The sequence below is a fragment of the Canis lupus genome, chromosome 10 (assembly GCF_003254725.2).
Source record: "Canis lupus dingo isolate Sandy chromosome 10, ASM325472v2, whole genome shotgun sequence".
NCBI classification, from domain to species: Eukaryota; Metazoa; Chordata; class Mammalia; order Carnivora; family Canidae; genus Canis; species Canis lupus.
Genome location: NC_064252.1, coordinates 26,384,108 through 26,635,129, shown reverse-complemented (window position 1 = coordinate 26,635,129; position 251,022 = coordinate 26,384,108). Strand labels below are relative to the sequence as shown.

Here is a 251,022-nt window from a genome sequence, read left to right as displayed (position 1 = left end):
CGATCCCAGGACCCTGGGATCACACCCTGAGCTGAAGGCAGATGCTCAACCACTGAGCCACTGAGGTGCCCCTCCAAAATCCCTTTTATTTTTTATTTATTTTTTAAACAGTGGGTTTATTTATTTATTTAATTTTTATTTATTTATGATAGTCACACACAGAGAGAGAGAGGCAGAGACATAGGCAGAGGGAGAAGCAGGCTCCATGCACCGGGAGCCCGATGTGGGACTCAATCCTGGGTCTCCAGGATCACGCCTTGGGCCAAAGGCAGGCGCCAAACCGCTGCGCCACCCAGGGATCCCCCAAAATCCCTTTTAAATAAGATAATAAATGTCTGCATTATTCACATCGCAGTTAGGTATTTTGTTATTTATAACTAAATGTGCCCTAACTAATGTAATTTCAAATCCAAATCTAGAGAATACAGCAAAACCTATAGTCAGAGGGGCACCTAGCTGGCTCAGTCAATATGTAAAGCATGAAGTCTTAATCATGGGGTTATGAGTTCAAGTCCATGTCAAGGGTAGAGTTTACTTAAATGGACTTAAGGGCTGTTTACAAAAAGTGGCTTTGGGGCACCGGGGCTCTGTGCTCAGCAGGGAGTTTGCTTGAAGATTCTCCCTCTGCCCCTCCCCTGCTGCTTTTTTTTTTTTTAAGATTTTATTTATTTATTCATGAGACACACACACACACACACACATACACACATACACACAAAGAGGCAGAGACACAGGCAGAGGGAGAAGCAGGCTCCATGCAGGGAGCCGGACGTGGGACTCAATCTCGGGTCTCCAGGATCAGGCCCTGGGCTGAAGGCAGCACTAAACCGCTGAGCCACCCGGGCTGCCCTCCCCTGCTGCTTTAAAATATATAAACATATCTTAAGAAAAATTTTAAAGTGGGTTAAAAAAAAAGCTATAGTCAGAAAAAAATGAATAGACTACATTTCTTCATTACCAAAAAAAGATAAATATAGCAATTTACTACCCATTCTAAGAAATTTAAAAAAGCAATGAAAGAAATCAGAGATAAGAAATTAATAAAGCTCAAAACTGAAGTTAAATAGAAAATTTTAAATGGTAAGAAGGACAAATAAATCCAAAAATCTGTTCCTTAAAAAGATCAATGAAGTAAATTAATCCAGAAAGAATCTAATAAAAGAAAAAAGACAGCAAAAATATACAAGATAAAGTATTAGAAAAAATATAACTCTGATATAGAAAAGACTGGGAAAAACTGTAAGAGGATATTTCATTTGAATTTATAGAAACAAATTGGACCCAAAAAGTAAAAAACTGGGATAGACTTATTCTCATGGAGGAAATGGGAAAGATAAAGACCTACCACTAAAAAAAAAAAAAGGCAAAACAAAAACAAAAACACCAGGACCAATTGTATTCACAAATCTTTTTATCATACCTCTAAAGAATATATAATTTTAGTGTTAATAAGAGATTACAAGTTATAGGAAAATATGGAAAATTTCTCCCAACTCATTCATGTTGTAAAGAAACAGCCTTGGAACACCTGGGTGGCTCATCGGTTGAGCATCTGCCTTCGGCTCAAGGTGTGATCCTGGAATGCCTGGATTGAGTCCCACATCGGGCTCTCTGCATTGGAGCCTACTTCTCCCACTGCCTGTGTCTCTGCCTCTCTCTCTCTCTCTGTATCTCATGAATAAATAAATAAAATCTTAAAAAAAAAAAAAAAACAGCCTTACTACAAAAAACTGATAAATACCAAAAATAAAGAACATTAGATTCCCTAAGTTGATATCACTTATGAATATCGATGCAAAAATTATAAATAAAATATTTATAAATAGGGGCACCCGATTGGCTCAGTCGGTGGAGCATGCAACTCTTGACCTCAGGGTTGTGAGTTCAAGCCCCCACTGGTGGAGAGATTACTTAAAAAGTAAAATATTTTTTAAAAAAGATTTTATTTGGGCAGCCCTGGTGGCTCAGTGGTTTAGCGCCGTCTTCAGCCCAGGGCATGATCCTAGAGACCCGGGATTGAGTCCCACGTCAGGCTCCCTGCATGGAGCCTGCTTCCCTTTGCCTTTGTCTCTGCCTCTCTCTCTCTGTGTGTCTCTCATGAATAAATAAATAAAATCCTTTAAAAAAAAGATTTTATTTATCTATTTGAGAGAGAGAAAGAGCACGAGCAGGGGAGGGGCAGAGAGAGAGGGAGAAGCAGACTTCCTGTTGAGCAGGGAGCCTGATATAGGATTCAATCCCAGGACCCCAGGATCATGACCTGAGCTGAAGGAGACACTTTACCAACTGAGCCACCCAGGCGCCCCAAAAATAAAATATATTTTTTAAAACTACAAATAGAATTAATAACATATTAAGAGAATAATAATATATTATGACCAAATAAGGTGACTCTAAAAATGCAAGTATAGTTATATCAGGAAATAGATCAACATGATCCATTACATGACCAATTAAAGAAGAAAAACTATGTGATGTCATTTCAATAAATGCTGAACAGAAGTTCATAAGATTCGGCCATCATTAAAGTATTAAGCAAAAATAAAAATAATACTTACTCAAGTGTAGGAAAAGATTTTTATCAAAAGACAGCAATAAATATTATCATAAATGGTAAAACATTCAAACCATTTCAATGAAATTGGGACATGACAGGGAGGGCACCTAGACCATTTATTCCAAATTGTCTTGGAGTTCTAATGAATATAATTAGAGGAAGAAATTCCATAATTAGTGTGAACATTGGAAAAAAGATAAGCTGTCTTCAGTTGTGGATGTTTTGGCACCCTCCAAACTGAAGAGACTCTGGTTTGTAGGGGGAAAAAAAGAGAGTAAATAAGAAGGCTAAATACACCATAAATATATAAAACCCTTTTCTCTAAAATAAAAACAATCATCAAAAAAATGGAAAAGAGGAAAATATTACACTTAAAACAGCAATAAAAAGTATTAAATCTGAAAGAAACTAAAGACACAAATGCCTGGAAATATGTCTTATGTTCATAGCTTGGAAAACAATATTTTTTATGTTTATTTTTGCTTACTATCATTTTTTGCAGAGACAGGAAAAACCATCCTAAAATTCCTATGAAATCTTCAGAGACCCCGAATTGCCACGCAAACTTAGAAAATAGAAAAGTTTGGAGAAAGATGCAAAGTTTCAAAAATTAAAATCTGTATGACTAAGGGAAAATTAAAAGTCCCGAGGCCACAAATAAAGTTTATGAATAAAGAAAAAAAGAGGCCAAGCCCAATGATGGAAGATTTCAGTATAAATCTCCTCCGTGTGTGCATCTCAGTAAAGGAAATCCGTCTAGATGACTCGGATCCTGCAATCTCAATGGGCCTTCTATAAGTGTTTGGCCTGTTATTTAAGATGTCTGGAGGGTTCAAAAGAATCAATCATGTTAGATTTGTAATTGCCATTTAAGTTTTAAGGAACTAAAATTAATCACATTAATAATAATGTTTTAAATGTTCAAAGAAATTGATTTCCAGAGTTCTATTACTTTCATAAATTGTTCAACACATTAAGTGCCAATACAATTGAGCACTCCCCTCCAGACGCAAAAACCTCCTGGATTTTAAAGAATTATCAAAAATGTTAGACTGAGACTGCCTGAAAGTAACTAAAAGCCCCCAAACCAGGAGCTGAAACTAGCCGGGAGCAGGGGTCTCTGAGGATGGTCTGTTTGCCTCAAAGCCCCTAGGTCTCCTTTTGTGTTCTCTGACGTGTGAAGGTGTCCCCTGGGTTTGTACAGTTAGTGGCCCTGGATGGATACTTATCTTAAACAGAAAAGTCCAGATATAAGCTGCAGACAACCCGCTGCTTCCAGGTTTCTACTAGCGTTCTCAGGACGTGTGGGGTCTTTGTCCTCGTGGCCCCCAAATGTAGCCCAGTTGTAGCATCTATGTTCTGTCAGGTAGGTTGGGGAAGCAGGGAAGAACAGGGCCATGGACCAAGGTAGATGTCTCCCAGGAAGAGTTCCAGAAGCTTCCATTTGGCCTTTATTGTCACATCTCATTGACCAAGGTTAGTCAGTCATTTGGCCACATCTAGCAGCAAAGGAGTCTGGGAAATGTAGCCTTTATTTGGGATGGCCATATAACCTGGGAAAAGTCAGGGGTTATACACTGATAAAAAAAGATGACAAATAAAGTGGGACAATTAGTCTCTGCCACATAGGGGAGAAAGTACCTAATAACAAATGTGAAATGTGTATGTGCTGAATGGGGTAGCATCCCCTCCAAAACGCGTGTCCTTTCCAGAACCTCAGAATGTGACCTTATCTGGAAATAGGGTCGTGGCAGATGTAATTATCTGAGATGCGATCAGGCTCAAGTAGGGTGGCCCTTTAAAATCGAATAAGAAGAGGGGAGACCCAGGCCCAGACTTGCAGGAAGAAGCGCCTGTGAAGACCAAAGGAGAGGTTGGATCTACAAGCCAAGGAACGCCAAGGATTGCCAGCAACACCAGAAGGGGAAAGGCGCCAGAAAGATCCTCCCCTAGAGCCTTCAGGGAAAGCACAACCTGCGGGCATCTTGATGTCAGACGTCAGGCCTCCAGAACTACAAGAGAATAAATTTTTGCTGCTGAAAGCCGCCCAGCTTGTGGTACTTTGTCATGGCGCCCTGGAAACCAAATAGCAGTCCTGGGGCAGCCCCAGTGGCCCAGCGGTTTAGTGCTGCCTTCAGCCCAGGGTGTGATCCTGGAGGTCCGGGATCGAGTCCCTACCCTGCATGGAGCCTGCTTCTCCCTCTGCCTGTGTCTCTGTCTCTGTCTCTGTCTCTGTCTCTCTCTCTCTCTCTCTGTATGTCTCTCATGAATAAATAAATGAAATCTTCAAAAAAAAAAAAAAAAAGCCCTGAGAAGAAAGATGTATACTTTATGAATGTAATTTAAAATTTGGAATAAAGGACATAAAAATAGAAGCTATATGAAGTGAGGAAAAATGTGATACTCTTGTAGAGAATATTTTACTTTTTCCTTTTCCTTCTATAAACTCAAAGCAATCTTAACCAAAATTTCCTTTGGATTTTTTCCCATAATCTGGCATATCAATTTTAATTTCAATATGAAAAGAGAAAATCTGCAAGAATAGCCAAGCGAATTCTGAAAAAGAGTAACAATGTTGGGAGAGAAGAGGGATCGCCCTGCGAAGTATTTCAAAACTTTAAGAATATTGAATATTGGATATTAAATGTACCCTAAAGCTAGAGTAGCTAAACTGGCTTACAAAGGCTTCATACCAGCCAAATCTGAGAAATTTTGAGCATTCAAGTAAATAATGATGTGATGAATTATATAGCCCATTGAATGAAATAGGAGATCATGAATCTGTACTAAGATAAACACATAACTACAATGAAAATGTGATGAAGCATGGGATAGGTATATAATTTCAAATGACCTCCTCCAGAAAATAGTTATTCGTTTCAACAGGAAAAGGAGTAACTAGTAGATACCACCTTAATCAAATGGTCCAAGTGGACGTGGTGAGCAAGGGGAGACAGATGGACATCGTGTGCTATGTCCTGGGGTCCCGTGAGAACACAACATCACCTTGGTGATGTCCCTGCTAAGATGCGTGACCTGAATCTAATCATAAGGAAGCATTGGGTGAGCCTCAATTCAGGGGCAGACAGCAAATTGTTCCCTTGCCTATCACTGATCATATAGCACCCCTAGCGGTGGGGAGCGGCGGGGGTGAAGGGGGAGAGGCTGGGAGAATGAGCATTTCATTGGGCTAGTTGTTGCTTTCTCTCTTCCCAAGTGAATGAAGTTTCTGTTAGCAGGGAGATGAGTTGGGTTGGTGGGCAAGTGTTACAGGCTGAACTGTGTCCCCTGCAAGATTCTTTTGGGGTGTGTGTGTGTGTGTGTTTTAAGTAGGTTTCACACCCAATGTGGGGCTTGAACTCACAACTCTGAGATCAAGTTCAAGAGTCGCAGGCTCTACTCACTAAGTCAGGCAGGCACACCTCCCCACACCCCCCCCCGCCCCCACCCCCCGCGCCTTGCAAAATTCCTGTGCTGAAGTCCCAATTGCCAGGACCTCAGAATGTGACTGCATTAGGAGACAGAGCCTTTAAAGAGGGGATGAAGTTAAATGATGTCATAGGGGTGAACCCCAGTCCAGTAGTATTAGTGTCCTTATAAGAAGAGGAGAGTCCCGGGGCGCCTGGGTAACTCAGTCGGTTAAGTGTCTGCCTTAGGCTCAGTTCATGATCCCAGGATCCTGGGATGAAGCCTCAGGTCGGGCTCCCTGCTCAGTGGGGAGTCTGGTTCTCCCTGTGATCCTCCCTTCTGCTCGGTGTTAGCTTGCTCTCTCAAATAAATAAATAAAATCTTAAAAAAAAAAGAAGAAGAAGAAGAGATTAGGACACAGACACACACAGAAGGAAGGCCGTGTGAGGACACAAGCTGAAGGTAGCCATCAGCAAGCCAAGGAGTGAGACCTCAGAAGAAACAACCCCACCGACACCCTGGTCTCAGACTTCCAGCCTCCAGGACCGCTGGAGAATTTGTTGTTGAAGCACATCAATCAGTTCTGGTGGCGTTTGCACGCTGCTAGAGTAAGTACCAGTGTCAGTCGTGGGGAGGTGCTGGCTAGGGGAAGGCAGGACTCGGGAGAGTCCACCCACCCAGGCCTTTCTTCGAAAGAAATAGATACAGAGCAGAGGTTGGAGTGGAGGGGGGTTTCACAGCTATTGGAACCGCTGTCTTCCCTCCTCCCTGCCGTGTTCCCTGACCCTGACGTCCCCATCAGAAGCACGCTTGGGATACGCCCCACCGTAGGAGCCCACCTGGCCAGCTGTTTCTGGGGAGCTGCTGGCTCAGCTGACTACTCCATTCACACGTCATAAGGCCCTAGAACAGGTCACAACATCCAGAACCGGGGGTGTTCTCAAGATCTGTTGGAGAAACGGGACTCTGTCGCTGGGAGGCTAGCCACCTCTCCTTCACCTGTCCTTCTGGATGGATGTGCTCTTTACCTTCTACCTGTTTGTTCTCATGTGGCCTCTGCAACTCTGCGCTCGGCCACCTTTATACCTTCTGGAAATGCCTCGACCTTTGTCGTGTGTTGAATGGCACCCCCCTTCCCAGATTTCCAGTCCTGCTAATCCACACATCTCTTGTGTTAGTTTTCATTTTGTTGGTTGGTTGCTTGGTTGTCATTTTACTGGGATTTTAGGAGGAAGGAGAGGTAAAGGCTCAGCTCAGCTTTGCCATCTTCTTTTTTATTAAGATTTTATTTATTTATTCATGAGAGACACAGAGAGAGAAAGAGAGAGAGAGAGAGAGGCAGAGACACAGGCAGAGGGAGAAGCAGGCTCCATGCAGGGAGCCCAATGTGGGGCTCGATCCCAGGATCACGATCTGAGCCGAAGGCAGACGCTCAACCACTAACCCAGGTGCCCCAGCTTTGCCATCCTGAACCAGAAGTACAGGCAGCTTTGGCTGGATGGTTGGATAGATGGAAGGATAAGGGGGAAAGTGGATGAATAACTGAACAGACGAGGAACGTTCACTCTTCCTCATGGGCAAAGCACAGTGCACTCCAGTGATTGAGGGCTGGCGGGTGGATGGCTCCAGGGTCGGCCTGACCACCGGGCTTGCACTGCCCAGAGACCCCCTGGGCCACACGGCTTCCTTCCAGTCTGGGGTGGGCTGGGCATCCTACCCACACCCTCCCAAGGTCTGAACATACCCAGTGGGGAGAAAGGCTGACGAAATCCCTGGAAGCCCCTGGCTGAGGGTGGGAGAGAACAGACTTCCAGGCAAGAGCACCAGAGTGCTCTGTTAGGATCACATCAGGCTCAGGCACCATCTGATTCCATCTAAGAAGGAGGTCGGGGGTCCAGGAGCAAACCGAAGGCCCTGTTGTGCAGTGTAGGGCGGTGTGGGGCCTGCAGCCCCCAGTCCTGGGGGCCAGCTACTTCTTCCCCTTTCCCCTCAGATTTGCAAGGACAGTTGGGAGACTTTGGAAAGACAGGATGTCTCCCTGGGGCAGAGTGGAGCAAGGGCAGCCTCCTCTCTTCTCCCCAATGTCCACTGAGGTGCTCCTCCTCTCCCTTCCCCACCTGAGCGGGTTATCCATGCAGCCTCTCCCACGCTGGACCCTCCTCCCCTCCCAACCAGGGTCCAGCATCTGCCCTCTCCGACTCCCCAGCTCCACCTCTGGAAAGGGCTTTCCTCCCACGGGCCTTAAACCCTCCTCCTAGCCTTCCTCTCCTGCCTCTTTCTCCCTCCCTCCCTCCAAACCTCTTCCCTCCACCTTGCTTGCTTTCTAGTTCTGCAGCTTTCCCTTCCAGGAGGCTGCCCAAGTGAAGGCAGGGAGCACTGACAGCTGGAAGCCACTTGCAAGGAGCTCTCGAAAGGCCCGGAGCAGGAGAAGCCAGCAAGGGCCCCACAGCAGACCCAGATCCCCGCCAGCCAGCCAGCCAGTCTACTCTCAAAGGGAAAAGGGAGGCTCTCAAGGCTGGTCTGAGACCCCCAGGTGAGGGGTGGGGGACCCTCTCAGGGGTCTTTGAGGTCCAAAGGTTTTCATCACAATGCTTAGGATCAAGTCTGGGTGAGGGGTGCATGGGGGTTCTTTACACCGTGGCTTCTACTTTGGGATAGGTTTGAACCTTTTCATCATAAAAAGTGTAAAAACAGGACACCTGGGTGGCTCGGTGTTTGAGCATCTGCCTTTGGCTCAGGTTGTGAGATCTGAGATCAAGTCCTGGGATCTCAGTCCTGCATCAGGCTCCCCGCAGGGAGCCTGCTTCTCCCTCTGCTTATGTCTCTGCCTCTCTCTGTCTCTATGTCTCTCATGAATAAATAAATAAGATCTTTAAAAAAAAAAAAAAAAGGCTTAAAAACTAAGAGCATCAAACGTGTTTTTCTCTCCAAGCTCCAGAGCAGAACATGGACCACGGTGGGACCTCTCTATCTGAATCCCACAGACACCCTTCAACTCAACAAAAAACTGGCCTTGTGGTCTTCCTTCCTTTACTGCACACCTTTCTCTGCTCAATATGGTCCTCTCGCCCTCACATCAGCCCTGGCTGGGGTGGACAGCCTCACCTCACCCCTGCCTGGGGTAGGGAGGTGCTCCTCTGGCCCCGGGTGGGAGCTTCCTTGCCCTCGGCAGAGACACAGCTCCTAAGTACAAGAGAGTCGAGACCAGACATCCTTGGCACAGGGATTGGAGCCTGTGGGTAAGCAGGCCGGTCTTGGTCCATCTCAGGGAAGCTTTTTTTTTTCTTTTTTAATTTAAATTCAATTAGGCAACATATAGTACATCATCAGCTTCAGATGCTGTTCTCAATAATTCACCCGCGATGTATAACACACCGTGCTTATCAGATGGAGGAAGTTTGTGAATGCTTCTCAGAAAGTCCATGTGGAATGAAGCCCCTGTTGCCCACAGCATCAACCCCAACAGCCCCCAGTCCTGACTCTTGCTTCCTAGGACCAGCTCCCACATAACAGGCCTGTGGACCCCAGCAAGCCTAGTCCCAGACTCCACTCTCTAGGACAAGTAGTGGTTCACTGGGGCCGCCGTAACAAAGAGGGACCAGGAGGCTAAAAAAAAGAAATATATTTGCTCATGGTTCCAGAGGCTGAAGTCCGAGGTCAAAGTGTTGGCACGGTTGGTTCCTTGAGGCTGTGAGGGAAGGATCTGTTCCAGGCAGGCCTCTCCCATCGGCTTGGAGACAGCCGTCCCCTCCCCGTGTCCTTCACATTGTCTTCCCTCTATGTCTGCCTCTGGACCCCCGATTTCCCCTTTTATAAAGACATCAGTCACATTGGATCAGGGCCTGTGCTCTGACCTTATTCTCACTTTATTCCTCTGTAAAAAGCCTGTGTCCAAATAAAGTTGCATTCTGAAGGACTGGAGGTTAGGGTTCCAGCATATGAATTTAAGGAGGCAGGGGGAGGTGGGGCCACAACCAGACCCATAACACATGGAGCATTAGGATGGTGACAGCTCTAGCCCTAAGCCCTAGCCCTTGCAGGTGGCGTGGGCTCGGTGGGAAAGCCCGGAGAAACAAAATGGCAGTCAGCCCAGCCAATGTCAACTCGGGCAAGGCTGTGGATGCCAGAAAGCCTAAGTTTTTGTTTGGGAGAATATCGTTATTTTTCATATATATATATATATATATATATATATATAATTTTATATATCATATATTTTTATATTTTTTTCACATTTTACATATGACAAAGTTTCAAGAGCCCCTGACCTCCTACAGCCATGGGGCACAACTTGTGGACCATTGGGCCCAATATTTAGCCATGAGAGGTGCAGAGGAGGCTACACGCTGCCTCGGGAGACCTCTTAGGCCAACTTGGGGAACCTGACCAGGAAGGAACAGAACCCTAAGGCCTGGGATGAGAACATTTGGAGTAAAAGAGTCTGAGTACTGACCACCAGAGTCTTCTGACCCCTGAGGCTGGCATGGGAAGCCCATCACTCTGACTAGGTAAGAGGAGACGTCTCCCGCGGTGACCATGTGACGGCGTCACCTGAGGCAGATACCCCTCCAGATTACACTTTTCCTTCTCAAGATTCACCTTCGCCTCTTCTTATCCCAGCATGGACCAAGTAGGGAAGCACACTCCCTCCCCAGGAGGACATCATTAACTCACCCCAAGAATTGAGAGAGCCGCTGACACACCCGAGCAGGAATGAGGGGTGCACGGGTGCTGGGCTGGAGGCTTGCAGACTGATAGGGGAAGGGGGGCAATAAACAGCATGGGGGGCGGTGTCGATGTGAGAGCACTCGCCATGACACAGCGGTTACCCAACTGATGAGGACACCTGCCGCCAGCCCTGGTGCACTGGCAAGGGGGCTCCTTGAGGCTGGGCCTGACCACAGCCCCCAATGGGATAGAGATGCTGTGACAAGGGGTCTGAAGCTCCCCACCCCCCTTTTTAAAAGATCTTATTTATTTATTTATTTATTTGAGCAAGAGAGAGAGAGAGAGCACAAACGGGGGGAAGGGCAGAGGGAGAGGGAGAAGCAGGCTCCCAGCTGACCAGGAGCCTAAGGCAGGGCTCCATCCCAGGACCCTGAGATTATGACCTGAGCCCAAGGCGGACTCTTAACCCAATGAGCCACCCAGGTGCCCCTTGAACCCTCTTTTTGATGTTTAACTGACAGCTTTTCAGCCTCACTCCCCCCTTCTCCCTTTGCACCCCACATCTGGGCAAACTGATAAAAAAGCCTGATGTGCCTTCTTTTGGTATCAGCAGAAGACTCAAACTGCATCAGTGGAGGGTTGCTTGGCCCAGCCTGCCCTCTAACAGCAAGAAAACCCAGCCCAGCCTCCCCTCCTGGTTCTCTCGGGCCATTCTGGACCCGCTTGAGAGCCCGCTTACTCTCCCCATTCTCCTTAATTATGCGTGTAATCCATATTTTCACACCTTCTGATGTGTGTACTGCACACGTCTCTACATCTGAGACAAATTTTGGGGGTCCAGAGGGCTCATCTGCCTCTGCAGGTGACCACAACAGATGCTGAAACAGTCTCAGCATAGTTCTGAGGAAAGGGCCAGAAGGCTCAGGTTGATGGAAATGTAGGGATGGATTTATTTACCTCTGACCATGCTCTCCTGAAGGGGGCAAACTGTATCTCAGATTCACAACCTTTGGGGAGCACTCACCATGGAGATCTCATATCTGGCAGTGCCAGCTGTCGTCCTTGTCACCGGGTGCCTGCACAATGAAACCACCAGTGGAATAACCACAGTGGATGACATGGAGGTTTCTCGTGGCCTAACAGTATGAGCTTCCTTTCACAAAGTGGGTCCCAAGGCTCGGTCCCATAGCTGAGGAATGGCCAATGTGTCAGAGCCAGGGGCTGAGGTTCGCCCTCCATACAGCATCAGCCCCAGGGAGATCAACTGGACCCTTCATGGCAAGTTGATTGCACCAGATTCTTCTGCTGGAGAAGCCGGCAGTTCACACCAGATTGGACACCAACTTGCGATCAGGTTTGCCTTCTCTGCCCATATCACCTGTCCCATCACTGCCATCGTCACCCCCATGGAGTCAGGCCATTGTCCTCCAGAATCTCATGGAGGTGCTGCTTCCAGGAAGAGGCTGCCCTGGCCCTCCTCAGCCCTGCAATTTAGACCCTGGCCAATCAGAGGTCCTAGTTTCCAGCAGAGGGAACGCTTCCACCAGGGGACAGTGCCACAGCTGCCACCGGTCACTTTGGCAGAAACAGTGGTCACTTAATTGATGGGGTTAAATGGCTTGAGGACCCGAGATGCCAGGGTTGCTGCTTACTGCAGGCAGAGGTGTCACCGAGGTCCCTCTAGGTGCCCAGTGGCAATTTATGAACAGGCATTTGCAGCAGACTCAACTGATCTGACAAAGATGAGTTGACAAGGGCTCAGACTCTTCATGGGTGAGAGGCTGGGTCACCCCACCAGGCACACAGCCTGGACCAGAGGGCACTCGGGCTGAGTGAGGGGCAGAGGAGGGAGGTGAGGAACGTCAGTAACAGGCTTGGGGCTGGCTGCAGCACTGAGGACTCTCACCATCAAGTCTTTATTTAGAGGTTGTAACCGGCCATCTCTTTGGAGACTCTGAAAGAGTGAGTCTATACAGAGAAGACAGCTTCAGTGGCCCCCTGGACACTCAGGTCTTGGCCTCAGCTGTTTGGGCTGTACATGGGGTGCACAGTTGCATGTCTCCACCTCCTGCTCCAGGCTCTTCCAGTACAACAGACAGGGGTAAAGGACAGTGGAAGCTGGCACATGCAAAGCTTGGAAGTTGAGGGCTAGGGTTGGTGCACCCCAGGGCAACCCTCGACCAGCGGTGGATGGCACTTGGTGAATAATGCTCCCATTCCTCATCCTTTGGGAATGGACAACTCTGGGAGACATGTGAGTACTTCCTGGGTCATTTCAGGTGGAATGACACACAGTTGCCATAATGGTGACCTCAGCAACACAGCTTCTTGTGGCCTTTCTTCCTTCCCTGACTCGTTCTACCCCTCCACTCCTACTCCACGGATACTTCCCAAATAATAATCCCTGCCTTAGGCTCTGCCTCTAGGGGTGACTGAGGTCCCTCCAAACCTGCTTCTCCTCCTTCAGTCTCCATCCAGGTGAAGAACCACTATCTACCCAGTTGTCCAAAGTAGAAATCCAGGCACAATTGTGACACCTCCCTGACCCTTACATCAAAATCATTTCCCAGGTCTTGACAACTCTACCACCTAAGTCAACCTCCAGATTATCCATCCTCCCTCTTTCACAGACATGTGCATGGCCACCACCACTCCCCACCTACATGGCCGTTGGGAGGGTTGGGACGTGAGTTGATTCTTACCTGTTCTCTGTCATCAATCCTGTATGTTCCTGTCCAGCCTCTATCCTGAGCCCAGGGTGAACCTAAATGCAGAGAAGCTTAGAGGACTCTCTCAGCTGTCACTCATTTCTGCCCTGACTGCCACTCTCTGGGCTCAGACAGGAGTGCCGAGCTTGGTTGAACAGCAGATGAGCATTAGCTCGAGACAGTCCCAGGTTCCAGAACCTGCAATTCCAGAGACCTGGGACACTGACCATCCCGGGGTTCTAGAAGAGAACACACTTGGCAGGAAGGAGAGAAAAGATGAAGATGAGATGTACCACTCCACCTCTGATGACACCCTGCAAGGACCCCAACGGTGGGCACTCACCCATCTACATTCCAGCTTCCAGTTCCCGAGCACTTTTTCACCCCTTACCATCCCACCACATGTCCGGAGGCCTCAGAAAACAGGTTGACCTGTCTAAGATCATGGTCGGTAACTGGCAGGCCTGGGGCTCCCAGGGGCTGGAGCTCCTTCCTCATCACTGCTGTGATGCCACCAAAGTGAAGGCTCGAGTGCAAGAGATTTTTTTCAAAATCATCTTTAATGTATTTTTAATAATTTTTTGCCTCATTTACCAGATAAATCATCTAAATAAATAGATGCTATACAGTCTCTTACCAACATCAGTACAAAAATAAACCGCGCTCTGCATCCACTCTAGCCCTCCCAGCACACACTCACTCAGAAAAGGCATGTGCTTGGAATCAACCCGCACTCCCATCCCTCCCAAATACATTCACGTTGTCTGAACAAAGCTCGACGCTCATTCCGTGCAAAGGCAGCGTTCTTGTGCTGAGACGTGGAGGCCAGGCTGGCCACTTACAAAGCAAAGCTAAGCCACCTTACACGGGCATAGCGCCTCCCCCCGCAGGAGGGGAGTCAGCAATGGGATCGTCACCCTGAAGGGATGACAGGGCTCGGCTGGGCATTACAAGTGGCCGTGCCAGGGGTGGGGGAATCCTGTCCTCGCCCCATCCCACAGCAAGAGGAAAGTACCGACCGGGCTCTCTACATTCAAAATGAGAGGGGGCCGGGGAAGGAAAGACAGACGGTCCGACTCTTTCTAAGCCCCCACCACCCCTGTGAGTACTGGCCTTCTGGGGTGGGGTGGGGTGGGGCGGGGTAGGGGGGAGCTCAGTGTCCCAGGCCCCCCCAGGATGCTCAGGGCTGGGAAAAGGCCTGCGAGGCCACATCCAGCCCCTCATAGAGGTCTCCGACCCTGGGGAGCCGTGGGGAGCCCCAGCTCACAGGCTTCTGCCCTGAGACACAGGGTGCCCTGCTTGCCCAAAGGGCCGAAGAGGCAAGAAGCATCCTGCCATGCAGACAGAACATGAGCCGTCTCACTCCACAAACAGCCCCCAACCCCCCTCCCAGCCTGCAAATTGCACAAACAGCTCTTTGAAAGTGCCCATGAGGCAGGAAGAGGTCCCATGTCCCCTGGGGGATGGGGTGTATGCCTTCTACTGCAAGCTGCCAGCCCGGTCCCAAAGCCAAGGCCAACAGCATTCGATTAGAGGCCCCCCTGGCCACCCCCGCTCCACCCCCACCAACTCCAAGCTGCCCTTCCCAGACCCAGGGTCTCACAGCAGGGTGGGGCAGGTGGGGGGCTCTGCTGCCCCTCCTATCCCCACGAGCTCCTCTAGAGTCAACTTCCCAAGCTGGGAGGAACCACCAGAGCAGACCACCCCCCCGCCACATTGGAAGCACTGAATTGACCCTGGACAACAAAGGATTAAGGAGGAAGGAAAGAGACTCAGGGATTTAGGAATCTTGCCAGCAGGGCACCCCAAACAAAAATGGGGTCCAGGCTGTCTTTGGTTCGGGAACTCGGGAAGAAGGGGTCTGGGGGAAGAATCGCCCTATCCTTGCCTCAGCAGGATTCTGCTGACTTCTTCAGGACAAAGCAGAGTGGAGAGAGAGCCCTGGGAGATGGTGGGCAGGGCCTCCCCCTACAGGACCCCAATGCTGATGATGGGGGAAGGTGGAGGGAGCCGGCCTCTTACCTTTGCTCCCCTGGCTCCTCTTATCCACCCCCACCTGGCTTTTTCTCCCTTCCAGGGCTGGAGCAGAAAAGAAGCCCCTCCTCACACTTGGGAAGCTACTTGGCCACAGGACACATTTGTGCAAAGTAGGAGATGAGCGTCCCTCCTCCCAGCATCCCTTCTCCCAGCATCCCTCCTCCCAGCAGCAAAAGCCTTCTGCCCAGCGGGCCCAGCGGCTCCGGTGCTTAAGCACAGCCCGACCCACCAGCCGCTGCAGCCCCACTGTAGGAGGACGCGCAGAGCCCCCCCAACACACACACAGGAAAACCGGGGCACTCCCAGCTGTGGCATCTGGGATGGATGGGCAGGGGAAGCAGGATGGAAGGAGGAAGGGTTTCAGGAGTTGAAGGCTGCCCTGAGAAGGTGGTGGGACGCTCCCTCCCTCTCTGGGAGGGCAGAAAAAGAGAGGAGGGGGTAGGGTTGAAAAGTCACCTGAGTCAGAGAAAACAAGAGCCCCTCAGGGGAGGAAGGACAGGATCAAGTGCCTCAGAGCCTGTGCTGACCCTGGCATGCCTGCGGGCCCACCACGTAAGCCAGAGAACCATACTGTGTGCCGGGAGCCTTGAGGCCGTCCGGCCCTCACTGACAGCTGTGAGCGGACCAAGTCGGGATAGATCCTGTCACGTGCTGTGCCGTGCAAGGGTGGGAAGTGTGGGGTGCCCGTGACAAGTTCTCAGGTGCTGTGAACCACCCCACAATTTGCCAGGTCAGGGTTTCGAAACAGGTTTGCAAGACCCGCTGTGTGCATCTGCAGACACACACCTGCAGTCACGAGGTCACAGGGCAGTGTGTGTGCACCCGTGTGGCTGCGTGTGCATGTGAGTGTCTCTCACAGGCCAGGTGATGGGGGGCAGGGGCTCCCAATGGGAGGGGCTCAGCTGGCAGCCACCCCAAGGAAGGGTATGGAACGTACCCCAACAACCTCAAAGCCTTCCTCTTGCGCCCTCATTTTGACCCAGTCATTTTTGGTCAAAGCCAAACTCCATATCCCACCGCAAAGCTGGAGTGGAAAGTTAAAAAGAAAGAACCCCACCCCCCACCCCAAAAAGGAAAAGGGAAACCAGCCAGAAAGGTGGGAGTGGGTGGCTCAAAGGAGAGGGTCTGGGCCCTCCCATCCTCCTTTGGTTCCTGGCACCAGCTGCTGCATCTCTAGAGCCGTACAGTGATGGAGATGGATGGAGATGCAGGCGGCCAGGGGCGGGTGGCCCTCCTGGCCTGGAGGCGGCCCCCTGACTGGCAGGGCAATGCCAGGCCGCTCCAGCCCCAGCCCCCTACACAGACCACCAAGCCTTTCTGTAAACATCACGCGCAGAGAAAGGGGCGAGGTGGCGGGAGAGTGTCAGGATCTTTCCCCTGCTCCTGTTCCATATGTTTTTTAAATAAAATAATTACCCCGCCCCCAACCCCTCCCCATCTCTGGAAGTCCCCACCCCAAGCCCAAAAGCAAACAGTTTACGAAGAGTAAAAATGGTGACTCAGAACTTCCCGCCGCGGTCCCGGAAGAAACCTTCAGCCGCCTGGGCCTCCCGGAAGGTGACTGTGACGGAGTTGGCGGTGATATCGGTCACTGTCACTTCACTTGCGGGGAGCACGGGTGTCCAAGGAGGTGGCCCCTCGGCCAGGTCTGCATCTGCGACAGACACAGGAGATGGACTGAGCTAAGGACAGCACTGGCGACACTGCTGCCTTTGGATCCCTGCCCACCCAGCACCAGGTCCCCCCTCTGGGGCTGCAGCCAGCTCTGGGTCTAGCTCAAGGCCGGACGCCCGGGAGGAGGTCACTACCTTCGTCTTCCCAGCCTGGATAGGTTGACCCCCAGTGGGACCCCAGGAAGAGCTCGGGGCTGTGCCAGGGCCCCTGCAGGCTGTGCAGCCTCGGAAGCACCTCGGTCCCCCTCTGGGCATTGCAGCACTTGGACCCGATGGCTCGAGGGAACCCCCCCCCCAGCACTCTGGGGCTTGGGCATGGGATGCCTTACCCTCCTCCTCGGGGGGCTGCTCAGCAGGCTCCCACTCGCTGGCCGCCTGCAGGACGTCCGGGGCCGCTGGCTCCTGCAGGAAGAGCTCCCGTGGATGGCTGTGACTCTCCAGGTCGGGCCCGCGGGGCGGGAACTTCTTGCGTGAGAGCCGCAGGTACTTGTGGGCCTTCCGCGGCTTGCGGAGCGGGAAGGGCAGGGCGGGCACCATGGGGCCCTTGTCCACCATGGGTGCCCCTGCCTTGACCACCCCCTCAGGGCTCCCGCTGCCGAGTGGGCGCGTCAGAGAGAAGCACAGCTTCTCCTTGCCCTTGGCCTTGTGCGAGCTCCGCAGGTCCATGCTGTACAGCCGCTGCGGGGGCAAGCCAGGGCACGGCGGGTCAGCCCTGCCCTCCCAGCCGCTGCCGCGCCTTTGCTCATGCTGTTCCTCCCACCTGGAGTGCCCTTCCCTGTGTTTCACGGCCTGGAGCCAGCCATTCCTCCAACCCCCAGCCCAGCCCAGAAAGCCACCCTCTGAGCAGCCGCAGCCTGTATCACCCACACCCCACTGCCCCAGCCTGGCCTGGTGCAGCTGCTCATCTTGGCCCCACAGGGTAGCCACCTCTCCCCAGGGGGGTTGTGTACAGCTCAGGGCCGGGCCAGTGCAGCAGAGGAGCCCACAGGAGCACAGACTGAAAACTGACCAAGAAAAAGCAAATCTGGATTTCTTCTGGTCCCAACTAAGGAGTTCTTCACCACGGGGAAGGAATCTTTGCCTCCTAAAGGACCCCCAAGGCTGAAACAGCCAGCTGGCCAAGGAGACGGTGTGAGGTGGATGCCCTCGGGTTCTGGGAACAAGTACCCAAGGGGTGCACATGGCACTGGGTGCCCCAGGTCACACAGCCACTGGGATGGTGTTCTGCTCGCAGCCCACAGGGTGCTCCTCTGCTCTGCAGGCCCTTCCCCGTGCAGGTGCCACATCGCACTCTAGGGATTTGTCTTATTGACTTCGGCTGAAATGGATACAAATCCAAGAAAGATGCTTGGTGCTAAGTGTTGGGAGGGCCTGGATAGGTCCAGGATAGTACCTTCTGCTGCCACCTATCACCAGAGGCCAGGGAAGACAGTGAGGCTTCAGATGGGATGGTGGCTCAAACCTCCCCCAGCTGGGAGCAGAGATCACAGGCATAAGCTCCATTCTCCCACCCTGCCCACTAACTCCCAACACTCAGCACAGGGTACAGGTTGTTCTGGGACAGGAGGAAGGCCAGCCAGGGAGAGGTAGGGACAAGACTGTAATGCCAGCAGCGCTTATCCTACTGCAGCTTCATCAAAATCCACTCCTTCATCCTGGCTCGGTGGCCATCACAAGCCTAGTAAACTCCTCTAACGCTGCAAGGCAATCCGTCTTTGCCCTTCTCCACCTCACCAAGAGAGAACCGCAGCTACTAATAGGCATCCAGGAGCCCCCGGACTCAGACCTGGGTTTGAATCCAGCTGTGTTACCCTGGGTAAACTCCTGGCCTCCCTGAGCCTCAGTTTCTCTGTCAGTGAGACGATGAAGAAGCCAGCCTCCAAGACTGCCGCCCCCAATTCCTGCCTCAAGGAATTCACATCCATGTGTAGTCCCCTCAACCCCTACCTACTATAGGACTTCTTCCAAGGCTAGCTCATTAAAGACACTGTGCCCCCGGCTTGCTCTCTTGGATCCTCTGCTCTGGGGGAAGACAGGGGCCACACTGTGAAACCACCTGGGAGCCCTCAGAGAGGCCCACATGCAAAGTTCCAGGCCTCCTGTCAACAACCAATGCTGACCTGCCGCCACACGAAGAGCTACCTTGGAAGCAGGTCACCCAGCCCCAGTCCAACCTCCAGATGAGTGCACACTGGTTGACATTTACAACTGTAACCTAAACTAGAGTCGCTAAAGAACCAGCTATGGGACTCCTGCATTCCTGACCCACCGAGACTGTGTGATATGCTAAGTGTTCATTGCTCTAAGTTGCTAAGTTTGGGACTAGCTTGTCACATGGCGGTCGATACCAAGCACAGCCTCCTGGAGGCTTTGTGGGCGGGTGACGCACATTCACTTGTGAGCAGCACTGAGCACAGAGCTTAGCATGGAGAAGACGTCTGACAAACAGATGCCACCCTCCTTCTTGGGACCCAATTCACACCAGACCCCGTGGAAAATGCCCACTGCGTGAAGGGAAACCCATCCTTTCCGGCAAAAGCCTCAGATGATCTATAATCAAGAGTGGGCAGGAGACAGGACATGGCTCACACTCTGTGTAGACCAAGAAGCCATGTTGTTTGGCTTCAAATACCTAGGTGAACGTTAGTCGATTAAGGAGAGCAGATATGCTTTTCATCCCAATTTTATAGATCAGAAAATTCAAGCTCAGAGAGGCAGAGACATGCCTCAAATCACATCACTTCAAACTCGACCCACTTTCCAAGCACAACAGTGAAGTCAGCAAAGTGGTCCCAAGACCTGGGCAATGTGAGGCGTCCCGGAGTTTAGAAGCCTGTGTGTGGCAGAGGATTGGAACAGGAGGCCCCGCAGGCTCCTTCTCACTCAAAAATGCCCCATTTCTAGGGCATCCCAAGACAACAGTTCCAGAATTCTGAGTGTCCTTTTATTGGATTCTAAAATTCCAGGTGCCCATGTTGCCTCAATTCTAAAGCTTATGTTTCCTGAAGTCCTCAAATATTATAATTTTGTATTTGGGGACTTTGAGCATCATAAAGGCTCACTTACAAGATCCTAGGCTTTCAAAATTCTAGGCTCCCTTCAGCCATATACCCACCTTGCCCCGAGCCCCACAGCACCTCCCACCCAGGCTGTCTTCCTTCCCCACCCCCCCAATGGAGACCCCCTGAGTGCACCACCCCCCAGGGCCCTGGGCAGAGCAAGGAGGGTAAGTGGTTCAGCTCAACTAGCTGGTGCAAATGCATGGGCTGGGGCAGACTGATGGGAGGGGCAGGGGGACCTCAGGGTGGGCACCAGGGCTGGCGGGGTTACCTGCAGCAGAAGCCGCTTGGGTTTCGGACCTCTCTTCCTATACCCCGACGCTCGGTCTCTCTCCTCCCTGGGGTGCAAAGCAGATGGCAGAAGAAAAGCAAACACTGGTGACATTTAAGGGAAAGTAAAGCATCCGCTCCACCTCATACTCTCCTGTGTATGGGGAAAGGGGCACCCGCCATAGGCCACCCCCAATCCTCAGGTAGGGACTCCTCTCCATTGCTTTCTCTACACCCTAACAGTGGGGCCCCATGTTCATATCCCAGGGCCTCGGTCTTCCCGTCTGGCAAAAGGGGTGCAGGGGCACAGCCACTGGTCCTAACCACTGAGGTGGGACTTGCGTGACATCTCCCAAAGTATGTGGGTCTCTACTGGGCTCCAGGGTCAGGTCAGAGCTCTGCTCTCCATGCCACTGGGTACACCCTCCAAAACAATGCAGTTCTTCCAGTTTCCACTCTCAGAAGAGTTGTACAGAAACCTGTCAATCAAATTTGCCTCGAATGTCCCAGGGGAGCTGATGAGAATGTATATGGTCCTCTCGTGAGATGCCAGAGTGCCTCAGCGGTTGAACTCAGGGCGTGATCCAGGGATCCAGGATCGAGTCCTGCATCGGGCTCCCTGTGGGGAGCCTGCTTCTCCCTCTGCTTGTGTCTCTGTTTCTCGTGAATAAATAAAATCTTTAAAAATTTTTTTAAAAATTAATAAAAATTTAAAAAAAGGAAATGGTCCTCTCATGAGTAAAGCTCTACCTAGATTCTTCCCCTTTTGGGATCTGGATGACCTTGGTGGAGAGGACAGGCTCTTGCTTCTATCATCTGGTTCAGAAAAGGGAGAACAACTTGCCTATATCGAGTCTCCAGTAGATGCCAGACTCTCTGCTGGGTGCCCTCCCCACACCACAAACACACAGGCACGACCCGAGGATGCATACAAAGCCACACAAGACACACACAAGACAACACAACAGAGACTCCAACAACAGTGCCGGTGGAGAACTTCAAAGCCATTTGTATTCTATTTCCTTTCATTCCTGCTTTCTGTGGCCCCAGCTACAGAGGCCATGTGGGCAGCAGAGAGACTGTGGAGGCTGGGAGTGTGCGCCCTTCCCCCTACTGACTGTGTGACCCCAGAGAGTCTCTCTATCTGAGCTCAGGGCTGCCCATCCCAGGTGGCTGTTTCCACCACTAGCCCTCCTCCCTCCTCAGGGCAGTACTGCCCACGGGCTCCAGGGACACTGGGGGAGATGCATCTGCGTAGGGCCCTTCCTCCCTCCCTCCCTGTGGGGTTGGCTGCAGCAGGTCTGCCCTGAGGCCCTGGAGCCAGCATTTGACCACACCGTGATACTAGCCACTTGGCTTGCCAGGACAGACCTGCCGGCCTTTGAGGGTGAGTCTTCTCTCAGAAGCCAGTGCTGGGCACCAAGACACCCTGTTCCAGGCCCAGCTCTACCCTGACTCAAGGGAGACCTTGACTGATCACTTCCCCTCTGGACCTCACAGTCCTCGTCTGGAGCAAGACAGTCCCTCCTCAGCTGGCCATCAGGGCGTTTGGGAGGAGCAAGAGAAGTCCCTGGGATTTATCAAAATGGAGGGTAGAAAAGCTAAAATAATAAAGTGAGGTAGGGGTGAGAGGAAAGAGAAAGAAGAGAGGAAGAGGACGAGGAAGTAGAGGGAGAAGGAAGGGTTGTGGGAGAAAAGAACAATGATGATAGTGTGTTTATGGCATTTACATGTGAGGGAGCCACTATTACTATCCTTGCGTTATAGTCATGGAAACTGAGGCACAGAGAGCTTAAGTCACTTGCCGAGTGCCAAAATTCTGACAGCTTCTGCCACTAAGAGCTGAGCTCCAGGCCTAGCGAGGGTCCAGGGTCCAGTCAGGGCCAGCAGGGCAGGACTGCCAGGCCACACGATCCTGGTTTCCAATCCAATGCAGTGTGTGCGTGTGTGTGCACGCATAAAGGGGGAGGGGTGCATTCTATCCAGTCCTTATCACCTAGGGCCTGGTTTCTGTCAGCCTTGGATCCTGACATCAATGTCCAGGGCCCTAGGGTGGTGGCACCCTAGGAGTTGCACCCTCTCCGCCTCTCCCTGTTGGCGGGACTCCACAGAAGAGCCCCTTTGCCAGACTCTGAGTCTCTTTAAAACCCTGCAAGGCTAGTGTTAAATGGGCATCATCCCTCTTTTACTCCCTCTTCACCAAGACTGAGAGAAGAAGGCGAAAAGTCACACAGTAGGTCTGTCTGTAAAGGTCTCCAAGCTCTTCATTTGTTCCTTAACTATTTTCTGACTCATTCAAAATAACATCCAAATCCTCCACTGGGACTTAGTGGCACTCCCTGAGCTGTGCACCCCCTTCCTTCAACTGCCCCACTCCTGCCTCATCTCCCACACATCACCCAGCTCACACCACTCCAGCCAGCCGCACTCAGAGCCACACTTGCCTCCATACTGTTCCTTAAACATTGGCTCTCACCCCAGGGCCTTTGCATTGACTGTTCTCTTTACTTGGGATGTCCTTCCCTAAAATACTTGCTAGACTCATTCTCTCAAGTAATCCAGGTCTCTGGTCAAACACTCTTACCTAACTGACCCTTGAACCCCTACCCATCCCCTCCCCCTGCCCCAACCCTGTCCTTGCAGTAGTTATGACCATCTGATAGCATATACATTTCTTGGTGTTGTTTTATTATCTGTCTCTGCACTGGAATTCGAGCCCCATAAGAACAGGGATTTGGTTTTGTTCCTTGCTGCGTCCCTAGCACCTAGAACAGTGTCTGGCACATGGCACAACCTCAAGCCATGAACAAGCAAACAAATGACCCTTCATTACCATCACGGAGATCATTCACACACGTGTGCCCACACTTACTGGTTTACAAAGTGCTTTCATACACCTTGCTCCCCGTGAGAGCCCTGTAAGGTCAACAGCACTATTGCCACTTTGCAGATGGGGAGCATGAGGCCCCGAGGGGGAGGAGGCCTTGCCCACCACCACACAGCTGGTGAGCATCAGAACCAGGATTCTAATTCGGGACTTGGACACCTGCCTGATGCTCTCCTCACTGCTGTCTAGGACATTCCACAGAATTCTCCCCAGCACCACAATCCAAGGCTCCACCAAGCACAAGGAGCCAGAAAAACCATGTGGGATAGGGACTCCCTGATTTTTAAAGGAGAACAGGGGAGAGTTTTCCTCAGAATGGGCAGGACGCTTCCTGGGGAGAAGCAATGGAAGAGGGCAAGGAAGGGCAGGGGAAGGGCATCTAACTGGGAGTCAGGAGGCCTGGATTAAGCCCTGGTTGGGTGGCTTCCCAGCGGTAATGTCCCCTGAAAAGCTCTTTAGCTCCTCAGAGCTTCAGCTTCCCCATCCATCAGAGGAGATTCTCATCCCTATCTCAGGAGATCACCATAAAGGGCCAAATGGAAATGATTTTGTGCAAAGATCCCACTCTGTACAGGTGGGCAAGGTGAGAGGATACAGAAGGATTTGGGCTGCCTGCTGGTGGGGAGATCGGTGAAGCAGCAGATTCAAAAAGCTCCTATATCAGCAGAAACGACATTTTGTCAAAGGCTCCCCACTGAGATGCAACCTCACTGCCCATCAGCGGAGCTACCAATCACTAACATTCAGAATCAGAGCAGAGTACTGGCAGATAAGGGAGATGGGGGCGGGGGGGGGCCTTTGCCCATGGCCACTGAGCAGGGAGGTGGCCAGTGGGATGGACCAGAACTCAGACATCCTTGCTCTGAAGCCACAATCCATCCCCTGGCCTTTCTCAAGCTTCACTGGATTCTCCTTTTCTTGGTGAGACAGTCTCTAGGGAGAATCTCTCTCTGATCTGTTATCAAGGCCACCACTGTCCATTATTGACATTGCTGGCCCTACACAGGGCATCTCCGTAAAGCATTCTTATACTTTTCACAGCAGTTAGAAGCCCTACCTTTGGGAAAATCAGGACCAGTGTTATTAGGGGATGGCCCATTTTACAGCAGAGAGACCGAGGCCTGGAAAGGTTAGAGAAGTAGCCGATATCACTCAGCAACAGGAAAGGGCCCTTGGCTGCACTGGTATCTGATGCCCACCCCCTTCTTTCAGCTGCATATGAAATCGGGCTGTCCCTGCCTAACCCCCTCCCCATCATGCCCATGCCCCATGTTCGGAGCCAAGCCAGCAGCAGGCTTCTTATGAAACCTCAAAGCCTGCCTTATGCCCAGGCCCAGTCAGGCTGAGGCCCCCTTACTTCTCCTCATAGGCCATGACCAGGCGGGGGTCCAGGATGTGCTCTTCCGGCTCCCATGTGCTGTACCTGGGGAGAGAAACCGCAGGTCAGAAGCTGCCCTGCCCCCCACTGGCATTCACCAAGGGTATAGCTGTTCCACCAGGGCCTGCCATCTGCAGACTTTTGCTCCCTTTCTGGCCCAACATAACTGTCACCTACTCCTCACAGCTATCCCTGGTTGCCCAGGCTAGGTCAGGGGGCTCCTGAACTCCAGACACCAGAACTCCCCTCATTCTGAGCACTGATCACACCACCCTATAAATAACTGCATCCAACTCCCAGTTAGGCCTCATGCTCACCCCAGAAGCACAGGGTACCCTGCCCAGGATTCCCTTCCTGTGGGAGGCATGAGCCTGTGGTCAAGAGCTCAAGTCTGGCTCTGGAGCCAGACTACCTGGGTTCAAATCCCAGCTCAGCCCTTGCTAGCTGTCCAACCTTGAAGGATTTACTCAACATCCCTGTGCCTCCATCTCCCCATCTGTAAAGAACTCTTGCGCTGCTTAATACGTTCATCTAAGTACCTAGTACAGTGCTTACTGTTGCTGTCCCTGCCCACAATCTGCAAGCCCTGGCCCCAACATCTCCTCTGCCCAGGCGGAGCCACTCCCTCCCTCCTCGGCACACATCTGTACCTTCACTGCCAGGTGTGAAGTTCCCCCGCCGCCCTGGCATGCAGCAGGAATCTGGTAGATGGTTCAGCGATCCTAGGATCCCATGGCAGGTCGCCTTGGTATTTCGGGTGGGGACCTTCCACCACCCCCAGACTGGGGAGCATCCCCTGGTGGGACAGCCTGGGGAGCAACAGCTTAGCAGCTCCACAGCTGAAGCCATCCTTGTGCTACCTGCACTGCTATTTACTTAACACTTGCCTTTAAAGCAGCTCACTTTTTTCATTTAATAATTTTAAAAACAAATGTTAGGAGCACCCAGGTGGCTCAGTGGTTGGCATCTGCCTTTGGCTCAAGGTGTGATCCCAGGGTCCTGGAATCGAGCCCCACATTGGAATCCTCGCACCAGGGCTTCACAACTGGTGGTGAAGGTAAAGATCTCTGCCCTCATGAATAAATAAATAAAACCTTTAAAAAAAATCTCAAAATAAACAAAAACAAAATTTTAGGGGGCGCCTGGCTGGTACGGTCGGAGGAGTATGTGACTCTTAGTCTCAGGGTCCTGAGTTTAAGTCCACATTAGGTATAGAGATTACTAAAAACATAAATAAATAAACTTAAAAAAAAAACTTATGACTTCCATAAATAGAAAAACTAGTATCACTCACCATAAACAGATGCTAATGCATAAAGAAACTAATCTTTAAAACACATACCTGAATGTGTATATATACACAATATTCAAATACGCAATATATACACAAGCATATAAACACACACATAAGTTCACACGTATACACGTATATGTAAAAACAACAGCAAAGCAATGCACCATGATTCTGGCCCAGGCTGTATGCCCAGCTCTGCTGGACAGGAAGGGAGGCGAGCAGGTATTAGGCAGGCGTTAGGAGGCAGCAAGAGGCTGGCTGGTGGAAGCCCTGTTCCTACTCCTCCTAACCAGCTGAGCTGAAACTTTCATCTTAAACCATCCTGGGACTGATACCTACAAGAAGTCGAATCTAGATTCGAACAAGCTACCTAAGGACAGAATCCTTTCCTCCTTCCTGCCACTGACACTTCTGCACACCTAGTTTATGTTGGGCCCTGTGCCAGGTTCTGTGGACTCAGCAACAAAGGTCCGAGCCCTGAAGGCCTTACAGTCCCTACCCAAGTGCTGCGTGCCCAGCCCGATCAGGTGCCTTCACAGCCCCCCTCATACGTGCTATGCTCTCCGCCTGAGGGACAGTCCCTCCATGACCTCATCCTTTCAGAGCCAGCCCTTGTAGCTTCCCCTGACATCCTTTTCCTCAAACTGTCCCACTCCCAGCAGAACGAACCCTCCCCTCTGCTGCTCTCCACAGCCTGGCGCACTTGGCATCTGCCAAAATTATTGATGAATCCAGTGGCACCCTGGCTGGTAGACTATAAGCCCTCCCTAGGGTGCCCAGCCCAGCCTCCGACCCTAGGTGCTCTGGGAATGGCTATGGAAGCCACTGCAGAGTTCTGCTCACCCTGAAGAAATGCTAACAGTGAAACTGGGGTTTTTTAATAGTTTGCATAGAGCCCAAAGTATAAGCAACCAGAGACTGGCAGAGATCCAAAACTTCCTCTTCCAGAACAAAGGTTAAATTTCTTCAACTGTAACTAGTTACAAGAAACAAGGAATTTTGTGGTCCTCTGTGTCCTCCACCTTCACCCTCTCCCCTTCTCTAGCTGTTAAGATGATTCTACAGTGTTCTGGTCCTCTCTGTCTCTCTCACTTGCCCACTGCCCTGCCCATTTTTTGGTTGTTGATGTAGGTGCTATGTGGTTCCTGGCAAGTCCCTAACCTTCTCTGGACCTCAATTTCCTCATCTTAAGACTCACCACCACCACCACCATCACGGTAACAGCACCGCTCACTGCCAGGGGCTCATCTATTCCTCATAAAACCCCCATGAGGTAGGTTACCCTATTTAAAGATGAAGAAACAGGCACAGAGAGTAAGCATCTTGCCAAGATCACGAAGACAGTAAGTGGCCAGTCTGTGGTTGGAACTGTTGAATCGTGGCCACCCTCTACCTTTGGGTCTCTCACCCGGCACTGCGCCTGGCTCCCCACTGGGCTGTGATGTCCCTGGGTGAAAGGCAGTACTGACTGACCTGTATCTGACTGAGGCTTTGCACACAGTGGGTGCACAGAAAGGCTCAGCGGATTCAGGCCGGGCCTTTACTTGGCTGGGGTGGCAGCACGTGAAACAATGGGACAGGGTCAGACTCTGCAAGCAGCAGGAGGCCTGCCTGGTCCTGCTCCAGGCTGCGGCAGAGGAAGGGCAGGGGGACGCAGCGCCTCACTCTCTCGGGCCCCCCCGCCCCCTAAAGTGGAGGCCAGCGGCCGCTCCACAACGTGGGGAGCCAGAGGCCGCGGTGAGACGCGCGGGGCGCACTGCCCAGGCGCCGCGGACCTGGGTCTGCCGGAGGGCGGGGCGGGGCGAGCGGAGGGGCCGACGCGGGCAGGGCGGGAACACCGCGCTCCGTGGGGGGCGGAGAGCCCCGCTCGGCCCGCCCCGCCCCGCCCCGCCCCGCCCCGCCCCTGCAGCGGGGCCGCCGTGCGCGCGCACGCACGGAGGGGGCGCGCCCGGATTACCAGCCCAGCCAATGGGGGGCGGGGGCGGGGGCGGCGCGCGGCGGCCGCGAGGTAAACACGGCCACGTGACCGGCGCCCCGCCCCCCGAGCCCGGGTAAACAGGCTCGCGGCCTCCCCGCCTGAGCCGCGCTGCGCAGGCTCCCGCCGTGCCGGGGGCGGGGCCCCCCGGGGCCAGGCCCGCCCTAGTTCCCCCCAACAGCTCAATTTAAAGCCCTCCAAAGTGAGCCGCCGGTCGGGGCCCTCAGGTCTAAGACAGACGGGTGCGGCGGTGCGCAAGTCAGGCCGCCACTGGGGCCTCGTTTACTCATCCGTGAGGTGGGGATGCCAAAGGTCCCAGTACTGGGGGCTTAATGTGATGATTAGATGTGCTAAGCCACGTGAAGCACTTACATCCGTGTGATACGTAATAAAAGCAAAGACGCGTTAATTAAATAAATCAAAATACAGGGCGAAAACCTGCCAGGCCGGAATGCTGGCCTCTGCTGTTGCCGCCCAAACCCAGCGTTGGAGGAGGAAGATGCACGGCCACCTCCTCTGTCCCTGGCACTGTGTTATCAACTTGTGTTATCAACCCTTCAACAGAGTCCTGTGAGGCTAGGGCCTCATTTTACATGTGGAGAGATGAGAGGTGCAGAGATTGAGGGCTTTGCCATGGGTCACACAGCTTGTAAATCTACAAAACTAGGCTCCAAAGACAGCCTGGTCTGGCCCCAAAGCCCAAGCCCTTGCTCCTGAATAGCCAAGTCACCTTTGGCAGAGCTGATTGTGTATCACAGGTGCTAGGCCCCTACGCCCCGGGATCAGGGAAACCACAGTTCAGATTATCCCAGCTATATTTGACCCTGGGGCACAGACTCCTCTGCTATGGATATCTGTGTCCCCATCTGTAAAATGGGTTGCAAAGAGGCAGTTAAAAATGGGCCAAGGCGGGATTCCCAGGTGGCTCAGCGGTTTAGCACCTGCCTTTGGCCCAGGGCGTGATCCTGGAGACCAGGGATCCAGTCCCACGTCGGGCTCCCTGCATGGAGCCTGCTTCTCCCTCTGCCTGTGTCTCTGCCTCTCTCTGTGTGTGTGTCTCATGAATAAATAAATAAAATCTTTTTTTAAAAAAATGGGCCAATGCCTGACTCATGCAAGGTGCTTACTGATTAGCTGCCTGGTTATTGCTTTGGCCACTGACAATATCATTACCAAAGCTCCCCTGAGGTAGTCCTCCCTAAAAGATGGAGTAGTGTTCACAAGTGGGAAAAGAAGAAAGGAATGCATTCCCAAAGGGGGTAACAGCAGTCCTGGGCAGGCTGAAATCAGTGGAGTATCTGAGGGTCTGTGTGGGACACAGAGACGGAACTGATGATTTAATAATATCTTCTGCCCTGTGCCCCCAGACCCTCCCTATGCAATTTTCTGTACCTTCCAGAACAAGATAGCTCCTCTGCCCCATCTGCTGGGGATGAAGGGCAGTCATTTGTCTGCTGTTGGGGAGAAAACGGACAAAGCATGTAATGGCCTATCAGAGGCCTGGCACGGAGTGTGTGTCTAAATCATGGTTTCTGTTATTAATATAAGCCTCCTTGACAGGGTGAGGAAGGTGCTGCCGAAGGTGCTGACTCTCCTCCCCACCAACGAACGCTGGCACTACCCTCACCAAGTCTCCCAGGCCTGTAGGCAACAGCCTAACCAGCTACCCACTCCCCACCCTCTTTCTCAGTCTCTTCTCCAAGCAAGGAACCCCAAGGAGGGGAGACTAAAGCCCACATGGATTACAAAGGACCCCAGGTCCTCCTGCCTCACCCCCTGCCAACCTGTTTTCCTCCAAGTGAAGTGGGGTGATGCAGTAGGTGGCATGAAGTAGGTGCCACATGGCAAGGGAGCTGTAAGTTATATTCTTGTCATGATCTCCCTTCTTTGGGCCTCAGTTTCCCCATCTGAGGACTGATCTAAACCATTTCTAAGACTACTTTGAGCCCCTTTGAGGAATGGAATCTCCTAGATTCCTTTCCTGTCTGTGGGGAGACCTAGAAGTTGAGCTAACTTTGTGTTAAGAACCAACATTTCGTAAGTACCTGGTCATCTGAGACTTCCATCCCCTCACAACAACGTTATTCCAATTGGAAGATGAAAAAGCAGAGGCTCCACCACACTGGGGACCTAGATAGCTGTGAGCCAGGCCAGGAACCCAGGACCAAAGTGCAGGGGAGCCAGGGGTGCCCCGGGTCATCTTGTCAAACAAGGCTCCCAGAGCCCCTTTGAGGAGTCACAAAAGGTAGTCATTCGGGCCCACCTGGTGGTCTCAGCATGTTAAGAAACAAGTGGCAGGGGGCTCAGGCCAGCAGGAACATGAGAAGCTGCTCTTGGAGTGCTAGGCCCTTCTCTCCTGGCTGAAGCTCTGATAAGCAGACATATCCATTTGGGATTAAAAAAGTGGAAGAAGGAATTTTTCATTGATAAGTACCTCTGTTTCAAGAAGGAAATCTTTCAAAAGATGGAGTCTAGCGAAGAGGAAAAATAGCCAACGGTGCCTTGAAGGCCAACCAGCTGACTACACTCCCATGCAGCTCCTTCTGGTGCTGAAGCTAAGGGGGCACATGTACCGGGGAGTCAGTGCCCTGCTGCCCACCCCAGGCCTTCTCCTTTTCTAGCTCCCCCTCAACTCTTACTGTCCCTTCACACAGGCTGGAAGGCCACCTCTCATCTGCGGGGAGGAGGAGGGGATCCTCCCCCAGGTCCAGGGTATTGGGCAATGGGCGGTGGGTGGCGGGAGCAGCAGCAGTGGACCAGGGCAGGACTTGGTTGGCCAGTCCCCAACCCCAACCTCAGGATGCCTGCAGGTCGTCCTGAACACTTGCAACCAGGCCTTGCACCGGCAAGGTGAAGGAACATGAAAGAGGAGGGCAGGGCGTGCGCTATACAGCCTCTTTTTGCAGAGCGGGAAACTGAGGCAACACAGGCTGTATTTCCCTCTGCTGTGTCTCCCCACCAGGCCCTCATGACGCTCCCAGAATCCAATACCAGGTCAGAAACAGAAACATAGCAGAAAGCCCCTGGCATAAGCAACAGCAGCTCTGGGCAAAGGGGGTTTCCAGGAGTCACTCCCAAGGAGGCAGGGCCCCCACAGACCAATGAAGAGGCCCCACGAATTGTTCATTCCCTCCCACTCCCACCCCCCTGTTGGCAGGTGATTGGTTAGTAGGAAGGTTCTTGATTGGACCTTAGCAGGAGAGGTGGAGCCACGGGAAGGGGACCTACAGCCAGCAACCTGTACTGCAACTCTGAGATAGAGGCCCAGAGGCGATATGTGAAAGTGGGGAAGCCCAGTTCAAGTCCCACCTCTGCCTCCACTTGCTGTGTGACCTAAGGCAAGATGCTTAGCTTCTCTGAGCATGTATTCTCATCTTTAGAGATCACCACCATCCCTGCTTCACAAGGCTATCTGGAAACCTGCTTGGTAGACTGGAGAATGCTATCCAAAGGCAAAGTGAGCTCAGGCTCTGTCCCTAGCTCTATGGCACTGAGGACTCCTGCCCCACTGGCTAGACTTGTCTTATCCAGCCCCACAAACCCCCCTACTCAGCACTACCCTACTATTTGCTCTATCTCCACCTGGCCAGCAGCCATCTCTGAAGCCAAGATGCTGGGCCTTCACCTCTCAGATGCCAGGAAAAGCCAGAAATGGGGCTTTTCCAACCAAAAGATGGAGCTCAACCCAGAGCAGAGCAGGAGAGAAGAGAAGCCGGGGCCCACCTTGACCCTCACGTCCTTCCAGCCCCTCAGCCAGCAGAGGGGAAACCGAGGCTTAATCAAGGTTCAACTGCCAATTACTAAAGCAGCTGGAGCTAAAAGCTAGTCAGGAGAGAGGCAAAAGGCAGATGGAAGGATGAACAGGTAGGCAGACACATACACACAAAGGAGCCTTACTTTGGAGGCCATCCTTTCCATTTCACCAGATATTCGACTTTACCCTGGAAAGAAAGAGAAGCAGACAAAGTGAGATACACAGCTGCCCCGACAACCATCATGGGACAATAAGGTCCAATAATTTCTGCAGACTGATGTCCCCATAACACATACACAGTCCAGGGACACTCCCCCCCCCCACACACACACACACCCCAGAGCTCCACCAACCCAAAGACACCCAAACTTTGGCTGCTGGGTGACTACCCCACCTAGACTGTCCTTCCTGTAAAAGCACAGGAGTGCATCTGGCCCCAAACGTTTCTGGGGCTCCTACAGCAGAAGCTCAGAGCCCATGTCACACACGGGGAAATGACCACATGGGGCATGGATCGCCAAAGATCCGGTGCCCAGAGTCCCAGTATTATGACCATAGCTTTTTAACTTTTAACAAACAGAAGACTCTCCAAATTCTAGAAAATTCCTCACTGTGGCAGGTTTCCCATGGCTCTAGCCCCACCAGTCCCCTTCCCTAGGAGAGGCTACCTCTGGCCTGGGGGGTGCCAGGCCAGTGACTTTAGGACTCTTAACTCAAAAGACCCTGGCAGGACTCCAGAAAATGCTGACAAAGGCTCCACCTTCAGAAGTGGTGGTCACCACCCCTCCAGTAGTTAGGAAATAGAGCCTGACCCCTTCCTTCCTCACTGATGGGGGCCTGGCTTCCCAGCCCTACCCGATCCACCAGAACTTTAGGACCAAGATAAGTCATCCCCTCAAAGAGGCCTGCCCTGACCACCCTTTCTAATGCCATCCCTCCCACGTTCCAGTTCTCTTTCTGCATCACACACAGCCCCACTGGAAGGCATCTGTATTTATTTTCCTGTTCGTTGCGTGTCTCCCCTGCCGGACTGCCAGCTCCATGAGGGAAGGGATGTATGCTTCCCTGGGGCTTAGACGGGTGCCTGGTACATAACAGACTCTCTATAAATACATTTTGAATGAATGGCTGAAGGAATGCTGTCCCTCACTCTCTGGCACTACCGTGTAGGACGGTAACCACTGGATCTGCTTAGGCTACTGTGCGTGGAAAGCACTGGGCTTTGTAAAATAAATGAAAATTGAGGAAACCCTGGAGGGAGGAGGAAGGGCGGCCCCAAGAGTTCAACTCCATCAGTGCTGGGGGAAGAAAAGCCCATGGCCCTCCTCCACCTTCACCCTTGGCCCAAGACCCCAGCACTGAGTTTTCTCTCTCCAAAGACCACGAGCTAGCAATTAACCAACTTAAGCTCCTGCTCTATCTCCATCTCTACCTCGGGGTGTGACCTTCACCAGGTCACTTCCTCTGCGGGGGGTCTCAGTCTCTGCCCAAGTCAACTGGGGGGGGGGAGGTGACCTCTAAGACCCCTCCCAGCCCTGCCCCTGGAGCCTCCCAAGGGGCTGCAGAGAGGAGATAAGGGGCAAGGATGGTGGAGAGTGCCAGAAGAACTTTCCCCGAGGGCTTCCATCCCCCACCTCCAGTGTGAGGTGACCACTCTGCAAACAGGTGCACTGGAAATGTGGTCCGCCAGAGTCCGGCCCCGAGGCGCGGGTGCCCGAACCCAGCGAAACTGGTGCCTCCTTAAATTGCAGGGTGAATGCTTTGGAGGCGAAGGGAAGAGGGAGGAGCTTAGAGGATGCCCCAGCGCTGTAGGCGGCCTCGCGGAGCGCGGCCGGGCGGGGCCGGGAGTTGGGGTGGGGAAGAGGGAGAGGTGTGCGCTGGAAGACGGGGAGAAAGCCGGAGGTGGGGGTAGAGGGCTCCGAAAAGGTCGAAGTCCAGAGTGAGACCTCAGAAGCAGGAGGCTCAACCTCCGCCTCCAACTTCCAAGGTCTCGGTACCGAGTCCGGGGTCCTGAGTTCGGGACCCAGCTCCGACGCTAACACGCCAGGCAAGCCTTCTCCTCAGCTCGGGCCTCCATCTCCCCTTATTTAGAATGAGGGAAGGCTGAGGGAGGATGGCATTCGGGATCCCCACAGTCTGATCCTAATCTCCAGCTCTGGCGGGCTCAGCTGCCCCCAGGATGCCGGGCCGACAACTTTTTTATTCTACTCATCCTACGAGGCGGCAGGGGAAACTGAGGCACGGGCTGGGGAGACGAGCCCAGCAGCACGGAGCTGCCCGGGCCCCCCCCTCCGCCCCACTCTCCGCCTCGCCGCCAGCGTGGAGGGGACGGTGCTGGGGCCAACAGGGGACCCCACAGGGGTCCTGGGAGCCGCCCCCAGGCAGCCTCACCTTCCGCACGCGCTTCTTCCGGATGCTCTCCACCGCGAACACCTGCTCGCCGATGGCTGACAGCTCCATGCGGGGCGGCGGGCGAGCGGGCCCGGGGCCGGGCCGAGCCGGGCCGGGGGCGGAGCTGCGGGGCCGCGGCTGAGGCGCGCGATGCTCGGGCCGGCGGGGACCCCGTCACCCTCGCCCGGGCGCGCACGCGCACGCGCACGCGCACGCGCACGCGCGCACACCCCCTCGCGCTCCCTCACGCCGCCGACGTTCCATTTTTGAACCTGCGCAACGTTTTCCTCTGCGCGAGCGGGCGGGCGGGCGGGCGCGCGGGGAGGGGGCGGGGCGGGGGCTCGGCTCGCGCCCGGCAGGTCACGCCCCCCTCCCCCTGCCCGCCGGCCCGCCCCGCCCCGCCCCTCCCCGCCGGAGCCCCGCCCCCGCCCCCGCCCCCGCCCCCGCCGCCGAGCGAGCGCCGCCGGCCCGCGGGACTTATTTGGCGCGGGCGTCGCTCGCCACCGGGGCGGGGCGGCATCGTGGCCCCGAGACGCGTTTCTGAGGACGCCCCCGGTGACTGCGGGAGGCCGGAAACAACACGCCGCCGTGGGGCCGACCAGAAGCGGGCAGGGCGCGGAGGCCACGTGTCCCACCTCCCACCGAGGGGCGGGCGGGGCCGGGGCGCGGACCCCCGTGCGGGCCGAGATTTGCATCTCCGGACCGAGGCGCCTAGATCCCGGGTCTGCAGCGGGCGCCTGCTGGGCGGTCCGTCCCGCGGTCCGTCCGGCGGCGGCTGCGCGGAGCGCCGGGGCTGGGCAATAATTGGCGGCAGGTGTGGCCGGGGCGCGCGGCCCCTAGTCGTTCTAGCTTGTGACATGAATGGACCCCGAGACCGCCCAGCCCGCTCCTGTTTTCGCTGCGGCGCCCGCACTCCTTCCCGCCGCCCCCGCCGCCCCCGCCGCCTACCTGCAAGCATCCCGAGTCCTGCCTCCCTGACCCGCTCCTCCTCCCGCCTGCCTGCAGCTACCACCTCCGCGCGAGCTGCCGCCCCCCGCCGCCCCCCCCCCCAGCCGGGGCCACACTGTGCCCGAGAGCGCTTTCTCCAATGCAGATCTGGCTGGGTCACCCCAGTGCTTAAAATCCTCCCATGGCTCCTTATTCCCCCTCAGCAGAAGGTCCAAACGCCTCTGTCTGGAGCGGAGAGAAAGGAAATAGATTTACCCTTGACTTTTGATCAGCAGCAACGGAAGCCATCCAGAAGGCGCTGGAATGATTAATGTCCAGGAAGAAAATAACCATCATCTTAGAATTAAGTACCCAGTGCAAATTTCTTTCAAAAATTATGTGCCCGGTGAAAATACCTTTCCGGGAGGGGGAGAAAATAATAACATTTGCAAATACCAAGACTAAACCTTTGCCACTAGCAGACCCTCCCTCAAGGAAATTCCAGAGGAAGAACTTCAGACGGGAGGATGATGACCACAGACAGGTCTGATGCAACGGGGAATAAAGAACAATGAACATTGACAATATAAAACAATAACAATGTCTTCTGGATAAAAATAGAATTAAAATGCACAAGAACAATAGCATGTAAATCGAATGAGTGGAGTAAAAGGGTTCTAAGATCCTTATATTCTAAAGGAGGCAAATGGAGATACCAAATACACTCAGAGGGACGGCTGGGTAGCTCAGCGTCTTCCTTCAGCTCAGAGTGTGATTCTGTGATTCAGAATCCAGTCCCCGCATGGGGGTCCCTGCAGGGAGTCTGCTTCGCCCTCTGACTACTTCTCTGCCTCTCTCTCTCTCTCTGTGTAGCTCATGAATAAATAAATAAATCTTAAAAAAAAAAAAAAACCACCAAACAAATGCACTTAGACTTGGGCGAGTTAAGAATGTAAGTTGTCATTACCAGGGTAAACTAAAAGAATGGAAGTGCAGCGCATAATACTTATCCGAAATATTAGAGGAGGAAGATAGAAGGAGAAAAATCAACCCAATTAATCCTAAACCAAGCAAGAACAGAGAGAAAAATAAATACAAGAACGATGGGACAAAGATATGACAGATCTAGATGAAAATGTGCTACAATTCAATAAATGCAAGTGGACTTGCATCAAACTGGATAAAAATCCAACTACATGAAATTTAGAAAGCACATCCACAAGAGACACTCCCAAAACGTAAGGCTACTGAAAGGATGAAAGTGAATGCACAGGGAACTGCATCATGCCAAGGCTAACAAGAAAAAGGCTCATCTAGTTCTTTTAATACTAGGGAGAAAAAAAAAACCAAAAACACTCCCTGGAGACAAAGAAAGTCACTTCATAATGAAAATGATCCAATTCACCAGAAAGATAGAACAATTTCAAATTTGTGTGCAAATTCTATAATCTTAAAATAGAAGAAACATGAAGAGAACTATACAGAAAAATAGACATCCAAAATTATGGTGAGAGACCTAAAAACACAATCTTCTGTAATTAGTAGAACAAATATATTCAATAAGGGACATCCAAAATTATGGTGAGAGACCTAAAAACACAATCTTCTGTAATTAGTAGAACAAATATATTCAATAAGGGTCTAAGAAATTTGACTACTGGACTTTCACAGAACATTGTGGCAACAACTGCAGAATTATATATGGAATATTTACAAAACAGTAAATCTCAAGGAATTTCTGAAGTTTGAAATCATAAAGAGTAGATCCTCTGACTATAACACAAATAAGCCAGAAATTGACAACAAAAAGATAACTTCAAAAGCCCCATGTGTTTGGAAATTAAGAAGTATATTTCTAAATAACTGATGAATCACAGAAGAAATCATAATGGAAATTATGCATATTAAATGAGAGAGGAAATATTGCATATTAAAAATGAAGAGGCGCCTGGCCGACTGGGTCAGAAGAGTGTGCAACTCTTGATCGCCAAGTTTGAGCTCACACTAGGTATAGAGATTACTTAAAAATGAAATCCTAAAAAAAAAAAAATTGAAAAAAAAAAAAAAAGAAAAAAAAATTGTGAGATACAGCTAAAGCATGACTCAAAGGGAAGTCATGACTTTTAATGCTTCTATTAGAAAAGCGAAAAGGTGGAAAGTAGCAAGTGCCCATCTCAAGAAGCTGGAAAAAGAACAGTAAAGTAGAATAAAACAGAAGGAAGGAGAGAGTGCAGTAAGAGCAGAAGGTAATGAAAGAGATCAGCAAAAACAAAAACAAAAATTGCTTCTATGAAAATACTAATTATACTGACAAACTCTGGTGAAATTGATCAAGAGAAAAGAGAGAAGGCACAATTAACCAATATCGCAAATGAAAAGTCAGTGAGTCTGCCGATATTGAGAAAAAGAGATAAAAGATAATTATGAATAACTTCATGGCGATAGCTTAATCTTTTTTGGGGGGATCCCTGGGTGGCTCAGCGGTTTGGTGCCTGCCTTCAGCTCAGGGCATGATCCTGGAGTCCCAGGATCGAGTCCCACATCAGGCTCCCTGCATGGAGCCTGCTTCTCCCTCTGCCTGTGTCTCTGCCTCTCTGTGTTTCTCATGAATATATAATAATAATGATAAATATATAAAGGCACCCCAGGCGTCCCAGTAGCTTAAAAATCTTAATGAACTTGGAAAATTCCTAGAAAAAGCATAACTTAGCAAAACTGACTTGAGAAAACCTGAATGAGCATCCCTGGTCATATTACCAAAGTATCTAACAATGGGACACTGGGCATTCATAACAGGTGCCAGCCTTAGCATTGAGCAGAGTCCAAGAGACCTCTGGCTCCCCCCCCACATTAACTCTTTGATCTATATGTCATCAAAATATCTGGGGAGGGGCAGCCCCGGTGGCACAGCGGTTTAGCGCCGCCTGCAGCCCAGGGTGTGATCCTGGATCCTCGGGATCATCGAGTCCCGCATTGGGCTCTCTGCATGGAGCCTGCTTCTCTCTCTGACTATCTCTCTCTCTCTCTGAATGAATGAATAAATAAATAAATCTTTAAAAAAAGAAAAAAGAATATCTGGGGAATCTGGGGCAGCCATGGAGTGGTTGTGGCACTTGGGGTTGAGAGTGGTGGCTCTGTACCAACTGGTATGAAGCATAACCGTTAAAAGAATTGAATCAATCATCACAATTGAATCAATCATCACTAGCGTTCCCACAAAGAAAATTCAGGTCCAGAGAGCTTCACTTATGAGTTATTTAAAGAAGAAGTAATTCCAGCCTTACCCCTACTTTTCCACATACCAGAAAAAGAGGGACTACTTCCCAATTCTTTTTATGACAAGTACAGTGCAAAAAAAAAAATTATAGACCAATGTCTCTCATGAATATACATACAAAAATCTTAAACAAAACATTAACAAACCAAATCTGGCAGTATGGCAAAATGATACTACTTCATGACAAAATTGGGTCTCATCCAGAAATGCAAGGTTGGCTTAACATTTGAAAATCAGTTGATGTAATTCACCACATTAAAAGTTAAAAGAGAAAGACATATGGGCATCTCCATAGATGCAGGAAAAGTTCAACATCTGTTTGTTTTAAAATGTGTAGCAAACTAGGAATTCAAGGGAATGTCTTTATCTTGGTAAAGGTATCTACAAAAAAACTATGGCAGATATTCTAATTAATGGGGAAATATTGAAAGCATTACCCTTGAGATTGGTAACAAAGCAAGGATGGTCACAATCCTCATTTCCATTAAACACTGGATATCCTAAACCTGTGTTTCCCAACATGGTAGCCACTAGCCATCTGCGACTAATGAGAACTAGTCCCAACTGACATGTAAGAGTAAAATGCAATACATATCGGATTTAAAGACTTAGTGTAAAAACAAAAACAAGCAAATCTCCACACTGCAAAATGTTTCATTAATAGTTGTGTACTGATTATATATTGAAACAATATTTTTATACATTGGGTTGTATGAAATTTATTATAAAAATTAAGTTTACCTACTTTTGATATTTTTTAATGTGGCTACTAGAAGATTTCACATTTTATGCATGTGGCCTGTATATATGAATCACATTAGCTTTCTTTCTTTCTTTTTTTTTTTTCACATTAGGTTTCTCTTGGACAGAGCTATCCTAGACAGCAAGACAACAAAATGAAAACAAAAATAACAAGACTACAGATAAATAAAACTGTCATTATTTTCGGGTTCTATGTAGAAAATCCAAAAAATTAAAAATCTTCAGATTATTTTTCAAATTAATAAAAGAATTTAGTAAAACTGTTGGATTGAAAAAAAAAAACAAAACCAGCATACAGAGGCGCCTGGGTGGCTCAGTTGTTCAAGCGTCCAACTCAATGTCAGCTCAGGTCTTGATCCCAGGGTTGTGAGTTTGAGCCCCCAACTGGGCTCCATATTCGGCATGGAACCTACTTAAAAAAAAAAACAAAAAAACCCAACATACAAAAATTTGTTGTTTTGTGCTTCTCTATGCTAGTAATAAATGATTAGAAGATGAAGTACAGGAAGGTATCATTTATAGCATAATAAAAATATGTAGGAGCACCTGGGTAACTTAGTTAAATGTCTGACTCTTGATTTCGGCTCAGGTCATGATCTCAGGGTTGTGAGATCGAGCCCTATGTCTGGCTCCACGCTCAGAGTGGAGTCTGCTTGACATTCTCTTTCCCTCTCCTTCTATTCTTCTTCCTACCCACTTTTTTCCTCTCTCTCTCTCTCATAAATAAATAAATAAATAAATAAATAAAATCTTTAAAAATTTATGTAAATCAAAGGAATAAATCAAATGAAAATACACAAAGTCCTATGGAATACAATTTTATACAGAGATATATTAAAGACTGGATAAAGGGGTGCTTGGGTGGGTCAACAATTGAGCCTCTGCTTTCAGCTCAGGTCGTGATCCCGGGGTCCTGGGATCAAGTCCTGCATCAGGCTCCCTGCATGGAACCTGCTTCTCCCTCTGTCTATGTCTCTGCCTCTCTCTGTATCTCTCATGAATAAATAAATAAAATCTTTAAAAAAATTAATAAAGACTAGATAAAAATGGAAAGTTAACATAGAAAACAATCAAGTAGAAGTGCCTGGCTGGCTTAGTTGGTGGAGCACACAACTCTTGATCTCAGGGTTGTGAGTTTGAGCTCCATGTTGGGTGCAGAAATTACTTAAAACTAAAATCTTTAATAAACAAGCAAACAGGTGGTTATCAGAGTGGAGGTGGGTGGGTGAGGGGAGGATGGGGAAATAAGTGAAGGGGATGAAGAGTACACTTATCAAGATGAGCACTGAGAAATGTATAGAGTTGTTGAATCATTCTTGTACACCCAAAACTAATCTAACACTGTATGTTCACTACACTGGAATTAAGACTTTTTTAAAAAATGGAGAATATGCCATGTTCATAGACTGAAAAACTCAGTACTGGAGCTGTGTCAAGACTCTCCAAATTGACCTATAGAGTCAAGGCAATCCTAACCAAAATCATCCAATTTTTTGAACTGCATAGGGGGTAAGTAACATTTTTATGGAAGTGCAGAGGACTGACTAGTGAGGGCACTCTTTAGGAGGAAGAAAAAGAATGAGAAGAAATTGCCCCTAGCAGATAGCAAAACTTTACAAAAACACCCTACATACATATATATGGAGGGAGGGAGGGCGGGAGAGATACTGAGACCACGCTGGTCAATGGGTATGAACTTTTCAGTAAATGGTGCTGCGATTATTAGTTATTCATATGGGAAAAACTGCAATCAGCTCTCCTACATCACAAAAACTTATTCCATAGGACACTCAAGCTCACTGTGAAAAGCAAAACCCTGAAACTTTTAGAAGATGATATTTTGCAATATCTTTCTTCACGTGAGGTAGAGAATAATTCTTAAACGAGAAACAAAGAACATAATCCCATGGGAAGCAATGGATAACTCTGAGTATATTAACATTATAAACTCTACCAAAGACTACCTAAATAGTTAAAAGAGGAAGAAAGTATTTTAAATACTCATTAATTGACAAAGGAAAGTATGTGAGGAATTCCAATGAATTGATTAGGAGGAGAGACAAGCAATTGGAACAAGAATACAGGAGTGGAGAAGGATGGCAAAAGACTCGGAACTCTAACTTCATGAAGAGGAACCACTTAGAGTGCTTGGGTGGCTCGGTTGGTTAAGCGTCTGCCTTTGGCTCAGATCATGATCCTGAGGTCCTGAGATGCAACCCCGTTTGTGGGTCTCTGCTCAGCGGGGAGTCTGCTTCTCCCTCTGCCCTGCTCATGCTCTCTCTCTCAAAGAAATAAATAAAATCTTAAAAAAAAAAAAAAAAAAAAAAGGGCAGCCCTGGTGGCTCAGCAGTTTAGCGCCACCTTTGGTCCAGGGCATGATGCTGGAAACCCGGGATCGAGTCCCAAGTCGGGCTCCCCGCAGAGACTACTTCTCCCTCTGCCTGTGTCTCTGCCTCTGCCTCTCTCTCTCTCTGTCTCTCGTGAATAAATAAATAAAATCTTAAAAAAAAAAAAAAAGAAAAGGAACCACAAAATGACCAACATAATGAGAAGTTGCTCGTGAGGTTGTGCAAACACAACCCCCCCTCATGAGATCTACAATTTCACCCCCACTTGATAAGCAAAAATTTAAGTCTGACCGTGGCAAGTCCTGACAGGAGTATGGAACAATGTGGATTCTTACACATCGTGGGTGAGAATGACAGTGGATTCACCCATTTTGGAAAGTCAGTTTGGCACTACAGCGTAGCTTTAAACCTGCACAGAATCTGTGAGCCAGCAGTCCGTCTCCTAGGGACACACCTCAGAGCACTGCTTGTACGGGTACACCCAAAAATCTGTTTTTAAATGTTCATAGCAACAGTGTTTGTGGAAACCTGAAACTGGAACCAGCCTCCAAATCCAGTAGCCTGAGCAAGTAAAGCCTGAAATATTCACACATGAGGTTATTATTCAGCATTGAGATAGAAGGAACTGCAGCCGTACACAGCAACTTGGATGGATCTCTCAAAATAAGGCTTAGCAAAAAGAATTAAGAATACAAACCATATGGTACCACTTATATATGGTTTAAAAGCAGGCAAAGCTAACACTATTTTGGGTAAGGATGTATGCACTGATTGTAAAACCAAATGAAAAACAAGGAAATTATTATTATGGGATCAAAGTAACGATTCCCCCTTGGGGAGCGAGGTGAGTGTGAATGCAGAGGAACACATAATCCTGGGGATGTGCCTTTTAATTTGGAAGTTGTTTATGTGAGTGTCTGCTTTATTATTATTCTTTGAATGTCCGTATGTTTTCTGCGCTCTTACATATATTATGTGTCACAATCTAAAAATTAAATTAAATTTAAAGATTTAATTAATTTAAAATTAAATTAAAAGAAATATTTCTGAAATTGTAGTTGGAGGTCCACACTATTTAGGGCATTTTAGGCTATGTTAAGGATTTTTTACTTTATCCTAAAAGTACCCGATAGTTCAGGGGGAAATTACAGTTGAAAGAGAAATACTAAAAGTAAAAACTCACTCTAAAGAAAATAAGGATAACTCAGGATATTCAGGGTGAGAGCTCCTCAGAGATATTTTAGGAGATACCCCATGAGCAAAACAAGAACAGGAGGGAAAGGAGCAATCGGAATGTAAGAATGAATTATTGAACGTTAAAAACATTGCTGTAATTTTCAAAATTAACAAAGAGTTAGTGGATCCTAGAACATAGCACAGAGATGTAAAATATGAAAGAAAAATCCAAGAAGTATAAAGGATCTATTCAGGTCTAACATCTACCATCAAGAGTTTCTTTTTCTTTTTTTTTTTTTTTAAGATTTTACTTATTTATTCATGAGAGACACACAGAGACACAGGCAGAGGCAGAAGCAGGCTCCATGCAGGGAGCCCAATGTGGGACTCGATCCTGAAGCTCTAAGATCATGTCCTGGGCGGAAGGCGGGCGCCAAACTGCTGAGCCACCCAAGCGTCCCTATCAAGAGTTTCAGAAAGAGAAAGTAGGAGGCTAAGAGGAGGGAAATGGCCAAATAGAAAATAATTTTCCAGCACCAAGCAGAGATAGCATCACAAAATTGAAAATCTTGTCAGCTGATGAGCAGGATGGATGTTTGTTTTGTCTTGTTTTTAAGTAAATTCCATCCCCAGCCTGGAGCCCAAAGTGGGACTTGAACTTACCACCCTGAGGTCAAGACTTGAGCAAAATCAAGAGTCAGACGCTTAACTAAGCCACCCAGGTGGCCCATAATTTTTAAAAGGCTAACACCTAAACAAGCTAAGAAATATCTCAACATCAAGGATTTAAAATATTTAAAACTATCTGTTTGAAACAAAATCACAGGGGCGCCTGGGTGGCTCAGTTGGTTGAGCATCCAACTCTTGATTTCAGCTCAGGTCATGAACTCAAAGTTGTGAGATCAAACCCCATGTCGGGCTCCGTGCTGGGTATGGAGCCTGCTTGGGATTCTCTCCCTCTCCCTTTGTTCCTCCTCCCCCCACCACTCTGCTTGCTCTCTCTCTTATTTTTTTTTTTAATTTTTATTTATTTATTTGAAAGAGAGAACGGGCACTCATGAGCAGGGAGAGAGGCAGAGGAGAAGCAGACTCCCAGGAGCCTGAGCCACCCAGGTGCCCTGCTCTCTCTCTAAAAAAAAAAAAAAAAAAAAAGTAAAATTTTAAAAATAAAACAAAATCACAAAGAAAGGAATATGAATCAGTCTGACATCATCAATAACAGGCCAGAAGACAACAGAGAAACTAATTCAAATACTAAGGGAAAATTACTTTGGACCAAAAATCAATTATGTACCTTCTGGGCCAGTTAAGAAAATCTGTGTAACAGAAAATGTGATTGACAGCACCCCCAAAAGAATAGAAGGTCACTTTTCTTTATTTTTTCAAATTTAAATTCAATTAATTAGCCTATGATGTGTTACTAGTTTCAGAAGTAGAGGTCAGTGATTCATTAGTCTTGTTTTGTTTCTTAAATTCCACATATGAGTGAGATCATATAATTGTCTTTCTCTGATTAACTTATTTTGCTTAGCATAATACTCTCCATCCACATCATTGCAAAGGGCAAGATTTATTTTTTTATTTTTTTATTTTGATGATGATGACTGAGTAGTATTCCATTGTATATATATATCCCACATCTTTTTTTTTAAAAAAGATTTTATTTATTTATTTATGAGAGACACACAGAGAGAGAGAGAGAGGCAGAGACACAGGCAGAGGGAGAAGTAGGCTCCTCGCAGGGAGCCCGATGTGGGACTTGATCCCGGGTCTTGAGGATCACACCCTGGGCCAAAGGCAGGTGCTAAACCACTGGGCCACCGAGGGATCCCCCCCACATCTTCTTTATCCACTCATCTATGGATGGACATCCGTGCTCTTTCCATAGTTTGGCTATTGTGGACACTGCTGCTATAAACATTGGGGTACAGGTGCCCCCTTTGGATCACTATATTTGTATCTTTGAGGTAAATGCCTAAGAGTGCAATTGCTGGGTTGTGGAGTAGCTCTATTTTCAATTTTTTGAGGAACCTCCATACTGTTTTCCAGAGTGACTGTACCAGCTTGCATTCCCACCAACAGTGTGAGAGGGTTCCCCTTTTCTCCACATCCTCACCAATATCTGTCATTTCCTGGCTTGTTAATTTTAGCCATTCTGACCAGTGTGAGGTGGTATCTCATTGCGGTTTTGATTTGCATTTCCCTGATGCTGAGTGACGTTGAGCACATTTTCATGTCTGTTAGGCGGCCACTTTTCTCATCTAACAAGACATATGTGGGAAGTATTGCTTGCCTGTCCCATAGATCAGAGACATTAGGGCAAGCATCTCTACCTTGTATTTATTGCCACATGGTCACAAGATATCTGCTACAGCTCCAGACATCACACTCATGTTTCTTTCAAGGAGGAGAAAAGTTGGTGCCACATGCTTATGTTCCTTCTACCTTGATTTTATCAGGAAAACAAAGCTTGCCCAAGAAACCTAAGGAAACTTCTGCTTATGGTTCGGTTGCCAGAAATGTGTTTCATAAAGCTCCTCCTGGCTGCCAAAGAGCCTGAGACAGCAAGCAGTTAGCCAGATTATATTGCTGCCTTATAATTGGAAAAGGGATTCAGTGAGCAAGAAATAAGTCGGGGAATGGATATCAGGCTGGCAACTAGCAGATTAGCCTCATTAGCCAAATTCAACTATGAAGGCTAAATAAAGACATTTTTCAGACATGCAAGAGCTCTGAAAACTTACCTCCTGAACATCCTTCATTAAGAAGTTATTTCAGAATCGACTTCAGCAAGAATGTATTAGAGTAAATAATGCTAGCTTGCAGACCAAATACACACACACACACACACACACACACACACACGAGTCTCAGCAGTTAAATGCATGAAGAGTTCATTTTTTAAAAGATTTTTTTTATTTATTTGAGAGAGAGTGAGCACGAGAGAGAGAATGAGCAAGAGGAGAGGGAGAAGCAGACCTCCCACCGAGCAGGGAGCCTGATGCGGGGCTCGATCCCAGGACCCAGGGACCAAGACCTGAGCTGAAGGCAACCACCTAACCAACTGAGCCACCCAGGTGCCCCAAGAGTTCATTTCTTGACCACCTTAGAATCCAGTGTGGGCTAGTGGGGACTAGGGTGGGGGAGGGGAGTCTGCTCCATATAATTATTCAGGACTCTGACTTCTTCTGTCTACTTGTTCCACTATCTCCTGGAGCCTCAGAGTCCTCCATAGGACCATCCAGCTGGTGAACAAGGGGGGAGAGAAAGCAAAGAAGGCATGTCACTTCCACGGAAATACCACACCTTTTAGTCACTGGCAAGAACTAGTCATGGTGCCAAGAATAGATGCAAGGGGTTGAGTCATCTGCCATGACATCCAGGGACCAGAGGAGCTCATGGACTTTGGTGAACACCTCTAAGTCCAAGAGGTAGAAATCCACTAAGAAAAAGGAGTAGGAAAGAAGAAACAAAGGGATTTATCCAGGATTCTGGTGGAAATGTACCTGTGACAGCATGCCTAGGAAACAATTTTCATGTCTCCTAGATAGCATCCCAGGAGCAGAATGACTGGGTCATAGATGGCAACGTTCAGAGAAACTGTCAAACTATTTTCTACATGGGCTGGACTATTTTACATTTCATTGACACTGTTCAACAGTTCACGTTGCTTCACAGCCTTGCCAACACTTGATATTGTATTCCCATTTTAACTATTTATTATATGTGTACTGATAGATGTAGAGAACTTGCATTTCTTTTTTTTTTTTAAGATATTATTTATTTATTCCTGAGAGTCACAGACAGAGAGAAGCAGAGACATAGGCAGAGGGAGAAGCAGGCTCCCTGCAGGGAGCTGGATGTGGGACCCAATCCTGGATCCTGGGATCATGACCTGAGCCGAAGGCAGACGCTCAACTGATGAGCCACCCAGGCATCCCTGAGAACTTGCATTTCTTTAAGGACTAATGATATTGAGCATCTTTTCATTTGCTTATTTGCCATTCTAAATCTTCTTTGGTAAAGTGTGTTTTCAAATCTTTTGCCCATTGGAAAAATCAGGTTGTTTGTCTAATTTCTGAGTTATAAGAATTTATACATTAGAGGCGCCTGGGTGGCTGAGTCGGTTAAGCATTTGCTTGCAGCTCAGGTCATGGTTCCAGGGTCCTGGGATCAAGGTCTGCATCAGGCTCCCTGCTCAGCAAGGAGACTGCTTCTCCCTCTGCCCCTGCTCATGTTCTCTTGCTCGGTCACTCAACTAAATAAGAATTTATACATTTGTTTATACATTTCAAGTTCTTTATCAGATAAATGTTTTACAAATATTTTCTCCCAGATGGTGGCTTGCCTTTTAATTTTCTTAATGGTGTCTTTCAAAGAATGAAAGCTCTTACATTTAGGTATATAATCCATTATGAGTTAATTTTTGTATATGAAGTGAGGTGAGGATGAACGTTTTTTTCTTTTTTTCATATGGTTACCATCTTGTCGATTTCTAACCCCCCCAAAAAAAGACTGATCGAATATTTATTGAGATTATGTTGAATCTGTAGCTCAACTTTGACATGACACCTTAACAATATTGAATTTTCCAATCCTTGAAAGTATTATAACTCTCCATTTAACAACAGTTAATATTTAGTTCTTATTTAATTTCTTTCGACAATGTTGAAACTTTCAGCAATGTTCTGTAGTTTTAGGGGTATTGTTGCTACATGTTTTTGTTAGAGTTATCCCTAAGTGTTTCATTGCTATGTTAAGTGGCATTTTTAAATGTCAATTTCTAATTGTTCATGACTAGTATACAGAATTAAATTTGATTTTTTATATTGGCCTTGTATCCTACAACATTTCCGTATTCACTTATTAGTTCTATTAGCTTTTTTTGTAAATTTCACTCAGTTTTCTAAATAGATGATCATGTCTGATATTAAAGGCAGTTTTTCTTCATTTCCAGTCTGTATGCCATTGTTTTTCTTGCCTTATTGCACTGGTTAAGACCTCAAGTATGATGTTGACTGGAAGTATTAAGAGTGAATGTCTTTGCCTTTTTCCTGATCTTAGGAAGCAAGACTCAGAGTTTTACCAGTATAGATGATATCAGCTACGGGTTTTTTTTTTCCATAGGCACCCTTTATTAGATTGAGAGAGTTTCCTTCTATTCCTAGTTTGGTGAGAATTTTCATTATAACACTATTAAATTTTATCAGATTTTTTTTCTGCATCTATTTAGATTAGATGACTATGGTTTTTCTTATCTAAGGTAACTAATATGGTGAATTAACATTTGATTTTTTAAAAAGATTTTATTTATTCACGAGAGAGAGAGAGAGAGAGAGAGAGGCAGAGGGAGAAGCAGGCTCCATGCAGGGACCCCGATGTAGGACTTGATCCCAGATCTCCAGGATCACACCCTGGGCTGAAGGCAACGCTAAACCATTGGACCACCCGGGCTGCCCTAACATTTGATATTTAAAATCAATAATAAAGTTAAATATATGGTCTACAGTTTGCATTTTAAATATAAAAATGGAGATTTTCAGGTCCTGAAGGGTGTCCCAGACCCTCCATCTGGCTCACCTCCCACTCACCTCTCAATTCCATCTTCTTCCAACCACTAAGGTCACTACCATGTCACCACCTTCCCTCCCAGATGAAGCCACCAGCACCCCTCACCTTGGTCCCTGCCACCTCTTCCATCTAGCACTTGCAGCCAGAATGACTACATCATTTCTTACTAACCACTTATGATATTCTGATTCCAATAAGAAATATGTATTTGGTCGTCTTCTCATCTCATTTCTAGCACAGCACTTCTAAGACACTTGGAATTCCCTAAATGATAAGAGTGATAAAGACGTCTTGATATTTATAACAAGCCCCTTTCAACTACATCTGAGTTTACGTTAATGAAATGACTTTTTTTTCAGATTTTATTTATTTTTATTTATTTATTTTTTATTAATTTATGATAGTCACAGAGAGAGAGAGAGAGAGAGAGAGAGAGGCAGAGACACAGGCCAGAGGGAGAAGCAGGCTCCGTGCAGGGAGCCTGATGTAGGACTCGATCTGGGGACCCCAGGATCACACACCTAGCCGAAGGCAGATGCCCAACCGCTGAGCCACCCAAACATCCCAATGAAGTGACTTTTGGAAAGCAACTAAGGATGGATGCTGGTTGCCAGGGGAACTAACCAGGTGATTACAGGGTTCTGACTTTCAGCCCCACCCTCATGACTTCCAGGGAGAGGAGCAGGGCTGCAGGTTGAATCGGTAGCCAAGGGCCAATGATTTAATCAATTGTACCTATGTAATAAAGCCTCCATAAAAATCCCAAAAAGATGGGGTTCAGAGAGCTTCCAGATATGTCTGGAGGTCTCAAGAGAGTAGTGTGTTTGGAGAGCATGAAAGCTCCACACCTCTTTTCCCAAACCTTGCTCTGTGCACCTCTTCCATTTGGCTGTTGCTCAGGTATATCCTTTTATAATAAATCAGTAAACTAGTAAATAAACTGTTTTCTTTAGTTCCGAGAGCTGCTCTAGCAAATTAACTGAACCCAAGGAAGATGTCATGTGACCATCTGAAGTGGGGTATAGTGGAGGGGAGACTTGTGAGACTAAGGAGCCCTTAACCTGCAGCATCCAACACTATCTCCAGATCAATAGGATCAGAATTGAGTTGCTTGATAGTGTAGGAAAAAACACACTGGACCACCCTTCAGTGGCTCTCAGCTCAGGACCTCCATACTTTGCCTATGCAGTTCCCTTCATTGGCATTCCTGCCACCCGTCCTGTGATTACTAAGGACCTCTACCAGTCGCAGTTGTATCCATCTTTCAAAATAAAGTTCAACCATCTCCCCATGAAGCATCCCAGCTACCCTTCTCCCTAACCTCCAGCAGGATCTCCCCCAGTCACACCCCTGATCCTGCCGTCTATGCATGTCTCCCCATCGGCCTGGGAGCTGCTCCAGGACAGGTAACACATTTGATTCATCTTGCCACCCCGTGCTCTGCCTGGAGCAGGGCGTACAATAGGGGTTTAGTGTTTGTTGAGTGAATAAATAAATACATGCTCAGTGAAAAACTAGCCTTCCGCAATGCATGGGGAAGAGGGCAGAAGTTGGCCGGGGTGGTGGTGGGGGGAGGAGGGGGCTACACAAGAGAGGGCCTGCTCCAGTGGAAAAACTGATTGCAGAGAGATGGCTACAGGAAAGGGAGTTCCATGACCACCAGGTGGCGCCAGGCTCCCAGGCGTCTGTCGCCCAACTCTTGATCTCCAAATTCCCTTAAGGGATGAAGCAGGATCGACAGCAGCAGCAGTGAAAGAGAGTCCCCCTAGGCAGGTCCTTGGTATCACTTCAGATCCTCCGGTGGGTCTTACCCCGTTTGCTTTTCTGCACCTGAAAGTCCACCCCCCGGGGTTGAGAGGCCTGCTCTTTGCTGCACAGCCCCTCAGGGAGGATGGGGTGATGGCTGTGCCACAAGGGGAATGAAAGAGAGCAGGACTTGGATCCAGGAGACCTGAGCTCCTGTCCCCACTCTGAAACTTGCTGGCTGTGTGACTTGGGTACTCCGAGGCTCCGTCTTACTATGTGCGGGAACTTTCTGAGTGCTTTATGCTTATTACTCAGTTAATCCCTCCATCTCCCTAGGATGTAGAAACCACTGAGTCCCATTTGACAGGTGAGGAAACTGAGGCACAGAGAAAGTAAGTAGCTGACAACTAAAGGTTACACAGCTAGGCGGTGGGCCCACTTAGCCCCTGCTGGGAAGGGGTTAGATGGGGATGGCTGGGCTGGGAGGAGAGAAGAAGGTGAGGCTGAGGCCCCAGGAAGGCCCCAGAGGGTCCAGGCTGGCAGGGGAAGCCAAGAAGACTGAGGAGGAGCCAGTATAGATGGGCTCTTGGAGCCAAGCTGGAGGGAGACACAGAAGGCACTGAGGGCCCAGGAGAGATGTGGTCATTTCCGGAGCGCTGGCCAGAGCATGGGGCAGGCAGTATGACAAGAGGGAAGGGGGAGAAGGATGGGGGAGCTGGGTCAAGGGCCTCGTGGGTTTGTTTTAGGGCAGACACTGAGGCTGGACTGCTGAGGGAGAACCAATAGAGAGGCAGAGGCTGGCGGAAGGGTGGCTGATGATTCTGGAAGGAGAAGGCAGGAGAGAGGGACCCCAGGAGCCTCCACGGCCGGCCGTGATGTCCTCAGGTCCTCAGGCTTCAGCTCTCATCATACAGAGACGCATCCGGAAGCCTGGAGAGGTTAGGGACTCGCTCTCTCCCCTGGGGCCCAGGGCTTCCCTGGGAGCTCCTGCTGTGTGCCGAGCCCCGCCCCGTCCAGGGAGGGAGACAGCAAAGCCAGACCCAGTGGCTGAGCCCCAGGACCAAGATCACTGCCAGGAGACACGGGCCAAGGGAGGCGGTCCCAGCCTCTGGGGCTGTGAGTTCCCTACTTTCTCTCCCTCCTCCTCCGCCCCTTCCCACCTCTGTCCTGAGGGCAAGGGTGTTACCCAGGGGCCAGAAGGGGAGCTGTCCCGGAATCCCCAGTTAGAAGGCACCTCAGGATGGCTCTCTGGCCACTTACAACCTTGCCTGGCACTATCCTGCCCTTATGGGTGTATGAACTCCCTGGGTTCCCTGGCACCCCAGAAGGTGGGTGCTCTTACAATCTTCTTACAGGTGCGGAGACGGAGCAGCTTGCCCCAGTTACACAGCTAGCGACTGTGGTGGCCAGACCGTTTCCACACCGCAGAGCATAGCATGTCCGATGTCGTGAACACACCTCACCATCGGGCTGTCTGAAGTGCTGCAGAGCCAGGCCTGAGCCCTGACGGTCCAGACTTTGAAGCACGAGGCCAGCCTGCGGCTCCTTCTGATAGAGCCCTTCATTCCACGGGTGAGGACCCTGGGTCTCAGAGGGCAGATAACTCAGCAGAGCCCCCACCCCTGGTACGGAGCAGAACCAAAACAGGACTCTGACTTGGTGGCTCCAAGGCCACTGTCCCTTCCTCAGCCACTTGTGATGCCCCTTTGTCCCTTCCTGTCCTAGAAGGCCAGCCCGGTTCCCACGTGGCCTCCTGGGGACCCTCCCTGTGCGGCCCAGCTCCGGCGCCCTTACCTGCTGCAGACACACACCGCCCACGGGGCTCTGTCCCTTTCCTGCATCCCATTTCGACAGCCCCCACGAGGCTTTCCACCAGCAATGGGAAGAGATCTTTGCCCTGCCCAACCCCGTGGCAGGTGGGCGAGGGGCACCGGATGAGGAGGCAGGAGGACGGGTGTGGGCAGGCATGTCCTTTCCCGGGTAATACCTGGGCCCCTCAGGTGAAGCCAGAACCCCAGCCCCAGGGCAGGGAACCTGGCTTCCAGCTGAGAAGGTCCGAGACCCAAGCAAGGCCAGGACCTGGGGCCCATATGCACATCCTCCTGGCCTCTGAGCACACCGGCTCCTGTCCTCGAGGAGCTCAGGTCTCCGCTCCTTTTCCCGAGGGACAGCCGATGGTTATCTGATCTCTTCTCAGCTTTCCTTGCCTTTCCTTGCCTCCTCCGCCTCAGCCTTCCACACCCCCAGCTGGCCCCGGACAACCTCTCTGCTCTCCAAGGCTTCCTCACTGAGGCTGGCCATGCAGGAGCTCGGGGGGACCTCGGGCCTCCACCACCCTTCCATCTATGACTGGGAAGAGCGAGGCCACTCACCCACAGGTTCCTCAGAGGCCCAGCTGGGGCCTGACCATCTGTGTGTCCCCAGGGCCTGGCATGGAGCCAGCACAGGATAAATACTGCGGTGTGACATGCTTGATGTGGCAGGTGGGATCAGCTGAGCTGGAGTCCAGCTCCACCACTGCATGCTATGCAGCCTAGGGCAAGTCCCTCAACCTCTCTGAGCCTCTGTGTTTTGTTTGTAAAAACTGGACAAGGGATGCTGGGGTGGCTCAGTGGTTAAGCATCTGCCTTCAGCTCAGGGCATGATCCTGGGGTCCTGGGATCGAGTCCTGCATCAGGGTCTCCACAGGGAGCCAGCATCTCCCTCTGCCTGTGTCTCTATCTCTCTCTGTGTGTCTCTCATGAATAAATAAATAAAATCTTAAAAAAAAAAAAACTGGGACGAATGAGGCCTACTCCATAGGTTGTAGTAAGACCATGTGTGCAAACTAAATCTCGCAGTTTAAGGTGGTTATCACTCATTTATTCAGTAAGTACTGATGGAACACCTATTCTGTGTCACTGATTCTGAGTTCAAAAGGAAAGAAGCCAAGTCAGCAGACCCCAGATTCCCCGATCTCCCATTCTCTGCTCTTTCCTCGTGCGTCCCCAACCCGCATTCCTCCTCTGTCCAGATTCCCTAAATCATCCAGTTGCACATTTCACAGCCCTGCTCAGAGGAACCAGTGGGCCCCGGTGCCTGGAGTATCAGGCACCGGCTCCTGGATGTGGCACTCAAGACCCTCTGTGATCTGGCTCCAGCGTCTCTTTCCCATCAGGTCTCCCCTCATTTTGTGACACCAAATTCCACTGCAGTCACATGGGCCCCGTTCCGTGCCCAGAACACGTTGGGCTTTCTCAGCAGCATACCTTTGTGCGAGCTGTGACCTGAGTAGAACAGCTGCCCACTTCTTCACTGCCTGACAAACTCCTACCAGCTTTCCCCTCTCCTCCGCATGGCCTCCCTGGTGGCCGGGGCCAGCCCTGAGCCTTCATCGGTCCCCGCCAAGCGTCCTGCCTCACGCCCCAGCTCAGACCCTGCACTGCCTCTTCTATCACTGACTGGGCAGGAACTGTGGAGCCAGCACTGCATGGCCATGCTCTGCGTCTGCCCTGCCCGTGTCATTCACAGTCCAACGTGTTCCTAAGGACTTGAATGGTAGTCTCTGCTGCTCCGGAGCCTGTCTAGCTTTGTCTGAGGTCCTGGTCCCTGATTAGATGGAATGATCCAGATAGAATTCCTGGGCCAGGCCCTCAGCCTGTAGGAGGGAAATCTGAGGCTCGACTGCTGTCCCCACCCCCGCCCAGGGCGGGGGGGCCCCTCTACAAGGTCCCAAGTCTTCCCAGCCTGTCTTTGCCCACCTCTACTGACAGGGAGCTCTGTCCCTTAGGGAGCATCTTGTCCATCTCTGATTGTTCATACTGAGCTGAAAACGGCCTCCGTGGAACTTCCACCTGGTTCACTCGTCCTTGCACTTGTTCATTCAAAGTGCATGGAGCACCTACTGTGTGTGAGCCAATACACCAAGTCACTTAAGCTTCACAACACCTCGGTGAAGCGGCCAGGATGATGCTGTCGGTGATGCTGGTCAAGTGCAAGAGAGATCTCTCTGCACAGAATCCCACAGCTGAGCTGCGGGGGATGAGTTTCCTTCTGAGGGTTGGAGGGCCTGTGCTCTGTCTTCCACTGAACTGGATACCTCTCCTTGCAGGGCCTGGGGAGACATGGGGATGACACCAGCCCATCTGGTGCCCCAAAGCCTTCAGTAGAAGTTACAGAGCTGGGCCTTGGTCAAGTCTAGAGAGGGGACCCAGGGGAGCCAGGCCTACCTTGGAGAGGAGGGGCCTCAGAAGTTGGGGGACTCAGCAGAGGAGCCATTGGGAAGGACCCCTCTTCTTCCCCAGGAGCCTTCTGAGAAGGAAGTATTATTTAACTGACATTGTGTTGGGAGGGGAAACACGGGGTCCTTGGAGCTCAGCCAGCCTCCTGCCTTCGGGCTGTTTGGCTTTGTTTGTTTTTTTGGTCTTTTTTTTTTTTTCCTTTTTCTTCAGGCTAATTGTTCTCATTAAATCTTTTTGTCCTGTTTTGTTTTTTACGAGGCTGACAATGCTGCGCAGTGCTCAGCGCTGCTTCCTGTGTTTCTGCCCCAGCACAGGCCTCCATGGGGCCTTGCTTCCTGTTGTGAGCTGTCGCCATGACGACTTAAGGCCCGGTGGGCTCCATGGGGTGGTGGTGGGGGGAGTAGGGGGGCTAACATGGTTGACATCACCGGGTGAGGAGGCAAGGGTCCCGTCCGGAGGGGGTTGAATGGGGGCCGGGCAGGCAGTGTCGGGAGCCTGGTGCATTGCTGAGGGGTGAGTCACAGCCTGGGAAGGGGAAGAATGCCCTCACATTCTTTTGGGAGGTAAACAAGGTCAGGGAGTGCGGCTGGGATCCTGTTTACCTGACCCTGGCCCCCCGGGGGACCAGGAACCAGTGCAGGACAACACACTGGAACAGAACCAGCCAGACCTCAGGGGCTAAGGGACCAGGAGGGAAGGCCAGGAGAAGGTGAGGGGCCGGTGGCTGGAACCCAGACACCCTTCGAGAGGGCTGGTGGGTACAAGACTGGGATTCAAGTTACAACTCTGCTACATGACAGTTCTGTGACTCTGAGCGGGTCACCTGGCCCCCTGGGCCTCAGTCTCCCCTATTTCTAATGGGCTAACCCCCCTGCGTAGATGGCTCTATTCCCCAGCCACGTGGGGGGTGGTTTGGGAGTGGGCCTGGGGCTGAGTACAGCCCAATGCCCTGCAGACCTCTTTATGCCCCACCTGCCAACAGAGAGCTCAGTCCAGGGCTAGGCACTCCAGACTCTTGGGCCAGGGCAGGATGGCTGCACCTGACCTTCTGGGTCGTGCCCCAGAGGAACAGCCCAGCCGAAGGGCCAAGGATGAGCTCCGAAGGAGGAGGTGGGTACACAGCTGCCTAAGGAGACACCTGTAGAATCACAGGGCTGGAGGCCGTGCAGCTCATGCTCTGCTTCTGACCATCTTCAGCCTTCCCAGAGCCCCGTGTCCTATCCATCCTATCCGTGAACCCCCCGCCTCCCTCCACTGAAGGACAGCCTCCCTGCCCATCACAACAACAGGTCCAGAGGAGCCCCTCTGAGCCAATGACCATCACAATGGTCAAGCTCTGGGATTCACTGGTGCTGGGATCCTGCAAGAACAGCCAGAGAGAGGCCTAGAGCTGACCTTCCAGCCCCTGTATCTCAGAGACAGACCTTTGCCAACTGCAAAACGAACAGCTGCCAACAGGAAGGGGCTGCCTTTATGCAGCACGCCCCCAACCTCTGCAGGTGCCAGGGCGGGTGGGCACCAGGAGACGGCCCCCAGCAGCCCCAGTGGCATTGAGGCCACCTGGTCTCCTGGCTGAGAGCAAGGACGTCAGTGTCAGACTGGCCTGGATCAAGTCTGGCTTTGCCACTTGCCAGCTGGTGCACTCGGGCAAGTTCCTTAGCCCCTCTGAGCCTCAGCTTCTTGATCTGGAAAACAGACTCTCCCAGGGTTGCTGTGAGACGAAGGGAGTTAATACACACGAAACGCTTAGTACATAGTAGGTCCTCAGCACATGCTGAACCCACGCAGACCCACCGTGTCCTCCCCTGCATGCCAGGTCCCTAGGATCCCCCGGACCTGATGCCTATCCCAGGGCAGGACCTGGTGCCCATTCCAGGGCAGGAGCACTGCCCACCACATGCCCTGAGGTTTTCCCATAAGGGGGCTGGGCTTGGGCTTCCCTGGACAGGGAATATCCTGTTCTAGGAGTGGGGGGAGGAAGAGGAGCGGGAAGGACACAGCCGCTCCACATTCCTGGCATTCTTGGCGGCGGCTGTGTCCAGCTGCCTTGAGCTGCCACTGCTGGGGCATTGGCCTAGTTCCAGGCTGTCTCGTCCTGGCAGGACAGCATCCCACTTGGGGTGTCCCTTGGACTTGAGGTGCTGGGGGAACCCCTCTGGTCCTAGTCCCACCCACAGAAACAAACAAACCCCTAACCTGAAAGGAAAGGTTTGGGAGGTCTGGGGAGAGTCAACAGGGAAGGGGTTTGGGCTTTGGGTTTTATCTTTTGGGGTTCCCCAGCCTGCTCCCCTACCGCCAGGGAAGCCCTTGAGAGTGGCCAGAGGGCAGAGGTGGATGGGTGGAGAGAGGAGAGGCAGAGGGCTCCTGGGTTCTAGCCTCTAGTGGCTGGCACAGTTGTTTTCATTCTCTGAGACTCAGTTTCTCCATCTACAAAAGGAGAGGGCTGCCTCCCTCCTTTAGCAAGCTCAGCCTTGCTACACTGTGGTGCTGTGACCTAGTCGTCCCTTCTTCACAGAGCCTCTTCCCCCGACCAAGCAGGGAACCTTGGCCTGGCCCTTCACTGAGCCTGGTCCTAGTGCAAGTTAAGCTGTTCTCACAGTTTCCCCGGGACCACCTCCACCTCCACCCAGCAATGGCCTGCAGGCTTCTGAGACTCTGAAAACTGGTAACAACACAGTCCCAGGCTGCTCTCGCTCTGGAGCCTCCTCCCTGGGTGTTTCTCGGGGGTCCTGGGAGGGAAATGACTTGTCCAAGATCCCACAGTTAGCTGGGTCGAGCTGACTCTGGACCTCAAGCATTGGAGGCTCCTCCCTAAAGCCACCCAGAGCTGAGTTCATTCTTTTCCATGTTTCCCTGCAAACAGCCTCTGGTTTCAGACCGTGAGAGCCAGAGCAGTCTGGGAAGGAGCCCAACGGGGCAACTCCCCAGGGGTCCACATCAGAAGCCTCCTCTCCTCGGGAGACCAAGCCTGTGAGCAGGTGACCCCAGACACAGGCACCTCCTCCTGTCCCTGCCCTGCCTTCTGCAGTTGGGGAGCGTGGAGGAGTCAAACAGGGCCCAGCAGGGAAGGCACAGAGGCTGCCCCGGGGGTTGGGCACATCTGAGCTCAAGCCTGGGTGCCAGTCTCCCTCCCTCTGTTCCCTCCTGCGGCTCTAGGACCACTGCAAGCCCCTCTGCCCCGTCCTAGAGACCCTCCACGACGCTCAGGGCCCATTGCAGAGTTCAAGAGTTCACTCTGGCTCTGGGGACAGAGACCAGGGGACCTGGCCCAGACCACATGGGGAGGCAGAAAGAGCTCTTTGCCCGAGTCAGGAGTCCCAAGAGGTCCCTTCACTTGGACCTGAGCACCTGCATTGACCGTTGGAGAGGTGGACAACGTGGTCCCTCTGGGCCAGTCCCTCGCCGACCCTCTGTGGTCCCAGGATTCTGAGGTTTGGGTTTTTGGTTCTGTGAACACCCACCGCCCTCTGCATTCCCTTGACAGCATTAAGCAGAGGAAGCCCTGTTCTGTCACCTGCCTTTGTCTGGGACTTGCCTCTCTGAGGGCAGCCAAGGTCCTGCTCCCGACAACCTCACCTTCCCCATCGCCCGATCCCCCTGAAAGCCCAGACACCCCCGAAAGCCATTGCCTCCACATTGCCTGGCCCCGGTCTGCTTCCTGCCTGCTTATCCTGTGTGTGTCTGTCCTGACATCTGTCTGTCTGAGGGACCACAGAAGGAAAAGGCTGGAACACACCCTGCTGGGTCCACGTGACCAGTGCCCTCTTAACCCTCCGCTGGGAAATCACCTCGATTGTGGAGATTGCCACGGGAGTGTGCGCCAGCGTGTCTGTGGGCCTGGAGCGTGTGTGTGCGTGCGTGTGTGTGTGTATGCATGTCACACGGGGCGCGTGTCAGGATTTTCTGTGTGTTGAATACTTGGTGAAATGGATTATGAGAAAATGAATGGAATGGGTGGAATATTATGCAACCATTAAATATAATATCTTTGAAGAACTGTGATGACATAAAAACCAGTACAATAGAAAATTTAGTAAAAAAAGAAAAAAAGTGCACCCAAAAGAAAAAGTTGAAGCGAATACCCCAAATGCTAATAATCGTTATTTCTGGACTGCTAAATTGTGAATAATCCTGCCTTTCCTGTATGCTCTTGGATGTTTACAACATTTTCTGCAATGTGACTTGTTTTAGAATCAGAAAAGGGAAAGAGAAGTAATAAAAAACAAACTAAAGATGAAGCCGAAAACAAACGTGATTTAAGATCAAAGAAACAAAGGCCTAATGAAAAATATTAAGGATAAAACTAAGCCAAATGTTCAGCTCAAGGTAGCAAACACTGAGTGAGCACCTACTGTGTACTAAGGCTCTGCTGAGTGTGGGGTTACGGAAATGCTCAAGATGTAGTCCTCCCTGGCGAGTGCACTGTCCATCAGGAGGGTGGGACAGTCACCCATCACAGGTAACACAGACACAGATGTACTGTGGGTTCCCCTCCACTGCCCACCGAGAGGGCACCAGAGAAAGTGATGAGTGAATCAGGAGGGCTTCAGGGAGGAGGTGACTCCTCATATGAGGTGTTGGTTTTTTTCTTTTTTTAAGATTTATTAATTTCAGCGAGGAGAAGCAAAGGGAGAGAGAGAGAGAGAGAATCCTCAAGCAGACTCCTCTCTGAGCATGGAGCCAGACACAGGACTTGATCCCAGGACCCTGAGATCACGAGCCGAGCAGAAATCAAGAGTCGGTTCGAGCCCCCCAGGCGCTCCACAGGAGGACTTCACGGAGGGCATGCAGTAATGGAGAGAAGCGTGGTAGGTGGCTAGGGGACCACCCTTTGTCTGGAACAGGAGTGACACACAGGCTGCAGCTCATCGGAAGTCTGTGGTGCTGATATTCTGAGAGATATTCTGGAGCTAAGCCAGCACTCACGGGGAAAGAATGCAAGGATTGATTAGCAATTCATTCATTCATTCAAGAAATATTTCGTGAGGACCTACTATGTGCCATGCACTGTCTGGGGATCCTGCAGTGCAGCTTCCATCTCAATGGAGGGAAATGGGCGATTGAACAATTAGAGTTAAATATACGGTATGGCACATGGTAAGAAGCGCTGTGAGGAAAGACGAGGCTGTGGCAGGTGGGGGTTCAGTGTATGCAAGGCAGTCTGGGAAGGCTCCCCCACTGTGGCATTTTTTTTTTTTAATTTTTTTTTTTATTTTTTTATTTATGATAGTCACAGAGAGAGAGAGAGGCAGAGACACAGGCAGAGGGAGAAGCAGGCTCCATGCACCGGGAGCCCGACGTGGGAATCGATCCCAGGTCTCCAGGATCGCGCCCTGGGCCAAAGGCAGGCGCCAAACCGCTGCGCCACCCAGGGATCCCCACTGTGGCATTTTTTAAAAAGATTTTATTTATTTATTTATTTATTTATTTATTTATTTATTTATTTATTTATTCATGAGAGACAAACACAGAGAGAGAGGCAGAGACACAGGCAGAGGGAAAAGCAGTCTCCCCATGGGGAACCCAATGCAGGACTCAATCCTGGGACCCCGGGATCATGACCTGAGCCGAAGGCAAACGCTCAACCACTGAGCCACCAAGGGGTCCCCCCAGTGTGGCATTTGATCAGAGACAAAAGGAAGTGAAGTGTGGAGTCCAGAGGCGGAGGGCTTCAGGTGTGTGTGTGGGGAGCACCTGCAGTGCCCCAGGGTAACATAGGCAACATGAGGTCAGCATGGGGCCTGTAGGCCCTTGTGGGGCTGCAATGAGGACCTGGGCTTTTACTCTGAGCAACAGCAGGGGCTGTGGAGAGGTGTGAACAAAGAAGTGCACCACCTGACTTGGGCTGTATAGTAAGCCTGCCCTGTGGCAGCCTGGGGTGGGGGTGGGGTGCAGAGAGGGGCAGAGGGAGGTGGGGCACGAGGCTGGGCTGCCAGTGTAGGGGTGTCGAGAAGGAGTGGGAATCTCAGCATATTCTGAAGCGGAGGGGACGGTGCTCACAGATTCCAAGACGTGGGCCCCAGGGCTCCGGAGGACAAAGGATGACTCTGAGACATCCACAGGGCACAATGGGGCAGGCAGCCAGACCCGGGAGTCTGAAGTCCAGGTCCCAGCTGGGGACACACATTTGGCTGTCATTGGCTTGTGGACCCATGAGCTACGATGAGATCACTCTGGGAAAGAGTGTCGACAAACAGTAAGTCCAAGGATTGAGCCCTGGGCTCCCCCAACAATTTATTGTTTGGGGAGATGAAAGGGGACCAGCAGCGTGGGGGAGGGGGAGCTCAAGAGAGCAGTGGAACAAATAGAATTCCTGCAGAGAGGTGGGTGCAAGCCTGGTGGGAGAGGCTTAGGCTAGCAACAGGGGAGAGAAACTCAAAAGGGGAGGGCAAGACGCTTCCCAGGAGCTTGGCTGTACACGGGAGCTGCAGTGGTGTCCTGAGACCCAAGTAAGAGGCTCACAGGGCCCAAGTCATCCTGCTCTCCCCGCTGGTGGCCCAGGAGGAGCTGTTTACCCCTGGAGGTGGTGGGGACAGTGGACAGAGCTCGGTCTAGACTGGGTGTCCACACACAGGTGCTCAGGGCCCCTCAAAGTGTGGGTGGAGCCAAGGGTGAGAAAAGAAGGGGACGGTCCCGAGACCAGGGCCAGGGCCACATGCCAGGGCCACGGCCAAGGCTGGCTCCCGCAGGCCGCGGTGTTCCAGGAGTCAGAGAATTCCGAATCCCAACTCTTCATTAAGAAGATCGACTTCTAAAAAAAAAGAAGAAGAAGAAGATCGACTTCTCTGTCTCTGTCTTCTCTGCACTGGGAGCAGCTCTCGTGCCACAGCCCCTCATCCACTGAAGTGGACGCCTGTGCAAAGCGTGTCTCCACCCCCTTCTTGGGCAGGAGTGCCTCTCAGCTGTCCATCACTGTCTGCAGCAGAGCTAAAACCACCAGAGTCACTGACAGATGAGAGCCTAGCTGCTTGGCAGCCCCACGTCCCCTGACCTCACTTATTCCCAGCGCAGCTTCCCACCCAGAGCTATTTCAAGGGACACGGACACAGCAGCCAAGTTCACTGGGGCTGGGGCTGGGGCTGCCGCAGGAGGGGCGGCTGGTTCTGGGGCTGCATCGCGACTGGGTTTGGGGGCCTCATCACTGGTGATGCCAGGAGCCCCTCTCTGAAGCCACAGCTCTCCTCCTACCCCTGGGCTTTGCCCTCTCGGAGGCCATGGGGCTCTTGTGCCTGATGCTGGCTGTTCCCCTCCTTGTTGCCGTGGGAAGGAGCCGTGTCCACTTCCCACAGGTCTCGACTGCCCTGTATGTTCTTTCTCCTACACCTCTCCGGGCAGCCTGGGGAAAGTGGTTGGCTCAAGGTTTGGCAGAGGGAAGACAAATAAATACTGGATTGAAAAGGAAAAGACAAAAGATCTACTTCTCAAGTAGAAAGAGCTTGTATTTGATTTCACACATATTTAACGTGGTTATGCCCCTAGTGTACGCAGACTTCCATCTGGACCCTTGCCCCAAGCCCTGCCAATGCAAGGGCTGACCTGGGAGCAGACACCATGAGTGACGGGGTGAAGATAGGGTTGTTTTTTTTGGTTTGATGCAGGTTCTTTTGGCTTTTAAGATGGGAGAACTAGCATTCTCTCCCAAAGAGTGAAGCCAGAGAGGGGAAACTGGCGTGGCGGTACAGATTGAGCGAGGACTGCAGGAGGGATGGGGCCCAGCGCACGCGTGAAGGGCCGTCCCTCGGGAGACTCACAGGTACTCCACCCACGAAACCCACAGGGAAGGCAGCCCGAGCAGGTGCAGGGCCCAGCAGGAGGGTGGGTGGAGCACATGGATGTTCTCCCATGATTCCTTCTCTTATTTCGCTGCAAAAGGAGCGCCACCACGGGCTACAAATAAAGGCCCCGGGGGTTTGAGGTGGGAGGAGAAGGTATAAAAGAATCCTCTTATATGGAAGGGAAGCAAGGGGACCAGAGCAATGTAGCAGCGCTGCCCAACAACACGCTGGCAGATGCACTTTCCCAAGACAGCCACCACAACACCTCCCATCCCACAGGCACTTCTAGAACCTTCCACCCTCTCACTAAGGAGTGGAGGCTAAAAAAAAAAAAAAAGGAGTGGAGTCTAATTCCCCTCCCCTTGAACCTGGGCAGGTTGGTGACTCACTCCTCAGCAACAGATTGTAGTGGAAGCGACACTGCGACACTCCAGAAGTAACATGGGAAATGCTCCCATCTTGTAGGAGACTCCCACTAGAGCCCTGAGCCGCCATGCTGCGAGGAAGCCCAAAGGAGCCCACGCAGAGAGACCCTGTGGAACAGCTCTGAGGTCATGGAGAGGGAGAGTCCTGCCAGTGCCCAGATGCTTCAGCTCCAGCCGCCATGTGACTGCAACTCTCTGAAACTCTGAACAACCCAGCTGAGCCCCTCCCAATCCATGAGAGATGATAAAATTATAGTTGTCTTAAGCCTTTACTTTATGACCCAGAAATAGCTCATTGGAACAAACACCAAGGGCCAACTTGAGACTTACAGTCGTGAAATTAAGGTGGCACCCCCTTGGCCGGGTGACACCCATTTCTTCAGGGACAGAAGGCTGCACAGTCACCACAAGCTTCTCTTCCTGTATCGAGGGAGGAGTAGAGGATGAGGAGGAAATGTTGAGAGTACTGGGTCCTGGGTCCCAATGAGAGCTATTTCTCTTCCACGCACATGCCAAGTCCTCTCTGATTTTAGCAATACGGAACTCAGCCGCCATCCTCAGATGAACTAGGGTCGGGGGAGACAGGAGCCTTCCCAGAGAGAGGCCTGGGGACTCGGCAGGCTGGGTGCTCAACCCTTCCCACTTGCCTGAGGCCTTCGGCACCCAGCCAGTGGAGTGGGGAAAGGCTGGAGAATTGGTGAGCCTCGGTGCTCCCATCTGAAAAACCCACTTAAGACCTCTCAGTGTCTTCTGCTTCTGAGACTAAGGCTGCCACAGGGACATGTTTCCACACAAGCCCTGCCTGCACTGCCCGGGGCTCCATTCTGTAAGCCTGAGATGCAGGAGGACAGGAGGCCTGGCCCTCTTTCTGCTATAAGCCTTGTTCAGGATTTTTAGGTTCCAAGTAACAAGAGACCCAACTCAAGGTGACTTTAAAAACTAAAATCTGTGGGCTGTGTACTAAGTGAAAAAAGCACATGGGTATTTGAGGTTTCAAGCAAATTTGGATCTGGACTGGTCCTATAAATAAGCGGTCAGGACCTGGTTTCTCTGCCTCCATCTCTTGGCTCCAGGTTCTGGCATTTGCTCCGGTCTCAGGATGGCCTCCACTCGGCTCTGGGTCTACCTTCTTCTCTTCACCTTCTTCTCTTCGCATGCAGTGGAGAGAAAGTCTACCTGCTGGAGAGCTTAAGCAGAGGTCTTTGCTCTGGTTGGACAACCTGAGTCACATGTCCACCCCTGAACCAATCACAGTAGCCATGCGATGAGCTATAGTAATTGCTTTGAACACATCAGGGCCCACCACAGCTGGGAACCTCAGGGTCTGGTCAGGGCGGAGGGAAGGGAATGGATGCCAAGGAGGGAACCATAGGGTGTCTGCCACTGTAGCACACACCCAAGAACAGCAGACAAGGACCTGAGGCATGTCCCTTAGTCTGCCCTGCAGAACCTCCTGGAGACTTCGTGCTCTGTCAGAGAGGAAGTGGTTGAGCCTTGGAAGGGGGGAATCTCCCATCAGGGCTATTTCTAGTACCATCTGCCCATCTGGCCAGCCCGGAGCCCTGGGATGGGGGCAGCCACCATTGGCCAGAACCCAGGGCGTGCCTGGGACACTTGGGCAGCTGGGGACTGAGTAAGCTGGAGAGGGCTAGGGCAGGGGAGCCATCTGACTCTTCTCTAACATCAAAAAAGGGAACAGGAAAGGTCAGCTTAGGCTCCAGGAAGGATCCAAACAAGGAGCGTGACAAAAGCAGATAGCCCGGTCCATCTGGGCTTCACTCAGCTGGATCCTTCCATACCTTGCTCACCCAAGAAGCCAGGGAGCAAGGCTTGGTGGGGTTTACCCCATTGCTCAGATGGGGAGGCCGAGGCCCCGAGACATGTAACTGACTCAAGGTCACCCAGAGGGGTGGGGACAAAGCCAGAATATGAACCTGACTCTCTCGGGCCAGCCCTCCCCTTCCAGGAGCACAGCTCAGAGGCAGGCCCATCCCACACACAGAGTAATGTGAGAGTGAGGTCACTGGTTGGGGGGACATCCCATCCCCCCATGCTCCCTACTGTCCTGCAGGCTGGGAAGGAGAGAAAGGAGGGCTGCCCAAGGATCCAACTGGCCCAAGTTCAAATCCTGCCTCTGCCACGCTGCCTGTGTGAACGTGGGCAAGTCCGTACCCTCATTTAGGAAATGAAGAAATGAACACTTCCCTTAGAGGTCATGGGGAGGATGATTGACATCACTTATGTAAAGCAGCCAGCACAGTGCAGCCCACGGCGCGTGCTATATTCCTCCCGTCACGGAAGGAGTTTGTAGGGTTTAATTACAGTATCATAGCAGAAATGCTGTGATCTGCCGAGCCCAATGCTGCAAGATGGAGCCCAGGGAAGTCTTCCAAGTAACACTGAGAAACAGAATGGGGGTGGGACTCTGGTGAGGAATTAACCTGCGGTACAGACGCGGGGGACCTCGCTTTCGGGGAGGGAGTCAGGCCCGTTTCCAGCATTGTCCTCGCTGCTCAGCCATAAGTCCAGACACCGCAGAATCGGCTTGCACCCTTTCCCTGGGGGCGAGGACCAGAGGCTCATCCCCCGAGCCTGGACTCACAGGGGCAAGGAGGCTGCAGACAGGGGGCCATTGTCCACCCTGGCTGGGCCCGGTCCCCCCGCTGCCAGCCCGTCTGGGGCTCAGGGTCTTCGCGGCTCGGCCCGGCCATGTGTGTGTATTGGCAGCGGGGTGTTTGTCCCTCGGTCGCCACTGGAGACCCAGATTCTACCACTGGGCACTCTGTCCAGTGTCCCGACGGTGACCCTGGAGCATCTCCGACCGGCAGGCCTGGGTGGGGCCTGGGAGGACAAAGCCGCCTTTCGCTGCTGGCAGCTGGGTGGGCAGAGTGCGTCAGCTCGTCGGCCAGCCAGCGGGACTGGAAGTCAGCCTTGTGGCCGCACCCCGCCCCCAACGCTCCATCACCACGCACATCTTGTCTTTGTCGTGACGCGGCGTGACAGATGTCGCTTGTCCATTGTGCTGCTGAAGCATCCCTAGACCCCGACCCCTGCCATCCAGCCGCACAGCCGCTGCCCTGGTCAGCTCCTCCCCGGCACCCCTGCCTCCTGGGCTCACAGTCTGTCCTGCCCATGCAGCCAGAGGTGGTCGTGGGGGGCGGGGGGAGCTTTTACAAATGCGGTTCAACCCCATCAGTCCCTGGTGTCAAATCCGGTGACTATTTGCAAAACGTACACCTGACAAAGAATTCATTTCCCAAGTATATAAAGAACTCCTACAGATCAAGAAGGAAAAAGAGAGGCAACAAGTGAGAAAGGAGGAAGAGACTCTCAGCAGGCCTTACACCAAAGAGCTTCAGCATGTGGCCTATAAATCCACGGAAACATCATTAGTCATCAGGGGAATGCAAACTAAAACCACAATGAGGTATCACCACACACCCACCAAAGTTGCTAAAATGAAAATTATAGGAAATAGCAAGTGTGGGTAAGGACATGGAACTGGGACTCCGAGGACACGGGGGCTGTAGGGAGCGTATCTGGTACAACCACTTGGGAAGACACTTTGGCATCGTCTGCCCTCTCTCCAGCACCCCCACCCCTGGGTTTATGTCCAAGACAACAGCATGCATATGCCCACCGACCGAAAGACATAGACAAGATCCTTTGTTGCAGCTTAACTCACAGTGGCCAAAGCCCAGCAATAACCCGAATATCCATCAACAGTACAATGGAGTAAGAATAGTGCTTGAGGTACAAGCACCGCAGCCACGTGGATGCATCTCACACAGTGTTGAGGGGCAGAAGCGGGACACAAAGGTGTAGCTGCTGCGTGATTCCATTTATGTGAACTTCAGAAACAGAACTGCAAAAAAAAAAAAGAAAGAAAGAAAAAGAAAAAAGAAAAGAAAGAAACAGAACAGCACAAATCAGAACGGGGACTATCTTTGTGGGGAAAGGAGGCACAGTGCCTGTAGGGGGCGCCACAGGGGGCTTTCTTGGCTGCTGATAATGTCCTGTGTCTTGACCTAGGTACTGGTTACACTGGTGTGTTTCCCTTGTGAAAATCCATCCAGCTGGACATTTAAGGATACAGGTGTTTTTCTTTACATATTTTGTTCTTCAATAAAAAGATCAAAAAGAAAAAGAAAGAATCCTTTGCCTACATTGCCCCAAATCCTCCTGGTGGTTCCCAGCAGTTTATTGCCCAACGTCTGGACATGCCATGTAGTTCTCTCTGCCTGGAACTCCATTATCCAGTTGGCAAACACTCTGCTCTGGGGTCGCCACCTCCACCAGGAAGCCCTCCCTCCTGGCCCCAGACAGAGGTGGTTTCTCTGTCCTCAAGGAGCCACAGGCACCTTCATTTCAGCCCTTAGTCTTCTGACAGTCACGCCACAGCATTTACTGAACACTTGTTATGTGCCAGGCACATACACTTGTGGATAAACATCATAAATAATAGGTTACAGTTAAAAAAATTAAATAATTGTAGAAATAGATGCTGACAAATTGCAGTGAATGCCCTGAAGGGAAGTCCAGGAAGTCAGTGGAGAATAGTGCCGAGGAAGGGGGGCTGGTTTACGAGGCGCTGAGCGCAGAGACCCAGAGAACACATGGGAGCCGGGCCAGGAGAGACTGCAGGGGGAATCTCCAGGCTGAGGGCACCCTGCTGACTGTGGCTGAGGGTGGGGGTCAGCATGCCTCTTCCACCCTGATTTCTCAATCCCGGGAGTATAGCACAAGGCAGGACCCCTTGAGGTGTCTAGGGGGATTTTAGGGATGAATGAGTGACTGAATGAATGTTGAGAGTCTGGAGGAGACAGACCCAGGAGATCACAGGCAGGGTGTGGGGGCCTTGAGGACACTGGTTGCCCCTTCACAAATGCCCACCTCCAGCTGGCAGAGCCAATGCAAGAAATAAAGTTTGGGGTTCCCGGAAACACAGACCCCACCAGCAGCAGCAGCGAGTGAGCAGAGGCACAGGCCAACGATTCCTTCCTTTGTTCGTTCTCACACTTGGTAAACATTAATTGAGTATGAGCCGTGTGCCAGGCTCTATAGTAGGGGCTGTTCCCTTTGCCTCTCATTCATTTAACTCCCAGCAGCTATTTCAACTTCTGGGATCTCTGGGGCTTTAAGGTCTCCCTACTTCTGGATGTTTGCTCATCCTAGACCTAGTCCTCAGTCCACCGGACCAGGCAGGACTCTCCCGTGATCACCAGGGAAAATCCCAGGGAACCTTGGGTTATACTGCCTGGTTGTTGACAAGCCTAAACATGATTTAGAAGGTGGTTGTTCACCTTGCCAAAATAATATCTGCTTTACCAGAGAATTCCCAGTGCTGTTTTAGTCTTCTCAATAGGATTTCCCAGACACTGCTATTGGGGGCATGAGCAGGTACTGTCCTTCCAGAACCAATAAGCCAGGCCTGGAGCAATTATGACAGTGTATGCCCCAGACCCAGCCACCCCACACCTCAGTGGTAACCCCGGAGCACATTACACCCATCACCACGAAGCATGCTCAAGATATTCCTGGCGGCACTGCTTGCAGCTGCTGTGAAGTACAGGCAACCAGGTGTCCCTCACTAGGGAAATTGTTAAGGAATGAGGTGGATGCACATGGAAAGTAGAGAAGTAGCCCATCTGTAAAACAACATGGGTCAAACCAAAAGACCTGGTTTTGAGTAAAAAAGGAGATTAAATAAAATGGGACATCAGACATGATGTCATTTGTGTAAACTTAAAATGGATACACATACTCCTAAAAAGCTACATGCTTGTAGACAGTTTACATTTATTTTTTTAAATCTTTTTAAAGATTTTATTTATTTATTTATTTATTTATTTATTTATTTATTTATTTATTTATTTATGAGAGACACAGAAAGAGAGACAGAGACATAGGCAGAGGGAGAAGCAGGCTCCATGCAGGGAGCCTGATGTGGGCCTGGATCCTGCGACTCCAGGATCACGCCCTGGGTTGAAGGCAGGCACTCAACCACTGAGCCACCCAGGTGTCCCTATACATTTATTTAAGGGCATATCCTGAGTATGTTAGAAGAGGAGTCTTTGGATGGAGAGGAATAGGGGCTGGGTCAGGGATGAGGGGAGATACACACACACACACACACACACACACACACTTTATATAAAATAAGAGAGGGCCTTGCATGGAGAGTGAAAGTATATGAAGAACAAAAGTGTTTTTTTTTTTTAAGAACAAAAGATTTTAATTAACTGAACAACCTCCACTTGAAATAAAAAGTAGAATTTAAATTTAAATCGTACTGCTTCTGAGAAGTAATAGATGTACTTTTTCTTATTCCTCCCACTAAGCACAACTAAAACCCTGATCATAATATATAAAATAAGCCCAAGGAGGCTCTGAAAGAAGGGGAGAAGAAGGCAGATTAGCTAGAGATCACAGGACTCAAAGAACAACAACCGGATGAGTTTCTTGGCGGTCAGTTTTTTTTTTTTTTTTTGCCTCATATCTCAGACTTGAAGCTAAAGAAGCCAGCAATCTGGAAATGCCATGGGGTTTGGATATCAGCCCCGCCCCTCCAAAACAACAAAAGCCTACTCTATCTAGCCAAGGAGCCAGAAAAGAGGCAGCCAACAAGACAGAAACATTTTAGACAATAATTATGGTACTCCAGCCAAACCCTTCAGAAAAATCTGTGGCCCCCACCATGTCAGCAAGACCACATGGGAAACCTAAACTGCCCCCTTCAGCAGTATATAAGGTACTCCAATCTCTCTGCCAGAATGCTTTCAGGGAAAGCCAAGGAGGGGGCTGGGACTTGCAACAATAGAGAGCCACACTAACTGTTGCATCAACAGAGGTCAAGTGGGGAATTTGGACTTCTAACCCTATTTGGCAGCAATGAGGCACTTCCCCAAGTCCCCACTTAAGCAGCATCCCAGGAAACTAACTAAAGCAGAAGGCTAAGTAAGATACAGAGCCTCATTGCATAATGCCCAAAATATCTAGGTCTCACTGGAAAAATCACTCTGCCAAAAGCCAGGAAGATCTCAAGCAGAATGAGCAAAGATGCCCACACCAAGATAAGAGAAGTGTTACAAAACACATCTGAAATAAATGAAAACAATTAAAAGTCTCAGCCAAGAAACAAAAGATATAAACATTTAAAATATCACTTACAATTGCTTGAAAATAAAATAAAATGCTTCGGTGTAAATCTAGCAAAACATGTGCACAGGACTTGAGGGCTGAAAACTCACAGACAGCTGATGAAAAAAATAAAAAAAAGACAAAGAAATGGAAAGATATACTATGTTCATGAAGACAATTCAACATAGTGAAGATGTCAATTTTCCTCAAATTGGCATAAGAACTCAATGCAGTTCTTATAAAAACTCCAGCAAAATGTTTTGTTGATATAGAAAACATTATTCTAAAACTGATATGGAGGGAAAGTATTTTCCATTTCAGTGGAGGTTGGGGAGAGGAGAGAGGGGGAAGGGTGAAAGGGGTGGGGGCTGGCTGGAGGCTTTGTCCAGAGGAAGTGAGATTGCACTCTATCAGACAGCCAGAGGGACAGGACAGGACTGTCCACTTGGCCGCAGGTGCCCCCGGATGAGGCTGAGCCCCAACAAATCTTATAATCAATGGATAAAGTGGGGAAGATGTGGAATCGCTTCCAATACAGTGTCAGGATCTCTTCGGTCACAAGGGAGGGAGCTGTAGTGAAAATGTGGACATGTACTCCAACAGGTGTTTGTGAAAGAAAGATAAGTACAGGAGACTCTGCTCCTCAGCAACAGAGCCGTCCCTTAAGAGAAAATGTGGCCTTGCAACTGGGATGAGACCCTTCTAAGAATTCTTCAAGGAGAAACCAAAACTGTGCCACTGAAATTCCTCAGATTGTTGAAATAAGCATTGAAAAGGATCAGGAGCCATGTGTCACCCTGGGAGTAAGACTCACAAGAAGAGATCCCTCGGCAGCCTCCATGAGGTGGAGAGAAAAAACGTTCCTGTTCTACAAAGATACAGAGTTCATTGGAAACTGATAAAAAGTTTGGTGGAACTGGAAGCAGACTCTCAAAAGAGAGCTCAAGTGCAAGCTCCATGTGTGATACGACAGCGTGTCGGCAGAAATGTAGGAAGGTGCTCTTGGAGACAGAGGTTGCAGGATACTGTGGGCTTGTGTTTTCCCCCTGAGAACTTACAACAAGCAATCAAAACCCCTTTTTTTTCTAATAAAAGAAAAATATACATTTCAGAATTAACGCTTGACAAATGCCCATTTCCTGCTGGCTCAAATTTAGCCCTCAAATTTTGGCATTTGATTAAACAGCAGACAGCCCCCGTGAACCCACACTCAACAGTCTTTGATACATGTGATCCATCCTCTGTGTCTAGAGATGAAAAAGATAAACTTCAAAAGAGAGAGAGAAGGCGGCTTGGTATTGAAGAAGGGATTGAGGGATCCCTGGGTGGCGCAGCGGTTTGGCGCCTGCCTTTGGCCCAGGGCGCGATCCTGGAGACCCGGGATCGAATCCCACGTCGGGCTCCCGGTGCATGGAGCCTGCTTCTCCCTCTGCCTGTGTCTCTGCCTCTCTCTCTCTCTCTCTCTCTCTATGTGACTATCATAAATAAATAAAAAAAATTAAAAAAAAAAAAAAAAAAGAAGAAGGGATTGAGTCTCCTCCCAATGCACAAATCCATATATTTGAAGCCACTGCACAGGTTAATCCGTTATATAAACCGGGACCAAAGTTAGCTCCTGAATGAATGAAGTGAAGTGCGGACAATACGGCAATTCTGCAAACTAACTATGACTCAGAAGAGGACGCTAACACCCTGTGTCTGCAGTCACGTAGGCAGAGGAAGGTCAGGTGTCTGGAGACAGCCGTGCCCACGTTAGCAGACAGGGAGCTGGGAAAGTCCATTTGCAGATGGATTGTGTACACCACCTTGTGCTGGACTTGCTTCAGATGACGGGGAAATCCCTGTTACTGGGGATCGATGGACCTTTCTGAACAGAAGCCTCCCTTGAAGGGAAACCTGAAGGCACATTCTTGCTCGGGGACTCTGCCCAAGAGGACTGCCTCTTCTGTGAATAATTGACCATGACCCATGACCCATGTGTACTTGGCTCCTCCACTCTAACCGGACTTCGGGAACATTAGAAAGATCCCAGTTTTTTGAACGATCACTTACTTTATTATTAAAAAGACTTTTTCTGTTAGCCTGCACTATATCTGCCATGCAGTAATCTGTAGATGCCCCACACATGATGAAATTGTTGGACTCCCTTTGCCAACAATGTTACAGAAGTTTTTGAAAGAGTGTCTATCCTGTACCATCAATGTTACAGGATTTTGAAAGAGTTCCCTGGTTAGAATGAGAACCAGTCAAGGCCAAGTCAACTCTCTTGCCCCCCCAAGGGCATTAACTAGATCTGCTTTTATGTGCCTCAGACAGTACATCTGTAGAGCAAGCACATGTATCAGTGTTGGGTGGTTTTTTTTTTTTTTTTTCCAGTATAATAGGTAGGCTTAGTGTTATTATCTGTCAGATGTGATCTGCTGTTACTTACTCAGATAAATGCGGTGCCTATTGAGACAGAAGACAGGGCTACAGGTGTTCAGTAAGGCTACAAAAACAGTTTGTCGATTGAGCAGTTTGGTTTTTAATGACTGTTGTAATTGAGTGAAGCAACTCTGGGCCATTTGCTATAAAGAATTCTATTTCTTTTTTTTTTTTTTAAGAATTCTATTTTTTTAAAAGATTGTATTTATTTATTCATGAGAGACACACACAGAGAGAGAGGGAGAGATGTAGCCAGCGGGCAAAGCAGGCTCCCTATGGGGAGCCCCATGTGGGACTCGATCCCGGGACTCCGGGATCACGACCTGAGCTGAAGGCAGACGCTCAACCACTGAGCCACCCAGATGCCCCAAAAGAATTCTATTTCTTACTGAAGAACAAATTATTAATATGAGTCTTTCAATAGTATGACTAATATTTGAAATTATTATTTTTTTCTAAGAATTTTTCTTTTTTTCTAAGAATTTTTCTATAACTTTCCAAAAGTAGCAGTTTGTAGTTACTATAAATCAAGCATGGGAAGTCTAAAAGAGAAAGAGAAAAAAGACAACTACAATTTTCTGGCCACAAGTTCACTGGCATGTGGGTATAAGTTATAGTCGGTCTCCTGTCTCTCCTGTAAAAGGTGCCGTTAGGTAAACCAGGTTTTCTAAATAGTTGCTCTTAAAAAGTCAGGCTTATAAAGTTGATAGTAGAATTGTATTTCAAGGCCTTAGGTATCGATTTTTTTGTATGAGTGCATTAACTTAAAACACATTGGAAAGGAATGCCTGGGTGGCTCAGTGGCTGAGCATCTGCCTTTGGCTCAGGGCATGATCCTGGGGTCTTGGGATCAAGTTCCACATTGGGCTCCCCACAGGCAGCCTGCTTCTCCCTCTGCCTGTGTCTCTGCCACTCTCTGTGTCTCTCATGAATAAATAAATAAAATCTTAAAAAAACACACACACACACATTAGGAAGAGCTGCCATGTAGTCCCACAGTCCCACATGTGATTTTTTTTTTTTTTTAAAGTTAGTAAAGGCAGTCTACTCAATTAGTTGAAGCTGATTAGTTGAAGTTGATTAGTTGAAGTTGGGTCTTTCCCTATGCCGGTGATGCATTTGTGAGCCATGAAGAAAGGGAGGCTAGAAGCAAGTCAGCTGATAACAGTAGTGGTTGCTGATGTTTGAGATTATTACTAAACTGCGATGAGCAATTTGGATGGCAACACCTCGCTCCTTGTTGGAAACTCTCACAGCTGAATTGCTTAAGTGCAATTTATAGAATTTCAGGGCAGTTAATTTCTAATGGCAACTCTGAAACCCTAATTGCAGATTTAAGAGGTACTATACAACCACTGTATCTGTAAATAACTTCACTTAGCACCTCTTTGTCACTTAGAATAGTATGCGCTACTATTGGAGTGAGCTGTTTGGGAAGTAATACCAAGTTCTAGCATTTGCTTTTTTACAGCTCTGTCCTGGATATTTTGCACTAGTCAACTCCATTCTTTTTTTTTTTTTTATTATTTATTCATGAGAGACACAGAGACATAGGCAGAGGAAGAAGCAGGTCCCTGTGGGGAGCCCAGTGGAGGACTTGGTCTGGGATCCCAGATCCCAGGTTCATGCCCTGACCCTAAGGCAGACACCCAACCGTTGAGCCACTCAGGCATCCCAGTTGAATCCATTACTGTGTCTTATTGTTACTGTGCTCTGTACCACTGGTGAACGGTCCTTGGTTTCCCTACCGGCTCCTACAGAAAGTTCTTGCACATCCCAATGGCTATTGCCAAGACTATAAAAAAGAAAAGTTGTATTTGTGTGCAACACCAACCCTTTGACTGCTAATGTATGTTTCTGCTTGCTGTGCCTTATTACAGCTGCTTTTTTGTGCTAACAAAGTATGTTTGGTGTAAAAAATGAATAAATAAATAAATTGAATTAAATTAAACTGATACCTGGAAAAGCAAAGGAACCAGAATCATTGAAACAGTTTTGAAAACGAGCAAGAGGAGGGGAACCAGTCCACATGATTTATCAAAAACCTGATATATAAAGCGTGTAAGACTTCTTACATTCCTACAGTAAGCAAGGCTGTGTAATATTGGCAGAGCAAGTGACACACAGATCAATGGAAGGAGTTAGAGCACCCAGAGACAGACCACACAAATATTTGCGTTACAATAATGCAAACACAGTTAAATGAAGGAAAGACAGACTTTTAAGCAAATAGTGTTGGAGCAATTAAACATCTATAGGTGGGCAGGCCGGGTGGCTCAGCAGTTTAGCGCTGCTTTCAGCCCAGGGTGTGATCCTGGAGCCCCAGGATCGAGTCCCACATCGAGCTTCCTGCATAGAGCCTGCTTCTCCCTCTGTCTGTGTTTATGCCTCTCTCTCTCTCTCTCTGTGTCTCTCATGAATAAATAAATAAAATCTAAAAAAAAAATAAACATCTATAGGTAAGAAAAAGAAAAACCCATAGAAATAAAGACATCTCAATCTAAGTCTCACACCTTAATTAATTCAAAATGGATCATAAAGTTAAGTGTAAAACTAGAAAACTTTTAGAAAAAAACACAGGAGAAAAAGTTGGGGATCGAGGGCTAAGCAACCAGTGCTCATACCGAGCACCAAAAGCATGAGCTGTAAAAGACTGATAAATTGGACTTACATCAAAATTCAAAATTTTCCCTTGGTGGAAGAGTCTCTTTAAAAAAAAAAATTATTTATTTAGGGGGAGGGTGCAGAGGGGGAGAAGGAGAAAGAGAGAGAATCTCAAGCAGATTCCTCCCTGAGGGCAGAGCCCACCCCGGGGCTTGATCTCATGACCTTGAGATCATAAACTGAGTTGAAATCAAGAGTCAGATACTTAACTGACTGAAGCACCCAGGCACCCCCATGGAAGAGTCTCTGAAAAAGCTGAAGAGCCAAAAGCTCTTGATTTCAGTTTGGGTCTAGATCTCAGGGTCGTGGGATTGAGCACTGTGATGGTTCGGCACTCTGTGGGCAGTCTGCTTGGGATTCGCTTCCTCTGCCCTTTCCCCTGCACTCTTTCCCTCTCCCTCTCTCTCTCTCTCTCTCTCAAATAAGTAAATAAATCTCTTTTAAAAAATGGCTGAAGAGAAATTACAGACTGGGAGGAAATATTTGCAAACCACCTCTCAGACCAAGGACCAGTGTCTAGAACCTACAAAGAACCTTCAAAATTCGACATCAAAAAGAAAAAAAAAAAAAAGAAAAAATCCAGTTAGAAAATGAGCAAAACACAAGAAGAGACATTTCACCAAAGAGGGTATGCAGATGGCAGATAAGCACATGCAAATATGTTCAACATCATTAACCAGGAGTGAAATGCAAATTAAACCCCAATGAGCTATCATTGTACACCGATCAGAATGGCTAAAATTAAAAAATGGTGACAAGACCAAATGTTGGAGAGGGTGCAGAGAAACCGAATCACTCACACACTGCTGGTGGGAACATGAAAAGGTACAGCCACTCTGGAAAATGGTTTGGCAGTTTCTTTAAAAATTAAACATGCAAGTGTCATTCAACCCAGCAATTGCACTCCTGGGCATTTGTCCCAGAGAAATGAAGACTTATGTTCACACCAAAACCTGTACGGGGATGCTTATAGCAACTTTATTCATCATAGCCCAAATCTGGAAACAACCCAGATGTCCTTCGACAAATGAATGGCTAAGCAAACTTCGTGTATCTATATCATGGGAAACGACTCAGTAACCGAAAGGAATGAACCGGTGACCCACACAGCAACCTGGCTGGCTGACTCCCCAGGAGTTATGCTGAGTCAGAAAAGCCAATCCCAAAAGGTTACATACAGTATGACTCCATTTATTTTTTATTATTTTTTTTAAAGATTTATTTATTTATGATAGAGAGAGAGAGAGGCAGAGACACAGGAGGGGGGAGAAGCAGGCTTCATGCTGGGAGCCTGACATGGGACTTGATCCTGGGACTCCAGGATCACACCCTGGGCCAAAGGCAGGCGCTAAACCGCTGAGCCACCCAGGGATCCCCCGTATGACTCCATTTATATAATATTCTTGAAACGACAAAAATTACAAAAATGGAAAACAGCGGGGATCCCTGTGTGGCTCAGAGGTTTAGCACCTGCCTTTGGCCCAGGGCATGATCCTGGGGTTCCGGGATCGAGTCCCGTATCAGGCTCCCTGCATGGAGCCTGCTTCTCCCTCTGCCTGTGTCTCTGCCTCTCTGTGTCTCTCATGAATAAATAAAATCTTTAATTAAAAAATATGGAAAACAGCTTAGTGCTTGCTGGGAGTTCAGGTGGGGGCGAGGATTGAGGGGAGTGGGCGTGGCCATAAAGGGGCAACAGGAGGATCCCTGTGGCCTTGGAAACCTGTGGTACCTTGACTGCATCCTGGTTGTGACATTGTCCTACGATATAGTTTTTGTAGGATGCTGTCATCGGGGGAAACCAGGGAAAGGCTGCAGGGGGACTCTCTGCATTATTTCTTTAAACTGCATGTGAATCTACAGTTATCTCAAAATTAAAAAGTTAAATTTGCCAAAGATGTTAGCCAGGATCACCTCCCTGCTCGTCTCCCCAAGCGCCCACTGCATGAGAGGTGGTGGCTGGTGCTCGGTTTCCGGGGACCAAGCTGCCATCAAGAGTTCAGCTGCGGCTGGGGAGCTGGCACCACAGCCACTGCCACCCAGGGAACTCAGAGAGCAGAGCTGGAGCCAGATGCAGGCAAATGTTGTTTCACACGTTGACACGAAGGGAAGTGTGGCTGCCATAATCCCTGGCAGCCCTCCAGGGTGGCCAAGGACAGAGATGGTGTGCAAGGCCTAAAGAGGAACTGCGAGCTCACAGGAGCCAATGCGGGTGCCCCGAGGAATAGTCGTGTTGGCTGGCCAAGTGTTTGGGTTTGTCCAGACCCCAGCTGGCTCGGGGGGACTCCTGGGGAAAGCCAGGGACCCAACATGTGGAGATGGCACGCAGTGAACGTCCCGCCGAGACATCCTTGTGCTCAGTGGGGCTGGGCTGGGCCGGGCCTCACTGCTGGGGTGGGGGAGTCGGTTCCTAGGTGGTAGGTAGCAGTGCACAGGTGCGGTGGTCTGCGCGGACCGCACACCTGCTTCGGCCGTGGATCGTCACTATGCTTCGTTTGGTCATGTTTTCTTTTTATTTTTCATGAAGATTTTTAAGGATTTATTTATTCATGACAGACACAGAAAGAGAGGCAGAGATATAGGCAAAGAGGGATGATGTGGGACTTGATCCTAGGACCCTGGGATCACACCCTGAGCTGAAGACAGACGCTTAACCACTGAGCCACCCAGGTGCCTGGGATGCTTTGTATTTTTGTATCTCTCTACCCCTTCGGAATCTGTGCCTCCGCATCCCCCTCTCCAACTATTTCCAGAATTCTCCTTTCCCAAACTTTTCCAAAGGAAGAAGGGACATCAAAGTTGTCTGATGCTGCCTTGAGACCTGCAGGTGTCACATGGTGAACCCCTATTCTACAGTCCCAGGTGCTGTCGCTTCGAGATGGGAGCTGCTTGTCCTACCACAGAGGAGGCCGGGATCAGACCTCAGGCATCCGGCTCTCTGCCCAGCTTCACTTGGTCAGGGCTGGGGAAGAAGAAAGCCCCCCCCCCCCGTGCACCTGCAGAAATGATGCCTCAGCGCCTCTCTCCACTCCCACGGCCACGCCACGGCTCCGTCGCAGTCATGCAGCAGTGCACGGTGACAGTCTGCTGTATGTCAGGCACTCCTACAGACTCCGAGAGTGCCGGTGAACAAAACAGACACAGATATCCTTGCCCCCTGAGCTCACATTCACACCTCCACTTCTAGTCCCTCCATCCATCCTCCATCCTTCATCCACAGCCACCTGGAGGCACTCAGGGGACATTGTCACCGGTGGGAGCCTGGAGGCTTTTGAGCTTTGGCTCCATATGCAGGTAAGACCTATATTGACTTTTGAGGTTATTTCCAAATAGATCAGCATACAGTCATTGAATGGTATGTTGTTATGTTAATTTGATCAATGTAAGATATCTAAAATAGCACAAATTTAACTAACCCTATTTAGATCTTTCTTCCTGCTTTCAAGATAACCAAAAACCTCAACAAAATGGTAGTTTCTGGGCCTTTCTGGGCATGCATGAGGTTCAGGGACACCAGCCCCCTCCCGATCGGTCCCACAACCTCCCCTGACATAGGCCCCTTTTCCTTCCGTATGGTCCTTTCTGGAATAGGGAGCATAAGAATCTTGCTCCAAAAGTAAGATGGTAAGGGTTCGAGTCCTGATCCCACCAGTTACTCATAAGACTTTGAGTCAGTTCCCTCTCCCTTTGTGGCTTCAGTTTCCCCATCTGTGAAATGGGAGCAGGGGGATGACCTTCAGGGTCCCTTTCAGCACCAATGGCACGATCTCTCCTACTCGACTTCTGCTCCCCAACATCTGTGTCTCTCCCCAACTCACGTTCCTGGTGTGCACATGGTAAATCTTCAGATACAGGACACAGTTTCCAGGTCACCCACGCTGTGGCCATCAGGACCTGGCCATAGAACAAGCTGATTGTCTCCAGGAAGTCTGGCCACCTTCACGGCTGCTGGGCCAGGACCCCTGAACTACAGGCATGGGCTGAGTGACCCCATCACACAGGTCTGGTCCAGGGCCTGCCCAGAAGTTTCACAACTGGCTCAGGACGAGGACCTTTCCTGAGCCGACCCCGAGCTTTTCCTTCCAAACACTCTTCTGTTAGCCTAGAGCTTGTTAAAACACAGAGAACCCGCATTGGCTTTGACAATTTAAGTATTCCTCCTTTAGTCCTCACTGAAGGACACTGTCTGTGTCCTTGTCCACCCTGGAGCTCTGCCAGGGTTTATGTCCAGCTGTCCAGTTTATATTTTCTGGTAGCCACTTTTCCCTTCTTACTAATACACGAAACATTTGCCTGCCATTCGCATCTGGCTCCAATTCCCTAGGAGGTGAGGTCTGTGGTTCTGATGCCCTGGCTGAGCCAGAATAAGTTTTTTTGTTTTTTTTTTTTTTAAGACCTCATTTATTTATTCACAAGAAACCCAGAGAGAGTGGCAGAGATACAGGAAGAGGGAAAAGCAGGCTCCACGTGGGAAGCCTGATGTGAGACTCGATCCCAGGACCACAAGATCATGACCTGAGTCAAAGGCAGATACTCAACCACTGAGCCACCCAGGCAGCCCCAGAATCGGCATTCTCACAAGATCCCTAGGGTATTTTGCACATTAAGGTTCAAGAAGTTCTCGTAGCCAAGAATCCCAAATTCCCCTACCCAGCCAGATATGCTTCTTCAGTCACTTAATTCATCCATCAGTGATATGTTTGCTAACTGAATTCCAGTACCTTTCACTGCAGGGGTGTCCTACTAGGGAGGAATTTCCTATTCCCAGGTAAGCATCCAAGTAGCCACTGAGCTCCCATGTTCGCAGGGTCAGCCCTCACATGGTCAGCACCTAGAACCCAGGCCCTACCCATCTGTTCCAGGTGACTGTCCCAACCTGGCTGCGACCAAGGGGTCCCATCAGTTGGGGTCTGGCTGCAATGAGCTCAAATTATTATTTTATATTTTTAAATTAAATTTTATTATTATTATTTAAAGATTTTATTTATCCACAAGAAATACACAGAGAGGGGGAGAGAGAGAGAGAGAGAGAGGCAGAGACACGGGCAGAGGGAGAAGCAGGCTCCATGCAGGGAGCCCAACGTGGGACTCGATCCCAGGTCTCCAGGATCACACCCTGGGCTGAAGGCAGCGCTAAACTGCTGAGCCACCCGGGCTGCCCTATTTTATTATTATTATTTTTAAAGATTTTATTTATTTACTCATGAGAGACAGAGAGAGAGGCAGAGACGGGGCAGAGGGAGAAGCAGGTTCCATGCAGGGAGCCCGATGTGGGACTGAATCCAGGGTCCCCGGGATCAAACCCCGGGCTGCAGGCGGCGCTAAACCGCTGCGCCACGGGGGCTGCCCGATTTTATACTTTTTAAAGATTGTATGTATTTATTTGAGAGAGAAGAAGGGAGAGAGAGAGCAGGAGCAGGAGCAGAGGGAGAAGTAGGCTCCCCACTGAGCAGGGAGCCCAAGGCAGGGCCCGATCCCAGGACCCTGGGATCATGACCTGAGCTGAAGGCAGATGCTTAATGGATTGAGCCACCCAGGCACCCTGAGCTCAAACTTTTAAAGGCCAGAAAGCCAAGGCCCACCTCCCCATCTCAGCTCAGGCTCCTCTCCCTAACATAGGAACACACACGTGCACACATTCACACACCAGGCCCTGGCTCTGTCTCCTGTGAGTCATGGGGTGACTCACAGGCATGTCCCTCCTCCCCTGATCGTCAAGGAGGAGATGGGGAAAGTGGGAGGGGGAAAGAGATGTGTCAGAGCCAAACCTGAGAAAAGTGGCTTCAGACCCATCTTGGCTGAGGAACTGCCAGGGCCAGGGTTGGGGGCCTGGGCGCCCTGCCTGTGCGGGTTTGGGAAACAAGGCAAGTCATGGAGTCAGCACATCCTTCCTGGCCCACAAGCCCCACAGGATTGTGTTGGGGAAGTCACTGCAGTGCAGGGCTGGGGTGGGGAGATGGGGGATGACATCGCCCCAGCTTCACAGGGAATTCTTGGAGTGGGAGCCATTCTGACCAGCAGCCAACCCCCTCCAATAAACCCCTGGGCACCCCCCAACCCTGACCTCAGTTACAGAGTCCTCACATAAGGGCCCATATCCACGCAGGCGGATGTTTGCAGACAGGGCAGGGAGTCTCTGGATCTCATGAGATGAGTGGATGAAGCTTAGACCAGGCCAAGTCCAGACCACACTGGCTGGTTTGGGTGTCATGCTATCTGCCACTTGTCCCTGCCCTACCTCTCCCAGGACGTGGGCTTCCTATGGGACTAGAGCAGGTGAGCAATGCGCTGGGGGAATGTGGGGCCGGGGGATGGGACAGCCAAGCCACCCACACCCTTGAGACCTGGGGCCCACCTCGGTTTTCCAATTTGGGTTATTTCCTGCCATCACTGGTGCTTCTGGGGGTATTAAACTGTGACTCAGAAAAGAAAAGTGGGGGGAGTTACCCTGAGACGGCCCCTGGCAGGGCTAGCTGGAGACAGGGGTCAGGAGGAGGAACCTTGGAGAAATGGACCCTTCCTCTTCCTGCCCACCCCCCAATCTGCTGGGACAGATGCCCAAAGTCCCACTCCTCCACTCCAAATCCCCTCTGGGTTGAACCCTGGACCCCATTCTCACACCTCCCTGGGTGTATTTGGGGAGCAGGTGAGCCGTGCCTGACCAAAGACTCCCGGAGAGGCAGAGGTGGACAGTGGGGTCACCTGGGTGTGGGAGCTTCTCCCTAGCATTGCCCAACTGTTTCCCAGGCCCCCGACAGGTGGCCACGGCGCAGGGCTGGGGGAGGCCTCAGGCGGCCCCCACGCCCCTGCTTTCCGCTTTGATTAGCAGAAACATTCCTACATCTGTCTCGGGAAGACAGCCTGCTCCCATCGTCAATCACCCAGGAAACGCAAACACATTCCGGCTGCGCCCTGACCTTCTTCCCACAAAGTCATGGGCACCCTCAGGGCTCCCCACCCCCAGCCTGGAGCCAAGGGGACAGGTGTGAGGGAGAAGCCCCCCCAGCTCCCGCCCCACCAGACCTCAGCTTCTGCTACTGCAGAGGAAGGTCTGGATCACAGCCCTCACCACCTCGCCTCCCTCCTTATACACACACACACACACACACACACACACACTCAGGAAAACACAGAGCTGCCAGTAAAACACGGATACACTCATAACCACACCCACAGACAGCTGTGCACACATGCACACAGACACAGGCCACTGGCCACGAACCAGAGAGCAGGGGACAAATGCACACACACGGTTTGGCCCCTACGAGGCTGAGCGACTAGAGGGCAGAGATCCCAGCTCTCAGCTCACAGTAGGTCTGCAGCACACGGCACTGGTCACCTTGGACCTCCCCTGCGTCACACCTATTTCTTCCATTGTCCTCTCTCCCTACTCGGATATGAGCTCTGCAAGGACAGGATCTTTCTCCCGTTCACAGCTGCACCCCAGCACCCAGCACGGGGCTTGGCACACAGTAGGTGCTCGGTGAACGTTTGTGAATGCCTGGGCAGCCTCCCACCCTGACCCTGTCCTGCAGTCACCACGCTCATCCCCACAGCCAGGCTCCCAGATAGTTGCCCGCTTCCCATGACCTTACCATGTTCCCGGGACCCAGGGGACCCCAGGTCCTTCTCCATCGCCTGACTCAGAAGTGCCATCATCTGACCGTATCTCCCCTGCCAGCTCCTGACCCCTGTCCTAGGACGTGATCCTGTCCACCCCACCCCCCGCGCCTGGCCTTACTCACTTCCCTGATCCACCTGCCACAGGCTAGCCTCCCTCAAGTTCAGGTTCAGTCCTCCCTCCCTTTAAGGCATCCTCCAGAATCATCCGGGGCCATGCCAGTCTCTCCTGACCTGTGCGAGGAACAGGATGCCCTCAGTCCCTGTCTTGGGGGCCTAGGGTAAATGTGCAATGAAACACAGGGGACAGATTAGTACTGTGATGGGGGGGCGTGCAGGCGGCTGCGGTGGGGGGACCCAAGGAGGTGACGGCCAGCAGAGCCAGCTCCCTGCAGTTACCTTTGGCTCTTCCGGTGGACTGAGGCCCTGGCATGCCCGGCAGCGTCGCCGCGCCTCCCACCTCTTCGCCAGCCATGCGGAACTCTGTGTTCCCACGTTCAGGCCCGTGAGGGAGAAATCCGTGCTTGTTGTTCTATGCCGCTGAGTTTGGAGTTTGCACCATAGGGTGAGGGGGGCCGTCGCTGACTGAACATCCCTACCGTGTGCTAAGCTCCTCCATGCACTTTTTATATTTGATGCCCTATGATCATTGCCCCCTTTTTTCAAGTGAGGAAACTGAGGCACAGAGAGCCTACCACGTGTCTGAGGGAGAGACAGAGGCATCTGGGCTCCAGGGCTCAAGAGCTTAAGCACCCAGTCACGCTGCTCCTCGGTAATCACACTTCCTTCCCCAGAAATGGGGGCGAGGCCCATCCACCTGCTGGGGCTGGGGCTGGGGCTCTGCTTGCAGGCATGTCCTCTTGCTTTCTTCTCTCTGGCTGCAGTTAACTTGTTCCTCACCTGGGGAGCCCTGGTCTCCAGGAGAGAGGCTCACAACAGCCCCCCCCTTCCCAGCCGAAGCTCTCACGGTCCACAGAGCAATTGCACAGGCTGTCTTTCATTTAATCCTCCCAAGAGCCTGGGGAGACAGTTGTCTCTCCCTCCATCTTATCCATCATGGGACATTCAGAGAGTCGCACATCTTGCCCCCGGGTGGAAAAGCATATGAGGTCAGATAAAAGTTAATATTTATTGGGCTACGTGACATTGTATTCTATAGGAATGCATTCAGTTGCAAGGACAAGAAACAAAAATCTGACTGATATTGGCTGAGGGAAGAAAGATAGAGGTTTAATTTTCTTCCACCCCAAGATTTTAGGAACTATCCTAATTAGGAACAACCCTGGTGCTGTCAGGTGGCTTGACAACGTCAGGGCTGGGGGTTTCTTTAGCATCCTTATCACCTCATGACTTCAAAGTGGCAGCTGATCCTCCAAGCATCATGTCTGCATCCAAAGCAGGAAGAAGGGACAAAAGGGAAGGGCTATGTTCCTGTAAGTATCTGTCTTTTTATTGAGGAGGGGTCTTCACTGTGACCGTCCTTCCATATGCGACAGACCTACATCCCATTAGTCAGAATTAGTCAGAATAGGGTCACATGGCCCTACTTAGACCAACCACAGGTCCAAGGCAATCAGGTCCACGAATGGGTTAGGCCAACCACAGCCCATCCTCTGATGCTAAGATCACAGCATTTCTGCTGGCCCCATGAGCAGAGGGGGGTTCTGTTCATCAGGAAAACAGAGGACAGCCACCGGCCAGGTGAGGCAACGGGCAAGGTGTGCTTCCCCAGATACCATGCCAAGTAGTTTAATACATCATCTTGCTTGGGCCTCACACAACCTTATAAAGTCAGGACTGGGGCAGCCCTGGTGGTGCAGCAGTTTGGTGCTGCCTGCAGCCTGGGGTATGATCCTGGAGACCCGGGACCGAGTCCCACGTCAGGCTCCCTGCGTGGAGCCTGCTTCTCCCTCTGCCTGTGTCTCTGCCTCTCTCTGTATGTTTATGAATAAATAAATAAAATTTAAAAAAATAAAGTCAGGACTATTTTATGCCAACTTTGCGAATGAGGAGACAAAGCTAGTGAGCACGGAGCTGTTTTGCGTTCTTAACCATTATACCAGGGTGCTGGGTCATGAAGGACTCAGATACCCCAAAGCAGGAAACAGTCCAAAGGGACCACTGGCCAGGCCCCGCTCACCATCAACCTCGCCACGCACCTGCCGGCCATGGGCTATGAGGGTGCAGGGCCAGGCTACCTGATGGCGCCACTGTCTGGGGAGGGCAGGCGTGCATTCCCACGGTGCTCACTATGGCTGTTGTGCTCTCAGGGGGCTTTGGCCAGAGGCGAGGGCTGTGCCCCTACTTCTTTTTCCTTCATCCATCCAATGTCTGCCGATGCCAGGCACCCAGTCACGCCTGGGAGGGAGAGGGTGGGTACAGATGGGTGGCTCAGGCACAGATCCTGCCCTCGAAGACAGATCTTGCCACCCAGCGTCTCCTAATTCAGGGAAATCTAGGGTGGGATGTTTGAAGGGGTTCGGAGGACAGAAAGCTCATTTCTGGCCAGGGGAGCTCCAAGGGCAGTCGTTTTTGGCTCCCCCTCTTTCATCGTGGTAAAAAACACATAACATAAAATTTACCATCTTAACCATTTTCAAGTGTACGGTTCAGTAGTCTTAAGTACGTTGATATCTTTGTGCAACCATCACCGCCATCCATTCCAGAACTGTTCATCTTGAGAAACTGAAACTACGCCCATTAAACATGAACTCCCCATTTTTCCCTCCTCCCCCAGCCTCCCGGTGGCCATTCCACTTCCTGTCTCTATGAACAGGACTATTCCAGGGACCTCAGATAAATGACATCGGACAATACATGTCTTTTTGTGTCTGGCTTATTTCACTGAGCACAATGTTTCCAAGGTTTACCCATGTTGTAACAGGTGTCAGATTTTCCTTCCCTTTTAAGGCTGAATAATATTCCATTATAAGAAAATGCTACATTTTGCTCATTCACTCATCTCTCAGTGCATACTTGGGGTGCTTCCGCTTTTGGCTACTGCAAATAATGCTGCTATGAACGTGGGTGTACAAATAAATCTCTGAGACGTTGATTTCAATTATTTTGTGGATATACCCAGAAGTGGAAGGGCTGGGTCATATGGTAATTCTGTTTAACTTTTTGAGGAACTGCTGAATTGTTGTTCATAGCAGCCACACCATTTTACATTCCTGCTAGGGTGGCTGTAAAGCGAATATGAGTTTGACTTTGAAGAGGGACAGAGACCTGGGAGGTCAACACACTCTGTGTTAGCCTAGAAGAGACGAAAGAAGCATGCTACAGGGGTGCCTGGGTGGTTCTCTTGGTTAAGTGTCTGCCTTTGGCTCAGGTCATGATCTTAGGGTCCTGGGATAGAGCCCTGCATCAGGCTCCTGCTCAGCAAGGAGCCTGCTTCTCCCTCTCCCTCTGCCCTCTGCCCCTGCCCTTGCTTGTGCTTTCTCTCAAATGAATAAATAAAATCTAAAAAAGGTTAAAAATAAAAAAAATTAAAAATAATACAATCTTTTTTTAAAGCATGCTACAGAATGAGACAGGCATTTGGCTTTTGTTTGGGGTCATTATTTTGCCCACCCACTCTCTAAACCCACTTCATGGGTCTCAGACTCATGGATCACCCTCCTGTACAGCAACTAGAAGTGTCAGCCACCCATGTTCTCAGACTTCTTTGCAGATGGGGCCTTCGAAACTCACCAACCCAAGAATTGAAAACAAAACTCAAGCTGGAAGGAAGCAGAGTACTTCCCCGCTGAGCTGCTAGGACGGTGGTGCCCAGGGCTGGGTGTCGGGTGTGGGGCATGCTGGCTGCAGGGTGGCAAGCGTCAGAGTGTTAACCTCACGGGGTGTCTGAGAGTATTGGTTCTGTTTGCAGACCACAAGCCCGGGTCTTCAGCTCTTAGGATTTATGAGTCACCCAACATCCTTTGAATATCTATTCTTTGAACATCCTTTCCTGCCTAAGTTAACCAGAGTTGGTTTCTTTTGCCCACAACGAAAAACAGTGCCTTATATAGAAACTGGTGCCCAGGGTGGTTGTAGGCAACAGATGTTGAAGAAATTCAGAGAAGCTGGGATTGGTTATCTGGACTGCTTGGGACCAAAGACAGTAAAAATTCGCACATCAGAAGTGATCAGCCCTAGAATCCTGCGGCATGTCAAGGGAAATAGGAATTCAGAGTCACCACTAAGAATCACCTGGAATGAAGAGCCTGTCGAAAGCAAGGCTCAGACTGAGGCTCTGTTGCCTTAGAAGAGTGAGGATGAGACTGTGGGTGGAGGCTGCTGCTTCTCACAGGGCTGGACTGCTGAAGAACCAGAAGATAATCTCCTAAATCCTAGATTCATGGCTCAAGATCCAGATAAAAAACTGAGGACTTCTGTCCTAAAAGGAGCACTGGCTTCTTGCAGCCACCAGGCTGAGATAGCAAAAACCAAAACCTAAGGTCTTGAGCCTGCAGAAGGGTGAGCTACCTCAGTGGCTGCTGCCGCGGCCTCACCAGCTGTGCTCTGTGGAGGTCAGACCCTTGCCTGGGAAAGAGTGAACTTGACGTTTGCATGGAGCCACGTGGGAGTGTTTGGGGTGATGCTGAACCCCTGGAGCCCCCGATCCCCACCGAGCCCCCTTGCAGGCTGAAGGAATCTGTCCTCACTGTCTGATAACACTGATCCTGCCTTCACGGGGTCCCTTCAATGACCCTCCCCCCAAGGCCCCCGTGCCCTCATGTTTTCAGACCACAGTCGGGTCCCCAGACTAGGGCAGGACTGAATATCGTCTCCAAATCAAAATCTGAGCAAAACTTTGCTGTTTCATATGATCAAAAATCTGGAGACAATGTGTGAATGGGTCAGTTGAGCTGAGCTTATTAATCTGGCCTTATCGACCAGCAATTCTGGATTCAGGGTGTGGGTCTCAGCTGGAGGTGGTTCTAATTGTTTCCAGGGCTGGTTTGGGGGTTGGCAAGTATGATGCTGAAGGCTGACTCAGGGGTGGCCCATGGTCACTGAGATGGAGGTGACAAACAGCCAGGTATAATAGACAGAGTTGTGAATCAACCATGGATGACCCACCACACCTAACACCTTCACCAAGACAGCACGAACCACCTTGTTGATACAGCCCAACAGCTTTCAGAAGGCCTCAGTGTCCCGGTGGGGATCCTGCCAGTGGCCTGACTCCCGATTTCTGGGGTAGAAACCAAGACCCTGTGGTCTGACCTTTGGGGGACTCATGGGACAAATGGATCACAAGGTCCCTAGAGCAAGAATGGATCAGTGACCCACAAGGACACGTGGCTTTTATAACCAGAGAGACCTGGATCTGGCAAACAGAAGCCCGACCTGAGCCCCTCCTCCCAGCACCCCTCCCACTGCAGACATCCCTTCTCCAGCCTCAGACTGAGTCTGTCCACTGAGATCTCCTTACACTGTCCCAAGGGGACTATAGCCATTTATAGGAGAACCAGGCTCTGGGGAGCAGGGGGAGGGAGTTGGAGCCTGAGTCCTTGTTTCCTCATCTGTGACATGAGGACAATAATATCTGCCTGAAAGGATTGTCGGGTTAATTGAGCAGAATAACGGGACAGTGGCAGGAATATAAACTCGCATTGCCTGCAGCTAAATTTTAATCCCTCTGTGATTTGTGTTCATTCTTTCATTGGTTTCCATCTTCACTCCACTGCACTATCATCAGTCTTGTGCTGCGCACTGAGGGCTCAAAACTAACAGCCTCTACTATTGACTCCAGGTTAAGTATGTGTCAGGGGCAGTGTGCAGCCTCTGTGTCTCTAACCTGGGAAAAAACTCTGCAAGGTCATGCAGCAGGAGGTATCAATGCTGGGCTGGGGACCTAGTTGTGTTGTGTTCTCTCCACTGTGGCACCAGCCTCCTCAGAAGTTAATTAAATGAGGCAGCAAATACAGAACTTGGGACATGGTGAGGGTGATAAATAGAGAAAGAGGGATATGGCTCAATGAGTGGGTGGATGGACAGATGGATAGATGGATGAATGGATGGATGCACAGGTGAGTGCATGGATGGATGGGTAGGGGAGGGATGGATGAGTGGATAGACAAATGGATGGATGAGTGAGTGAGTGGATGGGCGGGGAACGGATGGGTGGCGGTAGGTTGATGGATGGCTGGGTGGTTAAGTGGATGGATGGATGGATGGATGGATGGATGGATAAACATAGACACACAGAGAGATAATGACTAAATAGACTTAGAAGATGGGTTTGACATGACCTTTAACCCTCCAGGATCTTCCAATCAAGGAAGATGCAATGCTAAGCATGGACCTAGCTGAGAAATAGAAAAATCTTATCTGCAGTTAGTGACACTGCCAAAGTCTGCAATTTTCTAGCCCAACATAGTGTGTGATAAAGATCAGCCAGGCAAGCTGTGACTTGAGACAGACACACTTGGCCACCCCAATAACACACTTTTTTGTTCATTTGTTCAACAGGCATTGATTGAGCACCTAGTGCCAGGCAGTATCCTAGGCTCTGGGTATAGCGTCATGCACAAAATACCTCCATGTGACGGTTCCAATATGTGGTGGGAAGGGGGACAAGGATGATGTACGTGTAGAGTGAGCCAGATGAGGATAAGCATCATGAAGATGAACAAAGCAAGCAAGAAAGGGGGGCTCTGGAGGCTGGGGGCAATTCCGTCAGAAAGGTTGATACCTACAGGGAGGCCCAAAGGGAGGGAAGCACACAGGGTTGAGGCCCAGATCTGGAGGGAGCAGGGCTTTCCCAGGATCACGCAGCTGAATGAGACTATAACCCAGGCGATGCACGGGTGTTGGGGTTCCTCTGAATGGTGGAGACACACCAGATATGATGTCAGCAGAGGAAAGTGTTGTTGGGATCCAGCCAGTGAGGAGCTACGTGATCTCAATGCCCTAAGCCCCTTCACCATAATGTCCCTGTTCGTTTTCCCCTCTGCTCGTTAAAACAACCCTGTATTTTCACAGATATTTTACTTTATACGCTGTCAGTGTTCACTATTTTGTTATTTTCTGGAGGCAGTAAACGCTAACCCTTTAAAGAGGGCTCCAGTTTGGCTCTGGCTGAGGGAGGACAGCTGCCGGCTGGGGCAGGGAAGGCTCCTCAGGGGGAAATGAGATCTGAGCAGGCCTCAAATGGAGAAGAGTTCATAAGGTGATGCCAAATGCCCAGACCAGCCTGGTGGCCACATCTTCTCTTTCTCAGAAAGAAGGAGGCTATTATCAGGATTTGATCCTTTTACAGAGGGCAGAAAACTCAAGATAAAAGTAGCTCAAACAGAAAGAAATTTCTTCCTTTTTTTTTTTTTTAATTTCTTCCTTTCTTATGTAAAAACTCCTGGGGTGCCTGGCTGGCCCAGTTAGTATAGCATGTGACTCTTGATCTCAAGGTCATGGGTTCAAGGCCCAAGTTGGGTATAGAGCCTACTTGGAAAAAAAAAAAAAGGAATAAAAACTCCTAATCTAGGTAGTGAGGTGTGTCAGGGACCCAGTCCCTTCCATCTTGCTCCACCAATCTCAGTATTTGGCTTTCACCTCCTGGCTCAACATGGCTGCTGAGTACCAGACGTCATGTCTATATCACAGTCAAGGACAGAGAAAGGGATGAAGAAGGGAATGCCTTCTCACGAGCAGCGGGGTATCTAGAAGAATGCCATTTTAGGTTGGCAGTTCTAAGACCCAGAGAGAGCCCCCCAGGTCCCCGAAAAGCACACAGGGTTGGCACTGTTGCTACTGGAGATGGCATCGGGGAGCGGGGTGGTGCAGGGAAGTTCCGTTCCACATTCCCCGGAGAAGTTCCTGCAGCTGTACGTGGAACAGCATAGCAGTTGGCCGCTTTCAAGATGCCAGCCCTCCAGCGGCCCCCTAACTTCCACCTCCTACTGGATTTATTCCCCTGTCCTTCCAGCCAGAGATTTCTCTGGTGCCCTGGGAACACAGGACATTGGGGGTTTGGGGGAGAGGGAGGGTCCTACAGAGCTGTGCAGGCAGGCTCAGTCTCCAGCTAAACCCCTCTGACCTGTGCCTCCCACCACCACAGATGGAGTCCAATTTCCCAAGTGTAGGACCAGGAGATTGCTAGAAAAGCCCTTGCTAGAGAAAGACACAAGGCAGGGGCTCAAGAAGGTGAGTGAATGAATGAATGAGTCACTCAGTTAACCAATCACTCAATCAGGTGTCATTCAGTCTAAGCTCAGCCAAGTCGTCACCCAGCTTCCATTTACATACTTCCAGTGACAGGGAGATCACTACTTATGGGGGCAAAATGGTTTCAGTTTTAGATTGTGCTTAGGATGAGTCAGACCCCCCACCTCCTGGGGCTCCCCATCAGCCCCAGTCTGCCCACAAGCGGGACCCAGAATACATTTAGATTCCTTTTCATGGGCTGGTGCCCAAGTCTCTGCAGGCAAGGGAAAGCACAGAATCTGGTCATCTTCTTGTGTTTCAGAGGAAGCTCTGACCAGAGAGGGGCTATGACTCACCCAAGGCCACACAGCTGGGTAAGAGCTGAGCTCAGATCCACCTTTCAGCTATGCTTCCTCTGAAATCCACAGCTCCTCCAGCCTTTCCCACATTGGGGACCCCCTCACCACAGCCGGCCCCACTACCTGCCGAAGATCTGCTGCCCTTATGGGGATCCTCACGCTGGAGAAAACCCATCTTTTGTCACTGCCAGCGACAGGCACAGGGCTGAGACCTGTGGTCTGGTGTGAGGAGCTGCTGCAGGACCAAGATTTATAGGACAGGCTGTATGGCTCTTACCCACCCCCCGACAGGGGCCCACATGTGTATGCACACACGTGTGAGCATGTACATGAGCATGTGCCTGAACTTCCCAGAGCCAGGGGAACACATAATAGGCTGTGGGTAAATCCTGCCAATAAGGGAAGTGTAACTGTCACGCACGAGGCCAACAGACAGAACTCCGGTGGATTCACTTGGTTTTGTTTTGTGGTTATCTTTTTTTTTTTACAACTTTAAATACGGAATATAAATAAATTTACATTTAAAAAATAAAAGGAAAGCCCCCAAAAATATAATCACCGACTTTACAAACTGAAGGAAGCAGATTTTGGACGTGGGGTAGGGAGGAAAGTGCAGTAGAAGGTGGGGGGGAAGGTGGGAGCTCAGACCCCACCCCAGGGAGACCTGGGGATCATTTCTCTTTTCTCCCCCACTCCCAGACCATGAGCTGGTTTCCTGGAAGAAGCCACCAGAAGTGGAAATCAAAAGAATCTAATATGGGGGGGGGGGAGTGTGTAGGGGAAAGCAGGAGCTACCCCCTCCCTTGGAGACTTTCTCCTGGGTTTTTCACACCTGCCTGGAAGGGGAACCGCTTGAGCTGGGGACCCAGGAACACGGAGGCCAGCTGGACAATAGTGTTGCCTCCCCACCCAACATGGGCTCGCTCCCATCCGACCACTCCAAGCCACTGGTTAAGTCAGGGCGCAGCTGGTCCACACAGAGCCTTGCTGTCAGTTAGGAAAAGGATCCCTTTCTCCAGACAGGTTTTCTCCATCTGCCAGAAAACTGTCCTAATAAATACACAAATTGGCCACGTTCTATGGTATGAACAATGATCCCTGTAGGCAGGGCCCTTGTGCAGTGTGCAGCCTGCACAAACCTACATGGCAGTCTTGGCTGGGTTGGGATAGGATGGGCAGCCCCCGTGCTGCCCTGACCCCGGGTCTTCTGCCTAACGGAGCATGAGTGGGGTTATTCATGGCCTCAGAATGGAGTCCAAGAGTCCCTCGGTGGAGCAGACTGAGGGCCAGGACAAGAGGAAGATACAGGGTGGAGGTAGAGAGAAAAAAACAGAGGAAGTGAAGGTCGGGGGTGGGGGGAGTGAAAGGAGGCAGTGAATGCCCAGGTCACCATCCACGGCGGCTCCAGAGCAAACTTCATCTCTAACCCACCTGCGGGGGCACCTGGCTGCCTGGTGCTGGGGCCACGCCCACCCAGAGGAGTCCACGTCTTCAGAGATTTCATAAATGAAAGGAAGCCACTGTGAGTGGACGGGACCGGGGAGAAGTTTCTGGGCCTGGGCGCTGTGGGAGGGCTTCTCTCCAGTCTGCACTCCCCTCCCCGTGGTCTCAGCCACCTGGCCCATCTGCAGGTGTCCCTTCGGAGCTGGCCTGGGGTCCCGGGTCCAGGCAGGCCCTCCATGCCTCGAGGGCCTCGTGGCCACCTGCAAGGCTTTGGGCCAGCCCACGGTACTCAGGTGGGACCCGAGCCGGGAGCTGGGGAGCAGCGAGCCTGTGGGTCTCTCTTGAGCATCTATCCCAGATCCTTGGGGTCAGCGGAGGAAGCCAGCAGTGGAGTTCGGGTCCTCCGTTTCCTTCTCGAGCTTCTGGGCAAGGTGCTGGCGGCCAGTGAGGGGACCCGCTGGTGGGCGGATGGACGCGCGGAAGAGGGGAAGCACCATTGGCCGTCCGAATCAGGCATCGAGACAGACGGACGAGGGGAACAATATTATCACTCCAAGGACCCCATGGGGGCGATACAGCAAATACCATATTAAATAACCCTGTTGGGCAAGCAGAGGGGACACAGGGGGTCAGACACAGCCCAGGGGCTCCATCCCATGCTCACACACCTCCCTTGCCAGGGTCGGGGAGCCGATTTCCATCATCGCTCAGGGCTGGGGAAGTTGAGGGTTTGATTTCCCATTCTCTTAGGGCATGCTGTGACACAGCTGGACTGGGGTCCCCAAAGCCCCTCACACCTGCCCACTCCGTGGGAAAATTCAGTTGAAACTGGGTGGGAGGGGATCCAGGCTTAGAGCCCGGATTCTGTGTTTGTGGGATCACCTGTCCCCAGCCCCTTCATGGCCCAGGCCACAAGCCAGGGAGAAGAAACACCAGGGGCCTGGGCCTCAGGGTCCCCCTCAGGCCTCACCTGCCCTCAATCTCCTCCAGATGCCCCTAGGCTCCGAGGGTCTCCTTCAGTGCCTTCTTGTCATGTGTGTGCTTGAACTTCCGGTGCTTCCCCTTGGGGGGCCGGCGGACTCGCACTGTCCGAATGGTCACCCGAGTTTGGGGTGTCTTGGCTGCTTGAGAGAAAGAAAGGTCTTGTCAGCAGGTGGGCAGCCTCCAGAAAGGGTGTATCGCTCTCCACCAACACCTGCCGGAGACCTCTCCAGACCTCCTGGGCTGAAAGAAGGGGTGGGAGTCTGAGCCAGCCCTCCTGGGGTGCAAATCCCAACTCCACTGCTTACCAGCTGCACGTGCCTTAGGGACCATTATTGAACCACTCTGTGCCTCAGTTTCCCCATTTGTGAAATGCGGGGGATAAGACTGCCTACCCTGTAGGACTGGTAAGATGAACAAATGGCAGTCTACCAGCGTACACACAGGGGAGTAGATTCACTCTGGCTCTAAGTTCCTTGGCCTTACCCCAACGACCTTCCTGATTTCCATTCCCCTTGAGCCTGGCGTGGACTCGGATCTGTTAACCAATAAAATGAGGCAGAGTGGTGCTGTGCCAGTTCCAGGCAAAACCCTTAAGAAGGGTTGGCAGCTCTTAGAGCGCCTGGGTGGCTCATTCAGTTGAGCGGCCGACTCTTGATTTCAGCTTAGGTCATGATCTTGGGGTCCTGGGATCGAGCCCTGCATCAGGCTCTGCATTCAGCAGGGAGTCTGCTTGAGATTCTCTCTCCCTCTCCCTCTGCCCCTCCCCTTGCTGATGTTCTCTCTCTCTCTCTCTCTCTCTCTCTCAAGTAAAACTTCAAAGGGCACTTGGATGGCTCAGTGGTTGAGCATCGGCCTTTGGCTCAGGGCATGATCCCGGGGTCCACATCGGGCTCCCCACAGGGAGCCTGCTTCTCCCTCTGCCTGTGTCTCTGCCTCTCTCTGTGTCTCTCATGAATAAATAAAATCTTCTTAAAAATCAATCAATCAATCTTTAAAAAAGAAGGCAGCGGCTTGGCAGCTCCTCCCACTTTGCTTTGGGGAGCCCCGTGCAGGAGAAGTCTAGCTACTCCTCCAGGGAAGCCACGTGGGGAGGAGACGACGTGGATGGCAGGAGAGGGACCAGGGCCCAGCAGCCCCCGCAGCCCATGGACGGTGACCCCAGGAGACACGGGCAGAACCGCCAGGCGGAGCCCAGTCCCCCCATGAATCAAGGAAGAGGATAAAATCGTGTTGTCTTACGCCAAAGATCAGACTAAGAAGTGATCAGCAGACGGGAGCTCCTCTTACTCACTTTCGTATTTCCTCCCTGGCCCTCCTGTCGAGGTTTCCTCCTGCCAGCCTCTCAGCCCCCTGCCATCCTGCGATGGGGGAGCACTGGGCAGGGGCTGGACCCACGGAACCACACACTTTCACCGTGGGGCGAGGCCCCCCGTCCCCGTGCCTGTCATCGCCCGACCCTCGCCACTCCAAGGAGCAGTTCAGTGGACGGGCCAGAGCTCAAACTGTGGGCCAGACCCCCCGGGGTTCAAAGTTGGGCTCTCCCAGGTGTTAGTGGGGTGCTTTGGGGCAAGTCATATAAACTCTCTGTGCCTCCATTTCTGTATCGTTAAAACTGAGCCAGCAACAGCCCTGGACCTCGGGTTAGATGATAACACATGGAAACAGCCAGAAACCCTTGGCTAGCGCTTCCGTTACACCTGGAATCGTTCTAAGCTCCTTTATTCTCATAGCAGGTACAAGTATCTACATTTAACAGATAAGGAAACTGAGGCAGAGAGACTGGACCTTGAACCTAGGAGTCGGCCTCTGGAGTCCATACTTCCAACCACTGGCCTGTACATCACAGTGCTCGTGAGCCTCAGTCAAGGTTACCACTTAGGTCTCTTCCTCCTGAGCTCCCAGGTGGATATCCTGGCCATGAAAGCTCTCTCTGCCAAGCTCAAGGCCCAGCTCGCCCTGGGAGCCTGCCCTGGCCCCCTCAGCTCTTTGGGGCCAATGCTGACTTCCCACCTTACAGACATAAGCTCCCATGGGGCAGTTAGCTCATCTCTGCAAACGGGCAGTGTAAGGACGCAGGCAGGTCTCAGATCTCCCTCAAGGGAGGACACCTAGAAGGGCCACTAAAGGGCCCGCAGTTTGGGCTCCAGAGAAGGGGTCATCAGCAGGACCCCAGGCTGCACAAAGCCTGGGAAAGCTCAAGGTCCTCATGCAGCTCATGAGTGACAGAGCAGAGTCTCGAGCCCAGGAGGTCTGACACTGGCATCACAGAGGCCACAGGAGCAAGCCTTATTAGCCGGGCTGTGGATAGCTGCCCGCGGGACTGTCATGCAGGGCCAAATGGCTGAGCTGACGTGGCAAGCCTTTATGTAATCTACATATTAATCAGTTGACCATGCCTTCCAAAATCTGCTTGGAAAATCACATGAAGCAAAAGCACATAAAAGAACCCTGTCTTAAACATAAAGAAGAATATCTGTCCTGACTAGAAATCTGTGTTAATTATTATTACTATTCCATGCTATTCGATTATTCCACGTTGTCTCATGTTAACTTTTTTTATACAATTTTTTAAAGATTTTATTTTATTTATTCATGAGAGACATACAGAGAGAGGCAGAGACACAGGCAGAGGGAGAAACAGGCTCCCTGTGGGGAGCCTGATGTGGGACTCGATCCCGGGACCCGGGGATCCTGACCCGAGTCAAAGGCAGACGCTCAACCACTGAGCCTCCCAGGCACCCATCATGTCAATTACAACAGGTCAGTTTGGAGCTGTCGAATTGTCGACCTTCCCAGGGCATCCATGCTTCAGCTCTGCTCTCAGAACAGGATGAAGAGGCTGAGACAAGCCTGCTTCTAGGATGTTCTGTTCTCTACCACCAGAAAGTTATTGAAAATCAATACATGATTTTTTTTTTCTTTTTCATGATTTTTTTTTAATGCTCCTCTAATCATACTAACTTAATAAGTGTTGATCCTTGGGGCACCTGGCTGGCTCAGTTGGCAGAACATGAGACTCTCGATCTCAGGGTTGTGAGTTCGAGCCCCATGTTGGGTGTAGAGATCACTTAAAAATAAAATCTTTAAAAAAAATTTTTTTTAAATTCTTGATCCTTACTATAAACATTCGAGGGAGAAAAGGCAGCAGGACGGCCTAAAGAACACAGAACTAGACAGTACAAGACCTGGCTTCTGGGCTAGACTTTGCCACTGTGCCACCTTCATTAAGTCCATTAAGCTCTCTCTGCTCTAGCAGCTCTTCAATGACACTGAACCACTGACTTGTGAGGTCATCTCTCTGGATCATTCTAGCTCTAACAATGTAAAATTCTTTAAAAAAAAAAAAAGAAAGAAAGAAAAGAAAAAAGAAAAGAAAAGAAAAGAAAGAAAAGAAAAGCTAGCTCTAACAAAGTAAAATTCTTAAAAAAAAAAGAAAGAAAGAAAAGAAAAAAGAAAAGAAAAGAAAAGAAAAAGAAAAAGAAAAAGAAAAAGAAAAAGAAAAAGAAAAAGAAAAAGAAAAAGAAAAAGAAAAAGAAAAAGAAAAAGAAAAAGAAAAGAAAAGGCAGCCCGGGTGGCTCAGTGGATCCTGGAGGCCCGGGATCGAGTCCCACATCGGGTTCCCTGCATGGAGCCTGCTTCTCCTTTTACCTGTGTCTCTGCCTCTCTCTCTGTGTGTGTCTCTCATGAATAGATAAATAAAATCTTTTAAAAAAAAAGAAAAGAAAATGACAAGGCAGGTAAGAGCCAGCGACTGCCGTCTGGGTGAGGGAAGGGCCAGGAGCAGGACTTCAGGATACCGAGACTCTATCTGTACCCCTGCCTGGGACTGGCTGTGTGACCTTGGGCAAGACCTCAGCCTCTCTGAGCCTCATGCACCTCCTCTGTAAAAAGTGGACCCGGCAATTGCATCAGATCATTTTTGGGGTCCCTTTTGACTCAGGTCAAACCACGCCCCAGAAATTGTGACTTTGTGAACTCTAAAAGAGAAAAATGGAACTCTGGTTCCAATCAGCCAACCGATGCTTGAACTCTGTCTGTCCATCACTGCTGCAGGGTTGCCCAGGCTCTACCTACACATCTTCAAGGACAGGAAGCTCACTACCACACAAGGCATATAATTCCCTCTTGGCCCCCTGGCTGATGAACAGCTTTTGGTATATGGAGTTAAAATCTCCCTCCAGTGGCTTTTCCCCCCTGGTCCTAACCCCCCTGAAGACCACAGGGAATTAGTTTGATTTCTCATTCCCAGGACGAGTTGTCAAATATCTGAAGATAATATCCATGGAGTGTCCTCTTGTCTCACCATTTCATGTACTTGTTCGACAAAGTAGGGGGCTTTGGTAGCAAGATGGGGATGGGAGTTGCACTGGACAAGGTAGTCAGGGCAGACCTCTAGGAGGAGGTGACTTCTGAGCTGAGACCCAAATGAAGACAAGTAGCTTTCTGAAGAGTTGAGAGAAGTGAATTTCAGATAGAAAGCAGCTTATGCAAAGGCCCTGAGGCAGACACATATTTGGACACTTGAGGAGGTCGGGCTGGTTGGGGTGGCATAAATGAGGGGGAATGGCTGGCAGCAAGGCTGGAAGACCAATCAGGGGCTAAAGCCTTTATGTAAAGCCTCGCAGGCAGGGGAGGAATCTGGATTATTCTCAGTGAGACAGAAAGCTTCAGATGAACTTAACCAAGGGCAAGCCTGATCCAATTTCCCCCACAGCTGCCACAAGGGAAGGGAGCTGCCCAGCTAAGCAATTCAGAGACAGACCCTGGACCAGCGGTTACCTCGCAGGTCTTGGGAACTCCCCGGGGTTCGGGTCACGGGTCGAGCAGCCACCACTGTCTCACACTTGCACGCCAGGTGGTCCTCCAGGGTCACCGTGGCCTTCTTAAAGGTTGGCTTCTTCCGTACAATCTCGATTTTTCTCACCTGGAGGACAGAACCATCCAAGTGCCTCTGTAAGACCACACAAGCAGGGGCTGAGGGAGCCCGCCCGCCTGCTCTTCCCACCCCAGTGTCCCCTGCAGGGCTCTTTCCTCGAAAGCCGGGAGTGGACAGCGACATTGGCCTAAACAATGGCAGGACCTTGCCCTCTGCCCTTCTCGTAGCTTTTCCATCAAAACAAGCCCTCCCGACCTGGCCTCCAGCTTGGCCGCAGCCCCCTCGGAGCTCCCAGAGAGGGAGAAAGGCATTTCCGGGTTGTGCGTAGGGCCTGTGGTGTCCTCATTCCCGGAGCGCCAGCCAAGGTCAGGGACTATGGCAGAGGCGGGAGATGGTTGTCTAGAAGGAAGTGGGGGGAGGCTTTATCCAGGAGGGAGGCGGGAAGGGGGAGGTCAGCTGTCAGGTGTCCATCCACAGAGCTGGAAGCGCAGGGGACAGGAGATACCATGACAGTGGGTGGTGCAGGAGAGAGTGACACTTGTGATCTTGGGCACCGGGCCCAGGCCTGGGATGGAGGTGGTGGGCACGGGGCAAAGCCACAGCTGACCTCAGGGAGGGGAGTGTGGCAAAACAGGTGGAGCTGTTGGCAAGAGTGGGGCTCACCAGCCAGGGCTGAGCCCTAGGTGAGCTCGCTGCCCAGCAGCTCTGCCCCGCCTGAGTCAGTGTGGAGGCGAGGCTGACCCAAGGGGCTTTTCCACATGAATCAGAAGGCAGCTGAGGCTTCTCTGGCCCGGCCTGGCCCAGCATGAGACCCAGAGCTCCCCAGGGCCGCCTCTATTCTAGAATGTGCCTTGAGTCAGAGTGCATACCCGATGCTTCCAGAAAGCAGGCAGGATTCAGCTTTCTGACCCTCGCTGGGGGCTTCCCCAGCATTTGCTGTGCCTGTTGCCTGGAGGGTCTCTGCACCCTCCTCGTTAAGGACACAGCAAGGCTTCTGAACAGGTTTGGAGGAAAACCAAGCAGCCCAGAACATTCTGAGTGTCTGATAAATGCTTGCAGACAGCTCTCTTCAAGGAATATTTGGGGATTTTATCCCTGAGAAAGGAGACAGCACCCTTCACATAATGTCCTACACCCCACCCTGCCAGGCGTTGGGGGAGGGGGGTTGCCTGCGGCTTCTGGGTACAGCAGCCTGGGTGGCCTGGAGGGCTCACAGGTGGCCTCGGCACACCTGTCCCAAGAGCCGCCTGCCGCGGCCCTACCTGGACAGAGCCCCCCGCCCCAAGGCATGCCTCTCCGCCCCTATGGAGGCTGGAGCCCCCCACCCCCAGACCCCCTCACCGCAGCCCCCAGCCAGGGCCAGCGGGCCGGCGGCGCCCTGCGCACCTGAACGGGCCGCAGCTGCACCTGCGTGGGCCGGCACTGCACGTTGCGGTTGTTGCAGCAGCCGGAGCAGCGCTGCACCTCCACGCACGGCGGCCACACCAGGAAGTTGGCGTTGGTGCGGTCTATGAGGCGCCGTGAGATCTCGAACACCTCGGTGCGGGTCTTGCACTCAGCGATCATGGCCGGCTCGGCGACCGTCGGGGACCCTGAAGGAAGAGGGGGACCATGGTCGGGAGGGTCCGCCCAGCGGGACACCTCGGGGACTGCTCTCCCCCAGAAATGCCCAGCGGGGTCCCACTTCCTTCAACCCCCACCACTCCCCCCACCCCGGGTGGGGGGCGATGGCGCACCCTGGCTGTTATCAGCTGTGGGATTGGGATGGCTTGCTGAGGTGTCCTCAGCCTCAGTTTCCCCATGAGATCTACACCCCAGAACTGCTGCAAGGATAGAGTGAGGTCATTCAGGGAGTGCTGGCCTGGCACGAATGTCCGTGTTCTTCGGCCAGCCCTCAAGTTCATTCTGTGATCTCACACATCTGTGCCCTTGCCTGGCTCCTGGCTCCCGCTCGCTTATTATTTTGTAACCACTCTCATGTTGCCCTTTTACACTGTAATCTATTCTTACATCCTTGCTTCTTTCAAAGTCTGTCTCCCCATCTGTGGCACGGGGATGACAGCGCCCATACTGCACTTGAAGGTGGAAGGAGTGATGTGAGCAGCAGACAGCAAGTGTCCGGTCCAGGCTGGGGCTCTGCAGTCATTCCCATACAGAAACACTGAGGCTTGACTCGCTGCCCAAATTTGGAGTGAGGACCTGAACTCAGACCACCAACTCCTATCTGAATGTTCCCCTAGCCACTGTCGACAGTGTTTGGGGACTACAGCTGGGCAGAGAGGAGGAGGAGGGGCTTAGGGCAGTCACTGGCCTCCCCTGGGAGGGCTTCTATGGGACCTAGGCAGGTGCCAAGCTTTGCCTGCTGTCCCAGGCTGCAGCCCTAAGCCATAGAAGAGACACACAGCCCATGAGGATGGCACTGGGTTCAAGTGAGAAGAGCTGCCGGGATCCCAGCCCTATCCCTTGCTCGCTGTGTGACTCTGGCCATGGCTTTACCCTCTCTGGGCCCCAGTTTCCAACTCTATAAAATGGGGTCAGTAATATTTATCTCTAGGGTTGAAGGAATGAACAAATGAGTTTAAAAACGCTGTATTTAGGAAACTGTTGGGTGATGGGGCATGATGACTCAACTCCTCCAGTTCTGCTGTTCTACATGGTTCAACTCAGTCCTCGGGGTGTGATGAATGGGGCAGCCCAGAGCCTTGGGCTGGCTGCACACCCCAGTTCTTCTTGTCCGGCTCCCACTGTGGAGGGGTCAACCATTCTCATCTGCAGCCTCACCTAGGCTCCTTCTCCCTCGGGATAAACTCTCCAGCTCGTCTCCAGAATGGGATCGGGTCAAATTCAGGTCCAACTCGGCCCCGTCTTCGTCTGCAGGAGAAGGCACAGTCAGATGCATTCTGATAACCACTGGCTGATCTGACTGTGGAGTGGGGGCTCCAAGGGGGATATGGGGCAGGCAGGAAGGTGGCCTCTCACCCCTCACTGGTACTCTACTCCAAAGAACAGCTCCCAGTAAACCTGAGGGTCCTAGCTCCAACCCCAGAGTGGCCATGGGGCTCAGGGGGTGGTGGGGCACTGACTGCATCCCTGGCGAGGGGGCCTTCAGCCCCACTCGGGGCTCTTCAGCCACATTTTTGGACAGAACCCATGTCAAAGGAGTTAAAAATAACCCTTCCCTTTTGCTACTGTAAGCGAACCTCCTCAGCCTCCAGGGCAGGGCAAGGACCCAGAGCTCGGAAGGCCAGTTTCCAGTGCCCCTCCGCCCAGCGTTCCCATAGGAAGTGCTGAATGGAGAAATTCCCAGAATCCCCGGGGGGACCAGCATGCCCTGGACACAGCCCTTCTGGAGCCCCGGACAATGGCCCAGCTGAGGCAGAGGGAGGAGGGAAGGAGAGCAGTGGGGGTGGGGAGCCAGTCTGCTGGGATGGGGGTGCCAGTACCTCAAGGCCTTGCAGGCCCAGGTCTTGCTCTAGCTCCCAGTGTCTCATTGGGTTTGCCTCTCCCCTCTAACCTCTGACCTGGTGTCTGCCCTAAACTGTCCGTTTCTCCCTCAGGTCATAGACTATAGCTCCTTTCCACAGCCTGGGAGGTCCTCATCTTGGTGGCATCGGTGCCCCTTGGAGCCATCCATCCCTCTCTGGTGGTGGCCACCACTGCCATGGGAGGTGTCTCCCCTTCCCCCTGGCCCTGCCAACCACAAAGCTCCCCCTCCTCTGTGTGGGCTCCCAGGGGTCCTATTTGGAGGAGCCGGTCCTACAACTGGTGCATTTCCATCCAGCCTACTGCTCCTGCGTCAGCCTGTCTGTCTGTCCCTCTCGCTCCCTTCCTTTCTCCCTGCCATCTCTGGAATGTCCCTGGTGGAGAGGAGATGGGGGAAAAGATGTGCTTTGTGGAAAGGTTAAGTTGATTAGGAAAAAATAGCCACATGGTTGCCTCGAAACAGGCCCGCTATTGAGAACCTCTGTCCCCAATCCCGACCCCCAGCCGGGGTGTGTAGGGGCTGTCCGAGGGTGGGGGCCTAGGGCCTTGGAAAGAAACTGCAGAAAGGCTAAATTTGGAAGTTGCCCCATTGTGTTGGCCAGGGCTGGCCAGTCGGGCATGGGGTGGGGGGTGTGGGAGACGTCGGGTGGGGGGCCCAGCGAACAATAGGTGGGCCCAGCTGGGGCCCCCTCCTGCCTGCCTCGCCAGCCCCCGGCACAGGCGGGTTTGAAAGGGCCCGGGAATGCTTTTGAGAGGGAGCCAGGGGCCCAACGGGGAGAGGAAACAAAGACAGGAAACACTGTCCCCCGTAGATAGGAGTCTGGGCAAGGATTACAAAGTGACAAAGAGACAAAACCCTAGAGGGAAGGGGAGCTGGGGGTGCAGGGGGGGTGCTGACCAGGGCTCTAGGGAACAGGCCAGAGGTTAGAATAGAATGGAATTTGCTCTGAAGACAGCGTTTATAAATACATTCCCGACCCAGCCCGCCAGCCCTGCCACGTGTGTGCCACCAAGCACGTGCCCATTCGCTGAGTGCACTCTTGGGCTAGGGCAGGGCTGCCCGCTGGTCTGGGCCAGGTGTCCCCAGGAGACCTTACAGACTGGGCCCTCGGCCAGAGAGGCAGGGAGATGGCTCCTTCGGCACCACCCCCCTGGCTGAGTCCACACCTGGATCCACATGTGGCATATGCCCTGGGCACCTTTTCCCTGCCCTCCTTCTCCTGGCACCCCACCCCGTGCACCAAGCCAGAGCCACATGTGGGTGCTTCTCCTGCCACACCCCACATCCCAGGTACCAACCCGTCCACCTTCTCGGCCCTGCCCCGCATAGGTGTGGCCGAGCCCTCCCAGGACAGTCACAGGCCTCTAGTTTTCTGAAAGTCGAGGAAGGGAGGATGCCCCTCGCCCTGCCCCTCCCAGTTCCCCAGGACTCAGTGGAGGCCTAGAGCAATGATCAAGGGTTCCATTTACCTACGGAGGCTCCGTGCAGCAGGCGCTGGAGGTCATCAAAGGAGCGGATCGAGTGGTCGCTCAGCATCTCGTAGAGCTCCTCGGGAATGGGGTCCCCCTGCCAGGCAGACACCGTGGGGCCAGGTGAGCTGGGGTTGAGGGTTTTCCAGCCATGGCCCTCTTCATCGCCACACACATACCCTCCCATGGAAAACCCCCCACAGGGGGGGGCCTCTCGGCTGTGGGCAAATGCACAGTCATGCTGGGGGCACAGGCAGGGACCAGATTCCAGGCCAGATGACCAAAAGCACAAAGTTCTGGGAGCCAGAACCTGCTGGAGCCTCTAAGACCCAGCTCAGATGCCCAACCCCACCCCCAATCAAGAGCCCTGCTCTGAGAAGGATTGGGTTATATACCTCTGTCTCCTACATCACACCACAGGTTCCAGAAGACTCCAACCACCTTTCTGCTTTTCCTCCCCACCCGACAGCCAATGATAGCCAGCATTTGTCACTGGAGACTTATTGTTCCCATTTTACAGATTAGAAAACAGAGTCCTCCAGCCAATGATCAGCAGAACCTACATTCAAAGCCAAGGCTTTCTGATGTTAGAGCCTGTGCTCCCAGCTCCCTGGATACATGAGGTGTTTCCTAAATGCTGGAGGTGCTGCCCAGTCTCAGGGGCTCCAGGTACTAATGAATCTATTTAGTCTCTTGCTCAAAAGAGAAGGGAATCCTCAGATACAGACATGAAACCTGAAAGCTTACCCATGCCCCATGCCCAACCAAACCCTATTTTTAGAGCCCCTCTGGCCTGTTACCAAAAACACTTGAAACTTAATAAGTGCTTTAACAGGCCCCACTCGGAGCCCAGCTTCCTCCAGGGAAACCACAGGCCTCACAATGACATGAGAGCAGCCCAATAGGAAGGTCACGGCCATGTCCCTCATGGTCCAAGGAGACCTGAGGGGCTGATGCCAGAAGTCTTGAGAAGGAGCGCCCAATCTGGACACCCAGTGCCTCAGGACAAAGGAAATGCATGGGACGCTGCTTCATGTCCAAACTCACACCCATGCACACACACACATGTGCACATACAGACACAGGATGGCACGGTCCTGTGGAAGGAGCCCTGGGTGGGGAGTCCTGGCAGACTTGACTTATTTAACTCTGTGCCTCAGTTTCTCCATATTTGGGAGCAGGAGCTCCTGCTCTAGTCAGTTCACAGAACACTCCAAGGACTGGAGTTCTGATTGGCTTTGCATAGGCTGAGGTCCTGGCCTGACTAGGGGTGGGAGTGGGGGATGGGGTGGGGTCATCTGCCCTGTGGCCAGCCCCGGGGGACTCACTCCAAAAGCTCTGTTAGGAGCTTGGTGATGGACCAGTTTCTCACTCCCCAAACAGTTATCAGGGTGTCTAGGAACACCTCCTCCAGGGGTTTCACCATCTCCATCCGGCTCCGGCCACCCAGGCCGGCTTTGAAGCCAGGGTAGAGTGTGGGTAAGATCACTTTTAAAACCCATTCCTGGGGATCCCTGGGTGGCTCAGTGGTTTAGTGCCTGCCTTCGGCCCAGGGCGCGATCCTGGAGTCCCACATCGGGCTCCCGGTATGGAGCCTGCTTCTCCCTCTGCCTGTGTCTCTGCCTCTCTCTCTCTCTCTCTCTCTCTCTCTCTCTCTATGTCTATCATGAATAAATAAATAAAATCTTAAAAAAAAAAAAAGATAAAACCAATTCCTTGGGACGCCTGGGTGGCTCAGCGGTTGAGCGCCTGCCTTCAGCTCAGGGCATGATCCTGGAGTCCCAGGATCGAGTCCCACACGGGGCTCCCTGCATGGAGCCTGCTTCTCCCTCCCCTGTGTCTGCCTCTCTCTCTCTGTATCTCTAATGAATAGATAAGATAATATAAAATAATAAATATAATATAATATAATATAATATAATATAATATATAATATAAATAAAACGAATTCCTTGAAACCCCTGAGCTGAGTTCTTTCATTTGAATGTGGAGCTTATAATCCTGCGTGGTGTCTAGGGCTGCCGGGAGGCTCCAGGCGGGGAAGGCTGGGGCCCTAGCAGTAAGCCTGGCTGGCAACCGGGGGCTTTCCTTCAGGGTCCATGGCTACAAAGCTGGGGAGCCAGGGCTACATGAGAAGGCCATCAGCTCAGCTACCTCTCACTCCCCTACCTCTACCGCGCTCCGCCTCCTCCTACTCTAAGAGAGAGACCTGCCTTTGGTATCTCCAAATGTGGACACAGGGCTCTACCCACAGACCGGAAGGCAGGCGGCTGGTCCCCAGTTAAGACCAAGGCAGGCTACTTCCTCTGAGGGTTTTGCCAAGCCCAGAACTGGCAGTCCAGGGAACTAAATTCTACCCTTGTACTGCTACTAACCACCCCGTGACCCCAGGCTGGTCACTGCCCCTCTCTGGTCCTGGCTCTCATCTGTGAATCAAGGGGTCAAAGACATTTGATTCAATTCTAATTCTGCCTGTGGTGGTAGGAGAAGCAGTAGAGGAAAGCCAAGGGTGAGGGCTCCCAGGCTGTCTGTATAGTAATGATTCAATTAACCCCCTACAAAAAAAATAATAAAATTTAACCCCCCAGGAGAGGGTCCAAAGGCCCAGTACCAAATGGCATATAGCGCTCATGCCAAGACCTCTTTGCCCATTGGAGAGGTGGCTGCAGCTGCCAGCCGGGGCAGAGTGGACAGACCCCAAGTAGGGCTAGTGGATGCCCCAGACCCAGCCTACCACCCAAGAGAGGCGATTTTTATGGAAACAGATCCAGACCCTCCCAGGCTGAATGCTGAAGAGCCCAGGACAGACTGGGGAGGTGGGAAAGAGCCCAAGTACACAGTAGGTGCTCAAGAAGCACTCATAAAATGCATGAAGGACTATCCCCCTTCTCACTGAGGTTCTCTCCTGTATGATTCTACCTCCTCCACCAGGAAGACCACTTGGGTTACCCCACCACCACCACCACCACCTATGCAAATTGCCTCCTAAAGAGTCCACTTCATTCCAAGCAGAGAGGCCATCCCTGCCCATGTTTCTAGTAACTTGGCCACTGGATGTCCAGAACTAAGAGCCCCCTGGATTTGATAATAATACCACAGCTAACTTTTAGTAAGTGCTGACTATGAGCCATGCACTGAGCTCAATGCTGTACTAACTACCAATCCTAAGCAGCTGGCTCTATTTACCTATATCTTCCAGATGAGGAAGCTAAAGGCTTAGAGAAGTAAGTAACGGGCTACAGGTCTCCTCAACAATAGCAGAGCCACACCCCACCCCCTTCCAGCCCACTGTGGAGCTTTCTGGAAACAGATGTCTCAGAGCATTGGTTCTCAACCAGGGGCTGGGGAGGTCCTCAGGGGACACTGGCCATGGCTGAGGCGGTCACAACTAGAGAGCGCTACTGGCATCTAGTAGGCTGTGGCCAGTGATCCTGCTAAACATCGTACCATGCACAGGACAACCCTCCACACTAAAGAATCATCTGGCCCAAGATGTCAACGGTGCAGAGGCTGAGAAGCTCGAACACAGAAAAGCAGGGAGGGGCTTCAGCTGCCAAGGAAACCTGGCCTCTCGGATTAAGGCTGTAACAACCTTAGCTTCTTTATCTTTTCAATGAGGCTGGGAACACCTGACTGGTGTTACTGGGAGGCATAATTGCACCTCGCAGAGCAGCCAGCAAATAACGGGTACTTAATGAGCTGTCACTGTGGCCAATTCAGTCCTTCGGGTGGCTCCTTTGAGGGCAGCAGCGAGCAGCACACATGCCCACGGCCAGCAGTGCAGGGCAGTTTTGAGGAAGACAATTGGTGGGCGGAGAGCTGCCTGCCCTGGGAGAGTATGCGGCTTTGCATTATCCCCTGTGCTGGGCCCCAGGAAATGGCACCCTAGCCCCCACTGGCACTGCCCGGGGCCGTGTGGGCTGGCGGGTCCCTTCCGGGGCTGGGGGTGGGTGAGGGATAGGGAGATTCAGCCTGCGGTCAGCTCCAGGATGCAGTGCCCTAGGGGAGACTCACATGGGCACCTGCTCCTCGGGGTCAGAGGCCCCTCCTGGTGTGGGAGGGTGAGCAGCCCGGAGCCCGGGTTTCGTGGGCACAGGTTCTAGAACCCTCCTTAGGTGCACAGGGAAAAAGCCACGGCATCCTCATGCAGCTGCCCCAGATCTCAGGCCTGGGGTTCCTGACAGGGCAAGGGCGTGGTGAGAAGGCAGCTGGGGCACAGCCAGCCATGGGAGCCAAGGCAAACAGCCGCCTCCCCACCCCGCCCCACCCCCAGCGCCAGCTGCAGAAGGTAGGAAGGGCACGAGCTAGCGTGAGGCCAGGTGAATTACCTGCTCCCAGCCAGGCTGGCAGATCAAAGGGGCTTGGACCCCACCCTCCCCCAGGGCCCCAGCTGCACACACAGATATGCTCCCCAGCCGGCCTGCCGTTCCGCTGAGGGAGATGACACAGGCTCAGCCCAAGCAACCAGGGGCGTTGTCTGTGGCTGGCGGAGGGAGAAGCCGACAAGGCCTTGGAGCGCCTGCCTGCCTGACAGTCTCAGGCCTGATTTAGATTCGATGCCAAAGCCAAGCCCTTTGAAGAAACCTTCTCTGGGCAGACCACAGAAGCCATTTAGAACCAGACTTTCCCACCTAGCATTTCCCTTCCCAATTGCTCCTGGGCCCTCCCGCCCCGCCTGAATGTTAGCCCAGCCCCACACTGGGTTGGCCACCTCTCTCTGGAGCAGAAAAACTGTTAAGGCTGGAAGAGGGGCCAGGGCAGCCCATCACAGTCACTGTCCCCCACTACCACCACCCCGATCCTACCCCCCACATCCCCGGCCGGCCCAACTCCCAGCACTGTGGTGGGGTGCAGCGGGAATCTGCATTTTCCAGAGAGGCTGGGGAATTCTGCTGTTAGAGAACTCTGAGCTAATCCGATCGTCACATGGGGGGGGGCGGGGGGGGGGCAGAAACAGAGGCCCAGCTCAATATACACAGAATCTTTGCAGTCTGATTTTCCTTCTGTTTCTTCCTCTGTCCTGTCCAATCTTGGCAGCCCAAGTCCCAAGATGTGGGAAAGAAAGACAGACTTGTCTCTCAAGATGGGGGGGAAGGGCTCAAATGAGAATGCCTGCCTGACGGCAGAGGAGCCTGGCTGCATTGCCCTGAGGGTGAGGACTACTCGAGGACACGTTTATAAAGCACTTAGCAAGCGCTAGACGGATGTCTGGTCCTTCTTTGCCACCACCCACACCACCCAACCCCCATATCCACTGTCCTTTCCCAAATATTTATAGATTATCCACCTTGGACCAGACAATGCTCTAAGAGGGAGACAGTGATGACCAAGACAAACTCTCTAGTGGAGTTTAGACTAGTGAGGGAAACCGGACAATAAATAAACCAGAAAATGGAAGAGCTGTCCTAGAGGAGACATGGGGGCAGGGGGAGGTGGGAGGAGAGACTGAGAGGGACCCAGGAAGCCCAGGGCAAACACCTCTCTACCACTCTTGCTGAATCAATCTCCCCCCAACTCTTCTAGGTTTTGTACCAGAGCCTGTAAATTCTGTTGGGTCCTAAACTTGCAGACGCTTCTAGGGCTGGGGGAACCCAGCAAGTCGGCCCCCCACCACCTAAGGCCATTAACAAACCAGAAAGAAGCTGGATGGTAAAGGGCTGCCAGGCCCCCTTCACTCCTTCCCGGCAGAAGGGTGCTGAGGCGGGAGGCATCACATGACAGTGGGAGTTACCCTCCCCGGAAGCCAGCTCAGCTGATGGAGATGGGACCTCCTAGGCCTGGCGGACCCACTGCTGGGCTCCCCATCAGAGCTCCCACCCCTCCCTCCCAGCTGCTAAGGCCTCTACCTGAGGCTGATGCCAGAGACAAGGCCAGCTCCAAGGCCATGACCAGCAGCAAGCTCTCCTGGAGTCTTCCTTCCTCGACTGACCCCCATGTGGATGGGTTTCCCCTTTATGTCTCCTCCCCCACCCTCCCCAGAGCCTCATGAGAGCATGAGACAGACATAGGCTTAGCATGAAAAGTGCTTCTTTCAGAAAGTGCAAAGCACCACACAATTGTGGGTTCCCGAGGGCCTTGTGTTCCAGGACCCTGTGATTACAGTAAGGAGAGAGGCACCGGCTTCTGTGCCATAGCGTGCCCCCAAACACACATACCCATGGAGTTGTGGGGAAGGAGGAGGAGGTGCTGGAGGAAGGCGGAAATGGGGAGGACAAGCCCCGGAGAGCCTCACCCAGCTGTCACCCAGCCTCTCCAGAACATGCTGGTAGCAGCAAGGAGGAGGCTGAACAGCCAGGTGGGAGCCCCCTCAGCGGCGTGGGTCCTCCAGTCTTGGAGGCTCAAAGAAGGGCCGATTGGAGGGAGAAATGCTCTGGACCGCAGCGCCCCCCAGGCGCATCAACACTATTTTCCGCCTCCTGGGGGTGGTCGGCAAAAAAGCAATTTCAGAGGGTTGTTTACTGTTTGAGGGGAGGCAAGCTGACCCGAGCAAGCAAAAAACAGTGGGTGCTGCGACGCGGGGATCTGATGGGAGGGTCCCTGTTTGCCCTCCCTCCTAGGGCCCAGCAAGGAACCGCGGCCACTACGCGGGTGACGGTGACGAGGCTCCAGGACCCACGGTGCGCCCACCTGTTGCGCGGGGGTGGGCCCCCGGGGCTGGGTGTAGAGGAGCCGTGCGTGCCTGTGTGCGTGCGTGGGTGTGCGCGCACGTGTGTTCAGGCCGCGTGTTCGGGGACCAGGCGTACGTGTGTGTGCGGTGCGCGCGCGTGTGCCCCGCGTGTGCACGGGCGTGGCGGCGGCGGGCGCGCGACCCGGCCGCGGTAGTGCGTGCCCGTCGCTCTGCGCGCCCGCCCGCCGGAGCGCAGCATCGCCTCCGGCCAAGAGTGTGCATGCGTGGGGTGAGTGAGCGAGTCCGGGGGCCGGGCGGGGTGGGCTGCGGAGAGCAGCGGCGGGGGCGCCGCCGTTCCCAGGACGCCCTGGCACCGGGCCCGGCCCCCAGGCCCCGCGGCGAGGCGAGGCGAGGCGCGGCGCGACGAGGCGGCAGCTGGGGCCGGCCGGCGCCCCCCTCCCCAACAGCTGGCCGCGGCCGGGGGCTGCAGACCGGAGAGGAGGGGGCGTCGGGAGGGGCCTGCAGGCTGCCGGGCCGAGCCCTGCGGCCTCCCTCCCGGGTGCGGACCGCGGGGGGTTGGCCGCGGAAGGGCGGGGCCCCAGGGCGGGCGGCCGGCGGCCCTCGAGGAGCCCCGAGAACAAAAGGAGACGGCGACGGCTCCTCTGTGGTCAAAACAACCTGCGCTGGCGGCGGCCCAAGGTCTGGCCGCGGCCGCGGAGCCCTTCACCTTAACCCCTTCGCCGCCGCCGCCGCCGCCGCCTTCCTGCGCCTCGTTAGACGCCAGGAGGGGCCGGCCCTCCTCGGGCGCCGGCGAGGTGCGGGCTCCGGCCGCGGCCGAGCGGAGGCGGGACGGGACCCAGGCTCGCCGCGCTCCCCGCCGCCCTCCCTCCCCTCCACCTCGCGCTTCCTCCCTGCCCCGCCCCCTTTCCCACCTGGATTCCGGGTGGACTTGCCAACTCACTGCTACGTGTGGCTGGGAGGGGTAGGGGCACCGATCCGACCTGATAGCTCCCGCAGACGTTTCTACACCCCACCTGCCTTGCAGCTACGCTTTTACAGGCGCGCTCCGCACCCTGCAAGCGGGGGAGAGGCGCTCCCTCTCGCAGGGCGCGGGCGCAGGTTTGGCGGGGCCTGGGGCACACACCGCCCCGAGGGCTGGATTCCTTAAAAGCCGCACTCCTCCCCAATTCCCGAGTGCCCCAAACCTCTCCCCACCTCGATCGCTCGCCCGCCCGCGCTCTCGGCACCCACCGCCCCCAAGACGCAAGCTGCTGCCGGACTGCGCTCTAGGGCCGGGCATGCCCTGCGCTGGCCCGAGGGCGCCCGTCCCGACCCGGAGCCCCAGCCGGGGTGGGGAGGCAACCCCCCGCGGAAGGGTGGCGTGGCTGCCACCGGTGCGCGAGCGCGCACCTCCCGCGCAAGCCGGGTCCTGGACAGAACCTAAGCTGGAACCAAAGTGGGCTCGGAGAACGCGCAGCCTTTTGCGCCCTCGGCACCACCCCCACCCTCTCTCCCTCGGGGCTCCTGAGGGGTGGGGGACGGGGCCACACACACCCTCCCCCGACGCCGAAAGGGCCAGAGATCCAGGATCGGCCCTGGGAAAGAAAGCTACCCCCGCCCCCTCCCCGCACAGCCCGGCACCTCCCGGACCTCGCGTCCCAGCCCTCGGAGGTCACCTAGCGCCCGGCGCTAGGCCCGTGGGCTGCAAGGGTCCAAAGTTCACTGCAGGGAGGGGAGGGGGTGGCGGGGGGGGGAGGGGGAGGTAATGAATGAAGCCGACCAGCCCCGGCCGCCGTCGCAACTCACCTCGGCGCTGACCAGACGCAGGTAGCAGCAGAGAGACAGGAAGAGCGCCCAGCAGCGATTCATGCCGACTCCGGGCCCGGCCCCGCGGGGCCCCGGACGCGTGGACCGAGCGCGCCGCCCCCGCGGCCAGGGTGGGGGGCGGGGGCTGGGGAGGGAGGTGGGCTCGGCTCGGGTCTGCGGCGCTCAGGCGCTCAGGCCGCTGCAGCCGCCGCCGCGGCTCACCCGCATGGCCCCCGGGCGCCGCCGCCCCCCGCCCCGGCTCCGTCGTTGAGGGGCTGGGGAGGGCCTGAGCGCGGGACCAGGGTCCGAGGCCGCTACCTGGGCGGATCCCGAGCCCGAGCGAGCATCCACGGCCAGGGGTCTGCGTCGCGAACCAGCCGAGGCGTCTAGCCGTGTGGGGGCGCCCAGGGGACTCCAACCTCCAAGAGGAAAAAGAACACGGCAGTCGATGGTTCGTCTTCACTCGCCGACTAGAGGCGTTTTCCTCTGCCCGCCGGCTTAGCTTTTTTGCAACATTTTCTGGAAAGGCCCCCGAAGTCGGAAAGTGCAGAGCTGGGCACCTCAAGGCCAAAGTCTCCCCAAAAAAACTTTTTCCAAAGTTGGCTTTGCAGCGGCGGCCCGAGTCCCCGGGCGGGGAGAGGTGCAAACTCCCGCCCGGGCCGGGTGGGGGGGCCGGAGCGTGTGCGCCTTGGCGCGGGGCCCGGGCGGCGGGCACGGCTGCTCCGCGCTCGCGGCGTGCCCGCTGCGCGCAGTGCCGGGCGCGGCAGACAGGTGGACGCGGCGCGAGTCCGTCGGTCCGTCAGTCCGCGCGCTCAGCGCTCCGGGCGTCCTCTGCGGGCTGTGAGCTGCGGCTGCTCCGGCTTCTCTTTGCAACGAGGCTGGAGGGTGGGCCTTTTTTTTTTCCTTTCCCTTTTTTGCGCGTGTGTGTCTGTGTGTGTGCGCAAAATATCTCTATCTCGGGAATGAAAGATGGGCGCTGGCGGCCGGAGGGGAGCCCTCAGGGAGGCAGCGGGGGAGGCTGCGGGTGCGCGGGGAGACAGGCGGGCTGCTCCCGGCGGCAGGAGGAGAAGTTGCCACCCTTTCAGCTGTTCCGGCCTTTATAAAGGAGAAGGGAGAGCGCTAGAGGTGGGTGGAGACTGCCTTTCCTCTTCTGGCCGGGAGTCAGCACCGGGAAGGGGGGGGGGAGCTCCGGGAGGGCCTGAGGCGGGGGCGGGGCGCGCAGGGGTCTCTAAGAGCCCGGCAGCACCCCCAGTCCAGGATCTGGCCCTGGGGAGGGGAGAACTAGGGGCGACCTAGCGCCCCGCCCCTTAGCACAGTGACCGTGGCCTGATTTCTAGCCCACGTGGTTGGGGAGTTGTCTCCAGGGCCACCGCCAGGAGTCCAAGCCTGCAGCCCCAGGACAGCGCTTGCACCCCGACAGGGGCATGGTCTAGCTGTGAAGGACTCAGGCTGGGCAGCTTGGATCCCATCCTGCCCTGGTGCTGAGGAGCTGGGTCACCTTGGCCAAGTCACTTCCTTTCTGTGCTCTTCCATCCAGCCTCAAAGCAGGATAGGGTTCTTGGGAGGACCTAAAAGGGCGGGAAAGGGCAGACAGCACCCAGCCACAAGGTGACCACACAGACCCCTGCTGCCAGTACCATTCAGCAGAAAAGCGGGGTTTATGTCTCCGCCTCCTAGCTGGTTGCCTGGCACACAACAGGCACTGCCAGCATTGGCTGAATTTGAATTTGTTGAACTGCAAAGTCACACAAACCCCCTCAACCCTGCAGCATCCTTGCAGGGCCGCCATCACAATCCTACAGTCATCCTGATGTTTACTACCTACCTCAGCCCCCGGGTTTGAGGCCCGGCCCCCCACACACACACCCACGCCAGCATTCACACAGTTAACGCCTTCCACCCCCAGCTCCGACAGCGGCTGCGGCCCCTGCCTTCCGCAGCCAGTCACACGGTCACAGTCACAGAGTCACACGCATGCCCGCCCAGCCCAGCACCCACCACGGGACCCGCAGGCTCACTGCATCGCCTGGCTTCTGGCTGTAGGACACCTTTATCTGGTCCCCTTGTACTGTCTGTGTCTTCTGCCCTTGGTACCCAGACATAACCTCTGGGGTGCCAGCTTGCTCCTCATGCCTCAGTCACTGAGACAGGGACAGCGGCTGTCTCTTCATAAGCCATCTTCTTGGACCTGAGCAAAGGTGGCGCAGAGGAGGGGGGACTTCCCAGTTGGGCCTCTTTACAAGCAGCCTCGAGTACCCACCTGTACCCATTACTGCCCAGGCAGCATGGCACAGTGGCCACAAGGCAGGCTGCAGGCAGGTCACCTTGGTTCAGATCCTGGTGTGGCCACTTGCTGGTCAGGTGTCTCTGGGAAGCCTAACCTCTCCAGACCTTGGTTTCCTCCCCTATAAACTAGAAATAAGTCTATAACTGGAGGGAGGGAAGGATTTCAAAGAGGCCTGGGAATGTCTTAATGGTGATGGGAATGTTGGTCAGTGTGGCTGGTGATGATGAGTTCCCTGGGTATGTACATATATCAAAACTGACCCATGTATTTTATTGTACCTCATTACGGTTGTAGAATTGGTAACTACCTCAGAGAGTGGTCTAGAGGCTCAGATGAGATAATCCATCTGGAAGGACTGCACAGGATGCCTGGCACATGGAGCGCGTCATCCCTTCAACACAGGGTTTGAGTGTTCCCCAGCAGCTACGTGCTATTCCGGGCCCAAGTGGACAGCACAAGGCTAATACAGGCTCCTGCCCTGGAGGAGCCCCGATCCAGAAGGACAGATGCGTAAACAGATAAATTAGGAGACAGGGTGACAAGGGAGATTGGGGGTGGGAGGGTGGGAAGGTAATCCCAAAACACAAGATTTGAAGTCTAAAGACTTAGAGATAAAAACCACAGGACACCAGGTGATGTTGACCTTGACCTTCTGTGTCCTTATCTATAAAAGAGATGAGATGACGGCTATTGAGGCAACCCTGTGTGTGTAATCAGCAGTGTTCTTCTTACTCCGCAGGTAGCCTCTCGGTGCTCCTGTGAAGTATGTTACTGCTATCTTACAAATGGGGACATTGAAGCACAGAGAGGTTAAGCAACTTGTTCAAGGTCACACAGCCGGTAAGTGGTAGAGACTGGACTGGAACCCAAGCCTTCCAGCTGTGGAGCCCGCACGCTTAAATTAACACCATGCTATGCTGCCTCTTGGCAGGTGCTGACTGATTGACGATGATAATTATGACACATTTTACACTTGTGAGCATCAAACACAACATATGTAAAAGTGCTTTGCCAACTGAAAGTGCTGTACGGACATGAGTTCTGACTTACGCACAAAGTGTTGTGGGAGCACAAAGGAGGGAACACACAGCTCAGCCTCCGGGGAGGGAGGCAAAGGGGAGGGAGGCTACTAGGAGCAGCATCATTGAGCACCCACCCATCCTTACTGCAGGCCCGAGGTGGAAATGTAATATAGGAGACCCAGAGCTGGGGTTCTGGGACCTACCAGGCTGCTAAGTGGGATAGACACAAATCATTACAGTCCAGAGGTCTTTGTGCACTGCTTGGAAATGGCAAGACGGGGACAGAAGAGACAGATGGAACCACAGGGCTCCCAGCCTGAATGCCATGCTAAAGAGACACCGCCCCCCGTACCCTCTCCTTGTAGACACCATGCCAATGTGGGGGGGTCTTTCTATACGAGCAGTTCTCTAAAGAACACCTCCTTCTTTTCTTCCTAAGACTTAGCACCTCCTCCAGGAAGCCCCCTGGGCTTGGTACTTGCTCTGGGTTTCCACAGCAAGTGGAAACTTGTGTTTCCCTCGTGTTGTCATTGCCCGTTTATCAGTCTAGCACTAGACTGAGATCCAGGTGAACAAGGGCCTGATTCTAGCTCCCAGCAGTTGCTCAATAAATGTCTGCTAGAGGAATGAATAAATGAGTACATATCTTGCCTATTTCTTCCTCTGAGTCCCGGCCTTTTGCCTTTCGGTGCAAAGATGCCAGGCTCTGCCTCAGGGGTGAAAGGGGTTGGGGAGGGGCTTGTAACAGGAGCCTCTGAACCCAGATGCACAGAGGCACCTCACAGACTTGGAAAGACCCCGGCCCATCTTTGACCCTGGGACCCTTAGGAACCAGGCTTTCCAGTAGGTCTGGGAGCTGGTCCTGTGGGCTGGGGGCCACACCCTATGACTCTCACTCCCCACCCCCTTGATAAAGTCTGAACGCAGCAGAAAGCCAAGTGGCCACAGCCCTCAGCTAATTGCTGAGGGGCCTGCCCAAGGCCAGGGCTTTTTGGACTGTGTGTCTAGAGCAGTCTAAGCTGTCCTCCATCAAAAAGATCTCATACCCTGGGAGTGGGGGCTCAGGGCCAAGGAAGGAGTTGGCTTCCATCCCGGGGACAGACTTGGGCCCTCCAGTGCAGAGTGGGTATCCCTGCTCTCCTAAGAGAGCCCTAGCAGCACCCGTGCCAGGCAAGCCTGCTTTCCCCAGCTTGATGGCCAGAGGAAGTCAGGCTCCAAATTGGGGACAGTCCAAGGCCAAGCGACAAATGGCCTGGGGCCCCAGCCCCAGGCTGTAGGATGGCAAAGTACATATCTGCCCCCACACGGGTAGCTTAGGTCAGCTGGCCCAGGGCCCCTCACTGCCCTGCCCCCGCTGCCCCGGCCTCGAGGCCTGGGCCTGTGTCACCCTCACCCAGGGAGGGAGGTATTGTAACGTTGGTGCTCCTTTGGTGGTTGAGGAACTGGAGGTTTGCGGGGTGAGGGGGTGGGGTGGGGGTGGGTCAGGGGACGAGGCTTCCCAGCAAAGACTGCCTGGGGTTCAAGGCCTGCTCTACCATTTACTAGCTCGTGACCTTGAGCGTCACCTTTCTGAGCCTCGGTTTTCTCATCTATAAAATGTGGATAACAAGAGTGATCACCCCAGGGAGTTAACACATCCTCAGCGTCGAAAGCTTGGCTTGGTTGCGGGGCTGAGCGATATAATCGCTCCAGCTGCAGGCGTTTGCGCACACGCACACACCCACCTGTGCGCTCAGGAGACAGGCCTGGGGGAGGAGCATCCCCAGGCTGCGAAGGCTACAGGCACATCACCTGGAAGGGAGCGGTGGTCGCCACACAGAGCCCCCACCGCTCCTGTTGGAGACGCCCACACACTGGTGAGGCTGTGCCGCTGTGGCTGTGAGTACCGGGAAGGCAGGAGAGACCCCAGGAAGGCAGACAGACAGACAGACAGACAGACACCCAGGCCTGGGGCAGGCTGGGGGAGCCTACTGCGCGGCCTCTGCAGCCTTGGGCCTCGTGTCCTGCGTACAAAGGCAAGGGAAGCTCAGTGTTTGTTTTCCTGGGGCTGAGCAATGCATTTTTAGCTTTTCTAGTCTCCAGACAAGGAAGAGGATGTTTGGACGGGACAGCTCAGATCTACCTGTCCTGGAAGCTGGCTGGAAATGGAGCAGAGCCCCCGCCCCCACCCCCAAACGGGCTGGGAGGTGACCCGTCCCCAGAGCTGGTGCTGGTCGGCTTTCCCTAGAAAGATGCAGTTTCATCCTTACTGCACCCTTGGCTGCTCCCAGGCTGGGCCCCTGGTAACCGGGACACCTCCCCTACAGAGCCTTCGTGGGGGGCCAAGCACTCTGCCTGAGGAAAGGGTAGCAATCTCACCACTCCACCACCAAAGGAGCAAGGCCACCTCCTGCGGGGCTGGGGTTCTTCCCTTGTTCATACCTGGGGGCGGGGCATTGAGACTCCGAGAAGGATACTTGCTTGCCCAGCATCACCCAGCGAGGAAGCGGGTGTGTCAAGATTTGAATCCAGAGCCTTGATGCCAAAGCCCCCACTTTTGCCATCTCCCCATTACATGATGACTCCCTGTGTGGCCTGGATCGGAGTTGCCCAGTGTTTCATGTCACTTTCCATGCAGAAAATTAAAGTGGGCTGCATGGAGGAGGCTGGGCAGGGCTGGAGGCGGTGGGCCCCCAAGACCTGTCCACCTCCTCAGGGCGGTAGGGGGGCGGGTCATCTGCAGCCCTGTAGGTGGGAGCTTGTGTACTAGATCTGGGTTAGCGGGCCCTTTCCAAATCAGGGAGTCCTTGCCGCTGTGCTCTGAAGATTCACCTGGGATAGGGCAGGAGGGAGAAAGGGGTGGGCAGGCGGCAGGCAGCCCCTCCTGGTGGGGGTACAGCAGCACCAGGCCCTCACCAGCTCTCCGGAGGAGGATATTCGTGACTGCAGGAAACATGATTTGTCCGTCAGAAGGGTGGGAAGCTAACCACAGTGATAAAGCCACAGATTTGTCCTCAATGTTCCTGAGAGACATGAGCCCAGGCCTTCAGGTATATTCACCCAGTTAGGCCTCACAACCAGCCTATGAGAGAGGAGCTATGTCAACCCCATTTTACAGATGGGAAAACCGAGGCCTGGAGCGGCTTTGGCACTGTCAAGGATGAGTGAGGGCAGAGCTGGAGTTTGAAACTGGGCAGCCTGGTGCCGGCATCACTCTCTGGATGAAACATAGCTGCCCAGTCCTCCTGGGCCCCGCCCTCCCTCAGCCACTGGTTTTGGCCTCACTAGACCTCTGCCTGGTGAGGGCCCTCTGGTGAGCACTGGGCTGGACCCCTGGCTGAAGGAGGCTCCTCCTCTGCCATGAGTGGCACCCCACCCTGGCCGGCTGACCCTGGACAGGGGAGACTGCTAGAAAGGAGACACAGATGGCAGGTTATGGATGGTCATTACCCCTCCCTTTGCTCAGCTTGCCACCAGGGTCCCCATCTCCTCCCCCAGCCGTTAGGAAGCCCTCCTTTGGGAGAAAGCCTGACACAGCATCGGTGTTCAAGACCCTGACCCTGCAATACAAGCCAATTGGGTTCGGGGGGGACCTCTGAGCCCAAGATCACACAGTGAGTCAGGGACAGAAATGAGCGACAGCTTTGCCAACTGCAGGGACCCCCAGCCCTCTCCTGCTGGGGAGCGGGGACTCTGGGAGTGTGGGGGCGGGGGCGAGGGAGGCAGGTGGGTATGAGGAAAGGTTCTGGGCGAGGCTGTGGATTCACAAGGAGTAGTGGATGACTGATTTCTACCCCAGACCACTTCTACTTGTGGTGATCCCCCTCCCACTGTGCCTTTCACTCTCCTCTCCAACCACATCTCTCCCACTTCCTCACCCTTCCCGACTGCGCTCTGGGGAGCTTTCCCTGGAGTGAGTTCCCAGAAGTAGCAAGTTGTCCCTTCTCAGGCTGCCTAGAGGCCACTTGAGGATGCTTCCATGTCCTGGATGTATCCTAGGTCCCGCTGCCGCTGCTCCACCCCCCCCACCCCCGCCCCAGGCCCATGAGCTTCTCGAGGGCAGGGACTGTAAGCCTGTGCAGGTTTGGGTCCCCGGACAAGAACCCTGGTGGGTAAGCCCCGCGGGCTTGGCTTTGAGACCCTGCTGTGCCGGTTACTGGCTGTGTGTCCTTGGGCAGGACATTGACCTCTCTGAGCCGCCTGTTTCTTCAGCTGTGAACCGGGATCAGTACATTTGCCTCATGTGGCTACTGTGAGGACCAGATGTGAGAAGGGGTGCTGGGGCGCCCGCCCGGGGCCCGGCACAGCGCAGATGCTCAGCACAGGGCACAGCCACTACCTTTTCATCGTCGTCTGATGCACACCATGGCTCCTCGGAGCGTGGTCCACCGATTGGCCTCTGCCGCACCTGGGGGCCTGGAGGAAGCACGCAGGGCCAGACCCACCCCGGACCTGCCAGGTCAGACTCGGCATTTTAAGAAGACTCCCAGTGACTCACTTGCACAGCAGTTTGAGAAGCACCGGTCGAAAATCGTCGAGCAACGCGATTGCCCATGGATGGAACATTTACACCAAGTCCCTTGAGCCACCCAGCAGGCAGGGAGAGCAAAGTATATTATCCCCATTTTACAGACGAGAAAACTGAGGCCTGGGGAGGTGCCGTGACTTCCCTGATTCACACAATCAGGGGGTTGCCAAGCCAGATTGAACCAGTGCCCTGGGCTGCAGAGCTACAGCTCCTGGAGGGGACGTCCCAGGCCTGTCCAATGTTGAGCCTGGAGGAGGAGAGTCCAGGACCCCAGTTCCTCGTCTGTAGGATGGGGTCCCGACACAATCTGATCGTGGGGAGGATGTGCAGACATGCCCTGCCCGGTACCCCAGACTTGCCCTCACAAAGAAGTGCGTGTTGCATTGCCAGCTCACCTCTCTGGAGCCCCCTACCCTTGAGGGGCATGCAGGCTGAGGCAGGCAGGTGGAAGACAGAAAGACCGAGAACGGTACAAACACCTTCGGGCGGTGCTTACATAAGTCAATAAGCAAACAGGGCAGCCCAGTGGGAGTGACTAATCGTCTGAATGGTAACAGCCACCACAGTGGGCATAATGCTCCTTGGGCACAGGTGCGCCCCCTGGCCACCAGGGCACGACGTCCCTGCTGATGGCACAGCGTTGTCAGTGGTCCCAGATGGGAACATGGAGCCAGAGAAGCTAGATCCTCCTCCTCCTCCTCTTCCTCCTCCTCCTCCTCCTCCTCCTCCTCCTCCTCCTCCTCCTCGGGGCTCTGACGGCACCTCCTCCATTCCTCCTTGGATGCCAACAGTACAGAAGAGCCCAGAGTTCAAAACCAACCTCCACCACACCCCAGCCCTGTAAGCCTGGGGGCGTCCCCGCCCTCTGGGCCGCAGATGAGGATAATTCTAGAATGAGCACATTTGGTGATGGGGTTAATCTAGCAACTGATTGTATATGCTTAGCACATAGAAAGCTCTCAGGAAACGGGAGCCCTGGTTCCGATGCCACTCGCTTGGAACGGGGCTGTTCCCTCCATTTGCCCCCCAGGGAAGCAGCGTGGGAATGAGGGAATGACCGTAGCTTTATCACAGACGAGAAACGGAGGCCCCAGAGAAGAAGTGACTTGCCTAAGGTCATCCTGCTGGTCATTGTTGGAGCAGAGTCAGAGGTGAACTTGAGTTTAGGACTCCCAGGACAGTGCTCAAGGGGAGGGAAAAACAAATAAGTCAGGAAGGCAGACCTCCCAAGTCCCGCCCACCCAGGGTGAGATCTTTTCTCATGTGGGATCTGGTGGGGCATGTGGGGGTGAGCGAGTGTGTCTGTATGATGTGTGATGTGTGTATGAGAGGGATGGGGTAGGGAGGAGGAGGGACACAGGTCTGTGTGCACGTGGACATCTGTGTGTGTCCTACACACAGGCCTGGGAGGGAGGGGATAAAAGTGTCCCTGGGCAGCCAGGAATGGCCACACTGGGGACACCCAGGGCCGGCCGCAGAGCAGTGGGCCCCGTGTGCCGGCGCCCCGGGGTTCCCCTCCCTGAAGACCACCGCAGGGTAGAGGATGCATCTCAGCCTCCACCCGTCATCTCCCCATCCACCCCCCACCTCCCCCAGCTCCTTCCTGTTTTGATGGAAGGAAAAAATTTCAGCTTTTTCCTTCTTTATTTTTCCAGACGGGTGACTCGCTCGGGAAAGGAATTCCCCCCTCCCCAAACCATCATAATACCTATATATCGATGCCATAGATCCAGGCCCATCCTGTTGTGCTGGGATAGTCACGGTTATTTTTGGGTGCTTTACGGGGGTGGTACCCCAGGGGAGGTGATGTGGGGGGGTGCTCAGCTGCCTTCTCCCAGTCCACATCCCCCCTCTCCCGGATTCCTCCCCACCCCCTCCCAGTCTTCCCTGCCTGAGTTCTGGGAGGAGGGAAGGAAGCCTGCTAGGCCAGGGTATAAATAACTCAGGTGGTTACTCAGCTCCTGAGAACATGATAACATGAGTCATGATGTGAAATCAAGAGGAGCAGAGAACAGCCTTGGGCCACCGCCCGGGGCAGGGCAGTGGGCCTCAAGGGAGAGGGGGTCTGGAACCCCGGGCGCTGGCAGTGGGCAGGGCCCAGAAGGACAGGGGAAGCCGCTGCCCCATGTGAGGCATCAGACACACCCCACCCTGGCTCAGATGCCAGGTTCTTACCTGGAGCTGTGGGCCAGGGGAGGGGGCCTGGGCTTCCTTGCCAAGGCCCTCCCTGAGCTGGGAAGAGGAAAGAGGGCAGGACCCCGAGTGAACATCATTGGTCCTCTCCCTGTGCCTGTCACAGGTCAGCGGGAAGATCAGGTCCATTGGAACCTGTCCCCTCCCCCATCTCCAAGGCAGATAGCCCAAGGAGTTCCCAGAGCCTCAGCACAACTTGCAGGAAGGACTTGCAGCACTCAAGGTGGGGGGAAAGCTTCCTTCTCCCTCCCGGGGTGGCTTGGAATCCAGGACAGTCCCCACCCCCTTTTGGCTGCCTGGCCACAGCGTGGGCATGAGGTGTGGGTGCAGAAACAGGACACCACCAGGGAGCCCTGGCCTAGCCCGAGTGAGGAGCCCAGGCTGCAAGGCGGGGCTGCTGGCCCCATCCTGGGCTCTGGCACTTGGGGTCAGAAGCCAGCCCCAGCCCCTGCCCACTCACCCGGGGAAGTCCTCCGCTTCAGGCTCGCCTCCAGAGCGGGCAGGCTCGGACCCTGGGTTGCCATGGCAACGGGTTCTGGAGCCTGCGCGAGCAGAGCCACCTTCTTCTCTGTCCCCCCTGCAGCCGCCTGGCCTCGCTGGGAGAGGGCCTTTGCCAGGGTGAGGGCCCACGGCACCTGTCCCGGTGAGAGGGCCATGGGCTCGGGCCCAGCTAAGGGCTGCCCACCCAGGCCGGGAATCGGGACATACACAGGGCATCTGGGTGGCCTTGGGCAGCTCGTTGCCTGGGTCTGAGCCTCAGGCCCCTGGCCTGGAAAATGGTAGACTAGGGAGGGGGGCTAATGGCTTCTCTTGGCTGTCCTGAGACAGTCACCCAGCTGAGCAGTTGCCACCCAAGAGCCCCCTTCCTCATCTACGAGGCATCTCTTTCCCATCTTGGGTCTTACTGCCCAGGGCAGCATCCCCAGAGTCTGCACCCACCCCACCTGACTCTGTCCCTAGGACCCTGGGCCTGGCTCACCCCACCCGCCCCCCACCCGCCACCTCTGCTTGCCCAGACAGCTTGGCATGGCTCAGACCCAGCCATTCAATGGACAGCCTGCCCTCTGGCCCCTCACAAACAATGGGGACTCCAGGAATATTGTCCCGCCTGAGCTGAATCAAACGCTCTAAATTTAGCCCATCTGATGCGTCCTCTGCTTCCTGCCCCTGCTGCCCTGCTTTCAAGGCGATGAGGTCACCCCGGAACTGCCTGCCCCAGCAGCCAGACCCAGGGGGTTTCCAGGTCCAAGGCTGCTCCCCTGCCCTTGGGGAACGGGGTGCCAGGGGACCAGGGGCCACGGGTCTTCCCTCCCTGCCTGCCCTGCCTCTCGGGCCTCTGGGCCCAGGGAAGAGTCCCTGTGAATTTTAGCCCCAATCTGGATGGGGACAAGCCAGGGAGGCAGGGGCAGGTGAGCTTCCGGGGGAGAAGCACATGTTGAAGATCCAAGGGCCTGGGGCACGAGGAAGACCCACGAGGGCTCTAGTGGTTCGCTGAGTGCTGGCTGCATGCCGGGCCCAGCGCCGGGTGAAGAGTGGACCTGCCCTCCCGGAGTGGACAGTACAGAGGAGGAAGGACAATCAGCAAGTGAGCAGTAAATGGCCAGGATCGTTTTCGAAGATTCGAACATGACATGTGTTATAAGGGAAATAAATCAGAGAGATACGATCACAAAACTGGGGTGGGGTGGATGGCCCTGATTCAGAGGAAGGGTCAGGGGAGGCCTCTCGGAGAGGTGACATTTGAGCTGGGCCTTGGATGACCAGAAAGAACTATTCGAAGAAGAGCTGGGTGGGGCTGAGGCCTCCAGGCCAGAGGAGGGGCAAGGGCGGACTCCTAGGAGAGAAGAGACTTGCTGAGTTTGGGGACGGAGTTTGGGGCCCGTCTGGAGGCCAGGATCCCCCCCCACCCCAGGAGGGAGAGGGGAGGGCAGGGGTCAGGAGGCAGAAGAAGCCAGGTAGCATTCCCCGAGCCGGAGATGCCCTCTCCGGGGTGACGAGCAGGGGAGCCGCTGCCTCACTCAGGTGGAACGGGGTCTGTGGGCTGCCGCGTGGAGAGGGATCAGGGAGCCCGGGGAGGGGACTGAAGCCACAGCACCTTGGGATAATAAACACTGTTTGCTGGAGGGCGCGTCAAGATCCTCCTGATTCGGCCCTCTCCTGAGCTTGGAGGCCCAGAGAGAGCGTGCTGTCTGCCCAAGGTCACACAGCAAGCGAATAATCTTTTATAGGAGGTAGGAAGGGGAGCTTGGCCAGCTGAGGAGGAAGTGTCTTTTCAAGAACCCGGTGTCTGAGCCCCTGCCCTCGGCCCAGGCTCCTGCTGGGGTGTGGGTGAGCAGGCCAGAGGGGCGGGCGGGGGGCTCTGTCTCTGGCCTGCTTCCTTTCACATCCTGTGGACAGGTGTTCCGACTCTGGCCCCTCCCACCCACAATCCTCCCCAACCGCAGCCCTCCCCCTGCGCTGCCAAGAATCCGAGGTTGGCAGGGAGTCGCGGGGGGCCTCTGGAATGTCGCTTTCCAGTGCCAGCACCGGTGTGCCAGCCTCGACAGAGGCCTGGGGGGCGGACAGGGATCACCGGATCTTGTCTGGAATGGGGAGGCTGGCAGTCCTGAGCCACTGGGAAAGGGCAGGGCCCTGCAGGTCGCATCCCAGGCGGTGGGGTGGCGGTGGGGCTGGGGGGGGGGGGCATCCTGCAGTGGAACCCACTCGGGCTGCTCCAGCGACTTACCGACTTGACTTACTGTCTCTTCGGGAGTGGGGGAGTGGGGGAGCTGGTTCCCTAGCAACCGTGCCCCCCTCCATCACACTCTTCCCTCCAGCTACCCACACCCTCAGCGCCTCTGGGTTTATACTTGAACCCTGTTGGGGTGGGGGGAGGTGGTGCTCTATGTTGGAGATTCCAATTAACCCTTCAGACACTGAGTGCAAGGAAAACGCTTTGGGCTGAGGCTGCTCTCGGTTCAAATCCCACGTCGACAGTGACTGTCTTTCTGGGCCTCAGTTTCCTAACCGACAAAATGGAGATGATCCCCCTGTGCAAGGGCTTGGTGTAAGAATTTCTTTTTTTTTTTTTTTCTAAGATTTTATTTATTCATGAGGGACACAGAGAGAGAGTCTGAGGGAGAAGCAGGTTCCCTGCGGGGAGCCCAATATGGGACTCGATCCCAGGACCCTAGGATCATGCCCTGAGCCAAGGGCAGATGCTCAACCTCTGGGCCACTCAGGCTCCCCTGGTGTAAGAATTAAAGAGAGTGACACCAAATCAGGCCCCACCCCGGGCCCCTGGCACACTCCAGTGCTCCTCATCTGTTCATTGCCTCCCTCCTGAACCCCCTGGGAGAAATAGACTGCTTCTTGCCTCTGCTGGCCAGAAGGAGAGCCTGGAAATGGAGCCTGGGAGGAGGTGAAGCACTGGAGTGGCAAGGGACAGTGGGGCACCTGGTTGGGATCCTGACTCGGGAGTCACACAGACCTGGGTTTGAGCCCTAGCTCCTCCACTGGCCAGCTATGTGGCCTTGGACAAGTTTTAACCCTCTCTGAGCCTCGATTTTCTCATTTGCTTAATGGTAACAATAGCATCTTCTCCACCGGGGCTGTTGGGACACAGGTATTACTGTGTGTATTATCAGCCGGTGGGGGAAAGAGGGTGCTGTGGGGAGACTTATGTCTCCCCAGTGGTCCCAGGTTGTTGGAAGCTTCTGGCGAGGGCGATGGGCAGCCTTGAGTGGCTGGAGTGAGGGCAGGGCAGCCAGTACCCAGGTACCATCTGCCCACATCTCATTGCAGGAGCTGAGGTGTTGGTGATTCTCTGGGGACCCCCCACACTCCCAACTATGCTGGTGGTGGAGCTGGGCGAGGCCTCCTTTTCCAGCCAGATGCCCTTGAGGCCTGGGGCAGGGCCACCCCCTCCTCCCCTCTGCCAGCAGGCCCAGGCCAAGATGCCTTTATTTTTAAACCTGCGAACAATGCCTGGCCGGGCACAGCCTCCTACAGAGGACGGAGAGAGGGAGGATGGGCTGGGAGCTGTGCTTCCTGGGCCGACACTCCTCATCCCCAGACAGGTACCCTGCTTAGATTTCCCTCAACCCTGGCCTTGACCCTGCTCTCCCTGGAGTCGTGGAGGGAGCACCCAGATTCTAGGGTCCCGTCCTCTGGTTGGGACAAACCAGCCCCATCAAACAGGATTGGATGCGGCACATCTGCAGGGCCCGGTGTCAAGAGTGGCTTCAGAAGCCAGGACCTTCTGGTCCCTCGGGCTCCCCCTCTGCCTCCATAACTCCCCCAAACCCAGGCTGGATCTTCTGTCTCCTTTGGAAGGTTCCTCGTCCTTCCCAGTGATGCACTCCTGCCTTCTCACGACTCCTCTTGCTTGCTCACGGCTCTCCAGCAAATTCCTGAGTCTGTGTGGCAAGAGGGTGGTGCCCCTGGCAGTCCTGGAGGGCAGGGCGAGATCGAGAGCCCAGGAGGCAGGGACATGGGGTCTGGTCCTGCTTCTGCCATCAACCCCTGTGTGACCTTGAGTAAGACCCAACACTGTCCCGTCTCAGGATGGGAGAGGGCTTGGTAGACTCTCAGGTGCTATGCACACATGGGGCACAGGGTCTCCCGATGAGCAGGACACACTGAGAACGGGTGTCCCTGACATATGGGGGGTCTCTCTGGAGAGCCGCAAACACCAGACCCCAGAGCCAGATGGCCTGGCTTCAGATCTGGCTCTCCACTGTCAGGTGCAGATTTGAGGCAAGATAACTACCCTTCCCCCCAGGACCTCTGTTTCCCCATCGGTAAATTCCGGTCATGAGCCACGCCTGGGTGGCTTAGTGGTTGAGCATCTGCAATGGGCTCTGGGCGTGATCCTGGGGTCCTGGGATTGAGTCCCAAACCGGGCTCCCCACAGGGAGTCTGCTTCTCTCTCTGCCTGTGTCTCTGCCTCTCTCATGAATAATTAATTAAAATAAGTGCGGTCATGATCGTACCTGCCTCTTAGGGCTGTCTGGTAGAGACAGGATACATACATGAAGAGTGAGCACTGAGCACCAACCCCTACCACAAGTGCGGCAGAGCCAAGGTGTAACACGTGGGTGTGTGCACCAACGCGTGTGTGCCCCGCGAGCGTGCTCCCAAAGAATGTGGAAGCCACAGAATGTGATTGAAAGAGAACAGGCAGCAAAGTCGGGCTGTGGGCTCCCACCCGCAGGCGAGCCCAGTGTTTGCGTGTGCTCACCGATGTCCGAGGGGAATGTGTGTGCCCAAGCCTGTGTGTGCCGAGGATGTGCTCATGAGGACCTGAAAGAGCTTATGTCCCCTTGTCTGGCCGTTGAGGTGGCAGCACAGGGGCACATGTCTCGTCCCGCTGTCCTCCCCTGGTGAGACAGGAAGCACAGCCCATCAGGTTACCCCCTTCTCCCAGAGACCGGCCCCCACCAGGGCTGCTGGAGACCAGACTCCAAGGGAGACCTCTGGGAGGTGTTGGTGGAGAGGGGACAGGTGGCTGATGGCCTGCAAATGAGCTCAGGCCCTCCTGGCTCCCAGGCTGTTCTGATTCTCCCCTGGCATCACTGCTGGCAACATATCCCATAGTTATGACCCATGTGCCCCCCCCCCCCCCGTGAAGACAGGGATTTTGTCTGCTTTGCCCACAGCTTTGTGGCCCAGTGCCTAAAACAGTGCCAGGCACACAGCAGGGGCTCGACAAGCACTTGAATAGATGAGGAACCGGGAAAGGTTTTGTTGTTGTTGTTGTTGTCATTGTCAACTTAGCAAGGTATAAAAGTCAGCGGGAGACAGACCTCAAACATACAGCCATGTAACCACCCCCTCAAGCAGGACAAAGGACATGTTCTTTGCCCTAAAAGTTCCTTGGTGCCCCTTGCGCTTGCCTTGGTGATCACCGACCCAACTTCTGGTTCTAGAACGCTGCCCTTCCTAGAATTCCACACCTGCATCTGGAATGACTCTGCTGCCCCGTGGACCCTGGAGAAGGAGGCCCGAGGAGGATCAGGGGACCCAGCAGGGTGGAGGTGACCATGACAGGCCTGGCCTGAGAGAGGTCAAGGGGGGCCATCCTGATCCCTGGCTTTGAGAAGAATTCTTAGCCCCAAGGAGCGTCTGGCTGTGGCAGACAAGGTGAGGTGTCCTGTGGGAGCTGCTGGGCCAGAGGCCGAGATGCCCCTCACAGCCTGGTTGGGAGAAGGATGCGCTCACAGGCACCAAGCACATGGGTGCGCACACACGAGCAAACCTGTACAGACACACACACGAGGAGGGCAGCCCGGGCCCAGGCAGGTGGCAGGTGGTTGACAGACCGCCACCTTCTCTGTGGAAGAGAACCCCCGGGGCTGCAGAGAGCGTAGCAAATGTGGGCAGGGGCAGCTCAGTTCCCCTGGCCCGTCCCTGGGAGATGCGTGGCTCGTGTGGAATCCCAACCTTGTGATGTAGCCGGTATCTGCTCCCCCTTATGGATGAGGAAACGGAGGCGTGAAGGGGCTGAGCCATTTGTTCTCGTCACCCAGTGACAGCACTCAGATTCTGCTTTTTCAGTCTGTGACAGGTTGCGTTTTCCAGAGAGAACCACAGCGTCTCCCATCCCACACACTCTTACGGCGGCGCAACACCGATGCTCCTCTTCTTTTGGATCTGGATAGACTTGCATTTGCAGAAGCGATGCTCTGTGGCTTCCAAGCTAGGTCAGAAAATGCAACGTAGCTTCTGCTTGGTTCTCTTGGGACCCTCATCATGGGAGCTCTGGGCCGCCATGCTCTGGGGAAGCCCAATAAGCCCACAGCCCAAATGGAGAGGCTGTACTGAAGGAGGGGAAAGACACCCAGCCAGCACACACCGCCCCCGCCTTGCCCTTCCGGCTCTCACCACTGGCTACAAACGCACGTGAGACCCCAAGCCAGACCGTGAGCCCAGCCCAAATTCCTGAGCTGCAGAAACCACGAGAAATAATGAAATGATTTGGATTGTTTTAAGGTGCTATGTTTGGGGTTTGTTTGTTACGCAGCAGCAGTAGCTCATTGGAACACAACCCATGGAGAATCCTGTTGGGTGGAGGTTCAAAATAATCCAGGTCCAACGGCTTCTCACACCTCCACAAACCACCCTAATCCGGGCTGCTGTGATCTCTTGCCTGGATGCCTGCAGTGCCTTTGGCTCAGGACGTGATCCCGGGGTCCTGGGATGGAGTCCCGCATCGGGCTCCCCTCAGGGAGCCTGCTTCTCCCTCTACCTGTGTCTCTGCCTCTCTCTGTGTCTCTCATGGATAAATAAATAAAATCTTAAAAAAAAGGGGGAGGGGGCTGCCCTCCCGCCCATTCAGGGTACCTCCCTATGCTCTAAACAGGGGAAACTGAGGCCCAGAGAAGGTAAAGCATTTGTTGGAAGCTAACCAGTCATTCACATATTCAACAGATGTAAAAGCTTTATAGCATCCAAGCTTTGCAGAGTCTTTGAACTTGAAGGCCCAGCACCCCTCACGTGCATAGCCATTCCCAGGCACATGTAAGGTCCATATTTTATTTTCCTAATCATGTATGTTTTCCTTAAAGGTCCCAAGATGAATTCAGCTTCAGGCCTCACCAACCCAGGAATGGCCCCTGCCCACAGGATTTTCAGAATTAAATAAACTACTGCCACAGAGTGGTGCCTAGTACCTAGTGAGTGCTCAGTGCCATGTTGTTGAGGCCCCATTGTGCCCCGGGCGCTGTCCCCAGGAGCTGGGGATTCAGTGATGAGCCAGATCAACCAAGCCCCTGTCCTCTTCAGCTTATGTCCTGAGATGGGGAATAGATGGTGAATAGGTAAACAAGCGGGCATGAAATGGCACATAGGGATAAGGGCAATAATGAACGAGTGGTGTTGGGGGAGGGAAGATGGATGGGGAGGGGGCAATGTAGTTTAGAAGTGTCAGGAGACTTCTCTGAGGAGGTACCATTTGAAGAGGCAAATGATTAAAAGAAGAGAGTCATATCAGACAGAGGGAATAGCAGGTACAAAGGGCCTGTGGCAGGAAGGAGCTGGATACATTCGAGAAACAAAGCCAGTGAGGAAGTGAGTGAGGAAGAGAACAGGGAGATGAGGTCAGAGAACCCCAGAGGTGAGGTCTGCTTCCCTCTCCCCCTTCCTGCCTCTGAGTAAGGAGCACTTGCAGAGCTGCCCCCCAGGCCACCACAGGGGTGCTGCTCTGCCATTGTTACTCCTGCCTTGTGACCTCAGCCCCACCCAGCCCGGCCCCAACCCCCACTTCCCCTTCCAGTTGTGACCCAAGAAGTCAGGAACCACATCCTTTCCTAAACTGGGTCCCCCCTCCCTGCACCCCTTCTAGGGGGTGGGGCTCAGACTCCCAGCGTTGGACTCTCAGTCTCTGGCTGACTCCTTTGGGCTCCCCATTTGCCTTCCCCCTCCACCACCCACCACTAGCCCCAGTAGTGTCAGACCCTAGCAGCCTCCTCTCCTTCCCCTTCACCAACCTCCCAGAAGCCATGGGGTTTCCTCCCCTGCGAATGCATCAGCCGTTCCCTAAACTCAGAACACCCTTTCTTCCCTCCTCCCTCTGACCAAATCTCAGCTGTTCCCTCCTCCTGGAAGTCCCTGCGTTATGAGCAGCAGATGGGTCTTGCTCATCTCTATCCCCCAGGGCCAGGCAGAGGCCTTTGCACCCAGAAGGATCTCAGTGGATGGGCGAATGAATGAAGAATTAGTTGGATCCAATCAGCCCATTGTCCACCGGCCTGTGTGGCAAACACCCTGCTGGGCCCAGAAGCTGGGGATGACACAGCCACTCGCATCCCTGTGCAAAGAGCTCTTTCCCCAAGTCCAGGAGTCTGAAGCAGGTCTGGGCTCTGCACTAATTTGCTGTGTGACCTTGGGAAGCCACTGACCTGTGCTGAGCTTCTCATTTGGCAAAACAGCATCTGGAAGAGGCTAAATGATCTCAGAGCATCATGGTCACAAGTGTGGACTCGGGCCAGATGGCCTGGGCTCAAATCCTGGTCCTGCCACCTTGCCAACTGTGTGACCTTGGGTGAGATTTTTAACCTCTCTGAGCCTCCGATCCCCCATCTGTAAGTGCTGCAGAGCATTAGGGCCCATCTCACAAAACAGTTGTGAAGATTCATGTTTGCAATGACTCCGTGGAAAGCCCAGCCTGGGGGACGTAACCGTATGGCTAATTAGATCATAATTAGGTCTGAGGTCTGCGATGTGCATCTTATGGGGACATGACCGGTTCATGTGAACACATCTACTATGCATCAGAGCAGAAGGCCGGGAATGTCCAGGTCTGAGGTTTGGAGGGTCCTTGAGGCACCAGCACAGGGCAGCTGTCACCCCCAGGCTGGGAGAGTGGTGTGCACTCCTCCAGGCTGCGTGCACACGGGGGCTCTTTCCGGTGTACACACTACCTGCCCTGAAGCAGCTCACCCTTCCCCCAATGCCAGACCCTCTCAGGAGTCAAATGCAACAGAGGAGGCCGAGGGAAACTGAGGACAATCCCATCACGGCCGACTGAGCTTCCGGAGACCAGCCAGTGAATGTCCTTCCACCCCCCACTCTCCTGGGAAATGATGACAAGGAATGAGGTCAGAGGTCACCCATGGGACATTCTGGGGACCCCAGGCTATCAGGAGCTGCCTCTCAGACTACAGGGTCCCTGCTTCTAAGGCCTGGGTTCAAGAGAGAGTTCAAGGAATTTTAGCGCTGAGTCCAGAGCCCATGACAGAGGAAGCTGAGGCCAGGAGTGCTGAGTGACTCGCCCAAGGTCACACAGCTGTGGGGGGAAGGGCTGGGACCAGATCTCAGGCCTCTAACCACCTGCCCCCCAAACCTCCGCAGTGCTTCTCCCCCGCTTGGTGATACATTTCTGGAAATCACCCCAGTTCTACTTTCCAAAATGAGTCAGGAACATCTGTACCTCTGGGGGCTGCAAAGACTCCCTGGGGCTCCCTGGCAAGAATGCTGACAACTTTCTGAGGGGTCTGAAAGCAGAACTGGCCTTCCCAGGAATTGAGAAGAAAGGTATCATTTCTGTTCATTTGGTGAGAATTCCAGAAAGCCTTACAGGGCCCTGATGTCCTGTTCTTGCCCCACTCATGTGATATAGGGGACCAGGCCCTATTTGACAGGGGATGCCATTGAGGTGCCAAAGGGTGGAGAGATTTGCCCAGGGTCACACAGGCGGCCCTGGTTCTGACACTCAGGCTGCTAACTCCAAGCCCAGAAGCTTCCCTGACACCCAGGAGGCGAGTCTGACCTTCCTTGTCAGAGGCCTGGGCGGATCTTAGACAGCATCGACTCCCACCCCTGAGCTCTGAATTCTTTCTCATTTTTAATGCCCTTACTATAAAAGCAACAATACATGTTCACTTGCGAAAATCTGAAAAATGCAGAAAAGTCAAAATAAGGAAGAAAAATCACCACCCACAGCCCCGCCACCCAGAGACAATCATTGTTAAGGTTTGATGTATTTCCTTCTATAGTTTTTTGTTTGGGGACTTTTTTTAAACATGGCTGAGATCATACAGTATATTAAAAGAAGAAAAAAAACAAAACGGTAGTATCCTGCCCTTTTGACTTGCCATTATAGCGTGGGCACTCCTCTGGCTAGTTGGCCCTCTCTCTCTCACCTCGTTTCTGTTTCCTCTTGTGTGAACTTCATTTTTATTGGCCGCCTAATATTTTGTCCAGTGGAAGTTCCATAGTTTATTTAGCCATTCCCTTATTGTTGGACATCTCTGTGATTTCCAGTTTTTCAACATTATCAATCATGTATTTTGGGAGATCTTTGCACAGGAAGTTTTTCTTTTTCCATATTTAGGGATCTCTCCTTGGCTGGAATGGAATTACTGGGTCAGTGAGTCACACACGTTTCTGGCACACTTGGTCAAAGTGCTTGCCAAAGGACCCGAGCTGTGCCCCCTCTCCAGGTGAGCAAAGAGAGGCCCCAAGAGCTGGGCCCAGTCACTGAGCCCCCCAGTGAGATCCACCATCCTTCCTCTCTATATCATCTACCCCTCTAATCATGCCCTTGTTCATTCCACAGATAATGGGCACCCACTGTGTGCCAGGGGGCAGGCGAAGTTACTGGAGATGGATCCCTCAATGAACAAAACAGACAAAACCCCCTCCCCTCAAGACCACTCCTCCCAAAGAGGGAGAGAAGGAGCAAGCTGGAGGACACTGTGTTCTCCTTTGCCTCTGCCCTGGGCTGTATGCAAATCCAGGCACTTATTTGCATATCCTTGATTTGCATACCTGAGCAGGTAAGAAAGCAGAGGGGGGTGCCGTCTGGCAGCCCCACCAGCCCTGTTTTCCTTGATTCCCCCACCCCCAGTCATTTTCTAGAATTTGGCCTTCCCTTAAAATTTGGGAGATTTCACAAGTCTGGATTTCTGGCATCTCCTGAACCCTCTGCAGACCTGGCCAGTTCCCAGATGGTCCCCAGGGCCACAGCTCAGCCTAGGGACGCCCACTACCCGGCTCCCACCTGGCCACCCCACTCCGTACTAATCTCAGTGCCTTGGCCATGCTTCCCGCACACACTCAGTCCATGAACCTTTTGTGATGTGAGTCTGGCCGGAAGGAGTCAGCAATAAGACCAACGACCGTGGTGACACTGAGACGAGTAACAAGAAGTGACTTGGGCCAGGTGACAGTGGCAAGTGACAGAGGCAGATCTGAGCAGGGCAGCTAGGCTCCTGAGTCGGGGGCCTTAACCACACGTGCCTGACAGTCCAGTGGGGTAGACAGGTACAAAAAGGCGCCCCCGCAGGTGAACAGACAGCCCTGCCAGAGGTAATTCAGGCCCCCCACCGCACCCCCATTCCCACCCCACCCCCACCCGAGGAAAGCACCCCCAGGCTTAAGCAGCCCTGAGAAAATACAGCTGGGAGCTGGAAGTGAAAAGTCAAGCTAGAGATTTTCCATTCTTTGTGGGTTTTTTGTTTTTTGTTTTGGGATTTTGTTGTTGTTTTTTTAGATGTATTTTTTTAAAGATTTTGTTTATTCACGAGAGGCAGAGAGAGAGAGAGAGAGAGAGAGGCAGAGACACCGGCAGAGGGAGAAGCAGGCTCCATACAGGTTGCCGACGTGGGACTCGATCCCAGGACTCCAGGATCATGCTCCGGGCTGAAGGCAGGTGCTAAACCACTGAGCCACCCAGGGATCCGATTGTTTTAGATTTTATTTATTTATTCATGAGAGACACAGAGAAAGAGACAGAGACACAGGCAGAGGGAGAAGCAGTCTCCATGCAGGGAGCCTAATGCGGGACTTGATCCCAGGACCCCAGGATCACACCTGAGCCGAAAGCAGGTGCTCAACCACTGAGCCACCCAGGCTCCCCTGTTTGGGGACTTTTTGTTGTTTTTGTAAAGTAGGCTCCACGCCCAGCATGGAGCTCAGTGCAAGCCTTGAACTCACAACCCTGAGATCCAGACCCGAGCTGAGATCAAGAGTCAGACACTTAACCAACTGAGCCACCCAGGCGCCCCTCCGTTTCTTTCGACCTGGGCTTGCCCTTCCCAGAATGCCCTCTCCCCCTTCCTTTACCTGCTTATGCTCACTCTCGCTCCACTGAGATGCTACCCCTTTCCGAGAAGCCCTCCCTAACCCGGGGGACAGTCTGCAGCCCTGGTCCAGGCGGGGAGATGGGGAGACTAGAGCACCAGCAACACCCATGTTCTCAACTCCCACAGGAAGACCATCACTCCCCAAGCCCGATCCCTAATCCAGTCCCACCCTTCTGCTGCTGGGGGTCGGTAAGATGGGAAGGGCAGAAAGAGGGAGTGAGCCCTGATACAGGACAGTGGGTGTGGCTGCTGGTCTTGGGGGGCCCAGCAGTCTGACTCCCGGGCATGTATCCCAGCTGAATGCTCACAGGCTGGGTGACCTTAACCTCTCTCTGCCTCGTCTTCCTTGCCTCCAGAACATACAGGAGCAGACCCGGCCTGGATGCCCCAATAAGCATCGCTGTGGATGAACAGGGGAGCACCTGCCCATGGGGTCGTAGGCTCGCAGAACCCTGGGAGCCCAGGGGAGCCCCTGCCCACTCTCACGTTACAGCAAAGAAAACCACTGAGCCCAGAGAGAGAGGAGGCCAGGCCTTAAGCCAGAACCCCTTACCCCCGCCCCAGTTGCTGACACCAGCTGCCCTGGGTCCAGGGTCCACCTCTACCCCTCCCAGAAAATGTTTCTCATAAGGAAAACTCGGTGCACAGCCCACACCCCAGCTCCTTGTCAAAGGACCGGCTTGTGTCTTCTGTCCTGGGCCCAGCCAGAGCCTGCTCCCTGGGCCTTCATCTTTCTGGGAAGGAACTTCCTCCCAAGACCGCCTCCCCTGGCCATCAAGGGAGGGGGTGGCTTCCTGGCCTGAACAATGGGGCTGGGATGTCCCTTGGCTTCTGCCATGTGGGGGTGCTGGGACATCTGAAGATGCCATTCCCATTTGGGAGCATGGAGAATGTGGACCTGAGGGCAGGAGAGGGGCCCAGGCCCCAGCAGCAGCTTTGGAGAACACTCTCCAGCATTTTCCTTGTCCCCGCCTCACTGGGTCTCAGTTTCCTTGCCTGTAAGATGGAGAATGATGAGAACATCTAGCTTATAGGGTATGAAGTTAACCAAATCCTCTGTGCAAAGGGCTTATCACGGACAGCCTAGGGTCAGAATTTGCACACAAGGTGAAGCTGGGTGGTGAGGGCATTGGCTAAACACACACACAGTAGCCACTTGCCCAGCTGAGAGTCCCACTTCCAGCTGTGTGGCCTTGGGGAAGTTACTTAACCTCCCTGTGTCTTAGTTTCTTCATCTAAAATGGGAGTAATAGGGACACCTGAGTGGCTCAGTGGTTGAGTGTCTGTCTGGCTCAGGTCATGATCCCGGGGTCCTAGGATCGAGTCCCGCATAGAGCTCCCTGCATGGAGCCTGCTTCTCCCTCTGCCTGTGTCTCTGCCTCTCTCTGTGTGTCTCTCATGAATAAATAAATAAAATCTTTAAAAAAATAAATAATAAAATGAGAGCAGTAATAGTCCTTCAGCAGAGGGGTTTCTGAAAATTAACTGAGTTACTGCATGTAAAGTGCTTAAAGAAGGCCGTCAGAGACGCCTGCGTGGCTCAGCGGTTGAGCATCTGTCTGCCTTTGGCTCAGGGTGTGATCCCGGGGACTTAACACAATTTTTTTTACCTTCCACTTTGGAGATCCAGATGGTGGCAGGGTTGTGTCCCTTCTGGAGGATCTAGGGGACAGTCTGTTCCCCTGCCTCTTTCAGATCCTAGAGACCCCTGCATTCCTTGGCTTGTGGCCCCTTCCTCCATCTTCAGAGCCGGCAACGTGGCAGGTTCCGACCTCCTTCTGATCTCTGTTTCTGTTGTCACCTCTCTCTGACTTTGGCCCTCTTCCCTCCCTCCTATTTTTTTCTACCTTTTTATTTAGAACTCATTTTAGGGGGGAAAAAAAAAGAACTCATTTTAGGCTTATAGAAGTCATAAGGATGACTCAGCTCCCACGTGCTCTCCACCCAGATTCTCCTACTATTAACATCCAACACGACTGGGCTGCATTTACCAGATTGAAGACATTCACAGGGATACAACCTTGCAAACCACAGTCTTTATTCCGATGTCACCAGCTCTGTCACCGATGTCCTTTCCCTGTTTCAGAAGCCGTCTAGGCTCCCCATGGCATCTGGCCTTCAGGTCACCTCAGTCTTTCCCGACCTTGACACTTGAGGATGCTACTTGGCTGTTTTATAGAATGGCTCTGTTTTGTTTTTTGGAACAGCTTTATTGAGATACCATACAGATACCGCTGTACAATTCCTCACGTTTAAAGTGTGCAAGTCACCGATGTGGGGTTTAAGGCATTGTTAAACTTCTCAAATTGTAATAAACTATATCTAACATAAAATTTGTCATTTTTTCTTTTTTTTTAACATTCTGTTTATTCATGAGAGAGACAGAGACACAGGCAGAGGGAGAAGCAGGCTTCGGGCAGGGAGCTCGATGCGGGACTCGATCCCGATCTTTTAAAAAAAAAAAGATTTTATTTATTTATTCATGAGAGACACAGAGAGTGAGGGAGAAGCAGGTTCCCTGCAGGGAGCCTGATGCAGGATTGGATCCCAGGACCCCAGGATCACTCCCTGAGCCAAAGGCAGATGCTCAACTACTAAGACACCCAGGTGCTCCTCATTTTAACTACTTTTAAGTGGACAGTTCAGTGTGTTTCCCCCTTATAAAGATGCTGTGATGACATGGGGCCCACATGGATTATGCATGCTAACAGCTTGTCTCGAGATCCTCCACTTACACCTACAAAGTCCCTCTTGCCCCGTAAGGTGACAGTCACGAGTTCCAGGGCTCAGGACATGACCATCCTGGGGGGGGGGGGGTGCTATTCCGTGTGCCACACTTCGGTGGAGCCATCAGGTGCCACGTGCCAGCGGTCCCCTGTCTTCCCACTGGGCCTAGTGCGGCGGCCAGCCCCCACGTACTGCTGGGTCCTCATCACCTAGAGGGGCTTGGGAAACCGAATTCCTGCATTCATCACACTCACTGCAGCTGAGAATGCTAAAGGGCCACTTTTGTCAAAGGCAAATAGTAACATTTGCATTGGGTCACCCTAAGCTAGCAGGGCTGGGCCGTGTAGCCTGCAGCAGGAAGCACGAAGGACCTTGCTTCCACCTCAACGGTCTGTGCAGAACGAGCCCCTCCCAGACCCATTTTGCAGACAAGAGCTGCAGGTGCCTCTGCCCCTGGGGCTCCTCACCATGACTCCGCAGCCTGGGAGGCATCAGGACCTACAGGTTGCTAAAATCCTGAAATACACCCAAATCAACATATCCAGCCTCTGCCCGGACCTCCCAAAGCCCCCCACCTGCCCGAACCCTCCCTGAGAACCCCCAGACCTCCTAGTAACTAGTGCACCCCATGTTCCAGAAGGGGATCCCTGCCCCTCAGTCACCTGATTGGCCAGTGCCTGGGCTACACTCTCCCCGCTGCTCCGGCACATAGGTGCTCAGCGAGTATAGAGAAGAGAGAGACTTGAAAACCCTCCAGGCCCCCTGCTCCCCGCCCGGTGCTCAGTCCCCCAGCCTCACTTCTTCCCCTTGCCCCAGCCATGGCCCCAGTGCTGCCTTGGTGCCTCCCCACTTTCCCGGGGGCCGGTGGGTGTGAGTGGGGCGGAACAAGAGGGCTTTGAGGCGGCCCTATCTCCGGAGGGAAGTGGAGGAGATAACACAGCTTCTCACTTTCCCAGCCTGGCCCGAACCAGAGATAACCCAGGGGAGACGGGGTGCCAGAGCCCTACTAGCAGCGGGGCCACCCACCTGCCCCCCGGGTCTCCCACCATCCCACTATCACAAACTCCAGGCTGAAATCTGAGGAGCCACTCGGAAGAGCCGCCTGAGACAGGCAGATGATAAGCCGGCCAGAGCTGCTGGGGAGGGAGGACGAGTCTCCAGTGTCCCCTGGAAAATGACCCAAAGGCGGCAGCTACCCTTCCCCAAGCTCATTCTACCCAGACCTCACCAGGGAGCCCACCCTAACCCAGCCCATGCTCTCCAGAGCTCCCCTAAGACATGGCCCCTCCAAAAGCACCCAGTCCATCCCTCTTGCTGACTGATGAAGAACCAGAGAAGTGGGGGTCTTGCCCAAGTCACATTGAGGGCTTGACCCCAGACCCCCCAGCTGCTGCAAGTTTCTCTTCAGCACACAGGAAGGCTGTCCCAAACAATGGTCAGATCCTGTGAGGTAGGGGGCAAGGAGGGGGTGCAAAGCATCAGGTCTGAGTTCTAGGGGGTGGGGTGGGGAAGAGAGGAAAGGGCTTCAGGGTGGGGAGGGGACCTAGAGCTGGGAGCAGGATATCTGGTTCTACCCCCAGCTCTGCAACTAATTCACTGGGGCCCCATGACCTACTCCCTGCTCCTCTCCTAGACTCAGTTTCCCCATCTATAAACAGAGATGATGATGTTTTTGGCCATGAAAGTGCCGCACAGTGAATTAAATGACTGCACTTGTCCGAGTGCCTTGGGCACTGCTCGGCCCCTGGCAAACACCCAAAGGAACAGCTGCGATTCTGCATTTCTTCTCTTTCCATCTGTCCAGCTCCACCAGAGCTCCGTGGGGCCGGGCCGGGGCGTGTGCCCCTCACAGCACGGGTCGCAGGCTTGCGGGGTCCACCCCCTCCGCGCATCCCCGCGACCATGACCATCCGGTGCTCAGCATCTAGAAGGCCCAGGGCCGAGGAGGGCCGGCACCCAGGGCTGAATGAACAGCTGATGAGTGAGCGAGCCAGTGGCTGAGTCAAGCTACTCAGTTTCTTCCTCCCCAGCCTGACCCTCCTCTTCTCCCTTTGCAGCTTCCTGCCTCACCCCCCGCCCCCAGGTGGAAGCAGCAGGTGGACAGTGGGGAGGACCCTCAGCCAAGGGACAAATGTGCTGCTTCCCACAGACCAGCAGTCCAGGCACTGACCAGCTGCTCTCCGCTCACCACCAGCCCGAGCAAGGCCTTCCCCGCGGACCCCAACCTCCCAGCATGGGACGCCCAAGATCACACGTGTTAGCCCAAGACCCAGAACAGAGGCCCCTGCACACAGCCAGCCAGGCAGGCCAGGAACAAGGGGGAGCCGCCTGGGGCTTGGAACCACCAAGCCCCTCGTCTGTCAGTGAATTCACCTGTAGCACCAAATCTGGTTCCCATAGCAGAGTAAATGTTAGATAGGGAAACTGAGACCCGGAGCAGGAGGTGTCTTGTCCAAAGTCACAGAATGAGGAGCACATGGGTGGCTCAGTGGTTGAGCATCTGCCTTCGGCTCAGCGCATGATCCTGAGGTAGCAGGGTCCTGGGGTCCCAGGATCGAGTCCCACATCAGCACCCGCAGGGAGCCTGCTTCTCCCTCTGCCTGTGTCTCTGCCTCTCTCTCTCTCTCTCTGTGTCTCTCATGAATAAATAAATAAAATCTTAAAAATAAAAAAAGTCACAGAATGAAAAAGAGGCAGACAGAAATAGAATAGGCCCCAGGGTTGGGAGATGGGGGGTCCTAATACCGCCCTATCCCCACCACAGCAATGGCCTTCCCTCTGAAGACTTTGTAATACATGAGATCCACTTCCCCAGACTCGGTGCCCAGCATTGTGGCCCAGAGCTCGTCGGCCCTGTCCCCACCACCTCTCATGAGCTCCTCTGAATCTCAATTTTCTCCTTTGTCAGTGGAGCTGACGATAGTACAAATCTTGTGATGTTGCTGTGAGGGTTAAATGCGACCCTGCCATTTGGATAGACATTTCTCCAAAAACTACATATGAAAGACGATCGCCATGGTTCATTGGTTAGAGAAGCCAAAATCAAATTCAGGGGGCGCCTGGGTGGCTCAGTCCATTGAGCATCTGCCTCTTGATCTCGGCTCGGGTCTTGGTCTCAGCATTGTGGGTTCGGGTCCCATGTTGGGCTCTGCACTGGGTGTGGTGCTTACCTAAAAAAAAAAACAAAAACAAAATCAAACCCACACCGAGGTGCCTGTTCACACCGACTAGGATGGCTGTAATCAGGAGGACAGACTAGACACCAGTGTTGGTGAGGATGCAGAGAAATGGGAGTCCTCGTGCATGGCTGGTGGGAACGTAAAATGATTCAGCGGCTTTGGAACATGATTTGACAGTTCCTCAAAATGTTAAACACAGTTGCCATCTGAGCCAGCAGCTCTCTGCCTAGGCATACACCCAAGAGAAACGAAAACATATGTCCACACAAAGACTCGTGCAGGGATGTTCATAGAAGCATTCTAGCCAAAAAAGAGGGAACAGCCCAAGAGTCCACCAGGGATGAATGGATAAATCAGATGTGGTAAATCCATGCAGTGAAATATTATTTAGCCATTAAAAAAAAAAGGGAATGAAGTGCTGATTCATGCTACAACATGATGCTCTGTGAAAGAAGCCAGTCGCAAAAGACCTTCTACTGTGTGTGGGTTTCGTTGATCTGAAAAGTCCTGAAGAGCCACATCCATAGAGTATGCAGGTGACAACGGGCAGCTGGGGAAGGGGAACAGGGCGTAGTGCGGATTGGGTTTCTTTAAGGGACGATCTAAAATTAGATGATGGTGATGCTTGTACAACTCCATAAACATACTAAAAACCATTGAATCACACACTTTTTAAAAAAGATTTTGTTTATTTATTCACGAGAGACACACACAGAGAGAGGCAGAGGGAGAAGCAGGCTCCCCACAGGGAGCCCCATGTGGGTCTAGATCCCAGGACCCCAGGATCACACCCTGAGCTGAAGGCAGACACTGAACCACTGAGCCACCCAGGTGTGCCCCAAATCACACACTTTAAATGAGTGAGTTTTTAGGGATGCAAGTTAGATCTTAATAAAGCTGTTTTAACAAATGAGACGCAGCGTCTGGTTGGCGCTCAGGGAGGGGTAATGGCTGGGGTTAGTATTCGTGTTATTTGCATTTGTATCCCATTCACTGCTCACAACAACCCTTCGGGGTGGGCATTTGGCAGATGCCGCACAGGGGCTGTTGGAGAAATGGGGTGTCCGACATAGGAAGTGATAGAGCCCCAACACCTCCCTGGCCTTCTGGACAAATGAGAGAGCAAGGCTGGGGGACCCTCAGGGCAGGCTTCCCAGGGGAGGTGGGCCGGGCACCACACACTGCATTTTCACGTGCCAGGCTCTGTTGTAGACTGGGGGTTGGGGCGCCTGCATGGTCCCCAGGGTCCGACCTTCCCACCCTTCCTCACCCCAGACCCCTGTTTTCCATTTGTCAAAAGGGCTCCATCAGTGGTTTTCGAACTATGTCTCAAGGCACCCTGGAGCCAAGAAGAGAAAGGATGCCACTGAGGTCCCCCATGGGAGCCCACCCACGTCCTGTCTCCCCTTTAGGCCCTGCCCAACCTACAGGATGTGGCTGCCAAACGTAGGTGGGGAAGAGGAAGGCGTGGGGGTGGCGTACAGGAATCTGCATCCTGGGGACCAGGAGATGGGAACTCCAGGTGCCTGTAGCCTCGCTTCCGGCTCCAGACTAGGGAAGAAGACTTAGCCGCTGCCACTTGGGACACAGCTGCCTGGCTCAGAGCCCGGAGCCCTTCCCAGACGTGGTGCCAGCACTTCCTCTTCCCTTCTGGGAGAGGAGACGCTCTGGAGCCTCCTGCTTAGGGCCTGGGTCCCCAGGCCTACACGAGCCATGGCTCCAGCCACCCAACCCCAGACACTTTGGAGGGTGAAGCTGGACCTGTGAAGGATCCCCCGACTTTGGAGAGTTCACAAAGCCCCCATTATGCTTGCACAACTTTAACAGCAGCAGCCAAAGGCACACGCACACAGACAAGGCTGACAGGATCAGGCAAGAGAGAATGCAAGTGGCCAATGGGGCGTGGTGGGGCATGTGGCCAAGCGGAGCACCCTTGCCTCATCCAAAGGGCTCCAGCCGCCTATTGCCAGGCTTGAATTTCCAAAAGCCAGGATTTTAATGTGGAATCTCCAGATTTTGGGAAACATAGGGGAGCAAAACACATTCATGAACAGGGTCCAGCCAGTGGGTCACCAATCAGCAAATTATCTCAGTACCAGATACAACCTCCATCTCCGCAGGCCAGAGAACGGAGGCCAAGAGAGGAGAAGCAAGTCGCCAGCACCCCACCCAGTGTGGTTTGTGGCGGAGTCCACACTCAAAGCCGGGGCCCCCGTGGCAGACACAAGGAAGGACACTCTCAGTAAGCCCTTCTCTTGTATTCCTAAATAAATAAATAAATAAATGACACATCCATCCGCAGTCTCGTGAAAGAGACAATGGGCCCCCACACAGCTCGGCAGTGGAGAGGGACGAGGGAGCCCCGTGTCTGTTGGTGTGGGCCGCGCTCCAAGGTGCGAGGAAGAACCTGCCACTTACGGTTGTGGGCTTAAGGTGGAGAACAAAAAGATAATATATATTTGAGTCTATCTGCATAGGCCGTCTCTAGGAGAAGCCTCCAGAAGCCGACTGAAGGGGTGGGAGGGGGACGTTTCCACTCCACACCCTTTGATGTATTTTGATTGTTGGACATGCGTGAGCCTGTTAGCAAGTATATAGGGTGTTTGCTTTCATTGTCCCCTCTTCCCCTCTTTGTGTCATTCTCTGAGCCTGGGACTGAGCAAGGATTTGCAGGTGTCCTGGGGTCTGGGAGGCAGAGAGGATGGGGGAGGGGAGGTGCCCCAGATGAGGCCTACTGTTTACCAGGCCTCTGTGTGCTTGAGCCACTCGGTACCCCCAACAACTCTGTGATGTGAGGCAGTTATAACCACATTTTACAGTTGAGGAAACTGAGTCATGCGACCAGAATGTGGGGAAGCTGGCTCAGAGCTCAGGAGGCAGGCCAAGGAGTCCTTGCTCCTCTTCTCATGCCTCCCCTTTCTCAGCTGAGGATCCACAGCCTGGGGTCTGTCATAACCCTACACATGCCCCAGGCCAGGGCCCCTTCCTTCATGAGCTAGTGGGGCAGCTCCCAGTCCCTTAGCCATACCCTCACACTCTGGTCCATCCAGCTGGCGCAGCTGGATTCCTTCCGGGAATGGCTCAGCCCCAGGTCCAGAGACCATCTGGGTTCCAGCCAGAAGCTGGTTTCCACCCCTGAACTTCCGGTCCAGCTGGGGGCTGCACAGCCCCTCATAGAGCCTGTGTCGGGGGATCCCCGGGTATATCCTGCCCCAGGTGGGATTTGCAGGATGCCTCAAGAATTCCAGGATGCCTCAAGAATTCCAGGTGTCCCCTTACACAACACACAGCATCACCAGGAGATTAGTGCTCCCTCCATCCCTCTGAGAAGGAGACCAGAGAGGTTAGGCCAGTAGCCTAAAGTCACACAATAAATGAGGACTTGGGGCCAGTGACATCCCTTGGCTTCTCCCCGTAGAGGAGGACGGAATGACACCTCCTCCCAGGCTGTGATGGACAAGGATTGAAGGACCACAGTGCCAACACGGAGGTGAAAAAGACACGCTTCCCTGTGGAGAGTGAGGGGCTCTGGGGAGGGAGCTAGAAGCTCAGCAGGTGCCTGGGACAGCTGGGGAGGGGTGGTCAGGGAGGACTTGGGGGGGGTGTATGGAAGCCCCTGGGGCAGGGCAGCTGAGCCAGGAGGCGCCCTCTGTGGATGCCAAGGGGTATGAGCAGACGGGGCAGGAAGCCCACTGGGGGCCCGAGAGGGGCTTTCTGGGTGGAAGCGGAGGCGGTGTTCCTCAAGACGGAGAGCGAGGTCAAGGCTTGGCAGGTGATTCCTTGGCCAGTTCCTGCCGCGCCGGGGAGGAGAGCCCACCCCCGGGCCTCCTCTGCCGCCAGCCAGTGGTCAGGTCTGGGCTGCCCGATGCCCCCTGTGCTGACTCATGTCCGCCGGCTGGCCCTGGCGGGGAGCAAGGGGGCGGACCCCACTCCACGCTTGACCTTATCAGGCCTTGCTTGGGTCCAGCCGCCCGGACAGGGGCAGGGCCTCGGCACCTCCCCACCTCCTCCCTGCCCTGGCTGAGCAGGCCCTGCGTGAGCTCATGGGAGCCCGCGGCGGGGACAGGCAAGGAGGATGGTGGCCCGAGAAGGGCGGAGGGCGACAGCCTGGCTCGGGTGCCCTGTGGGGCTGCCCATCGGCCCCCTGCCCGCTGGGCCAGAGCTGGACACGGCTATTTTTAGTTCTCAAATGAGGAACGGTGGGACCTGGGTGTAGCAGCTGCTATGGGGAGGCTTCTCATGGCAGCAGCCTGGCCCTGGAAGCACGCTCACACACACACACACACACACACACACACACGATGCAAACACATGAACGCATGTGAATGAACACAGTCACCCACAGCAGCAGAGACGGGCCCACATGCACCTGCAGACACGCACGCATTCACGTGCACATGTGTACACACGCACACCACGCGGGCCTGTCAAAACACACAGAGGCCTGCACCCAAGACCCATCCAAGCATACACCCCAGCTGCACTCAACTACACAAGCACCCCAGGGCCCCCACCTGTGCGTACACACCTTGCCCTTACTTTGGACACTTCACCCACTTGCTGGCCCTTCTAGTGAGGCCCTTGAGGAGCTCCCAGCCGGTAGCTATAAACAGGCCGTGGCCACACAGTGGGCCTCACGCTGTGGTGAGCGTGGAACAGAGGGCTATAGCTGCACAGAGGAGGTGGTGGCCCAACCTGGGGCGATCAGGGAAGGCTTCCTGGAGGGGGAGGCCCCTGCAGGAACAAGCAGTGAAGAACCTACCTGTTTTAATAAAGCCTGGAGTAATTTTCTAGTGCCTACGAAAATAACCACAGCAGCCAATAGTCATAACAGCTCCCGCTTGCTCGCCCTATGCTCATGTCATGCCGGGCCCCTCCCTGCATCGTCCCATCTCACCCTCTCAGGGCCCTGTGGGGCAAGTACCAGTACGATCACTATCTGCAGAGAGAGCACATGGCTGCCGGGTGTGACACCCAAGCCTATTCTGAGACACTGGCAGTGACTCTCTTGGCCATGGGGGCTTCCTTACGACCTAGTGGCTGAGTTCCAAGAACAAGTGTCCCAAGAGGTGGGCTATGGAAGCTGCCATTTCTCACGGCCTGGGTCTAGGCTCCAACATAGCATTATTTCCTCCATATTGTGCAAGAATCCACAAGAGTCAGATGCAAGGGAAGGAGGCGTAGACCCCTACCTCTCAATAAAAGGAGGGTGAATAACCAGGGGGAACTGGGACAGTGTGTTCTAAAACTGCCAGAGTGAGGATGGAGTGGGCCCAAGGCAGGCAGCCAGCCAGTCTAGCCCAGAGCCCCCTGCCCTGCCCCGACCCCAGACCTCCAGCTGAGGCTATCAGGTCAGCCTGAGACCAAGTGGCCCCACCTCCTCTACCCCCATCTGGCCCTTTCCATGCACATGTTTTGAGTGGCACATAGAGGGGCCATTGTGTGTGGCTCCCGAAGCCCAACTGGCCTGGTACCTCAGCTAGAAAGGAGCAGCCTATGTGGGGCAGAGGAGCTGGGTGCCCAGGCTGGGGAGGTACTTCACTCCATGCCAGTCTCCCCAGCCCCCCCCTCACCAGGGTCCTAAGGCCCCAGTCCTATCTCCTCTGCTTTCTTCTGCACACCCCAGAGGGACAGAGACCCACAGAGGGTTTGCAAGAGGTTACTCAAGGCTCCCCCTGAGTGAGACCCCAGCACAGATGTCCTTTCCAGGGCCCTTCACCCAATGCCTTTGAGTCTCCTGGCTCTGGGGTTGAAAGTCTCCAACACTATAAAATCCAGAAGTCCATTTCCATGCTTCTCTCTTTCTCAAGAGTCTACAGTTTCTCATACATATTGACTCCATCTGACGAAACCAATCAAATTGCAAACCAGCTCACGCTTTGACCCAGGAATTCCCTTTCTAAGGAAATTTCTATGCATCACCAACCACCAAGCAGATGCCAAAGGGCTGGAGCAAAGACGCTCGTCGTGGCATTGCGTCTGATGGCGAGGAGCAGGAAACGACCTGCATGCCCATCAGCCAGGGCTCCTTGAAGGAGGGACCGCAGGTCACACAGGGACTAGTAGAAGGGATGAAGGCAGCTGTAGAGGGAGAACCTGGACCTTCTCCCAGACACACGTGGGTGGGTGGGTGGGTGGGAGGGCGAGAGCCTTTGACAGAACATCCCGAGGGGTGTGCACAGATTTGAGCTTTTTAAGAGCACAGTCTCTGTACGATGTAGTCACGTGCGGAGAGCAAAGAGAAGCCCCTGGGGGGACAGAGGGCAGACTGTGAGGGGCGGGGGACCCGGGTGTGTACCCTGTGGCTGCTGTAACAAATCACCACAGACTTGGTGGCCAAAGACGACACATAAGGACTGATTCTCTTAGTCCCGGAGGCCTCATTACATGAAGGTGTAATGAGGGCCACGCTCCCTCCAAAGGCTCCAGGGGAGGATCCCTCCTGCCTCTTCCAGCTCCTGGTGGCTCCGGTCTGTGGGGCTGGTGGCTGGTCCCCCCAGTCTCTGCCTGTGTCCCAGATGGGTCCTTCACTCCCAGGGCTTCATTTTCAAATATTCCTCTCCTGTCTCGTGCTGGGTTTAGGACCTACTCAATCCAGTTATGATCTTATTTTGAAATCCTTATTCTAATTACATCTGCAAAAGAACTTTATTCCACATAAGGTCACGTTTGGAGGTTCTGGGTGGACATGAATTCTGCGGGGACTCGATTGAACCCTGACAGGGCGGGAAGGCCCGTATGCCTTCCTACAATGAGAGCATGCTTATGCATTTATGGATTACTTGTGTTATTTCCTTTTAATTTCCCAAACTTCTAAAACCCCAGAAGACCATGGGTCTTCAAAGACCCCTCCTCGCCTTCTAGGGTTCAGGTCTCAGGCTCTCTAGGAGGCCAGGTCCTCAGAAATGAGGTAAAAATGGTCACCATGGGCAGGGCTGACATTCACAGCCCAGCACGTCCTGGGAGGGTGAGCTCATCCTGGGGACAGGGGAGAGGAAAGGAGAGTCGGGGGGGGGGGGGGCTCTTCGTGGCATCAATGACCCATTCGCCACTAGGGATCCCCCCAATATCCTGGACATTCACTGATCCCAGCCCCTCGTCCCCCAGATGAGAAAAGAAAGGATTTGGCCCAGGTCACTGCCTGAATTAGGAGTCCCGTGTCCCCTCCTTACTGCTTCTCAGCAAGTACCTTGCCCCCAAATCTCCTCCATGCCACCAGCTGCAGTGCCCAGCATTCCCACTACAGAATCATTCTGCTGGGTTCACCCTGGGAGGCAAGCAGGACAGCCAGGCAAATGAGGGAAACTGAGGCTCAGGCTGGTGACAGAGTAGAAGGGTCAGAACCCACCCCGGGCCCGTCCTGTCCAGTCAGCAGACACTTGCTGGGCTTAGACAGTCCTTGGTGCTGGACACCAGGGAAGCTTGTCGTGGGCCCTGAGGAGCCCAGCAGAGCCCGTGTAACTGAGGCCGGGAGGAAGCCCCAGAGCCCTCCTCACCCCACCTGGCCTCTTGGGCTCTGTCTCCCTTCCTCTGGTGGCCCTTGCCCTGCCTCTTGCCCTGTCCCCTGCCATCCCCAGGCTACACTGTGGCCAGGGCCCAGGGCAGAGCAGGGCTTGCCCACAGCAGTGACATAGCTGCCCTGTCTGCATCTGCCTCCGTGTGGCGGGCCTCACCCGTGGGTCTCTCTGCCCACACTGGTGGCTGGGGAACCGGGGGCTCGGAGAGGGCACCCTGGTCTCAGACCCACTCTACCGAGCCCCCATGGGTCTTAGTAATTAATTAATCATCAGGCTGTTTAAAGATTAACAACAGTATGATGTTGGGGGGAAAGTCTTAACCCGTGATGGGGGCACAGAGGAGGAGCTCACCCCCTCCCTGGCGACCCCTGGACCTTGCGACACACACGGGTGGGGGTGGGGGTGAGAAGGGATCTGGCTCTGCACCGCCCCTGCCCCTCCCTGCCTCGCTTGGTCTCTAAGGAGTTAGGGCTGAACTCAGAGCGGGGGCTGGGGATATAAGGTGAGGCAAGAAAGCTCCTCCCAAAACAAAAGTCCCAGGCTTGGGTCAGATCCCCGTCCACAGGCATTCACCTGGGCGGCATGACCTCAGGTGAGTGACACCCCGCACTGAGCCCCCGTCTCCTTATCTGCTAACAGAGGGTATTACCTGACAGGGTGGCCTGAGGATTCTCTAAGATAGTGTCTGCCAAGTGGACGCCGCGAGCCTGGCGTTTAGGAGGTGCTTGGCGTCTTCCTCCAGGGACCTGACACCCTAAGTCTGTGCGTTGTGTCTGCCCACCCCCGCCTCCGCCGCCACTGCCCCAAGTGTCAGAGTCACTCCCTTCTGCAAGTAACAGTCAAGTTCAAGTTTGATTCCAACCCCCAGGGAAGGGAAAGTGGCCCTTTCTCCAGGGCCAGGTGGGAAGGTGAGTCAGCTTCCTCACCTGGGCTGATTCACACCTGTGTTGGGGGCGGAGCGGGGAAGAACCAGACAGGGACACTTTCATCCCTTCTTTGTGGGGCAGCCACATCCACAGGCCCAAGCCGGAACGGGGAGGGGGGGTACTCAGATGCACCCCGCCCCAGTGGTGATGTTGTCCCTGAGGCCCCGAGAAGGGCAGAGAGGCCCCACACAGCGCCCTGGAGGCATCACGCCGCCCACCTCCCCCGCCTCCCCCTGCACCGTTAGGTAACAGCCCTGCCCTGCCCACCAGCCCAGCCGCCGACTCTCCTCCCTCAGGAGGTGCCCAAGGGGTCAGCGAGCGTGACTCAGGAGTGGGAAAGGCCCATGAAGTCATCCAGCGGCCACCTCGGGAGCTCAGGAGCCTGTCTGGACCCCGGGCTCACCGGCCGGTCGGGGAGTTCCCCAGGGAGGGGCCATCTGCTCCCCTGGCTGCGGGACAGAGCTGGCCCCGGGACAGATGGACACCGTCCGGAGCCCGCAGCGCTCGACTCCACCTGCCCCAGGCGTCCCCTGGCCCACGCAGCCGCCCTTCCCTGCAGCCCTGGGGGGGCGGGGGGGGACGCCTCCAAGAGGCCGCTGGCCCGGAGCCCGGGGCCTGGCCAGAATGACTTAGAGAACAGGACCGATGGCTTCCATCGCCTGCTGGGCGCGCCACCTGAGCATCCCAAGCTTTTAATACCGTGACCGTCAGAAAAGCTGAAGATCAAGTGTTACCGAGACCCAAGGGCCCAGACAGCAGAGTAACAGACCCGGGTTCTGGCCGCAGCTGTGGAGCCGATCCCAGCACCTCCTGGGCCTCGGTTTGCTCCTCTGTAAAGTGGGGATCATGAAAGCCACCGAGCCGCTGGTCCAGTGGCTGGGAGGATAAAACGAGCCCACGGGGCAGCGTCCTGGCAGAAAGCAGACGGGAGGGGCTTTAGAACAAGCGATCTTGGACAAGGAGCCACTCTGAGCTGGACAGATGAACTGTGCAGAGGTGCAGGGGAGGAACCGGGAGCGTCCCCAGAGCTGAGGGGCAAGGAGGGGCTGAGGGCAGAGCCGGGGAGAGGGGCGGCAGGGAGGAAGGCCACACACACAGGAGCTTGGGTTGGGGGGAAGGCTGGCTGGATGGAGGAGAGCAGGGGTGAGACACCCCTCGGGTCCCGCACCCCCATCTGCTAGCGCCTCCCGTTGGCTGAACCCACTAGAAGCTGCTGAGAGGGAAGCCCGCTGCCCTGAAAACCCCCTGATCAAGGCAACCAAGAGGCAGGATGAGAAGTGTAGCAAAGGGACCAGGGGGCAGCAAGCAGAATGTGATCCGAAAGATACTGAAAACATCTTCATTCAGCAAAGGTTTACTGAGCAGAGCCTTGACCAGGCTTTGTTCTGGGCCCAGGGACAGCGGGGTTGACCCAGACAGACCAAGTCCCCGCTCCGTGGACAGAGCGGCCCCAGCAAGAGGGAGGTGATGGGGCCTTGTGAGATATTTTCACCCAAAGAAGTCCCTACAGGACCATCAGAGACCCTTTATACAGACAGGGAAACTGAGGCCAGGAAGGAGGCAGGGCCTCGCCCTAGGCCACCCAGCGAGCCAGCGGCACGGGGCAGCTCAGGGCGCCCGCCCCCATCATTCCTCCAAGGCCCAGGAGGTTGCTCAGGCTTGCAGGGAGCAGGGACCCAGGAATTCCCGGTGTGCCCGTGCCTCCCGAGGCCCTTCCGGGCTCCGCCGAACCACGTGCGGCAGGGTGGGCGCGAGGCCACCGTCGGCGAGCAGGCCACGAGGGGAGTGATGTGCTCACATTCCCAGACAGGCCAGCGCATTCCTGCTGGGGTGCCACCATGCCACCCACGCCGCCCCACCCCGCTCCCCCGCACACAGTGCCCATTGTCTGCCCCAGACACTTTGAGCTGCCGCTGCCCCGGCCTCCGACACCGCCCCACACCCCCCTGTTGCCACGTGGGGCTCCACAAGCTGAAGCACCCCTGCGCCTGCCCCCAGCCCCAAAGGGCAGCGGTGCCAGCTATCTCAGAACCAAGCAGTGATCAATCAGAGAGGGAGGGCGCCTTGCCCCAAGTCACCCAGACCAAAATCCAAATCCCTGGACACCACCTCCATCTCCCCCTATTCATTTCTCTTCCCTAAGAACTCGTCTTCCAAAGCCCTGGCCCCAGGGAGCCGCTGGATGCTCCTCCCAGGGGCCCGGCCGGGCTGGACCCCTGCGCCCTCTGGCGCACGTCACCCTGCCGGGCTGTGAATATCCCCATTTTACAGTCCAGGGGCCCAACTCAGGAAGGATGGAGCTTGCCAAGGCCACCCAGCGAGGAGCAAGGGAGATGAGATCTAGCCCGGGTCGTGAGTCCCAGCCCACGCCCTCCACCTCCTGCGGGGAGCAGCTCGGATCAGAGCAGGCCCGGTGGGCGGTGCAAGGAGAACATCCAGGGGGAAACCGTGTCCAAACCACCCTCGCAGCCGGGTGTGTTCACTGTGCGCAAAGGCTGGGCCGTCTGGCAACGTCCGTTCACTCGTCCATCGCCCCTAAAATGACAACTGCCCATCTCTGTTTCGTGCCTTCTGTTTCTCCTGAGCCCTCATGGTGACCTCACAGTGCCCACGGTCCATATCTGTACACCTGTCCTCAGTTCCCTCCTGGGGACCCGTGCACGGCCGTCCCTCCCCGGGACACCTTCTCTCGCTGGCTGCAGGGCTCGCCTCTCTGGCCACGTCCTTTTGCTTCCTTCCTACCTCCTCCTGCTCTCTGCTTTACAACAGGCTGTTCTCCTGTTCCTCGGCGGCCCCCCACCCCCGCCCCGCCCTGTGGACTGGAAGGTGTGTGCCAGTGGGGATTTCGGTCTCCTGCTGTACGAGGTAGATGAGGGAAGAGAAGAATCGAGACTGATGATTAGATTTTTTTAACTCAACGTACCTGTAAAACAGGCTCCCGGATCGAGAGCCAGACCATTTCTGGCTTCCCTTCTTCTCCTTCTGGTCAGTACCCAGCCACCCACCTGACCACCAAGGGGGACCACCCTCCGGCTCTGACCCTTCTTGACCTGCGCGTACACGCAGCCAGGGCCCATTCGTCTGTGGGCTGTGACTTTCGTGGCCGACGGGGGATTTGCCAGTGGTGTTGTGTGCAGCCAGGAGGATCTGTGGGCTTTTGGCTGAAGAAACTAGGTGAGCAGTGGTGCCATCTACTGAACTGGGGGTGGCCAGGGAGGAGCAGTTTCGGGGTGGGGGATCAGGTGTTCCGTTTGGGGCCGTGGAAGAGGCAGCAGGACTGGGGTGGTGACCAAAGGCAACATCAGCTTCTTGGTGCCTTTAAAGCTTGGTGCTGTTAAAGGGAGTGTTGGAATTATCTGACCTACTGAGGGAGTTCTCTTCCGTAGGCTCAGGGCCACCTGCTCGGGGTCAGGCCCCCCCAACCTGCTCTCCACCGGAGGACCCTGCTTGGACCCTGACCTGTATTTCAGGACAGGAGTTGAGGCCCAGCAAGAGAGAGTGACTTGCCCAAGGTCACAATTGGTTAGGGTTGAGCCACAACTTGCTCTGCCGAGAAAAACCTCTGCCCTGGCCTCTGGGTGTGCCACTGTGGCTTGGAGGGACCCGACTCGTGTCCAGATGAGGGCCTGGCCCTCGGTTGAGGGTCCAGGTTCAGAGTAGCACAGTAAGCCATGAAGGCTCCCCATGGGATGCAGGCCTGGCGATGGGCCAGAGGAGCCTGGAGCGGGATAACCCCCACCTGAGGTCACCGTCTCCCCCGCAGTGACATCACTGCTCTGGGCCGCACAGCCGGAGGACCACGCAAGCTGAGGCGGGCCAGGTAGGCAGCTGGAAGCACGTCACCAACCCCGGGGCAGCCCCCATCACCCGCCAAAGCCCCCTGGGGATGACTGGCCTCCATGTGCCTTGGAAACCAGAAGGCGCCCATCACCTCTGGTCCGAGTGCCTCATCTCACAGAGAGGGACACTAAGCAGAGCCTCTCCCAAGGTTAGCAAGAGAACAGTAAAGCCTGGGAGGAGCCCAGCACAGGGCACTGTCCGCAGCCAAGGGCCGTGGTCCCCAGCACCCTGCTGCGTGAGGGCCCGGGGAGAAGCGTGAGCAGTGGAGGAGGGCTGTGCTCGAGAGAGATGACACCCAGGGCCCCCCGAAGGCCAGGTGGCTCCTGCCCCCAGGAACTCACAGGAACACAGCTCAGACGGTGTCCATGTTTATCGCCTGTCCTCACACAGAATGTAAGCAGCCTCTCCCCACTCGCAGCTGTGTCCCCAGAACCTAGCGCAATGCCTGGCATGTAGTAAGTGCTCAGCAAACCTTTGAATCAACAAACGAATCTATAGAAGGGCAGAGAAGGATGCTAACACTGTCATCACCGGTGCACACGATGGGACCACAGACAAGATTGGAGGTTGTGGTCAGAACTCACCCACATCCTGCCCTCTTGCCCCACCTGCCTGTCCTACCTTGGGTGTCCATAGACCAGGGCTCCTTCCCAACCCCACTCCCCCACTCAGTCCTGACTTCCAGTATGTTCCCTGCCCCTTCCCACAGCTCCTCCTTCCCCGGGGGCTTTTTGGGAGCAAGCGGGAGGAATTCCTGGCCTCTAGTCAGGGGAGATGCCCCGGCAGGCGAGAGGCAGTGCACACACGCCAGGGACCGCTCCAAATTCCAGCTCCCACGGGCCGGCTGGGAACATGCCAGAGCGAGGCCAGGGAGGGGCAGGGAGCCCCTTCGCAGGAGCCAGGAGGACACAGGGGGGTCTGGGAGGAGGGCTGGTGCATGGGTGGGGGGTGCTGAAGAAGCAGACCGTCAGAGTGGACGTGGTCAGGGCCCCAAGGGCAGAGAGCTCACCACCTCCAGTGCCCAGACGGGAAGACTGGGGCCCCCTGGTGTCAAACTCTGAGCTCCTGAATCTTGGCAGGTCAAAGATCTGGGACGGTGGGTGTTACAAGGGCATGAGGTGGGCGCTCCATCTGTGGCCAGACACCATACGCCCACAGAAGAAGAGGGGCGTCTGAGAGGCTGGTTCGCATGAGACCCTGTAGGAAGAGCCCTGCACCGGCAGTGGGAGGTGGGGGGTGTCTTGGGCTGCCCCTGCCCTCACTGGGGCCAGGTGAGCCCCTCCCTCCCCAGCTGTGTCTGGGACCTCCCCTCATTGATAAGGGGCTGCCCTGGGTGGGCTTGGCACCCTCAGCCCCTGTGAGTTCAGGCGGCAACAGGTGGGGGACCAGGGAGGGAAGGTAGCAAAGCCTGTGGAAGGCTCTTGGCCTGACCTCTTCTGGGTCCCCCTCCTGTCCCGTCCCCTGCTGGTTCTGGGTCAAGGACCTGAGCCATGAGCCCAGGCAGTGGCCCCTGCCAGGCTGTTAGTGCCGGGGCTGCCGCCAAGGCCCACAGCAGTGCACCAGGCCGGCCACCGCGCCCCCCGCCACCCTCCAGCTCCCACAGCACTCTCAACCCACAGAGCGGTGTTGGGACTGCGGACAGCTGGATGCAGACTTTCAGAACCACAGAGGCTTTGAGCTAGAAAATTCTAGCACCCCAGGTTCTTACAACCAGAAAATTCCAAGACCATCGAATATTGGAACATTTTCCACTCCAGGCCCAAGGTTCTTATAACCAAATAATTTCAGAAATGCAGCATCTTGCAACCAAAGATCATAACCATGGAAATGGATTTAGGGAATAATGGGAGCGGGCTCTGAGTAGCAGCAAATTCCCAAACAAAAATCCCATTGTCCCAGAGGACACCAGCTTGCAATCTTCCCATCGGCCAGACAGCCAGACGGCCAGACGGAAAGCCATCCTGGAGCAGAAGGAGCCAGCCCCCGGTGGGGGGGTCATTCCACAAGCCCCTGCCTTGGGGCTGTGTCTCTGGGCCTGAATAGCAAAGGCGGGAAGAGAGAGGGCGCTTCTGAGCAAACAAAAGGAGCTGAGGGCCTGTCCTCTGGGTCCTGGGCAGGTACCTTTGCCAAGAGAGGAGAAAAGAAAGAAAGCCGTTGATGCCACAGGTTTGGGTGGCGGGTATGTGGTCACGGGGGGTGGTGGCAGGATCTACCCCCTCCCTGGGTGCAGGAGCTCAGAATTTTCTCCTGGCAGGAAGGGCCCACCCTCCTAAGAATGGAAAACAATCCTTGGCATCTGGCCCCTGAGGCGTGCAAGGTCCTTGACAATCAAGCATTATTATCCTCTCTGCCTCACCCAGTGCAGAGGGGAAACCGAGGCAGGTGGGGTCTCTGTCTAAACCAAGAACCTGAATCGGCCCCTGGCAGATTCCAGCGGTCCTCGTGTCTAGTGCAGGAATGTCAGTGCAGCGACAGCCACCAGGGCGGAGCCTGGGTCAGCCCTGGCAGGGCAGGCGGGAGCGGAGACCAGGACCAGAGAGTGCAGTGGTTTGCCCAAAGCCACCCAGTGCGCCGCAGCAGAGCCTCTTATTGCCTCTACAGACTCATCTCTAGGGCCCCCTCTTCTAGGAAGGCTCACGCCCCCCTGAGACCCTGTGCCCCTTAAGACTTTACCACTCCATGCCAAGCTCTGTGCTCTAACTACTGTGTTTTTATGGGTTATGTTGTCTAAGTAATTTGTAGAGAAATGTCTCATCTTTCCAGCCTATGCTGGGGTGCTTTCCCCGTACCGACCTGGAACCAGAAGCCTTGGGTCGAAGCTTCCACACCCCTGCTCAAACACCTACAATGGCTCCCCACTGCCCCGGGTAAATGCAGGCAGGCACTTCTGGGACCAGGTCCTGTGGCTGCACTGTAGTTCCTTGGTGCCCCTGGCCATAGGTCCCACCAGGTTCCTGCAGCTGCCACAAGGCCGGCTCTCTCCCTCACTCCCTGCTCCCTGTAGCCCCTTGCCCTCCTCCCTCCTTCTGGGGCCAGAGCATCCTCAGCCCCCTCAGCTGAGACCACCTGCTGGGGGCAGCTACCTCCTCCAGCCTCCTTGGATTTCCCTCTGCTACTCTTGCCCCTGGGCAGGTGGTGGCCGCCACCTGGGTGCCTGGTACCTGAGGCTGGGCTGGGTCTCACCCAGGCTGGATCTGAGACCAGTAGCAATTGTGCCTCTTTACTGAGGTCCCACTGCTGGCTTCAGCCCCTCATGTGCTTTCGCTCATCAAATCCTGCAACAACAATAGGAGGTGGGTTGTTGTCCCATCATCCCCATTTTTCAGATTCCAAGGCTCAGGCAGTGTGGCTACATTGCTTCCTCAAGGTGACACCATTAATCGGGCAGAGTGACCCTGAAAGTCTGACTCCAGAGCCCACATGCTCCTCCATCAGGTCACAGCGCCCAGGGAGGGGGACGACAGAGCACTGAGCCCCACAGTGCCAGGGAGCTGTGGGGCGTCTGGGACCAGGGACTGCTGAGCCAGGACCTCTTCGCTCAACCTCTGAGGCCCCAAGAGGGCGGGCCCCTTGTTCCTGGACCCCCACGGACACCTGCACACAGAGACACACCATCTCTCATCCTCTCTCTCACACCCACACACAAGCACGCGGACATGCACACACAGCTCACCTATGCGCACACACACACATGCACGCATGTGTGTAGACATGCACAAAGAGCACATGTGCACACATCTGCAGGCACAGATTTGGACACATAGCTCATGCATGCAGACACGTGCTCACGGAACACACATGTGCACACATACGCACACATAGGCACATATGCACCAGTGCACACATCCATGTGGACACCCATATGCGGTGCACACATGGAGACACATATGCACACACATGCACAGATGCACATGTGCATGTGGACATGCACACAGCTCACGCGTGCAGACACCCGCAGAGAACACAATTGAACACACATGCGCTGACTCGCACACAGATGCACACATGTGCATACATGCACACACACACACACGTACCCCGGGCCGCTGGAACCGGCTGCAGGAAGCCCTCAGCTGCTCAAGCCTTTTTCACTTCAGCTTTTCCTAAATTTGCTTTGAGGAAGTTGCGGCCGCCTCCGGGTTCTCCTCTCTCTCTCACGCGCTCCAGACCACATCCCTTCCCTCCCCAGCTTCTCTGGAACCTGGAGCACAACGACCAAAATAAGGGAACAGGGAAGACAGTCAACGTGATGAGTAAGGCCATTCTACCTAAGGGTGGCAAGCGATAGGGCTGGAAAAGAGAAGAGGTGGGCCGGGGAACATCAGGAGAGTGGGTTGCGGTTTTCGCCGGGGTGGTCAGGAGAGGCCAGGCTGGGAAAGCAGCATTTCTGCAAACTTCTAGAGGAGGAGCATTCCAGGACACGGGGAGAGCTGGTGCAAAGGTCCTGAGGCAGCCATGCATCTGCCACAAGAGAGGAACAGAGAGGAGGCCATGCCACACAGATGAGTACAGGGAGGGAGGGAGGTGAGGTCAGGGACCGGGCACTGCGGTGACTGGGGCTGGTACTCTGCATTCGATGGTACTCTGCTAGCAGGGTTTGGGGCAGAGAAAGGAGGCACATTTTTTTTATTACTGTGGTAAAATCCACATAACGTAAAATTTACCATCTTGAGGATGTTTAAGTGTACACTGTAATGGAATTAAATTCATTCACAACGTGGAGCCAGCACCTCCAGCACCCCACAACTCTATTCCTCTTCTGAAGGAAGAGACTCTGCACGGAGGGGGCGCAGCTCGACTCAGGCTTTAACAGGAGCACTGTGGCTGCCAGGGGGAGAATAGACATGAGCCTCCAGCATGGAAGCCTGGAAGCCAGACGGAGGGCAAGGGAGAGTAGGGCACCGACCAGAGGCAGGACCCCCGGGTTCCACCACGGCCATGCCTCCCTGACCATCTGGGGAACCCCGACAAAATCACCTCATTCTCCAATTCAATACCTTCAGCCAGCTGGCTCTTGGGCAGGTATTTACTGTATTGAACACCTACTATGTGCTCAGCACCTGCTGGGTGTGCAGAGCATAAGAATCGCAGGACAGACACAGACACGGCCCCTGACTTGAGGAGGTTGCCATCTGCCTGGGAAGTTGGACGCGGAGCCTAAATCAGCAAGAATAGATAACGTGATGGCTGATGGCCACCGTGAGTGGCGAAGGAGAAGCTGAGACAGCAGGAAGAGCCGACATTAGGTCACTCTGATAGGAGGCGGGTGTCTCGGAAGGCTTCCAGGAGGAGGTGACATTGGAGCCCAGACCAGAAGGGCAAGCCGCCACTGCCCACGGCAGAAAAGAGAGGAAAGCATTCCCGGCAGGGGACAGCCTATGCAGAAGCCACCTGCCTCTATGAAAGCCTTCTTCCCCGTTCCCTCTTCCAGGTAAAGGGGTCCGGGGGGCCCGTGGGTCAAGTCCAAGTTCCTCTTCTGTGAAATGGGGGTCCTTTTAGTGCCCGTCTCCCCTAGATAGGAAGAGTAAATGAGCCAATGCTTGGCAAGTGCCAGATGCGGCGTCCGGCACACAGCGCGTGGACAGACCACAGGGGTCAACTTCCCTGCCCTCACCCACCCCACGGTGGTCTGGAGAACTGGGGCCCCCCTGGCTCGATGGAAGGTCTCAGGAAAGACCTTCCAAAACCCACCTCCAAATCTCTCCCCAGCTTGCTTCCTGCTGTGCCTGAAATTTCTCTATTAGAAGCTCATTCCTTTGAATTGTGCTTCCCCACTCTTCCAGAACCACCCATCCCATTCAGGTTAGCCGTGGGCAAGGTATTGCTCAGCCTTCCCAGCTCATGCCAAGCCTCCCTCTTTCAGAAACTCTTCCCCGATTGCCGCAGCCCATGGAGTCTCTCTCCTCGCTCTGCGCTGGCCTTTGGCCTTCAGAGTCCCAGCCTCAGAGCTGAAAGGGCCCCAAGAAATCGTCCAACCCAGCCCTCCCTGACACCCCATGCTTCGGATGAGGAGTGGGAGCCCATGCCGAGTCCTTGGAGGAGGAGCAGGGACGGGAGCCAGGCCGTCCGGATAGCCAGCCTGGTCACTGTCCAGGACGCCGCGCACCAGTGCAGATCAGATTTACCATTTGCTTTTTTAAAACGGATTCTAAAATATCTCACACGGTCCCAAAGGAAATGCGAAAGCGCCTCCCGCATCACAGGACTCCTCCGGGGTGGCTCTTCTGCTGGGCGACCCATGTACACCTGGAGCTCCTTCACCTGCCTGCCGAATGGAACTCCCAGGGCCAGGGAGGCCACGATTCCCTCGAACACCTCTCGGGCCGCTGGACCTCTGGGTCGCTTCCAGGTTTGTGCTATTGATCAGGACTTTAAAGATAAAAGCGAAGCTGTGAACTCCAGGCTCCGAAGCCTCACGTGAAGCACGCTCACCCTGAGGGCCAAACCAAACAGCTGTGGGCCGAGTCGGCCCCTGGGCAGGGCTCAGCGGGCCTTGGGTCCCAGACCAGGCACGGAGCCGCGTGCTGGCTGTGTGAGCCCGGTGGGCCAGCTGCCCTCTCTGAGTCCTGGTTTTACCATCTGTGAAATGGGAGTAATATTGCCTATTCGCTGCGGTGTCCACACATTCAGTATTTGCTGATGGGGAGTGGGGGCCAGACGTTGAGCCAGGACTCTGCGCCAGGAGCCAAGCGGGCCACATCGTCCACCTGATCCTGTGGAACCTCCACTGTGGCCCTCAGAGGGCTGTCACCACCCTGGGAAGAAAGAGCCAGGATCCGGCCCCAGCCAGCTCTTCCCCAGGTCCCACACGGGGCCATCCCAGCTCAGCCAAGAGGCCCGGGTCACATGACTCTGGTGGTCCCGCGTGGCTGAGACACAGCGGCCTGCGACAAGCTGGAAGGCAGACGGGGACCAAAGAGCGAGAAGTCCTGAATGCCACACCAAGGTGCCTGCCGCGTGGTGCTTGATGAACGATTTGGACATATGAATAAGCGAATGTGCCGTGTGGAGCCATCGAAGGCTCTTGAGCAGGGGAGGGCCTGCCTTTGACTGAACACAAACGTTCAGGGCTTTAGCCAGTGCTGGTCCCAGGGAGCAAAGTGCTCGGCGCAGCGCCCGATCCCTGGGCTTGTCCCTCTGGAACCTCTGTCCACCCTCCACCCCTGCTCTGGGGTCGGATGGCCTCAATCCAGCTTCTTTGCTGGCTTCTGGGGTTCGGCCGGCAGGAGACCCACATGTTGAGGACGGTGGTGTGCTGGTGAATGTTTGTGTTGTCATGCCAGCGTGGTCACGGGCCCCGGCCGTGATGGGAACGGTGCGGTCGTGTCAGTGTGGAGGTGTGCCTATGGTTCAAGTGGGGTGACGACAGCACTCGTGCCTCCTTGAAGGGTATTGTGTGAGTGGCACGAGGCACATCCCTGCCTGGCCCGGCGTCCGTGCCCGGAGAGTCTTCCCATAGTGACCATTGCCTGAGTCCCCATGTTGTGCCTCCGGCCTGGTGACAGGGCTCTGAAGACTGCCCTGGCATGGGGCGGGGGCCTGCTGGGAGCCATCGGGGACGAGGTGGTGGCTGGTGAGGATGGGGAAGTGGCAAGCTGGCTATCTTTAGCGCCTTCTCTCATAGCCATTTCCTCTGCCTGTTGCTGGGGCCAGGCGGCAGCCAGCGTGGAGGGCCACTTCTCCATAGTCATGTGAAGCCTGGTTGGCCTGGAGGCCGGCTGTGGGGCCAGGGCCCCCACCTGTCTGCCGCAGCCCTGCAGGCAGCATCCCCCACAGCACCCATCTGTCAAGGACCATGCTGGGAGCCTGCGAAGGGCAGGGGGCAAAGGGACTGGGTGCGCTGCAGGCGCTGCTGGGAAAAGCCGCCCCTCCCCTGGCGCACCTGCAGCCTCCAGGCACCTACTCCGGGAGGGCAGCGCGGTGTAGGGCTTGGCGCTCAGTTTCTGGCACCTGGATTTTTTTTTTTTTTAAGATTTCATTTATTTGTTCATGAGAGACACAGAGAGCGAGAGGCAGAGACACAGGCAGAGGGAGAAGCAGGCTCCGTGCAGGGAGCCCGACGTGGGACTCGATCCCAGGTCTCCAGGATCACGCCCTGGGCTGAAGGCGGCGTTAAATCGCTGAGCCACCCAGGCTGCCCTGGCACCTGGATTTGAATCCCTGCTTCAGCATCTGGAGAGTCCCGTGCAAGGGGCCACTACCCAACTTGTACATTTTCATTGTGAAGACAGGGGTGACAACAGGAGCACTGGCTCCTGGGGCTGTGATGAGCCCTCAGGGAGACAGCATACAAGACGCCTGGCAGGAGCGCCTGGGTGGCTCAGCAGTTGAGCATCTGCCTTAGGCTCAGGGCGTGATTCCGGGGTCCTGGGATCGAGTCCCGCATGGGCTTCCCACAGGGAGCCTGCTTCTCCCTCTGCTTGTGTCTCTGCCTCTCGCTCTGTGTCTCATGAATAAATAAACAAAATCCTAAAAAAAAAAAAAAAAAGATGCCTGGCCTAACATAGTCCAGCTCTGTGCCCTCGCAGGATTCTCTGCATCTCTCTCTGGACCCCCAGTTTCCCATCTGTAAAATGGGAATCATGGTTGTGAGGATTGAAGTAACCTGAGGGGGTGTCTACCACCAACAGGCCTCGGCAAGAGTAGGTGCTCAACAAATGGGCACTCCATGCCTTCTCTGAAGCCAAAATGCTTGACAGGCTCCTAGTGGCCTAGGGGCAGGACAAAGAGATGCCAGGCCTCAAGTCCCCCCACCCCCTCCACCACCCACCTCCAGTTATCCACTGTGTGCCCATGGACAGACTGCACATCCTCTCTGAGTCTCAGTTTCTCCTCTGCAAAATGGGGTAAGAAGAGGGGCCGCCGCAAGGGGGTCCTGGAGCCTGGGACGGCGCATCAAGTACTCAGGAGGTGCCTGGAGGAGGAAGGTACGCACAGCTCCTCCACCTGCCTGCCGGCCAGTGCCCTCTGCAGGCGGCCTCACCAGGCCAAGGGTGGCGGGCTCAGGCCTGGGCAGCGTGGCGGGCAGACCCCGGGGACTGGCGGACGAGACATGTTCTTAGTTCCGATGTATCAGTAGGCCCTGGAAGGTTCCAGAGAGGATGCTGCCTCCCCGACTTCCAAGCCCAGGGCTGTTATTTCCTGCCCCTCTGGAGTCTGAGGACAGCCCCAGCCCGGGCTTCTGAGCCTGCTGCTGAAAGAGCAGGGAAAGCTCCCTGGGCTCCTGGGAACAGGCCAGGAGCCTGGCCCCGGGGGAGGGGACGTGATGCTGGAGGGGTTGGCAGGCCCTGAGCACCTCTGCGGTGCGACACCGCATGGAGGGTGGGCTCGGAGCTTCAGACAAGTAGCTGCGTGCTGAGAGCCCATGGGAGGAGGGCGAGGCCCTGGGAGCGCAGGGCTGGGCTCCCTGGGCTGGGGTCGGGGCTTGGGGACAAGAGGCCGCAGGGCCTGGCAGTGCGGGAGCCAGGGAGGGGGGCAGAGTCCACTGGGGGTGGGCGTGGGAGGTGCAGCCAGCTACCCCCCCCCCTCCAAGGCCATCCCCAGGTGAGCTCAGCCAAGCCACTGGCTCTGTCATGCCTTTTAAGGCAATGGTGGCTCCTGCCACCTCCTTGTTCCCACTTGCTCAGAAATTCCCAGCAGGTATTTTTTCTTTTTCTTTTCTTTTTTTTTTTTTTCATGAGGATTGGAATGAGACTCCTTGTTCTGTCACCGCAGGATTCCAGGGAGGCCTGTCTGAGGGTTCTGGTGACAGGAAGCGCACAGCGACAGGCAGTCAGAGAAGCACCCTCAGTGACATGTGCAGGCACAGATCGCGGGAGGCAGAGATGGCTGCCCCACCCACCAGGGGCCCACAGCAATGCCTGGGGACCCCGAGACGCAGGGAACGTTTACTGAGCACCTACCATATCCCACGCCTGTGGGGTCCCGCCTTCACAGACCCACCTCCTTTGGGAGTTCAGATCGGAGCATGGAAGCCCCCTCCATCTCAGGGCCTTTATACCTGCTGTTCTGCTCTGGGGGGGCGGGGATCTCTCTGCAGGGGTCTCTCTGCAGCGCTTGCTGTGCAGCACTCGCTCACTCAGGCTGGATCCTTTATGCTCTCAGAGCAGCCTCCCCCATGCCCATCACTGTAGCCCATTGGCCTGTTTTAGTTCCTCACAGCCTCCATCACTTATTATTTTATTTTATTTTATTTGACAGAGAGAGAGAGCTGGCACCGAGCAGGGAGGAGGATCAGAAAGGTACAAGCAGACTCCCCACTGAGCAGCCTGACACGGGGCTCAATCCCAGGATCCCAGGATCATCACCTGAGCTGGAGGCAGATTGAGCCACCCAGGCGCCCTGCACCCTCACTTCTGAAACTGTCTTGTTTATTGGTGTTTGCTGTCTGCACACCCACCTGGATCAGCTTCTGGAGAGAAGGCTGTTGTGTCCGCCTTGCTCCCTCAGGGCCTGGAGGAGGGCTGTGTCCGTAGTAGGTGCTCAGGATTTCAGTGAGTGCCTCTGACCCCACACATGGGTGGTTGGCCTTTCCCACTGCCCCCCAGGAAGCCCTATTATTTGTCCTAACAACCCCAGCTGTTCTGTGCAACCACTGAAGCGGTCTTGCTCACTTGGTCCCACTGTCATCACTGAGGAGGAGAGTCCCCAGCCGATGAGGCTGAGGCCTGGAACTGCTGTGGGATGTGCTCAAGGTCACTCACCGGCCAGGGGCAGGCAGAGATCAAGAGGATGGGAATGGGAGGGGATGGCCAACAGCCAAGGGCTCAGCACCTATCAGGTAAGCCTGTCCCTGAAAAGGGCTTTCTGTGTGTCACATGTGCGGGGACACAGAGGGTGTGGTGACCCCCATCACCTGGAGGTGTATCTGTGATGCCAGATGCCTGTGTACACGTCCTCAGCCGCAGAGCACACAGAGTATTCTTTCCGGGCCTTAGGGGCGAGCCTTTGTTCGCTGGACCCCACATCCCATCATTCTGGCCATGCCCACAACTGAGCAGAGCCCTGGACAGGGAGCCAGGCCCAGCCAGGCCGTCTCAGGCCAGCAAAACCCTTCCTACCGGGGCTGGGGGCAGCTGGGCTCCAGGGCTGATATAAGGGTAGTGGGGAGGCCCCCAGCTGAGAGGCCAAGGCATGAGGGTGCGGCTCCTACCCAGCACAGCGTCCTCTCCAGAATCTGAAGAGAATCCCCCAGAGACAGAGCCCAGGTCCCATGGCAGGCCCAGCTGGAGAGGCCTGGTGGCCTTGGACCAGGTCCTGACCTTCTGTGGGCTTGACCCCCCAAAGGCCGTGGGGAACCCTGGAGAGGAGACCCCATAGGAAGAGGGAGAGGCGTCCCTGCCCTCAGAAGCTGAGAATGAAGCCCTGGGGCGTCCAGCAGGATGCGGCCCACTCACCCCCTGGCGGCCCGGGCCTGAAGTGCAGCTCCAGCCACCCGGGAGCCAGGACCCGGAGAACCCCACGCCAGAAGGTCCCGGGCAGCCAACAGGGTCTTTGAGGCCTGCTCCCCCAGGGCTCAGATGGGCCTCCAGAAATGCTTGGCAGACGTCACAGGAGGGCCCCAGGCTTGGAACTCGTCTGTGCACCCCAAACCTGTCAAGACTCATAGAACTTCAGCCACCTGTTCTGGCCTCCCACCTGGGAATTTGGGGACCTCACCCCACTCGTGTGGACACCATGCTAACTAGGAACCAGAGGGGCACGGGCCATCTCAAATGCACTTGGCATAGCACCACACACATGGCACCAGGCCGTCCCCAGCTAGCACTACCAGTTCCCAGAGGTCACTAGAACCCAGGTGGACAGCAGGGAGCACCCAGAGCTGCCCCAGCTGGGCTCCAGGGGCCTCAAGAGGTCAGAGGCAAAAATCTACTTGGCCCAAGGCTGTGCAGCAGCTCTGGGAGGGAAGGAGCCTATCAGTGAGCCCAGGAGAGCACTAGCACACCCCGAACGCCAGGGTCAAGGCCTAGTCAATCAGTGGGGTCAGTCAGAAACCAGAGGCCTGGAAGCTCAAGAGCTTGGAGTGGCTGAGCTGCTCAGCAGTGTTACAGGTGCCCAGGGTGGAGGCTGAACCACACAACTCCAGAATAAAGGGGCCCAATGGCTTTACCACCTGAGCTCAGTGTGTGTTCACAGGAGTGATGAAGCAGCACCTTCCTCAGTGTAAATACTGTGTCCCACAGATCCAGGTGCTTCTGCATGGCACCCACCCCCTAATGTGTTGATGGTGGCTATGGGTTAGAAAAGAACCTGAACAGGCCACAACTGGAACCCAATCCTATGTGGATTAGTGACATTATTCTTACACTCAATACTGCCAGGGTCGGCCCTGCCATGCCCATCAGCAACTCCAAAGACAACAGGGAACATCAAATCCTCACAGCCTCCTTCCTACTGTGCTACCACCCAAGCTGTGCAAACACAACTGACGACCTCTACAGCAGAGAGCCAGCTGCCTCACCTGGGTGACACAGCTGCCAAGCCTGCTGCCCTGAGGTGTACTCTGACAGCCATGGGGCAGACCCCAGCTCAGTTTTTAGCTCCCGGCGCACCCAATCTGCTCCAGGCACAGAACCAGACAAGTGCTATGGGAAAAAGGAAACCCTTAGCTAAGCCCAGAGGCCAAGGGCAACATCTCAATAAATACAGGCTCCTGTGGTCACAGCGAAAGCAAACAGAACTGGGAAGCAAATCAGAGGCAGAAGTCACTGGAAAATAATTTTTATTGAGATCCCACCAGCTGCACAATCTGGTCCTGACATTAAGCTCCTTCTTCCTTTGCAATTCGATCTTTCTTAAGTGGTCCCTGCAGAGAAAGGACAGTGGGCAAGGTCAGAGGGAGAGAGCACCTGGGCACAAATACCCCACCCCTAATTGGCTCCCCGGTGCAGACACAAGCTCAGGAGCCAGCCCAGCTGTGCCTTCTGCACTAGCAACCATATGGGCAGGTGGCAAGCTGATGGGGCCCATCGCCCAGGAGTCATCCCAACCCCAGGCCAAGGGTGACAAGGGAGAGGTGTGTACCATGAATGCTTTCTTCTCCTCCACAGTCTGGAATCGGCCATGGCCAAACTTGGAGGTGGTGTCAATGAATTTCAGGTCAATCTTCTCTAGGGCACGCCGTTTGGTCTGCACCAGCAAGGACTATGGGCCAAAAAAGCAAAGCTTAATTACGAAGTGCCAGGCCTTCCTTCCCCACACATCTTGGCTTGCAGGCCCCTCAACAAAGCTCAGAGAGGACCAACGGTCGGTCTCCATCGGGCCCTCCAAAGCCTAGAGCAACCCCCTCCCACAACACCTCTAGGCCAGCTGGTTTGCCCAAGATGACCCCTGCCTGACGACTGAGCAGGAAACACGAAAAAGCAGAGGCAGACAGCTATGCCAAGCCAGACTGGGAACTTCCTCCTCCCAGGACTTCAAAGCTGCTTTCTGAGGAATGGCAAATCCCCTTTTCCTTTGAACTCCCCTCCCAAGTGTGGTGCTATGCTCCATGTCTGGGAACGGTCAATGCTCCCTCTTCAGGAAGGCTGAGCACCACATGCCTACACCCCACCCACCAGGAAGGGGCCCCAGCCTCACCTTGCGCAGAGTCAGCACTCGCTTCTTGGTGCCCACCACACAGCCTTTCAGCATCACAAAGTCATTGGTCACTTCACCGTAGTGGACAAAGCCACCCTGGAGAAACCAAGGCATCAGGTCAGGTCATGCACAGGGGTAGAGGTCAGTCCGACACTACACATGCCGCCCCTGACGACCATGGGGCTGTTCTCAGAAGGAAGGCAGCAAGGAATGTTTCCGCAGTCTGACTCGGGCGCTGCGCCCAGCGCTCATTCCAGAGCCTCATCACCGAACAGCTGGGTCAGAGACCTCCCTCAACCAGTTGACCCAAGTCTTGCCGTTTACAAGGGACTAACAGCTGGAAGCGATCTGCGCACAGGACCAGGGATCAGTTAACACGGCCTCCATGCGCTAACCAGGACCTGAGAGCACCAGGGTTGCACCGCACAGGTGAGACCCAGAGCAGATTAGTCCCTAGGAATGAGGGGGAATTCCCCCACAAGAGCCAGGGCTTTGGGGGCTCAGAAGACCTCGCAGGCTACTCACCAGGGGGTTGATGCTCTTGTCAGACAAATCGTAATCAGTGGAAGCGTTGTTCTTGATCAGCTTGCCATCCTTGATGAGATAGCCCTGGCCAATCTTGTATATCTAAATGAAAGGAACGTTTTCACACTGCAAGGGGGAATACTCAGGTGTCCCTAGGCAGGCTAGCTGCAGGAAGGACAACCAATGCAGACAAGTGGCATCAAACCCAGCAGCAGGCTAATCTGCCAAGGACTCTGGAAAAAATAGCTACCAGTCCTAATGACGGGGTACCCCAGGCTTGGGGCAGAGAGCAAATCAGCTGGGCTGAGACACTACCATCTGATGGAAACAAAGCCCAGGGGCCTCCCCAAACCCCCGAGGCAAAGGCTCTCTACCCAGGGCACTCTGGGGGTCAGCTACACCAGAGCCACCTTCAATAAACTACACCTTACAGATCACACCCAGGAACCAAAAACCATGCCCATCAGAAAAGATGAGCAGCTCAAGTGCATATGCATTCCAGAAGCTCCCCTACCAACTGAGGAGTGCTACTCCCAACACCGGCCTAGTCTTTCCCTTCTCCGCGTCAAGGGGAACTCCCTCCTTGGCACCTCACCTTCTTGTTGATCTCAGTGCGGTGATGGTAGCCTTTCTGCCCAGCCCGAGCCACAGAGAAGGCCACTCGGGCAGGATGCCAGGCTCCAATACAGGCAACCTTGCGCAGGCCCCGGTGGGTTTTGCGGGGTAGCTTCTTGGTGTGCCAGCGGCTGGTGACCCCTGAAAAAAACACAAGCTTGTTTCAGGCTGTCTGGCACTTGCGCCATTGGCCTCTTTCCTGTCATAAACACCCAATGTGAGTTCATGCATTTGTGGTGCTTGTATATGAACATTCAACAGCTACTAACTAGATCAGTTTGAGGGACAGGTGGGTTTAACATACGTTACCCTCAAATACCCATGTCCTCCCCCTCCTCTCACATTTCTTCAGGTTTATTACCTGCCTAGACATAAACCTGTTCTCAAACCTGTAACAAAAAGTCTTGGGAGAATCAGCCCAGAACTAGAATGGGAACACGTGCACTTCACAGCATTCACCAAGTTCCTCACTGGCAGAAGCCAGTGAGGAGGGACTCAATTTCCAGGTCCCCTCTGCCTCCTGCAGTGGGCTGCATGTGGCAAAAGGGTTCTTAAGTATGGCCAGAATTCTCTCCCAGCCCTCCATATTTCCCTCCCACCTGGCCACAAGGCTGTTCTCAGAAGGCAGGCAAGGAGACAAATTCCTGCACAATCTTACTCCAGCCACGTGCCAGTGCTTATTCCAGAGCCTCATCACCAAAGCTCCAGACATGGAAGCCCTGAGTTTTATGGCAACCTGGGCCATCGCAAACTCACCTTTGTAGCCTTTGCCCTTGGTGACACCGATGACATCAATCATCTCATCTTGCCCAAACACCTGGTTCACAGGCACCTGCTGTTCCAGCCTCTCACGGGCCCAGTCGAGCTTCTCGGCCACTGTGCCTCCGTTCACCTGGATCTCCATGAGGTGGGCCTTCTTCTGGCGCAGAGGAAGCAGGCGCATCTAGGAGGGAACCAATACAGCTCAGATCCCTGAGCTTCGAGATCTTCCATGGGAAGGAAGTCAGGGTGGGCAGAACAGTTTGGCAACCCTGAACCTCATGTTTCCCCATTGGCAAAAATGAAGCCGCCTTCCTGTGTTAACTCCCCACTGGGTACAAGTCCCCTTTCCAACTCATACACTGTGGGAAAGTGGAATAGCACCTCGGTCGGAATAGAAGCTGCAAAGATTAAGGGAAAAATATTCAAGCCTAAAGCCTTTCATTAAAGGTGGCCCAGTGCTGTTCTATAGAATTTTCTTCAGAAATGGTCAGATTACAAATCTGAGCTGATCCAGTCATTGCTAACCCCAGGGAAACTGAACCCTTGGGAATAAGATGTAAACCTAGAATGACAGCTCAGATCAACTGTAGAGGAAGAAATAGTCATTCTAACCCAGTCAGGCAAAGACTTATTCAGTTCATAGCAAATAAGATTTTCAGGGTAAATGACAAGTGTCCTCCTCCAGACTCCTCTCAGCTATGCATTTTACAGTTAAGGAGTTCTGCGTTCCTTCAGCCCCTTTTCCTAAAATGGGGCACGGCTTCAATAAAGACTAGAGACACACTGCCCTCTGCTGGCATCAGAAAAACCAACCCACAAGCCTAGAGGCACTACAGGCTTCCTTCTCAGACCAACTGTCTTAACCTGGCCCCAGAAATCAGGGGCAGGGCAGGCGCTGCACTGTGCTGCTGTGGAACTTTGAGCAACCCCCCAGGCTGCTTACTGGCCCATGCATCCAGACTTTAAATCCTGAGACCACACAAGGTCAGTGTGAGAAAAGGGATAATTCACAGCAGGTAACAAGGTGCCATCTGATACCCCAAGCTGTGGGGCAGTCACCTTCCTTTTGTGCACCTTGTGGGGTGCTCACCTGGGTGTGGGCGATGACACGGATCACCTGGCAATACTTCTTCATGCTGTTGAAGTCCTTCTCCAGCTGCTTCTTGCCATCGTCATCCTGCCACTTCTTGCAATATTTGGTGAAGGCCTTCTTCTTAGACTTATGCCTTCAGGAGCAGAGCAGAGTTGGGGACGGGGCCGGGTGCAGGCCTTCATCACCCCTCCAAAGGGGCGAGCGGAAGGCACACTGGCACCACATGGGGATGGGGCTCATTGCCGGCTTCTAAGGAGCCTTTTCCACCGGCAAGCGGAGCCTGGATGGAGCTCATCGGGCAGAGCCGAGCGGAGCTGAGCAGAGGTCCACAAAATTAATGCAAGTCACAAGCATTCAAATACACACTAATTCTTGCTCCGGCTTAGCCATTAACCCAACCACACTCCTGGACAGAAGGACTGGGGAGTGTTACACTGCACCCCTCAGTTTCTAAACACCTCCCAGCAACTAAGAACACTGAATACCAAGAGTCCTCACCCAACACCTAACACTAAGCTGAACGTGAAGGTCTAGAGGTGCTGCTCAAGGTCTGCCCTCACAATTTGTTCTGGCAACTAAACCAGACACCAGAGCAGCTCTTCCCCACCAGAGTGAAGCCCAGCACAGGGTACTTGCTCTCCTCATCCAGAGTGCACGGCCTCCTTGTCCCTTACCAGTTCTTATAGAAGCGCCTTTTGCATTCGTCACTGATGTGCTCAGCAAAGATGGTCTTAAAGGTACGGAGGCCTCGAGGGGTTTCCACATAGCCAACGATGCCCACAACCACCATGGGTGGGGTCTCCACAATGGTCACAGCCTCCACCACTTCCTTCTTGTTCACCTCTGCCAAAAAGAGTGGTCAGACTTGAGTGGGACAGCTAAATCCCCAATAAGGAATAAGCGTTTTTGCAGAAGTGTGAAATCCCCATCTGGGTCAAGAGTGCAACCAGCTTCAGCTAGCAGGGGACTTTTCAGAAATGGGGTCCTTACAGGCCGTCTAGACTCCCAGGCTTGTCCTTACTCCATACATTAGAATTCTAACTCAACAAAACTCTTTCGCTGGCTCGTTTTAATTCTCATCTATCACAAATCTCTGGGGCACTTGCGTGGCTCAGTTGGTTAAGCATCTGCCTTTACCTCAGGTCATGATCCCAGGGTCCGGGGATTGGGCTCCCTGGTCAGTGGGGAGTCTGCTTTCTCTCTCCCCCTGCTCACTCTGAGCACTCTTACAAAAAGTTAAAAAATTTACTCGTAACGCTGACTTCAGTACATCCCCCCACCTAAAGCAACACCAGCCACCCGCAGTCTTTAGTGTTAATCAAACCCCATGGGGATTCCCACCCCGTCAAGTCTGCCCTCTCGGGACTACCGTCCAGGCCACCCCCAACCAGCGTGAAGGATCCCGCTTGTACTCACTGGATCCTGGCCGGTCCACCTCCCGCACGATGTGAGTCATGCCGGCCTTGTAGCCCAGGAAGGCTGTGAGGTGGACAGGCTTGGAAGAGTCATCCTTGGGGAAGCTCTTCACCTTCCCACGGTGGCGGCTGCTGCGTTTCCGAGGCAAGAAGCCCAGGGACCCATGCCTGGGAGCGGAGAACTTCCTGTGGGACTGGGAGAAAAGATAACATGAGCACTCCCAACCCCTCTTATGTAGCTCACTCCTGATGCCGGGCTTGCCTCAGTGGCGAAGGATTCTCCACAATGCCGAGCCCGCGCCAGAGGCCCTGCGCCCCAGCTAACAAGTGTGCTTACGGGCTGGACTGGGTTCACCTTGCACAAGGCCCTGCGGCCTAAACTGAATCTTTACCTCAAAACCTCATTTTGTAACTTTAAGATGGAACCTCCCCTTCTCTAAATGGGCCAAAAGCACACCAGGTGAGGTCATTAAGTCACAGGTGCCTCTGCCATCCAGTCAGCCCAGATCCTGACAAGGGGGCTGCGGGGACCAAGGGGCTCCCCGCCGGCCCCAGACACGAAGGCCACCACAGAGCCAAATCAGAACGTGACAATCAGCACAGAGGATCTGTCCGCCCGTCAGAAAGTTCATCATCTGTGGCTCCTAGGACTCGAGGCCTCACCTCACGGGTGGTACCGGCCTCCCACGCAGGTCAGCGCGGGGCCTCGGCAACCCCAGCCCGGGCTCCCCTCCCACGTGCCGGCACAAGCCCAGCGCCCCGACTCAAGGTCCTCCCGGCCCACGTACCTACGAACTCCAGCTTACACTAGCACCAACTCAGTGAGCTCGAGCCCCAGGTATTATCCGGGACTCGAGACCTCCATACCGGAGCCCGCCCCGCGGGCGTTCGCCAGCCGCCTGGCGGGCCCCAAACCAACCACAAGCCTCACGCGTTTTCAGAAAATAGGCCTCACTGCGGATCGCGCTAAGCGCCCCGCGCTCTTGGAGCAGGCCCCCGGCCCCCGCCGAGGTGAGATGGCGGCGCTGCGCCGCGGATTGAGCCCCACCGCCGCGCCAACGAGGAGGAAACCGCCATGATACGTACCATCGTGCCGCCCAGTACAGCCGGTAGAGGTCGGGCCACGAGCGACCAGTCATTTATATAGCCCGGCCTGGGCCCGCCCCTTCCGGCGTACGAGCGCGCGCCCGCGGGGGACGCTGGGTCGGGGGGCGGGTGCAGGCCGCCATTTCCACGCTCGCTCGTCCTCGCCTAGCGTTTGCTTCGGAGCGGGACGCCGTCCACGGGGGGCGGGGACTAGAAACTACGGCAAGCGGCTGGGTTCAAACTTCGCGAAGCGTCGCGGAAACGCTGGCAGAGCTTTGGAGCGCGACGACTGTAGGGGTTTGGGTAGCTGCCAAATTTGGTCGAAGACGCCGTTACGCTGAAGCTACGCGGCTGCGTCTTTTTCCTGTGAGATGCAGTCACCTCTAGGATTGGATAACCCGGCTGCGGGTTTCAGTGCCGAAGCGCCCGCACACGCCTCTCCGGGTTCCGTCCCACGCAGCGGATCTGCGGTGTTGCCGTTTGGCGGGCACGCTGAGCTGGGACGAGTTGCCCCGCTGCCACCTGCTCAAAGTTGGAAAGAAAAGAGCGAAAGCCCGGTTTCCTGGCTCCCAGCCCAAAGCTGCTTCCCCGACACCCAACCTGCCTTCAGTGCGTTCTGATTTCCGACGTGCGCCCCCGGAGCCCCATCTCGGCCGCTGCTCCCGGTGTCCAGCTGCTGTGGTCCTGCTTCTGGGGTCGCTGTGGCGCCTAAACGACCTCAGGACCTGCGGGGACGGGTCCGGCTGCCCAGCCCCGGAGCCTGGCCCTGCAGCCCCAGGGACCCTCGCAGATGTCGCTTGCGCACCCGCCCCCACGCTCTCCCACCCCCGGGGCCCAGGAGGCTCCTAAGCGTTCTCCCTACCTCCAGGCTTGCCTTTCCAAATCTTTTTAAGAATCAAATGTCATCTTGTTACTTCGCATGGCTCCCTGTCGTTTCCTTGGGATGAGGCATTAACTCCTGAGGCCGCCACCCTGGGCTCTGTCTTTTTTTTTTTTTTTTTTTTTTTTTTTTAATTATTTATTCATGAGAGAGAGAGCGAGAGAGGCAGAGACACAGGCAGAGGGAGAAGCAGGCTCCCTGCGGAGAGCCCGACGTGGGACTCGATCCCGGGTCTCCAGGATCACCTGGGCTCTGTCCTAACTGGCTACCCCTCCACCCTTTTTCATGTAGGAGAGCACGCGTGCACACAAACTTTCCCATCTATCACCTTGCACCTCCATCCCCCCTTTTTATTTGATTCTTGGGCCTGGCCGTTGCTCACATCGTTCTTTTAAAAAAAAAAAATTTTTCATTTAATCTTCACACCATCCCTTGAGGGGCAGCGCTGACAGGTCTTCAGTCCCTTATTGGAACTTTTTGGGGCCAGATGTGTTTCCAAACTCAGCATTTTTTCATGTTTTAAATAAATCACGCAATATGGTGCACACTTATGTAATCCTCCCCAAACTCTTTAATGAAACACATTAATTCTGTTTTAAAAAAGAGAGAATATTCTCATGGAGTGGGATAAATATAAATGTCTTCACATCAGTTCAAGGCTGACTTTGCTGCCTAAAGAATTCAGATCAGTTTGGTTTTTGCTATCCGATGACTTAAGTTTTTAATTTCAGAATTGCAAACAAGGGATTATGACCCATATTGTCTGTCCCCTCTCACAGAGAAAACTAAGTTTTAGGCCAAGAGGAAATAATCTGACGAAAGTCACACAATCAGTGAAGGACAGAGGAACAAGACAGCCACCATCACATGCCAAATAAGACTATTTAAAACCATGAGGAGAGTTTTTAAAAGGTTTGACATCGCTGAAGGTGCTAGACAGACTATTCTCCCTAAAAGAAACTCCCTCTTTACCATCAAGAGAAAAGAGGGCTGCCTGGGTGGCTTAGTGGGTTAAGCATCAGGTTATGATCTTAGGGTCCTGCAATCGAGCCCCACGTCAGGCTCCATGTTCAGCAGGAGCCTGGTTGAGATCCTCTCTTCCTCTCCCTCCGCCCCTCCCTAGCTTGTGTACACACGTGCTCTCTCTAAGATCTTTTAAAAAATGAAAAAAATAAAATAGAACTTCTAGTAAGGAGCAAAACAGGGTCCTAGGCTTTGCTCAGGTACCTAAAGAGCAGATATTCTCTACAGCCAGGTAAAACCCTAGGTGTGGAAGGTTAAGAGGACCTGAGGAGGAGCTGAATGGGGAATGACATGAGAACGTTTCAGCATTCATCTCTCTTACTAGACTGAAAGCTTCCTGTAGGCAGAGACCATGTCGTTTCCTACATGCTCAACACCCAGTACAGGGCCTAGCACAGAGGTCTGGGTCACATTTGTCATGAGGGCATGAACACAGGGGACCCAAACTGGAACATCACAGTTTTACTTTCAAAGGCTGCCTCCCTTTGTCCCTTTGAAGCAGTAATGCTCCCTCTTTGACATGAGCTCACATCTTGATCTTTTGTGCTGTCATTGATTGTTGCAAAACCACCTGGCCCAGATAACAGAGTATTTGGGCCAGAGGATCAGTTAATGTGAGCTTGTGGCATGAGCACAGCCCAATGCCCCTGGGGCAGGAGCCTGGGCACAGAGCCTCTGGGTCATGAAGGCACCCCATCCCTGCTCCTCCACTACCAGCTACCAGGATGATGCCCCACAGAACAGGAGCCGACAGGCCAGGGGTGCACAGCAGCTCTTGCTCCTGCTCCTGTGTGGCCCAGGCCTGGTGAAATTCTCTGCCCCTCTGTTGGGGTTACAGGCGACCATAGCAAATATGGCCTCCCTCCCATTGCCTCTCAGTCTACATGCTGGGCCTCTGTATCCTGTGGTGCAGCAGTCTGCAGGTAGGCAGGGGGCTCACCCTCATCCTGGCCAGGAAGCCGTGCATGGAGATGCTGCTGCCCATCCAACGGGTCTTGTGGCAGCCGCTGACCATCGCATGGGGCTGGGGTCTTCAGCAGCTCGCCACCCTGATGCATGGAGCCCACTACTGCATCCTGCAGCTCCTGCGGCACATGAAGTGGGAGGCAAACCTATTCTTGCTCTCCATGGCCCAGTGGGCCTACTGCAGCCCATCCAGCTTCCACCACGAGAACAGCAAGACAGTGGAGCTGCTGCTGCGAGCCGTACTGAAGCAGGTGGCAGTGTCCCTCCTGCTCCGCTGCCTGGATAAGCTGTGGATGGCCATGTGACGGGTAGCCCAGGCCATGCAGGGCAATGGCCTAAAACCCCTGGAGTGGGCCAAGCTGTGCTGGGCAGACTCCAAAGACCTAGATGCAGTCACCACCACCCTTCCAGCCACTGCTGTCCCTTTTAGCCAGTGCCTCCCTGGACCTGACTCAGCCACCCTGAGCAGGCTCACACCAGCCTCTATCAGCCTGTGCCTCGTAGTTAGGAATAAGGATGCCAGGAAGCAAGAAGGAGGCTGTGGCTTTGGGGCCACCAAGGTGCCCATTAGTGCCAGGTTCCAGAGCAGCAGGACAAGCAAGATGGCCTTCAGGTGTTCATCCAAGCAGGCCCTCGCCCAGCAAGTCAAGGCCATCTGTGTTCTCATCATTCTTCTCTATATCTATGCCACATCTCTCTTCGTGCAGATCTTAAATGATCAAGTGGGAGCCAGCCTCTGGTATGTCCCCAGGTTTGCTTTGTCAGTGAGAGATCGAATGGTATCAGATCTGTCCACCTAGACCTTTGCTAGGCTGGGGGCAAGGGTGGGTGGTAAGCCACATGCATACTAGGGACTAGGCTGGGGGACCTGGTCTCAGCTCTGTCACCACTGTGTGTCCCTGGGGAGGTTCCTTTAATCTTTCTTAGCCTCAGTTTCCTTTTTTGTAATTTGTATATAATAGGACTTCAGGGAGAGGGGAAATATATAATTGTGCCATTTGTAAATGGTAGAGTGCTCTTCCTTCTGTAATTACCCTAAGAGAGTATAGAAGACCTCCTTGGAGAGCCCATTCATATTCTATTAAAGGGTATAAAGAGAAGACCTGAATAAATGGAGGGACATAGTCAATTCATGAATTGACTGACCTTAATGTCTAAGAAATGTCAATTGTCTCCAAGTTAATCTATAAAGTCATTAGGATTCCAGCTACTATCCCAAGGGATTGTGGCAGGACATACTCAGAAACTGATTCTAAGATATATATAGAAAATCAAGGTCCTTGAAAACTTAAGATATTTTTTTAAAAAATGGAGTCAAGGTGGGGACTTACTCTACCAAATATTAAGACATATTACAAAAGCCCAGCAGTAAAAACAATGTGGTAGTGGCAAGAGAAACATGCAGATGAATAAATAGAATGCAGAACCCTGGACATAGGCTGGCTACAGACAGAAACAATACAGGAAAAAAAGTGGCATCCCAAACCAGGGTGAGAGCATGGACTTATTAGCAGATGGGGTTGGAGAAATTGATTCACGACATGAGAAAATAAATACATATGGGTGCTGTAGTGGATTGAAGGTGTTCCCTAAAGATATGTCCACCTAGAACCTGTCAAAGTGGCCTTATTTGGGGGAAAAGACCTTTGCAAAGGATTCTTTGAACCAAGGATCTTGAGATTAGATCATCCTGAATTAGGATGAGCTCTAAACCCAGTGACAAATGTCTTTATTTTTTTTTAAGATTTTATTTATGTATTTGAGAGAGAGAGAGAGAGAAAACGAGCTGGGTGAGGGACAGAGGGAGAAGCAGACTCCCCGCTGAGCAGGGAGCCCAATGTGGGGCTTGATCCTGGGACTCGATCCTGGGATTCCATCCCAGGACTCTGGGATCATGACTCGAGCTGAAGGCAGACGCTTAACCGACTAAGCGACTCAGGCGCCCCCAATGACAAATGTCTTTCTAAGAGACACTTAGCGGAAGAGAAACACAGAGAAGGCCATGTGAAGAGGGACACAGATTAGCCAAGGATTGCTAGCAGCCACCAGAAGATATTCCTTGGAGAGAAGCATGAACAGTTTTTCCCTCAGAGCCTCTGTAAGGAACCAACCCTGCCAACACACTGATTTCATACTTCTGAACTGTGAGAGAGAAAAATCTCTGTTGTTTGAGGCCACCAAACTTTTGGTAATTTGCTACAGCAGCCACAAGAAACGAATACAGATCTTACTTAATGTCTCAGCTCTATCCCTAAGGTCCAAAAACATTTGAAGTGCTATACCAATGCAGATTGGTGTTATTTATATTATTACAATGATCTGTATGTGCCCCATGCATTTATTATTCTTTGGGAAATAATCTTAGCTGCCCTTTATTGAGGGCAGACAATCTTTTATTTCATTCAATCGTCTAATCAACGCTTTGAAGAAAGCACTCTTTTATCAACTCCATTTTATAGCTAAAGAAACTCTCAAAAGAATTGAGTAACTTCCTGAGGTCACACCACAGAATTCACGCCTTCAACCACCAGCCCTCACGTCCCTGCTCAGAATGAGCTCTTTCCAGGATTTCTCTGGCACCTCCTTCACTGGCCCCACTAGCACGGAGGTGTCAGAAAGACAGGCCCTGCTGAATTCCCTGTTGTGTCCCCAGGCCAGAGCATATATAGATCCTATGAATGACATCAGATGTCAGTGTCCCCTTTTAGACTTTTGCCTGTTCTATCCCCATTTGTTTGCCGTTCATAGGGACTTTTTGCCTCCTCAACCCACAAGCCAAGGCAACAGTCCCCTCCTGCCTGGATTGCTGAAGCAGCCTCCAAAAGCATTCTTTTGTCCCTGTCCTGCTCTTGAGATCCATTCTCCACCTGGCGGCAGGGTAAGATCTCAAACCATGAATTAGACCCAAGTTATTCCACTAAGACCTCCCTCCAATGGCTTCCTATAGTATGAGGCTCTGAGGGAACTGCAAGCAGGGTCCCAGCATATTCCTGGGTCCCCCAGGGGACCCTCCATGAAGACCCCTCTTCTTCCACGTGGAGCTCTCCCTGTGGCAGAGCCTTTGCACCTGCTTCTCTCCCTGCCTAGACCACGGGCTGACTTCTACTTGTTCTTGTTAAAGCATAAATGTTGAGAGATGATAAAAATCACAACTCTTGTATAGATAACAAATGAACATATGTCAAAGATTTTATTTAGCTCATTAATTAATGGGGGAACCAGACAGTTGCCACAGCTGGTTCAAAAGAAAATATACAGAGCCACACATTTATATGGAGTAAAGAAACGTCAAAATGAATTTACAAATAGATATAAAACTGGCTTTTTCCTTTGTGGTGGAATGTGTCCTTCCACTAGACAGGATTTATTTGCATATGTATAGATTAGGATTATTTGTGTAGCTACACTTTATCTATAATCCAGCAAGCTGTAAAACAGTTTAAGGGCAAAGAAGAACCTTTTAAACTACATCAAACCAGATAATCCCCAAGGCTCCAGCATGTCAGCAAAAGGACAACCAGAGGGCTCTTTTCCTTCTTCCAAAATCTTTAAATTTTTCTTCCTTAAACTTCCTTATTCTTCCGTCCCAAAACCTTATATATTACCTCTTGGAGAAGACTTCCTCAATCACATAATAGTGCAAACTGGTCTCCCTCCCCTCCTCAGACCTTATCCCCCATTGGGATTTTATGTATGTATGTACATATATATGTATGTATGTCAGCATTATGTCCAAGGTGAGAACTCATAGCCCAGAAACCAAAAGTTGCATACTCTACTGGCCGAGCCAGCCAGGCTCCCCCTCTTCCCCACTGTGGGTTTGATTTGATTTTTAAAGATTTTATTTATTTATTCCTGAGAGACACAGAGAGAAGCAGAGACACAGAGGGAGAAGCAGACTCCTCACAGGGAGCCCAATGTGGGACTCCAGAACTCGATCCTGGGACTCCAGGATCACACCCTGTGCCACCCAGGCGTCCCCCCATTGTGGATTTTAAATTGTCAATGTCAATTGCTTTAAAGAAGGGACAACTCCATTTTACATGGCACTAAGCACATAGGCAGGTTTCATAAATATTTGTGGATGAATATGAGGGTAAACCTGTTTATTTGGGGGATATGTAAAAGTTGTCAGTGGAGACTCAGGGTTAGACCTCCTGGGTCTCTCTAACCAAAATGTGTTTCTCTTCCCTGAGGGAATATGAAGATGAAAAGCCCCTCCTCCCAGAACCAAAGGTGCAATTCGGTGTCTTGGACTTCATGTCCCTGGGAACCTTCTCCTCTTGCTGTCCCTGCAAACACCCTGCTCAGAACCCTCAGCATTTTCCTAGTTTGACCAGCTGACATAATAGCCACCTGAGCCTTTGTTTCCTTAGGTGTAAAGTAACAATCACATCTGAATCAAGGGGTCACTCATTCATTCACTCAGTGAATGTGTAGGATTGCCTGTCACACACAAGACTGTTATGTCAACGCAAATCAAACAAACCTTTTAAAATCTCTAAAAGTAAGAATTTTATTTGAGCCCAAGTTAGGACAGCTGCCAAGGAAACAGGCTTCTCACAGGGAAGAGAATGTTTCAGAGAATGAACAGTTTTTACAGGGTTACATACATCTTGTAAAAGCTCAAAAGATTATAGATTAGCATATAGGCAGGAATCACGAATTTTATCAGAAAGGAATTCAGGGAGTAGGGGAACATTGATGGATATCTCAAGGGTAAGATGGTTTTCCTTCAGGCTATTCATTCACAATGCAGATGTACAATGCATGTGTGGTGGACCATAAATCAGGCTTCTGGTCTGAACAAAGTTTATATACAGTCATGTTGGCTTAGAAGGAAAGTTAAAATAACTTGTCTCATATTTCAGGCCTTCAGACAGTTTTTCTCTCATCAGTTATAGTCTTGACATATAATTCATTATGTAATTACATATGCTAATGAACTATAATATTATCTCAGTCGATTTTCAAACAAATCACCAGGCAGCTTATCAGAATGTGGGTCCAGATTCATGAAGACTGGATCTGCTGCTGGTCCACGGAGTACCCGTTAAACAGCAAGGCCCTAAACGCATTTTTTTTTCCTAAACCATCTTATTAACCACCCATTTTATAGCCCAGATGACTGAGGCTCTGAGAGACTGAGGGTCCCAAAGCTGGCAGACTTTGAGAGGGGTTTCAGGGACAGAGTAAAGCAGAGGTTCTTCAGCATTGGCTGGGCATTCGAACCACCCTGGGGGCGGTTTCAGAAATCCTGACTCCCAGGCTGAATCTCAGAACTGTTAAAAACAAAAAAACAAAACAAAAAACAAAACAAAAAAAAAACACACCATAGTTCCAAAATGGTGTCCTTAGGCCCATCAAACTGGAGCTTAATACCTAACCTCATGCAGTTTCAACCTCCCCCAGAAATGCAGTCTTCACTAGTCAGGGATTTTCTGATCAGCATCAAGGAAGTGACCTTGCCTGGAACAATCCTTCCATTTCTTTTGCTAGTAATTTCCTTGCCTTCCCACCTTCCTATAAAACCCTTCCACTTTGTACAGCTCCTTGGAGTTCCCTTCTGCTTGCTGCCCGTTTCATGAATTGTTTAATAAAACCAATTAGATCCTCAAATTTACTCAGTTGAATTTTTGGTTTTTTAAAACAATAAATTGCAATTTCTGGGAGTGAAACCCAGACATCAAACATTTTGAAAAGTTCTCCAGATGACTCAAATGTAGCCAAAATTGAGAGCTACAGAACTAAAGAATTCTATATGAGAGTCGAGTTGGTAGGTTTCAATGTTCACTCACCCAACCAATCTCTTCTAGGTTTACAGTGTGTGCCAGGTTCTGCCCTGGGGGTTGGGAATTTGGAGATGAGTCCATTTGGTGTTCATTCAAGGTACCTGGAAAGGTGAGAGAGGGCTGGAGATGGAAGAGAAGGTGAGGCATGTCTTCTAGAAGGAGGCAGCTCTCCTCTGAAGTGAGAAGCTTTCTCTGGCCTGCCCTACAGACTCCTGGGCTGGGGCACTTCTGTTGGGGTAGGTCTCTTGGACGTAGGGTGACCCCCGTGTGTTTCTTGAGCACAGAATCTCCCGAAAAATAATAAATGCACATTAGTCATGACTCACTTTATCTGACATTAAAACATTCCAGAGTCATTCATTCACTACATATTTGTTGTGTATCTGCTGCTTGCTGGGCACCACTGTTCTAGGCATGTGGTATACATCAGTGAATAAAACAATGTTCCCTGCCCTCTGGAAGCTTACATTCCAGCCTTAGTGAGAAAAACAGCATGGAAAAGAGGCTGGCACAGACAAATAAACCAAAGAAACTAAAGAACACAGAAGCAGATTTCCATACACACCAGGACCTGATCCGTGATTGAAGAGCCACAAGGCCATGGGGCAGTTGGGTTGATGAGAGTGTGGGGAGAACCAACTTACTCTAGGGGGGGAAAATTGCATCTCCTACACACACCAGATATGAAGGCAGATTCTAGGTAATTTAAGACTATAAAGATAATGTAAAAATATAGGAGAAAAATCTCTGACCTACAGATGCTGAAAATCTTAAAATAAGGCCGCAGAAACACAAAACAAGGTCATGTCAAAATTAAGGACTGCTTTTCAGCCGAGGATAGTATCACTAATTAACCCTCAGAGGGTACTCGCTAGGTGCCTGGCGCTGTTCTCTGTGTTTGCAAGGGAGAACAGAGCTACAGAAAAAAGGTACACTTGAAAGTGGTGAGAATGATTCAAGCTCAAGCAGTCAGCGACCAAAGTCCAAGCTCTTAACCAAGGGGCCACAGTTTCTGCTGTCTGTAAAGGGCCAGAAAGTACATATTTTGGCTCTGTGGACTATACAATGATAGGGATCCAAAGTCCACTTCAATGGCATTGGGGCTGTTTTAAGCTAAAAACACCTAAGCAGACATCAGCCACAAAAAAGAAAAAAACTTGCCGGGCAGCCCAGATGGTTCAGCGGCTTAGCGCCACCTTCAGCCCAGGGTGTGATCCTGGAGACCCGGGATCAAGTCCCGCGTCAGGCTCCCTGCATGGGGCCTGCTTCTCCCTCTGCCTGTGTCTCTACCTCTCTCTGTGTGTGTGTTTCTTGTGAATAAATAAATAAGTAAATAAGCAAACAAACAAATAAATCTTAGAAAAAAAAGAAAGAAAGAAAAAACTTGGCTAAACCACTTTGCTGCCTTACAAAGGACTTCCTGAAAGATACAGCTACCATAAATCCCCAGTTTGGGTGACTCACAGCCAAAAAGGAGATAACCATTGTAATCTGAATAATTACTCAAACCAGCTTTATCTGAAACTGTCACACCTTCTATTTGCTCTTCCCTAGGAGCCCTTTCTTCCTGCTCCTTAACCCCTTAACAGGTGGATATGGAAATACTTATATTTTTTCCCTTTAATTTGGTGGTTCTTGAAGCAAATTAGAACAGTGGGAATGGAGCAGGAATTAGCTCATGTCCATCATCCTTGGGATGGGTAATAAGATGTGGGCATGTGTCCGATGGGCACCATTGGGCATGAACAAGCAAGATGTTCCTATCAACGTGAATAAGTTTTAACACTGTAGTGTTGAGTTGAGAAAAGGAAGACACAGCAATGTTTATAGCCCAATGCCATTCATGCTATTTACAAACACAAATAGGGCACCTGGCTGGCTCAGTCAATAGAGCATGTGACTCTTTATCTTGGGGTCATGAGTTTCAGCTCTATGTTGGGTAGAAAGGTTACTTAAATGTATTTTTTTTTTTTTTTGAGAGAGAGAGAAAGAGAGTCTATGAACAAAGGAAGTGGGGCAGAGGGAGAGGGAGAAAATCTGAAGCAGACACTGCACTGAGCATGGAGCCTGGTGCTGGGCTTGATCTCACGATTCTGAGATCAGGACCTGAGCTGAAATCAAGAGTCAGACACTCAACTGACTGAGCCACTCAGGCAACCCCAGAGATTACTTAAATAAATAAATAAATCTTAAGAAGTAAATGTATTAAAAAATAACGCCAACACAAAGGCATACATAATTTACAAGGGTGTGTGTACATTCAGACAGACCTATGTATGCTATATTAGAGCAATGGGCAGCGGAATCAGGTGGGGAGCATGGCAGGAACACAAATGGGGCCTGCGGGGCCCCACCTGTTATCATACTGGGCCTCCATGTTCTTTCTGAGCTGTCTCTGGGAGGCTGATGAACACCAAGTGTGTGAACCTCTGCTTTCAAAACTGTCGTGAGGAGGGGCCTGGGAATGAGGGGCAAGGGAGAAGGAAGACAGAAAAGAAGACAAGAGAGAGCGTTTGACCCAGTCGGAAGATCATTAACGGGTTTCAAGCTGAGGAGGCCGATAAACTCAGCCATTTGCACTTGTGCACAAAAACAATAATATTACCATGATAGGGGCACCTGGGTGGCTCAGTTGCTTAAATGCCTTCGACTCAGGTCATGATCCCAGGGTCCTGGGACTGAGCCCTGCATCAGACTCCCTGCTCAGTGGGGAGTCTGCTTCTCCCTCTGCCTTTCTCCTACTTATGCTCTCTCTCTCTCTGTCAAATAAATAAGTAAAATATTTAAAAATAAATAAATAAAATTTAAATATATATAACCATAATAATTGTAGGGGAAAAGATCATTTTTCCTTCTATCTACGCTTTTAAGTTCTCAGCTGGATCTCTGTAAGAAATGACAAATTAACCAGAGAAAAACAAACAGAAGTCTGTTAACACTGTATATCTCATATACACATGGGAGAAATCCAGGGATGAGTGGCTCAAAGGGGTGGCTAAAACTTGGGCTTATTTGGCATCTTCAGCAAAGAACAACACATTTGTAGAGAATGAGAGGGCAAAGGAAACCGTTTTAGACTTCCAAGGGTGGCAAACTGTGGGAAAGTAAATATATGGAGGAAACTAACAAAATGTAGTTTGTTTTCAGATTCCTCTGCTGCTGCCACTGGGCTCATAAGAGTCTAGAGTGGTCTCCAGCAAAGGAAAATTTAAACCCTAGAAAAGGAGAAGGGAAAGAGAGCTTTTCCTGCATTTGCTATTTTAATTGCCTTTGGCTCGAAATAATTCTTATGTCAAAGAAGCATATTTTGGGGTGTCATATTCTGGTTTCCTTCAATGATATTTCTGTACAGTGAAATAGTTTGCAGTCTGTTAACCAGAATTAGGTAGGTCTATATATAGCGACATGAAAAAACTTTCAAGACACGTCGTCAAGTAAAAAAAGCAAGTCATGGAACAACACAAATGCTTTAATCCTATTTATTTAAAAATTAGATACATGTCCGCACATGCAAAATGAGTAAATTCATAGACAGCCAACCAGAAGGTGGCTTAAACTGTGGATACTTTTGAGGAGTGTGGTGGGCCTAAGGGCTGGGTGTGCAGGCGGCTTTCCCAGATGGTTCAGTATAGCCTGCTGTGTTCTTCACAAGAATGTACTCATTGTTAATTACTTGGGCAATTTTTAAAAATAAAAAAGTGAACTTCTGAGAAGAAACAAAACAGGAATCATCTGGACTTTTTCAAAATATAGATACCACCCTGGGGCCTGCTGAATCAGAGGCTGGGGGAAGGGGAAGCACAGCCATTCCAGAAATGAACCCCAGATAATTCTGATGGGCACACCCCCTTAAGCACCACTCAGCTGGGCTGAGTTCAGGCAAATCACTTAAACTTGAAATCCAAGTAATTGTAAAAATCTTTTCTGTGTGCCGAAAAGCTTCTCTGGGTCATTACAAAGCTCATGTTGGAAGGCTCTGAGCAAATCCCTTTCCATCTCTAGGTCTGAGTCTCTTCTTTTGGAAAATGAGGAGGTTGGACCAGAATCTCTTTAATGGATGGTCTCAGGTCCCTTCCACTTACCTTTTAGGATTCCAGGTGGGCCGTGTTTCTAATCCAACCAACCAAGATCTACTACTGTGCTGTGAAAAACAAAACACCAGATAACTGTCCTGCTAAAGAATATAGAATAAAAGTAGAAAATCACCCCTTTGTCATCCCTAATTGAGCCAGGCAGGGATCTCCAAGAGATGTTAAAAGCATTGGGTGAAACATAGAGAACAGCATAGTCATGCAAAGTAACACATACAGATTAATTATTAGTCCCAAAGAGAAAATGTACTTCAACAATGGGGAGACTAAGCAAGCAGCAACACTCAGAGAGGGACACCCTGGCATGGTGTCCCTCCCGATGGGGCACACTCTGAAGTACACGACATCATCGCGAACTACTAAGGTCCCAATGTTCAGTTTAAGTACAATCATGAAAAAACAGACCAATCAGGTCTCTCTGGCCTCTACTTTCACCCTGTCCCTCCTCCAACTGTCCCTTTCAGCCCCTCTTGATTTATTGCAACTCCCACAGCTGGGGTTTCCAGGGTACATACAACTACAACATAAAGCAGGAGGGTGCAGGGAGATTTCGTTTTCCACTGTATGTCAGGGCTCTCCAGAGAAACAGAACCAGCAGAACCAGTGTGTGTGTGTGTGTGTGTGTGTGTGTGTGTGTGTGTGATATGATTTAAGAATTTAGTTCATGTAATTGTGGGGGTTGGCAAGTCTGAAATCCATAGGGCATGCCAGCAAGTCTGAAACTCAGGCAAGAGTTGATGTTGCAGGGATGCCTGGGTGGCTCAGTGGCTGAGCCACCTTTGGCTTAGGTCGTGACCCCGGAGTCCTGGGGTTGAGTCCCCCATCGGGCTCCCAGTGGGGAGCCTGCTTCTCCTTCTGCCTATGTCTTTGCCTCTTTCTCTGAATTTCTCATGAATAAATAAAATCTTTTTATTTTTTTTTTATTTTTATTTTTTTTAATAAAATCTTTTTAAAAGGAAAAAAAAAGAGTTGATGTTGGAGTCTTGGGTCCAAAATCTGCAGGGCACACTGACAGACTGGAAACTCAGAAAGGAGTTGATGTCATTGTAGTCTGGAATCCAAATTCTCTCCGTTCTGAGAAGACTCCATTTTCTGTCTTAAAGCCTTCAACTGGTCAGGTGAGGCCCACCCACATTCCTGCAAGTCATCTCCTTTATTTAGTAAATAGATTGTGCACATCGAACACTTCTACAAAGTGCTTTCACAGCAATATCTAAACCAGTGTTTGATGGAACAGCTGGGCACCATACCCATCAATAAACTGTACCAAGGCATGTACTCACTCTGACCATCCATCTAATTCATTTTTTAGCTATATCCCCACTTCTGTTTTCTCCACCTTTATTTCAAAATTTATATTTTTCATTTCTAATACTTCTGCTTGATTCACTTTCCTTATTTCTTGTTCCTCTTTGATATTGTGAATATCGTCCCTTATGTCCACGTCATGCTTATTTAAAATTCTTGGTTTGTTTGTCCTAATACACCTTCATCAAATGGCAGTTTATTAACTTTATTTTCAGGGAGATGTGGGCTCCTTTCGCCTCTGCACAAGGATCTCAATTATTCAGTCTGGTGTGTGTATTGAGAGAGGAAAAAGGCCAGTTCCTGGTGTGTGTTAGTCCCAAGAAATTTGACTAGAGGGGAGGATGAAAGCTCTAGGGTCCACCACACAGCTGCAAGTGCTCCCTCTGGCTGACACTGTCTCCAGCTAATCATGGTTTCACCTTGAACCAGCTTTAGCAGTCTCCTAGTTGGCATCCTAAGTCCTGCTACTTTGGAGGGGCAGGTGCGTGAATGAATCCTGAGCGCCACTGTCTTTGATTTCCAACCAGCACATGGAATTAATTTGCATGAATGGTGTGAGGTAGGAACCCAACCTCATTTCTTTCCCCATATGGATAGCCAATGTTCCTGGCACTGCTCACTTACTAAATGGCCCATCCTTCCGTTTGCAATGTCACTTCTATATATCACATTTCCAAATGTTCCCTTTCTAATTCTGGGCTCTGCATTCTGTTCCATTGTTCTTTTTGTCTATCATCTGATTTACTACAGCTTTATAATGAACCTTTACATCTGCTACGTCTATCTGGTAGAACTTGCTCTTCTTCCTCAAAATTGGATTGACAATTCTTGGCCCTTTCCTTTTCCATTATAATTTTAGAATCAGCTTCTAAGCGAGATCAGTCAGTCAGAGAAAGACAGATACCATATGATTTCACTCATATGTGGAACTTAAGAAATCAAACAAAAGAACATGGGAGGATAAAAGAGAGAAAAACCAAGAAATGGACTCCTAACTATAGAGAACAAACTGATAGTTACAGGAGGAGAGGTGGGTGAGGGATGGGGGTTATGGGTGATGGGGATTAAGGAGGCACTTGCCCAGATGAGCACTGGGTGTTGTATGGAAGTGTTGAATCACTGAATACACCTGAAACTACTATTATGCTGTATGTTAACTAACTGGAATTTAAATTAAAGCTTTAAATAATAATAATAGGGAATCCCTGGGTGGCTCAGTGGTGTAGCGTCTACCTTCGGCCCAGGGTGTGATCCTGGAGTCCCTGGATCAAGTCCCACGTCAGGTTCCCTGCATGGAGCCTGCTTCTCCCTCTGCCTGTGTCTCTGCCTCTCTCTCTCTCTCTCTCTCTCTCTCTCTGTGTCTTTCATGAATAATTAAATAAAATCTTAAAAAGAAATAAATACATATTTGTTTTAAAAAAGAATTTAAAAAAATAAAAAAATAAAATAAAAAATTTAAAATTTTCAAATTCCATTGAAAATCTTAATATTTGGATTGAAATGCACTGACTCTACAGATCAATTTGGGAAGAATTGAGATCTTTACACACAGTTATCTCAGATTATCTCTCCCATTTCTTTAGGTCTTCCTTGTCTGTTTGTTTAAGATTTTATTTATTTATTTGAGAGAGAGTGAGAGCCAGAGCAATCACAGAGGAAGGGGCAAAGGGAGAAGCAGAATCACTGCTGAGCAGAGAGCCTGATGTGGGGCTCAATCCCAGGATGCTGAGACTGTGACTTGAGCCGAAGGCAGATGCTTAATCCGCTGAGCCACCCAGGAGCCCTTCTTTGTTGCCTTAAATTTTAGAGTTTTCTTTATTTTTTAAAAAAAATTTTATTTCTTTATTTTTGAGAGAAAGAGAGAAGCAGATTCCCCACCAAGCAGGGAGCTGGATGTGGGGCTCGATACCAGCACTCTGGGATCACCACCTGAGCTGAAAGCAGACTCTTAACCAACAGAGTCACCCAGGCACCCTAGAGTTTTCTTTCTAAAGATTTGCCCACCCCCTCCTTTTAAAGTTTTATTTATTTATTTATTTATTTATTTATTTATTTATTTATTTATTTATTTATGTAATATCTACACCCAACCTGGGGCTAAAACTCACGACCCCAAGATCAAGAGTGGCATGCACTTCCAACGAGCCAGCCAAGCACCCCTCTCTCCTTTTAAATTATTCCTAGTTACTTTTTAAAAAATGTATTATAGACGGCACCCTTTTTATATTTACATTATCTAAGTACTGGCTATGGGAATATAAAAGGACAATTGCTGGAATCCCTTGGTGGCGCAGTGGTTTGGCGCCTGCCTTTGGCCCAGGATGTGATCCTGGAGACCTGGGATCGAATCCCATGTTGGGCTCCCGGTGCATGGAGTCTGCTTCTCCCTCTGCCTCTCTCTCTCTCTGTGTGACTATCATAAGTAAAAATGAAAAAAAAAAAAAGTACAATTGCTTTTGGCATATTGATACTCTGATCAGTGAACTTACAAAACTCTTATCAATTCTGATAATTTGTGTACTCTTTAGAGTTTTTTTTAAACAGACTCTTTTTTTTAAATTTTTTAAAATTTATTTATGATAGTCACAGAGAGAGAGAGAGGCAGAGACACAGGCAGAGGGCGAAGCAGGCTCCATGCACCGGGAGCCCGACCTGGGATTCGATCCCGGGTCTCCAAGATCCTGCCCTGGGCCAAAGGCAAGCGCCAAACCGCTGCACCACCCAGGGGTCCCTCTTTAGAGTTTTCTATGTAGAGCAATTATATCATATGAAAATAATAAATATTTGTTTTTTCCTTTCCAATCTTCATACCTTATATAACTTGTTTTTCTTGTCTTACTATGCTGGCTGGGACCTCCAGAGCCATATTGAATGTAGTGATTGCTGGCATTCTTGTTATTCTCCAGTTTTTAAAAGGAATGCTTTTTTTTCTACATTTTTTTTTAAGTAGGCTTTGTGCCCAACATGGGGCTTGAACTCATGACCCTGAGATCAAGAGTCGCATGCTCTATAGACTGAGCCAGCCACGCGCCTCTAAAATGAATGCTTTTAATGTTTCATCCATGAAATTTACCCATCCTGTAGGATTTTTGTAGATAATTTTTATTAAGTTAAGGGCATTCTATTTTTAGGTTGGTAAGAGATTTTATATTGAATGGGTGTTGGTTTTATTGGCTGGTTTCACTGTATCTGTGAAGATGACCTTGTGGTTTTAATCTGCTAATATGAAAAAATCACATTCCTCAATTTTCTAATAATAAACCGAGTCTGCATTCCTAGGATAAACCCATCTTGTTTGCGTATTATCTTATGAATTGCAAGATTAAGTTTGCTACCAGTTTTTCAATGTTGTTTGCAACGATATTCCTGAGTGAAATTGGCCAAAACTTTTCCTTTCTTGTAATATCTTTGATTTTGATGTTTAATCCATCTTAGTAAGTTATATTTTTCTATAACTATGAGAGGAGTTGCCCATGTGTGTTTATTTCAAATTTACTGGTATAAAGTTGTTTACAATATTCTCTTGCTATCTTTTTATTATAATTATTTAAAATATCTGCTTCATCTGTAGATATGAGCTTCAATCCCTAATATTGTTATTCCAGTCTTCAATTTTATTGACCAGTGTTGCAAAAAATATGTTAGGTTTTTGGTCTTTTTAGAGAACCAATTTTTGGCTTCATGGATTATTTTTATCATAATGGTTTCTATTCATTAATTTCTGGGGTTTTTAAAAAATAATTTCTTTGGTTCCAAGGTGCAGGGCTCATCCTGTTGATCTTTATCTGATTTCCTAAGTTGGTTGCCTAGTTCATTAATTGCCAGACTTCTAAATTAAGCATTTAAAATTTTAAAACATTTCCTCTTGCACACTACTTTATCTGCAGCCCCCCAAATTTTCACTTTAGTTACTTTGCAGTCTTAAGTATTTCCTAATTTTCATTATAAATTTTTTCCTTGCTCCATGGGTTATTTAGTAGTATGTTTTAAAATTTTAATATATAATGTTTTAAGTAGTTTTTGTTGTTAATTATTTCTTGGGTTTTTTTAAGTTTTTTTTTTTTTTTTTTTTTTTTTTTTAAGAGACAGAGAGAGCACATGTACAGGGGCAGAGGGAGGAGAGAGGATTTTAAGCAAGCTCCATGCCTAGCACAGAGCCCCACATGGGACTCAATCTTATGCCCCTGAGATCATGACCTGAGCCAAAATCAAGAGTCAGATGCTTGACCTACTGAGCCACTAGCCACTCCTATTACTAATTATTTCTAACTCAATTGTATTGTCAGGAAAAATGATCTATATGTTACTGATTCTTAGAAATTGGACAAGATGAGGCACCTGAGTCGCTCAGCGGTTGAGCTTCTGCCTTCAGCTCAGGGTGTGATTCTGGAGACCCAGGATTGAGTCCTGCATCAGGCTCCCTGCATGGAGCCTGCTTCTCTCTCTGCCTGTGTCTCTGCCTTTCTCTCTGTGTCTCTCATGAATAAATAAATAAAATCTTAAAAAAAAGAAATTGGATGAGAAGTGTTTGAAAGTCACTTTGGTATAAAATAATTTTTATTTATTCATTTTTTTAAGATTTTATTTATTTATTCATGGGAGACACAGAGAGAGAGAGAGGCAGAGACACAGGCAGAGGGAGAAGCAGGCTCCATGCAGGGAGCCTGACATGGCACTCGATCCCTGGTCTCCGGGATCAGGCTTTGGGCTGAAGGCAGCGCTAAACTGCTGAGCCACCCAGGCTGCCCTAAAATAATTTTTATTTTCCAATTTTTGAGTACATTGTTCTGTACATGTCCATCAAATAAAGTTGGTTCATTGTATGTTTATATCTTTTCTAAATTTAGTGACATTTTTCTCTTTGATTTATCCATTTCAATGAGAGATATGTACATTTACTATGATGCAAAATGTGTCAGTATCTCCTAATGGTTCTTTTTAAATTGAATATGGTTCGTGCCTATTTTATTTTATATGTATGAATGATATACACAACTTTAGACTTGTATTTTCTTGGTGAATTGAACTTTATATTGCATTATATAGTCATGCTCTTTATCACTAGGAATACTTTTCCCCTTACATTCTATTTTGTCTAATATTCCCATAGATATGCTAGCCATCTTTTTCTTTTTTTTTTTTTTTAAGATTTTATTTATTCATGAGAGACACACAGAGAGAGGCAGAGACATAGGCAGAGAGAGAAGCAGCCTGACATGGAATTCAATCCTAGAACCCTGGGACCGCGACCTGAGCCAAAGGCAGACGCTCAACCACTGAGCCACCCAGGTGCCACAAGCCATTTTTTTCTTAATATTTTATTTTTAAGTAAACTACATCCAACGTGGGGCTCAAACCCACAACCCCGAGACCAAGAGTAACATGCTCTACTTACTGAGCCAGCCAGGTACCCTCCTTAGCCACCTTTTGGTTAATATTTGCCTGCTATATATTTTCCCTTCCTTTTGGCTTTGAAATTTTTATTTGGTTCCTTATTATATCTGTCTGATTGTTTTTGATAATCCCCTATCTCTTTCTCATACATTTGATACTTTCTTTAGTTTTTTTTTTTTTTTTTAAGGATTTTATTTCTTTCTCTGAGAGAGAGAGCATGAGTGGGGAGAGAGGCAGAGGGAGAGGGAGAAGCAGGCTCCTCACTGAATAGGGAGTCCAATTCAGGGCTTGATCCCAGGACCCTGGGATAATGACCCCAGCCAAAGGCAGACGCCTAACTGACTGAGCCACCCAGGTGCCCCTCTTCTTTAGTTTTTAAATACATGAAATATTCCCATTTTATATCATGATCATTCAATGTCCCAAAGCTGAACCCTTAGCTGGTCTGATTCTGCTGTCTATTATTTCAGTTGACTTTATCTCGCTTTTTTAAAAAATATTTTATTTGTTTATTCATGAGAGACACAGAGAGAGAGGGAGAGACATAGGCAGAGGGAGAAGCAGGCTCCCCATGGAGAGCCCAATGTGGCACTCGATTCCAGGACCCCAGGATAACGAACTGAGCCAAAGGCAGATGTTCAACCATGGAGCCACCCAGGCACCCTATCTTGCTATCTTATGTATTCATGTGTTTTGTGAGTCTTGCTTCTGAGTTCTTATTTAGTGGTATTTTATCTGCAGGAGTTCTCTGAGGCTTGGATTGAGAAGATGTGCATCTTCCTGGTGCCTGATGGTGCCACCGACCCAGCACCATTAGAAACTAAATGTTCAATTTGGGATTCTTCAGACAATGAGGAAAGAGTGAATTTAGGCAGGAGGGCCAACTGGGTAATGTCAGGGTCCTACTGGCAATCCCTCTCTGTCCTGTACCTGTGGGAAGCCCCCAACAGCCAGCCTACAACCCTCTGCCCTCTGGTTTACCCTTCCAGAGAGAGGACATCCCTCTGAGCATCAGAGCTTCATGTGGGATCCAAATCAATCTTCCACTCTCCCGGTCTCCAGTGCCCCCCTCAAGCCTGTTAAAACTTCAGGGTGCCAGAGCTGTGTTAGGGAAGCTCTGACTTCAGACCTGCTCATCACTCTGGGTTCAACCTTCCTTCTTTTTTGTGTTTTTAATGATCTATTCCTGTTGTTTATTGTTTGTTCATTTGTTTCTTTTCTTTCATTTTAAGTTTTTGACGGTCCAGACTTCCATATTGCTAGTCTTGCTCTTTTTAAAATTTTTTATTATTTATTTTTTAAATTTTTTATTATTTAAATAAAGATTCTTTCTTTGAGGATTCCAAGCACTCATTTTATTTATTTATTTTTTAGGATTTTATTTATTCGAGAGTGACCAAGAGAGAGTACAAGCAAGGGGAGGAGTAGAGGGAGAGGGAGGAGCAGATTCCCGCAGAACTGCAAGCCAGATAAGGGGCTCCATCCCAGGACCCTGGAATCATGATGATGTGAGCTGAAGGCAGATGCTTAACCAACTGAGCCACCCAGGTGCCCCCCAAACACTCATTTTAAAGATAAAGTCTTTCATCTTTCCATAAATCTTTCTCATCTTCAGTGACTTCATTTTCTGCCGGGGAGCGGTGAATTTGTTGCCTGCCGGATTTCAGCCAGGCTTCTGGATTTTTGGTTTGCAGCCTCATTTGGAGTGGGAGGGTTTTGTTTTCTTTATCCTGCCTTTTTTCTTTTCTTTTCTTACCCTCTGGGACCCAGAGAGTTGCTGTTGCCTCTACCAGGCTTCCGGATGCACAATCCAGAAGCAGATCTCATGATATTTTAGGGCTCCTTCTATAGACATATTGGGGAGACACTGAAACCACAGTTGAGGCACCAGTGGGGGGCTTGCTTTGGCATATAGGGGGGTAAACTAAATCTTCATCCTCCCTCTCTGGACCGTCCACTTTCTCTAAGTCAGAGTCCCATGCCAGGATCCTCCCAGTTAGAGCTTTTGCTTCCTTTCCTGGTGGCAGAGGGTCACCCTGGTTGCTGGCTTCACGCAGGAGCCTGGCTCAGGTTCTGTCTCTTGCAGAGCATTTTAGATTCTATTACCCTACAAAAGCCAAAACTTCAGTAGCTACTTGGATCTAGAGTCCACGTGCCCTTGGCTTTGGCCCTGTCCCCATTTTGTATTTTTACTGCATGGGGTTGTTTATCTTTGAGCCTGGGGATTGGCCTATTTAATTTTACCTTCTTATGCTTTGTTAACCATTGCTCTATGTATGGTGCAGCAGTTTTTCTTGGCTTTTTATGGTCGTTATCTACTGCTGTACAGCAAATTAGCCCAAAACTTGGCAACCCCAAACAACAGCCATGTTATTATTATGTCGTGAAACTTTGCTTCAGGAATTTGGGCAGGGCTCAGCTGAGTGATTCTTTTTTCCCATGTGGCACCAAGTGAGGTCATGTGGTGGTATTCAGTTGGTACCTGAGTCAGTCTAGAGGGTTTGGGACAGTGGGGACAATGACTAGAAGGACGGGCTCAGCTGGGACTCTCACCCTATGTAGGTACATGAGATCTTGGTGGTCTCAACATATCAGACTTTTTTTTTTTTTTTTTTTTTCACATCAGACTTCTTAATGTGACAGCTTAGGGCTGTGTTCCAAGAGATGGGGAAAGTGCTCTTTTTTTAAGGCCTGGCCCACAAAAATGCCAGAATATCATTCTATTGATGAACCATCACAGGCCTGCCCATATGCAAGGGGAGGAGACATAGGCACCTACTACCTATGAGAGGAGGGTCAAAGAATTTGTGGCCCTAGTTCATCTGCCACCCTAATTTATTTTTGCTCCTCGGCAGTGAGATCCTTTAGGTGAAAGAACACGTGCTATTGGATCCCAAGGGGTTTTAGAGACCTGACACAGAGTGGTGTCACATGTGTGTTGAATGAACAGCTAGATGAATTCAGTACATAGGCTCAGAGCTAACTAGACCTGTGGGCACCTCCTTCATCCCTTCCTTGAGAAAAGAATGAGATTGCTGTGTACTTTCTTTAGACAGTTGAAGCATGCTGCTAAGCCTCCAGAAAGATCACAGTAGCAAATTTTTAAGATTATAATTCTGCTGGGATTCATACACTCAGATCCGATGAATGCATTGGATCTCTCTGCCCAGACAACTCCATGCCGTCACAGGAAACAGACCTAACACCTCCCGTACCAAAGCAGCCTCAAGGGGGCAGGAGAGAAGGAGCAAAGGCAAGCCCGGCTCAGCCTGGACTGAGGACTCAAATTACTGTGCAGCTCTAGGGTTGCAAAATCTTGACCTGCAAAGAACAGTCTGGCTTCCTCCTGTGGGCCTTCCATTAACAGGGAACACATAAACACAAATGGTAGGAGAGGAGGGTGTGTCTATAACCTGCTAGGTGGTTTTTGATGTGTTTTGTTTTGTTTTTGTTTGTTTGTTTTGCAATGCTAGGTGTTAAGTGCAGCTTCATGGGGGACCCTGGACACCTACCCATCTTTTATAACTTTGTGCTTCTAAGAAAATGCCTACACAACCTGCTGTACATACCTCCCTAGAAAACCAATGGGGTCAGGAAGGCCAACAATGTTTACTAAGCTCCTTCTTTGTATCAAGCACAATTCTAAGCACATTTTGTGCATTCTCTCATTTAATCCTGACAATAATCCTCAGGTTTTTTTTTTTTTTTTAAGATCTTATTTACTTATTTGAGAGAGAGAGAGGGAAGGAAGGAGAGCATGAACAGAGGGGGAAAAACAGAGGGAGAGGGATAAGCAGACTCCCTGCTGAGCAGGGAGCTTAACTGGCTGAGCCACCCAGGCGCCCCCTCAGGTTTACTTATAATAAAGTACTATTCGGGATGCCTGGGTGGCTCAGTGGTTGAGCTGTCTGCCTTTAGCTCAGAGAGTGATCCCGGGGTCCAGGGATCAAGTCCTATGTTAGGCTCCCTGCAAGGAGCCTGCTTCTCCCTCTGCCTCTCTCACTGTGTCTCTCATGAATAAATAAGTAAAATCTTAAAAAAAAAAGTACTATGCTTATTTCCATTTTTCATATTAGGAAACAGGCCCAGAGGGCTAAAGCCATTTGCCCAAGGTGACTCAATGACTATCAGACGGAACCAGGACTTCCACCCAAGAATATCTCCGTCTGCAGCTCAGGTTCCTAAATACCACCCTTTCTGAGATTTAAATCCATTGGTGTCATCAGATCTTAATGCTGGAAGGGTTAGAAACAGTCTCTAAATTTTTCACTCCTTATGCTCCCATGCCTAGCACAAAGCCTTAGGTGTGCTTTGAAGGTGGGCTTCAAATAAAGATTTGTTGAGAGGTGCCTGGGTGGCTCAGCCTGTTGAGCATCTGCCTTTGGCTCTGGTCATGATCCCAGAGTCCCAGATGGAGCCCTACAAGGGGCTCCCTGCTCAGCGGAGAGTCTGCTTCTCCCTCTCCCCTGGCCTCTCCCTTGACCACGTATGCACTTTCTCCATAAATAAAATCTTTTTAAAAAATTAAAAAATAAAAGATTTACTGAATAAGTGAATGAATATTACTTAGTGATTCCACCCATCACACCCAGATTTATTCCCCACTTAAAAAATGTGTATAAATCATATACAGTGAAAGTCGCCCTTTTTTATGGACAAACATATATTGTCAATCATATGTATAACCATCATCACAAACAAGATATAAAATGATTCCATCATCCCCCAATTTTCCCATGCTCCTAACTAGTAAATCCTCAAACATGCCCTCCAGCCACACTTCTAGTCCCTAGCAACCATTGATCTGTTTTCTGTTCCTATAGTTTTGCTTTTGCAAAAAGGGCACATAAAAGGAAACATACGGTCTGTAGCCTTTCGAGCTTGGCCTCTTTTACTTAATATAACACATGTCATTGAGCATATCAATTGTTCATTCCTTTTTATTCCTGGGTAGGATCCCACCGCATGCAGTGTTCCGCAATTTGTTTATACATTCTCCAGTTGAGGGACATTTGAGTTGTTTCCAAATTTTAGCTATTACAGATAAAGCCGCTATAAGCATTCTTATGCAGGGTTTTTCTGTGTGAACATAACTTTAAATTTCTCTAGGGTAAATACCTAGGAGGGGGGGTTACAGGGTCACATGGTAAATGTATAAGCTACCTATAGAAGAAGCTGATAACCTGTTCTCCTAAGTGGCTATACCATTTCGTATTTTCACCAGCAAGGTACAAGAGTTCCAGTTGTTCCAAATCCTCTTTAGCCCTTGATAGTGTCAAATTAAAAATTTTAACCATTTTAATAGGTATGTGGAAGTACCTTATCCTGATTTCAATTTACATTTCCCTAATTCATGATGATGGGCATCTTTTCATGTGCTTAGTTGCCCTTTGTATATCTTTTTTGGTGAAATGTATTTATTCAAGTCTTTCACCCATTTTCTAAAAAGCAGATTTTTCTTATTGTTGACTTTGTAGAGTTCTTTATATATTTGGGAGCAAAATCTTTTTTTTTTTTTTTTTAAGATTTATTTATTTATTTTAGGGAGTGAGAGAGCACAAGCACAGGGAAGGGCAGAGGGAGGGGAAAACTTTAGCCAACTCCTCCCGGAGCTGGAAGCCCAATGCTGAACTTGATCTCAGGACCCTGAGGAGGTCATGACCTGAGCCCAAAACAAGAGTTGGATGCTTAACCAACTGTGCCACCCAAGGGCCTTTGGGATTTAAATTATTTATCAGATGTATGCTTTGTAAAAATTTTCTTCCAGATCGTAGTTTGCCTTCATTCATTTTTGTAACAGTGACTTTTGAAGAGCAGTTCTTAATTTTTTTAAAAAATATTTTATTTATTTATTCATGAGAGACAGAGAGAGAGGCGCAGACACACAGGCAGAGGTAGGAGCAGGCCCCATCCAGGGAGCAAGATGCGGGACTCGATCCTGGGACTCCAGGATCACACCCCCTGGGCTGAAGGCAGGCGCTAAACCACTGAGCCACCCAGGGATCCCCCAAGCAGTTCTAAATTTTGATGAAGCTCAATTGATTAATTGTTTTCTCTTATGGATCATGCTCCACATTATACCTAAGAACTCTTTGCCCAACCCCAAATCACACAAATTTCTCTCATGTTTTCTTCTAGAAGTTTTATACAATCATAGCAGCTACATCATGAGGTTGCTGTATCAAATGGGAGCACAGGGCCTGGCCCAGAACTGACCCTCAGTACACAGAGCCTAAGATGGACGTTTGCCTAGGTGATACTTGGAAGAAGTGCCTCACACCCACCACACACTTCCTCTGCACAGACCTATGTCCTTTCATCAGAGAATGACAAGATAGCAGGAAAACACATCCTTCTCCAACCCGATCCTGGAACCAAGGAAGGTCCCTGGACCACCGAGAGAGGCGGTTAGGACTACAGGTCATGGGAAGAGCCAGACCCAGAGGGTGTAACCAGCCCTCCTCTAGCCGGTCTGCTCCCATGACCCCTGGAGGCCTAGCCCAAATTGTGATGTGGTTCTGGGGACTAGGGTCTACTTCTTGAGAACCTACTGTGTGCCAGACCATTGGCTCCAACAGGGAACGAGACAGAACCCACCGAAGAGCAGAAGAAAACAATGAACAAATAAATACATAATTAGTGAATTAAGGAAAAGGATGGGGGGGGGGGGTCCATACGTCCAATAAAAAATCTGCTGCCCTTCCTCAGCCTCCGCCTCTGTGCCAGGTGTCTCGGGCCCTCCAGGCGGGGGATGGGGGTGCGCAGACACAGGCGCCCGTGTGATGTCAGCCTAAAAGCCAGGTGGAAAGGTCCTGGGGAGGTGGGGGCTGCGCTTTGGGGGTTATTCATTCTCGGTCATTCATTCAGTCGAGAATCTGCATGCTGCGCGGGAAGACAAACGAGGCCCCCGCTGCTACGCTGGGGGGCACCCAGCGGTACGCACCGAGGGGCTGGGACGCCGCTATTTGGGGCGCGCCCCTCCCCACCCCGCCCCCGGCTCCGCGGAGGTCGCGGCGCTAGCGACGAGCGCGCCCCCCGCCCGGCCCCAGCACGCGCGCCCCCGCGAACCAGCGCGCGCCCCCCGCCCGCGGCCCCGCGCCCCCCGCGCACGACGCCCCCTGGCGGGGGCCCTGGGCGACGCCGGCCGCGCGAGGCGGGGAGGGGGCGGGGGCGCCGCGCACGCGCAGGGCCGGCGGCGCGCCGAGCGGGGGGCACCGCGCGGGTGCAGCCACGATGGAAGGGGGTGCGTACGGAGCGGGCAAGGCCGGGGGCGCCTTCGACCCCCACACCCTGGTCCGCCAGCCGCACACCATCCTGCGCGTCGTGTCTTGGGTAAGGACGGCGGTGGCCCGGCCGCGCGGGCGGTGGCGTGTGGCGCGCCCGGGCGGACCCCAGGCCAAGGTGCGGCAGCCGGCGGGGAGCCTTGCGGACGGGGTGCGGGCGGCCGCCGCGCCCTCCTGCGGGGGCCGGGGCCGGGGCCGGGGCGGGGGCGGGGGCGGGCTCGGCGCCCGGGTTCGCGAGCGGCCCCCCATCGCGGTGACCTCCAGGCCGCGGCTCTGCAGCTGGCGGCTCGGGTTGCGCGGTGCCGCCGGGCGGGTCGGCGGCCGTGGGGACTGAGCACGGGGTCCAGGTGGCCCTTGGGGGGGCGGGTGGATCGGGGCGTGGATCCTCACCGGGGCACGCCGCGCCCGCCGTGGACGCGCGAGGAGGAGACGGCCGGAAACCCGGTTTGGTGGCTTAGCCCGGAAGGTACGGAGCGATGCGGCGGGGGCCGGACACCTGGCTTCCACCCGGGAGCTGCGTGACCTTGGGCCGGGAACCACCCGAGAAACGTTCCTGCGGGAAGAAGAGTTACGTCCCGAGGTGGGGAGAGGCAGCTCCTCTCTCATGCCTCAGTTTCCCGATTTGTTGAGAGGTGGGAGGAGCTACCTTGGGCTCTGATATTTACCCCCAAGCCATGACCGCGCCCCCCCCCCCAAGTACACCTGGATGCTTGTGGGGGGAAGATAGGGGAGAGGTCCTCTACACACAGGGAAGAGCAGAGAGGCCTGGTGGGGGTCAGAATTCCCCCAGCAGTAGGGGGTCCCTGCTCAGAATTGGGGTTGTGGGGGAGGAAGCTGGGACAGGACTGCCAGCAGAGAGGGAGGGGTTCAGATGGTCTGGACAGCACCCAGGGGAAGAAGGCCTGCTGCGGGAGGGGGTGCCTGGGGCTCCCTCGGGTTTCCTAGCCATTACCCAGACACCCTCACTAGAGGGTCTCAGCTCTGCAGGCCTGGGGCCTGTTCCTGTGGGCCCACACCAGAAGGGTTTAGACTGGGGACACTGGGCAGGGTCACTGTCAGCAACCCCAAGGGGCTACACCTGAGGCCAGCTTAGCCTCAGGGTGCTCAAGGTCCCTCATTTCCTGGGTTTTCAGGGTAATATTAGGGTCTGATGGGTGGGACAGCTTGGGTGTTTATCTCTGGCCTCCCAGAGAGAATGGAAGCTAACTGTCCTTTGAAAACGTTAAAACCTCCTCCTGGTGCTACAAGAAGCATGGCCTCATGTAAACCCCTTTCTTCTCACGTACCCATCAGATGGGGAGCTCATTGAGGGGGGAAGCCCCAGTGGCACCACAGGGCCTGGCAGCGGGCTGCTACCCCAGGCACATCCATAAGGTTTTGTGGCACTGAATTCATTCACCTGTGCCAGTCTCCAGCTCCCCAGAGACCCCGACTGGCCCTTGGTAGAGCTGGAACTCTGGGGGGCACCTGTCTGGTTAGGTGGGCCAGCTCTGTGCTCTGCTTCCCTTTGCCAGCCCCTGGGCCACTGGCCCAGGAGGATGAAGCCACTGGCTTTGTGAGGAGGTGTGGGCAGTTTGCCTGCTTGGGTCGCTTCTGCCTGTGATGGCTTCATTTAGTAAAGCTTCATCAAGTCCACTGGGCCCCTAGGGAAGGCGGCATGACTCAGATCCAGCCGTTAGTGCTCAGGGATCCTATAGTCCCACTGGGAAGGGAGCCAGGTTCACCCCCCGCCCCCCCCCCCCCGCCTCCCTCAGGCATGAGAGCCAGCCTAGGGGTCTCCCCAGGCCATGAGAACCAGCCTAGGGGTCTCCCTGCTGCAGGAATCAGAGAGGCATCGTGGAGGTGATAATCAAATTGGGCCTTGAAGCATGAGCAGGGTTTCTGCATGTGCATGTCAGGGTGTGGGGAGACATCCCAAGCAGAAGGAAGGAAACTAACTGCTGGAGTACCCACCATGTGCAGGGGTGCACACACGGTTACCTAGCTAGGTCCCCCACTGCATCCCTTGAAGAAGCAGGCTCAGAGGGTCCTGAGGTTACAAGCATGGAGGCGACAGACAGAGGGTTCGAACCCAAATCTTGGAGTCTCCAAAAAGCACATCGATTGCTCCCAATCCTGAAATCCAGGATTGGAAAGGATAAAGGTCATCCGGGCCAACCACCATCTAACACCCAAATCCCCCCACAGCCTTCTAGCTCTGCTGACTTTACCTTTGTGTGAGGAAAGCTTGATGAAGCTTTACTAAATCTGCTGATACAGGCTGATTGACACCTTCAAAACATAGTTTTTTTTTTTCTGGTCACAAAAGTAATGCGTGATGACTTTTGGAAAATATAAACATCACTTCTGATGGTCGCACAACAACATAAAGGTACCGTACTTATACCACCGTACAGCTAAAAATGACTAAAATGGTACATTTTATGTCATATGATTTTTAACACAATAAAAACATTCAGGAAAAAGAAACCATGTGTGATCCCACCACTTAGGGAGGCGCAGTGCTTCCTTCGAGTCTTTTTCAAAAATATGTAGTGAGCTAACATGTTTTAACATGTTTTAACACGCTGATGAGCATGTGGAAGATGCACTTGATGACCCATCCTTTGCTCTGGTGCTCCCTGGGCACCCCACCTTGGGGTCAGGGAGGCATCAGGCTTCACCTTCAAGCTAACAAAGTCTGAGCTCCAGGGCTGGGGTGACCAGTTCATCCCGGTTTGCTGGAACTGTCTCAGCTTTAGCACCCAAAGTCCTGTGTCCTAAGAGCCCTTTCGTCTCACACAAACCTGGATGACTGGTCACTCTGTCCAGAACAACTCCTGTGTTTCTTTCTCCTGGAGTGGCCCTAGCCACACGCACACGTGGGCTTGTGATTTCATGGAATTTGTGAAAGACAGATCTCATTTCTAAAAGAGGGACCCCCATCCTGTAAAGCTTCGGGGCCTCTCCAAACCTGGATCGTCCCTGGAACCTGAGCCACCGGGGCAGAAGCAGGTCCCCCGGCACCTCCTCTTGGCTTCCTCTGCCCCTCTCTGCTCCTTCCCTGCCCACTGACCCCCAGACCTGGTAGGGTGGTTATTCACAGCAGGAATTGAGCGCTTTGGTTGGTTACGTGGGGAGGGAGCTGGCGAGCCCTCTGGCTCAACTGACTGGGACCTTTCCTGCCTGGAGCCAGGAGGGAATGGCCAAGTTGGGGCAGTGTCTGGGGTGAGCTCGGAGCTGCTGCCTCTGACCCGGGTGATGCTGGCTGGGGGCCAGGAGCAGGCTGCCTCTGGGCTTCCCCACGCCCCGGCTGTGACCACCCCTTGCCTTGGTTCCCCCGGCGCAGTGAGGAGGCTGAGCCTGGTCAGAGGCATGCCAGGACTGCAGCCCATCGGTGGGCACCTTTGTTCTGGAGCCACGAGGGTGCATGGAGCTCCGGCAGGGAGCTAACTGGTTTCATGTAAAGGACCACCTTGTCTGTGGACTTTGCACTCTTCTAGAGGGTCGTCAATCTGACCTGTGGCAAAGGAATATTGGCGCTGGTAGAGGAGAGGGTTGTTGCTGTTATAATGTTCAATTTGAGCAAAACAGAATGCTAAAATGTTTGAGTTTTTGGCGTTTTCAGGGGTGATTTCTGAAGGGCCTTGGCTGTAGCACCCCAGGATTCTGTGAGTAGGGTGGGTAAGGTAACAGAATGAGGCACAGGCTGGAGGTCTGTGGGGTCCACATTCAGTGTACTCCCCGTGGCTTACTGTCTAGGTCACTGTGGCCCCAAGGTGGGGGTGGGTGGGTCTCATCTTTATCAGCACCCTCAACCATCCCAGGGAACGCTGAGTGTAAAACCTGAGCTTGCTTTGGGAACAAAGCAGCTTCGAGATGAGACCCCTCGTCCCCTCTCCCATCCAGATCACTGTACTGTAGCCATCCTGCATCAAAAGTCCGGAGCTGTGGGCTGGGTGAAAGGGGTCCAGAGTGGAGAGAGAGCCTCTGGCCAGCGCCGGCATTCAGTCATTCATTCTGCAAATGCCAAGTCCGTGCCTGGTATCAGCCTGCATGTCCCATCAGAGACGCTCTTGGTCCGGTGACACACACTCTTTGGGAGGCTTGAGACACTACAAGAAGAAAATCCAGTAGAAATAGCTGCCTCTGCCAGGGGGGCATGGAGTCATGCCCTGAGTCACCTTCCAGGGGGAGGTGACTTCTGAGTTGGTTCTGATAAAGAAGTGGGGAGGGGCATTCCAGGTGGAGAGAACAGCATGTGCAAATATCTGGAGGCGTGAGGTCTGGTTGGGCTTTAGAAATGATGGTGAGCTCTTGGGGGTCCCTGGTGCGTGAGTGAGAGTGACATCACACTCTGTGAGTGTGCTCAAGAGTGTAAGGCAGGAGGTGGCTCACAAAAGGCCTTGGATGGCAGATGCACACACTGGACTTTATCTGAGGGCCGTGGGCAGCCACGGTGACTGTCAGGTGGAGGTGTGGCTTGAGAGGGTTCGGGGGTGGGGGGCAGGTGTCCTGGCAGGAAATGCGCGGCCTCATATAGCCTGTCCTCCCAGCATCTGGCATGGCCCGTCACTAACGTGGAGCCACGTCCGTGGAGGTAGATCACATGCTCCTTTGGCGTTTATCACTAACAGGCTTGGAATCTTCTTTATCTTTTCATCTGCCTGTGGCTGACCTTTGGCTGGTCCGTCTCTCTCAGGTCTAGGACAGAGTCAGTGGCAAGGTCTTCAGGAGGCCCTGGCTGGTGGCTGAGGTCTTCAGGAGGAGTTGATTGATGGGATCCTGCCTTGGATCTTAGGCACTTCTTCATGCACAGTGCAGGAGTGTGGCAGCCTGGGGGAGCCTGGGGTTTGGTGTGGGGAGCAGGATCACCTGAGCAGGGCCTTGGATAATCCTGGCCTCTCCTCCTCTCATCTCTGACCTGCGATTAGAATGCTTAGATTTGGGGCTGACTGGAAGCTTTGCAAAGATGGAAGTTGAAAGGGCCTGCTGCACATCTGCTCCTCCCAGGTCTGTGTCATCCTGGTCGGGCGGATTTTGTTACCTCACTTTATTTTTTTTAAGATTTTTATCTGAGAGACAGAGAGACACAGAGGGAGAAGCAGGCTTCATGCAGGGAGCCCGACATGGGACTCGATCCCAGGTCTCCAGGATCAGGCCGTGGGCCGAAGGCAGCGCTAAACTGCTGAGCCACCCAGGCTGCCCTGTTACCTCACTGTAGGTGAGAAGCTGAGGCCCAGAGAGGTTAACTGGAGTAGCTGGGATCACAGCCTGCAGCTTCCCACTTCGGGAAGTCCCCAGCCACACGGGGGCAGTGCCCCGTGACCTGCTCCTACGGGGACCCCTGTGCCTGTCCACCTGTTTACGGGGAAGCCAGGAGGCAAGCCCCAGCCTGGGGAGAAAGAACAAAGGCTGGGGGTGGAGGGGCGGAGAGGAGGAAGAACCAGGAGGGAAGGAAGGGCAGATGGCAGAGCTGGCAAGGGAGCCACACTTGGCATCCAGACCAGGAGAGCCAGCTGTCCGGTAGGAGGAAAGGCAGGACAAGCCATTGGGAAGTGCCCACGGGCTGGACGCCTGAAGCCACATTCCGCAACCCCTCTGACCTGGATGGGTGGTATGACCTGAGCAAGGTGCCATGGGGTCCGGGCCTCACCTGTCAGACGGGAAAAGGATACTCAGATTGGGCTGGTGCTTCCCAACCTTTATCCTCAAAGAAATCCCACTCTCACTCCTAATGGACTCCAGGTTGAGGACTTTTGTACTGGTCAGTCTTTGGAAAAGTGATATAGTGAACCACACCCCCACAGTGCTTTCAGGGCCCCTGCAGCAGGGGGGCCTGGGCCCCAGGTCCATATATGGGAGCAGAGCGTCGGTTGGATCCTGGCACGGCGGCTCATACTCCTGTGTTTCTGAAGGACACTTCCTCTCCAGGATGGAATCATGCTCAGCCCTCCTAGCCAAGGAGTGAAGGGGACTGGGGGGAAAGGGTGGCTGTTTGGCTCCCACCGCCCTTGGCTGCCAGGCCCGAACTATTTAGAACACAGTCATCCAGAAACCCCAACAAGCCGGGGCTCTCAGCTCACGGTCCAGGGGGCAAAAAGATGTGGCCTGTGTCCCCAAGTCTTTAGCGCCACGCTGAACGCCCCTAATTGTAAATTGCTGTCACCCACCCCCCACAATCCTGCTCCCCTGCCAGCTTTCTTAAGGGAGCTCTTCTTTCTCTCATGCCTTCCCTCTGTTGAGCCTGGAGGTGGGACAGGGTCCTCTTGGCTCCCAAGGCTGCTTCCAGACCATTCAGCTCTGACTCTCGTGCCCACACTAGATCCCCTCATCTTGGGCCAGCCCCAGGTCACTCCCCAATTCCTTGAAGGCGCCTACACCTCAACATCACGCTCTCTACCACTGCCACTGCCTTCATTCCTGGTGATTGTAGCGCCCACTCTGTGATCCTGCTCCCACCCTGGCCTCGCCTCCTCCCGCAGTCCTCTCCTCCTGGCTGAGCCCCTCTCGCCAGGTGTAGCCAGGTGTAGCCAGGTGCACAGGAGGCCCCAGGTGCAGGAGGCCCAGCCCACCTTTCCAGCAGCTACATGCGCTCAAGTGGCCACCTCACTGGCTCTCTCTCATTCTCGATCCCAACAGCCCTGGGCCTGGGACCCTTGGGCTGTGCCCTCGCCCCATCCTCCCTGTCCCCCTCCAGCTGGGCTCCCCCGCAGTCTCACCCACCCGCACCCCGCTCCAGCCTCCTGCGTGGGGCACTCACCCTCCCCTGGGCTCTCTCCCATTTGTGACCCTGCAGGCCTCACTGCGGCCACCAGCGCCCCCCTCCCCCTCCTCCAGCCGCTCTGGCTCTTGCCCTTAGGCTTCTGGATGCCCGACGCTCTCCTCACCCCTGGGGGCCTTTAGATGACCTGTCTGGTCACAGTCTCAAAGGATTCTCCCTCAGTTTCTCACCTGCACCCCGCTCAGGCTTCCTCTCCCTCCTCTCCACCATCTGTGACCTCCTCCTTGCCAAATCCACTGTCGCTTGTCATTACCAGCTCTCTGAGCCCGACCTGGCCGGCAGTGAGGGGTTTATCTGTCCTCCCCTCGGACCCAGCAGCCACAGGACACAGACACGCTGTCGTGTTCTGTTTGAGGCACCTACTGGGGTGTGCTGGGGGCCTGCCCTTTGCCGAGGCCTCGCCTCATGGTGGAGGGAAATGTGGTGGGGAAACCGGTAAAAAAAAAAAAAAAAAAATACAGAAAGGAGCGCACGGCCAGAGTGAGGGGACACCCACTCAGGTCAGACCTGGGAGGTGACAGACAGTTGAGATAAGAAGAATGGGGCCAGCCAGGTGGAGAAGGGGGAGGAGGAGTTCCAGGCAGAAGGAGCGTCGTGGGAAAGGCCGAGAGGTGCGCCAGAGCAGAGAAGAGGTGGCCACCCCCGTGGGGTAAGCTCTGGGGGGGCAGAGTCTGCGTCCATTACGTCACTGTGTCCTAGTGCTAGGTGGTGCGCGGCGTCCTGTCAGGGCTCCATATGTGGGGAAACGAGGTGGGAAACTGCACCGCTCTGCCTTCCTCTTTCCACCCACCGTCCCTATTTACGGTTTCCCACCCAGCCTTCAAGGCCCAACTCAGGTATCACCTCCTCCTTGAAGCCTTTCAGGATTCCACTCCCACCCCTCACCTCCACCCTCCCCCCAGGCTTGCTGTCTCCTCCCTGCTTCCTTTGTGCCCCTTGTGAGCTGCCGAAAAGACTCTCAAAGCAGAAGGCATTTCCCTCTTTGTGTCTTTTCTTTTTCTCAAGAAACTGAGGCAGGGCCTGGGACCAGATTATCCGCCGGAAGACATTCCGCCAAGGGAAAGAAATGCTGTCAGGCAGAGACCGCATAGAGCCTTGGTTTCCCCATCTGCAAAATGGGGAGAGCAATGCGTGCCTCATGGGGCCGTTGGGGCATAAGCGGAGTCCTGCCCAGGAAGGGCCCAGACGGCGCGTGGTCAGTGTTCACGGTGCTTCATCACGGGTGGCACTGCCCCCCCCCCACCTCAGAAAGTTCAGAGGTGACAGGGCCTGGGTGAGGAAGGATGTGGCCGTGGCAGGTTGTGGGAGGGGCCACACGGGTACTCCTGCCACCGAGCAGCAGCCCAGGCCCAGGCCCGTCAAGCAGCTCTGCTCTGGGTCTTGGTCTCCCCCTGCCCCCTGCACTTCCACAGCCACAGGACAGTGGAGCCAGGGCCAGTGGGGACAGAGGGGAGCCCTCGGATCAGCAGCGAGTCAGTACCTCGGGGCCAACGGTCCGCTTGCTCAGGCCCCTGCCCAGCAGAGCCCCCTCCCCACCCCCACGGCCGAGCCCTGAAGGATGGCTTGCAGGGAGATTACGGCCTAATCCCCTGCAGGTCACATCCGAGGCTTCAGAACAGGGTGCCCGGGAGGGGAGGAGAGGAGGGACCCCGGGAGTGCCCCCGCCTGACCCCACCTCAGCCCTGCGGCTCCACAGGAGGCTCTTCAGGAAACAGAGTGGCTGCCCGGTGCCTGTCATGTGCCCCTGCATTGGCTCCAGCCATTTTCCTCACATGACCCTACGTAACGCAGGGCCCCAGTCCCCTGAAGGGGGGGGCCTTGGCAGCCTGACTCATCCCTCAAAAGCACAGCTACTTCTTTCCTCGCAGCCTTTCCCTGGGGCCCAGGAGGCAGGATCGAGGACTTTGGTAGGGACACTAGCGGGGAGGCAGGTTCAGCTCCAGGTGAGGGAGAGGACCCAGCAGCGCCCCCTTCTTAGAGAGTGAGCTCCGCATGGTCAGAGGTGTGCAAGCCGAGGCCCAACCTGCGGATGTTGAGGAGGGAATACTCCTTTCTCCTGATTCCCATGCTGTCTGTGCCTCTGCCCACCTCAGGTTTGCTGTTTGCTCCCCTTGAGCCTTTCCTGACCCTCCCTCTAGGTCCAAGGATGGAGATGTTCACCCAAAAATGAACCAGTAAAGTAGGGACACCTGCGTGTAATGGTGTTCTCAAGAAAACAAGGCGGAGTATTGGAGAATATTGTGGGTCTGGAAGTCAGGTCCGGGGGGCTTCTCTGAGTAGTTGTCTTGCCCTGAGATTTGGATGTTGAGAAGGAACCAGCAGGAGCCAACCTGGGAGATCTGGGGACCTCTGGGTATTCCAGGCAGGGGGAACAGCCAAGTGCAAAGGCCCTGAGGCAGGAATGAGCTTGGGAGAGAGCTAAAGGAGAGTGGTGAAAAAGGAGTCTGAGGGGGATCCCTGGGTGGCGCAGTGGTTTGGCGCCTGCCTTTGGCCCAGGGTGCGATCCGGGAGACCCTGGATCGAATCCCACGTCGGGCTCCCGGTGCATGGAGCCTGCTTCTCCCTCTGCCTGTGTCTCTGCCTCTCTCTCTCTCTCTCTCTCTCTCTCTCTCTGTGTGTGTGACTATCATAAATAAATAAATAAATAAATAAATAAATAAATAAATAAATAAATAAATAAAAGGAGTTTGAGGAAGGCAGGAGCCCTGGGGTTGCAGTGAGGTGGGGGATTCACCGTGGGGGGTGGAGGGGGGACAGACCAGGGGAGTGACATGTTTAAAGGGATCTCTCCAGCTGCTGTAAAGGGGATGGTGCGGGGGTGGCAGTGGACATAAAGAGACTGGGTAGCTGTTGTCATCACAAGAGGCAGTAGTGGCCTGAGCCAGTGTGGGGAACATGGGGTAATTTGAGTTATTTGGGGGCAGGATGAAGCCAGAGGCCCAGCGCCATATTGGATGGCATTTAGAGGATGAGCCCAGTTTGGACTTCGAGCTCCTGAGTGGGAGCCAGTGTGTGGATGGATGAGGGGCGCTGGAGGTCACTGGGGCTGGAGAGGTCTGATGTGAGACCAGCAGCCCACATAGGGGGACCTCAGAGCCCTCCAGGGGGCTGGACTTTACCTCAGCCTTGGGAGGGACTGGTAGGAGTTGGGATGGCTGAGCACCCGCTGGCTGCCACGGGAGGAGGCAAGGAGGCCCAAGAGGAGGCTGTCCTGGGTCAGGCAGTGTCGCAGCCTGGAGGTGGGCAGCAGCCGAGACCATGGAGTACAGGGCTACTGAGCAGGTCAGCTGGCTGCCTGCAGGGTGCGGCAGGGCCTGGGGGCTCCTCCAGCTGCCCAGTGGGAACATGTCCCGGTAGGGGTGAGATGGACAGTGCAAGGAACTGGCAAGACCAAGGGCTCCCCTCTCTACAGTTTAGCTGGGGGGAACCCAGCATGTGCCTAATGATGTTTAGAGCCAGCCTCTGGGGAGCACCCAGCAAACAGCAGTGAGCTCTGGCCCTCATGCCGGCTGGCACAGCTCCCCATGGAGCCGGGTCAGCCTGATGCCCAGCAGGGGCGCAGACACAGCCTGCCAGCTCTGGGAGCGCATGTGGAGTCCGGTGGGCCCAGCCTCTCCTGAGTGGTGGGGCAGTGGCATGGCAGGTGTCTGTCCTGGGACTTAGCTTGTCCTGGAGTTTGGGATGTGGAATTCACTCCTGGGGAGGCAGCTGAAGGTAGGGATTCTGGAATAGGTCTGGAGGGGGGGTAGGCCTGGGCTAGAGCCTGGCACCCTGCTTACCTGCTATGTGCCAGCCTGTATGGGCCGGCTGGAGTCCAGGGCTGTCTGAGCCTCAGCTTCCTTCTCTGTGAAATGGGCTAAGTGAGCCTGACTTGTGGGGATGCTCTTAGATTTATTTTTTCCTTAGAGGTTTTTTTTTTTTTAATTTTTTTTTTTTTTATTCTTGAGAGACACAGAGAGAGGCAGAGACATAGGCAGAAGGAGAAGCAGGCTCCCCACTGGGAGCCCGATGCGGGACTTGATCCCAGGACCCCGAGATCACACCCTGAGCCACAGGCAGATGCTCAACCACTGAACCACCCAGGTGCCCCTCCTTAAAGGTTTTAAAGATACTTTATTTTTATTGGAGGGGGAAAGGGGCAGAGGGAGAACAAGAGAGAATCTTAAATAGCCTCCACTCCCAGCATGGAGCCTGACACAGGGCTCGATCCCAAGACTGTGAGATCATGACCTGAGCTGAAGTCAAGAGTCAGCCACTTAACCGACTGAGCCGCCCAGGCGCCCTTCCTTAGAGGTTTTGGTGAGGATTAGGTGACATGATTTTTGTCAGGCACTCCCAGTCGATGCAGATCCCCTGCAGAGGCTGTGGGTTAGCTCAGGGTCCCCTGGAGGAGACAGACCCAGAAGTGAGTCCCAAGCAGGAGTGTGTGCAGGATCGGGGTGGAGGAGAGTTTTGAAGGGTGAGAAGGAGTTCCATCCTATTTGAAAGATGAAAAATGTAGGGAAGGGTGTCCTGTGAGGTGGGAACAGCAGGTGCAGAATTATCAAACGGCCTGCGGCTGTGCAAGTCCTGGCCACCTGGGATGGCCAAGCCAGGTCGGGGAGGGGGAGAGGTGAGGCCAGGGTGGGGTCTGGCACTTCTGGGGTCTCTGTTTCTGTCTGTCTGAATCCAGTACCCCCAAGATCCTGAGATCCTGAGGCACCCCTGATTTGTTTTTTTGAGTTTGACATAGCTCTGTTCCAACGGCCATCTGGAATCCGTTTTTAAAAAGACCCAGGATTGGATTATAAAGGCAGCAAAAAAACAGCCTTGGCCCGTTTACATTTGTGCCTTAAAAAAATTCTTTTTTTCTAGCATTTTCTTTAGTTCCAAGAAAAGAGGTTGTTTTTCCTGGGCCTTCCCAAGACCAGGGGCCTCTCCGGGACCCCGCCCCCCGCCCTTAGGCTACCCTGTCCTGTGTCTAGGGCGCTGGTTCTGCCGCCACTGACCTGTGTCCCATCCCTCTGGCAGATCCCCTAGGCCCAAGGAGTTGGGCCACAGCCGCATAATCTCCTTCTGCGGAGGCTCCAAGTGCTCCCTGCTGCAGATGCAGCCTTAGCGAGTCCCCCTGGAGGCTGCCTGACTGGGAGCACTGGGAGCCCTGGAAGCACTGGCTCGGGGCCCAGAGAGACTTGGGTCTGAGTCTGCAGCCACCCTGACCACCTGCGGCCCTGGGCAGGCCCCCAGACATTGAGCCTCATGGAGTTAGGGGTTTGCATTTTGGTCACCCCACAGATCCTGAGAGAGCCCCCCGCCCTCCCACTGTGGATAGGGCTCCAGGGAACAGAAACTGGAGGCCCATCCCTGCTCGGGGCGCTCCTTCCCACATGGGTGGAGGGACAGCAGCTAAATGGCCAAGTTAAGCTGGGCCTTCAGGAGCCTGGAGGGAGTCAGGGGACCACAGGGACCAGTTGTGTGTCCTTGGCAACGCTTCTCCTTGTGTAGACTCTCAGGCCCGGGCCAGCTGAGGCTCCCCTGCCCTGGCCCAGCCCTGCAGCCTGCAGGGAATGTGGCAGGTGCTCCTCTGTCCCGGCCCCCGGCCCCACTTTGCCCTTCCTCATCTTCCACGGCAGACCCGTCAGTAGATGCTGGTGGCTTTACCTTCCACACAAATTCAGTATCCACCCTGTCCCACGGCCACGGCCACCACTGCCCATGCCAGCTCATCCCCTCCTCACTCCCTTGGGCGCCGCTTAGCCCCCAGGGGGTCTCCCGGCTTTCACCCTGGCCCTACACACTTTTCTCCATCGTACCCAAACCTAAGTCCTATCAAGTCACCCACCTGCTCTTAGGCCCAAAGTGGCTCCTGAACTCACCCTGCCCCTGGAGGCCTTGGGGGTCAGGCCCTGCGGACCTGGGTGACAGCTGCCTCCACCTCCACAGAACATAACCTCTGCAGGTAGAAACCAGGTTCAGAGAGGGAATGGTGCCAGGGGTGGGGGGGTGCAAGGGAGGCCTGGGCGTGGGGTGGGGGAGCACTGACTGGTGGGCAGTTGGAGGGAGGTGAGGCCAGGAGAGGCAGGGGGGCCGTACACCCAGGGCCTTGACGTCCAGCCCTGGAAGCTCGGACTGTGTCTGTGGCCCACTGTGGTCTACCTGGCCTTGCCCACCCCGCCACCCCCCCACATACTCTCCCTCCCTTCCCGGTCATGCACCTCTCCAACCCCACTCCTTGGTCACCAGCTCCAGCCGGGCTCTTCCTCCCACCTTCAGCCTTGGCCTTTTCTGTTCTGCCCAAAACACGCTTCCCCTCATCTTGGCAAGGCTGGCTGCTTCTCATCTGTGCTCAAAAACTGCTGCTTCGCCTCCCTTCCCTGACCACTGCCTCCTCCCTCCCTGCATCACCACTGCTGGTGCTTCATTATCTGTTCTGCTTGTTCAGTGTCAGGCTGGCGTTTGGGGACGCTGACTCCCTGATGCATGCAGGCCCACACACGTGTGACCTCATCCATTCCTCACAGCACGCCAGTGGTTTAGGTGCTCTGGTTGCCGTGCCTTATGGATGAGGGGACTGAGAAGGCGAGTCACTTGCCCAAGGTGACTGACCCGCGAGGAGTGCCTGACCACAGAGTGCCCTGTGTGCCCGAACCATGGGATGGGGAGGAGAACCAGAGCTGGCACGGAGCATCCTCTCTCTGTGCTGACCTTGGCACACACCTGCCCCTCCCGATTCCTTGGAGGATGTTGCGATCTTGTTCCTCACCCTCCTGGGGACACACTGTCTCCAGCACGAGCCTCCTGGCCTCTCCAGGGACTCCCTGCTTCTCTCTCTCTCCCAAGAGGGCCATGTCTTAATGGTTCCTCCTCTGCTGTCCCCAAAGCCCTGACTTCCGCCCGCCTGCTTCCTCCCCTCCCACCTCCTCTGGACTGCAGAGGGGTCCATGCTTGTTCCCACCCTGATGGAGCAAATCTGTCAGAAAGTGCTGCTCAGAGGGTCTCCCTGGTGCTCTTCCTTCTTTCCTGAGGCCTCCTGAGAAAGGAGTTAACCCTTGCGCTGCTCAGGGTACTTGCTTGTGGTTCTTCCAGTGGCCCTGCAGGGAAGGTTAATTTTTGCAGAGGACCAATCTGAGGCTCAGAGAGGTTGTCACTTGCATGAGGCCTCACAGCATAAGCAGCAGGCCTAGGATTTGACTCCAGCAACCCTGTGTGACTCCTCCAGTGTCTGGAATGCCCTCTGATCAAGAGGCTTTTCCATTCTGCTGGATTGGGGATGTCCGGTGACACCTGGAGCTGGTTCTCAGATTTCTGACCTAGCAGGTTCCTGGTAGGAACCTTGGACTTCTGTTGGTGCACAGGTCCAAGGGGCTGCGTGAGTGGCAGTCTGGGAGTTGTGCTGTGCACAGGTCGGGCAACTGGGCATCAGAGCCTGCCTTCCTCTCCTGGTGTCCAGCATCTGCCTTGCTCGTCCAGATTGTCAGGAGCCCAGGAATCCCGTAGACAATAGCTGTGAAGTCAGGGTCCCTCAGGTGGCTGGAAAGACTACCCTCCCTTCAGGGCCCATGTTCTAAGGCTGAGCGTCAGCAGGTCAGGTGGGAAAGAGCACAGGCCCAAGAGCAGGCAGCTGGGGTTCAAGTTCAGCCTGTACAGCTGACAACAGTGCCACCTACTGTTTCCGAGAATCGGTTTTCCTACAGCCAGCAACTCCCAGCTGCACGACTTGCCCTCCGCACTTGCTGGGGTGACTGTGAGGACACAGAGCCTGTGACGGAGCCACGCTGAGAGCGAGCATGCCTGCATGGGGCTGGACTGTGGCTGTGCGTACACACTCAGGTCTGGATTGGCAGAAGTGTGGCTCGGGCCACCGTGGCCCACCTGCATGCTCGTGATTGAACTAGGACACAGCCCCACAATCTTAACCTTTTTTTTTTAATCGCAGAAAAATTCACGCATTTGAGAGTGCACAGCTCAGTGGCATTTGTGTTGTGCAACTATCCCCTGTCTAGTTTCAGAACTTTTCATCACCCAATAAAAGACACCCCATGCTCATTAAGTAATCACTCCCCATTCTCCCCTCCTGCAGCCCTGGAAACCTCTGGTCTGCTTTTTGTCTCTGTTTTGCCGATTAAGGTCACAGTACTTAAAAGAAGTCATGTCACATCCACCTTGTGTGTTTGACTCCTTTCGCCTCTTTTTTTTCACCTGTTTTAAGGTTCATCCAGTTGTAGCATGCATGTGTTTTGTTGTTTGTTTGTTTTTTAATGACTGAAAACTATTCTATTATGTGGATATACCACAACTTGTTTCTCCATTCATCTATCAATGGACATTTGGGTTAGAATTCTTCTTTGGAGGGTTACATTGAAAGCCGAGAGACCCACGGGGGGCTAAGCGGCACCCAGGGGAACGAGGAGGGGCTGGGTTGGCGCGGGCAGTGGTGGCCGTGAGACAGCGTGGGTGCTGAATTTTTGTTAGACTTCTTCTTAACATACAGTGTCGTGAACCAGTGGTCTCCAAACTTTTGGTCATGCTCTACTTTAGGAAAAAACATTTGAATCAACCCTTGTGTTAAATGTAGACGTTTTTGTTTTATATACGTCACTACTATACCAGCAGCTCCAGTATGTTACAAAACCCACATGAAATATAGACATCTGAAAAGAAAAAAGAAATAAAGACATCTTGGGAGGATGAGATTCAAAAAATAATAATGCTTCTCATATTTTTTTCCCACACCTGCCACAGAGTTACTGCCTATCGTGAACATTAGCTGAGGATGAAAATGGGCCTGAAATGGTAGTTTCTTACTTTAGCAAAATTGGAAAATACAAAGAAGTGAAAACAGACCATAAAAATCCCCAGGACACACCCGAGGCTCCACTTGTTGAGTCTGGGCCTCGTCACCCTCAGTTTCAGGGGAGGCAAAAGGTAGGAGGAGAAAGCATGAACTTTTTTTTTTTTAAGATTTTATTTGTTTAGGGGCACCTGGGTGGCGCATCTGGTTAGACATTTGCCTTTGGGTCAGGTCATGATCCTGGGGTCCTGGGATTTGGCCCCATGTCAGGCTCCCCGTTCAGTAGGGAGTCTGTTTCTCCCTCTGCCCCTCCACCCTGCTTGTGCACTCTCTCTCTCTCTCTCTTATGATCAGCACACACAGCAGGGGGAGGTGTAGAGGGAAAGAGACAAGTAGACTCCCCACTGAGAAGGGAGCCCAACATGGAGCTCGATCCCAGGACCTTGAGATCATGAACTGAGCCAAAGTCAGAGGCTTAACCGACTGAGCTACCTAGGCACCCAAAACCTGAAATTTAGGATCTGTGCCCTGGACTCCAAAAACTTACCAGTTTTTATGACTCTAGTAACATTAATCAATACTTGCACCTTAACTGTCTTATCTGCCAAATGTCGATGATACTGATGGATTAGTTAACTGTTGCTGTATATTGAAACATCCCAAAATGAAGTGGCTTAAAACAACAGACACTTGCCATTTCCTAGTTTCTGATGTCAGCACCTGCTCAGTCACTGCCACAGGGTCCCTCATGAGTTACAGGGTGCTGTCAGCCAGAGCTGTGGTCTTATCTGAAGGCTGAGCATGGATCCGTTTTCAACTTCACTTATGTGGTGCTGGCAGGACTCAATCCCTTATGGGCTGAGGGGCTCCATTCCCTGCTGACTATTGGCTGGAGGCCTCCCTCAGTTCCATGCCATGTTCCATGCCTCTCCATAGGGCGGCTCAAAACATGGCCACTTCCTCCATTAGAGTGAGCAACCAGGGAGTGGCAAGATAGGGTAAGCAAGGTGGAAGCCAAAGTATTTGTAATCTCCTCACAGAGATGTTATCCATCACTTGTTTGCAATATTCTGTTGGTTAGGAGTGAATCACAAGGCCCAGCTCACACTCAAGGGGAAGGAGGTTGCACAAGGGTGTGAGTACCGGGTGATGAAGTCTGGGAGCCGGAGCCATCTTGGCTGGCTGCCTACCCAGCTGCAATAGACCTGTCACAGAGGGTTGTTGAGTTAACTGAGGTCCCACCTGCACCGCAGTGGGATAGTGCACGTCGCTTTGTAATTGGCAGGATTGTGACTGGTGTTACTTTTTTAAAAAATTAGTGTATTTATTTGAGATAGAACGAGAATGAGTGGTGGGAGGGGCAGAGGGAGAAAACTCCATGCATACTCTCTGCTGAGCACAGAGCTGGCCACAGGGCTTAATCCCAGGACCCAGAGATCATGACCCAAGCCAAAATCAAGAGTCTGAGGCTTAACCAACTGAGACACCCAGGCGCCCTTACTTTTTTTTTTTTAAGATTTATTTATTTATTTATTTATTTATTTATTTATTTATTTATTTAGAGAATGCACATGCATGAGAGTGTGCGTGCGTGCACGTGAGATTACATGAGCAAGGGAAGGGGCAGAGGAAGAAAATCTGAAGCAGACTCTCGGCTGAGCCCCCGGGAGCCCAGTGTGAGGCTCAGTCTCCCAACCCTGAGCTCATGACCAGAACTGAAATCAAGAGTCAGATGCCCAACCAACCCAGGCATCCCTAGTGATACTTGTTCATTTATCACACCTTCCATTTGCAGGGCCTGGGCAACAGGGAAGAGTTGGACCCAGGGACAGGATCTGGGGCTCCACAGAGGGGTGGGGAGCACAAGCTGGGGCTGGGCAGGTCCATCTCCCAGAAGGGCATGACACCACTCAGGAGGCCAGGTCCAGTCCCGGAGGAATTTTGGTGTCAGGGTGCAGGAAGACCTCTCAGGACCTGGGTGGGGGAGCAGTAGGGCCGGACCTGTGGTCAGAGGGTCCTTAGTGCCCAAGGCTGAGGAAGGAGGTGATCGTCCCCTCCTGTGCTGTGCCACCCTAAGCGAGTCGCCTGCCTTCTCTGAGCCTTCCCGCTGAAATGCATGCTTAACTGCAGCCCTGTGGCCATGTGGGGTGAAGAGGGCTCACTGGGGCAAGGGTCGGGGCAGGCAGCAGGCTGCCCAACCGTATACCCTTCTCCAAGCCCAGGGCTGGCTCGAGGCCCGCCTGGACCTCACGCCCGGCCTGGCCTGTCCCCACCCTGACAGGTGTTCTCCATCGTGGTGTTCGGCTCCATTGTGAACGAGGGCTACCTCAACAGCAACTCGGGAGGCGAGACGTTCTGCATCTACAACCGCAACCCCAGCGCCTGCAGCTACGGTGTGACCGTGGGTGTGCTCGCCTTCCTCACCTGCCTGCTCTACCTGGCCCTGGACGTGTACTTCCCGCAGATCAGCAGCGTCAAGGACCGCAAGAAGGCCGTCCTGTCTGACATTGGGGTCTCAGGTGAGTCCCCCGCCCCAGTGGGCGCCCCCTGGCTCCGCAGAGCCTGCCGCGGGCCGTCCTCCCACCTGCCTTCTCCTGCTTTCCAGATGAGGAGGCGCAGGTGGGTGAGGGGACCAGCAGGGGTCACGTGGCTGGCAGCAGGGAGTGGGGGGAGCGGGGGTGGGCCCGAGTCCCTGGAACAGCCCTCGGCTCCCCAGCAGGGAGTGGACAAGGCTTCCTGCCCTTCAGAGGCCTCTCTGGGCCACCTCGGGGGAACCATGCGACAAGTGACGCAGGGCTGCTGGCCTTGCGCTGTCCAGGCCCAGGGAGGGTGGGGACCTGACATGACCTGCTGCCCCTGTCCTCCGGAAACAGCCTTTGGCAGAGATGACCCGACCTCTTTCCCTGCGAGTTCTGAGAGTCTGATCACTGGGTGCTTTGGTTGAGGGGCAGGGAGGTCTCGGGTCTCACGTCTCTGGCTGAGACCCCACACACACCCCCAGTACCGGGCCTGAGACTCTCAGGATGAGCCTGGCTGACTGTAAGCAGTGAGGCCAGTCCCTGAGACTGGAAAGCTAGAATGACACGAATGGTTCTCAAAGTGTATTCCACGGAGCCGCTGGGTTCCCCAGCAGTGCCCATGTGGGAGATGTTGGGCCCTAGACACCCCAGCCCTTTGGCACACACGTTATCTGAGCAGCTCTGGGGAGACTCTGGGTGCCCACAGAAGATCTCATTGCCACGAACCTCCCCCTGCTAAACTCCCCAGGCCTCGGCTCTAGAGGTCCCTCCGTAACCTCGGGCTTTGGGCTTTGGGAGGCTGCAGGCACAAAAGGCAGTGCTCAGACCGCCCCCCCCCCCGCCCCCGCAGCCTCCTTCTACCCACTTCTCTGGGAGGCTGCAGTGGGTGGGTGGGCTGGGGCCTCAGATCTGTGCTCCTCCCAGAATGCTGCAGGGTGGTCTGCGGTCCCCAGGCAGGGATTCAGCTGGGAAATCTGTGTTTGGCTGAGATGACAGAAATGCCCGCCCAAGCTGACTGACTTTTTTTCTCTGTTTCTCCTGCCTTCCCTCCCCTTACCGCCTCTGGCTCTCCCCGGGGCTGCTCCTGGCCTTGCTGTCTGCACGGCCGACCCCTTTCTGTGCCGTCTCTCCCACTCTGCGTCTGACCCACCTTCCCTCTGCTCCCCTCTCTGCCACATCCCTGCCCTTGCCTCTCCCTTTGGGGTTTGGGGAGCATGGGAGACGTGCTCCCGAACCTCTCCCTGTTCCTCCCCACTCACCCTCTCTCACACCTGGCCCCTTCTGCCTGGCCCCGGTGGACACCCCAGCCTTCTGGGCCTTCCTCTGGTTTGTGGGCTTCTGCTTCCTGGCCAACCAGTGGCAGGTGTCCAAGCCCAAGGACAACCCGATGAATGAAGGGACAGATGCGGCCCGAGCCGCCATCACCTTCTCCTTCTTCTCCATCTTCACATGGGTGAGTACACGGCCCACCCCACCATACACCCGCACTCGCCCACCCCAGCCAGGGTCCCGAGCTGGTGGCCTGGTAGCTGAGCTGGGGACTCCATTCTGCTTCCTGGGGCCCATACGGCCCCCTGTTTCTCTCCTCGACACTCACATGAGCTGCTTCCTGAGGAAGGAGGCTCTTGCCAGTGCCAGCAAGGACAGTCACCTAGGGCCAGTAGACCCGCACTTTGGCACAGAGCACCCCTCCAGTGATCACAAACGTCCCTCCCAACCACTCTGGCAGTTGGATCGTGGGCGTTTACTATAACCTGTTACAGACACAAGCAGGGACCCAGACGGGAAGATATGGCTTTGCAGTTCCGAGGCTGGGAAGGAGCCCAGGCCTAGGCGTCAGGAAACCTGGGCCACATCGTGGGGTGGCCTCCATCTTCCCATCTGTAAAATCAGGAGATTGAATTTGGGGAGGGAGGGTGTCACAAACCCAGATGCCCACGGGGCAGGTGGGCAGCATATGAGGAATGATGAGTGGACCAGGTGGCAGGTACCTACCCCAACAAAGGGCACCCTCGACCCCTGTTCCAAAGCAGAAATGGGGATCCACACAGGCCAGGTCTCCTGTTTTCCAGAGAAGCCAGAAGTCTGAATTTCTGTGTGAAATCTGATCTTTATGTATCAGTAATTTATTCAAGTTAAAAAAAAAAAAATACTGTGTGGGTCAAAGAATGTCTCTGGGCCCAACTGGCCAGATGGCACCTCTTCCCCTCTGCAGGCTCCGGACCAGGCTGGGCCCCTTCCCCACTGGTTCCAGGCCGCCTTGATGTATTCTCTTATCATCTCCCTCCTGCAGATATCTGGGGTCACCTTGGCTCCAGGCTCCCATCCCAAGGCTTCTCCCCCCACTGCGCAGCCCCTTCCTTGCTGGCCTTCCGGCAGTCCTGGCTACCACCTGTAGCGAGGAGCCCCTGGGGCCCATCCTGCAAAGCGAGCTACAGCCAGCCCTCCCTGTCCCCCTGCCCTCCAGGGCTTGCCCTGCAGTGACTTCATGCTCTTTTTTGTTTGTTTGTTAAAGATTTTATTTATTTATTCATGAGAGAGAGACAGAGAGAGGCAGAGACACAGGCAGAGGGAGAAGCAGGCTCCTTGCAGGGAGCTCCATGTGGGACTCTATCCCAGGTCTCCAGGATCACGCCCCGGGCTGAAGATGGTGCTAAACCACTGAACCACCCGGGCTGCCCAACTTCCTGCTTTTTGTGAGGGCCCCTGAAAATCCATTTTCTCTTGGGCCCCCCTACCCCATGCAATATTAGGAGCTAGAATCTGGAAAGCACCTGTGGTTCAGGCCCCAGCTCACCAGCTGTGGTCACATCAGCACCCCCCCCACCCACCCCCCACCCCCCCACCCCCGTGTCCTCAAGGCTGGGCTGGGGGAATCCAGTGACCCCAGGGCATCTCAGACCAGGTGAGATGGTCCCCTTGTGTGGGGACCACCCAGCCCACCCAGCCCTGCAGGGACAGGTTTGGAGGTGTGAGCCCTGAGGTGGGGGTGGGTTCACACAGGAAGAGTGGGTGATTGGACATCAGGACTTCCAGGGGCAGGTCCCAAAGCCCGCCTGACAGGAGCCCACTGGCCACTGAAGCCAGCCTCCCCTCTGGCACATCTGCCTCTCCCCAGCCCTTCCCCACTGGCCTCACCCCTGCTCTCTCCTGGCAGAGCCTGACCGCAGCCCTGGCCGTACGGAGATTCAAGGACCTTACCTTCCAGGAGGAGTACAGCACACTGTTTCCCGCCTCGGCACAGCCATAGGCCTGCCCGGCTTCCACAGGCAGGGCCGCCCTGTATCATGCCCAGTGGCAGAGTGTGGGGGCGGCCTGCTGCCTGGAGCAGCCAGGATCAGGGCGTGCAGCGCAGGGGAAGGCTGGCCTGCGAAGCCAGTTCTGAGTCGCCACTTACTCATCTCTTGCCTCCTTTATGTTTCACCTGTCCATTCATTCAGTAAACATTTATTGAGCTGTTTTGTGCCTAGTGATGAATCAGACGGGGTCCTTGGCCCTAGGAGCCCACAGGCCAGAGAGGGGAAGACCAACAAAATTTCCCCCCAAACAGACTGCCGGGGGCTATTGGAGGGTTGGAGGTGGCTCATCTCTGGGCTGCCAGGGTGCTGACTGCAGACACAGTGTGAGTCCCTTGCTGCAGCGTGAAGGTTGACCTTACGGTCCCCATGGAGGCTGGCTGCTAAGGGAGGCCTGGCCGAGGACGTCAGAGGCTTCCTCACCTGGCTCTGCTCTCATATGCTGTGTGACCCTAGGCAAACCCCACATCCCTGAGCACAGTCCACTACCTGATGGACCAACCTCTCAGGGCTATTGCGTGGATGAAACAAAGGCTGGCACAGGGCTTGGCACAGAGATGCTCAATAAATGTAGTTCTTTCATGCATTCATTTATTCCCAGGAGTCAGACACACTCCCATAATCCCTACTCGGGGGGCAATTCTCATACGGTGAGTCTTTGTTCTTCCAAAAGACTCTGGCCTCCCAATTCTACACAGCCTCCAGCTGCCTGGGCAGGAAGCTCCTATCCCTCCACTCTCTGCAGGAGTTGAGGCGGTATGAGAGCAACAGGCCCCCAGGGTGACCTACAAAGAGAGTGAGCTTCCTAACACTAGAGGCATACCAGTGCAGACGGCTTGCTGCATGGGGGAGTATGTCCTGCTCTGAAGAAGCGACGCCAGGCGCACCACCAGGTCCCTGGGCTCTGAGCAGAACTCCCAGCCTCCCCTTTGCACCCCTGTCCAGCAGGGTCCCCTGCCCCCCAGCCCCTACCAGGCTCTTGTGGCCTCTTGCACTGACTAGCCAAGGGAAGCCTGATTTCCTCAGCTGGATCCCTTTACGCCTGGTCTGCCTTTCTCGGGCTCCTGCACTGCTTTACACGGCCGCCATTCAGGAAGGGCTGCCTGAGCTCAGAGCTTTTACCAACGACACAAATCAAAAGCCAGTGCCTAGTCACTGGGCTTCTGGAACTTTCTAGAATTAAAATGCCAAGCCCACTTCTCCTGCCTCTCACCAGATGGCCTTTTTGGGTTCCTCGTTGGTTTATTGCCTTCTCAGGGGTCTGATGAAAGGGAAGGAGATGAGGAGGGCTGTGGCCTGGAAAGAGGCAGGACCTCTGTGTTCAGGTCTGGGTTCTGGCACTAAGTCTGCCGTGAGACCTCCCTTAACTGAGCCTCAGTCCTCCCGTCCCAAGAGTGGGTATGTGGAGCATTAGCATCTTTCCATCTCGGATTACCCGCTGAAAAGATCTTTGGAGAAGGCTTTCAATGTAAACCTAAAAACTATGCTTTAAAATCTATTCCCTAGCTTGGTGTGGTCATCATCATCCATAATAACAATGTAGTAGCTGTTCCTCAAAAAGAATTTCTCACCTACGTACATACGCTGTAGACCAGTCTTTCCCCTACAGGTCAGATAAGGTTGGCAAATGCTGCTTGCCATAGTTTTCCCTTGGGGATCCCAGCATACATGAATCAAGGCTCTGACAAGTCCTATGGTCTTAAAACTTATTTTACTCCCAAACTTGTTTGACCAAGTGTTTCAGTTAGAATTAAGTTCAGCAGCGAATGAAATTGTAAGTAGCAGTGGTGTAAATGAAGCCCAGGTGTGAGAAGACAGCCCAGGACTGGCCGAGTGGCTCCAGAAGTCTTTACAGTGACCCGGGCCTCTTCTGTCCCTACAGTTCGGCTCATGGACTTCGTGGTCCCTGGTGGCAGCTAGAGCTCTAGCTGCCACATCTGCGTTCCAGGCGTCAGGCCAAAGGGTAGGACGAAGGACTGGGGGCGATTTGTTGGCCAGAACTTAGTTACGTGGTTACACCCAGCTGCGAGAGAGGCCGGCTTTGAGGAGATACCAACTGTTCTCTGTCCCACCAAAAATTTTTTTTCCCCGTGCCGCATAACAGCCCTGAGAACACAGTTTGAGGAGGATGTGGTGGCCTTTGGGCTACACTCCACAGCGAAGAACTTTTGGTGATGCATAGTGACCGCTGGGGATGGGGGACACGGGGCAGGTGACTTCTGAAGGTCCTTCTGGCTGGATGGACAGGGTGGCTCCAGGTGTGTGGAGGGCTGGCTGCAGGACAGACTGGCCCTGGGTCCCGCTGGGTTTCATCTTCGGTGCTTCGAGGATATTTAACCGCTATTGCCTGTGTCCTGTGAACTAACTGCCACTAACCCGCTCTTCTTGTCTCTCCTCTAACCATCCCCTCCCGTCTGTCCTTGTCTCCGCCGGCCCCCATCCCCAGGCGGGCCAGGCTGTGCTGGCTTTCCAGCGGTACCAGATTGGCGCCGACTCGGCCCTCTTCTCCCAGGACTACATGGACCCCAGCCAGGACTCCAGCATGCCTTACGCCCCCTACGTGGAGCCCAGCGCCGGGCCAGACCCTGCTGGCATGGGCGGTACCTACCAGCAGCCGGCCAACGCCTTTGACACCGAGCCCCAGGGCTACCAGTCGCAGGGCTACTGAGCTGCAGTGACCACTTACCCCTCGCCTGTCCCTGTCCCAGTCCCAGCCACCCCCCGCCAGCCCCCCCTTTCCCCCTGCCCACACCCAGACCCTGCTCCCTCCCAGGCTGCCCTGCCCAGTTTTTCAGCAGCCTCTGGGTTGTTCCACTGGGGTCAAGGGCAGCTCAGTACGGGGTGGGGCAGTAAGGTGTTGGGGGTGCATCTACATGTGTGTGCAAGTCTGTCCAGCAGGGGCTGGGGGTGTTTGTATTCATCGATTGTGTCATGGAGCATTCATCGAGTGCCTACTGTGTGTCAGGTATGTGCTTGACACCAGTGGTGAGAGACAGATGGTCCCAGGATGGGGAAGGCGAGGTACAGAGGAGCCCCACTGGTACCAGAGGTGGGAACTGGTGTGAAAGATAGACCGGGACGATGCTGGGAAGGTTTGGCTCCAGGGTAGGTGTGAACAGGTACAGGTACACATGAGTGCTGGGGTTGTCTCCATTTTATGGTTGAGGACACCAAGGCCCAGAGAGGTCAAGGCCCCTTGCCCAGGGTCACTCAGGCAGCCAGTAATAGAGTTGGGGCCAAGACTGACTGCAGAGCACCTGCTGGCCCCTGTCCTCCCTGCCCTCCCCATCCCGAGCCCAGGGCTCCACTGTCAGTGCTTCTGTCACTCTGGGAGGGCTTGGGGACCTCAGCCCATGAGATACCCTGATTCTGCTGCAAGCCAGGGGCCTGTTCTGCTCTGCTGCTCCCCATGGTGGGACAGCCCTGCCTCCAGGCCCCCTCCCCACATCCCCTCAGCCTCTCCCTCAACCCCTCCAGGGTGGGAGGCCAAAGGGGCTTGCCTCACTCGCTCGTCTCCCCATGTCTTGCTCCGGGCTGTGCGTGCCCCACCGGGAGCTCAGCACCCTCTTTCTGGCCTCCCAAAGGACTGACCATCGTCCTTGCCCAGGGCTGGGTGGACGGGGAGGCCCAGAACAGAGAGCGACAAAGTGGCAGAGCTGGGCTCACTGCCTGGGTTTCTTGGCTCCAGCCACCCAGCAGGTGGCCCAATTCCCTGCCCTGTTCTTGTGACCTCCCAGGAAACAGAACTGATCCGGGACACTGTGTCATCTTCCCCCCAGTCAGGGGTAGCCAGGGGGCTCAGGGGCTGGAACAGCCAAGGACGCAGAGGGGCCTTCCACCGGCCTTCCAAGAGGCCTGATGAGCAGAGAGGGCAGGGGCTCTGGAGCCAGCAAGGCCAGCCTTTAACCCGTTGCCATGAGACAGACTGCTCCCAGGATGAACGCTGAGAGCCCCTGGCTCGTGGTAGGCTGCAGTGGAGACAATAGCAGGTGTCTCCAAAGGCACAAGGACGGTTGGGGGCAGGGAGGGACTCTTGCTCAGGTGGGCTCTTTCCTGAGCCTCAAGGGATGGGGAGACCTTAGAGAGAGAGGTGTGGGGAGACACGGGGCCCCGCGTCCACTGTCCAGCCCCAGGGGGTCGCGGCTTGGCACCGTGCTGGATGTTCCCACCACCAGCGCCCCGTGCCCTGCCCCTGAGAACCCTCCGAGGCAAGGGATACTCACTTGCCTGTTGACTCAGCAGCTATCCTGTGCCAGGGACTCTGGAGACATGCTCGCTGGCCATCCGGAGATGAGCCCCATGCCAGCCACTGTACCCAGGGTCCACCAGAGGGCAGAGGATGAGGCGCCCCTGGGAGAGGCCAGGAGGATGGGTAGCAGTCAGCACAGCAGTGAGGGAAGGAGAAAGAATTTCCTAGGTAGAGAAGTAGCATCCCTCCCCTTAACAGAAGGGGAAACTGAGGCTCAGGAAGTGAGTGTTAAGGAGCTAGCAGTGGAGCATGGATCTGAATTTATGCCTGTTCCAGGCCTCCCGAGGGGCAGCCGCAGCAGGAGAGAACCCCAGACAGCTGAGCAACAGCTGGTTGTTGTTGACTTCAGTTTTCCACATCTGGGGAAGGGGCTCTGTGGTGTCTGGTGCCCCCCGCACCACCCCCCCCCCCCGGTGGCCCAGGTGGAGATGGGATGGAACCTGTACCAGACCAGGTTTTGGAAGCAGGGAAGAGTGTGGGCAGTTGTGGGTGTGCTGCTGGCAAAATGAGTTCTGTGCCCATACAGGACGCTGAGAGCAGTCCTTCCCCTCACCCACTCCCCACCAGACACCTCCCCTGCTGATGATCACCAGGAGACCCCAGGGTGCTGCCCATCGGTTCTCCCTGGGAATGGACCAGCTGCTCGTGAAACTGAGCTGGGGGGCAGGGTACCACTTACGCTTCCCCCAACCCCTGGGTGTTTCTTATAGACTCTCCCTGCCACCCGAGACCCGGAGACTTTATAGGACCCCTGCCAGGAGTGAGGGGCACAGAATCTTCTCACTTTGCGTTACTCACTCGACCTGGGGTACAGCCCAGACATGATCCCACCATCAGGCAGGGTGTTGGCAGGGGCCAGCCAGTGATGGAGTGAGAAATGGAGAGTGTGAGATGTGGGAGGGCGGGATTCGGCTGAGACCCAGGGCTCCTGACGCCCCTTCCGGGAGGCCAGTAGGGATGTCCTGCTTCCACTGGCTGAGGACAGCCCCCCAGGGGCCCCAGACTTAGAGCCTGTGCTCACGGGCCAGTGGTGTCCTCTTTTCTCTACCTGCTACTTCCCTCTGCCTCTCCCATGCTTCCAAGGCTTTTTTTGGAGAATCCCCCCCTCCCCCATGGCCTGACCTTGCCGAGTTTGGGCTCCCTCCTTCCACCAAGCACAAGCGAGGGCCCAGGAAAACTGGGTTCCACACAAGTTCAGACGGCAAGGACCGTTAGAGATGGTAGAGTCGGCCGGGAAGACAGTTGCTTGTCCACAGTCGTGCACCAAGTTAGAGGTTGGGGATCTAGGTCTCCTGCCTCTGAGTTAACACTCATCCTACACAGTCACAGGCTGTCTGCCTGGATGTGACCTCTGGTACCTGGCGGTGTGACAATCGATGACTAATTCCCCAGGGACTGGCATCCGCTCCCCTACTCCAACCTTCCCTGGTGGTTTTTGATCTTCAAAGACTTGGGGGTCCCAGGCTTCCCCATGTAACCAAGAGCCCCCACTTGTTAGCCCTGGAGGGCCCCCCAACCTTGGCCCAACACCCCTTTGATTCTCTAAGGAGCAGGAAGGGGAAGCACCCCTCCCAAGAGTTTGTGGGAGGAGGGGCTGATCCGGCCATCTCCCAGAGCTGAACCCTTGGTGTGACTCTCCCCATCCCCTGGTGCCCACAGCCCTTGTCTGGGTGTCCCCGCCCTCCCGCAGCGTAACTGCCTGTGTATAGTATAAATATATATATTTTCTATATATAAGATGTATAATATAAGGCTCCATAATTCTATCTATGTGTGTGTGCGTGCGTGCAGTGAATGGCGGTCCCCATCCTGGGCCCCTACTCTGGACTCCCTCACCACCTGGTTAAGTCTCAAGAGTGAATCCAGTGGCCCCGCGGCACCCTCCTTTATGACATCTGTCCATTTGTGGTGAACCAAGTGAAGGTGGTGACTTCTGGTGACATAGTAATAAAGTGAAGACAAACCCACCAGGTGATTGCGGCGTGTTGCAATGTTTTTGTTCATGCGTGTGGCTTGGGGTGGCCCATTCCCTCTCTCCCCTGATCTGTCACATGCTTTATTTGTTCATTATTGTTCAATACAAGTAAAATCACTACAGTTGAAGCCACTGGGATCCCCCCCCCACCTTTAAGTGTGTGCACACAGGCATACAGATGTACACACATACCCTGTCACCATTCACTATCCCAGTCCTTCTCTCAATCCCCAGAGGCACCCAAGCCACCATCCAGACGTATGCATATGTTTGCAGGACACTTTTTTTTTTTAAGATTTTTTTTTTTTTTATTCATGAGAGACAGAGACACAGGCAGAGAGAGACACAGATCCCTCGCAAGGAGCCCAAAGCGGGCCTTCATCCCAGGACGGGGATCACGCCGAGCGGAAGGCAGATGCTCAACAGCGAGCCACCCAGGCGTCCCTGCAGGACACTATTTACAGGTAGTGGCCCTAAACTGGCACAATGTTTATCCAGACACTGCACTGAGCCCTAGGAGTCAGCATTGAGTAAGGTAGACAGCCCTTGTCCTCACAGACATGATTTTCCAGCAGCCGCGTGGACATTAAACCAACATGCAAACAAAAACATCAGTTGCGAAAAGTGCTGAGAACGTCAGAAGGTGCCGTTTTGACCTGGGCTCAGATACAGACCCTCTGAGCAGGTGGCCCTTCACCTGAGCTCTCTCCAATGAGCAGGTGTTCAGTGGCACGGGCCTGGGCTGTGGAGCCATCCGAAGAGAGGAGCTGAAATGCGGGGGTGTCTGGCCCGGGAAGACCTTGTGGAAGGCGGGAGGCAGGAGAGGAGGGGGGACAGGCCACGGGGACTCAGGGCTCTGCCACGCAGGGCCTCGAGGCTGCTGTAGGAGGTGTGGTTCCGACCCAGCGATATGGAACCCACTGGAGGGCACATGACCTCCTGGTGTGTGTTTGAAAAAGACCCACTCCTGGGGTCAGATGGCAACCAAGAAGCTGCTGCCCGTTGTTCAGACAGGAAGGTCCCATGGGCACAGGGAGAACGGAGGGAATCTAGATGTGTTTAAGGCAAGAGCAGATGGGTAAGCGACGGCTTGAGTAAGGAGGGCGCAGCGGGGTGTGAGGTTCACTCCCCAGCAGAAGCGCGGGAGCCTGCGTGGCGTGGGTTGCGGAGGAGCCCAGGAGCCCCGGCCTCCGTATCGGCCTGTCAGTCACGGCGAGGCCACGCCCCCTCGCCCTGGCCAGCGGCAAGTCCCGCCTTAGTCCCCGCCGCGGGGCCTCCGACTGGACAGGGGTGAGCATCCGATCTACGGGACGCCCCTTCATTGGCATGCGGCACAGGCCCCGGGTGCCGAGGCGGTGCTTAAAGGCCCCACCCACCTCCGTGACTAAGCCAATCAGATTGCTTCCCTCCACGATGGAGCGAAAGGATTGGTCCATCGGAAGTGGGAGGAGCCTGGAGGAGACCCCGGAAGAGCCGAGATTCCGGGAGAAAGTGCAGAGCTGGAGTTGCAGTCCTCCTGGCTTCCGCCTCCCTCCTCTTGCTTTAAGGAGGCCCGGGGGCTGCAACTGCTTGCAGCGAGGAGCTCGGCTGCCGCTGGGAGGCTGCCTCACCCGTAACAGCCCTTCCCCGACGTTCCCCTTCCCCGCCAGTCTCCAAGAAGACCAGTGCAATTGCGAGCCGACCAGACAGCTGAGCGCATGTGCAATCACTGTTAACAAGACTTATCGCCTCATCACTATTATTACTTAACAGTCACACCGCCCTGCATTTGCATTTTCTGTTTGTGTCATCATCATTCACCTATTTCCTCCACTTTGAAGTTACCAAAGTACTTGTCACATACCTTACCTGCCAAAGGACTTAAAAAACTAAAATCTGAATCCAAAGGACTCGGATCTGCCGTGGGGAGTGGTGGTTAGGAAGTGGGGACTACTCAGTAGAATGAGCCTGAGCTGGAGAAGATGACTCCCAGAGTGGGATGAGGACATCACAGTGGAAGGTGTGCGCCCTCAAAGATGACCAGCCCTCCATGCTGTGATGTGGGTTTGATTGATTTATTTTTAAGATTTTAAAAAATTTATTCATGAGAGACAGAGACATAGGCAGAGGGAGAAGTAGGCTCCCTGCAAGGAGCCTGATGCAGGACTCAATTCCAGGACCCCAGGATCATGCCCTGAGCCGAAGGCATACGCTCAATCACCGAGCCACCCAGGCACCCTGTGATGTGTTTTTTCTTTTTTTTTTTTTTATGATAGTCACAGAGAGAGAGAGAGAGAGAGGCAGAGACATAGGCAGAGGGAGAAGCAGGCTCCGTGCACCGGGAGCCCGACGTGGGATTCGATTCCGGGTCTCCAGGATCGTGCCCTGGGCCAAAGGCAGGCGCTAAACCGCTGCGCCACCCAGGGATCCCGATGTGGGTTTTTAAAACATGATGATACGAGGACCATTTCTTGGACTTGACAGAAATCAGCCTGAAAGTGTTTTAACAGAGTCAGAATAATTTGGGGAAATATGAAAATCCTCTCAAAGAAATACTAGTTTTCAGAATCAGAGCCCCTACATAATTTTTGGGTCCTCTTATTCAAAAAGCAGAAAAAAGGGGCCCCTGAGTGGCTCAGTCAGCAAAACATCCAACTCTTTATCTCAGCTCAGGTCTTAATCTCAGGATCCTCAGTTCAACCCCTGAGTTAAACTCCACACTGGATGTGAAGCCTACTCACAGACAGCAATAAAGAAAAAAGATAAAAGTTCTGTCAGAGTACTAAAATAATTTTTTTCCTTTCAAAATATTTGATTCCTTTTCAAATGAAATAGGGGTTACAGGAGTAACATCGTAAACTTAAAGTTGCAAAGAAATATATTTTGTTATAATTAGTACATTTAGAGCTGATGATTTTTTATTTTATTTATTTATGATAGTCACACAGAGAGAGAGAGGGAGGCAGAGACATAGGCAGAGGGAGAAGCAGGCTCCATGCACCAGGAGCCCGACGTGGGATTCGATCCCGGGTCTCCAGGATCGCGCCCTGGGCCAAAGGCAGGCGCCAAACCGCTGCGCCACCCAGGGATCCCCGAGCTGATGATTCTTATGTAACAATTTGTCAAAAGATTTAAGTCTTTGAAAAATCAATTTCACATATGCCTGAATTAATTTTATAGTAAGTTTATACAGTGACATTTTAATATTTCCTCTCACATTTTCTGTATCTTGTGAGGTTGTTTTTTTCTTTTAAGATTTTATTTATTGGGGCAGCCGGGGTGGCTCAGCGGTTTAGCGCCGCCTTCCGCCCAGGGCCTGATCCTGGCGATTCGGGATCGAGTCCCACGTCGGGCTCCCTGCATGGAGCCTGCTTCTCCCTCTGCCTGTGTCTCTGCCTCTCTCTCTCTTTCTCTTATGAATAAACAAATAAAATCTTAAAAAGAAAAAAGATTTTATTTATTTATTTGAGAACAAGAGAGAGGGCACAGCAGGGTGAGGGACCAAAGGAGAAGCAGACTCCCAGCTGAGCAGGGACCCTATGTGGGACTCCATCCCAGGATGCTGGGATCATGACCTGAGCCACGAGGCACCCTTGTATCTTATGAAGTTGTACAAGAAACTGAAAGTGAGGGGTGTCTGGGGGGCTCAGCGAGTTAAGCATCTGCCTTCGACTCAGGTCATGCATGATTCCAGGTTCCTGGGATCGAGTCCCATGTCGTCGGGTTCCCTGCTCAGCAAGGAGCACGCTTCTCCCTCTCTCTCTTTCTCTCAAATAAATAAATAAAATCTTAAAAAGAAAAAAAAGAAAGAAAGAAACTGAAAGTGATACTTACCTAGCAGAGGAGATACTAAATGATCACCAAGGTGGTTCTTGCAGGATGAGGCTCACACATTGCACTTAGGAAATGTGGGAAACTCAAATGTACAATTTCTAATAATGGAGGCCTGCATTCATGGTCTCCTCTGGGCAGGGGGCACTGAAAGCGACTTCATAATTTGTGTATAATTTTAATAATCTGTTTAAGCACCTATTGCCCTATCTTTGATGACAAGAAAAATTACTTTTAAAATTGCCTTTCTCAATTAATAATCAAACTTCACATGAAAATAGAATTATTATTCAAAACAAAAAACAAAAAAATAAAAATAAATAAAATAAAATAAAATAAAATAAAATAAAATAAAATAAAATAAAATAAAAATAGAATTATTTTCAGGCACCTAGGTGGCTCATTCAGTTAAACATCTGCCTTCGGCTCAGGTCATGATCCCAGTGTACTAGGATGAGTCCTACAACTGGCTCCCTGCTCAGCAGGGAGTATGCTTCTCCCTCAGCCCCCTTCCCTTCTGCTCCTGATCTTTCTCTCACTCTCTCTCAAATAAATAAATAAATTTTGTTTAAAAAGCAAGAAAATAGAATTATTTTCTATAAAATGTGACCTTTAACTTTGAGTTCTAGTCCTAAGCCTCTGAATACTTGCTTTGCAAAGTTGCAGAGGTTTTCAAAATCAGGGATTCTGGGGATCCCTGGGTGGCTCAGTGGTTTAGCGCCTGCCTTTGGCCCAGGGCACCATCCTGGAGTCCCGGGATCGAGTCCCACATCAGGCTCCCGGTATAGAGCCTGCTTTTCCCTCTGCCTGTGTCTCTGCCTCTCTCTGTCTCTCTAGGTCTATCATGAATAAACAAATAAAATCTTAAAAAAAAAAAAAAAACAGGGATTCTAAACTCTGAAGAACTGACAACTCCTTGATATGCTTTATTGCAATGTCCATGTGTAGGCTTTGGTTTTGTAGTTATTTACTGACAGTGTCCTGCCCGAGCGCTGGCAGTTCCTGTCCCAGACTTAGGCTGCAGAGCTTACATTTGTGTAGATCTACTGGATGAGCTCTTCCATGGGGGGGTGGGGGGGGTCCCTTCTCTGACCATGGCTTTGGTGGACTGCAGCCATATTCTGCGGCTGCCAATCTGGGCACAGATCCCAGACTGGCCAGCCATGTGGGTGCACACTGGGTGGCCAGGCCAACTGCTCGGCCCCATGCTACCCACCATCGCCATACTTTCTGGCCAGGGCCTGCTCCCTGCCACCTGGTGTATCTTCTCTGTTCACACACATGCTTCACTGTCCCATTGGACTTCCTTTACAAAGCACAGGTTCAAGGAGAAAATTATTATGAATTTCAAGATGGTGGGAGCAGAGCGTTAAACCAAGAACTCGGTCCATTCTGAGCTGGGAGGCCTCTAGAAATGCACAGGTCACCCGCCTAGGAGTTCAGCCCTGTCCCCGCTCCAGTGCCCCTTCATTCTATTCTGAATTGTTTGTTATTTTAGTCTCCTTGTCAATGAGAAAGTGAACTTAACTGTGGGCCTGTCATATTGGCTATAATTATAATAAATCTGATCTTCATCCAGTTCTAGTTCCTGACCTACAGCTGTTAAAATCCTTGAAATTTCTGAATGATAGGGTTAAGAAGTACACCTTCTATTGTTCATAAGTCCCTTTCAGTCAGACCTGGGTGTATATTAATGAGGTAACTTTTGGAAAACCCCTAAGGATGGGGTGGGGTGGATTGGGGGAGCAGCCAAGTGATTGGAAGGTTGGAAGTTTCAGCCCCACCCCCTGACCTTTAGGTAGAGGAGAGAGGGTGGAGATTAAATTCAATCACCAGGGGCCAATTGATTTAATCAAGCATGCCTCCATAATGGAGCCTCCATAAAAATCCTGACCAAAGGGATTCAGAGAGCTTCTAGATTGGCGATCCTTTCAAGGTGCTGGGAAGGTGATGCAGCCAGAGAGAACATGGAAGCTCTGCTCTGCTCCCTACCTCCCTACCCCCTCCCCAAACCTTGCTGGATTCATCTTTTTCATCTGGCTGTTCCTGAATAAATAGGTAATAGAAAACAAAGCATTTTCCTGAGTCATGTGAGCCATTCTAGCAAATTATTGACTTACTCAGGAGGGAGTCATGGGAACCCTGATTTATATAGTCAGCAGATCAGAAGTAGGAGAGGCTGGGACTTTCCATTAACATCTGAAGTGAGGGCAGTCTTGAGACTGAGCCCTTAACTTATGGGATCTGACACTAACTCTAGGTAGATAATGTCAGGACTGAACTGGGGACACCTGGGTGGCTCAGCAGTTTGGTGCCTGCCTTCGGCCCAGGGCATGATGGCATGATCCAGGAGACCCCAGATCGAGTCCCATGTCGGGCTCCCTGCCTGGAGCCTGCTTTTCTCTCTCTGCCTGTGTCTCTGCCTCTCTCTGTGTGTCTCTCCTGAATGAACAAAATCTTAAAAAAGAAAAAAAGAACTGAACTGAACTGCAGGACACCAGCTGGTGTCAGAGAATGGGTCAATGTGAGAAGAAACCCACGTGTGGTGTCAGAAGTGTTGGTGCCAGTGGTAGTGGAGAAAGAATAGCATGTGGGTGGGTGTGTCTTTGTAGGGTCAGAGCTATGCTAAGCACGTTGTTAGCACTTTTATTTTACTTCTTTCAACACCTGTGATAGAGACATGAAGCTGAGTCCTTTGTACAGATGAGCTGCGCCAGAGAAGGGGCACGGCCAGGGTTACACTGGGCAGAGCCTAAAGAAATATAGTGTACTCACCTTTAAAATCCATGTTCTTGGGATGCCTGGGTGGCTCAGTCAGTTAAGCATCTGACTCCTGATTTTGGCTCCGGTCATGATCTCAGAGTTGTGGGATGGAGCCCAGGGTCATGGGATTGAGGCCCGCATTAGGCTCCACGCTTAGCAGTGAGTCTGCTTGAGATTCTCTCTCTCTCTCTCTCTCTTTCCTTCTGCCTCCTTCCTACCCCTCCCCACTTGCACTCTCTAAAATCAATAAGTAAATCTTTTTTAAGAACCCATGTTCTGGGATCCCTGGGTGGCGCAGCGGTTTGGCGCCTGCCTTTGGCCCAGGGCGGGATCCTGGAGACCCGGGATCGAGTCCCATGTCGGGCTCCCGGTGCATGGAGCCTGCTTCTCCCTCTGTCTATGTCTCTGCCTTTCGCTCTCTCTCTGTGACTATCATAAATAAATAAAAAAAAAAAAGAACCCATGTTCTAAGCCATTGCCTTTTGTTGAATTATTTTTATACCAGTATATGGTTGTATTGGTAATTCACATAAGCCTAAAGTCAGTTTTATGAAAAAACCGCCCCAGCTCAGAATGTTGTTGGATCTGCAAAGGCTTCGACTCTGGTCACCCTTCCATCCTCCTCTGTGCTGACCCATCTCTGGTGTCTTCCCACGCTTGTCCCGATTATGTGTCCTAGAAATGCTACTTCAAACATTTGCAAGCCCTCCAAAAACACCAAAAACCTTTTCCTCTGGCTTTTTCAAAACTCTGAAGGCTTTTCAAAAATGACATCAGCTGGGTGGTGGCATCGGTCGAGCCCTTGCTGTCAATGTGGCAGACTCCCAGGCTCACCCTTGGCCTTCTTCTCCATCCACACTCACTTCCTTGCTAAGCCCATCTGGTCCCATGGCTTGAAATATCCACTGAATGCTGATCATTCCCAAGCGTACACCCCCAGCGTGGGCCACCTGTATGTCCAACTGCCTGCCTATACACTGAGATATCCTCCTGCTTATCATGTGGAAAGCCAGACTCCTGATGTTTCTCCCCAGCTCAGTAAATGGCAACTTCAGATTCCATGTGCTCAGGGCAAAAATTCTTGGAACACTGTGGTTCCCCTCTCGCTCATATCTCACGTCTGACCCACTGGCCGATGCTACTAATAACTCTTCCTCATTCTGACCACTTCTCTCCACTTCCACTGGGACCTCACCATTCTCCTGGGCCACTGGACCACTGCAGGAGCTGCCCAGATGGTGTCCCTGCTTGCACCCTGGCCCCCTCCAGTCTGTTCTCAACACAGCAGCCTTGATGATAATTATCATAATTACTGCTCCCAGTCTACGGTGCTTAGAATGGGCCAGACACCGTTCTGAGTGCTTTCTTGATACTAACTTTATTTAATCCTCACAATAACCACACAAAGTGATTGGTTGTTATCCCCATTTTATAGATTATGAAACTGAGGCACAGAGAAATTAACTCGTCCAAGATCACCCAGGTAGAAAGTGGTGGAATTGGGATCTAAAGACCCAATTCCAATTCCAAGAAGGAATTCTTATTCACTAAGCCTTTAAAATACAAGCCATTCAGGGTCCTCGTCTACTCAAAACTCTCCAGAAAGCCTTCCTTGTTTTCTTAGCATAAAAACCAGTCTTTACAGTGGCCTACAAGGCCCCACAGGAACTGCCTCTGCTACCCCTCCTATCCCATCTTCTACTACTCCCCCCTTGCTCTACCACACTCTTCCTCCTTGCTCCAGCACACTGTCCTCATCACTGTCCCTAGAACATATCTAGCATGTTCCTGCCTCAGGGCCTTTGCATATGCGGTTTCCTCTGCCTGGAATGCTCTTCCCCCTCCAAGTCTCTGCCCACATGTCATTTTGTCAGTCAGACCATTCCTGGTCATGTCTTTAAAAAATTGTGGACCAGGAGCTTCTGGCTGGCTCCATCGGTAGAGCGTGTGACTTGCTTTTGGGGTCATGAATTCCAGCCCCATGTTGGGTGTGGAGCTTACTTAAAAATAAAATTAAAATATTTTTTAAAAATTGCAGACCCCATCTCTGTTTTACTTTCCTCCATAACACTTTTTACCACTTGATATATGTTTACTTGTTTCTTTCTTGCCTCACTCTCTTCACTGAATTTACATCTCACTAGAGTAGAGATTTTGCCATCACTTTATCCTAGATACCAAATGCCTGGCATAGAGTATATGCTTAATTGAGAATTGTTGAGTTAATGAACTCATCTTCCCACCAAACCTCCTCCTTTCCCCATGATCCCCATCTCAGGGACAGGCACTTTCAGACCCTGGGTCCCCTCCCTGGAGGTAATATCCAGGGTCTGTCCCTCTCTAAAAAAGTCAGTGCATCTGTCAGATCCTGTTGACCCGACTTCCTAAATATTTTTCAGACCATCCACTTCCCACCATCTCCTTTGCCATCTCCTTGGTTCTGCCCTTCTATGACAGGTGCCTGGAATGCCTACAAGATTACACTGAGTTTTGTTTTGTTTTGTTTTGTTTTTAAAAAAAGATTACACTGAGTTTTGCACAGTTTGAATTTTTCTGTGTCTCCTTCCCATTGATCCTCTGGTCCTACCCAACCCGGGCCCAAATATGCTCTCCCTCGAGCGCTCCTGTCTCAATAAATCCTCCACCATCAACACAGCTGCCCGAGACAGGAACCTGAGGGTCCTCCTTAACACCCCTCTCTTCCACTTCCAAACCACTGCCAGGCCTTCTCTTTTTATCCAATTGGATGTTTTTGAAAACTGCCCACTTCCTTTCATCCCCGTGGCCACCATCCCAACATCTGGGTTATTTCAACAGCCCCCTAGAGCTGGTCTCCCTGCCTGCCATCTGGTCTGGGCTAATCTTCCTAAAACACAAATGTGATCACAGGACTCTTCCACTTAAATTAATCTCTACCCTTTGCCGGGCACGGATACCACTCCCTGACTTGTCCCTCAGCCTCCTGCCACTCTTGACTTCCACCATCACTCCCTCCCACTCCCCCACTTTGATCATGCTGTTCCCTTGGCCTAGGATGCCTCTCCTCTCTTCTCTGCCTACCCAATTCTTCTCCCCTCCTAGATCCAGCTCCAAGGTCACCTTTTCCTGTGAAGTCTCCCCTGACTGCCCCTCCTCCCCACCCCCCAACATCCTCAGCCACCTACCATCTTCCCCTGGCAGCTCACCCATCCAGCCCTCCTGAGCAAGGTCACCTCAGCTCAGGTGATAAGAGGCCAAAAAGATATTTGGGGGCCAAACAGTAAGGCCTGAGTAAGCACCTTCTGTGTGGCTGGAACTGTTCCCAGAATCCCAAGGTCAAACAGTAGAAGCATATGGCAGGAGGAGGGAGTAATGGTCTGGAGGAGGGAAGAGAACCAACATGTTTGTACTGGATTCTGTGTTCCCATGCTAAAGACTTCGAAAAGCTTACTTCATTTCATCATTGCAACATTCCTGGAAGGTAGGGATTTCCAAAACAAAGAAACTGGTGCATAAGGTTTTCAAAACTTAACAAAGGCATCATTTCAAAGCAGTGGGGGGAAAGAAGAGATTAATCAATGAAAGGCTTTCATAGGAAATTGGCGATGTGTATGGCATGAAACTCCAAATGGAATGAATATGACCAGTAGTTAAGTGAATATTTACTTCAGTTTGGGGTCAGGTAGATCTTTCTCAGCATAACACAGAAGACAGAGACCATAAAGGAATATATTGAGGGAGCTGGATAGTCAAAATGTAAATGTTTAGTACGTCAAAGAATAAAGTTAAAATGAAAATGGAAAACTGGGGAAAGTATTTCCAACATGTTAATATAGACAGATATATCTAAACAGACAATTCACATATTAAGAAATATATGGGGGCACCTGGGTGGCTCAGTGGGTTAAGTGTCTGCCTTCAGCTCAGGTCATGATCCCAGAGTCCTGAGATAGAGCCCCACATCAGGCTCCCTGCTCCTTGGGGAGCCTGCTTCTCCCTCTCCCTCTGTCTGCTGCTCCCCCTGCTTGTGTGCTATCTCTCTCTCTCTCTCTCTCTCTGAAATAAATAAATAAAATCTTGGGGGGAAAAAAGAAATAAATATATGTATCCAAAAAAGTTCAATTTTCTGAGTAATCATAGAAACACAATTTAAATTGAATTGAGGTGCCATGTTTAATTTACCAAATTATCAAATATTCACTTTAATAAGATTATTCTATCACGGGATGCCATGGGAGAATGCAATGCATCTTAAAACTGCTGATGCTAGTGACGTGAGAAACAAAGAGGAAATGTAGAGGGGCATCTGGGTGGCTTAGTGGTTGAGCATCTGCCTTCAGCACAGGGCGTGATGCTGGGGTCCTGGGATGGAGTCCCATATGGGGCTCCCCGCAGGGAGCCTACTTCTCCCTCTGCCTGTGTCTCTGCCTCTCTCTGTGTGTCTCTCATGAATAAATAAAATCTTAAAAAAAAAAAAAAGAAATGTAGTTAAAATTAAATGTCCTCATAACCTGCAGCCCATTGGCAAATACTTGAGATAGGCAGATTGTAACGTTCCTCCAGGATCCTGAATCTTCTTTAGCATATGTAAATCCTCTAGGAACGTCCCTTATCTTTACTTCTCTCAGCCCCAAGGTGGATAATCACCTGCTCCTCACAATCCCGGGGCAGCAGGGAGCAGCAGGCAGCAGCCACAGTCGCTCTTCCTGCCCACGGGTCCTGTCCACATGCTTTAATAAAACCATCATTTTACACCCAAGACATCTGAAGAGTTCTTTCTTGGCCATCTGCTCCGGACCCTGCCAACCTCATCAACACAACATTCAAAAAACTACACCACCAGAACTTGCCATTTTAAAGGTTATGGGGTGCCTGCGTGGCTCAGTTGGTTAAACGTCTTACATTTGATTTCGCTCAGGTCGTGAGCTCAGGGTCATAGGATCAAGCCTAAGGCAGGGAGTCAGCTTGAGATTCTTTCCCTCTGCCCCTGCTCCACTAAAATCAATCAATCAATCAATCAATCTTTAAAAATCAATAAATGTTATAAACAGGGGTGCCCTGCTGGCTCAGTTGGTGGAGCATGCGACTTTTGATCTTGCGGTCGTGAGTTCGAGCCCCCTGTTGGGTGTAGAGATTAAACTTTTCAAAAAGGATATGAACAGATTTTACATTCTAAGGCAGGAGAGAACACCTTTGTTTACAGAGAACACCTCCCCTTTGTCCTAGATTGTTCTGGAAAGATCACCTCTATGGACTCTCTTGGTCAGGTAGCTGTGAAGTAAGACCTGCTGCTGCTCTTTGGGAAGCTCTGAGCCAGCTGCTTCAGAGGAAGACGTTGAACATTCTGTTTGGTTATATAAACTGGGTCTGTCAGTTAAAGAATTTTTTTTAAAACTGGATTTTCCACTCTATGCAAGGGAGGGAAATTGTGTGTGTGTGTGTGTGTGTGTGAACGCACATGCTCGCTGACCATCTGCAAACAGGAGGATGGCTGAGCAAGCAGGTCAGACCTTTCCTGAATCACTGGTCTGGGCTGTCCAACTGCAGGTGGTATATGACCAGCCTAACCTCAGGGTATGCAGCCATATGTTGTGCTGGTCTGGCCCCACCAGGCCACGTGATGAGGGTAGGGGTTGACCCCAAAGAGAATGAATATTCCCAGTATCAGAGTTGCAGGAGCAGAAGCTGAAGCTGGGTTTCTCCTCCCCCTAGAGTGGAAGGGGGCGCTGTGGAGGTCTATGCTCCGGGCCACAGGGACTCAGCCAAGGGCTTCCACGCTTGAGGTCAACCAGTTCCTGTACCGAGATGGAGGAGAGTGAAGAAAAGAGCCAGGGTGGCCCCAGTGGAGAATCCGAGAAAGCAGACTTTGGCAGCAGCAACCTCTAGTTTAAATCAGCCTTCTGTCCCCAAACCTGCAGTAAGGGTCATCAGGCTGGTGGTAGCTGTGTTTTCGGGAGTTCTGGGAGGGTGCTGAGCCCAGGGTAGCCACCCTGGGAGCCGAAGACTGCAGATGTCACCAGATGGCAGGAGGCAACCCATTTCTGGGGAGCAGGGCAGTGATCCAGAGTAAGGGAGGTGGCGGAGGTGACAAGCAACAGCCAGGTCAGAGCATCACTTGGAAGTTGCTGGGGAGTCAAACCTGTGAAAGCTTGGTTTCTTGAACAGCCCCTCAGGTTGTTTCCATTTGAGTGTTAAAGAGCAGAGTAGGGACACCGGGGTGGCTAGGTCGGTAAAGTGTCTGCCTTCAGCTCAAGTCATGATCCTGGAGTCCTGGGATTGAGTCCTGCATGGAGCTCCCTGCTCAGCAGAGGGCCTGCTTCTCCCTCTGCCCCTCCCCCTGCTTGGGCTTTGTCTCTCTCTCAAATAAATAAATAAAATCTTAAAAAAATAAATAAATGGGCAGCCCGGGTGGCTCAGGAATTTAGCGCTGCCTTCAGCCCAGGCTGTGATCCCACGTCGGGCTCCCTGCATGGAGCTTGCTTCTCCCTCTGCCTGTGTCTCTGCCTCTCTCTGTGTCTCTCATGAGTAAATAAATAAAATCTTTAAATAAATAGAGAAAGAAAGAAAGAAAAAAAGAAAGAAAGAAAGAAAGAAAGAAAGAAAGAAAGAAAGAAAGAAAGAAAGAAAGCAAGCAAGCAGAGTGGCTCTGGAGATAAAGAATTTGAGGACCCCTGGGAGGAGGCAGGAGAACCGGCCCTTTAAATGCTGGGTGACTGGAAATTGCATCTCCAACTGTCAGCCAAAGCTTACATGTGAACATACTTTGACCCAACGAAACCGCTTCTAGGACTTTACCCTCAGGTCAAAGGAAGCTTACTGTACACAGGAATCTGTGAAGATGGATGGGGAACAATACCATCGCACCTTTATTTTCAGAGACCTCTAGGTGAGATGGAGCCCTTCCTTCACTTACACATGCAGGCAGCAGCCCATGGTAGAACCAGCAGTACCTGTGGCTTTGCTGCCAGCAGAATTGCGTTCAAAGGTATGAAGTCTTTAATAATAAGAAGTATACCTCTATAGCTCATTTTTTTGGGTACTTCATAATGGACTTTATTTTCTAGAGCAGTTTTAGGTTTACATAAAAATGGAGCAGGAACTAGAGTTCCCATATACTTCCTGTATATGAGTCCAGAGTGGACTCTACTATTAACATCCTGCGTTAATTGCTTACCGTTGATGAAGCAACACGTTATTGTTGACTTAAAACCATAGTTAATGATGTAAGGAAGATGTTGGGGTTCAGAGCCCACAGACCAGTAAGAATACCTGAGACATCTTTGGTGCAAAAATGTGTGTGTGTTTTTTTTTTTTAAGATGTTATTTATTTATTTGAGAGAGAGAGAACAAGCAGGGGGAGTGGCAGAGGGAGAGGGAAAAGCAGGCTCCCTGCTGAGCAGGGAGCCAGACATGGGGCTCCACCCCAGGACCCTGACATCATGACCTGAGCTGAAGTCAGATGCTCAACTGAGCCACCCAGGGACCCCTAAAGGTGGTTTTATTAAAGCACAGGGACAGGACCCATGGGCAGAAAGAGTTACACTGGGTAATGAGAAGTGGCCCATTATATACTTTCAAGTTGGACCGGGGTTAGGGAGAGTGTAAGTCTCTAAGGAATTTTGGAAGCAAGGTTTCCAGGACCTTGAGGGAGCTAGCTATTGTTGGGATAAGGTCATTTCACTGTCTGATAAACCCTTAGTCATGAGACCCTTCAGATGTCTGTCGGTGGGTCATATGCTTACAGGATGATTGCCAACACATATCTTGGGGGGGTTTAGAGATAAAGGAAGTTTCAAAGGAATTTTTTTTTAAGATTTTATTTATTTATTCATGAGAGACACAGAGAGAAAGAGAGAGAGAGAGAGAGAGAGAGGCAGAGACACAGGCAGAGGGGGAAGCAGACTCCACACAGGGAGCCCAACGAGGGACTCAATACTGGGCCCCCAGGATCACACCCTGGGCTGAAGGTGGCACTAAACCACTGGGCCACCAGGGCTGCCCAGGAATTTTTATATTAAAGGTAGACTCACAGGATCCTGGGGGTCAGGCTAGAATTGCCTTTTGCCCTTAGCTAAGTATTAACATCAAGGCAGCTGAGTTCTTAGAGGAAGGTCACTCTGCCTGTTTCAAGGTCTTGTCAGTGGGATGTAGGGAGTAAGGAAACTTAAGTTTTCTTTTGCCTTTGTTTCCCACATCAATTAACATGAGGGTGCATGCTTTATGTTGTGCATTGTATGGGTTTTGACAGTGTCGTGCACCCATCATTAGTGTATCATACAGAGAATGTATTCTGTGCTACACAGTCCCTGGGCTTCACCTATTCATCCCTCCCTTTGCCTTCCTGAACCCCTGGAACCACTGATTTGTTTTACTGTCTCTAGTTTTGCCTTTTCCAGAGTGTCGTATAGTTGGAATCACAGTGTGTAGCCTTTTCGACTGATTACTTAGCAGTAATGCATTTATGTTTCCTACGTAAATGGCTTGATAGCTCATTTCTTTTTACCTGTGATAATAGTCCGTTGTCTGCACGTACCACAGTTGTCTATCCACTTACCTGTCGGAGCACATCTCAGTTGCTTAAGTTTGGGCAATTATAAATAAAGCTTCCATAAATATCTGTGTGCAGGTTTTTGTGTGGATGTCATTTTCAACTCGTTTGGATAAATACTAAGGAGGGAACAACTGCTGGACCATACGGTAAGACTATGTTTAGCTTTGTAAGCCACCAAACTTGCAAAGTGTCTGTGCCATCTTGTATCTCCAGCAGCAATGAAGGAAAATTCTTGATGCCCAACATCCTCATCGGTATTTGGTGTTGTCAGTGTTTTGGATTTTAGGTCTTCTTTTTCCTTTTTTTAAAGATTTTGTTTATTTGACAGAGAGAGAACACAAGCAGGGGGAGCCAGAGAGGGAGAAGCTCTGAAGGGAGCCCTATTCCAGGACCCCGGGATCCTGACCTGAGCTGAAGGCAGACGCTCAACTGACTGAGCCATCCAGCTTCCCCGGGATTTTAGCTCTTCTAATAAGCATGTAGTGGTATCTCATCGTTGTTCAATTTGCAATTCTCTAATGACACAGGATATGGAGCATCTTTTCATATGCTTATTTCCCATTTCTGCTCCAGGTTTCACTATAAGCTTAGGTGATGCTTTCTATAGGAAGGCTACTTTCCCTCATTATATCAGGTAACCTAGGTGTGCAAGGTATGATTCCCAAACTCAGTAGGTTAAAGCAATGATCACACATCCGTCAGTATTGTGGGCTGCAGCTGATTGCAGCTTGGTAGGACCAGGGCTGCTTTGCTTCCCGCTGTGGGCTTCCAGCTCTGCTTGGGTAGCTCTGTGCCACATGTCTCACATCTTTGGGTCACTGTAGCACAATTAAAAAATATATGTTGATAAATATGTTTTGATATCATTGGTTTCCTTTGTAAACATGGTAGGTTATTTGCATTTTTAAAAAAGATTTTCTGGGATGTGTGGGTGGCTCAGAGGTTCAGCATCTGTCTTTGGCTCAAGGCATGATCCTGGGGTCTGGGATCGGGTCCCACACTGGGCTCCTTGCAAGGAGCCTGCTTCTCCCTCTGCCTGTGTCTCTGCTTCTCTCTGTGTCACTCATGAATAAATAAATGAAATCTTTTAAAAAATAAATAATAAAAAATAAATTAATAATCAATAAAATATTAATAAATTTTATTTCATTTCATTAATTAAAAATAATTAATGAAAATAAATAAGATTTTTCTTATTTATTTAAGAGAGAGAGAGCATGAGTGGGGAAGTAGGGGCAGAGGGAGAGGGAGAAGCAGGCTCCTCCCTGAACTGGGAGCCCGAGGTGGGGCTCAATTCCAGGACCCCAAGATCATGACCTGAGCTGAAGGCAGAGAGGCTTAACCAGCTGAGCCACCCAGGCACCCTTCTATGCATTTTTAAATAGTATTTTAAGAGGGGGCTTCTCCAGGCAGCCAGAGGCATGCTTACACAGAGAAGGTTAAGAAATTCTGGTCTAGGGCAGCCCTGGTGGCGCAGCGGTTTGGCGCCGCCTGCGGCCTGGGGTGTGATCCTGGAGACCCATGATCGAGTCCCACATCGGGCTCCCTGCATGGAGCCTGCTTCTCCCTCTGCCTGTGTCTCTGCCTCTCTCTCTCTCTGTGACTATCATAAAAAAAAAAAAAAAAAAGTGTGCTGTTTAATCTCTATGTATAAAAAAAAAAAAGAAATTCTGGTCTACGGCAACACATGATGCAATCTTGAGTATAATCCTGAGAAACGGGAAAGAACAGACAGTTATCACACAAGGGGAACTGGTTAATTAAACTTGTCTGTATCTTGACAACAGGATACCACAAGGGAAATAAAACTTTATTGTAGAAGAAAAATGAAATAAAACATTCAAATTATAATATTCAGTGGAAAAAGCAGGATATAAAATGTATGGTGTTATCTAATTTTTATTTAAAAAAGCATGAAATATACAGGCATTAATATATATACAAAAGTCTCAGCGGATATTTATGAAATTGTTAATAGTAGTTATATCTGAGTGGTCTTGGGATTTGGGTGATTTAATACTTTTTCTCTGCTCTTGTTTTTTTATTTCCTGCATTAAATATGTATTCTTTTTATAAGATATAAAACCACATTAAAATTGTTTTTTATTTTCTTAATCAGTTTTCTTGAAGTATAATTTACACACAGTAAAACTCACCGCTTTTAAGTGTACAATTTCATGAGTTTTGACAAAAATATACAGTTGTGTAACCACCACCATCATCAAGTCATAGAACATTCCCAACACCAAAAAAATTTTAAATTAAAAAAAAAATTCCGCTGGGCCCTTTTGCCTCCTCTCCCCACCTCTGGGAACCACTGACCTGCTTTTGGTTACTCTAGTTTTGCCTTAGAGTTACTTATTAAAATAAACAATTGATCAGATGCTTAGAGAAGTTAGATAAATTGCCCGAGGTTGTTACCTCCTCCAAGAAGCCTTCTGTGGATTTCTGCCTCTCTATTCTCTTTCTTCCCCATCCTCCCCACCTCATCCAGTGTGTCAGTCCTTCTGTGCTGAACCTATGATGTTCAGGATTGATTCACACTTATCTTTCTCAAGTGTGCAAATGCTTAAGGGCAAGGACTCCACCTTGTTCACCTTTCAAACTCCTATAGCAGCAATAAGGCCATGCATGCTAAACCTTTTACTTACAGCAATTCTGTCTTCCTCGCAATCCTGCAAAGGCAAGTTAAGTGTCTGCTATTGGCTCAGGTCATGTTCTTGGGGGCCCTGGGATGGAGCCCCAAGTCAGGCTCCTTGCTCAGCAGGAGTCTGCTTCTCCCTCTTCTTCTGCCTCTCTCCATCACTTGTGTGTTCTCTCTCTCAAATCAATAAATAGAATTTTTTAATAAAGATTTTTATTTATTTATTCATGAGAGAGAGAGAGAGAGAGAGAGAGAGGCAGAGACACAGGCAGAGGGAGGAGCAGGCTCCATGCAGGGAGCCTGACGTGGGACTTGATCCCGGGTCTCCAGGATTGCACCCTGGACTGAAGGCAGCACTAAACTGCTGAGCCACCCAGGATGCCCAATAAATAGAATCTTAAAGATTAAAAAAAAAAAAGAAAAGAAAAGAAAAGAAAAAGAAATCCTGCAAAGGTGCTGGTAAAATTACTTCCAATTAACCAATGAGGCAAAGGAAGCTCAGAGAGGTTAAGCAACTCATCTAAGGCCACACAGTAAGTGGCTGAGCTGGAACTTGAACTGGGTCCCTCTGTGTCCAGAGATGGTGTGCTCAATCACCTTGCATATACCACCCTCTGTAATGGTCAGACCATAGTAGGTAGTAGGTAAGAAGCATCCGCAGAATGCATGGATGGAGTGGCATACAGCTAGCAGGAAAGACATCTTTGGCCTTCTTTGTCAGCTCTTGACCATCTTCCGGCAAACTCCCCTTTCCTTGGACTCCTGAAGCCTAGGGTGGGCAGAGGGTCCCAGAGGAACCGAGGGTGAGGTCTGGAGTGCCTGGAAGGAAAGATCCTCGAGGAGCTGCCGAGTGGGGGAAACAGCCTGCCTGGCAGATGGCATCCGGCTGGCCTCCAAAGAACCTGCTTCCCTTGGATGGCTTGGAAGCCAGGGACCCTCACCAGCAGAACTGAGGGGCAGGTACGGGAGGGGGTGGCCACACCTGGGCCCGGGGATGGCTGGCCAGAGCAGTGCCCTGCACCGAAAACCACCAGGGGCCTGAGGCACGGGAGGTCAGCTAGAATGGATTTTCGTAAGACAGAGAATCAGCCGGGAGCACAGCACCAAGGCTGGGAGCGGGAAGCAAGTCTGGGAAGGATCCCATCCTTGTTCGTGCTGCTGGGGTGGAGGTGAGGACATCCCAGGAATCCATCTCACACGTCTCTGCATGGCTAGCTGCCACTAAGGATGTTCACACTGTGTGAGGTCATCTGGGTGGTAGCACTGCTGAACAAAGTACCACAAGCCGGGGCTGAAACAGCAGAAACGTGTCGTCTCCCATCCGGGAGGCCACAGGCCCAAGATTAAGGTGTGAGCAGGGTCGGTTCCTCCTGAGGGTGTGAGGGAGGACCTGCCCCAGGCCGTCTCCCCGCTCTGGCAGGCTGCTGGCCATCTTTGGCATTCCTAATCACACCTGCAGTGACCCTATTTCCCAATAAGGTCATGTTCTGAGGCCCTGGGGGTGAGGACCCCCAAATGTGAATTTGGGGACACAGTCCAACACGTAACAACCCTGTTACAGAGTGGGGGGTCTCAAAAACGGCCCCTGTAGTGAGGGAGCCCAACTGCTTCCTATCTGTGCTACCGTGGGCAAATGGCCTTTCCACTCAGGCCTCGGTTTTCAGGCCTGTAAAATGGGAACTGTGCTCGCCCTTGACACAGGCTCCAGCTGCTGCCCTTCTGGATCTGCTCTGGTGTTTCTGGCAAGGTTGTAGAACAGGCTGCCCCCAGCCAGGGTCTGAGTGGAGGGGAGCTGGGCAGCCCACTTCCCATGGGGAGCAGGACTCCCTTAACCAGTGGCTTTAGCTGGACCACTTTCCAGCTGCCCAAACACTTTCCTAGGAGCACATTCCCTGCTGTCTGAGAATCTTCTTATCCAACCCTCCCCTGGGGGTCAGACCTGCCTACCTGGCTCCCCCTTCCTTCTCTAGTCCCCTCATGCTGTCTGCTTCTTCAAAGACCCCAATGAACCCCGGGGGTAAGACTAACACATCCCATGAGGGGTGGTCACGAAGACCCTACATACAAAGCAATCTGTGTAAAGTCTGGAAAGTACTGCCTGGCATTTGGTAAATGCTCAATGGAAGTTCACTCGTTCACAAGCATTTAGTCAGTGCCTGCTGTGCGCTAAACGCTGGGGCTGCAGAGATGAGTAAGACCTGCCTCTGCTTTCAAAGAGGTCACAGCCTCTTGGAAGAGATAAACCAAAAGTAGCCCAAAAATCGAGGGCACAATTTTGGGGGGTGAGCATTCTGGAAACGATCTCAGAGAGGTAATTCAGGAGAAGCAAAACGCTGCAAACTGAGGGTGCTCCAGTCTCCATCATTCACAATCCGTCCTGCATCCTGGAGTCGGAGGAGCCATGGTCCTCAAATCCAGACCTGACTGCACCCTCCTCCAGCTGCCTGGCACCCTGGGGGGGCACCCAGACTCCTACTGAGGTTCACACACTGCCGCTGGGCTGGACCCCGCTCCCTGCTCCAGCTTCGGCTCAACCTCACCTACACTCAGGCCAGGTAGACCGTCACGCCAGGCTTTTTCTGGCGCACTTCCTATCTCTACTGCCTCTTTGCTCCCAAAAGGACTTCTACCTGGAATACCCTTCCCTTTGGTGTCATGTAACCACGTCCTTCACATCTATCAGGCATTGGTGGTCACTTCTTCCTGGAAGTCCTCCCTGATTTCCTAAGTCAGAGGTAAGCAGCCCTCTTCTGGGTCCCCTAGCCCCATCCTGGCACTTGTCGCACTGTTCTGCTAGAGCCCAGCCCTCATCTATTTCCCCACAGGACTGTGAGCTGAGGACAGAGACCATGTCCGCATTTTAAAAAAATATTTAATGCATTTATTCATGAGAGACACACACACACAGAGGCAGAAACACAGGCAGAGGGAGAAGCAGGCTCCCTGTGGGGAGCCTGATGTGGGACTCGATCCCTGGACTCCAGGATCACACCCTGAGCCAAAGGCAGATGCCAACGGCTAAGCCACCCAGGCGTCCGTATTTATTTATTTTTAAGATTTCATTTATTTGAGTGAGCGAGAGAACATGCACATGTGTGCACAAGCAGGAGAGACAGAGGGAGAACCAGACTCCCTGCTGGGGACTCCGACATGGGGCTCGATTCCAGGACCCCAAGATCATGACCTGAGCGGAAGGCAGAGGCTCAACTGACTGAGCCACTCAGGCACCCCTCATGTTTGCATTTTTAATTTTATATTATGAAAGATCTCAAACATACACAGAAAAGGGAGAGAAGAGCCCAGTGAAACCTGTGTGCCCATCAGCCCAGGTTACATAGATTCTGTTCCCCTGGCTCCAGCTCTCCCGTTTTCTTTCCTCTCTTGGCTATAATAAAGCAATTCATTCCCCTCCCCCTTATAGACTTCATTGTGCCTCTTGAAGAAATTCAATAAATGGTTTTTAACCCCATAAATGACGGTTTGTTGCAGAGCTTCGTGTAACAGCCCTCCATTGGACACAAGCTTCCTGGCGAACATTTGGGAACAAGAGTGTATTCAAAGGACTGTGACGCATCCATTAAGATGATCAATATGAAGACGGCACAGCCACATGGCACAATGCTTGCGCCAGGAAAAATCCAGAAAGGCAAAGAGCCCAGTGCCAGGTGGTCTCTGTGCTCTCCTTTGGCAGCCAAGGTGCACCTGCCTGAGTTCCCAGCCAGAAGGGAGAAGGTGAAAAGGAAGGTGGGCGTGCAGATGGTGGGATACCCTTCAAAACATTTTTCAGCATCCTTAATGCCATCTTCCCGAGCTGCGATCTGCAAAGCAGTGGCCGGGCAGCCACTGTGAAGCCACCTGAGAGACCAATGGAAGCCATCCGCCTGACAGAAAGCCTCACTGCAGACTTTATGATGAGGGGTCTCTCTGACCTTCTGTGACTGGCCCTCCTGGCTCCCAGAATGGGGGCCACTGCACCGCATGGCTGTGTTTTCTTCCACTGCCTGGGGTCTAGGTTTGGAAAGGTCATGGTGCAGTGGCACAGTGTGATCTGATATTCTGGGCCATGTGTGCACTTCAACACACCCAGTGCCTTGGGTCCCTGCCAGACAGCTCTTCTTATCCTGGGCTCTGGTGGTAGGGCCTGGAGCTCTCTCTGGCTGTTTTACTGGTGATCAAGGTCAGTAGTGGTGGTATCTCTGCTCCTCTGACTTGTCTGGGATTGACTGCAAACCCCAATGTGAACCATAGCGCTGTCCTGGGGAAAACAGGATCCACATCACAACCTGGTTTCCCGGCATGCTGTCTTTTGAGGAGGAGTTCTGTCCATAGCAGATTTCCTTGCCTCACTGATGGAGAGAACGAAGGCAAAAGGAATATAGAAAAAAAACCTAAAAAAAAAAAAAAAGAAAAAGAAAAAGAAAAAAAACCTAAATTTCCTTTGCAGTCCACTGACAAGTACTTGGGACACGCAGTGTGACCTTCCTCCAGGGGCTTGGCTGCCTTGGTATTAACTCTTTGCTACAGGCAAAAGGCCATCTTAGCTTGACATGAGTCCAACCTTCAGGGTCCTGTAAAAATCCCTTTGGAGGGATGTCTGGGGGGCTCAGTGGTTGAGTGTCTGCCTTCGGCTCAGGGCCTGATCCCAGAATCTCAGGATCGAGTCTCACATCAGGGTCCCCGCAGGAAGCCTGCTTCTCCCCCTGCCTATGTCTCTGCCTTTCTCTCTGTGTCTCTATCTAATAAAATAAATATTAATAATTAAAAAAATAAAATCTAATAAAAGATTCTATTTATTTATGAATAAATAAATAAAATCTTTAAAAAAAATTCCTTTGGAAGCTTCCTTTCTCTCTACCCCCTAAGACACACATTCACAATCATCCCCCAAGCATGTGGCCTCCTGATATAAGCCTGAAAAGTCTCATGACTAAGGGTTTACTAGACAGTAGTAAATGACTCTTTCCTAACTATAGCTAGCTCCCTCCAGGTCCTGGAAACCTTGCTTCCAAATTCCTTAGAGACTCACAGTCTCCCCAACCCCCTCCTAACCTGAGAGTACATAATGGGCCATTCCTCATGACCCCAGTGCAGCTCTTCCTGCCCACAGGTCCTGTCCCCATGCTTTAATAAAAAAAAAACACCTTTTTTTGCACCAAAGAAATCTCAAGAATTCTCTCTTGGCCGTCAGCTCTGGATCCCACCAATACACCAACATTCCAAAACTACATCACCTGGAAAACCAGACCAGAGGAATTTTGGAAGGAGGACCCACCATAGTGCATTATTTACGTGGTCAGGTGTGGAAGGAGGAGTTGGAGTGGAGAGCAGGAGCCTCAAGTCATGGTCCCAGCTTCCAGGTCACTTAGGAACCTTGGGACAGATGGCAAGTCAACTATCCTCCAGTTGACTCATCTACCAACCTATCTGTTCAGCTCTGACTCTTCAACCAATTGGGTGCCACACACACTTGCTGAGCAGTTTCTCTGGAGCCTGTGAGGAGACCTGGAGCTGCACCGCCACAGTTCCTGCCTTTAGGAAGGTCTCTGCAAACAGTAACTATGATTTTAAATGATCAACACCTGACTGAGGGAGTAACTCTTGGGGCGTGAATAAACACACACACACACACACACACACACAGTTTCTGGAAAGGACTATCATTTTATAGGAGCCTTAAACAGGAGTAGTTCACTAGTCAAGTGGGAATAGCAGCTGCAAAGATGGAGGCAGGGAACCATGGGGTTTTCTGGGGGTCTTGGAGCAGTTACTCCAGCTGGGCTGTGAAGGGTGTCGGAGGGTCTATTGACCTCACAAGGCTGCCAGCAAAGGCCTTGGAGTCTACCACTGGGGTATTTTTATCTGACAACAAATGTGTGTGCGTGGCAAGCAACTCTTCCATTCTTCATGGATACCAACCGGATGCCCTGTAATTCACTCCATTCTAACAATATGCACCCAGAGGTAGCACCAGACCCCACAGGGTCAGGGTTGAGTCCCATGAGACTGCTCCCTACTTCAGAAGCCTGTTGCAAAGTGGTGGGTCCCCAGGCCACCCGTACTTCTGTCCGGTTTGACTACAAAGTGGGGGTCCTCATTACCCTCTCCTCAGGTTCCATGATTTGTTGCTATAAGAGCTCACAGATCCCAGGGAAATAGTTACTTTGCTGATTTATTAAAAAGGATATTATAAAAGATGCAAATGAACTGCCAGATGAATAGGTCCATAGGGGGAGATCTGGAAGGGTCCAAAGAGTACAGGAGCTTCTGGGCTCAAGGAGTTTGGGGTGTGCCACCACCCAGCACGTAGATGTATTGGCCAACCCAGCTCTCCAAATCCCCTTGTTTAGGGTTTTGCAGAGGTTCCATTACACAGGCACAATAGGTTAAATCGTTGGCCATTAAATCACAGTGATTGATTTAATCAATTAGAGGGGGTGGCTGAAAGTTCCAACCCTCTAATCCCATGATTGGATCCTCCGGCAAGCAGCCCCCACCTGAAGTTACCCAGGGCCTTCCAGCCACCACTCACCTATGAACTCCAGGATGGCTGAAGGGGATTTTGTAAAAAGCAAAAGATGTTCCTATAGCTTCTGTAACTCAGAAAGTTCCAAAACCCTTTTAGGAGCTAGGAAGAAGACCAGATAGTATAACAAAAGATGCTGGTTGGAACCCCTATCACTCAAGGATCTGGAAGCCAAGAACCAGAGATGAAGACCAAATGTATATTTCTCATCATATCACAACAGATTCAAGGGATCTGGATTCGAATCCCAACAACTACCTGTTGTAGTAGTGACTCACTGAACTGGAGTTTCCTGCTTTTTAAAGTAAGAATGATTGTAAATACCAGGTTGCAGTGGGAAATAAATACAATGAAAAAGCACCTGACAAGTGTCTGGCATACAGTAGGTGCTCAGGGTGTGATTATTATCTTAAAAAAAAAGAAGAAACTGTAAATTTGAATGTAACAAACATCAGTGCTCACAGGTCAGGTCACCACAGGTCAGGTCTTTCAGGGCATCTCCTTTAATCCTTGCAGTCATTCTGTCAGATAGATTGTCACTCCCATTTTACAGAGGACACTGAGGCTCAGGTGGCTTGTTCAAGGTCATACAGGTGATAGTTTATGGTCACACAGATGACAGGTAGGGACTAGAATGGAGTAGGCTGGGCTCCAAATCCTGAATCCTTCCAGACTCTTCAACAGACGGCCTGGTCCCTCCCACTCCCCTTTGTGGCAGGGACCGTCCACAGTGTCCTAATATCATACCTCAATTCTTCTGCAGTGACAGAAACTGTAGTTGGGTACACTGTAGCTCAGTCCAAAGCCTGCATTTCCTTACTCCCTTCCACTGGCTGCAGCCATGGGGCTAGTTTATATCCAATGAAATGTAAGGAGAAACATTAGGTGGAACTTCTGGAAGTCTCCTTAAAAGGGAAGGTTGCTTGCAAGTAAATGTTTAATTAAAAAAATAAGTAGGAAGAGGAAGTGCCAACTTCCTCCCTTCCTCTTTCCTTCCTGCTGGCTGAACTCAGACAAAATAGGTGGAGTTCAAGCCGTCATCTTGGGCCACATGGAGCTAAGCTGGTAGGACGAGATGGTGAGTCACCATCCCAGACCTAAATGGCCTCCCCTTCCCTCCTCCTTTTTTTTTTTTTTTTAATTTTATTTATTTATTCACGAGAGACAGACAGAGACATAGGCAGAGGGAGAAGCAGCCTCCCTGCAGGGAGCCCGATGCAGGACTTGATCCCAGGACCCCAGGATCATGCCCTTCAGCTCAACCACTGAACCACCCAGGTGCCTCCCTTTCCTCTTCCAAATCGTCAGCTCTT

General features: G+C 52.4%; 3 protein-coding genes, 3 long non-coding RNA genes, 5 other non-coding genes and 2 pseudogenes across 27 annotated transcripts; 7 read left to right on the top strand and 6 right to left on the bottom strand.

Annotated features, from left to right (window-relative positions):
- Nucleotides 1–13,882: 13,882 nt before the first annotated feature.
- On the bottom strand, nucleotides 13,883–35,358 carry CBX7 (chromobox 7). 5 transcript variants are annotated; one of them, XM_035696025.2, is made up of 6 exons: nucleotides 35,263–35,358; nucleotides 31,812–31,855; nucleotides 24,625–24,690; nucleotides 20,382–20,448; nucleotides 17,381–17,729; nucleotides 13,883–17,032 (listed from the first exon to the last, which is right to left on the bottom strand). In XM_035696025.2, exons 1-6 carry the CDS (start codon nucleotides 35,341–35,343, stop codon nucleotides 16,878–16,880), a joined length of 762 nt encoding a protein of 253 aa, XP_035551918.1. In that variant the 5' UTR covers nucleotides 35,344–35,358; the 3' UTR covers nucleotides 13,883–16,877. The 5 variants fall into 5 exon arrangements, with proteins under 5 accessions (XP_035551918.1, XP_025315410.1, XP_025315427.1 ...); XM_025459625.3 differs by lacking the exon at nucleotides 35,263–35,358 and adding an exon at nucleotides 34,060–34,258; XM_025459642.3 differs by lacking the exon at nucleotides 35,263–35,358 and adding an exon at nucleotides 34,060–34,251 and having other exon boundaries at nucleotides 17,381–17,453.
- A 19,115-nt stretch (nucleotides 35,359–54,473) lies between these two features.
- LOC112667684 (uncharacterized) lies at nucleotides 54,474–61,490 on the top strand. 3 transcript variants are annotated; one of them, XR_003141243.2, is made up of 4 exons: nucleotides 54,474–54,599; nucleotides 58,686–58,894; nucleotides 60,149–60,282; nucleotides 60,776–61,490. It is a non-coding gene; the product is annotated as an uncharacterized LOC112667684 (long non-coding RNA). The 3 variants fall into 3 exon arrangements; XR_007413445.1 differs by lacking the exon at nucleotides 54,474–54,599 and adding an exon at nucleotides 54,616–54,795; XR_007413444.1 differs by lacking the exon at nucleotides 54,474–54,599 and adding an exon at nucleotides 54,868–55,196.
- Nucleotides 61,491–69,923: 8,433 nt separating this feature from the next.
- On the top strand, nucleotides 69,924–71,643 carry LOC112675180 (suppressor of cytokine signaling 5-like; annotated as a pseudogene).
- A 19,424-nt stretch (nucleotides 71,644–91,067) lies between these two features.
- On the bottom strand, nucleotides 91,068–111,426 carry PDGFB (platelet derived growth factor subunit B). 4 transcript variants are annotated; one of them, XM_025459582.3, is made up of 7 exons: nucleotides 111,293–111,426; nucleotides 102,880–102,976; nucleotides 100,708–100,797; nucleotides 99,313–99,518; nucleotides 97,830–98,001; nucleotides 93,037–93,190; nucleotides 91,068–92,665 (listed from the first exon to the last, which is right to left on the bottom strand). In XM_025459582.3, exons 1-6 carry the CDS (start codon nucleotides 111,353–111,355, stop codon nucleotides 93,063–93,065), a joined length of 756 nt encoding a protein of 251 aa, XP_025315367.1. In that variant the 5' UTR covers nucleotides 111,356–111,426; the 3' UTR covers nucleotides 91,068–92,665; nucleotides 93,037–93,062. The 4 variants fall into 4 exon arrangements, with proteins under 4 accessions (XP_025315367.1, XP_025315369.1, XP_025315373.1 ...); XM_025459584.3 differs by having other exon boundaries at nucleotides 97,830–97,974; XM_025459588.3 differs by having other exon boundaries at nucleotides 93,037–93,187; nucleotides 97,830–97,974.
- TRNAE-CUC (transfer RNA glutamic acid (anticodon CUC)) lies at nucleotides 96,036–96,108 on the top strand. Its single transcript has one exon. It is a non-coding gene; the product is annotated as a tRNA-Glu (tRNA).
- Nucleotides 111,427–113,339: 1,913 nt separating the features above from the next.
- Nucleotides 113,340–136,187, top strand: LOC112667683 (uncharacterized). Of its 3 annotated transcripts, XR_007413443.1 has the most exons (10): nucleotides 113,340–113,982; nucleotides 114,319–114,419; nucleotides 127,211–127,424; nucleotides 127,839–127,984; nucleotides 128,849–129,100; nucleotides 130,739–130,879; nucleotides 131,133–131,315; nucleotides 132,115–132,223; nucleotides 132,340–132,559; nucleotides 135,816–136,187. It is a non-coding gene; the product is annotated as an uncharacterized LOC112667683 (long non-coding RNA). The 3 variants fall into 3 exon arrangements; XR_003141242.3 differs by lacking the exon at nucleotides 113,340–113,982 and having other exon boundaries at nucleotides 114,162–114,419; nucleotides 135,816–136,186; XR_004803106.2 differs by lacking the exons at nucleotides 113,340–113,982; nucleotides 114,319–114,419 and adding an exon at nucleotides 123,815–123,829 and having other exon boundaries at nucleotides 135,816–136,186.
- An 11,610-nt stretch (nucleotides 136,188–147,797) lies between these two features.
- LOC112667664 (uncharacterized) lies at nucleotides 147,798–190,477 on the top strand. Its single transcript, XR_007413442.1, has 3 exons — nucleotides 147,798–147,882; nucleotides 162,257–174,738; nucleotides 190,339–190,477. It is a non-coding gene; the product is annotated as an uncharacterized LOC112667664 (long non-coding RNA).
- On the bottom strand, nucleotides 165,817–165,910 carry LOC112675860 (small nucleolar RNA U83B). The gene has a single exon (XR_003146126.1). It is a non-coding gene; the product is annotated as a small nucleolar RNA U83B (small nucleolar RNA).
- LOC112675866 (small nucleolar RNA U83B) lies at nucleotides 167,385–167,477 on the bottom strand. The gene has a single exon (XR_003146130.1). It is a non-coding gene; the product is annotated as a small nucleolar RNA U83B (small nucleolar RNA).
- On the bottom strand, nucleotides 168,763–168,817 carry LOC112675873 (small nucleolar RNA U82P). Its single transcript, XR_003146132.1, has one exon. It is a non-coding gene; the product is annotated as a small nucleolar RNA U82P (small nucleolar RNA).
- LOC112675839 (small nucleolar RNA SNORD43) lies at nucleotides 170,621–170,684 on the bottom strand. The gene has a single exon (XR_003146110.1). It is a non-coding gene; the product is annotated as a small nucleolar RNA SNORD43 (small nucleolar RNA).
- Nucleotides 190,478–197,745: 7,268 nt separating the features above from the next.
- Nucleotides 197,746–225,431, top strand: SYNGR1 (synaptogyrin 1). 6 transcript variants are annotated; one of them, XM_025459489.3, is made up of 5 exons: nucleotides 197,776–197,916; nucleotides 213,352–213,534; nucleotides 215,682–215,919; nucleotides 217,227–217,372; nucleotides 221,662–225,431. In XM_025459489.3, exons 2-5 carry the CDS (start codon nucleotides 213,400–213,402, stop codon nucleotides 221,881–221,883), a joined length of 741 nt encoding a protein of 246 aa, XP_025315274.1. In that variant the 5' UTR covers nucleotides 197,776–197,916; nucleotides 213,352–213,399; the 3' UTR covers nucleotides 221,884–225,431. The 6 variants fall into 6 exon arrangements, with proteins under 6 accessions (XP_025315300.1, XP_025315271.1, XP_025315283.1 ...); XM_049115273.1 differs by lacking the exon at nucleotides 221,662–225,431 and adding an exon at nucleotides 219,077–219,378; XM_025459515.3 differs by lacking the exons at nucleotides 213,352–213,534; nucleotides 221,662–225,431 and adding an exon at nucleotides 219,077–219,378 and having other exon boundaries at nucleotides 197,746–197,916.
- Nucleotides 225,432–229,244: 3,813 nt separating this feature from the next.
- Nucleotides 229,245–229,385, top strand: LOC112675723 (U1 spliceosomal RNA; annotated as a pseudogene).
- Nucleotides 229,386–251,022: the final 21,637 nt, after the last annotated feature.

Coding starts and splice junctions, on each gene's coding strand:
- PDGFB (XM_025459576.2), bottom strand. CDS start 108,866: ATGAGGCTCTGGGGAGGGTGGGGGAGGAGACATAAAGGGGAAACCCAT. Junction 97,975..99,312: donor TGCAGCTGCGGCCCGTTCAG/GTGCGCAGGGCG, acceptor TCTGTCCTCCAG/GTGAGAAAAATCGAGATTGT. Junction 93,188..97,829: donor GAGTTCCCAAGACCTGCGAG/GTAACCGCTGGT, acceptor TCTCTCAAGCAG/CCAAGACACCCCAAACTCGG.
- SYNGR1 (XM_025459486.3), top strand. CDS start 197,818: ATGGAAGGGGGTGCGTACGGAGCGGGCAAGGCCGGGGGCGCCTTCGAC. Junction 197,986..215,681: donor CGGGCGGACCCCAGGCCAAG/GTGCGGCAGCCG, acceptor CCACCCTGACAG/GTGTTCTCCATCGTGGTGTT. Junction 215,920..217,226: donor GTCTGACATTGGGGTCTCAG/GTGAGTCCCCCG, acceptor TGGACACCCCAG/CCTTCTGGGCCTTCCTCTGG.
- CBX7 (XM_035696025.2), bottom strand. CDS start 35,343: ATGATGGTTATTTTCTTCCTGGACATTAATCATTCCAGCGCCTTCTGG. Junction 17,730..20,381: donor CCAAGCGGCTTCTGCTGCAG/GTAACCCCGCCA, acceptor TTGCCCCCGCAG/CGGCTGTACAGCATGGACCT. Junction 17,033..17,380: donor GCAGCCCCCCGAGGAGGAGG/GTAAGGCATCCC, acceptor TGTCTGTCGCAG/ATGCAGACCTGGCCGAGGGG.